General features: G+C 42.3%; 3 protein-coding genes across 21 annotated transcripts; 2 read left to right on the top strand and 1 right to left on the bottom strand.

The window, feature by feature from the left end:
* The first annotated feature begins 16,839 nt into the window (after positions 1–16,839).
* LOC129191224 (alpha-2-macroglobulin) lies at positions 16,840–82,406 on the top strand. 5 transcript variants are annotated; one of them, XM_054794389.1, is made up of 36 exons: positions 16,840–17,007; positions 17,444–17,627; positions 19,255–19,411; positions 24,676–24,728; positions 27,180–27,200; positions 29,997–30,165; positions 30,233–30,317; positions 35,677–35,797; positions 35,944–36,058; positions 36,169–36,278; positions 40,477–40,632; positions 43,913–44,146; positions 44,346–44,409; positions 51,096–51,241; positions 51,322–51,471; positions 57,591–57,791; positions 60,090–60,174; positions 60,315–60,462; positions 60,587–60,812; positions 61,152–61,278; positions 62,938–63,059; positions 65,401–65,452; positions 70,567–70,650; positions 70,716–70,892; positions 70,987–71,068; positions 72,009–72,165; positions 75,940–76,014; positions 76,452–76,614; positions 76,699–76,898; positions 76,963–77,178; positions 79,913–80,031; positions 80,242–80,332; positions 80,398–80,466; positions 80,725–80,830; positions 80,944–80,985; positions 81,977–82,406. In XM_054794389.1, exons 1-36 carry the CDS (start codon positions 16,931–16,933, stop codon positions 81,997–81,999), a joined length of 4,407 nt encoding a protein of 1,468 aa, XP_054650364.1. In that variant the 5' UTR covers positions 16,840–16,930; the 3' UTR covers positions 82,000–82,406. The 5 variants fall into 5 exon arrangements, with proteins under 5 accessions (XP_054650364.1, XP_054650365.1, XP_054650366.1 ...); XM_054794390.1 differs by having other exon boundaries at positions 76,702–76,898; XM_054794391.1 differs by having other exon boundaries at positions 60,336–60,462.
* phldb1b (pleckstrin homology-like domain, family B, member 1b) lies at positions 82,221–198,274 on the bottom strand. 14 transcript variants are annotated; one of them, XM_054794375.1, is made up of 24 exons: positions 198,129–198,274; positions 180,352–180,453; positions 177,131–177,254; positions 174,804–174,974; positions 154,738–154,863; positions 145,456–146,909; positions 128,978–129,295; positions 127,171–127,308; positions 124,947–125,084; positions 123,974–124,102; positions 120,042–120,197; positions 117,865–117,975; positions 117,669–117,758; positions 114,952–115,071; positions 111,633–111,773; positions 108,508–108,618; positions 107,294–107,396; positions 97,963–98,007; positions 96,448–96,781; positions 91,882–91,972; positions 91,424–91,570; positions 89,398–89,617; positions 88,283–88,368; positions 82,221–86,398 (listed from the first exon to the last, which is right to left on the bottom strand). In XM_054794375.1, exons 1-24 carry the CDS (start codon positions 198,153–198,155, stop codon positions 86,258–86,260), a joined length of 4,623 nt encoding a protein of 1,540 aa, XP_054650350.1. In that variant the 5' UTR covers positions 198,156–198,274; the 3' UTR covers positions 82,221–86,257. The 14 variants fall into 14 exon arrangements, with proteins under 14 accessions (XP_054650350.1, XP_054650354.1, XP_054650353.1 ...); XM_054794379.1 differs by lacking the exon at positions 198,129–198,274 and adding an exon at positions 189,352–189,379; XM_054794378.1 differs by lacking the exon at positions 198,129–198,274 and adding an exon at positions 181,751–181,997 and having other exon boundaries at positions 129,035–129,295.
* Positions 198,275–212,836: 14,562 nt separating this feature from the next.
* Positions 212,837–229,800, top strand: LOC129191290 (proline-rich proteoglycan 2-like). 2 transcript variants are annotated; one of them, XR_008573173.1, is made up of 3 exons: positions 212,837–212,936; positions 213,067–213,199; positions 225,918–229,800. XR_008573173.1 is itself a non-coding variant. In XM_054794505.1 (2 exons), the coding sequence occupies exons 1-2, from the start codon at positions 212,864–212,866 to the stop codon at positions 226,316–226,318; spliced, it is 474 nt and encodes a 157-aa protein (XP_054650480.1). In that variant the 5' UTR covers positions 212,862–212,863; the 3' UTR covers positions 226,319–229,800. The 2 variants fall into 2 exon arrangements, 1 of the variants encoding a protein (XP_054650480.1); XM_054794505.1 differs by lacking the exon at positions 213,067–213,199 and having other exon boundaries at positions 212,862–212,936.
* Positions 229,801–288,358: the final 58,558 nt, after the last annotated feature.

The following is a 288,358-nucleotide window of genomic DNA, read 5'->3' on the forward strand; positions in this document are numbered from 1 at the left end:
GAATTGATGACGCCTGCTAGGATGAGAGGCGAAACTTCTTCTAAAACAAGTTGCAATCCATTCAATGCCCTGAGAATTTGATATTAAATTATGATGATAAACTTCCATGTAATGGACTGTATTACTCATTAGTTCATGTGTTCATATTAGTTGTTTCAATACACGTGTACAAACAGGCAGTGGTTTTTATAAACCAACAACACAAAAACACAAACTAGCTTAACACAGCTAATATTCCCGACCGTTTATTTGTTAATTCGTCAAGTTTGTACATTTTAAAAATAAATGTAATTGAACAATGTCAAGATGTAAGGCATTCATGTTTTGAGGAATCATTGATTGAAGATTGCTAAATGCTTTTGCTGTAAGAATGGTAGTAGATGAAAATGGTTCACATACGGTATTGTCGTCTTGATTGATTTCAGTATCAGACAGGATGAAAGTCTCGAGATGACAAAAGATCAAATCAGTCCACTCGTGATAATCTATCTGTTTTATAATCATGAGGAAATGGAAAAGCATTGTCGCACATTGTCATTCATGTTGAGATCAAAGGCTCACACTGGGTACAATTTCTCAAAGTCTTACCGACCTCATCCTGTACCTTACAGAAAACAAAACACTTTGCAGTAGAATCCAAAACCTAGCAGAAATCACAACTGTTACAGTTTGGGTTTTTTTCTCCAAGGAAGGGAATCATTCATCCTGTCAGAAACGCTTGACCTCATGCTGTATCTCTAAACCCAAGGTCACAACTGGACGTGCGTTTTTTTGGCAGCGCCCCAAATCGCTGCAGTTTTTTTTTGTAACTCGTGTACGTACTTGTAGTGACCATGAAGGAGTAAGCTTACCGCGCACCCAACGTGCATCCTGTAAATCGAACATGCTTACGATACACGACATCTGAGGCTGCTCGGACGTCCGTCAAACTTGCAATAAAAGTACTGACATCTCGTTCCATGCAGGCTGAAAAACTATGCACAATTTGTACGTGGTTGTTCTCTCTGCCACGTTTTCTTTCCTCCCCTTCCCCTGTCGTAGAAAAAGTAAAATTTTCTCTCAATGAGCACAGTATGCCCGTACCGGAAAGACGATCGGTTATGCAGATGCGCGAGACCTACGTCACTTCCTCCAGCTCGGTGCGATTGATGCTAGTGATGTGTGATAACACTGATTTCATTTCTGATCTGATAATGGGTCAAATTCAGGCTGGTATTGGCGATACCGATCCGACTCAGATACTTTGTGCAAACTAATGTGTCTAGTAATATCATAGTAATTTATTGATTTATTTTAAACCCTGAAGTATATTGAGGTAAACAGGCTTATTTACAATATAATCCCACTTTTTTTTTTTTTTTCCAAAAACATGCATGTTAGGTTAATTGGAGACTCTAAATTGTCCATAGGTATGAATGTGAGTGTGAATGATTGTTTGTCTATATGCGATTGGCTGGCGACCAGTCTAGCCTCCCGCTCAAAGTCAGCTGGGATGGCTCCAGCATACCCCTGTGAACCTAATGAGGATTAAGTAGCATAGAAAATGGGTGAGTGGATGTATCCGATGCAACTCACGCATGGACTTACCATTAAGAAAACACAGGCAGACAATTTTGGAGCCCCCAAACATTTTATAAAAACCGGCTATTGATTTCCTTTCTTCGATATAAAGTCCATATTACTGTTTTAGTCTGAATTCACGTACTTAATGTCATGTTCTGTGTTGTGTCTGCACTCTGCTGCCGCCTCTGCTTTGTCCCTGCAGTGCCATGACCGCTCTGATGAGCAATTAGGAACACCTGCGATCAATCTGCTGCTTCCCATATATACCTCTGCTCTGTCACTACCCGGTTGCCAGTTATTCCCTTGCCATCCCTGCTTCCTGCTCCTCATCCCTTGGCTCCCAACTGGTCTACTTAGCTCACGTATTACTGCCATTGTGATTGTTACCGCTGTTACCTGTTCTGCACTTTTTTCCTGCAGCTCCTTTAGTTTGTGAGTACCTTTTTTCCTGCCTAGCAGTGTTTTCCGTTCCTTGTTGTTTTTTGGCTCTAGCCCTGAGTACCTTAGTTAGTTTTTGTATTCTTTTTCCTTGTACCTGTTGCAATTATTACCTTGTGTAATAAATTGTATCTTCACTAGCGAGGTGTCAGTCTGCATCACGGGTTCCAATCTTTTTTGGCGTAAGCCACCTCGTGACAGAATAACTGGCCAATTATGGAACCCGCAGAAATTGAACACCTGCGCTCCGCCCTGTCTCATCAAGGACAGCTGGTGGGAAATCATGAGAAGTCCTTACGCGAGATGATGGACGCCATTACGGCTCTCGCTACTAGTTTCGGGTCTATTGACCAGCGTTTGGAACAAGCACTCGCTGTGGGACCACTTAACCTCTCTCCACCTGATGTTCCGGTCGTTCCACCGGTAAGCAACGTTGCTACCGACGCTATTTTTCCCACGACACGTGAACCTAGCATACCCCACCCTCCTCGTTTTTCGGGTGAGTCAATGTCCTGCAACCAGTTTCTGCACCAATGCTCGCTGGTTTTTGACCAACAGCCGTCTACATATGCTACTGACTCCGCCAGGGTGGCATTTATTATGAGCCTTTTGACAGACGAAGCTGCCGCCTGGGCTGTGGCCATCAGCAGCGCTAAACCCGCCGCGCGGTTGTCTTACCCCTATTTTTTGTCTGAAATGCGGAAGGTTTTTGATCACCCCGTGAGAGGGAGTGAAGCAGGGGATCGCTTGCTCGACATGAGGCAAAGGGGCCGTTCCGCAGCCGCCTTTTCGGTAAGCTTCCGGGTTTTGGCCGCCGAGAGCGGGTATGACGACGCCGCTTTGCGCGGGATTTTTCGCAAGGCCTTGCAACCGCGGCTCAAGGATGAGCTAGCGGTACGTGAGACTCCTAAAACTTTGGACGAACTCATCGATCTCACCATTCGCCTGGATAATCGTCTGAGGGAGCGCGACCGGGAAGTGCTCGAGGGAGATAAGCCAGCCAGGGAGACACGCACCTCACGCAGCTGGGTCTACACGCCACTACCTGACCCCGGCAGTCGCAGGTTGGATACTTCAACGGGTCATTCCGGCGCCGACAACGGAGAAGTGCCCATGCAGCTGGGAGGACGACGCCTCACGTCCGCTGAGAGGGCTCGCCGTCGCCGTTTCCACCTCTGCCTCTACTGCGGGGAACCGAATCACCACATTGCCAGATGCCCGGTGCGCCCAAGTCGCCGCCCCACACCCTGCTCTGACGGCGAGGAGCAACCTGTGACTACCGCGACTCCTTGTGGGGCTAACGAAGGCAAGTCTTCTCCGGAGCGTGAGTATGAGAGGACTCACGCGGACTGTCAGTACGACAAACAAAGACTACAGATTGAGGGTATAATCTCTGTTAGGGGGGTTAGACACAAGGTGATGGCGTTGGTGGACTCGGGGGCTGATGATAGCTTCATCGACACTAACTTAGCCGAGGAAATGAACATTAAATCCATTGAGCTACCTGACCCTAAGGAAGTACACTCACTTGAGGGACTTCAGCTCGCCACCGTCACTCACCAGACCGAGTCCATTTCGTTACAATTATCGGGCAACCACGTAGAGGAAATCAGATTCTTTATCATTGCCTCACAAGCCGCTCCCGTTGTGCTTGGTCTCACGTGGCTCAAACTCCATAACCCCTCAATTGACTGGAACAATAACCGCATGTCTAATTGGAGCAATTTTTGCCATAGCAACTGCCTACGCGCCGTCATGATCAAGACTCCCGTCATGGCTAAAAACTTGGAGGTTATTGATCTAGCTAAAGTACCTACCTGTTATCATGATCTCAAACCAGTCTTTAGCAAAGACCTAGCCCAGGCTCTACCTCCACACCGTCCTTACGATTGTGCCATTAATCTCCTGCCTAACGCCACTCTACCTAGCTCCCGATTATACAACATTTCCGGTCCCGAGTTCGCTGCTCTCAAAGAATACATTTCTTCTTCGCTCGCCGCAGGTCTCATCCGCCCGTCCACGTCACCACTGGGGGCGGGATTCTTTTTTGTTGAAAAGAAAGATAAATCTCTCCGTCCCTGTATTGACTATCGGGGACTCAATGACATCACAGTGCGTAACAGTTACCCGCTCCCATTGATGGATTCGGTCTTCTCCACACTGCACAATGCCAAATTTTTCACCAAACTCGATCTCAGATGTGCTTACCATTTGGTACGGATTCGGGAGGGAGATGAGTGGAAGACAGCTTTCAATACGCCCCTGGGGCACTTCGAATACCTAGTGATGCCCTTCGGATTAACCAATGCTCCAGCTGTTTTCCAAAACCTCATTAATGATGTTCTTAGCGACCTTATTAATAAGAATTGCTTTGTGTACCTAGACGATATTCTAATTTTTTCCCATGATTTGCAGGAACACGAACGACATGTCCGTCAAGTCCTACTGCGTTTATTGGAGAATAGACTTTATGTCAAAGTTGAGAAGTGTGAATTCCACGCCAGTTCTGTGTCCTTTTTGGGTTACATTGTGGAGAGCGGCAAGCTTCGTGCCGATCCCGCCAAGATTCAGGCGGTGGTCGATTGGCCGCCTCCGACAGCAAGGAAGCCTTTACAGAGGTTCTTGGGGTTCGCCAATTTCTATAGGAGGTTCATCCGGAATTTCAGTTCTATTGCCGAACCTCTGACAAGGCTAACATCTGTTAATAAACCATTTGTATGGTCCACTGAGGCCGATAAAGCTTTTAGTAAACTCAAGCAGCTATTTACCTCAGCCCCCATACTGTCTCATCCTGACCCCTCTGCTCAATTTTTCGTTGAGGTTGACGCCTCGGATACAGGAGTGGGAGCGGTCCTGTCCCAGAGGTCCCCGGCCGACCAGAGGCTCCACCCGTGTGCATTCTTCTCGCGTCGCCTTACCAAAGCAGAGGGAAACTACGACGTGGGGAATAGAGAGCTGCTGGCCATCGTTCTTGCGCTGAGGGAGTGGAGGCATTGGCTGGAGGGCGCAGCCAAACCATTCACCGTTTTCACGGACCACAAGAATCTAGCTTATATCAGATCAGCACACAGACTGAATTCACGCCAAGCACGCTGGTCGCTTTTCCTAACTAGATTTGATTTCACTATCACCTACAGGCCGGGGTCCCGCAACGTCAAACCTGATGCTCTCTCCAGGATCTACGGCCCGGCGGAGGCAGACAAGACTCCGGACACCATCGTGCCTGTGGCTCGGGTGTTGGGGGCTCTCCAGTGGGAGGTGGAGAGGAAGGTTTCGGAGGCCAACTCCGAGGCGACCATCCCTGACGTTTGCCCGGGGGATAAGTTGTTCGTGCCCGAAGGTCTCAGGTCAGAGGTGTTACAATGGGGACATAATTCCAAGTTGGCCTGCCACCCAGGAGTTGGACGCACTAAATTTATCCTGGCACAAAGATTTTGGTGGCCTTCCATGTTTTCAGACGTCAAAGCTTTCGTCGCCGCCTGCTCAGTCTGCGCCAGAAGCAAGCCTTCCCACCAGTCGCCGGCGGGCCTGCTCCAACCTCTTCCAGTTCCGCCCCGCCCCTGTCCCACATTGCACTGGACTTCATCACAGGCCTGCCGGCATCCCGAGGTCACACGGTCATACTTAACATTGTGGACAGATTCTCTAAAATGGCACACTTTATTGCTCTTCCCAGGTTGCCTTCCTCGATGGAAACAGCCCGCTTGCTGGTTAAACATGTGTTTCGTCTACACGGCATTCCATTGGACCTTGTGTCGGACCGTGGCCCTCAGTTCGCATCCAAAGCGTGGAAGGCATTCTGCAAGACGTTGGGAGCATCGGTGAGCTTATCGTCAGGATATCATCCCCAGACCAACGGCCAGACTGAGCGGGCCAACCAGGACTTGGAGGCCGCTCTCAGGTGCGTCTGCCACCGCAATCCATCTTCGTGGTCCGTCCACCTCCCCTGGGTCGAGTACGCCCACAACTCACTCGTCTGCACAGCCACAGGCATGTCTCCTTTTAAGGCCGCCCTTGGATACCAACCACCGTTGTTCCCAGCTCAAGAGAGGGAAGTTGCTGTCCCTTCTGTCCATCAGTACATCCGCCGGGCCCGCCGGATTTGGCGTGAGACCAGAGCAGCCCTAACCCGCACTTCAACTCGCAACCGCAGGTTGGCTGATCGTCACAGGACCCCGGCCCCGAACTATCAACCCGGCCAAGAAGTATGGCTGTCTTCCAAGGACTTACCTTTAGCCAACACCAATAGGAAACTGGCACCGAGATTCGTGGGACCTTACACAATTGAATCCATCATCAGTCCAGCCGCCATCAGACTCAAGTTACCTTCATCACTCAAGATTCATCCCGTCTTCCATGTGTCCCGTCTTAAACCAGTATCCTCCAGTCCACTGTGTCCTCCTGCTGAGCCTCCGCCTCCTCCGCGGATGATCGATGGCCTCCCAGCGTATACGGTAAGGGCCATTTTAGACTCGAGGAAGAGGGGTAGGGGGGTGCAATACCTGGTCGACTGGGAGGGGTACGGACCAGAGGAGCGCTCCTGGGTCTCCCGCTCCTGTATCCTGGACCCAACACTCATCAGCGACTTCCACTCTCTCCATCCCGATAAACCAGGTATGCCGCCAAGGGGCGACTTGTGAGGGGGGGGGGGGTACTGTCATGTTCTGTGTTGTGTCTGCACTCTGCTGCCGCCTCTGCTTTGTCCCTGCAGTGCCATGACCGCTCTGATGAGCAATTAGGAACACCTGCGATCAATCTGCTGCTTCCCATATATACCTCTGCTCTGTCACTACCCGGTTGCCAGTTATTCCCTTGCCATCCCTGCTTCCTGCTCCTCATCTCTTGGCTCCCAACTGGTCTACTTAGCTCACGTATTACTGCCATTGTGATTGTTACCGCTGTTACCTGTTCTGCACTTTTTTCCTGCAGCTCCTTTAGTTTGTGAGTACCTTTTTTCCTGCCTAGCAGTGTTTTCCGTTCCTTGTTGTTTTTTGGCTCTAGCCCTGAGTACCTTAGTTAGTTTTTGTATTCTTTTTCCTTGTACCTGTTGCAATTATTACCTTGTGTAATAAATTGTATCTTCACTAGCGAGGTGTCAGTCTGCATCACGGGTTCCAATCTTTTTTGGCGTAAGCCACCTCGTGACACTTAAAGCGACATCGAAATCCGCTTCCCCCTCCCTTGTCATGCGATGGACTGTTCTATGTTACTGCGTATGTGCAGACTGATTCCGGAACAGGGGAGCAAAACAAACGGAGAAGAGGAGAATAAAAACTAGCGAAGGTATCAACCTTTTTCACAGTTTGGTTTGTTTGGTTTGGTTTAGTTTATTTGAACATGAAGGTTACAATGGAATACATCTCGTGAATCATTCTTTGACAGTTCCACATGTCCAAAAGGAGTAGGAAGAAGCAAAGCTTATTTAATCCTACCCCCCATCCATTCTACATCTAGTACAGTACATGTAGTTCACTTCCTGGATTCCATGTCATGTTTTCAGTGATAGTCAGGATAACACATAATAGATAACAGTCACAACAAATGTAGACACACGAGCACAGCAAGTGTCAGAGCGCTCAGAGTTACGTAATTTAGCCATTCTTATGCTTGAAAATGTTTAATTTAGGCCAAGAATAAGTACAATTTGCTTAAATATGTTTTTTTTTTTACTAATAAGCCGTATTCAACCATCCATCCATCCATTTTCTATACTGCTTCTCCTCATTAGGGTCGCGGGGGTATGCTGGAGCCTCAGCTGACTTCGGGCGAGAGGCGGGGTACACCCTGGACTGGTCGCCAGCCAATCGCAGCCGTATTCAACCATGAAAGCGATAATTTATGAATTTATTAATTTTTAAAAAACTGCGATAGAGTAAGGGAGTGATACTTGAACCACGAAGTATCGAGGGATGACTTCTGCTGTAGTTCTACAGATGAAGCTGAGAGTGATGCTTCCCATCACAAAAATGTGAGTATTAAAGTGGTAAACTATGTTAAATGTTGCTTTATGTTCTTATCAATTACTAGTTAGTTAGCTAGTTAATAACAATCCCCCAGGAGGATTTTAAGGACTTCATCTAGCTCAGGAGACTTTTCTCATAGTCACACTTGTTAGAAGATGATAACAATATTTAATATTTTGGGGGGGGTGTATAAACATGGTTATTTAACTAGCAAGTTAAGATGGCAGATAAGCTGTAACAGATTTGATAAAAGTGGCCTGTTATCTGCTGCCCACACTGAACACCTTGTCAGTGCAGTACAAGGATGTGGAGGGACCCAATCACTGGGTTAGCCTTGGGCCCCCAAATGACGAAATACGCCCCTGATGCTACAGCAGTCTGAACGTTCAGGTCGCGTATATCCGACATATACGTCATCAAAAGGCAACAAATGTCACAATTTGTAAGAAAACTGTCAGTGGTGAAAAGAAGACGTTTTGCAAATGATCACTCACGTCAATGCCCCACCCCTCCCAGCTCTGCCTCCTCGGAAAAAACGAGGCAGCAGGTTGCCCACAAAGTGTCATAGCTACAATTCTTGTCCTCTTTCTTCTTAAGCTCCTACGCCAAATTATTTGCTTAAGAAAATGTTGACCCCAATTGCACAAAATCCTGATCATGCCAGCAAATGTGCCAGACTAGAGACCACAAATTGGGGCCGTGTTTATGTCGTGCTCATGGCACGTGTGCTGCGTAATCGCAGTATGTGCTTTCTTACGTTCACGTGTCATTTGGAAGTCTGCATTTATGTTGAGTTTGTCCTAGAGGTGTTGCCGTAGTCAGGAAGTAGTAGCCTGCTATTTAGATGTTCCATGTGTTCATTTCTCTAGCTGAACCCGAGGAAATGTTTACGTTTACTGGAAGTGTGCTGTGCTTTGTTTTGTTTGATACTAGTGATGTCCGATACCACTGATTTTGTTTCTTTCAAATTCCGAGTGGTATCGGCCATACCGATCCAATTTTTTTTTAGTGCATTTCGTATCGCAGCATAAAGAATACAAGACATTCATTTATGAATAAGAATATATAAACAATTTAAATAAATACATAAATGTAAATAAAATGTATTAAAGAAATGTCAATAAAATTAAAAATTTAACAATGAATTTAAACCCTGAAGTACAGTATAGCCAAGCTAACATACAACTAGAGAAAAAACAGAAGAGGACAGAATCATATAAAATATGTGAAAATGGTATTTTAAACAATAAAAAAAAGACAAGTATGTATCAAAAGAATCGATATGAGAATCGATTTTAGAGCCTGAAAAGCTGGTATCGGAAGTATTGATATTTCATTATTCATCCGCACATCACTATTTTATCATCTGCGAAAGTGGGATGAAGGCCTATGTCATTTTTGGAAGATCGCTAATGCTAATTGCTAGCATGTGTATGGGTTTTCTAATGCAAGTTAGCATTGAGCTAGCTCATTCACTTGAATGCAGAAATCGAGACAAATGTGAATGAAATGCTGTCATAATGAGCAGAAGGAAAATTTGTGTGGAGAAGTATTTTGTTGGCTGCTCAATCTTAGTGGAATCTCATCTCAAACACTAGCCTGCCCCTTCTCAAACTAAACATGTGGAGATGGTGACCTGAAACACTGGAAAAAATTGTCAAAAAAACCTTCAAAACTCTCCTCTTACGGAGAGTGAATGGAAGATTCCATTCATTAGGGTTAGTGTGACTAAAAGATCCGTACCGGAAACGCAATCGGTTCTGCACATGCGCGAGACCTACGTCACTTCCTCCTTTTGCAAATTATTACCAGAGCACTTCTGTGATGTGACGTGCTGTGGTAGTTATTATTATTTCTTTTAAATATTTGAAGATGAATACTCGATAACCATACTTCATATATGTAATAGATTGGGGGTTATTTTATTAGTGACTCTTATTAAAAGAGTTCACCAGCATGATGTTTTTATTGTCTTTATTCACCAAGTCCGATCTATGTAAAAACTTGAAATGAACATAGTGCATGCGCAGATGCGCCACAAACGTCACGTATAATATACACTACATGAAAAAATACAAATACAAAAAAACCATACAAAATACAAAATGTGATATTTGAATGTAAACAATCATAAACGGAGTGCAATGATGCATTCATCCAGAGAATTCAGCTAGTTGTTTTTTTGCCTAGCGCGTGACTGCCGAAAAATGGGCCGACCGGATGCAGACATGCGTCGAACCGATCGCACTTCTGGTACAGATCGTGTAGTGACAGTTAGCTTAGTTTAGCAGAGCATGCGGCTGTGCGTGTGCTACTCAGGTTGTATGAGTGTGTTTACATCGTGTTGTGTTTTACCGCTTGTTAATGCAAACAAGCGTTTTACCATGCCTGCTGAATTGTGCAAGTGAAATAAGGATGAGAGGTACATTTATTTTTACTCCCAGCTTGTCTTAACCATAAACAGGCATTTTCAACACACACAACACACTTCCGGCCTACATTTAATTTACTATTGCAAAGGTACATACTAGGGTTGCACGATAATTATCGGACTGATAATTATCAGGCCCATATGAGGGAATTATGACGTCATACCGATAAATCCGATAACATTAATAATAGCTCTGATAAATGATCGTTTTAAAAAGGCGAGATTACCCTGCGTGGGTCAGCATATCAAGCTTTAACTGCGTAACCTTCCCTGAGCTGACTTCAAGCATTCATTTTCCGAGGAAGACATTTCACGTGCTACTTGTAATGCTGTGCGTTGAGGGGAAAACAAAAAACATCGCGCACACAAAAAACACAAAAATCAGCCGCCTGAAACGGCAACGCCGCTGCTTTTGCCAGATACCTCCGTGGCATCGTACCAGCTGCTCGGAGCATGTGTCCAAATATAATGCACTTTTCTGGGCCACAGCAGGTGGCTTCCTCCGCTCTATACTCTGGTTCTCCTGATAGTAGTAATGTGGTAGTAGTAATGTCATGATATTTGATTAGGACAAATCAACAGGTACAGTTGGTCAATCTCTAGTACATACTCTATACTGGTAAAATAAGTGTAAAAAAAATTTTAAAAATCAAAATTAAAAAAAAAAATTGGGAAAGAAAATTAAATGGATTTCATAGGGCCCTGGATATACAAAATGATGGATGGATGGCATTTCTTTTTTGTTCAGTGTCAATATTTTTATTATTTTGTATCTTGTGTAAATCACATTTTGATATACTTTATTTATGTATGTTTAGTTTTACAGTGCTTCAAGGACAGGCTGTAAAACACTACTTCAAAGAAGCTTTTATTTTGAAACTGTTATCTGTCTGCTGATTTAGCAGCATTAGTGGGAGCATTGCCTTCGGAAAATGGCTTTTTGTTTGCTTGTTGCCTTGCCTGTGTTTGCACCTCGCTCCCGCCTCTGCATCTTGGGCTCACATAGCTTACCAGAACATAACGTTAGCTACTCCAATTCATGGTGGATGACAAAAAAACGCAACACACACAGTCGCATGCTGTTGGTCAATATTAGCCCAGGAAGGGTGCAATGACACATCATGTGTACCGCGTCCAGAGGACACCCCAGGACAGAACTGCCCATCTAACCCGTGTGTAGCTGTGGAAGTCCACCACCAGCTCCTCAGTGTAGACCAGGAGGTGGTTCCGCTTGCACTTGTCCTCAAAGTCCAGAGTCAGTCCTCAGAACTCACTGTAAAAATCATCCTGGATGAGGTCACAGTCGTGCTTTTGTTGTCATTTCCTGTTTACGCCATAGCTGTCAATATTTGGAAAAAAGGGAACAGCAGAATGCCTTGTGGTTAGCATGTTCGCCGTATTGGCTATCCGAAAGTAATTCGTTCTTATTGATAAATTTGTCCAACCTGTTGTTGAATAGCTTCTTGATTATTTTAGAAAATTGTGGTAAGGAAACTGGTCTCTAATTTGTAAATTGTAAATAGTAGTAGTATGGTCAGATTTTGAGAAAATGTCCCAGCACTGATGACTAGATAAGTAAGCAGCCTACACACCTTTTATCCCGGTTCCCCGTGTGTACAGTCCTGGGATTGGAACATACAATATAATGCACCCCTCTGGTTGCGTTTTCAGGTTGGGACAAAATGCGCATGACAGCTGGTGAATGTGTTTTCATGAGGACATACATTTTTTTAAACTTCGCTCGTATGAATTTTGTTTTTACATGACAGTGGGGGAAATATGCATTTTTTGTGTCCGTTCATTCCTGTTTGAAATGTCTACTTTCCGATAGTCTGAGGATATGTGACTGTGGTTGTTTTGGTGTAGTGATTGTTGATGGACAACCACTTTGTCAATCTCGCAAAGCTACAGTATTTTTAATCAACACGAAACATAACAATCCATGAGATGTGTAACCCGGAAGAGTGTGCAGCTGTGGAATGGGCAGATTACGCATTTCCCAGCATGCTTTGCTGTAGTTAAAATGATTACGTTTTATGCCTCTTTAAAGGTGTTATTTTGTACAGACAGGGTGTTATTGTTAAAGTCCTGCCGTTTTTCGCCGTGTCGAGTTAAATTATTTTTACTTTTGGTATGAATCTGGCACCCTTATTAAGAATGGTTGTGAATTTTGTGTCACGATTGGGGCGAGCCAATATAAGACTGTGGATCTCAGTGCAGAGCGACACAGTCAAAAAAAGAGTAACAAAAATGTTTAATAATAACACAAGGTGTCCACGAGGGAAAAAGTACAACACAACTATGAAAAATCCACAAAAGGCAGCAAAACAAAAAACGCTGACAGCAAAAGACCGACAGGAAAATAACTAGCACAAATGCAACGAAAAACTCTGCGGGCAAACCCAAGCAGGAGGCGTATAGCACAAGCGTAGCTAAATACAGTTCAAGGCCAAAACTCACTCTAAGGATTACAGGTACCAGAAAGCAGGGAAAAGGTACAGGAGCCGGACTAAGCGGTAAACAAAAAAAAGCGGTAAACTAAAAAAAAGACTGGATCGAGCAACCTATTGTTTTCACGCGCCAAAATTTGAAGCCAGATTTTTTTCGATCGCCGCCATCTTGGTGAGACCACCTTACGCGCCACAGCTTTGTGATTGTGCTGGTATACGAACGCAGAATTAGTGAAAAATCATCAAAAACATCAGGAGTGCCAGTGAAGGAAGCGAGGATGAGGAAACACAACTTAAAAAGCACTTCCCAAGAACCTTCCACTCGTAAGTACTTTTACTTGGCACCTTTTTTTGACCTGATATATGTGCCACTACTTGAACGGCTTTGCTTTGAAAAGTTCTCGAAATGTAACCAAAAGTTAAAGTATGAACTTTGATGGGTGGTTTTGCAAGAATTTTCTAGTTACACCTTCCTGTAACAACTAGGCCTTTTTTTGGTGCCTAGCCTAGCAATCAATGATAAAATTATTTCTATGCAGTTTTTTACAGTAGGCTTTGAATATTTGCACTTATCTAATGTCTTTTTGTACCAAAAAACAGCTTTTTTAAAAGCTACCACAACTACCAAGTTACATTAATTCTGATACCACACATGATTCACGCAAAGGTAGAAGACATGTGACAAAATTTCTGCTTTCTTCCTGCCTTAACCTTATCCTGAGATAAAAAAAAATAATGGTTTACCGTAGGAAAATAATTAGACAAAGATAGACTTTAAATTCCGTACGTAAACAATGTTTGCAGGCTGCCACACAGCCAATTTTTCGTCCGTCTCGAAGCTAAAATACATCTTACTAGCTTGATAAATGACACAAAAGCATATAAATCTGAGTAGTTATAACCTTTAGCAGTTGATTTTGGTGGCTATACGATCAATCGAAGTTTTACCAGTGCGTTGCCATACTGTTGTCTCACAGCAAAGTGGTCTCACCAAGATGGCCGCCGCAAATTTCCATTGGCTTCAAAAATAAAACAATAGAAGCTCGATCCAGTCTTTTTTTTAGATCTGTGGTTATAATCTGGCAATGCGGTATCACTGCTGCCGTGCTTAAGAAGGTCCAGAGGTAATTGCTTGCAGGTGTGCTCAGGAGTCTCCGCCTCCGCAGGACGGAGTGCACTGCAAGCAAAAGGCAGACAGGCGGCAGCAGAGCGACAGACACAGAGCATAACATCTTGTGCGAGATCCAATACTGTTTCCACTTTTCAAATTTTAATACCAGAGGTGTGTACCGGAGGAATTGCTTAATTACACAGATCATTGTAAGCACTTTGTTTAATAACGTCTGTGAGGCGGGCCAACTCAATGCTTTTTTCCAAAAAGGTGTCCGGATGAAATTTCAGCGTGGGCCAGATTTGGCCCCCGGGCCTGAGTTTGACACGAATGCGCTACACTCCTTCATCTTTTCTGTATACTTTAATACCGAGAGAGCTGCTTACCTTACCTCACCTCACCTACTTGTTTGCTCCTACCTTTCATGGTATGTACGGATATCTCTTTCTCCCTGCTTTTGCCTCTTTGCTTCATCCCAGCAGTGCTGTTCTACCCTGCTGTGTATTTTGTGTTCCCCACTAACTAGAAGTGGTAAGTTTAAGTTGTTATCTCTTCCCGTGTGTTTATTTGTACTTTGTGTTTTTGGACATTGCAGCTCTGTGTGAGCAATCGATACAATGCTTGACTTTTCTCCTCGATCTCTCTGGGATTCAGTCCCACAGAAAACGAGACAACCGATGAGTCAGCAGTAATACTTTTGAAACGGATGTATTTCTATAGATTTCATCGTATGATCTTTTATGTTTTATAATCTTTATTTTACCATACATAATAAGACTTGAAATGTGTGCGATACTGCTTTAAGCTTTACTTGAACTCATCCAGTCCCAAATTGAGGCATGAAACATTTTGGGGTGGTTGACATTTGACAGTCAACCATGTGACTATTCCAGGACATGGCTTCCCCAAATTGGCAGTGTGTCATTTCCAAAAGCTCTGTTTTTGTATTGCAAAGTACATTTGTGGTATTTGTTTTGTTTGAGTATACTGTAGTATTTCCAGCTTGTTCATGTGCTTTAAGGTAGTTTTTGTAAGCGTGATTATGCTGATTATTGATATTATTGATTATTGATACTTTTTCAAGCTCATTAAATTATTTTGTGATTTCTGCCTGGAATTTGTTGATCATGATTATAATTAGAATAAAACACAGGACAAAGATTTTAAGCAAGCAGAGAAACATTTGTACCATCCATCAATCTATTTTCTTCAGCTTATCGGATCACGGGGGCAGCAGCCTAAGCAGGGAAGCCCAGACTTCCCTCTCTCCTACTTTGTCCAGCTCTTCCCGGTGGATCCAAAGGTGTTCCCAGGCCAGGTGAGAGACATAGTATCTCCAACGTGTCTTTCCCCGAGGCCTCCTACCAGTCGTACGTGCCCCGAACACCTCCCCAGGGAGGCATCCTGACCAGATGCCTGAGCCACCTCATCTGGCTCCTCTCAATGTGGAGGAGCAGTGGTTCTACTCTGAGTTTCTCTCGGATGACAGTGCTTCTCACCTTATCTCTAAGGGATGGCCATCTTGTGCTTTCTGTCACCACCCAAAGCTCATGACCAGGTGAGGGTAGGAACGTAAATCGACCGGGAAATTGAAAACTTTGCCTTTTGGCTCAGCTCATTCTTCACTACAATGGATCATTGCAGACACCCCACCAATCCGCAATGTCGATCTCCCGTTCCATCCTCCCCTCACTCATGAAGAAGACCCCCAAGGTACTTAACTCCTCCACTTGGGGCAGGGTCTCATTTTCCTTTTCTGGGCAACAACCATGGACTTGGACTTGGAGGTGCCTGCAAACCGGATAGTGGTTGTTTCCTTTCGTCACCTTTATCACTGTGTGGTGTGTGTGTGTGTGTGTGGTTTATTTGTTCATAGAGCACACAAAGAATGATGAACAACCCATATCTCTCTCATTTCTTCCTATTTTGTGCCTCTGATGAGGCGTTCAAACGCACTGCACGTTTCTGAGTCTGAATACAGTGGTGTATTCAGTGGTGTAAATTGTGTATTCAATGGTGCATAAGCCGCAAATTTTTTCTCATGACTTGAACCCTGCGACTTGTACAGTGATGCGGCTAATTCATCAAGATGTTTTCTGGCAAAATTGAGACAAGCCTTAATGTTCTCTTTGCTCAACAGTGGTTTTCGTCTTGGAACTCATGCATGCAGGCCGTTTTTGCCCAGTGTCTTTCTTATGATGGAGGCATGAACACTGACCTTAACTGAGGCAAGTGAGGCCTGCAGTTCTTTGAATGTTGTTGTGAGGTGTTTTGTGACCTCTTGGATGAGTCGTCGCTGCGCTCTTGGAGTCATTTTGGTTGGCCGGGCACTCCTGGGAAGGTTCATCACTGTTCCATGTTTTCACCAATAGTGGAGAATGGCTCTCACTGTGGTTCACTGGAGTCCCAAAGCTTTAGAAATGGCTTTATAACATTTTCCACACTGATAGAGATAAATTAATCTCAGTTAGGTTATATTTTAACGGGGGACAATCACTTTTTCACATGTAGGTTACAATTTTTTTCCCCTTAATAATAAAATGTTTCTTTAAAAAACTTTTGTGTCCAAGTGTGTTGTCATTAACTAATATTTACGTTTGTTTGGTGATCTGAAAAGTTTAAGTGTGACAAACATGCAAAAAAAAAAAGAAATCGTGACGGGGCAAACAGTTTTTCACATCCCTGTACAATTATTTGAGTAAAATTAAAGGAAGAGTGTAAAATCAGTAGACTTAAAAACTGCAATTGGAAAAACAACCCAACAAAACACACAACCGTTTGTGGGGGGCGGGAACTTACAAGACATCTGATTGTCAAGCCGATAGTAATACTGGTCTCGGTATCGAAAGTATAGATATTTGGATCGACCCCTTCATTCGGACCACAAAGTTCCGCCTCCGAAAACTTAAAAAAAAAAATCCAATTGATGACCGTCGAGTCTGATCCAGCTGACTTACTTCCGTGAGCAGTAAACATGACACTTGTGCTCACATTGCTCGTACTTTCATGTGCTTTACTGCAAAGTACCTCATCCACGCTTCACAATGACACGTAAGTACAACCAATTATAAATGTATTATTCATTTCATTCATATCATCGACACGGATTTGGTATAAGGTTCGTTTGGGTATATTACAAGGTTGCCATGTTTTCAAATAATTCCCATAAGGTTCTGTGGATTTTAACGATGTTGTTTGAATGTGCCAGGCAGCGCTGATAAATATCACGTATCAATGCTACATATTTGTAGCATTAGCATAATAAATAGCTTCATATTTGCCACTGATAAATTAAATAACTTTCTTTGCTTCCCGTCCCGTTATGTGGCCTTTGTTTGTCCAACAGTTGTGAGTACGTAATTTATAAATAAAGTAACATTACATGTGTTATTGAGGTATGAGAGTTGATGATGAATGGATTTCAACTTAGTTCACACTAATATTTATTAGTTATGTAAGGTGTCTGAGTGTCTTTTTGTCAATGCAGGGTCTTTGCGGTGACTGTGAGCTCTCAGTTGAGAGGAGGGACACAGGAGACACTGTGTGTCCTTGTCCACGCCCCCACAGAAGACGTGTCCATCACTGTTGACCTGCTCATAGACTCTGCCAACAACATGCTCATCATGGAGGACAATGTCAAAAGCCACTTTTACCAGTGTTTGCACTTCCAGGTGTGTGTGATCCATCTATACCTGTAAACGTACCAGTATACTGAAAACAATTGGGTTTGACATCAAAAGACGTTTTGACATCAGCTTTTATTTCCAGGTATTTACATCTGGACTTAGACAATAGCAACTTTCTGTTTGAACCCACCCGCTTTTCATGAGCAAAAGTATTGGAACATGTGACTGACAGGTGTGCCCTATTACGTCTCAATCACTAAATAGTAGAGATGCACAATAACGTTTTCAAACTGATACCAATAAACTTTGTGCTTCTCAAGACCATTACAATACCGATATCCGATAACTTTTTTTAGATCTACTTTTTAAAATTTTTGAATTAACTGTAGTTTGTTCATACTTGGAGGCAAGAAGGACTGGAACAAATCAGGAATTGACCAACTGTACCTGTTGATTTGTCCTAATCAAATGTCACGACATTACTACTACCACATCACTACTATCAGGAGAATCAGAGTATAGAGCGGAGGTAGCCACCTGCTGTGGCCCAACACGGTGCACTATATTCGGACATATGCTCTAAGCCACATGTGTCAAACTCTTGCCATGGAGGGCCGAGATGCTGCAGGTTTTCTCTCCAACCACTTTCTACAGCAGGTGATTTAAGTGAAAAGCTCCTTCCCTCAAATTGTTGGTGTTGATCATTAAAATCACCTGCTTTAGTGACCGGCTGGAAAGAAAACCTGCAGTGTCTCGGCTCTCCGTGGCACGGGTTTGACACCCCAGCTGTAACCGGAGTGTAGAGTGGCAGGAGCCACTTGCCTTGGCCCAGCAAGGTGCACTGTATTTGGGCACATGCTCAGAGCAGCCGGTATGATGCTATGGAGGTCTTTGGCAAACCTTTTGCACTTTTCAAACGCAGCGGCGCTGGCATTTCAGGTGACTGATATGTTTTTTTAGCAAGAAGAATAGGAAGGCCAGGCTGGAATTTGCCAAAAACTTCTCATGAGCCTAAAAAAATTCTGAGACAAATGTTTGATGGACTGGTGAATTTTTGACGCACATGTGTGTACTTTTTGGCAAATACCAGCCTGGCCTTTCTTTCTAAGAAGCCATTGAAAGTTTCTATATATCTATATCTAGCTATGTATCTTTGTGTATGTAAGCAAGTGTTGGCACTGTGGATGAGGCATTGGGACAGCAAGGTTGTTTTGCAAATGTTGTGTGACAGCACAATGAGCTGTTCCAGTTACGTAACCCCAAGGTCGTGCTCCTGATTGATGTGAAATGACCCTCTGAGAGACCCCAATCTCTGATGAAAGCTTGGAGTTTGACTGCAGACTCGCTCTGGCATTTCTCCACCTTCAGCTCAACAAAGACGTTCTGTTGAGAGGCCTGCGATGTACCTACATTCCTCTGGAAAACATTCCTGTCCCTGCACACGTACCCCCAACACAAACACACAAACAACCACAAAACATCCCAGAGAAATGTTGGCCTCCCTGTTACGTAATATCATGTTAGCGTTGTGAAAACGCATGCTTACTATCACGGTGTCGTAGTGGAGCCTGCCAAGCACTCCGCTGCTGAAAATACGCACTTAGATAAGTGAACATCATCCTGAAATAGAAAATATGACACAATATGTGTGCTTGTGTGTGTTTGTTGGCAGGTCCCGGCAGTGCGCGGTAACACTGTAGGAACCATAAATGTCACTCTTAAAGGGGACAGCGCCTCCATGAACAAGAAGACCAAAGTCCTGATTGTCCCTCCTGCTTTCATCCATATCATCCAGACTGATAAACCTGTCTACAAACCTGGACAAACTGGTAAATATCCAATTTTTATTTATTTTTTTTTTTACCAGAAAACGTCTGCTAGAGTAGCTCTGCATTGTTTTACATTTCAAATATTCTTGTCATGCCGAACCTCCAAAGTCAAGCGGAGTCCACTCTCTCATGATTGGAATCAATCAATCATAAAACCTTCATATATCATATCTGTTATACCGTAGAAACTCTAACATAATAAAAGTAAACATAAAAAATGTAGCTGGACCCCAAAGGCACAGACAGCTGGCGTAAAACAATAACGTTTTTTTTTTTTTTACATTTCTGCTCACGTGGAGCAAGAATGTTCACAGCACAAAAGTACCAAACAAAACCAGAGGAGAAAAAAAACGTATGAAAGGCAAACAGAAGATGAAACAGAAAACCGCTAATCCAAAAGGGCAGCTGAGACGGAACGATGAGGCAGACAAGAAAATAATGATAAGAAAAACATATTACAGTAGAGCCCCGTTTTTGTGGGAGGTACGTACCAGCACCACGTGCCAATGGTGGAAAAAAACCTGAGTAATTGATATGCCCATAAAAATGTCTATTTTTGACATACCGTTTCACTTCTGTGTCTCATAACTAGATGGCAAAAATAAAGACAAAAAACATTATCAGTGAAGCTTAAAGTACTCATGACACCAAAATAAGCTTGAAAAAAACAATAACAAAAAGGAAATACTCACTTAATAAAACATTTTTGTCATACTGCTATTATAGATAAACAACTATGAAATAGGAAATGAAGCGGTGATTGTGTCATTGTGAGGAGAAGGAACGTTCATGTGGGGAAATATTTCCCCTCCCAAACTAAACATGTCAAAACGGTGGCGAAAAACTCCTCTCTTACGGAGCGTGGATGGAAGCTACCGGGGTTAGCTTAGTTTAGCAGTGCATGCTAATTCGGCTGTGTGTGTGTGTGTGTGTGTGTGACTCAGGCTGGATGAGTGTTTACCGTTTTGTGTTTTCCCGCTTTAATGTAAGCTAGCGTTTTACAGTGCCTGCTGACGACGTGCAGGTTTTACTGGCAGCGATAGCCACTGACTCCAGACGGAGTCCCCGAGGGGACATGGGGGAAAAAAAAACAATTTGATGGGTAAAAAAACAGGCACATTTTTGTGAGTGCTTCCAAAACTTTTGTGAGAACACACTAACTTTTGCAAGATCTCGCAAAAGTTTTGCGTTAATCGCAAAGCTATATGAAGCTACAGGACGCACTTTCGGTAATGGCTTGCTTCCCCTTCGCGAAAATTGGTTGGAAATGCCATCCATCCATGCATCCATTTTTATGCCGCTTATCCTAATTAGGGTTGCGAGGTGGTTGGAAATGCATCATTTTAATTTCCATCTGCACAATTAGAGAGAGGTAGAGGTATAAAGTGATATTGTAACTATTGGAACAACTTTTCATTGATCCGTAATAGTTGTTCGGCATGTCTTTTGAAAATAAAATGCTAACATCCAGCTCTAGCTAGTGTTGCTGGAAACACATTTCTTTGAGTACTGGTACTCGAAAGGAAATACATTGATTAGCCATACATTGGATTCTTTCATTGTGTGCACTGCTTGTCCTATAAGTAAACAGTCATATCAGAAACTCAACCAATGTGCTGCTGTTAATTGAAAGTTTCATTGCAAACGTCCACTACGAGCTGATGTTGACACAGCAGCATTTTAATTAATTTGGACTTTGTACTCCCCAAATGTTATCCCCTTAATGCCTGAATTCATATAGATATACAGTATACATAGGAAAAAATGTGGTTTTGCCTTTTAAGTAGATGGTAAATTAAGCTGAGATTTGCATTTTATTCATCTCCAAGAAAGAGAGTAATATACAGTAACAGTAAGAAACATATGCTTTAACTGACACCAGAACAGAAAACAAACATCTGTTACAGTACATTTTAACAAGTAATTTTAAACAGAACAGGTAACATCTTTACCCTTTCTCTTTCCTTGGGGCATCACATCAGCCACCTGCTGTACACAACATGCGCTGGACCAGTACATTTTAGAGCATAACGCTCATGTACTCAACTGTTTGTTTCAGGGTGTGGTTTGGACTTTGTTGTGTGCAGTGCAGAATGCTTTGCTTCACAATAACATCCAAATGTTATGTGTTACAAAAACTGCCTGAAATAATCAATAGGCAGTCTGATTGTGTCACTATCTGGGAGAGCAGCGTGCCACACTGGCTCATTTTTTTGAAGAGTTTTGACTTTGCTTCACTGTCTTCCACACCACTTTGTGTCTTTCTTCATGTAGTAGCAGCTGACTGCACTGGCGCTTGCACAGGCCCTGCATAAAAAAAAAGTAGCAGAAATAGTATTTATATCTCAGCATCGCCATCTCTCGGCTGATTTTTGCTTTGAACTGCGAGCTAAAATTTGGGTACGAGCTGCTAGTTAACGGTATAGGCATAGCTGAGGACAGCTATTTGGGGACTTATGTCAATTTGACCATGGCTGAAGAGCTAGCAGCGCTAGAATTAGCAGCGCGCTCGGTAGTCATTAACACATCAGTAAAACGTACATTATAGCGATTGAATTTATCTTATTGATTATGTACGTATTGTGTAAAACTAAGACAGGAAAAACATCAAATGAAAACCACCAAATGAATACAGACCCACCAAGCCTGATAAGAAGTAGCACTGCCTTAGCCGCCGTGAGCACTAGTCTGGCTACTTTGGAGAATATCAGAAGGAGAAATGTAGATTGACTTACTGCTACCTTGGCATTCTTTCCACAGTCCAACGTCTTGTGGGGTTTTGACTCTTTATTTCCATCTGCAGGGCAGTATGGACACATTTGTCCCACAAAGTTTGCAGATGCATCTGACGAGATGAATGGTGTCTTTAAGAAATTTGAACAAGCTTACACCGTCTCCTCAAGCATTCTAGCAAAAGCCTTCAAGAACAACAAGCAGACATAATAAAAATAAATATACCATAACAAACAGCAGAAATTGGAGCAGAAGTTTCAGGTGAGACTGTCTGACATCACTTGTGCTGCCTCCTCTAAACACAGAAGAAGCGACTGAAATTATAAAAAATAATAAATATTTAAACACACATCTAACAGGAAATATGGCTTTCAGTGTTTTTCACAACAGAGATGTGTTTTGGTGTCATGAGCACTTTAAAGACATACTTTATACTTGTAAAAATTGTGGTCTTTTGGTCTCTTTGACTGATGTATGCTGTACATTTTACCTGTATTGTCACATATTTAGAATCCCTAGTGGGTTAACAGTACATGCCTTTCCTAGCAAAGGGCATTCATTCGATTACCGGCCAGGGTTGCGTATGGAAGGACATCTGGCGAAAAAACTAGTTTCAAATCCATTACTGCGATTGACTCGGCCCCTAGCAAGGAAAAGCCAAAAGGGGAAATAATAAATTATTACTGACTTACAGTAAATGAGATGTGTGTTCTGTGGGGAAAAAATATTTTCAGAGGAAAAAAAACAAAACAATTGTGGACAAGAATCCACAAATTGGCAGAGCCATGATCGTTAAATTGTGAATGTGCGGGAATCCAGATGCGGATGCGGAGTGTCACCCTGAATTCCTGAAGGGTCTGGAAGTTGTGGGATTGTTTTGGATGACACATCTCTTCAACATTGCGTGGAAACAGTACCCCTGGTTTGGCAGACCCCTATTCAAGAAGGGTGTTCCATCTACAAGGGGATCAAACTCTTCAGCCTTCCTGGCAATGTCTATTCCAGAGTGCTAAAGAGAAGAGTACTGCCGTACCTCGAACCTCAGCTACAGGATTTAATGTAGATTTCATTCTGGTTGCTGAACACTGGACCAGTGTGCCCAGCCATTCCACATGTGCTTTGTGGCATTTGACTGTGTCCCTTGCGGTCTCCTGTGGGGGGGCTTTGTGGGGTTTGTCGCAGGGTACTACGTGCCATTTGGTCCTGGTACAACCAGAGAAAGACCAGGTTTTGCATTGCATGATCATGATGAACGTGAACATATGCCAAGGCTTCTCTTTGTCATCAGTTTTGTTTATCATTCTTATGAACATAATTTTAGGCATTGAACTGTGTCCGGCTTGGGGGCTTTAGGATCTCATCTCTGCTATTTGCAGATGATGTGGTCCTGATGTCCTCATCAAGCTGTGACCTACAGGATTTACTAGGGCGGTTTGCAGCGGAGTGTGAAGCTTCTGGAATAAGACTCAGCACCTCCAAATCTGAGACCATGGTTCTCAGTTAGAAAAGGGTGGAATGCGCCCTTTGGGTTGGTAGAGAGGTCTTGCCCCAGATGGAGGTGTTCATGTATTTTGGGATCTTGTTCACGACGGAGGGAAAGCAGGACAGGTGAATTGGTGCAGCGTCTGCAGTAATGCGGTTGCTGTATCGGACTGTCATAGTGAAGAGGGAGCTGAGCCAGAAGGCCTACCCTCACCTGGTCATGAGCTTTCGGCAATGACCATAGGAGCTTGCAGATGAATTAATTTCTCGTCTTAAGAAGAGAGGTGAGGAGCTTATCCAGAGTTATCCAGGAAGAGCTCAGAGTAGAGTCACTGCTCCTTTACATACACAGCTAACTGAGCTGGCTGGAGCAACTAGTCCGGCTGCCTCCTGGACCTGGTGAGGTGTTCTGGTGTATGTCCAGCTGGGTTGAGACCCTGGGGCAGATCAAGGACACTCTGGAGGGATTACCTCTCACAACTGGCTGGGAACGCTTTGGTGTCCCCCTGTGGAACTGGAAGAGGTGGCTGGAGACTAGGAAGTCTCGGCTTTCCTAATGAAACTGCTGCCAGAGAAGCGGAAGAAAATGGATGGTTGAGATGTGCAGCGTTAGTCGTTGCAGCTTGTAGCCCCTGTCCCTCATCTCTACAGGACAATGGTGGCACAGTGCTATAATCTTATCTACTTGTCTTTGTCCATTTAAGTATGACACAGGGAAGTGTTCCCAAACGGAAGACTTTAACCATGGAAGAGGCTTTTCAAGCTCTGGCTTCTCCTTGGCACTATTGCTAGCCATGGCTCCCGCTAGCCATCAGCTGGACTGCACTGGATTTGTTTACTGAGTAGACATGTGACGCCATGAACACTTCCTGTGCCTTATTTTTAATGTGTACCGTGTTTGAAGTTGGTACGCCTCTATACCTAACCAAATGTTCCGTACTGAAAGTTCAGATCACAAATACATGTACCATTACACCGCTAATGTCCAGTTATTTTGTTCAAATGGAAGGCATGAAGCTTTATTTTGAATGTTTTTCATTTCTTTAAAGTCCTCTTCCGAATTGTTTCCATGGATGCCAGTTTCATCCCTGTGGACCGTCTGGTAAGTTTTTAATTTTTTAATTTTTTATTGTTGTGTGTTGTGATTTCCAAGCAGGAGGTGCATGTGCATGTCTTGTTGAGGAGAGTGGGAGGGGAGAGGAAGGCTGTTTGTTGGTTTTTCAAGTGAACGTGGGTGTGTTGAGTTCACACTGCTTTTGACCCAAGCATCTGAATCAACAGACTCCAGGCCTTTTCTATTAGTAGCCATGTGTGAATACCTGACAAAATCACTCATTTTGTGTATGTAGTAAAATACACAACTGTTGTATTTTCAATATAAATTAATAGGCATGGGCTGGTTACCGGTTTCAAGGTACTGTACCAAACCTGCAGGTGTTCCCAAACTTTTGGAGGGGAGTGTATACCACGGTATGAAAAAGTCACTGTTTCAAAACCATTAACATTTTGCGTCAAACCGTTTCTGTGATATCAGAGAAAGTGGAGGTCCACTGCATGGAAACACTTTGTCACGTCCTGTGTTATTCCTAGCAGTCGAAACTGGGCTTTGATGTGTTGACACAACAGGCATGTGCTGTGTTGCCGTTTTTAGCTGCCTTGTTAGCATTGAGAGGTGCCGGTATGGCGGTGGACATATTACTCACGTGGAGGGTCTCAAATGTGGAGATGCGATTGAGAAGGAAACAGTAGTGAAGAATAAGTGGTATAAAGCGTTTATTCTTGGGATGTCCGATTTTTGCCGATAACCGATATGCCGATATTGTCCAACTCTCAATTTCCGATTCCGATATCAACCGATAACGATATGTGTAACATCACATATCTTTTTCTTGAGGAAAATTGTTCTAAAGTAACAATCTTAAATGAGAACAGTTGTTTTGTTTTCTCTGAGTAGACAATTTACATATTTTATATAAGAATACATCTATTTTTTGTGCCTTGATTTGTTATTTATATCAGTGCGTGTGTGAATGTATAAACAAGAGGCATTAACTTAAATTTCTTTGTAGAAAGGCGCTTTATGAAGTAAGTACAACTACTTGTATTCACTTACAGCGCAGCCTTGCCACATTCAATATGGCGGCGACGTTGACATAAGGCTCGTTGTGGCGTCTGTGTATATGGTTTTGACAACAGCACTTCCTGTTTCCCAGCGAAAGAAAATATTTATTGTGTTGTGACTTGAGATGAAGAATTATCCACTGTAGACTGCAGTGAGAACTGCATTTTGTGTATTTACAAAGAATTTTTTGTTATTTATTTGAAATACGCTCCTGATCAAAATCTTAAGACCAGTTAAAAAATTGCTAGAATTTGCATTTTGCATCTTAATGAGGGTTTAAGTAGAGCTACAATATGCAAAAGCAAGAAGAGGGAGTGAGACAAAAAGCACTTTGAAAAAGTAATTTATTGAAAAAAACAATTAAATAGGCTGTTTAGAAAATCAGCTGATCAAAAGTTTAAGACCATCACTCAAAAAATAACAAAAAACTCTCCAAACCAGAACAAAAAATGTTCTCAGTAGGACTCAGTAATGAGTAGCTCCACCGTTCTTGTTAATCACTTCAAAAATTGGTTTGGGCATGCTTGATGCGAGTGTTTCCAGGAGGCTAGTGGGAACATTGCTCCAAGTGGTGAAGATGGCTTCACGAAGGGCATCAACTGTCTGGCACTGAAGGCCATTTTTATAAACTTCCCTTGCCATCCATTCCCAAATGTTCTCTATGGGATTTAAATCAAGTCAATCAAGTGTCCTTCGGTCAAGGATTTTTTTGTTCCATAATGCTCAGGATCTTTAAAAAAATGTAGAATGACTGTCTTACTGCACCCAACCTCAGCAGCAATGGCACGCTGTGAGGGGCCTTGCTTATGCAGCTCGACAATCCGACCACGTTCAAAAAGAGAAAGCTTCTTAGCTTTAGCCCTCAGGAGGGCATGACAGTGTGAATCCCTGACAGAAAATGAAAATTTTGAGGAGATTTTGGCTTTTTTAGCCTGAGTTCTTAAACATTCGATCAGGTGATAAACAACTTATTTCAGTTTTTTTTTGTTTTTGTTTAAATTACAAGTTTCAAATGTTTTTTTGTCTCACAGGTTATCATACTGTAAGAATCTCATATCGGCCCATGCCTAGAACAGAATAGACAAGGTTTATTCTTTTCATTATATTGTGTTTGTGAGCGGGGGTGAACAGATCTAATAAAAGGTAGCGTCAAATCCTTCTATGGTGATCCAAATTTGTAATCGTGGCATGCCACCACAGATAAATGAATGTATGGGGAAACCCTGCAAACAACAACAAATTAATCCTCCGATTAGCGTGCTTTGACATCACAGCGCCAAGGGCCGTATGTGTACCATCATTTGGAATTTCTATAATATTTCTATATTTTTATATATATATATATATATATATATATATATATATATATATATTTGCGGTGATGTGTTTATCGGTGACTAATTACTGTTGTGTTTTTCTCTTCTTTTTCAGTACACACTGGTGGAGCTGCTGGTAAGAGTCACATTTACAGTCTTTATTTAGAGCCCCAGTGAAAGATCATATACATCATATAGTGTTGTTAACTAGATTATCTAAAGGAGGCTGTGGTTCAGTCAGTATGGATCTGTAATGATTGATTAACAAGATTTATAATGTTTTACTCATCGTACAGTATGCTACCCAAAGTCATGGCACAACAATCAGTACTTGTTGGTCCTCCACTGATGATAGTTAATTGCAACTAGACTGCTTGGAGTAGGGGTTTTCCAAAGTGCGGCCCGGGCAATCTGCTATTTTATTATTGGTGCACAGCATTTTGTAAAAATAAACATAGCTACGGCCCATGTAAGGACATTAGCAAGAAGTTTTATGGTCGTACAGTAAAAAAATCTGAGCAGTTAGCATAGCATATCATGTATTAGACCACCATTGGTATTAGTTTATTTTTTTAGCAATGTTGAAATGTTCTGCTACTATTAAAGAGACTATAATGTTAGGGAAATAGATTTTCAGATGTTTGCTATCTGTTAGCTTGAGTGAAATTTTCAGCTCATTTGGAGCTGTTGATACAGTAATCCCTCGCCACTTCGGGCTTGAAATTTCACAGCTTCACTGTAATTAATAAATCATACTGTTTTGTGGTTGAATATGGACTATTATTAGTTCAAAACTATGCATATTTAAGTACATTTTACATATGTTTTGCCTAAATGAAACATTTTAAATCATAAAATAACAAAATGAAATAAAACACAAACTTTAGGCATTCAGAAGACTCATTCAAAGATGATGTAAGGATATGTATTATTGTACGCTGGTCACTAGTGTCAGTAATGTTACTGTAATGTTGGTAGAGACACGCAAGCATCCAAGTTGATGGGTGTAACAACAGGCTTTTATTGCAGCTTTGAATGATTTCACAACAGGCACAGTAATCCCTAACTACTGTTGCGGCTGTAACCCATGCCAAGCTAAAACTCAACTTTTAACTTCCTGTTTCCCCCCTGCACTCGTGCCGGCTAAATAAGGTGAGCTGAGCTCAGCTCTTTTAACGGAACACATTTACAGCAACACACACAAACAAGAGTCTTATTTCTGTCTTAAATGACTTATTTTCTCTTATTATATCTACTATACTGGGTAATAGGAGTGTAAAGGTGACACCAGGGGGTGTTATTTCAGGTAGAGGGCAGAAGGTGGTAAACAGGCTTTCCATGCTTTAACTACCAAAATATTTAATTTATAAATGAGGAATCCTACTTCGCGGAAATTTATCACTTATCACGGTCGGGTCTGGAGTCAATTAACCACCATAAACAAAGGATTACTGTATATACAAGTATATAAAACCCTTTTCTGTCATTTATCTTGAAAAAGGTCTCTTTAGTGGCTATTTACAGGTTTGTCAAACTGTACTTTTTTTTTTTTCTTTTCCCTCATCATCCACAATCTTTATGTGAAACATGACCACACGCTTTTCCCTTTTCTGTGTATTGTCAAGGGAGAAAAACAGCTAGCATGTGGGAACTAATGCATGTAACGGGACACACCTATTTCGACTATAAAGCCCATCCATCCATTCACCAATTAAAATCGTCTAAAAAAAGGGAAAAAAAACAACAACAAAAAATGGCAACAATGTTCTATTTACATAACTGACCTGTATATTAACCAAGCCACAGCGACATTGTTATTGTAGCAGCTAACATGAAGAACTATTTTTGCGACGTAGTGACTCGGTGCCTAATGTCACTACCGAGAGGTAACGGGGCCCACTCCAAAACAGTGAGTTAGGAGGCCAATCTGTATTGACTGAGAAACAAGAAGAAGCATATGAACAACTAGGAATAGACAACCAATTTATGTCTGAAGTATTAGCCCACGTTCCATGTTTTACTTATACACGGCTACATGGACATTCATTTTTTTATCATTATTATTATTATATAAAGATGATAACAAATATAGCTCATAAGAGTTTAATTTAAGAGCTGATCTCTAGCAACTTCCATGGTTTTCTTGATTATAACCAAAATCAGTTAAGTTCTTACATAAATAGCTATAGCAATGTACTGCTATTTTTGTTGTCATTGTTATATTTGTCCAAGCAAAGGTACCTTTTAGTTGTATCAGGCATTAAAATGAACAAGAAACTGAAGAAACAAGGGTGGTCTAATAATTTTTTTCCATTACTGTATGTGCTCCATATATCACAGTCAATATCATGGTGACTTATTCCATGGACAGCTGTCAGTCTGGTCCAGCTGGTCTGGGGCGTCTTTTCCAGTTAATTTTGGTTAGGTGGAAAAAAGTTTGTTTGCAATCTCTTAGAGCAATGTCCTCCTCGTCATACACACAAAGCCTTTCCATCCATGGTACTGTACCACTATATGTCACACAGTGCAGAAATAACACTCCATTCCACTCCAAGCACTCGTGCCCCCCAACACCCCACCCCACTGCAACCAACCCCCCGTCTGCTCTGATGTTTCACTCTCTCTTCTTGTCTGCTCAGCTTCTAAAACCTGTAGCTCATCACTCATCCAGGCTCAATAAGATAAGGTTCTGGATCCTCCAAAAGTAGTAGTCGGCGGCGCGCCTTCATGTGCTATCTGTTTTTCTCTCTTTAGAATGCAGAACGCACAGAAAAGGGAAAGATGTGTGTTCATGTTTCACATAAGGATTGTGATGATGGGCAAAATTTCCTTTTCAGATTGGTTTTAGTGTGTTGAATCAACAAAGAATATCAAAGTGTCTTGGAGGGTCAGCAGTTAGGCTTCAGTAAGCACACGTGTGTCTTTCATGTAGGATCCCAATAACAATCGAATTTCCCAGTGGTTGGATAAGTTTGTTGCTGCGGGCATCCTTGATCTTTCCCATCCCATGATTCCAGAGGCGACCCAAGGACGCTACGTCATTGTGGCCACCACCGACAAAGGAGAGAAAATCTCACACAGCTTTGACATCAAGGAATATGGTCTGCCACCAAACTCATTCACCTAAACATCTCATTTGTTTCACAAAACTCTCACTTTTTCTTTAAGTTTTGCCCAAATATGAGGTCAGGGTTCACCTTCCAAGTGTGATTACCATCCTGGACCAGGAAGCCACTATGAAGATTTGTGGCAAGTGAGTGTGCCATCCATACACTCTCTCTCACACACACACACACACACACACACACACACACACACACACACACACACACACACACACACACACACACAGAGCTTCGCCAACTGGATTGCAATCGCTCCTCCTCAGTTCCATTCAGTGGCGGTTCTTGCTGAGCGAGACACCTCACCACTGGTTACATTTGACAAACTTTCATCATAGAACCACTCCACAATAATCCACAAATTCAAAATAAAGACATAACATTTAATGAATTCAATCGCTCCACCACATGTGAATACGCAGTGTATTAATAACACCACCAGACTGAGTCACCACCGGGATGCTTTGTTTGTGCACGCACTAGTTTATGTAAAATTCTCATTTGACTTTGCCAAATGAATGAGCCTTACGGGAGTATTACATATACAGTAGGTAGTAATGTGTACACCAGGGGTCACCAACGTTTTTTCTTGCGAGAGCTACTTTTAGAAAATGAAAAGGGCCATTTTTGTAGAAATGATTTTCATACCTTATTTCAACCCAAACAAATCAAATATGCTTGTTTTACCAAAACATTCACAAAATGCTGGTGTCCACAACTCACATTTTATGTTTCAGAATACATTTCTTTCTAGTGTTCTCACATTATTAACTGAAAACCTGAATGAAAAGCAGACCTGCGGGCGCCTTATGCGGTCGTGGGGGGCACCAGGTTGGTGACCCCTGGTGTACACTAAGTATTGTGAGATTTGGTGTTGAGTGTGTGATCCAAGGTGGCCGAATAAACAAGCAATGCTGGGGGTATTATCCACAACTTTATGAAAACTACAAGATTCAACGTACCAAAGTAAAATACAACAGTTTGTTACACGCACCTTAACCGAGACAGTACGAGAACCCAGAACCCAAAATTTTGTCCAAAACTTAAACATACTAAAACAGAGGGTACACTGCACTTCATTATTGTTTACTGTATTTTCTGGAGTATAAGTCAGACTATTTTCATGGTTTGGCTGGTCCTGCGTCTTACAGTCAGGTGCAACTTATTTATTATGTAATGTGTAAAACTAAGACAGACAGGAAAAACATCAAAGATTTTGATCAGGAGTGTACATATACACTCCTGATCAAAATCTTAAGACCAGTTCAAAATTGCTAGAATTTGCATTTTGCACATTTGGATCTTAATGAGGTTTTAAGTAGATCTACAATATGCAAAAGCAACAAGGGGGAGTGAGACAAAAAACATTTGGAACTTGTAATTTAAACAAAAAAATTCCCAGAAATAGGTTGTATATCACCTGATTAAAAGTTTAAGACCACAGGCTATAAAAGCCAAAGTCTGCTCAAAATGTTCATTTTCTGTCAGGCAATCACACTGTCATGCCCTCCTGATGGCTGAAGCCAAGAAGCTTTCTCTTTTTGAACGTGGTTGGATTGTCGAGCTGCATAAGCAAGGCCTCTCGCAGCGTGCCATTGCTGCTGAGGTTGGGAGCAGTAAGACAGTCATTCTACATTTTTTGAAAGATCCTGAGCATTATAGAACAAAAAAGTCCTTGACCCAAGTGGTAGACCCCAAAAAAATCACACCTGCACTGAGCCGGAGGATCCGATTGGCTGTCCATCAAGACACAGGGCGGTCTTCGACCCAAATTAAGGCCCTTACTGGTGCCGACTGCAGCGCCACCAGACGGCATCTGCGGGAAAAGGGTTTAAAACACAAATTCAAAGACTCGTCTCCTTCAACACCACAAAACTGCCCGTTTAGACTTTGCCAGGGAGAATCAAACATGGGACATTGAAAGATGGAAAAAAGTTTTATTCTCTGATGAGAAAAGATGTAATCTTGGCGGTCCAGATGGCTTCCAACGTTACTGGCATGACAAGGAGATCCCACCTGAGATGTTTTCTACCTGGCACAGTGGAGGGGGGTCCATCATGATCTGAGATGCTTTTTCATTCAGTGGAACACTGGAGCTTCAGGTGGTACAGGGTCATCAAACGGATGCAGATTTTGCAGGGGGCATCCCTCATGACTGAGGGCCCTCGTCTGTGTGGTAACAGCTGGGTTTTTCAACAGGACAACGCTGCAGTTCACAATGCTTGTTTGACCAAGGACTTCTTCAGGGAGAATAACATCACTCTTTTGGACCATCCTGCATGTTCCCCTCATTTAAATCCCATAGAGAACATTTGGGGATGGATGGCAAGGGAAGTTTATTAAAATGGCCATCAGTTCCAGACAGTTGATGCCCTTCGTGAAGCCATCTTCACCCCTTGGGTCAAGGTTCCCACTAGCCTCCTGGAAACATTCATATCAAGCATGCCCAAACCCATTTTTGAAGTGATTAAAAAGAACGATGGAGCTACTTATTACTGAGTCCTACTGAGAAATTTTTTTTTTCTGGTTTGGAGAGTTTTTGTTATTTTTTTTGAGCAATGGTCTTAAAGTTTTGATCAGCTGATAAACAGCCTATTTCAGTTTAATTTTTGTTTTCAATAAATTACTCTTTCAAAGTGCTTTTTGTCTCACTCCCCCTTCTTGGTTTTGCATATTGTAGCTCTACTTAAAACCTCATTAAGATCCAAATGTGCAAAATGCAAATTCTAGCAATTTTTCAACTGGTCTTAAGGACCACTATTCTCCAACATTTAGAATTCATAAGGATGAAGTTGAAAGTCAGGATCTTAATTTTCTATCAAACAATGAGGAAGATTATAATAAGTATTGCCGAATTAAGAGATTCAATCAAGAAATCTCACGATACGGCAACTGGTCCAGATGATATTCATTATCAGTTTTTAAAACATTTGCCTGATGTGTCTCTTTCAGTTGTACTGGATATTTTTAATAGAATTTGGAGAACGGGTGTTTTTCCTGTTTCTTGGTGTGAGGCTACCATTGAGAAGGCATATGATACCACCTGGAAGTATGGTATTCTGAGAGATCTTCATAATGTTGGGTTAAGAGGCAGACTGACGATTTTCATTAAGAACTTTCTTTGTAATCAAGTGTTTTGAGTTCGCCTTGAATTGAGCCTGTCAGAATTATACAATCAATAAATGGGAGTTCCTCAGGGTAGCAGCAGACTTTCTGTTACTTTGTTTTTGTTAAAGATCAACAACATTGTGGATGTTGTCACTCCTCGGTTCGACAGATCATTGTTTGTGGATGACTTTTGTATTTCTTGCTCTTCGGAGAATATACCGACCATAGAAACAACTTTACAGAACTGCCTAAATAGAATCGAAAAGTGGGCTGATGAAAATGGTTTTCGCTTCTCAAGAATAAAGACGGTATGCATTCACTTCTGCAATAAAAGGGCTTTACACCCTGACCCTGAAGTTAAAATAAATGGTTCTGTCATCCCGGTTACCCAACTAACAAAATATCTTGGCCAGGTATTTGATAACAAGCTAACCTTTAAGGCTCATATTGATCATGTGAGGCAAAAATGCCATAAAGCCTTAAACCTTTTAAAGGTAGTATCTAAAATGGATTGGGGTGCGGATCGTATCGTCCTGCTATGTCTCTATAGGTCTTTAGTCAGATCAAAACTTGATTATGGCTGTGCAGTTTATAGCTCTGCTCGAAAGTCCTATTTTGAGAAGTTAAAATCAATACAAAATCAAGGACGTAGAATTTGCCTTGGAGCTTTTCGTACTTCTCCTATGGAAAACTTGTATGTGGAGGCAAATGAGCCTCCTCTGCATTTAAGATATGAAAAACTATCTCTTAACTATGCATTCAAATTAAAGAATAACCCATTAAATCCAACGTATCCATCTTCCATCAAACCGTTTGGCTTTCGTGTTCGAGAAGCTCTAATGCAAGTTCTTGGTACCACTGATATTTCTCCTTTCTTAGTACCCAATATTTCTCCTTGGGTGATCAGTGAACCTTTAATTGACTTGACATAAACAACATTTAAAAAGGGTGTTACAAGTGATCTGGTCTGCCTGGATAGATTCGGAGAAATAAGACACAAATACAAGAACTACCATGCTATCTATACAGATGGATCAAAAGATCACAAAGTAGGATCAGCCTGTATTAGTGGCACAATAAAAGAACAGGTTAGATTGCCAGACAGTTCTTCCATATACACTGCCGAGTTGTTGGCTTTGAAAATGGCCTTGGGTATAATACGAAACACTGATGGAAAACATTTTGTTATTTTCACAGACTCTCCGTCTAGTCTAGTGTCTTTACAATGTAGGGATCTTAAACATCCCTATATTGTACAGTTACTAGAATCATTATACAAAGTCGGTGTATTGTCTAAACTGGTAGTTTTTGTTTGGATACCGAGCCATATCGGTATCAAAGGGAATGAAAAAGCTGATATTTTAGCAAAAGAGGCCCATAATATGGCTGTAACAAAAATGAAGATACCTTATACAGATCTAAAATCAAAGATTAATGACTACATAAAAATAAAGTGGCAAATGTCAGGGGATTTAAATCTCGGTAATAAACGCTACCAACATCAGCCTATAATCGAACCCCATACTACAATCCCGTTAGCTAAGCGACGGGAAGACATTGTGCTAACTCGTATTCGAATTGGTCATTCTCGCTTATTACACTCCTATTTACTTGCAGCAGAAAATCCTCCCCGTTGTATATCATGTAATTGTACACTTTCAATTAAACATATTCTTCTTGAATGCATTGAGTTTGCTCACATCCGTGTCAATTTTTATAATGTTCCTGATCTGAAAACCTTATTCAGCGAAGTTTCGTGATCATGCATCATAGAGTTTCTCAAAGAAATAAATCTTTTTATTAGGTTTTAGATAATGGAAACAGGCCATTTTATTCATTATCTAGTCTTTCGGAGGAGACTTTAAGCCGTCGGTCCCGTGTAAAGAAGAGCCACACCATTTGCACGTTAAAAAACCTGCTTCTCTGTTCGAAAAGAGTAGGGAATTTTTCCCCGAAAAGTAGTCCACATTTTCTATTTTACAAGCTTTACTGCCTAATTAAATTGTTAGATTACAATCTGAGAAACAAGTCTTGTCATTAATAACTTTACTCATTAAGGTCCAGACACTTACATTACACTTTGTGTTGATAGTGTCGTTAAACTTTAATCAATCAATCAATCAATCAACTGGTCTTAAGATTTTGATCAGGAGTGTGTGTGTGTGTGTGTGTGTGTGTGTGTGTGTGTGTGTGTTTATGCATATATATGGATGTATATATAATTTTTTTTATTCGTCCATTATGCATTTTTCACCGATGCCACCTATACTCCCGTTACCCGTTGTTGACTTCAGATCATGTTTTCAGAAATAAGTCCTCATCCTGCAAGCAAGACATCATGAAATAGAGTAATTAAAATGCTTTTTTTCGTTGTTGTTGCAGATACACTTACGGAAAACCAGTTGTTGGGTCAGTCAAGGCGGAGTTTTGTAGAACTGCTGTTCACTTTTACTGGCATTCAACTTCCCAAACGAAAAACCTCTGCAAGACATATACACTTGCAGTGAGTATTTGACAGAAAATGACTTATTTCAATCCACCAGCAGTTTTTGAGTCTGTTTAAATCAAATCAAGTTTCATGGGGGTTACTGTATATTGGATGGAGTTTTACCTTGAACTTGAAGCTTGAGTATTTTGGTCATCCTCCAGACAGATGCCAGTGGCTGTGCTTCACAAACGGTAAACCTGAACGACTTTGCCCTCAACAAGAACAAGTATGAAGACACGTTTGTGGTTGATGCTGAGATGGAAGAGCATGGCACGGGTAGGCTGGGGGAAGCTTTTACTCTCGCTACCGTTTACTGTATGACTTGATGACTGATGGATGTACACTCTATTAAGTTGATTATAAATTTAATCTTATTTTCTGTTTAGGGGTGATTCTGAAAGGCAGCGGGCAAACGAGCTTCAGCAGTAGTATGAGAACAGTCACCTTTGAAGATGTATCTGAAGCGTACAAGCCAGGCATCCCATTTGAGGGAAAGGTAAGTTGATATAGAAAATAGCACATTTCCATTTTGCACAAGGCTGATCAACCTGTTTGCAGAAAGGCAAAATGTGACATTTTGTTGTCACCTGCTTATGAAAAGCAATTTGTATACGTCTTGTTGAAGTTGTTCACGTAGAATAAATATGTGTGATTGGATGCGCTGTTGAAGTATTTAAGGTAGGGATGCTCCGATCAGGGTTTTATGCTGCCGATTCCGATATTGGAATATAGTGAAATTTGCCGATATTGACACCCATCACATGGATTAACTATACATTTTTCAATTTATATATGATGAGTGTTATTGGCCAGGGGTTTCATATAAGGTGGAGAAGTTAGGACAGTTCCAAGGTCCCCTGACTGCCAGGGGGCCCAAAAAATAGGTAAAAATTAGGGGTGCGATAATTATTGGGCCGATATCAGGGAATTATGACATTGTTCCGATACTATAAAAAATAGCTCAGATAACCAATCATTTAAAATAACGCTCCAATAAGGCAAGATTACCAGTACTGTGCGGATGTGATTTTTATTTTTTTTTTTCCATGGTGCCCAGAATTGCTGGCTACACCCCTACTATTGGCTATATGATATGACAAAAGGAACCATAAAATCATCTTAACTTAAACAAAAACATATTTTGCTTATATGAAACTTGCAGAGGATGAAACGCCTCCTTTAAGGAGACTGGGAGGATGTGAGAGTACATTGATTGAGCTTTAGTAGGGCTTCCAGTTTGCACGTTTGCAGTTTGCACCTGTTGTCTTTCACAGCTGAGAAAAGCTGGTCATCTCGAATGATGAATTCAATTATTTTAATTATTATTATACTCCGTGAAGTGTTTGTTCTTCAAATGCCGTATTAAATGAAAGCTTTTGAACGTGCTACTCATGCGAGATTTCGTGGCATGTGTTGGCAGGGAAGTTTCACACGACAGACATGATTGTTTTGTTTAGGCATGCCTGCGCTTTGTGGAAAGTGGGAGGGGGACGCTACCCAAAACGTTAGTTAGGACAAGACACTACACTGCACACAGGGATTGCTGCATGCTGCGATAGTACGAGCCACAGGTGATCGGCTTTTGTGATTTTCATTGAAAGGCATATATCGGCACATGCAGATCATGTGCTTTTTCACAGAAATCGACCGATACTTATCGGTGGCCGATGGATCGGAGCATCCCTAGTTTAAGGATATGTATCATTATGTTTGTTTACGCCACACCTCACAAATGTAAACCTTTATCACCACCGTTTCACGCCATGCCGGACCTAAACAAATTCCACAGTCTTTTGCCATGTGAGCGGTGAGCATGCTCAGTAACCACTTCATATTTTACCATTTACGTCTTTATAAGAGCCCACATTGGGCTTGATACAGACGTATGCAGGGGTCCCAACCACCTTTTTAATAAGGACAAAATCACTTTGATTTGGAATTGGTAATCCAGGTTACATGTATGAAAAGTTGTGACAATGTTTCCTATATTCTGTCAGTAGAGGAATATTGTATATAGCATGTTGGCCACACAGTTAGGAGATGGGGAAGATCTGGGTTTGAATCTTGGTTGGGTATCTCTGTGTGGAGTTGCATGTTCTCCCCGTTTCTCCGAGTACTCCGGTTTCCTCCCACATTCCAAAAACATGCATTTTAGGTTTGGTTGGCGACTCTAAATGTGAGAGTGAATGGTTGTTTGTCTATGTGTGCCCTGCGATTGACTGGCGACCAGTCCAGGGTGTACCCCGCCTCTTGCCCGAAGTCAGCTGGGATAGGCTCCAGTATACCCACAACTCTAGTGAGGATAAGCGGCATAGAGGATGGATGGATACTACCACCATGAAGTTGAAATCAAACATTTAAGGTGTGTAGACGTTTATCCTAACTGGACTCCCTTGACGCCTTGGCTGCGCCTAGAAATTCTGTCCTTAAAAATTATGAACAAAATCCGTGACAAAGGGCAGCCTTGGCGGAGGCCAACGTTCACCGGAAAAAGGCTTGACTTAGTGCTGGCAATGCGAACCAGGCTCTTGCTCCGGTTGTACAAAGACCGAATGGCACGTTGTGGCACGCCACCAATCCCGTACTACCGGAGCACCCCCAACAGGACAATGCGAGGGACACGGTCGAATGCCTTTTCCAAGTCCACAAAACACATGTAGACCGGTTGGACAAACTGCCAAGTACCCTTGCAAGTGTATAGGGGTGGTCCACTGTTCCGCTACCAGAATGAAAATCACATTGCACCTCCTAGCCGAGGTTCATACCCTTCTGTCCAGCACCATGAAATAGACTTTCCCAGGGAGACTCAGGAGTGTGAACACACCCTCCGGTCAACCTTCTTGAAAAGGGGGACCACCACCCCGGTCTGCCAATCCAGAGGTACTGTTCCTGACTTCCAGGCAATGTTGAAGAGACGTGTCAGCCAAGACAGTCCCTCAACATCCATAGCTTTGAGGAATTCAGGGCGAAACTCATTCACTCCTGGAGCTTTTCCACTGGGGAGCGTTTTGACTACCCCAGATACCTCAGCCACGGTGATGGAACCTTGCGCGTTTGTGTCCTCAGACTCTGCTCCGTCTATGGAAGGTATGTCAGTGGGATTGAGAGGGCCTCAAAGTATTCCTTCCACCGTCCGACTATATCCACAGTCGAGGTCAGCAGGCCCCCATCCCCACTGTGAATGGTGTGGACCGGGCACATCCTTCTGTTCGAACATGGTGTTTGTGATGGACAAACTGAGGTTCGCACAGAAGTCCAACGACATCACACTGCACGGGTTCAGATCGCGGAGGCCGTCCCTCCCAATCACGCCCCTCCAGGTCACACTGTCATTGCTCACATAGACGTTGAAGTCTCCCAGTAAAACGACGGCATCACCAATTGGGGTGCTCTCCAGCACCCCTCAATGGATTCCAAGAAGGCTGGGTATTCTGAACTGCCATTCGGCGCGTATGCACAAATGACAGTCAGGACCCTTTCCCCAACCCAGAGGCGTAGGGATATGACCCTCTCGTTAACCGGGGATGACTCCAACACAGGGGCACCGAGCCGGGGGGCTATTAATAAGTCCACACCAGCTCGCCGCCTCTCCCTTGCAGCAACTCCAGAGTAGAACAAGGTCCAGCCCCTCTCGAGGAGTTTGGTTCCAGAACCCAAACTGCGGGTTGAGGTGAGTCCGACTATATCTAGTCGGAATGTCGAAACCTCTCCCACAAGTTCGGGCTCCTTCCCCACCAGAGAAGTGACATTCCATGTCCCAAGAGCCAGATTTGGCCACCGAAGACCAGGTCGCCCAGGCACCCGACCCTCGACCGCCACCCAAAGCACAATGCACCGGACCCTTATGCTTGCCCCAGGAGGTGGTGGGTCTACAAGGGGGAAGTAGCATCTTAAACACCGGAAATTACGGTATAAATGTTTTTCATACAAGAATGAAACATGAATTTTACAATCATACCACTTTGGCCAAATACTGTAGCATACCTAAAAATGTACTGCACAAAATGGTGGTACAGCAATTCTAGAATGCTTCCTGTCGGATTTTAACCTTGTAATGGTCGGACAGCTTTGTCAGTTACCTTTGGAGCTCTTTATTCCCTGGTAGGGCCTCCAATGCTGGGCCTCAGGTCAAAGGGAGGGGCCAGATACAGCAGTCCACTGACACTCCATGTTAGGGGTCAAACACAGGGCTAAAAGAATAGAAGGTCACAGGTTATAGAATGAATAACACTGCTGGGCATGCTGGGCTAATGTTGGATTCTAGGTTGAATGCTTTCGGTGAAAGCTGGAAGGAAAACAGTGATAGGAATGTGGAAGTTCCCGAGGCAAAGTGTGTCCCTTTTCATCTCAATATGGGATGCCTAGTTTTATTTCTAAATATGAGACGATTCCGTTCAAGGGAGGGAAGAGCAGAATCAATACAGGCACAAGTAAGGATGTTCCTAAATGATAAATGTTCTGTGAAACTTCTTAAATGAAAGTCTAACTTCAATCACATCTGGATTGTTTTGTTACTTAAAATGTATTGTGGTGGTCTAAAAAGGCAAAATCCTAAACGGATAATAAATAAAATACTTGATTAATCCCTCGAGGATATGAGTCCAAGTACTTGTGGATGTAATTGTACATGTTGTAGTTGTGTACACCATTCGAAGTACATTTCAACATTTGGTCCTCATGCATCTTATTTACAGGTGAAAATGACCGGTCCTGACAAAAAACCTGTGGCCAATGAACCTGTGTACATTTACGGCCCGAACTCTTTCAACTTAACGCTCACCACAAACGTGAAAGGCGTGGCCTCATTTTCCCTCAACACCTCCCTGTGGAAGGACAAGGTCAATCTTAAGGTTTGTACAACCACTGCTAACAGCAGCAGAAATGATGGCGTAGATATCCAAAATATGGATCTTTGTCCTTCTTTACGATTAAATTCATGTAATGTTATCATGTTGTAGTATGTGTGTACAAGGTTATGAAAATAAAAACTTTGAAGCTTATTGTAGATGTGCAGATTTAAATATCTTTACTACTGAATAAGATTAAATGAAGATGTTTGTTCGGTGAATTTTAGTGGTAAAGGAATGATACTAGTAGTGTTGGAAGGGTTAGGTGTTAGCTTTCAAATGCTGCTAAATTTGTTACATGAGTGTTTTGTTTGATGAAATGATTCATGATGTGTTGCTCTCTGACTGCATTCTGGTTTTACACGTTTAAGTGCTTGTCCTTTCAATTGACTTCTGTTTTTATGAAATTGTTTTGGTTGAGTTTGTAGGTGGCATTCTTGCGGTTCCAGGGATCAAAATCTTAAGACCATTTGAAAAATTGCAAGAATGTACATTTTGCACTGTTTGATCTTAAGAAGGCTCCAAGTAGAGCTTCAAAATGCAGAATGAAGAAATGGGAGTGAGACAAAAAACATTTTGAGTCAGCAATTTATTGCAAACAAGTGTTAAAGTGAACTAGACTGTTTATGAGCTGATCAAAAGTTTAAGACCACAGCCTCTAAAAAACAACATGTTGGCAAAAATATGGATTGAATGTGATTTACTGCCAGGTATTCACACTGTCATCTCTTGATGGCAAAGGCAAAAAAGCTTTCTCTGAACGCGGCAGGATTGTTGAGCTGCATAAGCAAGGCCTCGCAGCGCAAAAAGTCAAGGGGTACACCAAAACATGTCCAGAGAGCGCTCTCAACCTGTGGGTACCCATGGTGGGCTTTTAACAAATGTCAAAAAAGAGAGTAGGGAAAGAAACCCAAAAGCCCACAGAAGCAAAAACAAGAGGAGTGGTAGTCCCTTATGTAGCTGGGGTCTCCGAAAACTCCTGAGGATCTTATGGCAACACAAAATTCCTATCTATGTTAAACCAGTAAATACCCTGAGACAAAAATTACTGCATCCTAAAGACAAGGCTCCAAACCAAAAACAGAGCAATGTGGTCTATTCCATCCACTGTAAAGATGAGGAATGCAAAGATCACTACATTGGCGAAACTAAGCAAATGCTCCAAAAAAGGCTTTATCAACATCGCAGGGACAATTCTAGTGGGCCTCAATCAGCAGTACATCTACACCTTAAAGCAACCAATCACTCTTTTGAGGACAGCGAGGTAAAGATTTTGGCCAAAGAAAACAGATGGTTTGAAAGAGGAGTAAAGGAAGCTATTTTTGTCAAACAACAGAACCCATCATTGAATCGGAATGGTGGTTTGAGGTTTAATTTGGACCCTGTGTTCAGCAGGTTACTGAGACCAAAACCCACAGCTCTTAGTCATGCAAATGAGGTGGAGCCAGTGCCGAGCCAGAACAATAGATGCTAAAGAGCCAGTATCAGAGTCGTTCATACCCAACTACAGGGAGCTACACTTCCCTTTGATCGGAGGTGCTAATGGCAGCAGAGGATTAGACCACTACTCCGCCCAGCCTTAGTCTAAGGAACCAATAGGAGGAGGGTGTTGGCACACCAATTCCGCCCACTCTTACTGTATTTAAGGCCTAAGCTACCAGCACTTGTTAGTTCGCTGACGAAGCTCTTCGGATGAGGAGCGAACCGTCCGACACCTTCTTCACAGAAGTACAGATGACGTCTCAAGAAGCCTTTCCCTCGATGCTAACTTAAAGGAACATAAGGGAATGGGCACTACTAAAACAGTCAATTTTTTAAAGTGTTTTTAAAATATACTGTCTTTTCAGTTTACAGTGTGATTTAAACAAGAATAGCAACCCAAAAAAATGTTGTTCAGCTCCCAAGTAAGTGGAACTATTTGATCTGTCTTGAAAACAGGCTGGCAAGCAACTCATGTGGTCCTTGGGGAGCACCTGGTACCTGCTGGCACTGTGTTGATGACCCGATTTAGACCACACATACACGCATAATAAAGATGTGATATGATGTTCGGCATGTCCGTGAATCTCTCGGTCTGTCTAGTGACGAGGAAGTGTCGTTGCAATGACGAATGGACTAGAGATGGATATTTAGTTTGTTTAGAGTTGGAAATACATATATGATGTTTGAATTTCACCCCTGGTGATGTGTTCAGGTCAGAATAAAGTTATAAAGGAGCGACAGACTCTGTGGAGAGCTACACTGTGCACTGTGTCGTCATAACAGAGAACAGTGGCTTGCCATGATGTGTATGCGTTAAATATGCTTAAAAAATTTATGTTGACAGCCCTACTAAAAACTAAGTCTTACAGATCACTTACACACATACACAGTACACATACAGTATAGCTGAATAATACATACTAAATGCAGCAACTTCTGATCAATCCGTGTCAATTTCAGAATTAAAATAATGTACAGATTTAAGCCCCATCCATTTCCTGATCATCCGCGCTCACTTCCGGTTTATGCTCCGCCCATTCCGAGTACAGATACAGATACAGATAATTTAGATGGGTGAACAGATACAGATAGTGGCGTACTCGCTCATCTGACAACGGACTTCTTCCAGAGGAATAAGCTCCCTCTTTTGGACCATCCTGTGAGTTCCCCTCATCTAAATCCAATGGAGAACATTTGCTGATCAGTTCCAGACAGTGGATGCCCTCCGTGATGCTATCTTCACCACCTGGAGCAACATTCCCACTAGCCTCCTGGAAACACTGGCATCAAGCCCAAACCCAAACCCATTTTTCAGCTGATTAACAAGAATGGCACAGCTACTCATTACTGACTCCTTTTTTCAACATTTTATTTCTATTTTAGAGGGGTTTTGGGGTCTTAAACGTTTGATCAGCTGAAGAACAGCCTATTTCACTTTAATGCTTGTTTGCAATAAATTGCTTACTCAATGTTTTTTTTGTCTCGCGCACATTTCTTCTTTTTTGCATTTTCAAGCTCTACTTAGAACCTCCTTAAGATCTAACAATGCAAAATGTACATTCTTGCAATTTTCCAACTGGTCTTTAAGTGTAGCACGTGTATATTGATACAAACATCAGGTAGTAGTTACCACAGCAACTATGCTGCTCCCTGTAATGGGGTCAATTGGTTTCAGGTTAAAATACCTAAATGTATAAAATGTATTATGATTATATCAAATATCAAGGGTTTCCTTTGATGAATTGGTATATTTTTCCATCTAGTATATGCTTTTCTATACATGTTTGTGTTGTGTTAACAGGCCAAGTCCAGACTTGTGGCAGATGAGCCGTACGTTGCCGATGTGCGTAACGCGGAGTACAGGACGGCTTATTTGGACGTTTCGTCCTTCTACTCCAAGAGCAATAGTTTTTTGAAGCTCATGCAGGTGGACGGGAAGTTGTCCTGTGACAAAGATGCAACTGTACGAGCCCAGTACATCATTCAGGGACAGGAGCTTAGCAAGGGACAGGAGCTTCTGCACTTCTTTTATCTGGTGAGTTCACTTGCCATGACATACTGTTGAGTAATGTCATTTTTTTCTATTTCAATGTAATGCCTCAGCCCTCCACTGCAGGACTGTGAGACATGTTTCATTGTGTGTGCGTGTGTGTGTGTGTGTGTGTGTGTGTGTGTGTGTGTGTGAGTGAGTATAAATGTGGGAAAACACTCACACTTGTCTTTTCTTACTTTAGGTAATGTCCAAAGGAGGAATTGTCCAACATGGGCGTCTCACAGTGGCTGTTCAAGTGGATGCTGGTAATCTCATTTCATTACAGATACTTTATATTCCATCTATTATGTCTGCATTCTTCACAATTACCAGTTGAACTGAATGATATTTGCCCTTCGACCTGAAAAGGGGAGTGACGTTAATGGCTGTCGCTCGTGCACAGGCCCGTAATATGCGCACGCTAGGGGTGTGGTACGGCATCCTCACGCTTCAGTATCTACCTCGGTATTAAGGTCACGCTTCAGTAATTACCTTGGCATTCAGGTCACGCTTCGGTACATACAGTATCTGTCCAATACGTACAGTATCTGTGACTGGTGTGTCTGGGCCTTTAAGGGGCGGGGCTTGGGAAGTGACGGTGTGACGTCTCGAGCAAGAGAGCTCTCTTGCTCGATGGTAGGTGGTAGCTCGGTGGTAAGGGGAGTTGTAAAGTGTGTGGATGTTGCCGTGGGTTGTGGCCTACAGCAGCCCTTGTGTGAATGTGCATTGTTGCAGTCTTCTCCGCTATTAAATAAAGCGATTGAAGTGCATCGACGACGTGAGTGTCTCTTTCCCCACAACCAGGGCCATTACATTGGTGTCACAAGCTTCGGTTTCAACCCGCTGCACGACGGCTGTTGTGGGGAAGCATGCCTGAGACAATGTTTCTTCTGTTCTTATTCATTTTCTTGTGTTTTTTTCTTTCCTTCTTTTTTGGGAGAATGAACAGAAAAATAATTTCTTTGCATAGCAGATCCACCAGTTTTACTGAGCATATGACAATAAAACTCTTGAATCTTGAAAAAGTTTGCGGAGCATGGACGCCACGACACTGGCGTTTGGCACCAAAATGAGAGCGCGGCGGCCATGATGGAGCTGTTTCACGAAGCGGAAAGGAACAGAAATGGCGGCGCCCATCAGTACATGTGGGATCTGATGAAAGCACTGAAATTCTCCGGTAAAGGGAGCTGGGGAGCCTATAAGGCACAGTTTGACCTTGTGGCTGGGATGTTTGATGTTAAAGACACCACACGCTGTGAATTCAAGCACCGTGATCATCAGCCAGGTGAGCAGCTTCACTCCCTCGCCCATGACATGGAGACCCTGGGTTGGCGCGCATATGCAGGGATGCTGGGCTCAATCCAGAACAAGTTGATTCGTGACCAGTTCGTCCGAGTACTGAGACCAGATGAGCTGCGCCTGCATGTCCAGCTCATCCACCCCACGAGCCTGGATGAGGCCCCTCACACTTGCCACGGAGAGGGAGATTGCAGCCAAGGCGGCGCTGCAGACACCGTCCCACCCGGTTTTCCCTGCAATGTTGGCAGAAGGGGCGTAGCAAAGGCCGGCGTGGGTGGAGGAACTGGTCTGTGCAGTAATGACCCGTTCAGCCCAGCGTGACGAAGGGCGTGACCGACGCACGCGCCCCATGACCTGCTGGGGGTGTGGTCAACCAGGTCACCTGCTGCGCCACTGCCCCAAGTTGAAAGACGAGTGGGGAAACGGGAGGGGGCCCGTGTAGCCCGGATGGCACGGGCCCTTTCAGTTGTCAACCCGGAACTTGAGCCTGCAGACGAGGGGGCTGTGTGTGGGGACCAGCACACCGACGGTGCAGCTGTTGTGACTGTGGGCTGGACGGAGGTGGGAGACCCCTGTCATGTCTGTGTGCAGATTGGAGATGTTGCCTGCACGGCCCTGGTGGACACTGGTTCTTCAGCCGCGATTGTGAGGGCTGATGTCGTTCCAGTGGGAACCCTCATCGAGCCAACTTTAACTAGGCTGAGAACAATTACCAATGCCCATATGAAAGGCAAGGGGACATTCAAGTTTGTCCTCAGGGGTCTCTCAGCGTCCTTTGTGGCCTCGGTGGCAGATGTGAGCGACCCATGCATACTAGGCCGGGACTTCCTGAAGGCTACAAGGTGTGTGGTGGACCTGAGAGCTGCAGTGATCATCCTGCCAGGGGGTCAGTGTGTGAAATGTATTACCCCCACTCAACAGACTGCCGCAGCGTCCATTGACCCCGCTTCTGCACACATCGCGGTGCACAGTCCGACCCCATCTGACCCACACGAGTGGGCGGTGTCACCGTCACCAGAGCAGCCGCCATTGACAAGGGCAGAGTCCGCTCGCCTGAAAAGGTCCCGTCCCCAGAGGGGGGCGACACCAGAGCAGCCGTCGTTGACATGGGCAGAGTATGCTCGCCTGAAGAGGACCTGTCCCCAGCAGGGGGCAACACCATGGCAGCCGGCGAGCAGATGGGTAGAGTTTGCTTGCCCTGAGGAGTCTGGTCCAAAGTGGGGGGGCAATGTAATCCGGCCTACCCGCTGTGGAGGACTGGATGGAGCCGATCCGATCCATCTGGAAAAAGGACCGCGCTGGCCTAGATGCTGGTCAGCAAGAGCAGTTGTGGCGAGTGCTATGGGACTTCAGAGACATTTTGGGCCTCAGTGAAAATGAGGTGGACCTCACGCACCTTGTTGAACACCATATCGACTCTGGGGACGCAAGTCCAGTGAAGGTGCGGGCCCGTTTCCTTCCTATGGTCCAGCAGGAGGCAGCTGATAAAGAGGTCCAGGCCATGCTTGAGGCGGGGATCATAGAGCCCTCTGACAGTCCGTGTGCGTTAGCGTTGTTATGGTCCCCAGGAAGACGAGCTCTCGGCCACGGTTCTGTGTGGACTACAGACCGCTGATTAAGGTCACGAGGAAGGACTGTTACTCGCTTCCTCGGGTTGATGAGACGCTGGAGCTGGTGTCGGGGTCCGCGTGGTTCTCATAGCTGGACCTGCGCAGTGGGTACTGGCAGGTCCCATCACCCCTGAGTTAAGACCAAAGACCGCGTTCTGCACCACCAGGGGGCACTGGCAATTGAAGGTCATGAGTTTCGGACTTTGCAATGCACCAGAGACATTTGAGCGGCTGATGGACACTGTGCTTGCAAATATTCCCAGGCAGCAGTGTTTAGTGCACCTAGACGATGTTCTTGTCCATGGGAGGTCCTTCCAGGTCATACTAGATTCCCTGAGGCTGGTTTAGGGAGGATTGCGGCGGCTGGATTGAAGCTGCACCCTGAGAAGTGCCATTTTATGCGGCGAGAGGTGGCATTCCTGGGCCACAAAGTGGATGCGAGTGGTATCAGTACACTGGAGGAAAACGTCAGCGTCATCAAGGACTGCCCGGCCCCCAGAGACCAAAAGCAACTCTAGAGTTTCTTGGGCATAGTCTCATACTACTGGAGGTTCGTGAAGGGATTTTCCTGCATTGGTGCGCCCTTGTTCTGCCAGAACGACCAGGCCTTTGCATGGACGCCAGACTTGTCATAAGGCGTTTCCAACCTCAAGAGGGCCCTCACAAACGCTCCTGTCCTCACCGCTCCAGACCCAGCTTTGCCCTTTGTGCTGGACACGGACGCTCGCAATGTCTGCATGGGAGCGGTGTTCTCAGAAGGTGAACGGGTGGTTGCCTTCTTCAGCCGAACCTTCAATAAAAGTGAGCGGCGCTACTGCGTGACCAGACCTGAACTGTTGTCTGTTGTGCTGGCTGCACGCCACTTTAAGTACTACCTGTGTGGTGTGCCCTTCACCATCAGAACTGATCATGCAGAACTCCAGTGGTTGATGACCTTCCGAGAACCGGAAGGCCATGTGGCGCCATGGTTGGAGGAACTGCAATCCTTCCACTTCAGTGTGATCCATAGAACCGGTGCTCAGCATGCCAACGCTGATGGCTTTTCCCGCGCCCCTATGCTCTTGGACAGCTGTAGCTACTGCGACCGGTGAGACGCCAGAGAGAAGGAGCTGTGAGGTGATGAGACAACTGGTGGACTGTCATGCTGCACGCTGGATGCAGTGGGTGCTGCAGAGTGGCCGGTCAAGCAGGAAGAGGACACCGATCTCAAACCAGTGCGACAGTGGGTCCAGATGGTAGGAGGCCACTTTGGGAAAGTGCGATGAGACTCTCGGTGGGCACCAAGGGCCTGTGGTGCAAGTTTGCAGTGCTGCGCATCAAAGATGGTGTGCTGCAGCATGCTTGGAAGATAGCTCTTAGGGAGGCGGTGCTGAGAGCATGTCACGGGGGCACCGGGTCAGGCCATTTCAGGAGCACAAAGACCCTCAGACGGCTGCGCCAGGGATTCTACTGGGGTCAACGGCAGGATGTGGAGGACTTCTTCCGGCGGGTAGTGGGTAGCTGTGGACATTATGGGGCCTTTTCCTGAAACGCACAAGGGAACAAGCACTGCAAGACCAAGAAGCAAAGACGGTGGCAGATGCACTTCTGGAGGGCATGTTCACAGTGACCAGGGCAGGTGTTTAGAGTCCAGAGTGTTTGCTGCCTGTGTGAGCGTCTGGACATGCAAAAGACACGCACCACGCCCCTGCACCCGCAAAGTGATGGCCTAGTGGAGCGGTTTAATCACACCATGCAGCAGCAGCTGGCCATCCTCACCTCTAACCATCAGCGTGACTGGGACCGGCACATTCCTCTGGTACTGATGGTCTACCGTTCAGCAGTCCAGAGTTCCACAAGCTGCCCTCCTGCCCTGTAGATGTTGGGCAGAGTTTGGTGTTTGGGAGGCAGCGCAAGGACCGGCCAGGACTGCACTATGCCTGGAATTTGCAGGACCGGCTGGAAACGGCGCATGTGTTTGCTCGAGATCAGCTGGAGAAGGCTGGTATGAGACAGAAGAGGGTGAGCTGGTTTGGGTTTACACGCCCAAACGGAAAAAAGACATTGCCCCAAATTAGACAGTCATCAAGATGGACTGTGCAGGGTGCTAGAGCGGGTGGGTGAAGTAGTTTATAGAGTTGCAGTTCCCCCTAGGGGCAGAAGAGTTGCCCTTCACCGGGGCTGCTTGCTACCTTACAGGGGTTTACAGGGCCCTCGGGGCGAGGGGCTTATTAGACAGTGTAATATCTGTGACTTGTGTGTCTGGGCCTTTAAGGGGCGGAGCTCGGGAAGTGACGGTGCAACGTCACGAGCAAGAGAGCTAGGCGGTAGTTCTGTTTTAAGAGGAGTTGAAAAGTGCGTGGATGTTGGCGTTGGTTGTGGCCTACAGCAGCCCTTGTATGAATGTGCATTGTTGCAGTGTCCTCCACTATTAAATAAAGCCATAGAAGTGCATCGGCGACGTGAGTCTCTCTTTCCCCACAACCAGGGGCATTATAATACTTTGGTATTAAAGTGACGCTTCAGTACATACTTGGACATGAAGCTCACGCTTCGGTACATACCTCAGTATTAAGCTTTGGTATGTACTTTGGTATTAATGTCACGCTTTGGTACGTACTTCGGTACAGGAAGGAAAGAAAATACAAATACGAATATAGCATACAGAAAATTTTGAAGGATGTGGGGCTGAGGGGGCGTTGTGATGTCTACATTAAAGATGGTAAAAGCAATCCAGTGTAGCTCAGTACAGTATATTGTACTATAAACTATGTAAGCTATGTGTTACATGTAACAAAGCAAAGTCTAACATCTAATAATATTTATCATTAATAAGGCCAATAAAGAACATGCGTGGTTGCACTTTGGACACCCCTGGTTTACAGTGTTTCTTTTTAGGAAAATGCCAGTGCAACAGTAAGAGTTTGAAAATATTGATGACTATTTATTTATTTTTTTTAGTAAAGTTCCTTATTATGTTAAGTGCAGCACGCAGCTCAGTTCTCATCTCTACTGAACAGTGGCAGCACGCTGCTTTCATCCTGTGCACTCATCTTTGTTCCTTTATGCATTTCACGGGAGGTCAAATGTTAAAAAACAGGTGCACCGCACCTTGAGGTCGGGGGGCAGGAGGCGGGGCGCCCGGCGGCACTGCTGAGGAGATCCCCTAGAATTACCCGGTGTGGGTCCTGGGTCACCTGCATCACTAGAATCTAGTGATGTGGTAATAGTAATACTAATTACTACTAGAATCTAGTGATGTGGTAGTAGTGGTGAAGAGAAAAAATACATTTCTTTTTTTCATTACCTTTAGTTTAGTTAATCAGGCATTAAAATGAACAAGAAACTGAAGAAACAAGGGTGGTCTAATAATTTTTGCCTTGACTGTATTTTTGTAACAGAGTTGAGCCATTTTCATGATTTATGAGTGAACCTAATCGAATCCAATGGTAATGAATCAATTTAGAACCTTATGGATGGAAATGGAATTGCTTTAGAAATGATAGCCAGCTCTCATTGATACATAATTGTGGTGATGTTGGCATACTGTAGCATTAGAACGGTCTTTGCTACTCGTGTATTCATTGAGCAACATTAAGTTACTTACAAGATGTTACTTGTAGTTGACCTCGTGGGGTCTTCCAGCATGACAGTGACCCAAAACGTATGGGCAAATCAACAAAGGAGTGGCTCAAGGAGAAGCAGAAGTATCAATGGTTCCGGCTTGTCGTCCCGCCCCCATCTCTGCTGAACAATGGTGGCATACTGCTTTCAACTTATCCACTTATCTTTGTCCCTTTACGTATTTCACTGGGAAGGCCAATTGTTTCCAAACAGCAGAGGCTATTCAAGGTCTGTCTTCTCCTTGGCACTGTCGCTAGCCAAAAGCTGGACTGCACAGTATTCGATTACCGAACAGACATGTGACAATCAGTACACATTTGTACCAAACCAAATGTTCATGAATACAGTACATGTACGTTACAGTCCTAATTCCATTCTTTGAAAAACATATTTCTGCTTAACGTTTCTTTGTTTCATTTAACATGTCGCTCCTGCCGCAGTCAACAAAGGGGAGTTATCCATTCCTCTAAATCAAGTGAGCAACCTGGCCCCTTTTGCTCAGGTTGTAGTTTACACCTTGTTGCCCGGTGGAGAAGCTGTGGCAGACAGCCTGGACTTCCCCGTCCAGCTCTGTCTCAAGAACAAGGTTATACGCACCATCAATGAATGCATGACTTCTAAATGCTACATCATAGATTAGTAATCTTGCTACTGTCTGCTCTCCAGGTTTCTCTCAGGTTCTCCTCCCTCCAGGAGCTTCCTGCAGAGAAAATCACCTTAAAACTCCAGGCTCAGCCCGGCTCTTTGTGCTCCGTCAGAGCCATTGACCAGAGCGTCCTGCTGCTGCAGGCAGAGAAAGAACTTACTGTCAGCTATGTAAGATCCTGATCCATCATCACCTTTGCACCACCACATGAAGACACCATCACCTCCACCTTTGCACCACCACATGAAGACACCATCACCTCCACCTTTACACCACCACATGAAAGCTTTATCACCTCCACCTTTACACCACCACATGAAAGCATCATCACCTCCACCTTTACACCACCACATGCCTAGACTTCACTTTTGATTTTGCTTTTGATTTCGTGAAAAGTAATTATTTGATCTTCTTCTGTGTGGCACATTAGCCTAGTGTCTCCTGGCATGTGTAGATGTAGATTTTTCAGTTGTTAAATGGGTGCTTCGAGCTGGAAATGACACAAGCAAGCAGCAAAGACTGTAATTAATAATACCAAATAACAATATTCTTACCCTTAAATCAGGCATATGCTATAACGTTAGGTTTTAGATTGTACCCTGGGCGCAGACACTGAGGCCGAGTTGGCAAATATAAAAGTATTTAATGGCTTGCTCACTCATTAATGAATAAATAGTCCATAAGCGGACAAAAAACCCAATCTTCTCAGAAGGAAAGGAACTAAAGACGATGGTCCAGAGGAAGAAACAAAAATGCAGCACATAATACTAAATACAGTCAAACTTGTCTATAGCGGCCACTAGAGGGAGTCTGCAAAAGTGGCCGCTATAGACAGGTGGCCTCTATAGACAGGTTGGCGTCCAGGTTGAATTTTGACCAGCAGAGGAAAAAAAAGGGGGAAAAAAATTAATAATAATGTTAACCAGTAGAGGGCACTGCGGACTGTGGATAAAAGTTGTACAGCACTACTAGGCTTGTTATTATCATGGTTCATGGTTTTGAACATGCATGAGTCAAACAGTAGCACATCACATAGTACAATTCACAATTTTGCATGTCCAAAAAGGAGTAGGAAGAAGCAAAGCTTATTTAATCCTACCCCTCATCAGTTGCAATACATTTATTCACCTCTTGTTCTTCCAAGTGTACTTTGTAGGTCTACATGACAATGTAGTGCAATCATAGCCAAGGTTATTACTTACTAAAAGGAAGCTAGAAGCTTAATAATAACTGATAGAATATATCCACGACCCACAGAACAAAGCTGTGCTAGTAATGTCTTACGCTTGTTTTTTATATTTTACTTTTTATACGGCAGAGTTGTCATTACAGCTTTAGTTCATCAGGAAGTGACGGGAAGTGACGGTGGGCGTCCCAAGCAGGAGAGCTAGGCTCAGTGCTAGCTGTGAGTTTGGAGAGAGTTGGGAAGTGTGTTTATGTTGGCGTGGATGTAAAGTCCTGCAGTGTTCTCCGCTGTTAATAAAGCCATTAAAGTGCATCGGCGACGTGAGTCTCTTCTTCCCCACAACAAGCGACATTACAGTATTGACCAGTGCACACCAGGAAATAAACGGTGTCATTTCTTACAGGCATTGGCTGGACAGCTATGTAGTGGGGCTTGTTTAACCTTTGCCTTGTGGGCAAGCAGGAAGGAGAGACGATGCTGAGAGATGTGTGTGTGTTCTGAGCTGCTGTCTGGTGGCTGCGTTCAATAAATAAAGTTGGCAGAAGCAACAGGAGAAGTTTCCTTTTTTGCTTCGGAGCTGAATAACACTGACAAGTTAACAGACTAGTAGCGAACGGAAAAGAAGACGGCTTTTTTTGTGTCGAATACAGAAGATGAGGACTTTGATGGATTTGTGGATGAGGATTGATAAAAAAATAACGTGAGTACATTCTAAAATACTTGAATTAAGTACAACTGAACTCAGTTTTGCTCCCGCTGCCGCATGCATGCTAGCGTATGTTTTTTTTTTTTATTGTAGCGTCGCTGGGAGCACGTCCTGTTCCCAGCCTACTTTGCGGTAATGTTTTGGTGCAAATGCTCTTAAAGTTACATGTTTGACCAGGAAATGGCAAGCTCAAAAGAAGACGGCATTTTTATGTGGAACAACTGACAGTTTGTTTGGATCTTGTGAATGATTGTGACTGAGCTAGGACTCAGTAATTCAAGTCTACAAAAGATGGCTTCACTGATTGAAAAACAAAATTTTTTAGTGCATGAAGCTTCTACTTGAGTCGGTAATTTGGCCGCTATATGCGGTCAGATATTGACCAAGGGAGACAAAATGGGTGGCCGCTGGCTGCGTTGGACAGGTGACTGCTATACACAGCGTCTATAACATGTAAATTTGCTGCGGGGGATTTTTCAGTGGCTGCTATAGGCAGGTGGCCGTTCTATACAGGTGGCCGCTAAGACAGGTTTGACTGTGTGTGTGTGTGTGTGTGTGTGTGTGTGTGTGTGTGTGTGTGTGTGTGTGTGTGTATATATATATATATATATATATATATATATATATATATATATATATATATATATATATATATATGTATATGTGTATATATATATATATATATGTATATGTGTATATATATATATATGTATATATGTGTATATGTGTGTATATATATATATATATATATATATATATATATATATACTGTGTATATATACCTGTATTTTCACGACCATAAAGCGCACCGTATTAAAAGGCGCAGTTTCAGCTACAGGTGCTATTTTTGTATTTAACACATACACAAGGCGCACCGTGCTATTGGGTGCAGGTATGCATGGTAACACATACCGACTAGCCTACTTGAAATCAGGATGGTCATCACTCAACACAACAGTCTAAGTCATGGTGCACAACTAAAAACATCACACAGCAACGCAAACACAGACAAGACATTACCTCTATTTTTGCAGAACAATAACTAACAACTATGTAGCTCAAACATGTAACTTTAAGAGCATTTGTACCAAAACACAACCGCAAAGCACGCTGGGGAACAGGAAGTGCTCCCCAGCGACGCAGCAAAACACTACCGCAAAGCACGCCGGGGAACGACGCGACAATACGCTAGAATGCTTGCTATTGTATGTTTTTAAAAAGCCAGCGAGAGCAAAACTGAGTTGGGTTGTACTTTATTGAAGTATTTAACAATGTACTCACGTTATTTTTGATAAATCCTAATCCACAAATCTTTTATATCCCAAATGAAGAGCGGGGCAAGTTCTCCATCAAACACGCCAGGTTCCCTGTCGTCTTTGTCAGTCAGTCTCGTTGCCGTGCGGCGCCTCAGAAATGATGCTGGCTTTTGTGAAAGCTTGAACAGTGCATCAGACACGTTAGCCCAAGCATCCACAATCCATTAGTGAAGCTGTGTTCGCTAGCTGTCATCCATCGCTCCCATGCCGCTCGCGACGTAACTTTAAACGCCGTGTTTACATCCATTCACAAATTGTGGCGAAACTAGCACGGCGCTGCATTCCAGTGTTACTGAAGCGTGTTCGCTAGCTGTCATCCATTGCTCCCACGCCGCTCGCAATGTAACTTTAAACGCCGTGTTTACATCCATTCAGAAATTGTGGCGAAACTAGCACGGCGCTGCATTCCTGTGTTCGCTAGCTGTCATCTATCGCTCCCACGGCGCTCGCAACGTAACTTTAAACGCCGTGTTTACACCGATGTCCAGCGGTTGGAGTTCCCTCGTCAAGCCTCCCGGAATGATGTTAAGCTCCAGGTTCATTTGTGGTGATACGTGTGAAAAACATCCGGTTTCTTTCCGTACACGTCACTCAGCCATTTTCTCCTTCCAGCCGCTTTGGTCCGGCTGGAAACTTTTCTTTAGGCAGCGTCAGCGTCTACCACAGGTAGCAGTTTCTGTCCATTACCATGGCAACCAAGCACAACAGTAAAAGCCGACTTCTTGTGTCGCGTTGTGTGTATCGCTACGGTGCTGGTCTTCTCTACAGTGTGGTTCACCAGGATGTGGAAAGTGAGCGGCACGTCGTCCATGTTGGTGATGTAGTTGGATGGATAGATGGCGCCATTTCATAATAAAAATAAACTTATATAACTACTGGGGCGTGCCTTTAGCGTCCTCAGTCACGTCCACCTTTCCTTTCCTCTATACAAGCAGCGTGTCGGCAGGCTCCCAGTCAGTCGAGCGGAGCGCTCATAAAAGTCACGCAGCAACACTTACAGATTTTGGAACTCGGTACACACATACGGCGCTCCGCATTATAAGGCGCCCCGCCCATTTTGGACAAAATTTAAGACTTTTAAGTGCGCCTTGTGGTTGTGAAAATACGGTATATATACTGCTCAAAAAAATTAGAGGAACACTTCAAAAACACATCAGATCAATGAGCTCCTGGACAGTCTGAGGAGCAACCTGGCGCCGCCGGATGGACCTAAACATAATGTCCCAGAGGTGTTCTATTGGGTTTAGGTCAGGTGAACGTGGGGACCAGTCAATGGTATCAATTCCTTCATCCTCCAGGAACTACCTGCATACACTAGCCACATGAGGTCGGGCATTGTCGTGGACCAGGAGGAACCCAGGTCCCACTGCACCAGCGTAGGTTCTGACAATGGGTCCAAGGATTTCATCCCGATACCTAATAGCAGTCAGGGTGCCGTTATCTAACCTGTAGAGGTCTGTGCGTCCTTCCAGGGATATGCCTCCCCAGACCATCACTGACCCACCACCAAACCGGTCATGCTCAATGATGTTGCAGGCAGCATAACGTTCTCCACGGCATCTCCAGACCCTTTCACGTCTGTCGCATGTGCTCAGGTTGAATTTGCTCTCATCAGGGAAGAGCACAGGGCACCAGTGGTGTAGTTGCCAATTCTGGTGGTCTATGGCAAATGCCAATCGAGCTCTACGGTGCTGGGCAGTGAGCACAGGGCCCACTACAGGACGTCGGGCCCTCAGGCCACCCTTATGGAGCCTGTTTCTGATTGTTTGGTCAGAAACATTCACACCAGTGGCCTGCTGGAGGTCATTTTGTAGGGCTCTGGCAGTGCTCATCCTGTTCCTCCTTGCCTCAAAGGAGCAGATACCGATCCTGCTGAGGGTTGAAGGGCCTTCTATGGCCCTGTCCAGCTCTCCTGGAGTAACTACCTGTCTCCTGGAATCTCCTCCATGCGTCCAGGTACCGCAGTGATGCCCTGGTCCAGATCTGGGAGGGGATCCCCCAGGACACCATCCGTAGTCTCATTAGGAGCATGCCCCGACGTTGTCAGGCATGCGTACAAGCACGTGGGGGCCACACAAACTACTGAGAATCATTTTGAGTTGCTACAATGACATTTGAGCAAAATGGACCAGTGTGCTGCATCATTTTTTCACTTTCATTTTTGGCATGTCTTTGATTTCCCCCCTCTATAGGGTGATCGTTTTCATTTCTATCAAATTATGTGGCATCATTTTGTTACTAATACATCACCCACTTATTATCAGTCAAGATATTCAAGATCATTTTTCCCCCAGTTTAGATCTGATGTGTTTTCGAAGTGTTCCTCTAATTCTTTTGAGCAGTGTATATATATACTGTATATGTATGTATATATTTGGGCCAGCTACAAGAATGAGCCCTGATATTTCAAATGCACTCAGAATGCAGTCAGAGTTGTTATAATGCACTTTACATATCCAAGTATAAACCAAGAATTGTCATCCCGACAACGGCATTCTGGCTCATTCTGCCTGTTGTGTAGCTAGGGTATCATGTAAGTGCTCCCTTAAATGAATTAACTAAAATAACATTTTTGGTCTGTAAATACGAGACATGTTGGATGTTGAGGGACTGTCTTGGTTGACACGTCTCCTCATCACTACGTGGACGGTCATGGTGAAAAGAGAGCTGAGTTGGAAGGCAAAGCTTTTTGAGAAAATAAAAACATTCCTAAAACCTACTAAGCTAACTACAGTTATGTTAAAGGCAAAATGTATACATTTTTAGTTCCTACAGTGAGAAGACACAGCCTGGGTTGAGCAGAAAACACAAAGTAGAGCCAAGAAAATCTTTTTCAGGGATCAAGTCGGCTTTAAGCCTTCTACAGTATGTTCTCTAATGGCAGGCTCACAGCGCCATACTTGAAATCCCTTCATGAAACCCTTTTGTTCTAGATAACACTAGACATTACCAGGATCATCTAGTATCTGTGCTATCAATATCAATGTCTTTTTTCACTTTCTGGTGTCACTTCCAGTGAGTGATAGCATTATACAAACAAGAAGAACATCATTTGGAGCTTAAATGTATGTTTTTGTGCAGGTTTACAGTCAGCTGCCTCTGCAGAAGCTGTCGGGATACTCTCATGAGGTTGAAGACAATGAGCCATATCCGTGCCTCCCTGAGCCCATGCCAGAGTCTGAACCTGACATTTTGGATGATGCTGCACCAGGTGGGCGAGACAAGCGCTCCGTTTACTTTGGACCAACCAATAAGAAGAATGACGTCTTCAGCATCTTTAAAGTAAGGCCATGGCTACAGTCAATTAACACTGATCGGCATATGTTACGTATGATCGCTTTTCCACACAATGCAGAGCTCAGATGAGGAATTGTAAACGTGATCATGTTGAGACAGAAATGACATGCTGTCATGTCAATAAGTTCAATAAAAATAAAACTATTTAGTTTCATAAAATAACAATCCTAAAATTAAATGACTTCTGTTGTAATATACACATTATATCTGTACACATTGTTTCACAAAAGTTAGTACACCTGACATATTTCTGCTAATATTTTATATCATCTTTTCATAGGACAACACCTAAAGAAAGGACACTTTGTCCCCTCAAAATAACTCAACAAACAACAAGGATCATATCCAGATGTTGTGTTTGTAAAATACATGAGGTTGAAGGGGTGGGAGCTTCACATCGTATACACTCCCAATCAAAATGTTAAGACCAGTTGAAAAATTGCAAGAATTTACATTTTGCACGGTTGGATCTTAATGAGCTTCTAAATAACGCTTCAAAATGAGTAAGCATTTTTTGCAAACAAGAATTAAAGAGAAATAGGCTGTTCATCAGCTGATAAAAAGTTTAAGACATAGCTCAAACCTCCCCTAAAATATAAATCATTCTTGTTAATCAGCTGTAAAAAGGGTTTGGGCATGCAGTGTTTCCAGGAGGCTAGTGGGAATGTTGCTCCAGGTGGTGAGGATGGTTTCACAGAGGGCATCCACTGTCTGGAACTGATGTCCATTTTTGTAAACTTCCCTTGCCATCCATCCCCAAATGTTCTCAGTTGGATTTAGATCAGGGGAACATGCAGGATGGTCCAAAAGAGTGAGCTTATTCCTCTGGAAGAAGTCATTTGTAAAGTTCAGGTTACATTTTTTCTCATCAGAGAATAAAACTTTTTTCCACTTTTCAATGTCCCATGTTTGGTGCTCTCCTGCAAATTCCAAATGGCCAATTTTGTGGCCTTGAATGAGACAATGTTTTTTGTTCTAAACAGCCTTCTCTGGCAGATGGCGTCTGATGGTTATTGGACTGCACTCGGCACCAGTGACAACCTTCATTTGGGCCGAGAGTGGTCCCTTGTCTTGACGAACAGCCAATAGGATCCTCCGGCTCAGGGCCGGTTGTCATGCTCAACAGGACAGGAGTGAGCACTTCCTGTCCTGTGCTCTTAATTTGGTGCGCTGCACTTCCTGCTAGAGGGACGCTGCATCCGCTTCACCGCAGTGGTTTGTTGTGCAGCTGGCTGCAATCGTAATTAATTGGGTTTAAAATCCCAGTGCCATCTCAAATACGGCGCTGGTTCATTGTCTCTTTGCTTGTTGCCTTTGTGTACCTCATCTGTGCTGTCACTTAGACGGTTCCCTTTCCTGTTACTACAGCCCAAGTCTTCCATGTATGATTTTTTTCACAGAGCCTTTTTCACCCCTGTCGCTTTTTGTTGTTTTCACCGCTTTATTAAAGTATTTTTATTTTCCACCACCCACACCTGTTTCTGAATACTGGGGGTCAAGCACTCGACAGCTGCGCAGAACGTGGCGCCACGTTTTTTTGGGTCTACCACTTAACGTTTTTGTTCCATAACCCTCGGGATGTTTAGAAGTTTCAAATGACTGTCTTACTCCGTCCAACCTCAGCTCAACAATCCCACCTTATTCAAAGAGAGAAAGCTTTTTTGCCTTTTCCATCAAGAGATCACGGCAGTGTGAATACCTAAATCACATTCAATACAAATTTTTGCCAACATTTTGCCTTTTAAAGGCTGTGCTCTTAAAGGTTAGAACAGCCTATTTTACTTGAATGCTTGTTTGCAATAAATTTTTGTCTTACTCCCATTTCTTCTTTTTGCATTTTGAAGCTCTACTTAAAAACTCCTTGAGATCCGACAGTGCAAAATGTAAATTCTTGACATTTCAACTGGTCTTAACATTTTCAGCAGTCTACACAATTTTTACTATTTTTGAAATTAAATTTTTTATTCATTAATTTTCCTATAGCGGTTGTCCTTGTTACAGTAGGGCACAAATGCAAACTCCACACAGAGATACACAAATATTTGAACACTTGATCTCTCCTTACTGTGAGAAAGACATGCCAACCACTAATCTATGCAGCTTCTCATCCAAAAATTGTTATTTAATGAATTATTATTTATTTCCTAATGAAATATTAATCAAATTGTACTCTTTTTATGTGCCCTAATGTAATGGGAGGGAGAAATACTGGAGCTGCTGCGAGACAATTTTTGGTGTTCATGATTTGTGACTTGCTGATCAATTTCTTTTTCTCTCTCGCAGGAAATTGGAGTCAAGCTGGTGACAAATTCAGATGTGAAAAAACCTTATGACTGTCTTCAAAGCCGATTTGCATATTATTATGATGGTATGTTGATTAGGTTTACCGCTCATATTGTCATATTATCGTCTTTGTAGCAAATTGAAGGTACAAAAACTTTATTTGCTCGTCGGCACAGAGTTAAAAAAAGGAAGCTGACAAAGTGTGTGCCCGGATTCCCTTTAAAGGTCTTCTTTCTGGCCTCTCAGAAGATTTCTTAGATGCCCCTGTTTCCATGGCGTTTAACGTGATGCCTGGGTCGAGAAAGGAGGTGAAGAAGGAGACCATTAGGGTATTCTTCCCAGAGACCTGGATCTGGGACATCGTTGCTGTTGGGTAAATATGTGAAAAATATGTTTGTTTTTTTATGCATCTTACACACTGGCACAGATTTCTTTATTGACGTTTGCATCCATGGTTTTTGAGCTTCAAGCAGTCTGTCCATTTGCCTCCTGTCCAGAGACACGGGTGCCGTCAGTGTAGAGAAGACGGTACCAGACACCATCACCAAGTGGGCTGCTGGAGCTTTCTGTGTGTCTTCTGTGGGCTTCGGCGTGTCAGCCAACACTGCACTGACGGCCTTCCAGCCCTTCTTTGTCAGTCTCACGCTGCCCTACTCTGTCATCCGAGGAGAAGTATTTACTCTCAAAGCAACGGTCTTCAATTATCTCTCCAAATGCATCATGGTAACTACAAATGCTAATGTAACCACACTATATTACATCTCGAACATGGATTCACATTGGTTGTTCAAGGAGATGGTGACTGTGGAACACAATAACAGGAGGTGACCTCCCTGTGGGGTGGTATTGTTCAGAGTAACTAAAACAATATCTATGGTGTGAAAAAGTGTTTGGCCCCCTTCCTGATATATTTTTTTGCACGTTTGTCACACTTAAATGTTTCAGATCATCAAACAAATTTAAATATTAGTCAATGACAAACACAACTGAACACAAAACAAAGTTTTTAAATGAAGGTTTAATGGTATCAAAAAAGTCATCATGTATTGTGTGTGTTTTCAGGTGGAAGTTACACTGGATGATTCAGAGCAGTACACCTTCAGGAAATGTGATGGCTGCCAATACAGTGTGTGTTTATGCAGTGATGAGAGTAGAACTTTCTCCTGGATTGTCACTCCAAGCGCTCTTGGTAATCATGTTTGTTATAAAATCTCAATGTTGACATTATTGATGATGTTAAGTTATTATAGATGACCTTTCAGGTTGTACTTTTGATAGAGCATGCGTCACGCAAGGGTGATTTTCATCTTGACAAATTCACATTTAGGCAGTGTTGCATAAAGCAAATACTTCATATGTTGTATTCAGTCATGGCATGCCAATGTTTTTGAGAGGTTTTTTTGTATCTACTTTTAAAATTTAGATTTAAGTGTAGTTTGTGCACACCTGGAGGTAAAAAGGACTGGAACAAATTAGGATTTGACCAACGGTACCTGGTATGTCCTAATCAAATATTATGACATTACTACTACCACATCACTACTATCAGAATCAGAACCAGAGCATAGAGCGGAGGGACCCACCTGGTGTGGCCCAGCAAAGTGCGCTGCATTCGGACACACACTTTGAGTAACTGGTGTGACGCGACGGAGGTCTCTAGCAAACTTTTTGCACTGTTCAAATGCCGCGGCTCTGCCGTTTCACGTGGCTTATAAGGTTTTTTGTGTGCTTTATGGGGTATTTTCTTCTCATTGTGGAGCATTTGGCACAACTAGCACGCAAAATGTCTTCCTCGGAAAGTGAATGTTTGTTTACAAGTGTGCTCAGGGTAAGTTACGACCCTCACAATATGGGTAATCTCCCCCTCATTGCACCATTTTTTTTTTATTATCCGTTAGCAGAGCCATATTTAATGTTATCTAATTTATTTGTATGCCGTCATAATTTCCTTATATCTGGCTGATAATTATAATGAACCCTAGTTTTTTTTGGTACAATGTTGTTGCATCTTCAGGAGGTTTCAAAAATTGCTTTAATTCCTGTAAATTAAAATAAAAAATCAATTTATTTTAGGAATTTTGAATGAGTTAAAATAACTTCACCATAATAGCTACAACATAATAATGGGAGAGCTTTCCGTGAACGTGATTAAACGTGATTTATTAGTACCAATCACAAACTTACAGGCCAGTCTGCAAATTACAGTTGATGAATATGTGAAATTAAGAAAGACGTTTCATATTGTGCAGTAGTTGTGATATTGTAGTGTAATACTGCAAAGAAAACTTATTTTGCCAGCATAGGATATCAATTCAGAATTGCCCAAAATATTCCATTGTAAGCAGTTAACTGATGTTAGATGCTGTCAAGTTGACATAAATATAAAGCTTATAAAGTAGAGTGGATAATGGATTTGTATGTGGAGCAGTAGCTGGCCTGGAAAAAGAGTCTTTGTATCAGCTGGATGAGGACGAGGCTGTGATGAATGCTCAGACTCCCTTGGAGGCGTGCTGACAATCACTTGTACTAACATGTCAGGTAGCATCACTGATGAAACACTTGGAAACCTCTCCCTCAGGGGCTGATCTGTACGTTGCCTCTGTGAGAACAATTTTGGATGTGAAGGAGCGTAGGGGGTGGGAGATGGAGGTATGAGGAGAGCGTGTCTTATAAGGCAACAAATGGGGATTAATGACGGCCAATAGGACGGGAATCTGGCCAACACGGAGGAGGGGGGTGGATAAAGCCTAAGACTAAATTGGCTTGGAAAGCAACGAAAGCTGAATTTGATGAAATGCTAATCAATATTCCCCTTGCTGTCAGAGTAAGAGTGTTTGTTTGCACACAGGTAAGGTCAATCTGAAGGTCAGCGCTGAGGCTGTGAAGACAGACGAGATGTGTGGAAATGAGGTGGCGGCTGTGCCTGACGTGGGCCGCGTTGACACCGTGGTCCGCACCCTGCTGGTGGAGGTCAGTACCTGTCACTGGCAATGTACACGTGATTATCACGTATATTAGTAACTACTCAGTGCTGTACACTGCTGCAGTTAAAAGCACGTTATTCTTTATCAACATATTTTACAAACAAGAATCGTCTGTGTTTGCCTCCTTCCTGATTTTTTTTTTTTGCATGTTTGTCACACTGAAATGTTTCAGATCACAAACAAATTTAAATATTAGTCAATGACAACACAACTGAACACAAAATACAGTTTTTAAATGAAACTTTTTATTATTAAGGGAGAAAAAAACCCAAACCTACATGGCCGTGTGTGAAAAAGTCATTGCCCTCTAAACGTAATAACCAACCCTTAGCAGCAACAACTGCAATCAAGTGTTTGCGATAACTTGCAATGAGTCTCTTACAGTGCAGTAGAGGAATTTTGGCCCACTCATCTTTGCAGAATTGTTGTAATCCAGCCACATTGGAGGGTTTTGTAGCATGAAGCGTCTTTTTAAGGTCATGCCACACCATCTCAATAGGATTCAGATCAGGCCACTCCAAAGTCTTCATTTTGTTTTTCTTCAGCCATTCAGAGGTGGACTTGCTGGTGTGTTTTCGATCATTGTCCTGCTGCAGAACCCAAGTTGGTTTCAGCTCACCAACAGTTGGCTGGACATTCTCCTTCAGGATTTTAGACAGCAGAATTCATGGTTCCATTTATCAGAGCAAGTCTTCCAGGTCCTGAAGCAGCAAAACAGTCCCACACCATCACACTACCACCACCATATTTTACTGTTGGTATGATGTTCTTTTTCTGAAATGCAGCGTTACTTTTACGCCAGATGTAATGGTACACACACCTTCCAAAAAGTTCTACTTTTGTCTTGTGGGAGTATTTTCCCCAAACGTCTTGGGGATCATCAAGATGTTTTCTGGCAAAATTGAGACTAATGTTCTTTTTGGTCTTATGGTGGAGTCATGAACACTGACCTTAAGTGAGGCCTGCAGTTCTTTGGTTGTTGTTGTGGGGTCTTTTGTGACCACTTGGATGAGTCATCGTTGTACTCTTGGGGTAATTTTGGTTGGACAGCCACTCCTGGGGAGGTTCACCGCTGTTCCATGTTTTCGCCATTTGTGGATAGTGGCTCTCACTGTGGTTAGCTGGAGGCCCAACGCTTTAGAAATGGCTTTATAACCTTTTCACAGACTGATAGAGCTCAATTAATCTCAGTGAAGTTATGTTTTAACGGGGGGGGGGGGGGGGCAATCACTTTTGACACAGGGCCACGTAGGTTTGATTTTTTTTTCTTAATAATAAAAAGTTTCAGTTGTGTTGTCCATCCATCCATCTTCTATGCTGCTTCTCCTCATCAGGGTCGCGGGGGTATGCTGGAGCCTGTCCCACTAGGAGTGTGTGTGTGTGTGTGTGTGTATGTGTGTATATATACTGTGTGTATATAAATATATATAATTACAGTCTGGAAAAAATGATTAGACCACCCTTATTTCTTCAGTTTCTTGTTCATTTTAATGCCTGATAGAACTAAAGGTACCTTTGTTTGGACAAATATAACAATGACAACAAAAATAGCTAATAAGAGTAAAAAATTTTGGCAGTACAATGCTATAGCTATTCATGTAAGAACTTAAGTGATTTTGGTTATTATCAAGAAAACCATGGAAGGTGCTAGACATCAGCTCTTAAATTAAACTTTTAGCATAGGCTTTTAGACATCAATCAAAAATGCTGAGGTCACTGTGGGCCTGCTAGCTGGCTCTGTGAGGCAAATCTGAAATCTGATTGGCTATCAAGAAAATAGCCCCATTGCTAATAGTGTGTATGTGATATGGGCCAGCACTGCTGACTGTGAAGGCCTTTGGCAGATTACATTGACATGACAACACATAGAAGCTGAAATTTGATTGGGCAAAAAGATCTAACAAACACATACACAACTGGAAGCAGTGCAGCCAAGAAACACGCAGCGAAATGAAAATTAAAATAGAGTGTTGGGAATAAAATAAAATATAAATGTAGGTCAGTGCTTCTGGTAGTGTTTAGGCCAGACACCACTGTGTCAATAAAATGTGTCGTTCAATGAATGTGATCGCTCCTCCACATGTTATGCAGATGATAAATTGTTAAAAGTGAGCGTGTAGAGACAGAAATGACATGCCGTCATGTTAATAAGATAATACTATGGCTTTATTACAAGAACAATGTATAGACATTATTCAATTGGTTTTGTGGTCTGTTGCTGTATATAGAACATACAATTGAAATTACATTAATTTTGGGTGCATATTGTGTCAGCTTGCTTTGTTTTCATTGCTATGTAACATTTTCTTTGTGGGTTTTTCATTCAGGCTGAAGGAACGCCTCAGTCCGTTGCTCACAACACACTCCTCTGTCCTGCAGGTGAGCTTTGGCAGCATCTTCTTATCTTTTCTATATGTCTGTTATAATAGGTACAGGGACCAAAGGTGCTGTTTCTATGACCATTGGATACTTTTGAAGACAAAGCTGAATGTGTAACCCAATCCCAAAAAGGAGCATAGGACTTCATGCATATTCTTATTCTTCATATTCATCAACTCTGTTGTAAAAGTCTTGAATTTGATTTGTGAAACATTTGGTGAGATGGGTCTTGCTTATGCCTCCCTGAAGGTTGAAATGTTTTTTTGACAGGGAGAGCTACTGTATATACAGTAATTCTACATTATATTATACTACAGTAATTCCTCATTTATAGCGGTTAATTGGTTCCTGTCGTGACCGATGTGAATTTCCGACAAGTAGGATTTCTTATTTATGAGTGTAATATTTTGGTAGTTAGAGCATAGAAACCCTGCTTATGACTTGCTAAATACAGGTTTTAACATTATTAGAGCCCTCCAGACATGAAATAACACCCCTATAGTCACCTTTACATTCCTATTACCCAGTAGAGATAATAAGAGAAAATAGTCAGTTTGTTGCTATAAATGTCTTCCCCATCGTCCAGGGTGTAGCACACCTCTCACCCCAAGTCAGCTGGGATAGGTTCCAGTTTACCTGTGACCATAATGATCACAAGCGGTGTAGAACATTGATGAATAGATGAATGTCCAAATAAAAAAGTTCAAAACTAGCATGGAAGCTACATGGAAGTAGTGGCACAGAGTACAGAGCTCAGGTCAACATGCCTCATTGCTCCGCCCCCGGTCACTACAGAATAAGGCAGTGTGTGTGAGCAGAAATGACATGAAGACTAAAGGAAAAGAATACATAGATGTCATTTCCAAAGGACGCCGCATCATTTGGAATTGTACTGAAAACTACTTGATACAAAGCACAAAGACGTGTCATTGGTCAATGATACCACATTGATATCAGATTTATGTCAGATTGAAGGTTCTTGTATGGCACAGTGCCATGATGTGTAGTATGTGATCGATAACAGATTGATATCAGATTGCAGGTTCTTGTATAGCACAGTGCCATGATTTGTAGTATGATTGATACGAGAACCTTCAATCTGATATCAATCTGTTATCAATCGCATACTGCACATCATGGCACTGTGCTTTGATACAAGAACCTTCAATAACATACACTCTACACTGTGCTTTGATATCAGATTGAAATGAGATTGAAGGTTCTTGCATCAACGCACAGTTGGTTGGTTGGTTGGTTGAATTTATTTCGAACATGCATATGTCCGAAAAGGAGTAGGAAGAAGCAGAGCTTATTTAATCCTATCCCCTTTTTGTAGCACATGAATTGCTAATACATACGTGTGTGTACATACACATACAAACATGCACATACATATATATACACTTACATCTGCACTTACACAAGTACGCACATATATACATATACAGTATACACATATACAGTATACAGGTACACAAATGCTAAAAAAAAAAAAAGCATTTCCTTTCCTTTTCCCTTTGTTTATCCTGTCCTTCCTCTCCTGTTGATATCCACATCTTCTTTGGTTTTGCACTGCTAGTGACACTGAGTTTGTATACAAGAGTCCCTTTTATTAACTATGTCAAGGTTATTGCAATTATGCTTATTGTCATAGTCATATGATCTTTAATATGTTCCCAGATCGCTGATATCTTGGACAACAAGCACTCTTGCGACTCCTGGACCTCCTTTTAGTTTGATGTAGATTTTCCCGTTAGTGCTCCAAGTGTTTTGAATCTTTCCTTGCTTCCTCAGGTCTCGTGCTTTTTTGGCGATGTCAGAATTGCGTTTTGTCAGATGCTCATTCATGTAGACGTTGGTGCCTCTTAGCTTCTTTCCCCGTTTCAGCAGTGCAGTTTTGGATTCCCTGTTGGTGAACTTAATGATGACAGGTGTGTTGTTGTTTCTGCCATAGAGTGGGACGCAAGTGTCAATACTGTTGACACCGACATCCACCTCCTTCGAGTGTAGGAAGTTAGCAATCTGTTGCTTTATTGAAGGAGCGTCTCTTGACTTGGGTGTGATTTGGAGCCCTGTGAGGACCACATCATTCATTCGTGCCATCTGATCCATCTCGTCAATGAAGTTTTTAACTTGCTCCTTAATATTCTCCTTTGCTTCTTTCTCTTCCTCAAGGGTGGTGCGAAAGTCAGCACTGTCCTTCAATAGTGCCTTGATATCATCCTGTAGAATGTTGATATCATTGCATAGTGCTCTATTTTCTTCCCTGGGGTCTTTAGCATCCTTAAGATCAGTACGTGAGGCGGCTTCCATATGGTTTATAGCCTCCTTGAGAGCAGTGCGCAAGGCAGCGTTATCTTCCAATAATGCCCTGATATCATCCTGCAGAACCCTAACATCCTTGCAAAATGCTGTATTTTCTTTACGGTTTATCGCTTCCTGAAGGCAGCATTGTCATTCAGCAGTACCTTAATGTCGTCCTGCCGAGCCTTGATATCTTCCAAAGGGTATTTAACCTCCTTAAGAGCAGCGCTCAGGTCTGCAGTTTCATCTTGCAACTTCTTGACTTCTTTTCTTAGTTTTTTGATATACTTGTTTTGTGCTCTATTTTCTTCAGACTGTATCTCTACAGTTGAATGCAGCTTCTCAATTGCTCGCATTATTTGTCGTAGAGTGATCTCTCTACTCTCGAAGCTTCTATCAAAGGTTTCTTTGCAGCTCTTGAAAGCATTTTGCAACTCTTGGTATCTTGGACTAGCTAGATATTCTGCCAATGTTTTTATTTCCATGTTCACTTTGAATTCAGAGCCAGAATCGTTTTCCTCTGCAAGTTCAGAGCCAGAATCATTTTCCTTTGTGTTTGACATTGTTGCTAAGCAACCTCTTTGAACTTCAGCAGTTAGCTAGTTAGCTAGACTTGCTAGCAGTATCGATACTTGGATAGTCGAGAGGTACAGATACAAGTTAAAGTTGGGGGATTCAGCGAGCAGCACTGATCTTGTGTTCATGAAGTGTCGTCAGGAAAGCACCAAAATAGTTAAAATTTCCAGTTTCATCAACAGAGCTCCTGCCATACACGTCCTTCCCCGTCAAGAAAAAAAAAAAAAAAGGGCCATGATCTGTAGGTCAACGTAAACTTTATTATCCCCAAGGGGCAAATTGTTCTACAGCCAGCAGTATCGCACATAGACGCCAAACCAACAAGAAATACAAAATAAAAAAACAAAACAAGAAATACAACACCAACATTACAAACAGTTATTCAGCACAACAGTGGCTGCCGGAACCAAATAATTCCTTATCCTATTGGTCCTACGTTTACAGTTGGAACACCGTATCTGCGACCCGATGGAAGCAGCCTGAACTCATCATGCAGGGTATGACTGGGATCAACAAGGATTGATTGAGCTTTTTTCAGAATCCACCTCTGATACAACACAGTTAAGTCATTAAGTGTGGTCCCAGCAGTTCTGCGGCACACTTTCGTGATGCCCCGCAACCTGTTCCTGTTTTTTTGAGGGTGAGCAGCCCATACCAGCTGATAAAAGAAAATGTCAGTACTGATTCAATAAAACAAAAATAAAACATTTTCATAAAATTGTTATCCACTTTAAAACTGAGAAGCCTACGGTAAAAATACATCCTCTGATTAGCTTTTTTTTTACATACGGCATCCACCTGAGACTCGAATGTTAGCGTGTGGGCCAGCATCATTCCCAGATATTTGTACTGCTGAACCACCGCAATGACTAGCTTATCAATAACAACAGGTGAGACGACTGTAGGATTCTTCCAAAAATCGACAATAATCTCCTTGGTTTTTGACATGTTCACCTTTTAGAAGAACGTGCTACACCAGTCCATAAATTCAGACAATACAGGGCCATGATCAGAATCATCATCCCTAAGGAGAGACACAATCACAGAGTCATCTGCAAATTTGAGAATATGCCGGCCTGGGTATGGAGTTTAGCACTCATTGGTATACAAGACAAATAAAAGAGAGGAGAGGACACACCCCTGTGGCGACTCAGTGGAAGATAGAAGAACATCAGATAAAACACTGTTTACTCTCACACGCTGCGACCTCAGATAAAAAGTCCATCAACCATGATATGAGGCCAGGGTTCAGTCTTTCTACCAAAATATGCACTTGGATGCAATTAAATGCTGTCACTAAAAAAACTAGGCGTACAAAAGTCATTGCATCTTCCAGATATGTCAGGATCAGACGAAGCAGAGTACCTAACGCATCATCAACCCCCCTCCCAGACCTATAAGCAAACTGGAATGGATCCTTATTTGCCTGAACAAAATTCAAAAGCTCCCCTTCCATAATTTTTTCAAATGTTTTAATCAGCATAGAAGTGAGAGCTACAGGTCTGTAGTCATTAAGAGCCTTAGGACAGTTCGTTTTTGGCACAGGAACAACAATAGAGTCCTTCCACACACAAGGGACCCGTTAAAGTTGGAGAGACAACTTGAAAATAAAAGAAAAAATGTCTGCCAAATGGTCTGCACAATTTTTGAGGACACGACCCCCAATACCATCAGGGCCAGGGCTTTTCCTCACTCTTACACCTCTAAAACGTTTTAGGACCTGATCCCAGCCCACCTGCACGGTGGTCTGTTCTGAGGTATTTTTAAAAACTGACAACTCCTTACTAAAATCGTGGATATCAAAATGGTTGTAAAAAATGTTCAGCTCATTTGCCAGCTCAAAATCCGACTTGTCCTTGTAAGAGAACTTTGCAGCCTTCAAGTCTTTACTCACTTGTCTCTGAAGCACCCTATGTCAAGTCATGTCACCCTGGTTAAAACAAATCAAGTTTCTCAGAGATTTAGATATCCAAGGTTTATTATTTGGATATACTGAAATTAATTCCCGGGGAATGACCAAGCTTTCACAAAAGCAACATATGCTCAACAGTCTCAGTCAGTTCATCCAAATTCACACAGGCTTCTTTAAAAACATCCCAGTCCATACAGTTATAACAGTCCTGGAGACATTGAAGGTTCTTGTATCAAAGCACAGTGTCATGATGTGTGATTGATATCAGATTGACGGTTGTTATACTGTCACCTGGTCATTTTGGGGGTTTCTTTGTTGCCAGAGGGACCAGTGGAGAAGAATATCTCTCTTCTGATGCCTGAGATGTTTGTGGCGGGATCTGCCCGGGCCACGGTCTCTGTGTTGGGTAAATAAGAACTGTTGATGATGATGATCATCATCACACAAGTTGACAGTTGGCTACGTGTGAAGGTGACCTGATGGGCCGAGCCATTAAGAATCTGGACCAGCTCCTGGCGATGCCGTACGGCTGTGGGGAGCAGAACATGCTGCTCTTTGCTCCCAACATCTTCATCCTCAACTACCTGAAGAGCACAGGACAACTGACTGCTGAGATCCAGGACAAAGCAACACGCTTCCTGGAAAGCGGCGAGTCTCATTGACTAGCATAAATACACATACAGTATCACCCTTATTTCAAGAATAAATGTTGTTGATATGATTTGTTATTGTACGTGTTCAGGGTACCAGAGGGAGCTCACCTACAAGCATGACGATGGTTCCTACAGCGCCTTTGGGAAGAGCGACAAGTCTGGCAACACCTGGTCAGTAAAAACTAGATGTTGCTTACTCATTTCACTATTTCAATATTTACCATATTTTTCTGACTAGAAGTGTCATTTAGTGCTATTTATGATGGAACTATCATAAGAAGTAAACATTTTTACGTATATAGGTACAATAAAATGAAACACTGAAGAATAAGTAGAATTATTACATGTCTCTATGAAATGTACGTACTTCTAGATCTGCTTGTCAAGTGCAATGAAAACGCATTTATTAGAAGATATTCCTGACATGGATTCATTATTGATTTACCATCACTTGTCCCAAAAGTGTATATATATATGGTGTATTTGAACTGTCAACAAAAATAGCAGGATTGATGATGCAACACATTTGAAGTACTTAGACTTTATTTGGCTTCATTTGACGCAAGAGTAAAAAGGCAGCCGCTCACACAGTGTCTTTGTCTCCAGCAGAGGACATCCTAATGATGGACTTTCTGCAAACTCTGCCAGCAAACCTTCACATTTGCTTTCATGGCCATAAAGCACAGTGCCTTTTGGGTGGGATGAGGATGTGTGGGGGTGGCTGTTTGTGGAAAGTAGGACTCTCAAGTGTCCAGTCACATGACTATTGCTACAGAGTGTTTCTACACCATGTTGCTACATGATTTATCGTGTGAATCATTGATTTTATTGATGAATGTGACTGGCCTAATGTTGGTAAAAAACAAACAAACAAACAAAAAAACCTTACTCCCTCAGCCTTAAGAGACATACTGAAAACCGGGTCGAGAGTCCAGGCTTTTGGCCCAGTGGTCAGCTCTCTCTACTCCCATTCCGAAGGTCCTGTGTTCGAGCAGTGCAGTGCTCTGTCACATTTGGAGCACAGCCATTGTTCTGCTGGAGCGCACTTCGTTTTGGACTTACTCTCACAGGCACACATAATTGTTTTATAAAAGTGTGTGCGTGTGTGTAGGTTGACCTCCTTTGTGATGAAGTCGTTTGCTGGAGCGAGGCCGTACATCTTTGTGGATCCAAAGCACATTGATGATGCCAGGAGGTGGCTGTCGTCAAACCAGGCCCCCAATGGCTGCATCAGGTCTGTGGGAAAGCTCTTCCACAATGAAATGAAGGTAATGACATACTTCTACACTTTGCATTCACTTGTGGGTGTGTGTGTATATACTGTATGTGTATGTGTTTTTGTCCAGACGTGTTTTCTTATATGAGGCAAAGTGTTATACAAACTACAGTCCAAAAAAGCAATAATTGTTAAAGTATCCTTTTTGTAATACTTTGAAAAGAATCCACAAAGTCAGAGTAATAGAGAATGTAGAGTATGCTCCTCCGTGAATGACCATCTTATCATGGTGGAGGGGTTTGATTGCTCGAGTGATCCTAGGAGCTGTGTTGTCCGGGGTGTGCCCCTGGTAGGGTCTCCCAAGGCAAACAGGTCCTAGGTGACAGGCCAGACAAAGATTGATTCAGAAGATCGTGTGGACAAACTCAAGAGGAGGGACTGCATCTTGCCCGGACGTGGGATATGGGGGCCTCACTCTGGAGCCAGGCCTGGGCAGGGGCTCGCAGGCAAGCGCCTAGTGGTCGGGCCTTCACCCGTGGGGCCCGGCCGAGCCCAGCCTGAAGAAGCCACACAGGATGTCCTCCCCCAGTAGACCCACCACCTGCGGGCCAAGCATAAGGGTTCGGTGCAATGTGTTTCGGGTGGCGGTCAAGAATGGGTGGGTGACCTGGTCTTTGGCGGCCAAATCTGGGTCTTGGGACTTGGAATGTCATTTCTGTGGTGGGGAAAGAGCCTGAACTTGTGCGAAAGGTGGAGACATTCCAACCAGACATAATCGGACTCCCCTCAACCGACATATTGGATTGTGGAACTAAACTCCTCAAGAGGGGCTGGACCTTGTTCTACTCTGCAGCTGCAGGGGAGAGGCGGCGAACTGGTGTGGGCTCATTAATAGGTCGGTGCCTTTGTGTTGGAGTCATCCCCGGTGAACAAGAGGGTCACTTCCCCTACGCCTTTGGGTTGGAGAAAGGGTCCTGACTGTTGTTTGTGTGTACGCGCCAAACACCAGTTCAGAGTATCCAGCCTTCTTGGAGTCTATCAGAGGTCACTCCGTAGTTCTACTGGGAGACTTCAACGCCCATGTGGGCAATGACAGTGTGGCCTGGATGGGCGTGATTGGGAGGAATGGCCTCCCCAATCTGAACCTGTGCGCTGTGATGTTATTGGACTTCTGTGCGAACCACAGTTTGTCCATAACAAACAACGTGTTTGAATATAAGGATGTCCACAAGTGCACTAGGCACCAGGAAACTGTAGGCTGCAGGTCTATGATTGACTTTGTAGTCGTATCATCAGACCTACAATCGCATGTCCTGAACACACCGGTGAAGAAAGGGGCTGAGCTGTCAACTGATCACCACCTGGTGATGATTTGGATTAGATGGCAGGGGATGATGCTGGACAGACCTGGGAGACCCAAACGTGTAGTGAGGGTGTGCTGGGAAAGTCTGGCAGCGTCTCCTGCTCATTGAATCTTCAACTCTCACCTCTGGCAGAGCTTCGCCTGCATCCCGAGGGAGAATGAGGATATCGAGTCTGAATGAGCCGTATCAAGTACCTTCATTGCTGAGTCAGCCGATCGGAGCTGCGGTTGCAAGGAGGTCGGTGCCAGTCGAGGTGGCAATCCCCGAATCCGATGGTGGACAGCAGAGGTCAGGGCTGCCATCAAGCTGAAGGAGTCCTATTGAGCATGGATGGCTTGTGGGACTCCTGAAGCAGCTGACAGGCAAAACTGATTGAGGCAAAAACTTGGGTGTGGGAAGAGTTCGGTGAGGCCAGGGAGCACGATTTTCGGTCTCCATGAACCTCAACGAGGTTCTGGCAAACCTTCTGACGCCTCAGAAAGGGGAAGCAGTGCCCGGTCCTCACTATTTACAGTTGGGATGGAAGCCTGGACCTAGACCGAGGACATGCTGGAGGGATTATGTCTCACAGCTGGCCGGGGAACACCTTGGTGTCCTCCCGGTGGAACTGGAAGATGTGGCTGGAGACCTGGATGTGTCTGTACTTACCTACTGAGAACGCTGGCCCTGCGACCCGGACCTGGATAAGTGGAAGAAAATGGATGGATGAATGGAATATGCATGTGTAGTATGTATTACCATATTTTCACGACCATACCAGGTATGCACGCTAAAACATACTGTGTCGCTCAGAAGTCAGTGAGGAAGTTACAATGCTTTTTTTTTTTAGATAAATTAAGAGCAGAACTTTCATTCAGTTTATCAAACTAACTTAAAATCAGGATGGTCATCACTCAACACAACAGTCTCAGTCATGGTGCACAACTAAAAACATCACACAGCAACACAGAAACAGACAAGACATTACCTCTATTTTTGCAGAACAATAACTAACAACTATGTAGCTCAAACATGGAACTTTAAGAGCATGCTTTGCGGTCGTGTCAAATGCACCAAAACACTACCGCAAAGCACGCTGGGGAACAGGAAGTGCTCCCAGCGACGCTACAATACGCTAGCATGCATGCTATTGTATGTTTTTAAAAAGCCAGCGAGAGCAAAACTGAGTTTGGTTGTACTTTATTGAAGTAACAATGTACTCACGTTATTTTTGGTCAAACCTCATCCACAAATCCAAAGTCCTCATCTTTTGTATCCCAAATGAACAGCGGGGCAAGTTCTCTCATTTTCAGAGTCAGTCTCGTTGCCGTGTGGCGCCTCAGAAATGATGCTGGCTTTGGTGAAAGCTCCAACAACAGTGCATCAGACACGTTAGCCCAAGCATCCACAATCCATTAGTGAAGCTGTGTTCGCTAGCTGTCATTCATCGCTCCCATGCCGCTAGCAACTTCACTTTAAACGTCGTGTTTACACCGATGTCCAGCGGTTGGGGTTCCTTCGTCAAGCCTCCCGGAATGATGTTAAGCTCCAAGTTCATTTGTTGCACTTTTGGTCCGGCTGGAAACTTTTCTTTAGGCAGCATCAGGGTCTACCACAGGTAGCAGTTTCTGTCCATGGCAACCAAGCACAACAGTAAAAGCCGACTTCTCGTGTCCCGTTGTGTGTATCGCCACCGTGCTGGTCTTCTGTGTGGTTCACCAATAAGTCGAAAGTGAGCGGCACGTCGTCCATGTTGGTGATGTAGTTGGCTAGTAGTTGTCGCCAATGTTTTTACTGCAGTAGGAGTGGAAGATGGCCATCTTTTCTTGTAATCCGCTGGATGTTGCTGCGCCACGGTAGTCCTTGCCTGGATGGATAGATGGCGCCATTTCATAAAATATACTTATATAACTACTGGGGCGTGCCTTTAGCGTCCTCAGTCACATCCACGACCCTTTCCTCTATACAAGCAGCATGTCGGCAGGCTCCCAGTCAGTCAAGCGGAGCGCTCATAAAAGTCACACAGCAACACTTACAGATTTTGGAACTCGGTACACACATACGGCGTATTATAAGGCGCCCCGCCCATTTTGGACAAAATTTAAGACTTTTAAGTGCGCCTTATGGTCGTGAAAATGTACTGTATATATACAGTTGTCCTTTGCAATATCGCAGTTCACTTTTCGCCAGAAATTAATTCATACATTTTGGCAATTTTGTGGTAGACTTCGGTCTATTATTAGTCAAAACATATTGAAATAGAAATGATATGTAGTATTCTGGTCACTAGGCAGCAGTAATTGATGATTTTCTTAACTTTGGGAGAAATAAATTAGAGGCTAACTGGTTAGCTTCCTAGCTCGTTAGCTTGCTAGTCCCGAGTCCCTGCATCCCATAAAAGTTGCAATGTGCAATAGGAGTGTAAATGTGAATAAGTGTGAATATGAGTAGAGTATGTGAAGGTGTGTTGTGACGTCCATCAGGGGGGAGTGAGTGACGACGTGTCCCTGACAGCTTACATCACCGCCGCCCTGCTAGAACTCAACCACAACGCAACAGTGAGTCTCTTTTTTCATTTCACATCCTATTCTACGTCACCACTTCCTGTTTCGATGCATGTTGAATACTATAACAATAAAGGTGTGTGTATGGATGGCTGTGTGCTGATGATCTCAGTGATACAAATCACATCCCGCCTCCACGTTTCAAACTGGCCAACAGGTTTAGCAGAAATTCACCAGGCAGATGTGACAGGAGCTGTCATGACAGGAAGGTCTATCGTAGGGGAACATTTCAGTGTAACACCAAACAATGGACTAACACAAAGTTATGAAGAGAAAACGGCAACACTAAGACTAAAAAAATCAAATAAAATTGGTTTTGTTGAGCTTTTAGCTGACATTGGTTGTGTTACATACTGTATAGTTATGACGACTAGCCATTATTATGATTATTCATACAGCAATAATTCATAAATGTGTGTGTGATGTGACAGAGGCCTGTGGTCCAGGGGTGTCTGAGGTGTCTAAAGGCAGCATCCAGCCAGCTGGACAACCTGTACACCACAGCCCTCATGTCCTACACCTTCACCCTGGCTGAAGACCAGGAGATGAGGAGCAAGCTTCTCAGCTACCTGCACCAGCGCTCCAACACAGACAGTACACACACACACACACACAAACACACACACACACACACAAGATGAGTCCCAATCCACACATGGTGAAACCTTTATTTTCTAGCAGGGGGAACTCGTCACTGGGAGCGTGTCGGGGCCTCAAAGAAAGGACTCGATTCCCTGGAGGTGGAGATTACCTCCTATGTAGTGCTGGCGCTGCTGTCTGGGCCCGTCCTGCCAGAATTTGGTTTGGACTACGCGTCCGGCATCGTGCGCTGGCTCACGCAGCAGCAGAATCCTTACGGAGGATTCTCCTCCACACAGGTAGACACAAACATTGCCTGCAGGTGAGCCGACTCTGAGCTTCATGCCATCTTTTGCTCCTCAGGACACGGTGGTGGCCCTGCAGGCGCTGGCTAAGTATGGTGCTGCCACCTACAGCGTGGAGGGCAGAACTACAGTGACGGTGACATCATTAGGAGGTCTAAACAAGCAGTTCTATGTGGACCAAAGCAATCGGCTGCTGTACCAGGAGGAGAAGCTGAGTGATGTCCCTGGAGAATACACGGTGAAAGCGGAAGGACAGAGCTGTGTTCTGGCGCAGGTACGATGTCTGTTTGGCTTTACACGTGTAGAACCACAGTGGAACACGTATGTCAGCAACCCATCGGAGTTGGTCTTGGTCTGAGTAGGTTTTCACATTTTTCTTTGTTTTTAAAACTGTGGCTGGGCGGCATTATTTGCATCATGAAGTGGGGGAGGCGTTACCTCAAGTACCACACTTTCCGAACTATCTCACACACTTTTTTTCATAGTTTGGCGTATGTATATATATATATATATATATATATATATATATATATATATATATATATATATATATATATATGTGTGTATATATATATATACACAGTCAAACCTGTCTATAGCGGCCACTAGAGGGAGTCTGCAAAAGTGGCCGCGATAGACAGGTGGCCTCTATTGACAGGTTGGCGTCCAGTTTGAATGTTGACCAGTAGAGGGAAAAAAAAGAAAAAAAAGGGAAAACAATAATAATAATAATGTTGACCAGTAGAGGGCACTGCGGACTGCGGATAAAAGTTGTACAGCACTACTAGGCTTGTTATTATCATGGTTCATGGTTTTAATCCTGAACATGCATATGAGTCAAACAGTAGCACATCACATAGTACAATTCACAATTTTGCATGTTCAAAAAGGAGTAGAAAGAAGCAAAGCTTATTTAATCCTACCCCTCATCAGTTGCAATACATTTATTCACCTCTTGTTCTTCCAAGTGTACTTTGTAGGTCTACATGACAATGTAGTGCAATCATAGCCAAGGTTTTTACTTACTAAAAGGAAGCTAGAGGCTTAATAATAACTGATAGAATATATCCACGACCCACAGAACAAAGCTGTGCTAGTAATGTCTTACGCTTGTTTTTTATATTTTACTTTTTATACGGCAGTGTCATTACAGCTTTAGTTCATCAGGAAGTGACGGGAAGTGACGGTGGGCGTCCCAAGCAGGAGAGCTAGGCTCAGTGCTAGCTGTGAGTTTGGAGAGAGTTGGGAAGTGTGTTTATGTTGGCGTGGATGTAAAGTCCTGCAGTGTTCTCCGCTGTTAATAAAGCCATTAAAGTGCATCGGCGACGTGAGTCTCTTCTTCCCCACAACAAGCGACATTACAGTATTGACCAGTGCACACCAGGAAATAAACGGTGTCATTTCTTACAGGCATTGGCTGGACAGCTATGTAGTGGGGCTTGTTTAACCTTTGCCTTGTGGGCAAGCAGGAAGGAGAGACGATGCTGAGAGATGTGTGTGTGTTCTGAGCTGCTGTCTGGTGGCTGCGTTCAATAAATAAAGTTGGCAGAAGCAACAGGAGAAGTTTCCTTCTTTGCTTCGGAGCTGAATAACACTGACAAGTTAACAGACTAGTAGCGAACGGAAAAGAAGACGGCTTTTTTTGTGTCGAATACAGAAGATGAGGACTTTGATGGATTTGTGGATGAGGATTGATCAAAAATAACGTGAGTACATTCTAAAATACTTGAATTAAGTTCAACCGAACTCAGTTTTGCTCCCGCTACCGCATGCATGCTAGCGTATGTTTTTTTTTTTTATTGTAGCGTCGCTGGGAGCACGTCCTGTTCCCAGCCTACTTTGCGGTAATGTTTTGGTGCAAATGCTCTTAAAGTTACATGTTTGACCAGGAAATAGCAAGCTCAAAAGAAGACGGCTTTTTTATGTGGAACAACTGACAGTTTGTGCGGATCTTGTGAATGATTGTGACTGAGCTAGGACTCACTAATTAAAGTCCACACACGACTGCTTCATTGATTGAAAAACGAAACTTTTTCGTGCATGAAGCTTCTACTTGAATTGGTAATTTGGCCGCTATATGCAGTCAGATATTGACCAAGGGATACAAAATGGGTGGCCGCTGGCCATGTTGGACAGGTGACTGCTATACAAAGGGTCTATAACATGTAAATTTGCTGCGGGGGATTTTTCAGTGGCTGCTATAGGCAGGTGGCCGTTCTATAAAAATGGCCGCTAAGACAGGTTTGACTGCACATATATATATATATATATATATATATATATATATATATATATATATATATATATATATATATATATATATATATATATATATATATATATATATATATATATATATATATATATATATATATATATATATATACACAAGTGAGCTCGAGAAGTTACGACAGGCCATTAACGTCACAGCCGGAGGAAAATAGGAGCACTTGATTTGTTCACCCACACCGTAGGGGGTAATCTTACCTCATTGGAGCTTTTTCTAAAAAAAAAATAAAAATTATTAAAAATATTTAAAAAAATATTTAAAAACATATGTTTTTAAAATGTGAATTAAGTATGAATACTTGTTAGTAAACATTGCCCCCTCCCTCTGGCTTGCTCTTCTTCTCTTGTGAATTTAATGTTGTTAGGAGTGGTGCCATGACACTCCTAAAATTATCATTATTAAAACTAATTTTATAATCCAGTGACACTTATGTTGTTTCTTTACTCACTGATGCCAATGAATCCTTTTTTCTTGTCAATGTGACAGCCACAGTATACTTAATGTTAAATGGTAAATACCAGGAAAAAAAGTTGATCTGTTCCAAAGGAGTGTGTTTCCACCACATAAACAATAGAAATAAAACCATAGAAGTCTTACCACAGCAAGCCCATGTTTCTTCCTGTGACAACATTTCCATGTTTTGTTATGGTTATGCCTGGCATACAGTGACATATCGGCACGCTAGTTGGTTAATGAGTGTATTTTTGTCCAATGACAGATGTCCATGCATTACAACGTTCCGCCTCCACCTGACTTTTCTGCCTTCAACGTGTCGACCAGCACCATGTCCAAATGCAACACCAGCAAACCACACATCATCCTCTTCGTGCACGCCAGGTGTGTATTGTGTACATTAAAGATGGTGAAAGTAATCCAATACATGCTAAACTATCTGAATAAAACATCTTTGTCTTATAGGTGACAAAGCTGGTGTCACAACTCATTTTTACGATATGCACCCTCATACTGTACATAGTGGGTAGTAGTAGTACGTGTGCTATAGGTACTACTAGTACGTAGAAGTATGAGTATGTGTGTGTTTTGCAGGTACCAGGGCAGGAGGGAGGAGACCAACATGGTCATCATTAACATCAAACTGCTGTCAGGGTACATTTTGGATGAAAGCTCCTTGCATCTGGTGAGTTCTTTCCTTCGTCTTCTTTCCTCTTCTTGGATTCACTCATCAACTTTCATGTTCTTCAGCTGAAGAAGGAGCGCTCGGTCAAGCGTGTGGATGTGGACCAAGCATACGTCAACATCTACTTGGACGGGGTAGGAGCTTGCTGCCTTGTCTTTTTCCAAAATTGCTTTGCTTGACCTTTTTGCCGTTACGTTGACGTCTATCATGTGTATATGCATACAAACGTTGTGTGTGTATATAGTGTGTATATACTGTCCTTGAGGTGGACACACTAGGCGTGTACCTGCTAGTCATTTACATACAGGAGTAGACGTGTACACATGAGGAGATGATGCATGATGATAGCAACACAGTGTATTAGGTTGACGTTAGTGTGTGTGTGCGTGCAGCTGAAGAAAGGTGAGCGGGTGATTTACAGCGTGACCTTGGAGGAGGACGTGCCAGTCAGGAACCTGAAAGCAGCTGTGGTCAAAGTGTATGATTACTACCAGACAAGTAAGACTTTTATCTCATAGCTGACTTCTATCATGAACATATGAAAAATAATAATAATACATGATGATATGACAGTATGTGTGGCGTAAGGTATGCTTTGCTTGTGTTTGCAGGTGATGAGGCAGTGACGGAGTACACATCCTTGTGTGCGCAAAGTAAGTCTTTCTATTCTTCACCATCCAGGAGGAAAAGATGCCTTTGCAGCCCTCACAAATTCTGAATACAGCCCACCTTGCTGGGCCACAGCAGGTGGCTCCCTCCGCTCTATACTGCGGTTCTCCTGACCTCTGTGGCGTCACACTTGCTAGCATGTGTCCGAATAGAGTGCACCTTGCTGGGCCACAGCAGGTGGCTCTCTCCGCTCTATACTGCGGTTCTCCTGATAGTAGTGATATGGTAGTAGTAATGTCATTATAATTATATTTGATTAGGACAAATCAACAGGTACAGTTGATCAAATCCTAATTTGTTCCAGTCTGTTTTACCTTCAGATGTGCACAAATCAAAATTTAAAAAAGTAGATCTAAAAAGATTATCAGTTATCGGTTCCATATCGGTCTTGAGAAGCAGAAAGTTATTTGTGTTGGTTTGAAGATATTGTGTCTCTCTAATTGAGAGTAAACACATTGTACTATCTACCTTGCTTGAGGTTTATGTTCTCCTCTGACTGTGTAAAAGATATACACATTAGTACACAGAAAGTTCCAAGAAGTATCCTGCACTTACACCAATTTGGCTTCTTTTTACACTTGTACTCAAAAATGACTATTATAAAGCTTCATATTGACAGTGCAGTTCTTTTTTTACTGTCACTTCCACCTTATTTTCCACAAGTTTGGTTGACATACTGTATGTAACACTCGCACATGCGCTGCCTTTGAGTTAAAGTGGGGTTAGTGGTTGTTTGTTGGCGATGTTGTTGTGAACAGTTCGGGACACAAATTGATGAGAGAGCATACCGGACACTTTTTGTGACAAAAGACTTTCTAATATGCTTCTGTGTGTAAATGTGCAACCCTGCGTGGATTGAAAAGTGTGCTATTTAGGCAGCGGTGTTGTTTCACGAGGACACCAGCTTGGAGATTGTAGCTGCTGCGCCGCCCAATGAAAGTCCAATCATGAAATTGTGTGTTCTTCTTTTTACAGGTGACGATGTCAACGAGCTTTAAATGAAGTCAAACTACTTTAATCTTCAAAGCTGCCAGATGATGTCTAACAAATTCGGAGGTTGTCTTTTTTTCTTCTTTTTCAAGATTTTTACCAGTAATTTTTTGTGCAAATGATTTCTCTTCCATCCTGTTTTTGTTTTGCTTTTGATTTCACTTCTTAGTTTGTTGTTTTTTTTGCAGCCTCTCAAACGCTTTTAACACTTTTAAGAAAGCAGACCATGCTCTGTAACACTTTTTATTGACAAATAAATGTTGTCAACTCAACGTGAAGGATGATACGTACAATAAGAGTAAAAACAATCTGTAGAAAAGGTGTGTGTACCATTTTAAAACCAAAGTCAGTTCAATCCATCACAAGCATTCAATTGAAACAGTCATGAAATAAAAAGAGAAAAATAAGAAAACATGTATTGTGTCCCATTTCAATGATATACTTTCTTTTCAATATAGAGCCAGGCTATATAGGTACATTTAGCAGCCTTGCTGTTGTCCAGTTTGCTTTGCACACAGGAATTGTGTGTGTGGCAAATGCAGGGAAGATATACGGTAATATATTAACATCTTTTTCCAAGAGGCACAAAAAGCACAAACCATCAGAACGCACAAAGCAGCTCCTCCAGCACCCACTTATAGATCCACAACAACATAGACATGGTTACTGAGGAGCACACACTACGTTTCCCATAATGCAAAACGCATTTCCATTGTCAAAATGTCCTCCTGCACGGTGAGTGACAAAACACAACATGTTCTTACGCAGTCATTCTAGTAGGCACAGATCTATGATGGGTGCACAGATACTGCAGTATTCCTACTCTTTGGCGTTACTACACCAGCTCAGCATTCCATTCATATTTTTTATTTGCCTTTACCTGACCTCTGCTAAACGTCTTTTGAAGTACGGAGCGATATTAGTTTTGTACTTAAAGATAAAGCTAGTTAACCACTGTTGGCTAGCATTCTGACCTTTGCAACGCACCGTTTCATGTCTTCATTCAACACACCATGCACACTCACCTTGAAGCACCATTTCATTCAACATACCACGCACACTCACACCTTTAAACGCTCCGTTTCACGTCTTCATTCAACACACCACGCACACTCACCTTTACGACACTTTCACGTCTTCATTCAACACACCATGCACACTCACCTTCACGACACTTTCATGTCTTCAACACACCACGCACACTCACCTTTACGACACTTTCACGTCTTCATTCAACACACCATGCACACTCACCTTCACGACACTTTCATGTCTTCAACACACCTCGCACACACGATGCATTATTTGAACCACATGTAGCCTACATAAAGTGCGCAGTTGAATTATTTTAATTGAACGGAACTGAGTTGAAGGCAGGAACATGATATACCGGCACGTTCCTCCACCCACGAGTTAAATGACGTACCACACAGGCAAAGAGAAGAAAGTACGTGCAGTGTTTACCAGTCTGGTGGGATTGAACGTGAATGCAGTCAATTATTTTCTATAAAAATAAAGGAAAAGCGATGTTCCATAAGCGTTACGTAAACGTACCTCCTTCACCTGCAAATGAATTGTGTGGAACATGTGTTCTACATGTAGCACACATGTAATAATACTACAAAGCAATAACGGCAGAAGGGCTACTTTCAGCAGCACATACCGGTGAACTTCTAGTGAAGGCCACAAAAAGTACCTGTGAGGATGACCTCAGTCTACATCTTTTCAAAGAAGTCTTGAATCGAACTAAAAGACAAGTCGATTTAGTGTGTTTGCTGTGCCTTGGTGTGTTTATTGCATTGTACCATTGTGTAATACTACGGTACTGTAACACTTCTGGAAGGATTACAGTCCACTGAAGACTGAAGAGCTATTCTTTTATTACCTCTGCCAAGGAACCACACTAAGTTTACTAGTAGGATTACACACAAACGACTTGACATTTGGAGAGGATTGTTGGTTCGGGGCACATGGGCACCTGCCCCAATGGCCGGCCGTCATTATGCAACTTTCCTGACTTAGTGGTTTATTTGGAGGTGTTGGGTTTCATTTGTACTGTGCAGGCTGGCGGTTCTGAACGATGGGCCACGGGACACATGACACATGCGTGCACAGTTGTGGGCGATCAGGAAGTGTTCCATGCCGAGTGTGGTTCCAAGGACTGGACTGGACTAGTGTCATGTGGATTGTCAAGTGTAGGGTCACACTCTCACCCTCGTTGGTCAATGCCCTGCTTCAAAATGACTTCTACCCACTTTACAGGGTGTCCCAAAGGCAAACATGCACACATCATACAATTATTTGAAAACATATAAAATCCTTTAGTATATGGACCCATTTGCGTTCCCACATGATTTATTATGTATTGTGTAGAAAACAAAGACAAGCACAACGTCTAATTAAAAGTTGCACATATATGCAATGAGTCGGTGGGCACGTGGGAACGCAAGACCTGACCCCGTATCCCAACTTCAAAGGAAATTGCGACGTCTGGAGCAGAATTGTCACATTGTTATTAGCAAGTCATTAGGACATGAGGACCAGGTGGGCAGTAGTTTAGACTAGGGGTGCACGATAAATGAGGGAATTACGATGTCGTATCGATAAATCCAATAGCTCCGATAACCATTAATAAAAAAAAAAAACGCTCCAATGAGGTGAGATTACCCGTACTGGTGGGTGAGCAAATCAAGCGCTCCTTTTTTCTCCTGCCTGTGATGTTAACGGCCTGTCGTTACTTCCCCTGAGCTCACCTGTAAACAAAAATTCACTGTTTCGGAGACATTTTGCGTACTAGTTGTACGAAATGCGCCACGATGAGGGGAACAAAACCCATAAAGCGCACAGAAAGATCTTATCAGCCACCTGTAACGCCAGTGCCACGGCATTTGCAAAGTGCAAAAGGTTTGCCAGACACCTCCGTGGCGTCACACCTGCTGCTCGGAGCGTGTGCCCGAATACAGTGCATGTTGCTGGGCCACGCCAGGTGGTTCCTCCCGCTCTACTCTGGTTCTCCTGATAGTAGTGATACCATGATATTTGATTAGGATAAATCATCAGGTACGGTTGGTCAAATCCTAATTTGTTCCAATCCTTTTCACCTCCAGGTACGCACAAGCTACCTTAAATCATTCAAAGTAGATTAAAAAAAAAAGGAATCGGTTATCGGTATTGGTTAAAAAAAAAAAAGATATCATGCATCTCTAGTTTAGACACTATAATTTTCCACCAGGAGGGGGCGACACTACTGATTAACCTGGCCATGCAGTCATGTGCTGTCCTGTGCCCCAACCCACCATGAAAGATTTTGGGCCAATGGGCCCATATGGAAGGTCATTAAGATCAAGCACACCCATGACTGTAACAGTCTGACCTTGTGGAGTTGAGTTAGTTGATTGGAGAGTCTCAAAGGCTCCGCCCACATCCTGTGGCATAGGCTAAAGTGGTTCACAATGTATCATCGCCCATCTTCTAGGGTCTGTGATTTTCTTTTAGGCTCGTTTAGTCAAAGCCCCTAGGAGGAGTTGGTCAAAGTACAACCGTAATTGCTGCCGGAAAACAAAATGGTTGACTTCCTGTTTGTTTTGGAACACGGGTTCTTGAGACTTTTTCGAGCGCCCTGCAATCATTCATGTCTCCAACAAATTCTGTGATAATCCCTGAAACTGGTGGCAGGGGCAAATCATTTTTTCAAAATGTATACGGACTGGTGGTGGGGGGGATTTTATCTTTCATCAAATATATTCATGTTAAAATATTATATTTATATTGTTTGTGTAATTTGTTAGAATTTTTAAAATGCTATCATTTATGATGTGATTAATATTGTGTTGATGAATGACAATGAAACTTGTTTTGTACTGCGTGTGTGTGTGTGTGTGTGTGTGTGACATTAGGGACACCCTGTAATTATCAGTGACAGAAGTAGTGTAGGAAGTAGTACTGCATACTGCATTTGTTGTGGATAGAAAAGTATAAATACCTTTTCTCATTGATGATTGATCAAACACATACTTGTCATTTGGCATTTTTACAGTAAGAAAAGAAGTCACACATCATGTTGGATAAACGATAAACACAAGACGTCCATTTGGCAATAAAAAGACTTTGGTTACATACGGAGGCGTGTGTGTCCCTTTATGAATGAGTGGTGGTGAAGTGTATGTATACGTCATATACGTCATGTATTTAATAAAAAAGGCGTGAGAGTGTGTGTGTGTGTGTGTGTGTGTGTGTGTGTGTGTGTGTGTAGTCCGTGCTGTATGATCAGTTGATGAACTGCGTGTACCCCTCGGCTCCCGTCACAATGACGTCCATCCAGATCCTCATAGCCTCGGCTGAGGGGGCCACCATGTAGTAGAGGCGATCGTGGGTCTTCACACAAAAGGTCAAGGTCGGGTTAGGACTCTGAAGGACACAGAGCACAACCATCAAACATTTCCTACACAATCAGGCATCCTCGGACGACCACTTCCCTGGAAACTCAGCAACATTACAGGACCAGTGGGGCAAAAACATTTCTGTCCCAGAAACACTGGGTTACAGTAAAGGAACGTGGGTTGAGGGAAAGGAGCAAGGGTTAGGGTACAGGATCAAGGGTTAGGGTACAGGATCAAGGGTTAGGATACAGGATCAAGGGTTAGGGTACAGGATCAAGGGTTAGGGTACAGGATCAAGGGTTAGGGTACAGGATCAAGGGTTAGGGTACAGGATCAAGGGTTAGGGTACAGGATCAAGGGTTAGGATACAGGATCAAGGGTTAGGATACAGGATCAAGGGTTAGGGTACAGGAGCAAGGGTTAGGGTACAGGATCAAGGGTTAGGGTACAGGATCAAGGGTTAGGATACAGGATCAAGGGTTAGGATACAGGATCAAGGGTTAGGGTACAGGATCAAGGGTTAGGATACAGGAGCAAGGGTTAGGGTACAGGATCAAGGGTTAGGGTACAGGAGCAAGGGTTAGGATACAGGAGCAAGGGTTAGGATACAGGAGCAAGGGTTAGGGTACAGGATCAAGGGTTAGGGTACAGGATCAAGGGTTAGGATACAGGAGCAAGGGTTAGGGTACAGGAGCAAGGGTTAGGGTACAGGATCAAGGGTTAGGATACAGGATCAAGGGTTAGGGTACAGGAGCAAGGGTTAGGGTACAGGATCAAGGGTTAGGGTACAGGAGCAAGGGTTAGGGTACAGGATCAAGGGTTAGGGTACAGGATCAAGGGTTAGGGTACAGGATCAAGGGTTAGGATACAGGAGCAAGGGTTAGGGTACAGGAGCAAGGGTTAGGGTACAGGAGCAAGGGTTAGGGTACAGGAGCAAGGGTTAGGGTACAGGAGCAAGGGTTAGGGTACAAGAACAAGCAGGATCAGCACTGCAAACAAAACACACACCATGGGGAAATTAAGTATTGGATCCCCTGCTGTTAAAGCCATTGTCTCTTAGAAAGATATGAAGAATACAGGATGTGTTTTTTTAATGGCAGCGTTACGTAACAGATAGACAGAATGTAGTCAGTAAGAAAGTAGTAGACGGCAGAAGGTCTGTCATTAACCATCAGGTTAGGAAACACTGACATAATGACCATTTCTATCTTCTATTTCATGCTGTTTTTATGGATGTTTTGAAATACACAACCATGTATACCACGAGTTCTTTTATTGATTTGTTTTTACCTCTATCAAATCCAAATTCATTTGTAATTTTTTTAAGCCACAATTAAATACAAATGAATTCATAGACTTTATTTAATGTTCTTTTCTATGTTTGCGTGTTTTTACCTCAGTGGTATGGAAATTCATTTATAACTTTATTTGTTGTTATTTTCTATGGACTTTTTTTTCTACCTCATTGAACGACACATCTATTTACACTATAACTGTTTAGGATTTAGTTTTACCTCAATTATACAAACTGATGTTCTTTTAATCTCAATTAAAGATAAATTAATTTACAAGTGTATTCATTGTTATTTTTGATGGATTAAAAAATATATATTCTATCTGTCTTTGTTGAAATAAATGTAGCATAAAAGTGATGGCTTGTTCATATCTTTGTAAGGAATGAAATAGTTATTTTGGCCACAGGTGAGAAGTTGAGCTTTTGGTGAGATAGTAAGTGAGGAAGAGGAGGAGGGAGCATGGCGGATACATACGCTGGTCAGATTCAAGTTGAAAAAGGCCTTCTAGGAGGTAAGAGCAGGCGGCCAAAGAAAAAAAAAAGAATGAAGAAATAACGTGGTGTTGAAGTGAGCGACAGAAGATAAATAAGGATGAAAGAGAAGAGACAGCAGCGTACCTTGGTGGCGCTGCGCAGGTGATCATAGTAAACCTCCTCAATGGCCTGGAAGTAGATCACACCCTTCAGCTTGTTCTCATGTTTGTCTGAGGGAAGAAAGGAGACAAAAATGCACACATGATGATGACCTTCCAATGAGCCTCATTTGTTCTCATCTTAAATAATGACTGCAGACGCGTCCCCGTCTTTAAGAGACGTTCAACTTTGATCACGTTAAGCGTTTTCGTGATGGATAAAAAATGACAAGCACAGCACTTTCCCCAGCAAAGCTGCTCTTATTGTACGTTCAGTTGCCTTCTTACGCTACTCTGCTACATCATTGCACTTTGTTTCATCAGCCACTGCAGAACTGCAGCAAGGAACCGGTGGGGAACTCGACACCCCTTCTCTACCTCCAGGCGCAAACACTCCAGCAGCCAACTTAAGAGCGGTAGATAGACATGCAGTGCTTCATTTCCAGGAATAATAGTTTGCCTTTATAACGCCGCTATTATCTGCTAATGACCTGTTTAGCATGGAAATAGCCCCGTGTTTGCATCTCATTGCACTCACACCAAACTAACACCTTTTCATGATGAGCAGCAATTCATTCTCCTTGCTTATTGTTCAAGGTCAACAAGCAAGTCGTGCACATCAATCAGCCCCCTTGGAGAGTGCCGCCACGGAGTGTGTTTTAGCGACAGCACAAGTCTTCCCCGTGCGCCTCCTGGCTTTTAACTAGCTACGATTTAAGGAGCTTCAAGCGGAACCTTCAGGGGACTTCAAAGGGCTGAAAGTGAGCAAGTGTTCCAACAATTACCAGCATGTGCACCCGCCACCTGCTGCACCTTACATTTTGGAATATTTAGCACACGTTACACACAATATGTTCTCTTCTTGCTGTATGATGTCATCCGGGAAAGAAAATGCTGCTTATTTTTGTCTTCTTTATTCATCCGACTTTATTTCATTATTGTTTGTGCAGGTAATGTGCATTAGAGAACAAGCACACTTATGTTTCACTAATAAAATGTGAATGTGTTAAGATTACGATCAAATACTACTACTACTACTACTACTGAAATGCATCAACCAGTGTACATGAAATGTACATTAGAGATAATAAGTGTCCTTACCAATATAGTAGGAGAAAGTCCTTTTGAGGCGGTCAAAGACAAACCACCGTTTCTTCCATGACTTGATCTTGCCTCCCATCTTGACCAGAAAGCCCTTACACATCTTCTCAGTCAGGATGATGTGGTAGCAGGTTTCGACGCTGTGGCCTGATGCCTCAATGTGAGCGTGAAGGTCAAACTCCTCCTTCCTGATGGGCAGGTAGCGTGTCATTGGACGGGCCTGGACACAAGGACACACACAACGAGGACAAAGCAAAGTGGGCTGTCATCACAGATTTAATACTCATTTCATGTTCATTGTGATGCGTAACAGACTTCATAACAACAACTATAGAAGATATTAGTTTTGTATTTGTAAAATACTACAATAGTACTGTATTATTCAGAGTATAAGCGACACATTTTTCATACCTTGGCTAGTCTTGCCACTTATAGTCAGGCGTGAACTATATGGTTCATTGTTTTGGTAACATCTAGTGGCCACAATAATTCATTGAGTTAAGCTTAAGCTTCTCTTTCTTTAAAGAGACTTTGGATGCGGGAGACTTTGGACCTTGTTAGGTGAAGCTTCTAATCCGATGAATTCAATTATTTTTCGGGATATTTGATGAGCCTTTGACTGTCACACACATACAGGCGTGTGTCCACATGGCGGCGTTAGCTGCCGACTGATGATCACACCGTGAGCCTTGAAAACTCACCATACTCTAGTCAAGTGTTTCTTCTTCAAAATTAAAGCTTCTTAATGTGCTACGGATAGTCCAGCTTCGTATTGTCCCATGTTCACAAAACAGTCCCGTGTTGACAGTGCCGTTGACAGATGAGCATATGTTTCTCTTGCTGGCCGGGAATCAGCAACTCCAACCACTTCTGGCTGATGCGTGCCTCTTTAGGCACACCAAACAAACATTTCCTTGGAGCCATACATGCTAACACGGTGTACAGAGAAGAGCAAAGCAGAGCGAGGGGAGGGCAGGCCTACAGCGTTTAGGATATAAGGAAGTCAGGGTTGCGTTGACATCAGTGGAACTCAGCGTTTAAAAAAAAAAAACTCTTAAAAAAAAAAACACGTGCAGAGCCATCCAAATCTGCTTTCAGGTCTCACTTCCAAATGCGCAAACCTCATTATCTGACGTGTTGGCATCGTTTAACATGAGAATAGAACATTCTAACAACATTTATAGGTCAGAAAAGAGGAAAAGCACTATAGGTCCCCTTTAGAAGCTAACCAATAAATAAAATAATTCTTACCATTAATATGACTTTTGGTGCTGCATGGTTTTGCACTGTACTACGTATCTTTCTTTGTTTTTACCATCTTCTCGTCAAAAGGGTTGGCTCTGCAGAATTAGCTAACTGACTATTTGACTGAAAGAGGGAAGTTTACTTCTTGACCTCAGTAATAATCAAGTTTTGGTGTCTGAGGGAAGTACTGCTGGCATTGGCTCTGGCCACCCGCATTGTGAAAGAAAATGGATGGATGGATTAAAATGCAGAAGGAAGTTTTATATTTTGAATGTAATTTTTAACATTGAGATTTCTGTAATGTTTTATTTTAAAATGTCAGCAAAGAAACAAAAATGATCATGTTAAGAAAGGTCTGAGAGCCAGATGCAGTCATCAAAAGAGCCACATCTGGTTCCGGAGCCATAGGTTCCCTACCCCTGCATTAGACACTGCACATAGGGATCACAACAGGCTACAATAGTACTAGTCAGAGGTGATTGCCGTAAGCCGATCACGTGCTTTTCCACGGAAATAGGCCGATGTTCATCGGTGGCCTTCAATCGAAGCATCCCTAATTGTGACAAATACATCACATCAGGCTTGGACTGCAATGTGAAGGCTTAAAAGCCTGATAGTGATATTTTCCTAGCTTCTTTTCTATGAATTGATTGAAGAAATATAGTAAAAAGAAGAGCTGAAATGTAATATTTGGGTAAAGACAAATCAAATAAATACATTTAAGAGAATGGCCTGCTTCATTTGACAGCACACATTCTCAACGTCATCTCCTCTTACTGACCTGGGAGAAGTTCTTGGCTCTCATCTTCACCTCTTTCTCCACCAGCTGCTGCCGATGGAGAGTTTCATCTTGCAGTCTTTTCTCAGCTTCCTCCCTCCTCTTCCTCTCTTCCTCCAGCATCTGATGGCGTGCAAGACTCTCCTGCTCCTGAAGGAGATGCGTTGTGTTCAATGTTTCTACGTGCTGATCGTCATGAAATATGTTTACATACATCCATTCAAGCTTAGTGGTGTCTAGGGTTTATGACATCGACTCATTAACAGGCCAATACAAATGAATAAAAGCCTTTATCACTCCGCAAGGATCGCATGTGTGTGTGTGTGTGTGTGTGTGTGTGTGTGTGTGTGTGTGTGTGTGTGTGTGTGTGTGTATTGGATGCTTGTATATTTCTTTATTGACAGCAGCACTGTCAAATCATTCAAACACACTGATAAATGTCCCACTGCATGGACACTTACCCGAAACTCAATAAGTCTGGCTTTCTCCATCTGTGCTTCCTTCAGCATTTTCTCCATCTCTTCAATCTTCAGCAAGTCTGCTCCTCCAACGCTAGTGTGCACACAAAATCACCACAGGCTCAATACCTAATCCGCTTTCTTTCACACATTGTATGTACTTTATTTATCCCACAGCGGGGAAATTTACTTCATTTACGACTGAACTCTATTCTGTGTCCTTCTAAGGGGGGGAAAAAAAAGTTTTTCACATAAAAGCTGCATCACAATCAGGCCTGATGCTAACATTTACTTATTTCACTGCCAATATATTCGGCACAGCACCCATTCCCAAAAGGTCAACATTTTATTTTATTTTATTTTCTATCTGGCACCAGATGACAACAGAAGTGATTTAAAGATACTTTCACATACAGTACCCTCCACAAGTATTGGAACATATTCCTTTATTTTCAATGTGGACTGAAAACATTTGGGTTTGACCTCAAATGATGAATATGAGAGCAGAGCTTCAGCTTTTATTTCCAGGTATTTACATCTGGATCAGATACACAGATATGTGATTTGGTGCCCAGGTGTGTCCTCTTACATTACAGAGCACTGCATGTCTACACTTACTTTCTGATTGGGTAGGATAGGTTTTGCCCGTGTAGACTGCATTTAGAGGTGAAAACAACATAAAAACCAGAGCTGTTCATTGGTGAAAATCTGAGAAAGATGGAAAATCAATGAGAACCATCCAGATGTGAATACCTGGAAATAAAAGTTGAAATGTTGCTCTCTGGTCTCTGGGTAATAATTCATATATTAGGATATTATTATATATTATATGCTGAGTGAAAGAAGTTGTCCTCCCATTCCATGTGGAAGTGGTAAGTTTTTGGCTTCTGACTTCGTCGTTCTTCCCCACTCGGTCTCAAACTTAAGTTTAGAATAAATAAATTGGAGGCTAACTAGTTAGCTCAGTAGGCTTATGTGCCGGCCGGCGCTTTTGCCCCTGCAGTGATCCTGTAGTCTGCACGTAAGAGTTGAGTTAAGAGTTGCACAACGTGGTGTTAGCAAAGATAGCAGTAGTGCAGCAGTGTCTATTATTTTACAAATGTACGTACATGTAAGCCAGATGCATGTCAGACTGGCTGCCCTGGATATCAATCAAGTGAAAAACGTCTTAGTGAGGATAGATGATAGGTTGACATCCATCTTTTTTATTTTATTTTTTAAATGTCATGTGATTGACTAGGGCTGTGCGATATATCGATATTATTAATATATATTTATATTTCTTTTAAGCACCATATCAAAAACAAGCATACCGTTCATATCGATATAGACTGGATTTGCGCTGTAACTCTTGGCTTGCTGCACTGTGAACTCCTGCCCCGCCTCCCTCCGTTCATGCAGGAGGCAAGAGGAGGTGCGGAGCAAAAGCCTATGTCAGTCTTCAATAAAAAAAAAAGGAGGTGACAACGAGCTTGGCACAAACTTCAGTTTCAAGGTGCAGGCTGAAACGCCACAAAGCTCTTGCTCCAACACAGCTTATTACAAGCTTCTTTTCCTGTTGCGTTCCTCATTAAAGTACAGCAAAATTGCAAAGTGGTGTGCTATAACTAAAGCGGTGTCCTATCACATTGCTAAAGTTGTGGTCCCTGTTGCAACAGTGGAGAAAAACAGATTTAAAAACCTGATGAAAACAATGGACTCACAATGTCCAGCGAGCTTTACAGTCGCAATTATTTAGCACAAGCTCTACCACAAATGTAAAGGAAGACAAACAAAGCCTGGTGCAGTTAATAGGTTGATGTGCCTGGCACAAAATCTTTAAAGGAATAAGGACATGTTTATGTCTTTTAAAAATGTTTACCTAAAAAAACAATACTCTTGAAAGTATTTTTGAGTTGCTGCTGACATTTAAAAATTTCCCTTAAACAAGGCACTTTATTTCAAATTTTGTTATTTTGTGCTTTTAGTATTAGCTGAGGATTTGAGCACAAAATTTAAAAAAATGAAGAGGATTGAAGGTCATAATTTACATTTCTATATTTATTTCAAAAAGAGAATTGCCTATTTTATTTTAGTGGCTACTTTTCCATATTATTTTTTTTGCATTTTAATAAAATTTTGCACGTACATTTATAAAACGTATCGGGAAATAGATATATTATATCGATATTTCAACCAAAATATATCGGGATATCAGTTTTTGTCCATATGGCCCAGCCCTATGATTGACCCACATTACGTTTAACATACAACAACAACAAGAAACCTTCCCAATGTTAATGTGTGAGTTATTATGTCTTGATGTCTATTATACTGGGTAATAGGAGTGTAAAGGTGACTATAGCGGTGCTATTTCATTATTTCATGTCTAGAGGACTCCAATAATGCTAAAAAGCGTATTTAGAAGCTCATAAACAGGTTTTTTATGTTCTAATTATCAAAATATTCTATTTATTACTATTGAAACCTACTTTGATGGTGTCCCTGAAACATATCCCCCGCCAAAAGTGGGGATCTACTTAGGTGAGGAGCAATACCATTACAGCCATTCTAAGAATTGGCTATGCTGTGCGCGCTTTTGTGTCGGTGTTGGTCATAACCAACTCCCCTCATACAAATGGCACCACAAAGGGACCCGAGTATGTACTGAAGTACACACTGTAGCTTCCTAGTTTTCTTCTACCTTAACTGGTCGTCTCCAATGTGCACTTTTCATGAGTGCACAAATGCAGCTACAAAGTTATGTCAAATATTAGACTCATGCAAGTCTCTTGTGAGCTGTGATGTTACAATGGCTGCTGCTGAGAGCCTCTTCCAGCCAACACAAGCTGCTTCCAACAACAGATGGTCCCCAAATGACAATGTGCATATAAAGTTTTAAATGGTGGGGAGCAGAATGGGAAATGGTGCCTTTGGGTGCATTTGTCTGACGGAATGCTTCATAACACGGCTAAATGGGATTATCCAGCATCGTAGGTGCCACTCTCATTATTATGAGTAAATATGTTGCTATAGTACTGCTCACTTGGGCACTCATCAACACATATTAGTAGATATTGCTATTTTAGCTCTACCAGTGGAGGAGAAAGATGCTGTTTAAATGAAGCAACAATAGCAGTAAAAGCATCCAATTGACCCTCCGCTTACAAATGGTGCTTTTTTTTTTATTTTTTATTTTTTTTGTTTTTACACTTGCTTTTGTATTTAGTAAAAAATGTTACCTTCAAAACTTTTTGTCCACTACAACCTCACCTGTGACTGTAGAGTCATTTTTTCATTTTGACATTGTGTAACAAGGGATGCGCCGACTGATCGCCCACCGATCAGTACCGGACGGTTTCCGTAAAAAAACGTGATCGGCCTATGTTGATGAATGCATTTCAAAGCTAGTCACAAAATCCATCCATCCATCCATTTTCTATGCTTCTCCTCATTAGAGTCGCGGGGGCTAGTCACAAAATCTGCTTGGTAATAAAGTAGTGTACAATTTAAATGTGGCTTAGTAGTTAGCATGTTGGCCACACAGTCAGGAAAGTGGGAAGATCTGGGTTCAAACCTCCAAACCTCTCTGTGTGAAGCTTGCATGTTCTCTCCGTGTGTGGGTTTTCTCCGGGTACTCCGGTTTCCTCCCACATTCCAAAAACATGCATGCTCAGGTTAATTGGAGACTCTAAATTGCCCACAGGTATGAATGTGAGTGTGAATGGTTGTTTGTCTATATGTGTCCTGCCATTGGCTGCCGACCAGTCCAGGGTGTACCCCGCCTCTCTCCCAAAGTCAGCTGGGATAGGCTCCAGCATACCCCCCCGATCCCATGGAAGACAAGCAGCATAGAAAATGGATGGATGGATGGACAATTGAAATGTTGCCAGTCATAAATAAAACACAAATAGTCGACAGCTCTAATAGTGATGAAAGTTGGACACGAAATTTATTCTCTTTTAACTTAAGCAGAAATTAAATTCAGTCAAATAGTACAAAAATATATATTTTTCATAATTTTTGCCAGGGGCGCTTGGAATTGTCTAACGGCCTGGCCAATCCCACTCATCATAAATAAATCCAGGTGATCGGTACCGGTATCGGATGATCTCACTCATGGATGATTGGTAACGGACTCTGCAAAATAAAACCCTGATCGGAGCATCCCTAGTATTAACACAATGGGCTAAAATCATCCAAAAAACTCAAATCCCAGTACAGCTGTATGTCGGTGCGGTCCGTGTCGCCATTGCAGCAAGAATATTTTTTTTTGGGACGAGCACGTCAAGCTCTGTTGGAGGGTTTGGAAGGAGAGGAGCCTGGCTTACAGGGGCAAACAGAAATCAAACCAGCAATTTTCCAACTGCTTGAGACACTAGCTTTGTTGCCAATGAAAAACTTGCATCAGTGCACTTCAATTAGCACACTGTGCAATTCATTCCTGCCAGGGTAGTGCTGTATTTTGCTGCACTTCTCAGTGTAAACGCCCTTGTGCACTTTAAAGACAGAAGCACGACAATTGAGAGAGCACTGAGCCACACCACAACTGAAGATCAAACCGCTGGCACTGCTTGGTATAATGGGTACCTGGACATGTTATCAGGTGAGCAGGCTGAGTTGTTCCCAGTGGACACGCTGGTATCCATACTGTCAGAGCTCTCCAGACTCAGTGTGTCGTAGGGCTGCTCTCCAGCTGATGGTGGATGGTGGTGCAGGATGGAGTGCTGGACCAGAGGAGGGAGGCCTTCAGAGTGGTGAGTGAGTGCAGGGCTGTAGGACATTCCTGGTGAGTATGAGGGCGTGGAAGTCATGATGTGAGGCAGTGAACCGTGGAGTGCTTCCCACTGGCACTGTGCCTCCGCTGCTGCTCTCTGCTTCAGCTCAGCCAGACGACGACGTTGCTCTTCAATCACCTGTTGACCTGCAAAAAGTGTATGTTTTTTTATCATAATTGGATTTGTCCTACAGGCAAGAAAAATAATATGAAGGCAGACACACACTAAAGCCAGTAAAGGCAGCTCAGCGCTCCCAACATATAAATATATTTATACCAAGATGTCCCGCATCAACAATACACCACAAACAGTATTCAAACCCATGCAGCACATATATCACACTCTATGACTGTGTCTCAAATGGAATACTTGCATCAGTACACTTCAATAACTATACTTGCTCGATGTAGAGCTATCCCAAATCCATTAAAATCAATCACAATATTTATGATCTTTTTTCTTCTTCTCGTTTTTAATGGTGAATTGCAACCACTCAACGAAGCATGGTTGCTAACATTTGGATCACCTAAAATATTTGCCAGAAATTTTCCCCAGTTGATGATTTTGCGGTAATTAAACTGAAATTCAGGGGAAAAAATCCATCTCAAATGGACTGTTCAGGTTGTTGCCTCTCATGCAAGCAGGCTACATCAGTTCATGCTCAAAGACGAGATAGGGACAGTAGTCCTAGCTAGCCTCCAAGCAGGCTTCATCAGTTCACATTCAAAAACTACAGCTGTCCTATCTAGTCTTTGAGCCTGAATATCTACAGTAGTCTTTGCGCATGAACGGATGAAGCCTGCTTGGATGAAATGGCAAAATGTCTTCCAAGACAACCTGAGCAGTCCCATTTCGATGGATTCAATGCCTTGAGAATACAATGACCTGGGTGAATGACAATATCCACAGGCATAAAAATCTATTTCTTATGACTATCTTTTCATAACTTTTTTCGGGCGTGTCCACCCTACAAATAGTGTGCTGCATTTTGCGTTACTTCTCAGAGTAAAGGCACTTACACTGTGCACTCAAAAGACTAAGCGGAAGTTTGCAAGTGCATCCATTGAGACACAGCCTGTGTTTGTAAAAATAAAATACCATCACCACGTTTCAGCAACACCTTTCCAATGCATGCTGCTTGTGGCATCAGGCAACTGTAAAAAGGCCCATAGCTTGCCAACATTGTAAGCATGCATGGTTTAGATGTGCATAGACAAAAAGAAAAGATAGGAGATGAGATGAAAAAGCTTTGGAGTTAATGACACACTGGGCATGGGAATGACTGAAGGTTGTTGTTGTTAAGAGATCACACTGTTTGAAAGGCTACCTGCTGATCTTCGCTCTATGAGGGATTGGTTGGAGTTCTGAGGGTCTACAGTCCGCAAAGACAGAAAGATGTGAACAAGCTGCAAATGCTCAACCAATGTCACACTATAGCCTGCATAGTGAGTGGAGCCATTCCCATACCAGCTCCAAATGCACCCAACTGCCTGACTGACATCACCTTACACATCAGTGAGTAACCAACACCAAACACACTGTGCATTAAACGTCACTACATGGAAGCACACCCCTGCAACAGGCTCAGTCCATGTACCCACAAAATGTGACCATATTAAGATAGTACATCCCCAAGACCACCCACGAATGGTAAAAAACTGCAAGTTATTAATCCGCAACACTCGCTTCTCCCCCATTTAACTCTCCTGCTAGCTTGACACTGACGTTCTCTTCTGATCTCAAATCAACATTTGCAATTACAGTGACTGTTGTAATTATTAGATTCCCCTTCTCTCTTCAATATGCCTCACACACTCATGAAACTCATTTAAAGCATAAAATGTATAGCTACTCACCATTCATTCAGTCAGTTATTCAAGATGGCGCCCTCCGTGGCAGACGTCTCTGGTTCACTCTCCCGTTTTTTTCTATTTATTGCTATTTTATTGTTCATATCGAACATTCAACGCACTCACGCTGTACATTACAGCAAAGTGACACTTAAACATCGGTAGAGTTCACCATGAACTTTCATTCAGCCTCTTCAACTTTGGCTTTCTTCTACGTCGGGAAGACGCAGCAGCCTGCGCTGAATACCCGCCGAGCAAAGCAGCCGAGGTGGAAACGAGGCAAGAGGGGCGGCCTGCATGCTAGGCTAAAAGCTAGAGCGACTAGGCCACCGCTACCAAGCCTGCTGCTAGCCAACGTTTGCTCTCTTGAAAACAAGATGGACGAGCTGAGAGCAAGGACTACAGCTCAACGTGAGATCAGAGAGTGCTGTGTGCTCACCTTCACAGAAACCTGGCTGACGGAGGATATACTGGACACGGCGATCCACTTGGAAACATTTGCTGCTTACCGGGGAGATCGAACATCGGCGTCTGGTAAACACAGAGGTGGCGGCGTCTGTGTTTACGTAAACAAACGGTGGTGCACAGATGTACAGACAATCGAAAAGCACTGCTCACCGGACATTGAGCTGCTGATGGTGTAATGCAGACCTTTTTATTTGCCTCGTGAGTTCAGCGCTGTGTATTTAGCAGCTGTCTACATTCCACCACGAGCTAACACTAGCGCAGTGGGCCTTCTGCATGACATTTATGTATTTATCATATCTGGCGATTTCAACCACTGCAACCTCAGGACTGTTCTCCCCAAATATTACCAGCATGTAAGCTTTCCCACGAGGGAAACTAACATTCTGTACCAAGTCTACAGCAACATGAAAGGTGCTTTGAAGGCTGTTCCAAGACCCCATTTTGGAAAAGCCGACCACATCTCCATATTCCTTTATCGAACATACAGACAACTCCTCAAGCAAGCTCCCCCTGTAAGTACAGCTGTTAAAGTGTGGAATGAAGAAACTGATCAAGTACTTCAGGACTGCTTTGGCTGTACAAACTGGGATGTGTTTAGAACTGCAGCGGGGAGGGAAGATTGTACTGTTGATTTGGATGGATATGCTTCTGCTGTTACTGGCTACATTAGCACATGCATAGGGACTGTTAACACCACCAAGTATTACAGAAAAAACCCTAATCAAAAACCTTGGATGAACTGTGACGTAAGGGCTAAGCTTCGTGCTCGTTCGTCTGCATTTGTCATGGTTGACACCGTTGAGGATTACAAAAAGGCCAGATATGACCTGAGGAGGTCCATACGAGAGGCTAAAAGGCAGTACAGACAGAAGCTGGAGGGCTACTATTCTACCTCAGACCCTCAGCGCATGTGGGTGAGGCTTCAGCACATCACAGAGTATCGACAGCGGAGTAGCGTAGTCACATCCAGCCAAACCACACTTCCAGACGAGCTGAACAAGTTCTACGCACGCTTTGACACCCAAACTCCTGATGAGCAGAGAGGGTGGCTGGGCTTGGCATACAGGACTCACCTTTCATGGTGACATCAGCTGATGTGTGCAGGGTTCTGAACAAAACAAACCCACGAAAAGCAGCAGGCCCAGACAACATCGCAGGCCGTGCACTTCGGGTTTGCTCATCAGAGCTAGCTGATGTGCTTGCTGACATATTTAACCTGTCGCTTGCACAAGCATCTGTACCGACCTGCTTTAAGTCCACCACCATAGTGCCCGTACCCAAGAAGAGCAACGTGACCTGCTAAATGACTATCGCCCTATAGCACTCACTCCTATTGTAATGAAGTGCTTTGAAAGGATAGTCATGACCCACATCAAAAGAGCATCCCGGCCACTGTGGACCCTCTAGAGTTTGCATACCGCCAGAACCGGTCCACGGATGATGCAGTCAACACTGCCATCCACACAGCCCTTTCACACCGACAGGGCCAGGACATATATGTCAGAATGCTATTTATAGACTATAGCACTGCATTTAATACAGTCCACCCCCACAAACTCACAGATAAGCTCCTCACACTTGGCCTGTCACCCTCCCTCTGTAACTGGGTGTTTAACTGTCTCACAGGCAGGCCCTAGTCAGTCAGAGTCCACAATCGCACATCCAGCTCAAGTATTGTGAGCACTGGGACCCCGCAGGGATGTGTGCTGAGTCTACTCCTCTACACGCTCTTCACCTATGATTGCGTGGCCTCCCAGAACAACACCAGCATCATTAAATTTGCGGATGACACTACAGTCATCGGCCTGATCACTGGTGGTGTTGAAACGTCATACAGAAGAGAGGTGGCGGACCTCATAGCTTGGTGTCGTGATAACAATCTCCTTCTCAATACAGATAAGACTAAAGAGATGATCATTGACCCAAGAACAAGGGAAAAGGAGCCGCATAGACCCCTGTTTATTGATGAAACTGAGGTGGAGAGGGTGAAAACCTTCAAGTTCCTTGGCACATACATCAGTGAGGACCTCACCTGGTCTCACAACACCCAACAAATTACCAAAAAGTCCCAAAGGAGACTGTACTTCCTGAGAAGACTGAGGAAATTTGGCATGTCCACCAAAATCCTGAGTTGCTTCAATAGATGCACTGTCGAAAGTGTTCTTACCGCCTCCATCACTGTTTGGTACGGTAACTGTACAACACGTGATAGGAAGGCACTCCAGCGGGTGATCAAGACCTCACAGCACATTGTTGGGGCAGCCCTCCCCTCACTGCAAGACATTTATAAATCTCGCCTCCTACGAAGAACAAACAACTTCATCAAGGACAACACACATCCACAACACTCATTATTCACACTCCTACCGTCAGGCAGACGCTTGAACTCCAGGACCACAAGACTTTGAAGTCCAGGACCACAAGACTGACGAACAACTTTTACCCACAGGCCATCAGACTTCTCAACGATGCACTCACACACGCCGCACGCAACACAAGCACACACTCATAACTCTATTTATTTATTCATTCATTCATTCATTCATTCACTGGTATTCATGTCTCTTCTGTTGTTGCTTAATTTATTGGTATTAATGTTTCTTATGTTCTTATTCATTTTCTTGTTTTCTTTCTTTTTTGGGAGAATGAAGAGAACAAGAATTTCATTGCATAGTATAACTACCTGTTTTACTGTGCATATGACAATAAAACTCTTGAATCTTCATGAATGACAATGGAAGATGATGCATGAACACAAGGAATCTGAGAAGCTATAGAAAAGTTGCACTTTTGCATGTCACAGCAACTATGGTGCGTTCAAGAATGGCCAAACCAAGTCCAAAATGTCAACACTTAAAAATATCAATGAATGAATGAACCAAAGACATTGACCTTTTGTTATTGCATATTTTAAAATGACTACAGACTTAGGGTGTGGAAAAAACAGCCTATTTTTGGAGGTGAAAAAAATCCAATGTGCGGCTCTGATATGAAGTGCAACTGCATCGAGTAAAATGATTTGCAGTGGAAGTCGTTATTGATGTAGTTTGCAAAATACGCACACAATTTCTGCTACACAGATAATATTGATCAAGTACAAGAACTTTGGAAAGCCATTAACAATCGTTACCATTGGTGTCCGCTGACCTCACGGGTCTTAATTATTGTGGGAAGCACCTTTTGTTTTGCAAAGCAAGAAGCTAAGTTATAGTTATGAGGCCAAATGACGCCATTTGAATAAAAACTTATTAAGTTCATTATGTATTCATATCTAAAAATCATGTGGTGACCAATCATCACCATTGTTATCACGTACATGAATGTTTTGTGAGTGCAGGGTTTTATTTGCCACCATTTTTCATGACCTTACATTGTACAGGCATTAGCAGTGCACAATAAATATTGGACCGATGCCAATAATCGAGTTGGAGAAAGGGTCCTGACTGTTGTTTGTGTGTACGCAGTTCAGAGTACCCAGCCTTCTTGGAGTCCATCAGAGGGGTGCTGGAGAGCACTCCAGCTTGTGACTCCGTAGTTCTACTAGAAGACTGAACGCCCATGTGGGCAATAACAGTGTGAGGGGCGTGATTGGGAGGAACGGCTCCCTGATCTAAACTCGTGCGGTGTCATGTTATTGGACTTCCATGGGAACCACAGTTTGTCCGTAACAAACACCGAACAGAAGAATATCCACAAGTGCGCTTGGCACCAGGACACCCTAGGCCGCAGGTCTATGATCGACTTTGTAGTCGTATCATCAGACCTGCATCCACATGTTTTGGACATGTGGGTGAAGAAGGGGCTGAGCTGTCAACTGATCACCACCTGGTGATGAGTTGCATTAGATGGTGGGGGTCTGCCGTTCGTCCAGTCTTCAACTCTCACCTCTGGCAGAGCTTCGCCTGTTTCCCAGGAGAGGACGAGGTGAATGGTCCACATTCCGAGCCTCCATTGCTGAGGAAGCCGATCGGAGCTGTGGCCGCAAGGTGGTCGGTGCCAGTCGTGGTGGCAAGCCCCGAACCCGATGGTGGACACCAGAGGTCAAGGCAGCCGTCAAGCTGAAGGAGTCCCATCGAGCATGGATGGCTTGTGGGACTCCTGAAGCAACTGGCAAAGCGGCAGCCAAAAACTCGGGTGTTGGAGGAGTTCGGTGAGGCCATGGAGTCAACTTTCGGTCGGCCTCGAAGAGGCTCTGGCAAACCGTCCGATGCCTGAGAAAGGACAAGCAGTGCCTGGTTCACACCGTTTACAGTGGGGAGGGAAGCCTGCTGACCTCGACTGAGGACATAGTCGGACAGTGGAAGGAATACTTTGAGGCCCTTCTCAATCTCACTGACATACCTTCCATTGAGGAAGCAGAGTCTGAGGGCACAAACGCAGGCAGTTCTATCACCGTGGCGGAGGTATCTGGCGCAGTCAAAACGCTCCCCAGCGGCAAAGCTCTGGGAGTGGACGAGTTTCACCTTGAATTCCTCAAGGCTCTGGATGTTGAGGAACTGTCTTGGCTGACATGTCTCTTTAACACTGCGTGGCAGTCGGGAACATTACCTCTGGATTGGCAGACCAGGGTGGTGGTCCCCCTTTTCAAGAAGGGTGACCGAAGGTGTGATCACACTCCTCAGCCTCCCTGGGAAAGTCTATTCCAGGGTACTGGAGAGAATGGTACGACAGTTAGTCCAACCTCGGCTACAGGAGGTGCAATGTGGTTTCCGCCCCGGTCGTGGACCACTGGACCAGCTCTACACCCTTGCGAGGATACTGGAGGGTACATGGGAGTTTGCTCAACCGGTCTACATGTGCTTTGTGAACTTGGAAAAGGCATACGACCGTGTCTTGGTGGGTGTGCTCTGGGAGTACGGGATTGGTGGTGAGCTACTACGTGCCATTCGGTCCTTGTACAACCGGAGAAGGAGCATGGTTCACATTGCCAGCAGTAAGTCAAGCCTGTTTCCGGTGAACGTTTACTCCGCCACGGCTGCCCTTTGTCATGGATTCTGTTCATAATTTTGATGGACAGAATTTCTGGCCACATCCAAGGCGTCGAGGGAGTCCAGTTTGGGGGCCTTAGGATCTTGTGTCTTCTATTTGCAGACAATGTGGTCTGATGGCCTCATCGGGCTGTGACCTTCAGCGTTTACTGGGGCGGTTTGCAGCTTAGTGTGAAGCTTCTGGGATAAGACTCAGCACCTCCAAACCATGGTTCTCAGTCGGAAAATAGTTGATTGCACCCTGGAGGGGTTATGTCTCACAGCTGCCCTGGTGTCCTCTCGGTGGAACTGGAAGAGGTGGCCGGGCACTGGGAAGTCTGGACTTCCCTACCCTAGTCTGGACTGCTGCCACTGTGACCCAGACCCGGATAAGCGGAAGAAAATAGATTGATGGAAAAAATATATTGTGCATCTCTAACAGCCATCTTTTCACATGTTTTTATGATGTGGCAGTGATTGAATACTTAAAAAAAAATAAGCAGATTTTGATGCACTTCAACTTTAAATTTGGACTCCCTTGTCAGGTTTTTAGTCAGCAGGTTGAGAGAAGGTGTAATATACATGTTACAAATTGATTTATTTTAGTTGCTGTTTAGAGGAGTGACGTGGAAACCATGAAGACTTATTTTATTTTTTTTGAGGAGTGACGTGGAAACCATGAAGACTTATTTTAGGCACACAAAAATTATACATGAAAAAAATTCTACGCATGAGCCCTTCCAATCTGGTATAGCATTCAATTGTCAGATCGGTAGCATTCATTTGTCAGAATTTTCAGTACAGTCGTACCTCGCAATACTGCGCTTCGATTAGCACTCCCTTGCTATATTGCATTTTTTCAGAAATTAATTAATGAATAAATGATGGATGTTTTGCGGTAGACTATTATTAGTCAAAACATATTGAAATACCAGTGATATGTAGCATTCTGGTCACTAGGCGGCAGTAATGACGCAAACCATTGAGACATTAGCTTACACTGCATGAAGTCATGAAGTGAGCCATGGCATGTCCCACATGAGAGCAGGAATAAAAAAGTTCTCCCATTACATGTAGAAGTGCTTTGTGTTTGGCTTCTTTAGCTTAGGAGAAATGAATTCAAGGCTAACTGATAAGCTCACTAGCTCGCTTGCTAGCTTGCTAACTAGGGTCTCTCTCAAGTCCCTGCAGCATAAGAGTTGCTCAATGTGGTGTAAACCACATACCAGTGTATGTTATTTCATGTCTACTAATGTTAAAAAACGTATTGACAAAATCATAAACAGGCTTTTTATGCTGTATCTAAAAAAATATTCTATTTATTAACAGTAAATCCTAAATCCTATATCGCAAATATAAATTCATTTATCGCGGTTAATTGGTTCCAGACCCGACCGCGATAAATTCATTTCCGTGATATAGGATTGCACTGTATTTCTTTTTTCTCACCCTGAAGAAATACTTCAACCTGCCAATAATATATACATATTATGTTGTCCAGTAATATACACGCTGAGATGAACATTGACAAACAGAGCAGTACATCCATGTAATGCTCACTGTCTTCCCTCCAATGAGCTCACCACTCATGGTAGGGGCCAAAGGGGTCGGGTGCAAAGTGAGCTGGGTGACAGCCCAAGGAGGGAACCTTGGCGGTCCAATCCTCGGCTACAGAAGCTAGCTCTTGGGACGTGGAATGTCACCTCTCTGGTAGAGAAGGAGCCTGAGCTGGTGTGCGAGGTTGAGAAGTTCCGGCTAGATATAGTCGGACTCACCTCAACGCACAGCAAAGTCTCTGGAACGAGTATTCTCGAGAGGGGCTGGACTTTATTGCACTCTGGCTTTGCCAGCAGTGAGTAGCGATGGGCAGGGGTGGCAATTCTTGTTGCGCCCCGGTTTGTGGTGCGTAGAAGTTCGGGTGGGGGGAAGGTTCCTGACTGTTTGCGCTCATGCGCCAAACAGCAGTTAAAAATACCCACCGTTTTTGGAGTACCTAGTGAGAGTACTGGAGAGTGCTCCCTCAGGGGATTCCCTTGTTCTGCTGGGGGACTTCCAACGCTCACATTGGCAGCGACAGTGAGACCTGGAGAGGCGTGATTGGGAGGAACGGCCCCCCTCATTTGAACCCGAGCTGTGCTTTGTTATTGGACTTCTGTACACGTCACCGATTTTCAATAACAAACACCATGTTCAGGCATAAAGGTGTCCACGTGTGCACTTGGCACCAGGACACCCTTGGCCGCACTTTGATGACTGACTTTGTGGTCACATCATCGGACATATGTTTTGGACACTGGGGTGAAGAGAGGGGCGGAGCTGTCAACCGATCACCACCTGGTAGTGGGTTGGCTCCGATTGTGGGGGAGGATACCGGTCAGACCTGGCAGGCCCCAACTGTCTGCTGGGAATGACTGGCAGAGTCCCCTGTCAGAAGGAGATTCAATTCCCACCTCCGGGAGATTTTTGACCATGTTCCGAGGGAGACAGCGGACATTGAGTCTGAATGGGCCATGTTCCGTGCCTCCATTGTCGAGGCAGCTGATCGCAGTTGTGGCCGTAAGGTGGTTGGTGCTTGTCGAGGCGGTAATCCCAGAACCCGTTGGTGCACAGCAGTGGTGAGGGATGCCGTCAAGCTGAAGTCTAATCGGGCCTTTTTGCCTCATGGCACTCCGGAAGCATGTTACAGGTATCGGCAGGCCAAGCGGTCTTGAGAATTTCTAGGCACAGCCAGGGCGTTGAGGGGTTCCGGTTTGGTGGCTGCAGGATCGAGTCTCTGCTTTTTCCATGTGCACCGACTCCACATCGGTCCATTGTGGTGAAGAGAGAGCTGAGCCAAAAGGCAAAGCTCTAAATTTACAGGTCGATCTACATTCCTTCCCTCATCTATGGTCATGAGCTTTGAGTAGTGAACAAAAGGACAAGATCGCGGGTACAAGCGGCCGAAACGAGTTTTCTACATAGGGTGGCTGGGCTCTCCCTTAGCAATAAGGTGAGAAGCACTGTCATCCGGGAGAGACTCGGAGTAGAACATCGACTCCTCCGCATTGAGAAGAGCCAGATTAGGTGGCTTGGGCATCTGGTCGGGATGCCTCCCGGATGCCTCCCTGGGGAGTTGTTCAGGGCAAGTCCAACCGGTAGAAGGCCTCGGGGAAGACCCAGGACACGTTGGAGAGACTAAGTCTCCCAACTGGCCTGGGAACGCCTCGGGATCTGCCGGGAGGAGCTGGACGAAGTGGCCAGTGAAGTGGAGAGTGAAGTCTTAGACTTAGACCGCTGCCCTCGTGACCCAAACTCGGATGAGTGGAAGAAGATGGATGGATGGATAGCTCACTTTCTTGTTCACATATCAGAAAAGAAACACAAACTTGCTAACCTTTCTGCTGCAGTGCCAGCTGTCTCTTGCTCTCTATACTCTGCAAGGTAGCTGCCAGGTTCCTGGGCAAACTGCTTGAGCTGTGGGTGGGCAGAAGCGGGCTCTGAAAAACAAGGGAGCCGGGTCAGAGAATGAGCTGGCATGAACAAGAAGTGAAGCCATGATTGTTCTCAAACGATAAGACAGCAACATCATTTTTACAGTTTGCGTTTAGATTTACTATAACAACAGAGAGAAACACAATATCAGGGGCTGGATGGGCTGGTGGGCACTGCAGAATGTCAAACTATTATTAAGTGTCTTACTACTGCTTTTCTTGCTGACTGTGCTCCCAACTCCCTTGGCATAATCAACCCTCTGTTAAAATCAACCATAAAAATGTTGTACTGTTCATATCTTTATAAGAAGGTAAGCATACTACAACAAATCAAATACTTATTTGGAATAATTAAACTATATATTTTTTTCAAACCAATATCGATAACTTTCTGCTTCTCAAGACCGATACGACCCCGATGTGATAGAGACAACGATAACTTTTTATATCTACTTGACTAGATATAATTGTAGTTTGTGCACAGCTGTAAGTAAGAAAGACAACAAATTCGGATTTGACCAACTGTACCTGTCCTAATCAAATATCATGACATTACTACTACCACATCACTACTATCAGGAGAACCACAGTATAGAGCGGAGGGAGCCACCTGCTGTGGCCCAGCAAAGTGTATTCAGACACACACTCCGAGCAGCCGGTGTGACGCCATCGAGGTCTCTGGCAAACCCTTTGCATTTTTTCTAATTCCACAGCGCTGGCATTTCACGTAGCTGATAAGGTTTATTGTGTGCTCTAAGTTTTTTTTTTTTTTTCCCCCCTCATGCAGAGCATTTGGTATAGTGTCCTTCTTCAAATGAATGTTTGTTTACAAATGAGCTCAGGGAAAGTTACGACAGTCTGTTAACATCACAGGGAGAAGAAAAAATGAGCGCTTGATTTGCTCACCTGCACAGTATGGGTAATTTCGCCTCAATGGAGCATTTGTTAAAAGTAGCTGTTATCAAAGCAATATTTAATGTTATCGGATTTATCGTTATGACGTCATAATTCCCTAATATAAGTCCTACACACTTAGAAAAAAATACAAATTTTCTCCGTGTGAGCCAATTAGAAAATGCTCCACACAACCCTGCATAGAAACAAACAACCAGTCTACCTTGGAGCCTGCACTGCGTCCCAGTGTTGCAGCTCCCTGCTGGAGAGGAGATCCAGCCTTTGCTAGATGAGGAGATTGTCCTGGATCACTATCAACCTTGGAGCGGAACACCTGCACAGGGAGCACACAAGGTGGATAAGGTGCTGCAGTTTGGCAAAGAGTATGTAGTGTGATGGTCAATATGGAATGAAATTCCATTCATGTTACATGGCACTGAATAAAATGGCAATGCTTGGAATTGAGATCCAGAATAAAAAAAAAAAAAATCATCACGCCGCCCACAATGCTGACTGCAGGGTGGGGAACATTAGGAGGAAGGGTCGGCTGCAGTGTTGCCAGATGAGAAATGACAAATACCACAAGCTTAGAATTATCATATTTTGGGGAAAATTATGGTACAAACCCTGTGACGTTGACGTTGCTCAGGACCACCTGCTACAGTAAAACATGGTCACAGACCAGACTAAGTATACAATAGCTGTTATTGCAGTGCTTACTTTGAATAAACTAACAGTACTGTTGGGGAAAAAAAAAGCTGGCACTGGCAGAACGGCATCTCTACTCGGCGGTAAAGCAGCGCGTGAGACAATGCACTAAATCAGGCACAGTGCAGGATATATCGTGTTTTATGTTTGCTCGGCTGATATTGGCATAAAAATATCAGTTTTTCTGCCGATAATGGTATCAGCGTGCGAGTGATGACATTGTTCTCCACATACTAACAAGCTTGTTACCTCAATATGTCCATGGTCTGGGACTATTTCAAAGTTTGGCCTTTGGAATGTAAATCTCTGTAATATCTGTCACACTTCAGGAAGAAACCCTGACTAACACGCAGCTAGTGTACCTGCAGCAAAATAATAAGTGACAGGAGACATGTTGAATGAGGCTAGTTTATATGTTCATTGATTGCATTAGTCCAGCGTTTCATACTTTGCACTTTACTTTGTGCTTATATGGATGTTTGTGCTACATAGTAACTGCCACATCCAAATTGTCGATGTGATGCGATGCATATGTGACAAGTGATATTTTTATTAATATATCATTATAATATTATTGTTATATTAATATTATCATTAATATTAATGTTAATTAAGGCTGTCAAAAATAGCACGTTAACTACTGTAATTTATGTTATTACTTACGTTAAAATTGTCAGCATCATTAACGCATGCGCATCATGTCAAGCCACATCTCTCTGTTATGACAGCAGATGGAGCTACAATGGCATCCCCACAGCCAGACTGCTGCTCTTCAATAACTTTTTTCTAACCTGAAGACATCAACAGCAGCGCTCCAACTCACAAACACATCTCTATAATCAGATATTTAGCAATAAATTTATTGTGGGCAGTCTAAGGCACACCTGTGCACTAATCATGGTGTCTAATCAGCATCTTGATATGGCATACCTGTGTGGATGGATTATCTCAGCAAAGGAGAAATGCTCACTATCACAGATTTAGACAATATTTGAGAGAAATGGTGATATTGTGTATGTGGAAAAAGTTTTCGATCTTTGAGTTCATCTCATAAAAATGGGAGCAAAAACAAAAGTGTTGGGTTTATATTTTTGTTGAGTGTATACACTCCTGATCAAAATCTTACGACCAGTTGAAAAATTGCTAAAATTTGCATTTTGCACATCTGGATCTTAATGAGGTCTTAAGTAGAGCTACAATATGCAAAAACAAGAAGGGGGAGTGAGACAAAAATATTTTGAAAAAGTAATTTAAAAAACTGCCTGTTTAGACTTTGCCAGGGAGCATCAAACATGGGACAATGAAAGGTGGAAAAACGTTTTATTCTCTGATGAGAAAAAATGTAACCTTGGCGGTCCAGATGGCTTCTAACGTTGCTGGCATGACAAGGATATCCCACCTGAGATGTTTTCTACCCGGCACAGTGGAGGGGAATCCATCATGATCTGGGGTGCTTTTTCATTCAGTGGAAAACCAGAGCTTCAGGTGGTGCGGGGTCGTCAAACGGCGACTGCTTACGTGCAGATGTTGCAGCGGGCATCCGTCATGACTGAGGGCCCTCGTCTGTGTAGTAACAGCTGTGTTTTTTAACAGGACAACTGTGCAGTTCACAATGCTCGCTTGGCGAAGGACTTCTTCAGGGAGAATAACATCACTCTTTTGGACCGTGCTGCATGTTCCCCTCATTTAAATTCCCTTAGAGAATATTTGGGGATTGGCGGCAAGGGAAGTTTATAAAAAAGGCCATCAGTTCCAGAAAGTTGATGCCCTTGGTGAAGCCATCTTCACCACTTGGAGCAATGTTCCCACTAGCCTCCTGGAAACACTCGCATCAAGCATGCCCAAAGCAATTTTTGAAGTGATTAACAAGAACAGTGGATCTACTCATTACTGAGTCCTACTGAGAATTTTTTTGTTCTGGTTTGGAGAGTTTTTTTGTTATTTTTTTGAGCAATGGTCTTAAACTTTTGATCTGCTGATAAACAGCCTATTTCAGTTTCATTGTTGTTTTCAATAAATAATTTTTTCTAAATGCTTTTTGTCTCACTCCCCTTCTTGTTTTTGCATATTGTAGCTCTACTTAAAACCTCATTAAGATCCAAATGTGCAAAATGAAAATTCTACCAATTTTTCAACTGGTCTTAAGATTTTGATCAGGAGTGTATTATAATAGTATAATATATTATAATATATTATGATTAGCTTGCATGGGTCCATGAGATTTATTTTGTGCAAAATGTTCACCCCTTCATGCTAAAGATGGCAGACGCAAAGGATGGAAGTTAGTGCTAGTGTTTAGCAAGGATCTTTGGCTTACGCTTCAACAAATGCTACTTTGATTCTGCAATCCTATGTACAGTCTATTGTGAACCGGAGCAATGATAACCAGGAGCAAGGTGCCAAAAGGAGCCGAGCATTACCATCAAAAGCTTTTCACCATCACACTTAGAGCGTCATTGAATGTTTTTACGCTTGCTTTACTTTCAAGTGTGGAAGGAATGAAGCGTTGTTGTTTAGCTCTTGACATGTTTTCATGATTGCATAGAAAATAAATATCAGCAGAAAACAGTAGATTCAGGCTTGCAGAGGAAGCACAGTGTGCAGAAACAGCAGGACGAATTGAATAAGAAGCTCTTCTACCTGCAGCGAGGGCCTGCAGCCTGACAGTGGCTTGGCTGGCAGGGAGGAAGACCAGAGCTGGCTGGAGCCTGCCAACACCTCCTGGTACCATTGTTCTAAATCTAGCTTGGGAAGTGAAGGCCTGCTGCCCTCAGACTGGCACTGTAGGGCCCAGCAAACAGCAGCAGCAGAGAGAAAAGAGCATGCGGCATGGAAAAGATGAATGGGAGAAAACAATGCAGAGATTAGAGAGGATTTAAAAACAGTTTTATATTACACAACTATAAAATTCTTCTAAAATATCTCCAACACATTGTTCCTATCAAGTGCTGTATGCTTTATAGCCTCCAGCTGCTATATCCCTGTTTTACATTCCTGTATCCTCATTCTTCTGGTCTACTGCAATGGCCCACTTTCTCATAGTAGCATTAACATTTGGATCCACTTTCACTTTCATGTATCTCTCCTGCACTTTCAATTAGGCAGTGATGCAGAATTACTAATGACTGCAGACACACCAGCTTGGAGGAATTCTTGATTTTACACTCAGAATCTTTGGAAGTATCCTTTGTCTCTGAAGCCCCACAAAAACATTCAAATCTATTTCCAATAGAAGTACTACTGTTGAGTTTGCAACGGCATGCTGGGAAACATGAAACCCCAAGCAGCCTTGCTGAGATGTGTCTTCAACACACACAACGTGAATCACAGAGTCAACACAAAAGTGATGATTCTGTATTGACCAATCAACAATCATCAGCAGTGTGTGCTCCACTTCCAACCTTACACACAGTACTCGGCATGCAAAACTACACAGTACAAGGCCTGCAACAATACACAGTACAGTACTAGGCGTGCAACACTACACAATACTAGGCCTGCAACAATACACAGCACAGTCTTGGGTGTGCAACACTACACAGTACTAGGCCTGCAACAATGCACAGTACAGTCCTAGGCATGCAACACTACACAGTACTAGGCCTGCAACAACTGTCATCTAAATGAATCTACTGCAGCCCTTTCATTCACCTAACTCAAAATTGTCATTGTTTGACAGCACAGCCACAAAAAGAAATAAAATATAGTTATCATACATTGTCATTTTACCTCCTTACAAAGACAACACACATTTGCAGATTTATTTTAATAGAGAGATGCCAAATGCAAAAAATCCAGAAAAACATTAAATAGCAGGTTTTAAATTAATTTATATTTAAATGAAATAAGTATTTGCTCCCCTACCCGCCAGCTAGCATTGTGACCCTCACATAGTGGTTATGTGTCCATGAAACACATAAATGAGATCTGTCCCTTTAAGAAAATACTCCTACTCTCAACTCATTATCAACATAAGACACACAAACACTATTCCATTCACACCTGTCCATCACCATGGGCAAAAGCTGATCGTAAGATTGCAGTCCTGCACAAGACTGGAATGGACTACAAGAGCGTCAACAAGATTGCAGACCTGCACAAGACTGGAATGGACTACAAGAGCATCAAAAAGACTGCAGACCTGCACAAGACTGGAATGGACTAGAAGAGCATCAACAAGACTGTAGGCCTGCGCAAGACTGGAATGGACTAATGAGCGTCAACAAGATTGTAGACCTGCGCAAGACTGGAATGGACTACAAGAACATCAACAAGACTGTAGACCTGTGCAAGACTGGAATGGATTACAAGAGCCTCCACAAGGTTTTAGACCTGGGTAAGACTGGAATGGACTACAACAGCATCAACAAGACTGCAGATCTGCACAAGACTGGAATAGGCAACAAAAGCATCAAGATTGTCCACCTGCAGAAGACGGGAATAGACTAGTAATGCATCAACAAGATTGTAGACCTGCACAAGACTGGAATAGACTAGTAATGCATCAACAAGATTGTAGACCTGCACAAGACTGTGACGTCTATGGAAAAGCATGAAGAAAAAGTTTGTTGGGAAAGAGCTCTATGCAAGATTTCACCTGGTGATGGTGAGAAAGGTGAGGGAGCAGCCCACAATGACAACTGATGATGTCAAGGAAGTTGGGAGCACAGTCAGCAAGAAAAGCATGAGTAAGGCACTTTACTGTCATCGATTGAGATCCTGCAGTGCCTGCAAGAAGACACATATACATACCAGTCTGAACCTTTGACATGAAAACACCATGTCATGTACCAAAATGGAGCTCCATGCATGTATCAAGTGGACTCGGCAGCAAAATGGTGAATATGAGTCCAACAACAGCATTCATACTGACATGGAGGTGTAAACATTCTGCTTTGGGGATGTTCCTCTCATCAAAATCCCCCCTGAGATGTGTGCAACCCTGGTGAGCAATCAAGAAACATCTGACCATTGTGCTTGCCAACAAGGCTTTCTCCAACCAACTACTAAACCACCTTTTGTATTACCATCAAATACTTACTACATCAATCTGATACTAATGCATTTCTAAACTTTTTTTTTTCCATGTTAGGATAAAAATTATGTAGTGTTCATATCTTTTTATGAGTAAATGCAGCATGCCATCAAACGCTTATTTTCCCACTGTATATAACACAGGTGTCAAACTCAAGGCCCGGGGGCCAGATTTGGCCCGCAATATCATTTTATGTGGCCCACAAAAGCCTGAAAATCATAAAAGAAATAAAAGACACTTTAAAGTTATGTAATTTATTTTAATTTAAATTTGATTTTATCATTCTTAAAAAATATATATTTTATTTGTTTTATTTATTTAATTTTTTTTATATGTAAAAGACAATTATCTTTCTAGCTAAATTTTTTGTTTCCTTTTTGCTGTAAAACCCCATTTACAATGAATTATGCAAGAGTTAAGGTTAACAATGTAAGTAAATAATAAGATATGCAATAATATTACAAGATGGTTATACGTTAATAAAGATTTACAGTTACAGACTGCCCTCTGAGGGCAACCAAAAGTGTGATGTGGCCCACTGTGAAAATGAGCCCCTGGTATATAAAGTATCTCTTAAAAATAGACTAGAAAAGTGGTGAAAGTGATTTGTTAGCATACTAAATGCACCAAAGGTGCTGTGAAAAAAATACACTTATGACTTTGGCACAGAACAAAAGAAGAGCTCCTGAACTATGCTAACTTGCATGACCCTCTTTGGTAGAAAAGTCTGGCAATACCATATGTTGTCATATTTACATTTTTCTTTAGTGCATCATCCTTAAGTTAAATTTGTATCAAAGGAGAAAGTGGTGGAAGGTGGCTTTCTAAATACTGACAATCTGGTTTGTGATCACAATGTAGTAGCTATAAGGTCTGTACATGGACGTTGGAGAAAGTGACAGGGTAAAGGACGACAACACACACCTCCAAAGACAAAGGATTTACAGCTCCAGACTGCAGGGGATGGCAAAGCGGGGAGGTGGTGCATGACTCCACCTCTGGCATCCCATACATATGACTCAACTGGCTCACTGTCACATACTCCTTTACCACACACAGACACACATACACACACAGGGGAAAAGGAGGAGACACGTCAGATATGAAAGAAAAATAAAAACAAGGTTTTGTTTCAGAAAGCAGGGTGTAGTCTGTCTCTTGCCCAAAGTTAGTTGGGATAGGCTACAGCATACACGCTACCCGAGTGAGGATAAGCAGCATAGAAAATGGATGGATTTTTCAGAAAGCCAATATCTTCTGCAGGCTTCCGGAATTGTGCTGCTAGTTGGATCCATACTTGCATGCATGCAATATACAGAAATACCCTCTTGTTCATCCTTTTATTCCTCACTTTCTCTTGGATCTTTTTGTCTGATGTGAAAACATGAACAAATCTCTTCTTGCTGTATTGGTGAGGTGTCAAACCTCATTTAGGCCGAATAACGTCACTCACACACCCCTAAGAGGCTTTTGTCTGCAGTGACTATTATGTCTGAGCTGGTAACAAGTTCTTTAACCTTACCTGATGTAGTGCACATCATGTAACTTCTTCAAACTACCAACAATATGTCGTGTGGTCATGGAATCCTAATGGTTGGTTGCGACCCTCCATAAACAAGAAGAGGAAGAAAAACTATAAAGAAAAACTAAAAGATCAAATAAAAACAAAGAAACGTACAACAGTAAAATATTTAAAACAAGAAGCAAAAACAAGAAAAGCAATAAATCCAAGAAGTAGGTAAAAAATAAATAAGTAAATTAAATTTTAAAAACTAAAATAAATAAAACCATTAAAACTAAAAAAGAATGAAAGACACAGAGGACCACACGACTCACGCAGAGTTAAAAGCCAGAGAATAAAAGTGGGTTTTAAGACGAGACCTAAAGCTTTCAATTGTGGGAGCCGTTTTTACATGAGGGGGGAGAGTGTTCCACAGCTTTGGGCCAGCTACGGAAAAGGCCCGGTCTCCCCTGGTCTTAGGCACCACCAGTTGGAGCTGGCCTTCGGACCTCAATGTCCGCGCTGGAATGTAAATTTGGATGAGGTCCGAGGTGTACTGAGGGGCCAGCCCATTCAAAGCCTTAAAAACAAACAATAAAATCTTAAAATCAATTCTAAAACGCACAGACAACCAGTCAGCGGATTATGTCAGCGGATATGACATGTATGCCTCTGGCGCTACGTATGTTACCGTATGTACAGTAAGGTTTACGTAGGGTCACTTGTGAAATTACTGGATAATTAACTATTATTTCTGCTGGATTTAATCTCTGGGGTTCTTGTTTGAGTCATCATAGTGAGTCGATCCCTGCGTGGATTCTCCTGGATCCAGGTACGTCTCCGCTTTGATGTGTTACATTTCCTTTTTGTTTTCATTCATCGCAACAGGCTTTGCAATCTTGGCGGTATATTTATGGTGTTTATTGAATTTAACATGCCGAGAAGCCATCATTCTTGCCGTGTTTTGGTTTTTTCCTGGACTTTTTTTTTTTTGCCCTTATGATGGACTATCTTAGTAATAGCGTTTTCCGAATGACATATTTAAAACACAGGAACAGCCTGGAGATCGGGAAGACCTGGGTTCGATTCTCCCTTGGGCATTTCTGTGTGGAGTTTGCATGTTCTCCGTGGGTTTTCTCCGGGTACTCCGGCTTCCTCCCACATTCCCAAAAACATGCAGGTGGTTAATTGGCGACTCTAAATTGCCCATAGGTGTGAATGTGAGTGTGAATGGTTGTTTGTCTATATGTGCCCTGTGATTGGCTGGCGACCAGTCCAGGGTGTACCCCGCCTGTCGCCCGAAGTCAGCTGGGATAGGCCCCAGCATGCCCCCGCGACCCTAATGAGGATTAAGCGGTATAGAAAATGGATGGATGGATGGATAGTAGTAGTTCACTGAAGAGACCCAGACCCAGAGGCTAACGTGAGGAGCTAGCCGACTTCAGTAAAGTCAGAGTGGCCAGGAACACAAGAGCTGTGGAAAGCTCAAAGGATATACAGTACATCATTTTAATATCGGTTTTCATTATCGGGAAAAAAATCTGATATTGATGTCTACCGATATCACATTTTTATGCGATATCGGGCCAATATTATCGGTGGGGCGATATTATCGGACATCCCTAAAATAAATTCAAAAATGTATAATTAACCCATGTGATTAACCCAACCCCATTATCGTCCGATTTCACTAATGGATGATCGGTGTCGGAATCGGCAGCATAAAACCCTGATCGAAGCATCCCTGCGTTCAAGGCGGAATAGTTGCGTCCCATCACGTGCATTAATTAGCCGTCTCTTTTTATTTGTTTTTATATCTTTAGAAAACACAGAAAAGAGAAAGACGTGTGTTCATGTCTCACATAAGGATTGTGCATGATGGGCAAAAATCCCAAAAAGTGCATGTTCCTTTAATTTAAAATGGGGTGGTGGTTGATATTTTGGCGACACCTATTAGCCACTACAATTCAATGAGTTGACCTTGTTGTGACACAGTTAAGCACACAAACTGAATGACACTGAGCATACCGGAGGCTTTTTGTTACACAACACTTTCTCGCACAAAGCATGAAGTCATGAATGTTTGTCAGATACTTTAATTGCACACCAACAACACAGCAACAACACAGTCATACGCTACCTCTCGCATCGCCGTCGACGACTTGGGAAAGCTCTTTCCTCCAGTGATGCTGTGGTACCTCTTCTCCAGAGCAGTCAGTCTCTCTTTTTCCTGGACCACGCAGACAAGAACATGTCCACAGGACCAATGAACAGTGCATCACAACAAATGAACTGTAACGTATATTCATCATGTGTTAGCATTCAAGACTTTTTACATTTTGGAGCATTTGCAGCATGACGGTCCTGTCTTTGGCCAGACGTTCACATTCCTGAGATGCCTGCAAGCCCAGCTGGTTGGCCTGCTTCTCCAAAGCAGACACTTTTTCCTGAATAAGAACAAAGAAATGGTCATTGAACACTATAACAAAGCCACATCCAAAGCAGACACTTTTTCCTGAATAAGAACAAAGAAATGGTCATTGAACACTATAACAAAGCCACATCGTTTGTGTGTGTAGTCTACAGCAGTGCTTTGGAGAGAACCACCATCACCCCTTCATGCCAAGCAGCAACCCAACATGCCTTGAGGGTATAGATTTGCATGTACAGTGTTATTTTGATACCCGGATATTCTATGTGGTGCAGTTGCGTTGTGTGTTCCATTTGTGGTACCTTGTTGTATTGGTTTTGCTCGCATATCAGCCACATATCAGTCTGTGGTGATCACCTCCTGTCTGTGTGTTCATGGCTTATTGCTTTAGCATGGCTCATTTCCTGTGCTACTCAAGATAGCTACAATATACAGTCGTCACGCGCAATACCGCGGTTCGATTATCGCTCCCTCGTTATATCATGTTTTTTTCCAGAAATTAATTAATTAATAAATTATAGCTGTTTTGTGGTAGACTATGGTCTATTATTAGTCAAAACATTGACATACAAGTGATATATATATAGTTTTCTGGTCACTACGTGGCAGTAATGACACAAAACATTGATGAGACATTGCCTTACATTACACTAACACTGTATAATGTCATGAAGTCAGCCATGGCATGTCCCAAGGCTAGAGTGAAACATTCCGTGTGGAAGTGGTCAGTGATAAAGGAGGGACAACTGTACTAACAAACGCTCTTCTATGACAGTTGCTTTCAAATAGCACTACAGAGCATTGCCGCCATCTTAAGGGGTAGTATTATATGACACTGAAGTGCAATCTTGCAAGCTTATCATTATAATACTTATGGCTTGTCTTCAAAACACAAGTTGTGTGTTGAAGTTGTTCAACAGAAACACGTAATGTGTACAGCTTTAGATAGTGATGCTATCACAGGGGTCTCCAACAGGTTGCTCCTATGCCAGCAGTAGATCACCAGCAAAGTAGTTCACCAAAGAATATTTGCTTCAACTCTTAATATTTTTATAAGTGTTTTATTCCAACATAACACCTTATTTAATGACAAATGACCACACCGAGTGGTGATGTGCTTTGTAAATAAAGTGTAATTTAACTGTTGTCAGTCACATAAAACAAATAGCTCACTTCTCCTTTGTTTTTGTCAGAGTAGTTTAATGGTGCTGCAACTTGGATACACCTGGCTATCATAACCCTGGACTCTGAACTTTATTGTTTACACAGGATAGATTTATATAACAAAAATATTTAAATTGTTATTTTTTTTAGTTGTGATATTTTGAACAAAACATATTTTTGAACAATTAATTTCTCATGTATTGGCATTACTCTAAAACAGTCATCATATTAAATTTAGGTTTGTGTCAAATAATACATTTAGTACTTTTCTACTGGTCACATAGTACTATTAGATAAATAGGTCAGGTAACAAAAGGAGGCTCGACATTTTTTACTCTCACTTTTAGTGTTCTCAGCAACTTTGCCATAAATTAACAGTTTTGCAATGTTCTCCGTTCATGTTCTGCTGGTTGTTGAAAAACGTGAAATAAATAAGTTAAGAAATAAATAAGTCATAAGAAAATTGTAGACACAGTAGCGGCACAACAAAGCGGTGGTAGTCCGCCCTCCCGTGCAGCCCACCACCACACCTTCAAAAATCCTAGTGGAAACCCTGAAACAACTGGGTATGTGTCATTGTTTTTTCATGAGGTTTTCAGAAATAAAAATAATTTGTGAACATGTACTCCTATGTAAAGAGACTTAAAACCTTTATGTTCAAGTTCAATGGTGTGATATTTATATACTGGTTGAAAATAGCAATGTGAGGAATTCATAAAGTAATTTATAAAAAGTTCATATCATAAAAAAAAAAAAACATGGAGACATTCAGACATTTCATCCAAGAACTTTGGTTTGTGCCTACATTTAAACCATGCAAACTTTTATGACCCTACCTCTGAAAAGAATCAGAATCGAGAATCGTTAGCAATGGCTCAAATTCAAACAATGCCCAACCCCTATATATGTGGTGGTTACCTTCCTTTTGGCCACACTGTTGTGGTACTCTGCTCTCTCCTGGAGCAGCTGCTTGCTCATGGTCTCCCTCTCCTCCTCCAGGCTGCTTTCTCTTTCCAGCTGTTGAAACTCCAGGTCCTCAAACTTCTTGGTTCCTGCTTCCAGAGCTTCTCCCTTCTAACAGACACGTGACATCACCTCCATTCAGCGGAACACTTACTTTTAGCATCATTTATAGCTCTTTAAATCCACAAATTTTTTAGGTTAGAAATGATATATGCATATTGTAATAATATTTTTGCAGTACATATGAAACCCTTGATATCAATGGCATGCAGCGTGAGGATATCATTCCTGCAAAATAGAGACGGGGTTAAGCAATATAGTGCAGATAGGCTCTGGACAGTTGTTTGTTTGTTTTTTTAAACACCTAGAAATGAAAAAATATATCTGTAGATGCAAAAAAAAAAAATGCCATCTGTGGACCTGCTGCAAAATGACATTGCGCTTAAAAGATGCCATGTAGTGTGCAAGCAGAGTATCGCTGACAAAATGATGATTGGTTATCATTGTGGCCAGCAGAAACACTTGATGTGATAAGGTATGTTAATTGTATTAGTGAGTGGTTATACATACTGCATGTCAGCCATGACAAACTGCAGATCAGAATCACACATGCACGTCGTATGCTGGAGCACCACATCATTTTACCAGCGTGCCTCATTCGAAGCTGACCAAGTTACCAGGAGGTGTGTTACCAGAAAAACAAATCAAGCGTTTTATTTTTTAACAATTATTGATTTTTTTGGTATTTGCCTTTTACTCCTTATACAGAACCCTTGGCCAATAGTACTCATCATAAATAAAGAGAAAAATTTACAATTCCATGTGATCGGTATCGGCATTGGCTCGGGGGTGTCACGAGACACTCAGGTCACAAGACGAGACAAAATACAAGATTGGGTCTACGAGGACGAGACCAGAATTTAACATAGTATTATGTTAAATTAACATAATTTAACATAATAGTACAATGAAAAAACTCCTCCATGAATCACCACCTTATCGTGGTGGAGGGGTTTGAGTGCCCGAGTGATCCTAGGAGCCATGTTGTCCGGGACTATATGCTCCTGGTAGGGTCTACCAAGGCAAACAGGTCCTAGGTGACAGGCCAGACCAAGAGTGATTCAGAAGACCCTATGAATAAAAAAAAAAAAAAAAAAAAAAAAAAAGAGTAGGGGCCACACCTCACCCGGACGTTGGATACCGGGGCCTCACCCTGGAGCAAGGCCCGGGGGAGGGGCTCTCAGGTGAGCACCTGGTGGTCGTGCCTTCACCCGTGCCGTGGGGCCCAGCCTGAAGAAGCCACACGGGATCTCCCCGCCGTAGACCCACCGCCTGCGGGGGCAAGCAAAAGGGTCCCATGCTGTGTGTTTTAGTTGGCGGTCAAGGGCGGGCGCCTGGGCGACATGGTCTTTGGTGGACAAATCTGGTTCTTGGGACATGGAATGTCACTTCTCTGGTGGGGAAGGAGCCTGAACTTGTGCGAGAGGTTGAGACATTCCGACTAGACATAGTCAGACTCACCTCCACCCACAGTTTGGCTTCTGGAACCAAACTCGTCGAGAGGGGCTGGGCCTTGTTCTACTCTGGAGTTGCTGCAGGGGAGAGGCGGCAAGCTGGTGTGGGCTTATTAATAGCCCCCCGGCTCGGTGCCTCTGTGTTGGAGTCATCCCCGGTGAACGAGAGGGTCATTTCCCTACGCCTTCGGGTTGGGAAAAGGGTCCTGACTTCCACGCCCATGTGGGCAATGACAGTGTGACCTGGGAGGAACGGCCTCCCCGATCTGAACCCGTGCAGTGTCATGTTATTGGACTTCTGTGGGAACCACAGTTTGTCCATAACAAACAACATGTTCGAACAGAAGGATGTCCACAAGTGCACTTGGCAACAGGACACCCTAGGCCGCAGGTCTATGATCAACTTTCTAGTTGTATCATCAGACCTGCGTCTGAATGTTCTGGACATGCGGGTGAAGAGAGAGGTTGAGCTGTCAACTGATCACCACCTGGTGATGAGTTGGATTAGATGGCGGGGGAGGATGCCGGACAGACCTGGGAGACCCAAATGTGTAGTGAGGGTCTGCTGGGAACGTCTGGCAGACTCATCCGTCCGTCGATTCTTCAAGTCTCACCTCTGGCAGAGCTTGAGATTGAGAAGGGTCGAAAGGCATTCGACCGTGTCCCTCGCTGGGTCCTATGGGGAGTGCTCCCAAAGTACGGGATTGGTGGCGCGCTACTACGTGCCATTCGGTCCTTGTACGACCAGTGCAGGAGCCTGGTTCACATTGCCAGTAGTAAGTCGAGCCTGTTTCCAAGGCTGCCCTTTGTCACCGATACTGTTCATAATTTTCATGGACAGAATTTCTAGGCGCAGCCAAGTCGTCGAGGGAGTCCAGTTCGGGGGCCTTAAGATCTTGTCTGTGCTATTTGCATACGATGAGGTACTAATGGCCTCATCGGGCTGTGACCGTCAGCGTTTACTGCGGCGAGTATGAAGCTTCTGCGGTGAGACTCAAATCCAAGGCCATGGTTCTCAGTTGGGAAAGGGTGGATTGCTCCCTCCGGGTTGGGAATGAGGTCCTGCCCCAGGTGGAGGAGTTCAAGTATCTCGGGGCCTTGTTCAGGAAGTGTGGGAAGGTTGGAGCATGAAGTCGATAGGCGGATTGGCGCAGCGTCTGCAGTTATGGCGTCGCTGTACCGGACTGTCGTGGTAAAGAGAGAATTTCTCAATTTACCGATCAATCTATGTTCCCACCCTCACCTTTAGTCATGAGCTTTGGGTCGTGACCGAAAGAACAAGATCGCGGACACAAGCGGCTGAAATTTGTTTCCTCCGTAGGGTGGCTGAACTCACCCGAAGCAATAGGGTGAGGAGCACAGTCATCCAGGAGGGGCTCAGAGTAGAGCCGCTGCTCCTTCACATTGAGTTGAAGTTGCCAGTTGAGGTGGCTCGGGCATCTAGTCCGGATGCCTCCCAGACACCTCCCTGGTGAGGTGTTCCAGGAGAAGGCCCTGGGGCAGACCGAGGACATGCTGGTGGGATTATGTCTCACAGCTGGCCTGGGAATGCCTTGGTGTCCTCTCGGTGGAGCTGGAGGTGGCCGAGGACCAGGAAATCTGGGCTTCCCTCCCGAAACTGCTGCCCCCGTGACCCCGACCCGGATAAGTGGAAGAAAATGGATGGATGGACAATGAAAAAATATAAAAAATAAATGACAACATATTACGATCTACTAATTTAATTTATACTGTGTTATACTCTTCTGCACTCTGTGTGTATGCTATTGGCCTCGCCTCCATCCACCGAAATGAACAATCTGCATATCTAACAAAAGGGCTTACTCCGTTCATGCCATTCTATGGAACACACGCGCCAAGGTGCTGAAACCAATGCACAGAGTGAGCTTTCTTCTTACTGGTTTGAAGGCAAGACAAGAGGAAAACAGACACACAGGCACATGGCAATATATTGCGGCCGGCAAAATGATTTCATTTATTGTGTCATTAATTTATTTATTATCATCCCAGGCCTAGTGCCCACGAACGAGAATTTTTTTTTCATTTGAATCTCGCAAGACCTTGTGACACCCCTTGTATTGGCCGATCGGCAGCATAAAACCCTGATCAGAGCATCCCTAGTACATACACATTCTATTCAATAGAGGGGAGGTTTGCTTACACAGAAGAGTGTTATTTAGTTGGCGGCAACGTAAAACTACACATACTACACAGCAAAGAAAGCGAGGCAGCCGATTCTTTACGTCAGGTGTTGTAGCATGGGGGATGCTCTGGAGGGAATGAGGCTACTTTGACTGATTTTACTGTAGCTTTTCGAGACGTTTGCAACCGTGGAGGAACTGCTGACTGATTTGTCCCGGTGAGACGACCCACCCTTTTCAACTGTTGTTGCAATTGTTCGCGTAGGGACTCGGGACAGTTATGCAGCTGCTTCTTCAGCTCAGCGTGGCCCTCCTGGAGTCTCTGCACGACCCGACGCTCTGCCTCAACATTAGCCCTCTCCTACAAAACACACACACACAGACACACAAAGTGCAACACACACACACACACACACACAGAAAAATAGAGAGAACGAGAGGGATACGGGGAGAACGAGAGAGAGAGAAACAAAGAAATGGAGAGAAAGAGATAGAGGAACAGAAAAAGATAGAGAAGGGAGAGAAATAGTGAACAAGATAGAGATAGAGAGAGAGAAGGTGTTACAATGTAATTCCATGCAAATAAAAATCTTATTAAGGATGTTAGCAATAAAAAGCAGGCAGGTTGTGATGGATGCGTATAAATCCACATTGTCAATTCATTTCCTTACAATTATTTCCATAAAAATCATTAAAAAAAAAAAAAATACAAACCATCAAGTTGTTTGAAAAATGAAAATTTGTCTCAAATCCTTCCCGCTTTTTCCATGACACACCCTTCATTCTCAGTCCTATCTATTGCACAATATGTTGCTTTCATATTTGAATATGAAACAATACATTTGAAATCATGGTCAAATTTCTCCACACTGGCTACAAATATTACCTTTTCCTCTTCCTAGTGAAAAGTGAGACATACTAGTGTTACAGTAAAAAAAAAAAACAATCATCATGAACATGTAATTTATTGAGGAGGGAAGAGTCCAACACCATGACAGTCACAATTAAAAACCCATCATCTGATGGCATTACTAATACTCTGGATGTTCCTGGATGGCTCATGCAGGCTGTATGGAAAAAGCAACATGGATGAATATACTTTACGTGAGTGTTTAAGAAGCATGTTATTAACACGGACACCAGCAGGGCGTGGGAAAGACAGAAAGTCATGTACAGTACAGTCAATGATGATCTGCTAGGTCTACCTTGTCTTTCTCTTGCTGAGTGGCCTTCTCCAGCTCGTCCAATCTGCTCTGAAGCTGGCTGATGATGTCGGTCTCCACGTCAATCTGCTCCACTTCTGCCCGTCTCTCTCCTTGCAGCAACGCACGCTCCATCTCAGCCTGTGCCAATGCAAAAGTCATATTTAAAAAAATATCAAACAAAAATATCAATATTCTACAACTAACCAACACGTACCTTGCCGTGTAATATCGAAAATGAAAAATTTTGACAACCATGTGTTATTGTTAGCAGTCAATGGCTATGTTTACATGCAGTCAAATAACCCTATCATAACAGGAATGTTCGCAATACCACGGTTGTGCACGCCATGTAAACACAAATAACCGGAAAAAAACGGAATATGTTTATATTATATTCTTCACGTTCTCGCTTTCCATTAATGAAGAAAGTGAGACAGAATAGTGTCAAGTGCTGGTGGTGGGTCAGTACCAGCACCAAAACGCAAACAAAGGCGTTCATTATCCACCGTGCCGATGTTGTTTTTGGAAACAGGAAGAAGAAACAGGAATGACGTCCATTGCGTCATGACGTTATGCGTGTGTCGAGACGTTGTCCGTGCGGGTTTTTTTTCCCTTTTTTTTTTTCCACATCGTGAATGTTTCAGAAACCGGAATATTGAACTTAACTCGAATATTGACTGCATGTAAACGTAGTCAATGTGTTTGTTATGTGATGTATCTCTCTACAGCTCTGATATAAACGCTGCTGACCTAAAATTGTGGCCATGGCACACAATGCACTGCGTGATCACATGCAAGTATAATGAGATTTCATCTTGAGCGCGTGATCCACGATGGCAGCGTAAACAAACCGGTCGGTATTGTGAACGCTAAACTAGCGGGCGGAAACAAGCCAAGGCCAAATATTAGCAAAAACTTTGTTGTTAACAGAAAAACGCACTAACCAAGGTGGATGTTAACTGAGGTACCACTGTACATGTAACCTGCCTGTTTCAGCCAGCCCCATGCTGGGCTTGAATACAGGACCTTGGGAATGGGAGTAGAGACCGCTGACCGTTGGGCTAAAAGCCGGCGTTCAGCACAGCTCTTAAGTCCGAGGGAGTGAAGTTTACCAATGTACACAATGTACATAGTACCAATGTACAATGCCACACTGGCTGGCATCCGTTATATACATACATTTCAATTTGCACTGCAACATTTATCAGCCATTGTATACACAGTAAACCCTCACCACTTCCGCATCAAATTTCAATGCTTCACTCTCATAGTTTTTCAAAAATATATTACTAAGCCATGCTGTGTTGTGGTTAAATACAACAGATTATTAGTCAAAACATGTGCATATCGAAGCTAATTTTACCTATTTTTTGTCTAAATTTTGCATTTTCAAGCATAAAATTGTCTAAATAAAGTAAAATACAAATACAGTATAAGGCATTCAAAAGTCACATTCAAAGACGTTATGATGATATGCAGTATTGTACACTGGCCACTAGGTGTCAGTAATGTTATTGTAATGTTGGGTGAGACACACAAGCACGCACAATAATCCCTAACATCCTGGTAACACGAGTGTAAAGGTGACTGTAGGGGTGTTATTTCATACCTACAGGGCTCTAATAATATTAAAAAGCGTACTTAGAAGGGGGTAAACATGTTTTCTATGCTCTGTCACTACAACAAAAATTTCGGTAAAAAAAACGGAATCCTACTTTGTGGAAATTCACTTATCACAGTTGGGTCTGGAACCAATTACCTGCCATAAACTACAGGGACTACAGTATATGTACGATCCACAGAAAATGAGTCAACACACATAGCTAGTAATGTTAAAGTAGTCAGTGTACAGCTGGTTGACATCAATGTTAGATGTGAATGCCTTATGTTTGTAATGTACTTTACACATTTTTATGGTTGAAAATGCTTCATTGACACAAAACATACATAAAATGTGCTTAAATATGAAATATTTCTTCACTAAGAGGCCATATTCAACCACAAAACAGCCATGATTTATGAATATGTTTTTGAAAAATACTGAGTAAAGCTGTGAAATTTGAAGTGCAAAGTGGTGAGGAATGCACTGTACACTGACTTGTGTAGTTATATTCAAGTTGACTTTGTATGGTATCGTTTCTTGGAAAGATGTGGCAAACGCCAAGTGTGAGGGAGCGTCGTGACTGTATTTCCACCATGAACACTGACTGATTCCACACTCTACCTCCTGCTTAGACTCCTCAAGTTGTTGCTCCAGCTCGGTCAGGCGACTTTTGAGGTCATCAAGCCGTGACAGCACACGCACCCGCTCTTCCTCCAGGTAAAGCAGCTCAAGCCCATCTGAAGTGGCCGCATCTTCATCCTGCAAGGAGGTGAGGGGAATGTGTGGGTACACTTACATGGTTGCATCTCATTGCAGTATTAGTAGGAATAATCTATTCAAACTTTTTCTTTTTAAAGTCATTTGACATTGATGTTATACATACATACACATAAGGGGTATAACACTATGTGTGTTTTTAAGTATTGGGCATTCAGCGACACACAACCCCAAAATCTAAGTCTAGAGGAGCAATGGCACAACAGTCCACTACGCTACACGCATGCATGTGTGCGTGTGGTTGACAGTCAAACCCCTCCCCTAGAGGAAAGCACGTACTGTGATGTATGAGCGGTGTACTGTGAAGTAATATATTGTCTATACTCGTGATTAGGGCTGCCACAAGAGCTCGCGACATTAAAAACGTGACCATATTTCTCGTCCAGGAAAAAACAGGACAGTATTTCCATGTGCATGTGTGTCTGTTTTCCTCGTCTCCCGCCTCCACACCGGCACGAAGAGGATTCACTCTGTGCATTGGTTTCAGCACCTTGGAGCGTTTGTTCCATAGAACAACGGCATAAGTGGACTGAGCTTACTTCATAAAGTCTCTCTGTCTCCGAGGGTGGAGGCGGGGCTGCTGGCATACGCACAGAGAGCAGGAGAGTGTAGCATCATGAGGAGCAATGCAAGGTAACGTCGTAGATATTAAATTAGTACATTTCCATATATTCTCATATTTTTTGGTATTTTTTCCATTCTACTTTTCTTAAAAGTAATGTTAAAATTTTGTCTCGTTCTCGTAGACCCGATCTCGTTCATTGTCTTGTGAACTGAATTTCTTGTGACACCCCTACTAGGGATGTAAATGTCTTTGTGGTAGGTGATTCGGTATGCATCTACATAGACAGGTTACGATACGACTCAAACACGATATATTTTAAAAACAGAACTATTTGATACAGTTTACAAACGATATGATTTGAGTCAACGGTTGATGTAGAAATTAATCTTACATTATAAAATAAAGAAGCCAATTGTATAAAAGTGGCATTCTTACAGTATTTTCAAATGTGTAAAAGAGCACATAATTTCCCCAAGCATGCTGTAGGCCAGGGGTCTCGCTAACCACCGGGATGCGGGAAACTTCCAGGTACAATGATAAAATAAATAAAAAATAAACAATTTTAAAAAATTGTACAATGAATCTATAAATAAGTACATCAAATTGTATGAAAAGGGATATCAATTTTGGAAATATCGGACATTATTTTCTTCAAAAAATAATATATAGTTAGAAATCCCCCACTTTTTGCATATGTATGTATTTATGTTGTTTGTTGCGAGCGGCGACCTGCCCCACTTTGTTCCACGGCCCTTGAACGTACCATCTAACTTTCTCCCACGCTCCACAGATAGACTACAATATACAGTACTGTATTTTTGCCCTTTTTCTTTCATCTCATATTTGGTAGCAAATGCTGATACTGTGTGGGAATGCATACGGTAAGATCTGATGACCTTATTTATCGTTCACAACCCTGGTATATACTGTATACTGGAGTGCAGTGATCATAGACTCTATGAGGAATAGAATGCACAATAAAAAAGTGATTTTCTGCATTTGGGTAGGGATTGAATGAAAGATGCATGCTGGAATGTGCCGCAGCATGCCGGACATCGGCGGTGTGGAAGAAGTATTTTCTCTGACCTGCGTGTCTCCATGCTGCAGTGCTGATGCTGTGCTTGGAGCTGCTGATGCCCTCACCTCCTGATGAGTGCTCTCTGTACTACTACACTCCTCCTTCAGGTTCTCCTCATCGCTCTCTCTCCGTTTCTGTGCCAGACGGCGACAGGATGGTGATGGCATTCCTCCTAGGACACGCTCAGCGGAAGCACTCTTCATCGCGACGTCTGAAAACCCCCCAGGGAAAGCTGCCCTCTCAGGGCCCAGTGGCTCCAGGTTGACGTTCTCTCCTTTGTTGTATTCGGCACAGAGATTCAGGATGGTCTCCAGCCGCTGTCTCTCCTGTGCCCAAAGAACATCAGATGAAGCTTTGATACCACATTTACACAATTATGCTTACACAATTTATAAAGCAAGTAACACAAAAGGAATTTCATAGGTTCAAATTCAGCAAATAAACTCATGTCCCACAACTATGGTAACTAAGTCTATGTCCACACAAATACAAATTGTCTATGCATTTTGGCCTTCCATCCACAAGCATACGTAGGTTTGAGCTTTTGGCTTGTTGCCGACAGATAACATAACAATTATGTGCCGTTATTTCCACATTAGATAAGTATAATTGAATGAGTGCAATGGCAAACGTTACACTGCTGCTTTTAAGCATACTGAAATGACTTGTGTGTAAACAAACGCTTACATTGCTGAACAAAGGCGCCATTATGGGCTTTGGAAGACGCTGCTGTTTTGCTCTTTGAAACGAAAAACAGATACGATGCTCCCACCGACGACGGCAATTTAGACAAGTTCCAATTGGACCTCTAGCTGGTGGGACAACTTTGACAAGCATGTCGTTATTTTAGAAGAATGGCATGAGAACATTCTGGGGTGTCACGAGACAAAACAATAGAAGACATTGGGCCTGCGAGGGCGATATACCTGTCTTTTTAATGTTATATATGCCAGTATTGTTCTGCAACTAGTGTTGTGGAGGCAGTTAAACAAGGACACACACTATTATTACAGCAATGATGGGTGTCACAGCCGATGGAGTTCTGTTTTGACGGAAAAAAATGAACTAGACAGCATGGTATTGATAATCAATGTCCGCTACATTTTAAGGGGCAAATATGCGTTTTTGAAAATGTCTGTGTTCGTGTGGACATGGCCAAAGCTTTTTACAAAACGAGTGCTGCCAAGCATGCTGGGATGCTTGCTTCCATAGCACTTGTTTAAAAGAGCTGCTTCCTTTTAAGCAAGCTAAAGTGCCTGTCAGCGTCTCCCCAGGGTGCATGGTGCACTTCCACTACACTTTGAAACCAAGCAGGGGGCCACAAAATATGGGCAAGTTTGAGTGCACTTCGGTCAAGGAAGGGGAAACACTGAACTGCCTTAAATGTAAAAGCAGTATCAGTGGTTTGACCATGAGCTCCACCCACTTTACTGAAGACTAGTCCCAGTTTAGGATGGGCATTTGACTACATTTACTTCACCGATAGGGAAATTAACAATCAGTGTTTTTGATAAGGGTTGATGATGGGTGTGCATCCTGGGTTTTCGTGTCTGTTGGGCTGTTGCAGCATTGCTTGTGACTGTAGACAGCGATGCGGGAAAAACAATCTTTGTCGCAAAGGTGGCATTGAAGCCTGCAGTATATTGTTACTTGAGTTTAACTGAGTGGGTGGCAGAAAAAGAGCCCTCTGGGCTAAAGAGTGCTGTGTTTGCTGGAGAGGAGTCAGACATACTAACATTTGCCTCCCACACAACATCTGCTGGCACACAGATTACACTCCTCAACGCTCTCATGCCTTGCTTTGTTGTTTTTTCCAACATGCTCCATGAAAAGCCTGCTAGACAGTGTTCATGCAGACAGATTCTTATCACATTAAAACACATAATTCAACCTGATGCATCAAATTGAACACTTACACGCTGGTAGACTGACTTGAATACCATATATGCATAAGGTTCATAAAGAATACCATGTGGCCACATGACGCAGCTTTATTTTGACTGTGTGGATTATTTTGGAGTTTTTCTATTAACAGTAAAATATACAGTATTTTCTGGAGTAGAAGTCACACTTTTTGTGGGGTGGTGGTTGGTTTTTGGCGACACCCAGTGGCTGCAATAATTCAATGAGTTGAGCTTGTGATGCAGTTCAGTTCTTTCAGTGCAGTTCTTTTGTTATGCAATACTTTCTGATACGCTTCTGTCTGTAAGTTATGTGCAAATATAATGATATGGTAGCTGTGTGGCTTGAGACACCAATATTGTTTCATTAGACACTAATTATGTGTAACTTGGAGATTGTAGCTGCTGGATCAGCCACTGACTAACTAAATACACACTTACGATTTTCACTCTACTTTTATTCATTTGTGAATACAAAAATGAAGTTTTGTTATTACAATATGGCTGTAGGCCTGTTACAATAACATTTTTTTTCTGGATGACAACCGTCCTACAAATTATTGCCGATAAACAATATTGTTGTCAACATTATTGTCAACATTTTTTCATAAATGTAATAATATACGGCACAAAAATGTGAGTACAGCGTCTCAAAAGAAATAAACTTTAATTTCTGAAAAATTGGAATGTCAAGGGCTTTTAAATAAAATTAAACAAACAAAATAATAAACAAAAAAGACAAAAACATCCCACTGAAAATAAATGTCTCTTTTAGCAAACATTGCACTTAAATAAAAATCAGAATATTTTTGATTTTGAATCAGTGTCACTTTTGTTATTGTCTGAATATAGTATTGGAAAACAAAACCCAAAATTAGATTGTGTGTGTCAAAGCAGACGCCAGCTCATTTGCATATACAATTTTGTGTGGAATACACTGTTAACTAGGAGTGTAACGGTACACTAAAATATAATTTCGGTTCGGGTCAGTTTCTTGAAGTGCTGGTTCAGTTAATTTTCGGTCCAAAAAAAAAATGCAAACAGAACTTTTTTTTAAATAAATAAAAGGGAACCATTTGGGTGATACTTCAAAAAAATTTGACTTGAGTTTTTCCTCCATCTATCCATTTTCTATGCCGCTTGTCCTCATTTGGGTTGCGGGCTATGCTGGAGCCTATCCCAGCTGACGACTGGTTGCCAGCCAATCGCAGGGCACACATAGGCAAACAACCATTCACACTCACATTCATACCTATGGACAATTTAGAGTCTCCAATTAACCTAACATGCATGTTTTTGGAATGTGAGAAAACCAGAGTACCCGGAGAAAACCCACGCACGGGGAGAACATGCAAACTCCACACAGAGAAGCCCAACGGAGATTCAAACCCAGGTCTTCCCGAATCTCCTGACTGTGTGGTCAACATGCTAACCACAAGGCCACCGTGCGGCCCACTCTTAGTTTTTTTTTTTAAATAGAAACATAATAATAAAATAAACAGTTGTATTTAAACAATTGTTTAAACATTGTGGAGAAATGTAATGGACAGTTACAGTTATAGTTCTCTGTTGAACATGAAGTCCAACCATCCGTCGGAAGTGAAATAGCGGACACATGTGATAGCTCATTGACGACATAACTTTTAGCTTTTTCATAAAGTGCAAGTATAACTTTCTGGCTAAAGTGAGGATGTGATATTATTTCGTAGCGAGGTTCAAGAACTTTAATCATATACAGTCATGGAAAAAATGATTAGACCACCCTTGTTTCTTCAGTTTATTGATCCATTGTAATGCCTAGTATAACTAAATGGTACATTTGTTTGGACAAATATAATGATGATAACAAATATAACTCAGAAGAGTTGAATTTAAGAACTGATATCTAGCATCTTCCATGGTTTTCTAGATAATAACCAATCCAAAGTTCTTCCATGAATAGCTATAGCATTGTACTGCCAAAAAAATGTAACTCTTATGAGCTACTTTTGTTATTGTTATATTTGTCCAAACAACTGTACCTTTTGGCATCAGGCATTAAAATAAACAAGAAACTAAACAAGGATGGTCTAATCATTTTTCCATGACTGTACTTCAAGCCAGCACTCTCAATAACTGAATATGGACGTAATCTCATGGCTATAAAATCTCCAATACAATGTGTTACTGCTTTGGCCCGGTCAGAGTTGCTTGCTAGAGGTTGTTTATATGCTGAAGTTATCGGTGTTTGCACTAAGCTGGTTTTCTTTATTGGAGATGTAACATTCACTGCTGGATGATGCTGCTGTAAGTGAGCTAACATGTTAGAAATGTTTCCTGCCGCATACCCGATATCCGTGGAACAATGTCGACACACAACTTTGGATTTACCCACTTGCCTTTGTCCATCCATAATTTTAACAGGGAAGCCAAAGTGTTCCCAACCAGGAGACCATAGTGAGTTGGAGGGACTTCCAGCTCAGGCTTCTCCCTTGCATTTGCCATGATGCCATTTGTCACGCCTGCAAGCTACTAGCGTTCCTCCCCCTCAGTCAGTAGTGTCCGACACTCTGAGGAATCCGTGCGGAAACTCGCCAAGGACTTTAGCTCCGTGTGAAGCGCTTAGATCATTCTAGTAATAAATTTAATGAAAAATGGAATATAATATACATATAAATCTATAATTTGGTCAAAGTACATATTTTGGATGCAGCAAAATGCGTTTGGTGCACAATGAGGTGTTATGCTTCCGGAATCAAGGCAGCTGAAACGTAAATTTCACCATTTTGTATTATTTCTTTCATTGTATTTGTCACAAACTTCTTCATGTCACAAAATAACGATACGCCAACGGGCAGAAAAATGATTGTTTTATACATAACAGGCACCAATAAAGTATTCCACACCGTTTCCTCTGTTTATTAAATTTGTTTGCAGTATATTTTCACATGGCTGTGGCTTCAAATCACTGTAGTCTGGGTGTCATGACCCTCAAAAGTCACTGCACCGTCACTAGTATGCCTGTGAATACTCTCATTCGCTCGTAGACCGTGCATTTACTTGCTTGTTACTCCTAACGACACTCACTTGTGCCTCGTTATCAGCAACAAATACGCATGCACATGATAAACACATTTATTGTAGCCAGCAAAATTATCGAGTTTGTCTTTATTTATCGTGCAGTTAATCGATTTACCCATTATCGTGACAGGCCTATACGGCTGTTTGATAGGTTTCTACACACTAGGATGCGTCCCGTCGTCATGTCACGTATTAAAAGTGTCTTCTTCAACAGCATTCCGACATTTATTAAACAGCTACGATGTTATTGTATTCATGGAATAAACAAAGCGACTCATTTCAGCTCTTGTAGTTTTAGTTTGTGTCCTTGGTGTAAACATTGCCCCCTCCCTCTAGGGCTTGATCTTCTTCTCTTGTGAATTTAATGTTGATAGGAGCGGCGCCATGACATGAAAAAAAAATTAAAAATTCATAAAGGTCAGTTCTGATTTTTTTTTTTGCTCATATGTGACCTGTATCTGATTTTTTTCACGTCATTGTGAACAGATTCCAATTTTTTTCCCCCCCAAAAGGTGACTCATGCCTCGTTCAGATATAAGTCCGATATTTATGCGATGCTACTGCAGTATGAACGGTCAGGTCGCATATATCCGACCTATGAGTCACGGAAAGGCGTGGTTTATCGTGCAAGACTTTGATAAAGGAACTCATCGATGTAGGCAAAAGTTCTTCTTCTCAATTATTTTAAAAAGGTGAAGCAGCTCTCGTCAATGTCTCACCACTCCTGCCTCAGATATCCACCCACACCCTCCTTGGAACAGACATGGCAGCAAGTTGTCTACCAACTGCCATAGCCAAAATTATTTCCTCTTAATCTCCTACACAGAATCATTTGGTTGAAAAAATAATGACTTGCCTTTGAAATTGCCATAAACGCGTTAAGGAGAGCACGCTAGTAACGTATGGATCAATACTGAAATATCCATACTCCCCATACTAGCTCTTCATGCTCTAAAGTAAAAGAGTCAATTCTGATCAAAATATCGATACTTTTGATACTTCAGATATATGATTTTGTCCTTTTTTTGTTTTACTTCAGGTTTTAAAATAAATCAATAAATTACTATGATGTCTTGATTCTTTATGCTATAATTTGAAATCTGTATGCTACCTTTTAAAATTTACCAGACACATTTGGTGTATTTGCACATAGGGACCGGTATCACCGATACCAGCATGAATTTTACCCAGTATCGGATGGGAAATGAAATCAGAGGTATCCCACATCACTAGAGCATACACACTGCAGCAATCTTTACTTCCGTAAACACATGGAAATGCGAGTGATGTTGCGCTTTTGCGCATGCATGTCACTTTCCAGACGCTTTACGTTCATATTAGTAATGTTGGTCATGTGAGCGACCACATAAAAAATTGGGCCTCATACCCTGCAGTGTGAATGAAGTGTAAGTGCACGCGCACTAATTGAGACACAGCCATTATATTCACACTGACAATTAAAACTAGAATCCCATTTTAGTCTTTACGTTCTTATTTCCGTTTTCTCCTTGTCACCCCTGAGAGGGAGAGTTTTTCTTGTACCTTTCATGGTTTGACCCTCAGTAATTTGTATGTTTACAGCTGTATGCTCCTGTGACACCGTGCAGCCATGGAGCAGACGGTATGTTCAACAAAAGGCGTATTTTTCATATATCTGCAGGCACGCTAACAAGTCTGCTAAACAAAACCCACTCGCAATCAGGCAGTCATCCTTTTGGGGCGGGCGGGGGTTCATCATTTCAGTTCCCGCTGGAGGAACAGCCAGATGATTCTGCCAAGAAATGTTTTTATTGAATCTAGCGCTGCTCTTATTCCCCTCTCTGGTGGCACACACATGCATCAAAGTCAGACAAGCCTCTGGATAATATGCTGCTGGTCCTTCTTGAAGATGTCACAGAGGATAAAAGCATGTGGGGGTACTTGGCATTAACACAGCTGAAAGCTGTACTGTTACGATGTCATACACATTACAATGCAATGCAGGAACCATCAAATCTCTGCTTTTCCATGCACACTATTTCCATGTATTATCAGAATACAGGAAATATTGTCTAAACATGTAAATATCTTTTTCATACATACAATTCTCAACAAGGTGATTTGTATTAAAAATGTGATTGGGATCCGTGGCATATTGTATGTCTGTATTAAGTCCAGTATGAGCTCAAATAAAGATGTAACTGGTGGATTATGAAGTGGTTATTGCACATGCTCACATGGTAAAAGGCGGTAAAAAATTTGTGGGGTGAGGAAACAAAATGTAATGATCGATATCAGCATTGAATTTGTTTCATGTTTTATTATTTGTTAGTACTATTGTACTTCATCAAGAGGGTATATTTGTGTGTTTATCAGTGGAGTAACATTGACGTAAACATCATAGTTAAATTTTGCCAGTGAAAAGCAGAGTGTGCTATATTGTGCTCTTTTATGATCCAGAAGGAGCAGCTGGTGTACCGTAAGCCGACTGTGTAGCTTCAAGCTGCATTAACTATGAATGCCTGCATGATGGGCATACCCCATTACTGCATTGTACTGTAGTAGTATTGGTATTTGTCCTGTGTTTTCTATTCACACACGCATCTTCTCTGGCTTCAAAAACATCACTCACAGTTTAGATAGGGACCACAGCAGTGGTTTTAAATATTTTATATTTATGAACATTTCATGTTTACAGCAAATTGTTGAACTTGTAAGCTGATGTAACCGCATGCACACATCTTACTATCCACAACAATAAGCAGTGAAAAATACAATTACTTCCTTTAAATGCACACAATATGACCTTTAAAGACAAGATAATCAAGAAATTAAGAATATTCCCAACATTGTTACTAATAAAACGGCATTAAAAAAACATCTGCCAAAAAGACAAAAATAATTGCATTTATGTAAACTGCTGTTGCGTCATATGCTGATGAAAAGCATTATTTGTATTTGTATTATCAACAACCGTACGTCTTGTTGAGGTTTTTCCAATTAGTGGTATAAAAGTATGAGCGTTGATGGATACACGCCATAATACTGAAGTATTTAAGGTTAGGTTGTAAATCTCCTTGTGTTCGACGATTCAATACAGTGAAGGGTTGGGCGATAATTTTTATATACCGGTGTAAATTCTTCCAATTATAAGAAAAGGACTTATACCGGTATAAATGATCATTCTAAACGGAAAAAAGCAGAGTTGATGATGTGTTTTTCCTGCAACTGCGCGCTGTACTGACACATTGGCACTTCATGTGTTCAACGGCATGTAGGGCCCTATGATTTCCGTGTTAACGGAATCGTGGACAGAATCACGGACATGGCCAATAAAAACGGAATTTACTGTTAAACGTGGAATGTCACATAAATTGACAGAATGTGAATGAAATGCTGTCATCGTGAGGAGAAGGAACATTCGTGTGAAGTATTTAATGGGTGGACTGCTCAATGGTGGCGGAATCTCATTATAAACACTAAACCTCTATTGCTAAATTAAACATGCTGAAATGGCGATAAACACCGGCGAAAGTTGGTGGAACCTCCTCTTACCGAATCTGAATGGAAGCTGCATGCTAGTGCGGTTGTGTGTGTGCGACTGGGGCTGGATGAAAGGAGTGTTGTACAATGCCCGATGACAACGTGCGGGTTCTGACTGAAAAAAGACGAGAAGCACGTTTATTCTTGCACCCAGCTCATCTTAGAGACATTTTCAACATAGAACACACTTCCGGCCTTCAAAATAAGAGCACCGTTTGCCCCATGTCGTCTGTGGAAACAAAAATAAGAGTGTCATAAAATATATCTTACATATGCAGTTGGAATTGCATCTTGACTACATCTTCCTTAATCACAAGCATTGAAATTACAGTTTGTGTGCAGAGGCTGACATCCCATTACAAAAGTTAGCCAGGCTACGTACATTTCTCAATTACTGGGCAAAATTGTTCATTGATGTATTGCATCAATAAATATAAGCATTTTTTTATTTAATTAACAGACATTTTATTCACCAGCCCATAAAGCACATACAATATGCCGGTAAAAATAAGTGTAAAATGTAAAAAAAAAAAAATAATAATAATAATTTCAAAAATAAAACTGATTTTATAGGACCCTAAGCATGATCCAGCGGTGGTGCAGAAAGGAGACAACAGAGACAACAAAAGACAAAAAATGAGCATGGCTGAAGGCGGAGGAGAAGCGAAGTCTATAGACGAAGAAATTGTTGCTAAACCGGGAGGTACCGCCGTAAAATGAAAGTGGTTTGGTTTCAAAAGAGCAGATGTGGAGCAACAGACCATAATAAAGCAACGGAGTCAGCAAGCAATTAGCGAGCAACTTTGACAAAAATACAAAATGCTTAGTTTGGTAGACACTAAATGCACTTGCTGTATACCGCTTCTCCTCTTTTAGGGTCGCGGGGGCATGCTGGAGCCTATCCCAGCTGACTTTGGGCGACAGGCAGGGTACACCCTGGACTGGTTGCCAGCCAACAATATACTGTATATAACATATTTAAGCAAAGTTGATGTATCATGTCAGGGACCCTTTAAATCAGGGTTGTGGACGATAATCTGATGCGAGCGGATATCTGGTTTGACAAGCGAGAGATGCGGCTGCATCGGTTGCAGTCTCCTGGATGGATAAGAATCACCAATAAATACTTAGATGAATGGATTGTAGAGACATGCACCACGTATCACAAGACTAGCAACCGGCTGACAGTCCGTCGCTTAAACAACGCGAGAGCCTGTGCAACAAACATACACATGCAAAACTGTAGGATTTCTAACTGTATATTATTTTTAAATAAAATAATGGTCCATATTTGCAAAATTGATACCCATTTACATAAAATTTGATGTAATTATTTACAAATTCTTCTCCTTTGTTTAAGTGTTTTTTTTATCATTGCGCCTCAAAGTTTGCCCGATGGTTGGGGACCCCTGCCTTACAGCATGTTTGGTGATATGATGTACTCTTTTACACATTTGAAAATACTATAAAAATTATATTTTTATACAATTGGCTTCTTTATTTTATAATGGAAGATTAATGTCTATGTCAACAAATGTAACCGTAGATTAAATATCGTATTGAATAGTATCGTATCGAATTGTATCGTTTGTACACTGCATCGAATCGCTCTGTTTTTAAAATATATCGTTTTTCCAATTGTACTGTAACACGTGTATCGTGTTGAATCGTCTAACACAAAGAGATTTGCAACCCTACCTTGAATACTTCAACATTATGGAACATATCCAAGATGTACAATTGTTGATAATACATATATAAATGTTTTTCATCATCATATGACGCAACAGAATGTAACATACTGTACATGCAAGTATTTTGCCTTTTTGGCAGATTTTTTGATGTCATGTTATTAGTAACAATATCTTAATTGCATGATTATCTTGCCTTAAAGGTAATACTGTGTACATTTAAAGGAAGTGATTGTAATTTTCACTGCTGGGGAAATATGAAGCCTTCCTCCTTGATGATTGGTGTGGATAGTACTTGTAGTATGTGTGCATGCAGTTACATCAGCTTGCAAGTCCAACAATTTGCTGTAAACATGAAATGTTCATAAATATGAAATATTTACAGCCACTGCTGTAGTCCCTATCTAAACTGTGAGTGATGTTTTTGAAGCAAGAGGTGAAACAGTTGCTTTGCTGTTACACATAACTACTACAGTATAATGCAGTTATGTATGGGGTAATGTATGCAGTAATGTATGGGGTATCCTCACCATGCAGTCATTCATATTTAATGCAGCTTGAAGCTACACAGTCGGCGTACGGTACCTGCTACAAAACACCAGCTGCTCCTTCTGGATGAAAAGAGCACAAAATAGCACACTCGGCTTTTCATTGGCAACATCTAACTATCAATCATGTTTACATCAATGCCACTCTACTGATAAACACACAAATATGATGAAGTACAATACTACTAACAAATAATAATATATGAAAGAATTCAATGCTATCCTCCAAAGAGAATTTCAACATGGAATATTCTTTGCAATGAGATCATTCCTCAGCAAAAACACTTCATCCAACATTCCTCAGCAAAAACACTTCATGCTGTACATCCAACATCCGGTTAGATGTACAGCATTCATGTTTTCACTGGACATGCACTGCAGATCTCCTCTTACACTATTTCTTTCTTTAGCACCCACATTCAACTGAAAGCTCTCACCCACCGACCCATCCATCCATTATTCCATCCATCCATCAATTCATCACTCCAGCCATATTCACCCACATAATTTAGATCAAATACATAGGGTAGACTCAAAAGATTGCAGAAGGCAAACCCACAGTGCACTCGCTCACACCCACAATTACATTTGTGTGTGTACTGTATTTTCTGGACGTAAGTGGCATTAGTGAAAAAATGCTATCATCACAGCCTGCTCTTTTTTCTTTTTTTTTTGTTTTTTTAAAAAGGACTGGCACCTAAACACCTTATATTCACAAGAGAAGAAGAGCAACCCAGAGGGAGGGGGCAATGGTTACACCAACAAGGACACAAACGTAAGCTACACAAGCTAAAATAAGTCACACTTTTTGAAGTATATGGATATGTATACTATAAAACCTTAGCTGTTTAATAAATGTTAGAATGCTGTGGAAGAAGATGCTTTTACTCTGTGATATGATGCCTGGATGCACCCTAGTGTGTAGAAACATATCAAAGAAACATATTTTAACAGCAAAACTTCATATTTGCATTCACAAATGAATGAAAATAGAGTGAAAATCATACGTGTGTATTTAGTCAGTCTGTGGCTGATGCAGCAGCTACAGTTTCTATGCTGGACATAATTAATGTCCTAATGAAACAACACTGCTGTCTAAAAAAACACATTTCTCAATCCACACAGCTTGTACATTACTTACAGACAGAAGCTTATTAGAAAGTATTGTGTAACAAAAAGCATCCAGTGTGTTTTCCATCCATCCATCCATTTTCTATGCCACTTCCCCTCATTAGTGTCACAGGGGCATGCTGGAGCCTACCCAGCTGACTTCGGGCGACAGGCGAGGTCACCCTGGACTGGTCGCCAGCTTTTGTTACATTCAATTTGTGTGCCTAACTGCATCACAACAAGCTCAACTCGATGAATGATTGCCGCCGCTGGGCCAAAAAATGAAAAAAAGTGCAGCTGATACTCTGGAAAATACAGTGTCATTTAGGTCATGCGATGGTTCCTCTTACAAGTAATTAATGTAACCTTGCACAAAATAATCAGAAAGGTTAGAAATAATCCACAAAGAGAATAGAAGTGGTGGTACAAGAAATAAAAGGAATGATCAGTGTGGAGGTAGGCTGGCGGGGGCCAGGAGAGGGAGAGCGAGGGAGAGGAGGGAGGAAGGAGAGAGAATCCCACCAAAGTCCATCACGGTACAAACAGTCTAGTGTGAGTTCACCCTACAAACTCCTGATTTGTGGATGTTGGATCAACAGACTGTTGGGCAGGTGACAAAGGAACTTTGATCTGCTAATTCTTGTTAGCACAGCATCCAGCAACACCCACAGCCTACTTTCCATCAAATCACTGTGCAACAACTACAAGAGCTTTCAGCTCATCAGCAAGGAATCAATAACCTTTATGAGTGCTGCCACGTTTCTGAGAAGATCTGGCTTTTGTTCTGCAAGGATAGCAGATAAATCATGCTCCGCTCCCTGCTCTAGCCTCCGCTCAATGCACTGCTATCAACATGCCACCAGATGGCTCTCCTAAAAGTCACTAAATGATTTCTATTTGCATATTCGGCCATGATGCTGGAATTGAAAAGGAAGCTGTAAGAAGGAAGATAACGCTGTGGGAGAGACAAAAAGTAACAAACAAGACTGAGCCCTCTGTGAGTGCTTTGAGAAGCCCTTTGTCCATTCCTTTCTCTCCCTATTAGCAAATGGTCACATAAGAAGTGAACGCAGTATTATAAGATAGGAATGATTGTTACATGTTAAATACATGGTGTGAATGAATTGACCCTAACAGACATGGAGAAGGGGTTAGGATTAAAATTATGTACATTTAAACATGTGATGTTCTTTCATTTAACTTTTTAAGTATGTCAGAACCAAATAAACCATCTCCACATATTTCTACAATCCCCAACTTTAAAACACTATTCATATAAGAATACACAAGTAGCTGTGAATCAGGGGTGCCCATTATGGCGATGGCGAACTACCGGTCGATTGCAAAGGTAGTGTGGGTCGATCGCATAAACGTCCCTTTGTATATGTCATATGACATCAGTCAGCTGACATTAAGCTCTAAACGCTACGTAGCTACTTTGACTGACATATTACCGGTACCATATTGAATTGAATTGTGATTTATTGAATGATATCAACTACCTTCTTCTTCTCCTTGATTACCTGTAAATTTTGAAACTGTGAATGTGAAATATATATATGTTATATTTTATAATAAGAGATGGATCATGTCGACTTGTAACTGGCATGCTGAAAAACAGTGTGAACTCCTGATATATATGTACAATGTATATAAATACTCATTGTAAATATACTGCTCCAAAACAAAGGGAACACTAAAATCACATGTCCTAGATCTGAATTAATGGAACATTCTTATTTGGTCTTTATAGATTTGAATGGGCTAACAACAAAATCACAAAAATGATCAATGGAAATCAACTGTATTAACCCATGGACGTCTGAATTTGAAGTCACAGTGGAAAACACACCACATGTTGTCTATTCCATTTGCTCAACAGCATGTGAAATTGATTATTAATCTGTGGAGTTTGCAGTTTGCAGCAGTTTTGACTTAGTGTGAATTGAGTGTTACCTTTATTTTTTTGAGCAGTGTATATTACACATTTATGTATTTATAAATACATTTTCTATGTTTATAGTAGATCTTTGGGACTTGGGCATTTTAAACGTAGCTGAGGGGCTGAAAAGGTGTGCGCAAACCTGCTGTAAATAGCGTGGCTTATTTAGTTTACAGTAGTTAGAAATTGGTGCGTGCATGCACAGGCAGACAGCCCCCTCTAGTGGGCAAGTCTTTTGCAGTCATTGCAAGTGGAGCATCAACAACACATGTGAAACCTAGACATGTGAAATATTTATAAAGGTGAAATATCAAGCCATTTTTGCTACACACAAAAAGTGTGTGTGTGTGTGTGTGTAATTGTACATCCTTTACATGTAAACTCTTGAATGTCCAACGGTTCAGAACATTTTGCGTAACTCGCTGTTGTGGCTTGCTAATGTTCGCAGGAGTTCCCCAGCAGTCTGAGCTGTGTAACCTCACTGATTTCACAATAACGCCTGTTTTTCTTAAATTCTCTTCATCTAACTTGTTTTTTGGTAATTAGTTGTGTATCGAGTAGCAAGCTATGTGTGAAATGACTTCAGTGCATACGCTCTGGGCTAGAAAATTTCTCTCGACAATGAGTCAACAGTGACAAATTACGGGCCTTGCAGCGCCTCTCGCTGCAAGCGTCTGCGTTAGAACAACATAACATACAGCTTCTTCAGCGCACATGTTGTGTTATTTCACTAGATCTACAGTATCTACTCGCTGGTTGTCCATCTCCACTTGGCATGAACTCTTTCATCATCATATGGACTGTACATTCTGCTTTGAGGGTCTGCTCCTGGACCAGTGCAACGTTGCTAACCTTACAGTGATAAAATAAGAGTGATGATGAGTGTAGAGCAGGGCTGTCCAAACTTTTTCTACAGATGTGTGCATACTTAAAAATTGAAGGATGGGAGGCATAATCCAAGATTAAGGGCTGTAATGGTAATATATACAAGGCATTATACAATATATAGGTACTCACCACTAATGAAGGATAATGCAAGATGGTTGATGGACAGACACAGTAGCCTTTAGCCTGGTGGTCAAGTTAAAGATTACAACTGCACTTTTGTCTGCTTTCTGCTAATAGAGACAAAACACAAGTAATAAAAATGCCTATTTTTACCACTCTAACAAAGCCTGGATTACGCTAAATGCATACTGGAGAAGCCCAATCCAGGTTTTGGCCCGAAATATGCCTCACACACAAACATGTTTAAAGGTATAAGATGTAAAGGTACTCACCACTAATGAATAATACTGTACGATGATCAATACAAAATATGGAATCAGGTTTAAACTAAGCACAAGTAATACATTTGCATAACAAAACCATTTCTAAAAAAAAAGTCAGACCTCCCAGTCGCTCAGAATTATTTCCTCTTCGTTCCTATCACTACGCGCTCTCGCCTGTCCATTGTTGTGTGTGTGTTACATGCGTGGATGGAGACTGCTGCGACGGGAGACTCTCACATCGCAGCAATCTTCATCTGTAAACACTGTGGAACTAGCCGGCACTACGTTCCTCCGCACGGAAATCCGAGAAGAAGTCCGCTCATGGAACAAAGTGGGGGGTAAGTCACTGTGGATACACTACACTGCTGATGGGGATGTCATACAACTTCATGTAAAAAAAATCCAAACTATCCCTTTAAATGAGATTAACTGAGATCTATCACTCTGGAAAAGGTTCTAAAGGCATTTCCAAAGCTTTGGGAACCACAGTGAGAGACATTATGTACAAATGGTGAAAATATGGAACAGTGGTGAACTTTCCCAGGAGTGGTCGGCCAACCAACATTACCCCAAGAGCGCAGTGATGACTCATCAAAATGAGGTGAGATTACCCATACTGTGCAGGTGAACAAACCAAGCGCTCCTTTTTTTTCTCCCGCCTGTGATGTTAACATCCTGGCGTACCTTCCCTCGAGCTCACTTGTAAACAAACATTCACTTTCAGAGGAAGACATTTTGCATGCTGGTTGTACCAAATGCTCCGTGATGAGGGGGAAAAGCCCATCGAGCATACAAAAAAACCTTATCAGCCACCTGAAATGCCAGCGCCGAGGTGTTTGAAAAGTGCAAAAAAAGGTTTGCCAGAGACCTCTGTGGCGTCGCACCGACTCTAGGAGCATGTGTCCAAATATAGTGCACTTTGCTGGGCCACAGCAGGTGTCTCCCTTCGCTCTATGCTCTGGTTCTCCTGATAGTAATGATATGGTAGTAGTAATGTCATGATATTTGATTAGGACAAATCAACAGGTACAGTTGGTCAAATCCTAATTTGTTTCAGTCCTTACCTACAGGTGTGCAAAAACTACACTTAAATCTAAATTTGAGAAACACAAAGTTATCAAGATCGGTTTTGAAAAAAAAAATAATAATTATATACTCTAAATATTGCTGGAGTAATATAGCATAGTCTACAGACTAGAGAAGCTGGGAAGCCTGCAGAAAGGAAAGACCAGAGACCACATTTAAATGCGACTTTCTCCCGCATTGGTTTCGCCTGTCGCAAGCCATGCTACAATAGACATGACAACCAGGATGTATCAACACGGTTCCTAAATAACATCTAAGCTAAATACTCAATCATGTCAAGAATGTGAAAAAACATCATGCCCTAAAGTTGCACATTGCTAAAGTATGCACTTAATAAATACAGTATGTGACTCACCAGTCTCTCCATTTCCTGCTCTCGAAGTCGCTCCTCCCTCTGTCGTCGATGGTATTCCAGCAGCTCGTCCTCATTGTCGCTGATCTCTGTGATGCTGTTCTTCCTCTCCCTCATTACCGGTCGTCCTGTTGAGATCTTCCTGTTGCATCGGGGACTGGCCATGGGAGATGAGCCTGGAAGAGAACCCAGACTGTAGGCAGGCGAGAGGGAGTTGCCAAAGGTGGCCTTTTGGAATCCCGCACCAGCTTCCACCATCAGAGAAGTGGGTGAGGGACTACGAGCTCGCATTCCCTTGCTGCCAGTCAAGTCTTCGGGCGTAGTTCCAGTCTTGCGATGAAGCCTCAGACTCTCGGGAACCGGCTTACGTAAGCATGAAGGGCTATCCGGGGCCTTCAAGGCAGCTCCCGTTCCTGGGAGTGACACTGGGAGTACTGGGATGCCTCTCCGAGCAATGGAGGGACTTAGAGGTGGAAGTTCTCTCATATTACCCCCTCCGCCATTCAGTTCTAGGTTTCTCCTGGTCATGCAGGGGCTTGCAGGTTGCTGGCATGGGGATCCTTGGATGATATGGACAATTGGATCAAGAGGAGGCTGAAAGGTCTTAGTAGGGTGGGAAAGTTGCCTGGATGGGCTTGAGGAGACGGAGCGATCAGCTAATGGTGTCTGCTCTCTAAAAGGGCTCGCAGGCCTTTCATGGAGCACAGTGGTCATCTTGGTCCTCACACCAGCAGACAAGGATGAAGGACATGTCAGGATCTTGGAAGTGAGGCTATTTGGCACTAGATTTCTGCTACTGAGAGATTCATTTGAAGACAAAAGAGGAGTCTGTCTGGAACCTTCACACACATCTTGGCATAATCCTCTGCGACTAGGCATAGGGCTAGGGGGACCATCTCCTAAGATGTTCCTTTGCAACCTGGGGCTTTCTGGTACCTTTTGACCCACAGTGGCACTGCTGGAGTTGGATGGGGTGGTCCGTGGCTGTGGTACAGGTGGCGGCTGGCTGGTGAAGTTATAGCTAGAGGAGCGTGCAGGCACTGGTGGCAGAGAAGAAATGGGGTCCTGGGGTGCTCCACCAGGGGATGGGCTAGTAAAGCTCCCACTGCTTGCAGCTGAAGGGGAGGAGAGAGGAGAGAAGGGTGGCGATGTATTGTCATAGCTGGATCCCACCGACATGGCCCCTGGACTCGTAGGGGGAGACAGCAAATACCTCCCCCCACCATTGACCATTGGCAACAAGGGTGAATGAGTCACAGGCTGTCCCCCAGGGGGCTTTTTGTCCTCAGAGGGGCAAGGTTGAGGGTCATCCATAGCTAAGGAGTCCATGATGTCCTGGAGGTCCTTCTCGATAGAGCTGACAATCGCACTGTGCTCTGATTCAAGCGTCTCACCTAGGTCTTGGGAAGACTGTGCTGGGAGGGTTGGATGATTCCCATTGACCAAGCTCTCAGTGTCTAAAAAAATCAAGAAAAAAAAAGCACAGTTGTGATAATACATAAGAACCAGGGGTGTCACCAGACTGGACGATACACGAGATTGAGTGACAAGATGAGATTTTAACATCACTTTTAAAAGGATCACTGACATGATTTTCAGCTTTGCTTAAATATGTTCTATATTGTTTGCAATCATGTTCTGTGGTGTTCATTTTTTTGAAAGCAAATGCTAAATTAGTAAAAAATTAATTTTTGCATGAGCCGCTCTTAGACAAGGGGCGTTTCTCAAGTGACGTCGGCAAAGGCACAGCCAGAATAAACAAACATGAGAGAATGGACAAGATAGAAGATGTTTACAGTGATCATAGCAAAGATTTGAGCAATGTGTCATTAGTTTTTGAGGAAGAAGAAACATCTGGAGATGAAATAGAGAAGTTGCAGAACATGGTATTAAGCCGAATTTATTGGAACCACCGACGATGAGACCATATGTCTGATGCTGAGGTGTCCGATGACAAAGACGTGGAGATGAGATTGGTCGGCTTCAAACACAAAATGATAAGTGCGGAGTTGGAATTGCTTATCCTTCAATTATTGCTTCAAATCGACTTCTTAATAAGCGTAAAGGCCTCTTTGGAGCCTTTCTTATGGCTAACCCCCCACAACATATCGCTGTGAAAGTAAGTTTTATAACACGAATGTTCTCCTGACATCCACAGCCGCACCCTGGTCTGCTCGCAGCATGTGTCCGCTTACAACATTGCACTTTCCTCGGCGGCCACAGAACGGGTGGCTATCGTAATTTGTTCATTGTAGTCTAAACCTTTCTCTCTGGGAAAAGAAAACAAACTTACAGTATCACTCGGACACTGAACAGCCAGCGGCAACACAATGTTTTGGCATGACTACTATTTTGATGAAAAATATACCAAACAAAGTCTGCTAAGATGACAGCCGTCCCTACGCCAACGTCACTTCCGGAAACTCTACCTTTCCGAGACGGCTATCGGGAAAAATTTTCCGCCGTGTTTCCCGCCATCTAATTTAAAGTTAGCTTTCCAAAAAACGAACAATGTAACACAGAATAACAAACAATAGAGAACATACTGTATTTAAGCAAAGTTGAAAAATTATGTCAGTGATAGTTTCGGAAAAGTACAATTAAAAAATATACAACACTATATTGCAATCTACTAATTAAATTTCTACTACAGTATGTTACACCTCTTCTGCACTCTGTGTGCACGCTAGCAGCCCTGCCTCCACCCACAGAGACAAAGAGACTGTAGATTTTCAAAAGGGCTCATGACGTTCATGCAGTTCTTCTATGGAACAAACGTGCCAAGGTGCTGAGACCAATGCACAGAGTGAATCCTTTTCCTGCCTGTTTGAAGGCGAGAGATGAGGAAAACAGACAAGCATACATATGGCAATATATTGAGGCCAACAAAATTATCCAGTTCATTTGAATTTATTGTCTGATGAATTAATTAATTTATTATCATCCTAGGCCTAGTGCCCACAAGACATTTTTGTTCTTAACAACAAATATTGTCATGTTTTAATATCGTGAAATCTTGTGACACGAGATACTGTGACACCCTGACTAATAACACACGCTAATAACATTTTTTGAACTGTATTCATAAAATCACAAATATTGAAATTCATTCATATGGTACATTTTCAAACAGATACCGCCATGCACAAAGCAAATAATAACCTGCCACCCAATATTTTTTTTTTTTTAAAAGAGAGATGAAATACAACCAAAAAGACAAAAGAGAGAAATTATTTTTAAAGAGTTTAAAAAATGTAAAAATAAAAATCAATAAAATTAATTAATAGAAAATAAATAATTAAAAATTGAGATTCAAGATAAATGAATAAGTAAATAAATATAGGAGTAAAAAAAAAAAACTATTTCATGTTTTACTTTATGTACAATGTTCCAGGGGTCAATAACAAAAATGAAACCGAGCTGCCAGCCACAAATGGCCCCCGGGCCACCCTGTGGACACCCCTAGTTTTAGATGCAGTTTCTCAGTAAACTAACTTACAACAAAAATCCCAAGTAGAATAGTGTCAAACACAAAAGAAATAAAACATTTCTTAACTCCACTGTTTCTAGCACTTCTCAAAAGAAAACATGTCAAATATAGAAGCACAAATAATAAATTAGCTTGCAACTTCCGGTGAGATTCCCTCATTCATTCACAATAAAGCACATCACAATTAACATCAACCGCTTTTAATCACGACTGGGTCCAGACACAAGGATAATTAAAATACAAATCAAAGCAAATTAGATAAAGAGACAGAAAGATAGTGGAGAAAGCAAAGTAAAGAAAGAGCTGTGAGCTAAGGGGCAGCCAGAGAAGTACCGTAATGGATAGGGAGCTTAAACTGCTACATGCCAAACTTCATCAGGAAATCAGGCAATTATTCCACACATTGGCTTAGTTACCAATAAAGCTGCGCGTTTCTCACAATATGACTGCTTAGTTAAGGTAAATATGACAACAGCTACACGTCGGCATCAAATGTAGAACATTAAATGGGGTACATCAGGAGGGAGAAGCATTATTTTAGTAAGGTAGTGTCTGTGACAGAAGGCTACTCACGTCAAACACGGTTAGCTTTAGCATCGTTCATCTTTGACAAATATCTTCTAGACAGAACGGCTCTGACTGACACTCATTGAGTCCGGTAACGGCTGACTCCACACACCCAGCACGGCGGCGTGGTTCGTCGGTACCGACATTTAAATGGGTCTTGGCTTTTGCTCGGTACCGGCGGTGGTTATGTTACCACTGTCGTCAAGGTGTTTTAGGGCTCTTTTCCGGTTCAAGCCTTCAATATAAACTCCTGCCCTGTTTCAAAATGGTAAATACTTTGCGGTGTCATAGAGCGCCCAGAATGACTGACTCTAAATCCACCACTAATCAAACCCTTCTGTTATTATCCACAGTGATGCTGCAGAAGTGAAATATTAATGCGCATTTGCCTTTAGTTTGAAGGTACATCGGCCACATTTCCGGTCATTCGGACAACGCGCTTCCTGTCTGCAGCCAGGCTTGTCATCTTCGTGTACAACAGTTATTAATACAATCTTACTAAGTCTGTCACCATTTAAATAATTTAAAGAAAAAGGTATTACGGTGGAAATTATTATTATATTAAAATATTACTTTGCATTCTTAAATGTAACTTATGAACATATTAAAGGTGTTCTGGGGGTGTGGTGCATAGAAAAGGATAGGAAGTACTGTTACACACTCAATTGAATGTACAGTTCAGTGCATTTGTGTTACTATCACTCCAAATATGCTAACCCAACATGTCACCATGAGTACAACAGCTCCATTCCACGTGTGCTTTGACTAGTTTATTTATTATACTTACTGTATTTATTAGAGATGCGGCATATCTTTTTTTGGCTTATCCCAAACCGATACCGATAACTTTCTGCTTTTCAATACCGATATGATACCAATAACCGATAACTTTTTTTATACGGACTTTTTAAAAAATGTAGTCTGTGCATGAATGTGAGAGTGAATGGTTGTTTGTCTACATGTGCCCTGCGATTGACTGGCGTCCAGTCCAGGGTGTACCCTGCCTCTCGCTCAAAGTCTGTTGGGATAGGCTCCAGGATACTCGCGACCCAAGTGAGGATAAGCGGCATAGGAAATGGATGGATGGATGTGGTTTGTGCACACCTGGAGACAAGAAGGACTGGATCAAATTAGGATTTGACCAACTGTACCTGCTGATTTGTCCTAATCAAATATCATGACATTACTACTACCACATCACTACCACCTGCTGTGGCCCAGCAAAGTGCACTATATTCGGACAAATGTGCCAATCGGCCAGTGTGACACTACGAAGGTCAGGAGTACCAGAATACAGAGCGGGAGGAGCCATCTGGCGTGGTCCAGCACGGTGCACTGTATTCGGGCACAGAGCAGCTGATGTGACGCCACGGAGGTTTCTGGCAAACCTTTTGCACTTTTCAAACATTGCGGCACAACAAGCTTCAAGCATGGTAGCGAAGTGGTGTTTCAGGTGGTTGATAAGGTTTTTTGTGTGATCGATGCGGTCTCCCCCCCCCTCATTGCAGAGCATTTGGTACAAATAGCATGTGAAATGTCATCCTCTTGTTTGCAGGTGAGCTCAGGAGAAGTCACGATAAGCCATTATGTCACAGGAAAGAAAAAAAAGGAGCGCTTGATTTGGTCACCCGCACAATAGGGGTAATCTTGCATAATTTTTTTTATATTATCGGTTATCGGAGTTATCACTTTTCAATGTTGTTAATGTTAATTGGATATATCGCTATGATGTCATAATTCCCTCATATCAACCTGATAATTATTTATACTCACATGATCTTTATACATACAGTGTATACTTGCGTACACTTTCTCAGATGCTCCACTGTACGCACGTTCAGAGATTCTCTCTGGAGCTTTGTAGAAGACGCCCAGGATGAAAGAGGCAAGAGAGCAGCACCAAGTACACAAGTACAAGAACTTCACTCCAACCGTGATGATGGCATACTGTTACACGCCTACTGTGTACTCATTTTCTAAGTCTGACATTTTTATGTAATGAAGTTGAAATGGCTTGCCCAACATAATAGTTGTGCATGCGCAGACAACGTCTTTTATAAACAGATGACAGATATGCAGGATGATTCTGGGAGTGGTCCTCTCAGTCTTAATCGCCATGCAAGCTAGGAATGTATCATTAAGGAAAACAACGGAAGGCTCTCATTATTGGATCAGGAAGTGTGTGTGTGGATGCTACACTTACTCCAAAGTGGCAGCCGCCGGAAATAACAAGCTACTCAGACCCTGCCAGTAGGGACAGCTAAGAAAAGATCTGCTTCCAGCTGAAAAGTCTGCCTAGAGACGCTGAGGAATGAGATGCACATAAAACATGCATACTTTTTGGCAGCGGCTCTTGGCTGAGCGCCTTTCAAGCAATGACGACTGCATTTAAAAGGACGACATTAACAAGCTGGAGCAGCACGAGAAGCACTTTCAACAGGGTGACCACATTGGTAGCTTTCTGCACTCTATAAGCATGATAAGACTAGAAAGACGAGTGACTGCAAGCAATTCAGGTCTAGCACACTTACGGCTGACACCGGCAACCAGGTGCAAACAAGCACAGCCATGAATGCACACCAAGAAAGTAACATATTCAACAATAATGAATACGATATGTTTAACTGGCAGTGATAGCCACTGACAGCTACACACACACTACACAAAGCTGAAGACGATAAACATTGTTGTTTAGCAAGCAATTTAGCATGAAAAGCTGTATTATTATTATTCTAAGATTCATAGTGACGCTGCAATGAAAGACGACCATTTGGATTTATTGTTACACGCTACAACAAATAGCACACGAGCCGCCGAGCTAGTACGTCAGAACAAGCCAGATAGGAAGTAGCAGCACTGCATGAGCACTAGGCTGCCTACTATGGAGAATATTACCAGAAGAAATGTAGATTGACTTACTGCCACCTTGGCACGCTTTTCCACGGTCCAATGTGTTGTGGGGTTTTTGACATTTCCATCTGCGGAGCGGTATGGAAACATTTGTCCCACAAAATTTGCAGACGCATCTGACAAGGCGAATGGTGTCTTTTAGAAATGTGAACAAGCTTACACCGTCTCCTCGAGTGTTCCAACAAAATTCTTCAACACGAGCGGGCATAATATAAATAAATATATAACAAACAATGTCTGCGTGGAGTTTGTACGTTCTCCCCATGCATGCATGGGTTTTCTCCGGGTACTCTGGTTTAATCCCACATTCCAAAAACATACATGTTAGGCTAATTGGCGACTCTAAATTATCCATAGGTGTGAATGTGAGTATGAATGGTTGTTTGTCTATATGTGCCCTGTGTTTGGCCGGCGACTAGTCCAGGGTGCACCCCGCCTCTCGCCCTAAGCCAGCTGGGATAGGCTCCAGCATATCCTCGTGACCCTAGTGAGGATAAGCATCATAGAAAATGGATGGATGGATAAAACAAACAACTGAAATTGACCAAGAAGTGCGTTGTAGTGGAGCAGAAGTTCCGGTTGGGACTGTTCGGCTCTGGCGTCACTTGCTCGGCCTCTTGCAGACCCGGAAGAAGTGACGGAAATTATAAAAAAAGAATCAATATTTAATCATTCATTTCAATGTTAATTTCATGGCGGAAATAACAAGGCTCAGATGTGCTTTGGTGTCACCTTGCACAAACAATGTATTGTCAACTTGGGCAGCAGATGTCTTTACAAGCCCAACGTCTATTGAAGAAATGACGAATTGGCTTACTGGTTTACTGCTAGACAAACTTGTTAACTAGCATGCTCTGGCCCATGCTGTACAACACACTAACTAACTAACTAACTAACACACGCTGTACAACTGGTCAAACTCAGGCTCGGGGGCCAAATGCGGCCCACGCTGCAATTTCAACTTGTCCGCCGAACTGTTCGGAAATTAGCATTGAGTTGACCCGCCTCATGGACCTTATGAAACAATGCTTACAGCGATCTGCGTAAGTAAGTGATTCCTCCGGTATAAACTACTCCTCTGGCATTTTTATTTTAAAAGTGGAAACAATATTGAATATAGCACGAAATTCACAACCATTCTTAATAAGTGTGCCAGATTCAGACCAAAAGAAAAATAATTGAACTGTACATGACTAAAAGCGGCGGCACTTAAACTATTACACCTTTTCTGTAACACATCTCACGGATGATGTTTTTGTGTTGATATAAAATACTGTAGCTTTTGCCGGACATTGAGAGAATGACAAAGAGGCGCTCAATCAACAATCACTTTATTGAAACCAACAACTACACCAAAGCAACCATAGCTGTATATCCGCATACTATCGGAAATTAGAAGTCTCAAGCAGGAATGAATGGACACAAAAAAATGCACATTTCCCCCACTCCCATGTAAAAAAAATGTCCATGTGGGTGGGGTCTAATGTCTAATTCGACCCAAAACCTAAAGTAAGCTTAGAGTTTTGGCCCCCTGTGCAATTGAGTTTGACACCCCTGCGCTAACCTATTCACAGACCCCACAGGTGTTCCCCACAGGACTACAATTGTTGCTTGTTCCTGTTGATGGCCATCTGTCTATTTGCACTATGTTGCACTATGTTGTGGGCTATCACTTGCAAATTGAAGGGTGCAGGTCTGGGCCGTCTTACAGGTGTGTATTAAGTGTGTTAACAAGCAGAGTTACGCTGCCATCTACTGGGTTTGGTTTGGTTTGGTTTAGTTTATTTGAACATGAAGGTTACAATGGAATACATCTCGTGAATCATTCTTTGACAGTTCCACATGTCCAAAAGGAGTACCGTGGAGTTGGAATGAAAAGCTCCACAGACAGTCCCACCCTGATCAGGCCATCCAGGAATTTGCCACGTTGCGCAAATTCATGCAAATGCAGCCAATCTCTGCAATTCTTTTGTGCCATTGCAATTTTATCCAAACACCACAACTTGTATGCAAATTTGACTTTGACTGTTTAACTGTTTGCTGTGGACAACAACATTGTGGTGCAAAACAATCAACGGCATCGCTTGACGGCACTATTCACCCGCAAAACATGCCAGCAGGGTGCCCACAGACACCGCAAGCGAGCATGACTGAAGCCGTCACGTCCCCATGTGTTTCAAGTACCGGAAGAAACCAAGTGACTAACTTGAACATATACTGTGAACTTAGAAAAAGTTGACAAACTGAGTTTGTACATGACTGCTCACCAGTCCATAAGAGGACACCCTCAGTAAGCATGCAGTCAGAAGGTATCATACCTGCACACTGTCGGTAGTCCCCTGGGGAGATGCTTCCTCCTGGAGGCATCATGCTCTTCATCCTTAAGGCTTCTTCAGGGTGATTGAAGCGGAAAAACGCAGACTGACCAAAACACAGCATACAGCCTGGATAAGAGCACATCCAGCATTAGGCTTCAATCTGGTAGTCATGGAACATGTACAACATCATAGTACATACTAGGGGTGGGGGAATCGATTCTTAGATGCATCACAATGCAGACTTTGACAATTATTAACCTAATCATAAATTTCAATAATCGATGCTGACGGAACAAAAACACAGAAAGCAGAAGTGTTGTCCGGACAGTTTATGGTGGTGCACCTAAGTGTAAGACGCTACCAATATGGCTGAGCGTAAACTCCGACCCGCACCCGCTGGATTTAAAGCGAGCGTGTGGAAGTACTTTGGCTTTCACGTAGTTGAAGGTAAAATGAGCTGGACAAGAGCCAGACAATATGCCAGCTTTGTCATACAAGCTGAAAATATTTCTGGAACACGACAAATATGAGAAACCACATAGCACGTTTCCACCCGAATCAGGAAGAATAACAGCTAGCTGAAGTTGCTGCCAACCCGAGAACCATCGAGAAGGTGATTTTCCACCCAACTCGGAAAAGGCGAAGTCAGTCGCAACTTTTACTGCGAACGATTTGTGGCCGTATTTGATTGTTGAGAATCAGGACTTTCATGCTTTGTTGTGCACTTTGGAACACTTTGTGCACTTTGGAGATACAATGTCCCATCGCAACGTTATTTCACTGACACTGCAATTGTAACTAAAGGCAACCTAGTTTTTTTGGTTATTCATATATACTGACACCTGCAAGCATTATTCTTGTGTCACTGGTACTGAAATCTATATTTTGTATGAAAGTTGTTTATGACTTTTCTATACTGCAAAAGTATTACAGTCAAACATGTCTATAGCGGCCACTAAAGGGAAACGGCAAAAGTGGCCGCTATAGGCAGGTGGCCGTTATAGACAGGTTGGCGGCCATTTTGAATTTGTGCACGCACATATTAACATGTCTGTGATTAGAAACTTGTTGTGTTTGCAGATACATATAATTATACTGTTACATGTTGACCAGTAGAGGGCGCTGTGGGACTGCGGATAAAAGTTGTAAAGCACTACTAGGTTAATAAACCGCTGTTAATAAAGCAATTAAAGTGCATCGGCGACGTGAGTCTCTCCTTCCCCACAACAAGCAGCATTACAGTATTGACCAGTGCACATTGTCTCACACCAGGAAATAAAGGGTGTCACTGTCTGCAACAAGCTCCAAAGAAGACGGCTTTTTTATGTCGAACAACGGACAGTTTGTGTGGATCTTGTAAATGATTGTGACTGAGCTAGGACTCAGTAATTAAAGTCTACACACTACGGCTTCATTGCTTAAAAAAACTAAACTTTTTCGTGCATGAAGCTTCTGCTTGAGTCGGCATTTTGGCCACTATCTGCGGTCACATATTGACCAAAGGATACAAGATGGGTGGCCACTGGCCGCGTTCGACAGGTGACCGCTATACACAGGGTCTATAACATGTACATTTTTTGGGGGGATTTTTCAGTGGCCGCTATAGGCAGGTGGCCGTTCTATACAGGTTTGACTGTATTTTGTCAGAGATTCTATGCTCAGGATTTTAGTTTGAATTCAGAAGTCTATTATTTATTTATTTACTTTTATTTTGGTTACTCAGAATATGCTGAAGTTTGATAATTTTATATATGCTGCTACTGGTGCACTTTACCTTTCCTGCTGGTTCATTGCAATGGGAAATATTTTGGTAGATGTCACCTTCCAGTTGTTAAAAAAATAATGGAAGTAAATTAATCTGTTTCATGTTTATTTTAATTGTGCATCATTACAAATATGCTTTGTTTTAGTAGTAGACGGTGAGTAAAACGAAATTATATACAATATAAATCAAAAATATGCATAAAAAACTGACAAACTATTGATCACAAAAAAAGATGCATCGATAATTTTTTTATCATCGCATCGTAGGCCTCTGAATCGTGATCGCATCAAATCGTAAGGTGGCCATAGATTACCACCCCTAGTACATACAGCCTTAAATCCTTATAAGGCAACACAACACTTTGCTACAATTCTATGCAGCATATATTCTGATATACAGGGTCAGGCAAAATGATCTGACACATTTGTAGGTTAAATAAAAGGCAAATAAAGTAAAGACACAAAAAAGTGTTTTTATTTTCGAAAAGTACATATAATGCCATTTTTTTCATATAATGCCATTTTGCTTTGTTTCTTTAAAATGCCATTGTTTTTCATTTCTTTTTCAGTTGCTGCCATGAATTGGACTGGTGAGCATCGCGCTTTCATTGTGGAAACGTTTATCAAAACAAACAAATCTGTAACTGCAACACAACCAGCGTTCCGTTTGCACTTCAATCTTGGTAGACATGATCCCGTACCAGCTCGAAACACAATCTTATTATGGGTTACCAACTTCAGAGCTACTGGATCTGCATTGAGTGTGTGGACAATAATGGATCCCATTTGACTGATTTAATGTTTAAAACATAATGAAACAGAATGGCACTATATATACTTTTCGAAAATAAAAATACTTTCTTGTTTCTTTACTTTATTTGCCTTTTATTTAACCTACAAATGTGTCAGATCATTTTGCCTGACCCTGTGTAAGTTGCAGTATAAGCCAAACTATGAAACAATACAATAAGTAGAAGTAAGTAGAAGTCATTTTTGTATTTTATGCCAACTGAAAGGATTACAGAAATAGTATTTAGAGCACACTCTCTCCATGAATAACAGCAATTGAAGTATTTGTGTGTACTTGTAGTGCAACATAAGTCAGCGCATACACGCTGATCTCTGTGGAAATGACGCCCAAAACCAATTCAACTCAATCATGGAGCCCCACCTCCATCAAAGATAAACATGTTTATGGCTGTGTCACAACAGCGTCATTACCCGCAGTCATTAGTGGGTAAAAAAGGCTGCTGAACATAGCAGAGATATGATCCGATAAAAAAGCTCAGATAACCCATCATTTAAAGAAATGTTCCAATGCCGCTTGATTATCCTTATTGTGCTGTAGGTGGGGGTGAGCAAATCAAGTGCTCCTTTTCTCTTAAATGTGACGTGTTTAAACCCTAGTTGCCCCGGGGGTACTCGACCACACTTCTTCTGGTCATCAGACAGAAGTGCTGTAAACAGGTATTGTAAACAAACATGGTGTCAACCGTGCGGGGGTTAGAGTTAGACACCTCGCTCCGTAGCCGCACCAAAAACTCCGCAAACACTTTACAGCAAGAGAAAAGAACATCAACCCTCAACACCAGCCAATCGAAACGCCGCTAAAGAAGCTGCCCTACAGCCAGCTGCAAAGAAAGTCCTGAGGCCCGCTCCCATTGCCACGGCGTGCTCCACCATCACCATGTCGTTCACCTTTATTTTTTTGGTAATAGTCGTGATATCTTTGGTTAGGACAAACCTACAGATACAGTTTGTCAAATCCATCTTTGAGTCCTTCTTACCTCTAGGTGTGCACAAACTACACTTACATCTGAATTTAAAACAATAATAGAAATAGGTAAACAGTTATCGGTAGGAGTGTCACAAGATCATGTGAGATTAAAACGTGAAAAGAATTCTCGTTCAGAAAAAAATTGTCTCATGGGGCACTAGGCCTTGGAGAAAATAAATTCATTAATCACACAACAAATGAAAATTAACTGGATCATTTTGCCGGCCTCATTATATTGCCATGTGCATGCGTGCCTGTTTTGCTCGTCTCTCGCCGCCAAACAAGCAGAAAGAGAAGAGGTTTCACTCATTGGTTTAAGCACCTTGGCGCATTTCTTCCATAGAACAACCCCATGAACGGAGTGAGCTCTTTTGTCATACAATCTCTTTGTCTCGATGGGTGGAGGCGGGCACACACAGAGTGCAGAAGAGTGTAGCCTCGTGAGGAGCAAAGCAAGGTCACGTACTCACGTACAAGTAATAACGTAGTGAAGTCTTGTGACAGCCCTAGTTATTGGTTATCATTATTGGTATCAGTCTTGAGAAGCAAGAAATGTATCAATATGCAGACTTGATCCTTTGTTGATGTACATTTCTCCTGCAGATGCATGTGCATGTGTTTTTGTGCACTGCAATGATTTTGTGTCATATTCATCACAATATTCATCCCAACTCATTGACTGGGGTGTCAGGCTCCTTCCAGAAGGCCGTGGTTTGCAACACTCACAGGATTTTCTGGAATGCTGAGCTCAGCAAAAACAAACTGTGCTAGAAAATAAATTCTGCTTAAGCAACACTTTCCATGTTCATAATTGCAATGCAAGTAAAGTAAAGTAATATTGCATGACTTATCATGTTGGATGAGTTGTGTGTGAATGGAACGTCTGACCAATGTGGTGAAGAGCAACTGGAGAAATGACTCACATAATCCATCCTGCCTTCAAGTGGATCAACATCTTTCAGCACCACGGCAACGTACGCTAGCGTCCTGGCAGAGGTGGCAAGCTAGCGTAGCTAGAAGGTATGTCCAACCAATGTGCAGGCTTACTAATCCTCCTTTGCCTTCAGGCGGCAAACAAACTACATTTCTTACATGTATCACTATGACTGGAGGACTGGGGGACCAGGAAAGGTGAAATTGCTAAGCTACGTGACGTGACGCACCAAGCAAGAGAGAGCAGCAGGAGACAGAGAAGCCATGCTAACTGCAAACAAACAAGAAAAGAATAAGTGCTTACTACACTTTAACAGTCACACTGACAGTAACCAGCTATTACCAGGAAATTAACAAGTATTCAATTAGTGCTGGGAAGTTTGGCTCATTTGAAAGAACCGACTCTTTTGGCCCGGTCCCTAAAGACAGCCAGATCTTTGGCTCCCAAACGGCTCCTCAGGTTGATGCACGTACATGTGTGTGTGTGTATGTGTGCCCCTCCTCAACACAAAGCTGTAAACCTAAGGGGAAGGGTGCTCTTGCATGACAGTTCTTTGTTGTCTTTGCATGTCTTAGTTTCAGTGTTCAGCTTCCTTGCTGCCTGAAGATGTATGTGGCATTGAGAGAAGCAGCTGGGCTAAGTTCGAGCAATGCCAACGTGTCCTTTCTCTCAACACATCTACTGTATGTTCCAACCACCAGACCTATCTTTCCAGCGTGTCAGCTTAGCCTCAAGCAGATTTGCTTGGAAGCTTGAATGTGAGGAAGCAGAGATGCTTGGAGGTGGAAAATTTGACAATTTTTTCTAGTAGACTGAGCTGAGCTCAATTCAATGCGCGCGTGTGTGTGTGTGTGTGTGTGTATGTATGTATATATATATATATATATGTATATGTATATATATACATACTGTACATGTATATTGAAAACAACAATGAAACTGAAATAGGCTGTTTATCAGCTGATCAAAAGTTTAAGACCATCACTCAAAAAACAACAAAAAACTCTCCAAACCAGAACAAAAAATGTTCTCAGTAGGACTCGGTAATGAGTAGCTACACTGTTCTTGTTAATCACTTCATAAATGGGTTTGGGCATGCTTGATGCGAGTGTTTCCAGGAGGCTAGTGGGAACATTGCTCCAAGTGGTGAAAATGGCTTCATGAAGGGCATCAACTGTCTGGAACTGATGGCCTTTTTTATAAACTTCCCTTGCCATCCAACCCCAAATGTTCTCTATGGGATTTAAATGAGGGGAACATGCAGGATGGTCCAAAAGAGTGATCGCAGCTCGTCATTCTTCCCACCACGGCAGGAAAATATGCTTACAAAAGGCATGCTGAACACTGTAAAAAATCAAATAAAATGTGCACGCTGCATTGGTTTCTATGTCACACTATGAATTGCATGTACACAGTAATTCTGGGCCAAAATTAACATATTCCACACCATCAGATTTTTAAGAAATTGCATCTTCAGATAGATATTAAAGTTAATTTATATCCTACACGCCTTTTATCTTGTCCTGAAGCTCCAATGCATGAGTTTTAAAAGACCTAAAGTTGGACTTAACATTCGAAGCCGTGCGTATGACTAGAGGTGGTCCAACACTAATACTAGTGTAAATCTGATGCGAAATTGAAGAGAAAAACTAATGTACCTAACAAACATGTTTACGATTGAAAATACACTCGAGATCATATGAGTAAGCAACATTTTCACGGATGTCCCCATGAACTCTCCTAATCGAGCGTCGCTTACTTCTGGGAATTCTAACATTCCTACTGAGGATAGGCGGCATATCTAAAAAAATGGATGGATGGAAGGAGCATGCTAGTTTCCTACTAGTCCCCCATGTTCGTTTACACGCTTGAGAGGCGGTTTGATGAGGTCATCTTTTGCGCACGGGCAAATACGGGAGCCAATTTTTGCGAAGCTGCTGGAAATGTGAATTTCTCTTGGAGAGTAGTAAGGTATCTATCTATATATGTATCTATGTATGTATGTATGTCGTGGAATCAACACCGCCACCAAGAGTGGCTGCCTTTCAAGCAGCTCTGTTTGTTTATTCAAGAACATTTTTACGTGCCACGTCCGACATCAGTGTGATTCCCTGTCTAACCATTGATATCGAGGCGGCCACGCCGCAGCTAAGATGAAAGTCAAGCGGCTAGCAAGGGACTGGAGATTCAAGCCTTTGGTACCTTATATTATCATGGGAAACTTGAATTCAGTACCGAGCAAGATCGAGCTGGCAGGAACGTCAAGACCTTCAACTTTGTGTTACCATGAATGGCTTAGCGCTAGCGTCCCTGAGGCTAACGTGAGGTGCTAGTCGACTTCAGTACAGTCAGAGCGGCCCGGAACACAAGAGCCTGTGGAAAGCGCAGAGGTGGGCTTGCACTATATGTGAACAAACTGTGGTGTCATCCTGGCCTTGTGAATATTAAAATGTTCATCTATACATTGCATTTTTTAAATATCGGGTTTCATTATCGGGAAAAAATCTGATACCAATTACTACCGATATCACATTTTTACGTGAGATTGAGCCAATATTATCGGTGGGCCTATATTATTGGGCATCCCTAATATATATACATATTTTAAGGGCTTCCCATCATGCATGTTCATGTTCAAAATAGTTGTTTTTTATTTTAAACTCGTATTGGTACCTGTATATTTATTATCTACCTTTTGAGTGTTAAGTTGCTGTATGGTGGTTTTAGCTTTCTGTCTAAGCTGACACCGTGAGTCAGACTGTTATATTGAGGAATGACCTGCGATTTCTGATGGATTGACATTTTTCATAGCTCATGATTGAAATAAAGAGCTACCTGGTCGTCACAGACTCGTGCGTGCCACAATATGCTATTTTATGACGTGGACATGTGCGGCTTATAGTCCGGTGCGGTGTACAAATCTGTTTTGCTCTCTAAATTTAGTGGGTGCAGCTTAACACCGGTGCATCTTACACACCGGAAATGACGGTATGTTAAAGTAAACATCACATGGACCACAAGCAGAATTCTCTAGTTTGTTTATTATGTTTAAACTATGTTAAACTAAACATCGCATGGACCACAAGCAGAATTCTCTAGTGCTGTTGTTCTCAGCTGGTTAGGCCAGCGACCCTATTGGCTGACATTTTTCAACTCAAAGTCTGAAATATCTTACTTATATTGAATAAAAAGTTACATTTTCAATGTGAGGTAGTGCAAAATAAGGCTGTGTGCCAGCACAAAACAAATTTAATGGACATTTCAGGAACAATACATTTGTATCCACAAATTCAAAATGATTTGAACAAAATGTGTTTCTACAAAAGGTTTTCTATTCTGCGCCTGCTAACCTTGAACAAAAAGACATAAACCATGTCAATTATAACTTACATAACATGTAAACTAATTTCTCTCTCTCATTCAACATAATGTATTGAAACAAATGCATTAGCTCGATGCTAATTTAAAGTGAAAATCCCATATACACGCTAGCAATTACCAATTAGCATTAGCGATTTTACGTGGTGATTTCCAACACCTGAAATGCCAATGAAATAGCCAAGATGATGCATTCCACTGAAAGAGCTAATGAGCATACCATGCTAACAGGCGAGTACTTTGTAAGGCTCAACAAGAGAAACGACAGGCACATTCAGCATATTAATGGCAGCTGACTACTAACAAATGTTGTACTAAAAAGTAAAAGCGCAAGACTATGTTTGTTTTGTTTTTTTACCCAGGCAAAAACCTGCGACCCACTGAAAACAGGTCTGCGCAAAGTGCACTGTATTCGAACACATGCTCCAAGCAGCCGGTGTGCCACTATGGAGGTCAGGAGAACCAGAGTATAGAGTGAGAGGAGCAACATGGCATGGCCCAGCAAGGTGCACTGTATTCGGGCACAGGCTTCGAGCAGCCGGTGTGACGCCACGGAGTTCTCTGGCAAACCTTTTGCACTTTTTAAACGCCGCAGCGCTGGTGTTTCAGGTGGCTGATAAGGTTTTTTGTGTGCTCTGTGTTTTTTTTTTCCCCCTCATCACAAAATGTACACAAAATGTCTTCCTCTGAAAGTGAATGTTCGTTTACAAGTAAGCTCAGGGGAAGTTATGACAGGCCATTACCGTCACAGACAGGAGAAAATAAAGGAGCGCTGGATTTGCTCACCCGTACAGTACGGGTTATCTCGCCTCATTCGAGTATTTTATTTAAATTAGCGGTTAGCAGAGCTATTTTTAATGTTATCGGATTACCGGTATGATGTCATAAAATCGGACGTGTTCCCCTAATTTATATGCATTTTGATTTGTTCTCTGCATGTAAAACTTTAACTGTAAAAGTATTCATGTGTTTTGTGGACATTTTTTTCGAGAGTCACTAATGATGTAAAAGACGGTCAATGGAGCTGACTTCTGCTTTCTGTTTCCATGTATTAACAAGCTAAGAGGACACTAACACGGATATTTTGTGATCAAAATACATTAAGAACACAGTTGGACGTATATGTGTATTAATAACACAACAAGATATGCGCCATGTACTCTAACCGGGAAATGTACACAAAACTGAGCCAAAATTTTCGCGTGCATTTTCTTTGTTAACTCAAAAATACGCCTTCCAAGGTTCCGCTATTGGAAGGATTAATGGTGCCAGTGGAAAAAGAGAATAAAGTGATGGTTGTGAGACTTTTACATGTGAGTTTAAATGGATTTACAACAGACACTAAGATCAAGCATAAGTGCATGGGGAAACCACGAGAATGAACAAAAGCATCAACATGTGTTTAGCTTTTTCCACATGTACTCCCAATCTGCTTGCTTCTTCAACATATGCAATATGTCACTTGAAAAGTATGAAAAGCAACCTGAAATGGAGTATCATGTCTGTAGTGTGTATGTTCCTGCATGATGTTTTTTACTACCTGTCCATGTGCTACAGTATGTGTCCCATTCAATCCAGAAAGGAGGAGATGAATGTTACTTTGTCGTACGCTGGAGGTGCTGTCCAAGCGTAATCTAATAGTGAAGATATCCCTGAAGCACAACAACTCTGAAGGAGTTCATTCAAAGACACGTTTGTTCCTCGGCTGGGGTCTGGAGCCTGCTTGGGTCACATTGCCAACCAGGAATAGAACTGTAACATTAGACACAGACACTGAGGTCTGCTCATGTCAGAAGGTGGCCAGAACTGGGCCTATAAACAGAACTTACATACGTGCATGAGTAATGTTCAAGCACGTGGAAATGTATTATTGAAGTACAGAAGGAAACAACGTCCTATGACATACAAGCTTATGAAGAGTTTGAGAAGAGCGAGTCTCCAAACGTTTCCAGTAAGTGCAGAAAAAGTGGCTTTGAAAAAGAAGGCAATGCTCACTAAATAAGTTGGCAACATTGATCCCTCCTACAACATCTTCTTATTCTTTAGAAAGCAGGTGGTATATGATGTGTTAAGAAGCACAGCGACAGTGCCAACTACTGTACAGAGTTGGAACTACAAGCTACATTCACAGACAGTCCTGTTATAATGTGTTTATCTATTAGCAAGGGAAAAATCTCATCAACAAAAAAAGTAGTGGCAAATGTATTCATGGCTGTCCAAGTTTATTTGTGGCGCATCAACACACAAAAAATAAATAAATAAAAATGTTTAAATCGGATTATTACTCATTACTTACTCAATACTATCAGATTTGGTAGCCTGGTTAACTTTCTAGTAGCCGTGTTTACTTCCTGGTTGCCTAGCTTACTTCCTGGTAGCCTGGATAACTTCATGTTTGCCTAGCTAACTTCCTGATAGCCTGGCTGAGTAAGTTCCTGGTTGCCTAGTTCATTCCTGATAGCCTGGTTTACTTCCTAATATCCTGGCTAAGTTCCTGGTTGCCTAGTTAATTCATGATAGCCTGGCTTACTTCCTAATAGCCTAGTTTACTTTCTGATAGCCTGCCTAAGTTACTGGTTTCCTAGTTAATTCATGATAGCCTGGGTTACTTCCTGATATGCTGGTTTACTTTCTGATAGCCTGGCTAACTTCCTGGTTGCCTAGCTAACTTCCTGCTAGCCTGGTTAACTTTCTAGAAGCCATGCTAACTTCCTGGTTACCTGGTTTACTTTCTGCTAGCCTGGCTTACTTCCTGGTTGCCTAGCTAATTTCCTGCTAACCTGCCTAACTTCCTGGAAGCCTGGCTAAGTTCCTGGTTGCCTCGCTAACGTCCTGGTAGCCTGGCTAATACCCTGGTTGCCTAAATAACTTCCTGGTAGCCCGCTAACGTCCTTCCTGGTTGTCTACCTAATTTCCTGCTAGCCTGGCTTACTTCCTGGTTGCCTGCCTAACTTCCTGGTGGCCAAACAAATCAGTTGTTAGCAAACATCTGATTTGTTCAGTGAACATGCAACATGTGTCTCATGCATGTGTTTTGATGTTTTGTGTGTGTTGTGGGCTGTTGCATCATATTTCGGTTGTTTTTTATTGTTAGTACATAATTTGTGTGATTGCAGCAATTTTAATTAGCAGCATTTACTTCTGGAATGTGTTATATGACAGTATTATGGTTTTATGTTTGGACGTTGCTGCGCGTTTGCCTCTGTCGGCCACCGTACTTTATACTAAGATTTATAACGCCTCTTAAAAGATTACTTTATATTTATAAAACCACTTAAAATACTTTTTCATACTTGTAAGTTAGAAGACAGATGGCATAGTACTTGAACGAGTGCGGGAAAGATAGGTGATAGTTTAAGAATGATTTGAAAGAAGGACTTACTTTAGCGGGATGAATAAAAGATGTCTACTGGCAAGCAATCATCGTCAGTGGTGACGGTTTTAAGAGTTGATAATCCCAAATAATTGAGATGAATGTAAAATAGTGTAGGTATTATCCAAAGGCAGTAGTTTAAAAAATGCAACGTTACACTCCTTTCATCCTTTCTCGTCTTTATCTTCTCACTCCACAGTCTTTGCTCCAAAATCCTTCTCACACCAGCGACACCGCTAAACGTAGAAGAAGGTTTAAAAAGCGCTGAAAAAGAGGCGTCCTGTGACGAGTAAGCAAGTCAGAATCATGTTAAATGTCAACCTAAGAAGAAAAAGAAGAAAAAGAGGAGGAGTCGACGCAGGGACGTAACGAGCAGTCAAAGAGACGCGGGGCTACTAGTGGCCGCTAGGGGTGGCTCCATGCTAACCTTACAATCCATTCAACTCAAGGAAGCATCATGCTCTGCTACTTATTTTATCATGCACACCTCTACATATATACACTGAACAATATATGCATATAAAAGTCAATATAAATACTAGATAAGGTATTTACATATTTTCATTTACATATATATGTGTGTATGTGTGTGTGTATGTATATATATATATATATATATATATATACAGTAAATATATATATATATATATATATATATATATATATATATATATAAAGCCTTCTGAAAAAACCTCCAAAAACCACCAAGACCACTCAATTTATATGATGTGACCTGCATATTAACCAAGCTACAGCGACATTGTTGTTATTATTTTTATTAACATTCTTACGCCCAAGAACTACTTGAATGGCGTACTGACACCTCGCCACACCGCACAGGCTTGCTACTAGCCAGCTAGCGACTAGCTTCACCGCACACTCGCTCACAATTGGAACTGCCGCCACTGCCGCTGTGGTTTGTTTTGGAGTTTGTAAAAGTTAATGCTAGGTGTAGCGTTCCTTTCTATGTTGCTATGTGAAATCAATGCCCTCAGGATGGAAGTTCCGCTAATGGTTAAAATGACCAAAATACTGTAAGTATTACATGTTATCATGAATGTACCCCACTACATGCTCACAGTATGTATATACAAAAGATTTTTGGGGGTGTTTTAAAGGAGAACTGCACTTTTATTTGATTATTGCCCATGATCCATAATCCTTATGTGAAACATGAACACATATTTGTTTCCCTTTTCTGTGCGTTCTAAAGAGAGAAAACAAGTTAGCGTGAGGGAGCTAACAATGCACGTCATGGGACCCACCTATTGCAACTATAAAGCCCTCTAACCTCTTAACAGCGTTTTATGGTTTTACATACATGTTGTGATCAAGCATTAACAAACACATTCATGACAAGATGTAATACTTAAAGTATTTTGCCACATTTTGTTAATTTTAAACATTACTGGAACTTCTTTCCAAGGCGCATTGATTTCACATAGCCCACGGATAGGAACTACACTACTTCCGTCAACAACAGCAGCATAGAAAGAGTGTGTCTGTTTGCAACTACTGATCATAACTGCCGCCGACAACAACTGCTTTTAGACAAATGAGGATCCAGAACCTTATCTTTTTGAGCCTGAACATACGGAGGATGAGCAACAGGTTATCAGCTAAGACACCCCCACCCCAAGCAGAGTATAACGTTGCTGGGTGCTGGCAGATCCAGCTACTGTATAGCGAAGCACTAAGGCATTCTAATAGCGTTATCATGTAGCACTAGTGCTAAATGTTTCATGGACAAAGTAATAGTATAATGAAAACAGTCACTTACAATGTCCGCTTTCATTGGCATGTCGACTGATGGAATGGCTGTATCTTTCAGCATAAGACTTGTGCTCCCTGTTGAGCTGCTAAATTTAGCATCGTCCTCAGGTAAAAGAAATTGCTTATTATGAGACAAGCAAAGCAGTGTGTTACTACGCCAGAAAAATACAGTTCTTTATGTTGGCTGCTACAATAACAATATCGCTGTAGTTTGGTTAATATACCGGTCAGTTACCGTTTTTTTTAGGGCTTTATAGTCGAAATTGGTGCATTAGGAGTCCCGTTACGTGCATTGTGAGCTCCCACATGCTACCTCATTTTCTCTCTTTAGAACACACAAAAAAGGGGAAAAACGTGTGGTCATGTTTCACATCAGGATTGTGGATGATGGGCATTTTTTTTTTTTTTTAAGTACAGTTTGCCTTTAATAGTGGGCTTTCTAGGCGGAATTGGTGTGTCCCATTAAGTGCATTAATTTGCTGTCTCTTTTTAGCTGTTTGTATATCTTTAGAACGCACAGAAAATAGAATAGTTCATGTTTCACATAAGGATTGTGGATGATGAGCAAATAAAAAAAAAAACACACACACACTTTTCCCTTCAATGTATCAAACTGTCAGCCAGCAGCATACATACAACATACAAGTCAATATATATATACTTTAAGTATATCTTTGTGCAAAGATGTTTTGTCACCCAAACGTACTTTTTCTTTGGGAAAATACTGAGTAACCATCAAAGTCATCTATTTGACTAAAATACTCCCTTCAGGAGTACTTCTTCCCACACAACTAAATTACTGGTACTTACTTACTATGTGATGACAGAAGGGGAAGGACGATGACAAATGATGAGTTGTCACGTTTGACTTCGTCTGCGCTGACGTATTTAAGAGCGAGATGAAAGTATGACACACTTGACTTCCCCTGAAACTCTTACAGCTCCTAATTTGTCTTTAGAGACCTCCACCAAGGCTTCCTAGCTGTCCAATCCCAAGATGGAACGGCTGGAGTTGGAATGAGTGCATTTACTGTAGAGAATGCGAGCAATCATTTCTGTTCCAATATTAGCAACAATATGAGCTTTCACTATAAACATCAACACTAACTCTAACAATAAATGATTCTTATTTTCTTTATTCATTTATTATGATGAATCATTATTGCTTCATCATTATCCTGCATTTATTTATACTTTTTATTTATTCATTCATTTATCTTCAATCTATTTAGCTCTGTCATGTTTCAGTGTTTGTCGCTCTGCTGCCCCCTGTATGCCGTCTCTTGCAGTACATGCTGTCCCTGATCACTCTGATGAGACACACCTGAGAGCAATCACCTGGCACCTTCATCAGCTGCTGCCAAGCTACAGAGCAGCGCCGGTAATTCCTTCGCTATCCCGTGAACCTACAGCCATCCCCGTCTTCCCCGTGGCTTCTAACTGGCCTACCTTTTGCCTCTTATACCTGAGAACCCTTTTCTGCTAACGCTAAGTATTTTCTGCTACCCTTTTGTATTGCAGCTCTTTCCGTTCCTACTTGTATTTTTTCCTGCATAGTCAAGCGGTGTTTTGTGTTTTTTACCCTGGCTCGTGCCCTGAGATTTTCTGTTGTACCTTTTTGATTCTTTGTTTGTATTTTTGTATTTATTACCTGTGGTAATAAATTACTTTTTGTGTTCACGCGCTGTGTGCCTCACTCTGCATATTGGAATCCCGAACTCGGTTTATGCCATCTCGTGACAATTTCAACTTATTTGATCAGTTTTATATTCTCTTATCATTTAATCTATTTAGTCACTTATTCATTTTTATTTATATATTTTATCTTTAGTTTTCATTTCACTTTTTTATTTTTCTTGTTTGTCCCTCATCACTGCACAAGCAATATTCTATATTTGTTTACTCCTAATATTTATTCTTTTATCTTTCATTTATTGTCTTTTCTCTTTATCTTTGACATTCTATATTCATATTTTATTTACTTTATTACTATTCTGTATTTGTCCTTTTTTTTAATTTAATTTTTTCAGCTTTCTTCCTCTCTTCTTTCTTTTCCTTCATTTTACAGCACAAACCATACATACAATTATAGCTGTCTCAGGCAATGCCTGTTACGACGGAGTATTAAAATAATCTGAGATTTCGACAATGAAGTGATATTACGAGAATAATGTCGTCAATGTACGACTTTATTCTCGTAAATTTACGAGAAAAAACGTGTAACTTTATGTTACAAGCATTGCCTGAGACAGCTATGAAAAGGAGGGACTTATGTGACCTTCGGCCTTGAGCATGTGGAGGGGGCGGGGTAAGAAAGGCACAAGTGAGAAGGGCTAGACATGCTAATCTGTTTGGCTGCCATGTTATAAATAAAAGCTTGACTGAAGCAAGAGCAAGTTTCCTTCCTTCCTGAAGAGCTGTGCTCTATTTTCCCTCTGACACGATGACACTTAATATTACAACTTTATTCTTGTAAATTGACAACATTTCTAAATTGACACTGTGGGTTCCCTTAGCAGCTCCTTCAGCAGCAGACTGTTACACCCACGGTGTAAGGAGAGGTTCCGCAGGTCCTTCATACCGACCGCTGTCAGGCTCTACAACACCTGCACCACCTGAACCATGTTGTAGTCAATATGTATTCTTTACTTGCGTATCTTGCTTGCTGCTGTAACAAGTGAATTTCCCTGCTGTGGGATAAATAAAGTACAATACAATACACAATACAATACAATACAATACAATACGTCATGAAAGAAATGATGAAATGATGTTCTCTTAACAACAGGGGGTGGCAATGTTTACTATTAAAAGCGCCATTTTGCTTCCTCTTCCACTAGAAAAGTACGCTGGAGCCACAAAACACAACACAGCTTATAAACTCTTAAAAGTTGTAATCTTTTTTTATTTTTTATTTTTTTTTACTCTACCTGTTCCAACAACAGAATTCAACAAACAAGTGCAGTTTGAATTTCCAGCCCTACTTTGAAATAAATTAAACACTGAACTATGCAGGGCTTTTTCAATCAATCAATTATTTATCCAGCGCCAAATCACAACAGCAGTTATCTCATGGCACTTTACACATGGAGGTCACATCCATAAATGAAAAACAGAGAACCAACTGAAACCCACATGAGAAGCACTTGGCGACGGAGGCAAGGAAAAACTCCATCTGGGGAAGAAACCTTGAACAGAACCCAGGCTCTGTGGGGAGGCCGTCTGTCTCGACCGGTTGGGTTAAGATATAAAAATAGAGTAGAGGGATAGATGGTAGATCAGGCCAGAAATCTTAGTCTTAGTCCAAGGAACATAGAGGACATATCAGCATATCAGGGATCAATTCTACTACAACGCTTTAGCAAAGACGTTTTGAGTTGACTTTTAAATACGGAGAGGGTGTCTGCCCCCCCAAATTGAGTGGGGGCAGTGGTTCCACAACAAAGGAGCCTGATAATTAAATCCTCTGCCTCCCATTCTACTTCTAAGAATTCTAGGAGCAGCAAGTAAATGTGGTCTCCTGGGTTGATAGGGCTCTAGGAGCTCTTAAAGATATACTGATGCCTTTTTGAGTCCTTCCTATATTTGTATTAAATTAAAATGAAACGTAGCCCATTTAATATAAAAAAACATATATTTGCAGCTTAGCAGTTTTTTATAAAGTACTGGTGTGAGCTCATCCTCTTCGGGTTTCTTTGTAAGCCAGCAATCAACAAAGCACTTGTACAATGAAAAACGACATCAGCTCCGGGTCTGAAATAAATAGTTTTTTCTGAAAAATAATGTTTTTTTTAAATGCTAGTATTCGCACCTGTCAGTGTGACCTGTGTTTTCATTTAAAAACCAAACAAACAAAAACAAATTTCATTTGCTTTAAAACAAAGCAAAAAAAATGTATTTTCTTATTTTACACCTATTAATGAAGTCAAATATGAAGAAGATGGACAAGAAGCATATAGAGTTCATTTTTGCAATTATGTTTGATATGCTGACTTCACTCAAAGAAGCTTAAACAGGGTGTAATTATTATGTCAGCTAAAGCTGTTTTGTATTTTCTTCATTCTCCCGCTGCTCCTCTGAAGTAATTATGAAATAACTTAATATTTTGCTTAGTTTAAAACAAAAAGAAAAACACTGTTATCTGTTTTTATAGTGTTGGTTTCAAATGAAAAACAACTGAAGGAATGATACATATTAGTAGTAGTCGTATGTACTATGTACTTACCTGTTAGGGCTGCAAGTAATAGGGGTGTAACGATTTATCTACATTCAACTACATCAATCAGAGTTCGGCAAGTTGCCATTTTGGACGATATATATTGATCTAACATTGTTTAAAAGGTAATCAATCGATTGCATTGATACTAGGAAATAAAGCATTGGATGTAGCACGGCAGGCTTTATATGGATGTGTGGGTTTTTTTCGCACTTTTAATGATAAAGACGTTAAACGTTACTCAATTCAGTCTGCCTGTCTGTGACGTCATCGCCATGCGCCAGCAGACAACAAAACGTAGCATGTCGGATGGCAGAGGACAATCCGACGAGCGACAAATAATTAAGCCACCATTGCGGTCCTGTGTGTGGAAACACTTTGGCTTTTGCAAAGAGGGAGATGTTCTAAATAAGTCGCCCCTTTTTTGTAGGATGTAAAGATCGAGTAAAATACCACGGCAACACGACAAATCTTTCCAACCACCTAAGGCGATTTCACACAATGCTGGCACCTCCTGCAGTAGCAAGTAGCAGATAAACCTACTGTTAATTCAACCTGAAGAGATATTGGTTGCACTTTATTCAAATAAAATGTGAATGCATTTGCCATTTATTGTTGTTTACTTGTTTGTTTATATCCATAATGAATTTATACCTGATTCCCGAAAAAAAACAACAGGACTCTAGGAAAGTTCACCTGCTCTGCCCAGGTATTTATTTCACAATCTGGTTGAATTTTTGGCTAAAAAGTTACCTAATCGATTTAAAGTTAATGAATCATTTCAGATCGTATCGTTCTAAATGAATCAATATCATCTTTGAATTGTATCGGCAATCACGAATCGTGATACGAATCGAATCGTTATTAAAAGTCACACCCCCAGCAACTAAGGATTATCTTGTTAGCTGATGAATCTGAAGCTTGTTATTTGGATGAACTGAATTAAAAAATGGCCTAGGCTGAGGTTCAAGTCTAGATGGACCAAATCAATATGAAGCAAACACAAACAGTTAATGCTTTGATCTGCAACATACCAGAAAAGAGGCAAACGTGGATCAGTGATTTCCAAAGTCGAAGCTGATGCGTGTGAATATCTTGTTTTGGCTAAAACACAAAGATAATAGCTCTGCTTTCAGGGATGACTAAGGATGTGAAAAAATAATCATTTGCGACTGTGGTTGTAGGTGGTGTTTTGTCTGGTGTCCCCCGCCCTGTTCAGTGTTGGCTGTTGCTTCTAAAGAAATAAAGATGATCATCCTTTAAGCCAGGGGTCACCAACGTGGTGCCCGCGGGCACCAGGTAGCCCCCCACGACCACATGAGGTGCCCGCAAGCCTGCTTTTCATTCAGGTTTTTCAGTTAATAATGAAAGAACAGTAGAAAGAAATTCTGAAATACAAAATGTGAGTTGTGGACACCAACCAACATTTTGTTAATGTTCTCGTAAAACAAGCATATTCTCTTTGTTTGGGTTTGTTGAAAATAAATGTTACAAAAATGAGTAGCTCTTGGCCATTTTCATTTTGTAAAAGTAACTCTCGTTGGTGACCGCTGTTTTAAGCAATGTCAGGAAAATATAGTTTGTTATTGCACTTTGTGTCCATTATTCCATTTGAAATGACTAATATGAGTAATAATGATGCACTAACATACATGTACTGTATATGTATGTGTATATGTATATGTAATTCTGTTAAATTACACATGAATGTCACACTGACTTGCTATAATTATCTGCTGGAGGCTAGAGACTGCTTGTCTCCAAAACAAATTTCTCTAATGATGTTTCTGTGTCAACGGGCCCCGGAACACGTCCTTGCACCTGATAAAGTCCTGATACGGTGGGAATAAATATGCTTGTGTTCTGTCCCTTTTCTTGGGGGAGACACTCACACCAGAGTGCAATAGTGTTTGGGTGGACTGTCTCCTTCTGTGTAGAATACATAACACACTTTCTTTTACCATCCATCCATCCATCCATCCATCCATCCATCATCTTGTATGTAAAGTGTCTCCTTGTCGGCAAGTTTGAACTGAATTGTAACTCTCATTATCCTCTAAGTGCTTGTCCTGTCTCTCAACGCAGACGTTGACGAGACAATATGCGAGATTGGATCTACAAGATAAGATTTTAACATTACTTTCAAGAAAAGTACAATAAAAAAAAATCTAACAATATGTTGCAGTCTACTAATTTAATTTCTACGACGTTACCTTGCATTGCTCCTCACGAGGCTACACTCCTGCACTCTGTGTTTATGCAGGCGGCTCTGCCTACACCCACCGAGACAAAGAGACTGTATGACTGACAAAAGGGCTCACTCCGTTCATGCTGTTGTTCTATGGAACAAACGCGCCGACGTACTGAAACCAATGCACAGAGTGAAGCCTCTTCCTGTCTGTTTGGAGGCATGCACATGGCAAACTATTGAGGCCGGCAAAATTATCTACAGTAGTTCATTTTCATTTATTGTATGAATTTATTTATTATCTTCTATCTACCTAGTGCCCACGAGAGGTTTTTTTTCTGAGCAAGAAATCTTGCCACGTTTTAATCTCGCAAGATCTTGTGACACCCCTACTACTAAGGGGTAAAGCTCTGTGTCAAGTGTTTCTTCTTTCCAGGGTGTGTGAGCCACACTTACATTCTACTTCCACGTCAGGTAGGCGACCACAAAGTATGCTGTGGCCTGCAGGACACCAATTTGAGACCTGAAGTCCACCAAGCCTCAGCCATATCCATTATTTTCATATTCATATTCATATTCATATAGCACCACAACACGACAACAGCAATGCTTTCATGGAGATTTAGGACCAAGCTGTCATTTACCACACTCAAAGAGTCCTACCTTGGGACAAGCGAATGGGTTGCGTCACCTGGACTCCATCAACAACACAAAGGTTCCCACAGGGGTGGAGAGTGATGACCCCTGACCTATTCTCCAGGTAACAGTGCTGTTCTTCCACCCCGGGGCCTTGGATGCTGATGTCCATGGCACCACGACCGACTGTTGTCCGGCCTGTGGTGAAGAAAGCATGAAACACACCATATATAAATAATAGTGCTATCAAATGATTAACAATTTTCATCAAATTAATCAGGCTTAAAATTAATTAGTGATGATTAATCACAATTTGCCACATGTGTGGAATATGGCCAATTTTGCTTTTTTTATGAACAGAAAGATGAATGACAGAACACAATTATATATATTTGTATGTATTAAATAAATTATATAAGTTATTAAATTAGGGCCGCACGGTGGTCTAGTGGTTAGCATGTCAACACAGTAAGACTCTGGAGATTGGGAAGACCTGGGTTCGATTCTCCCTTGGCCATTTCTGTGTGGAGTTTGCATGTTCTCCCCGTGTGTGGGTTTTCTCCGGGTACTCCGGTTTCCTCCCACATTCCAAAAACATGCATGTTAGGTTAATTGGAGACTCTAAATTGTCCATAGGTATGAATGTGAGTGTGAATGGTTGTTTGTCTCTATGTGCCCTGCGATTGGCTGGCGACCAGTCCAGGGTGTACCCCGCCTGTCGCCCAAAGTCAGCTGGGATAGGCTCCAGCATGCCCCGCGACCCTAATGAGGAGAAGCGGTATAGAAAATGGATGGATGGATGGAAGTTATTAAATTTAAATCAAGCTAAAAGATAGCACACGTCTGAAAATGTATTTGCCTAACGCTAGTCTCTTTAATAGTAGCACAACATTTGAATCACACTTTAAACATACCCTGTATTATTACACGCCATGAAGGGCACAAAGACACCACGTAACTTAAGTTGAATTCACATGTCTTGAATGGAGATGTATTTTCTGGGATTTCCGGGCACCGCATTAAGTGTATAAAGTGAGAGATAAGAATATCCACTGACTGTTTTTCATTGTGTTTCTGTTTACTTACTGTAGACCAGTGGTTCCCAAACTTCTTATAGTCGGGTACCACTTGAGACATTTGACCAGAAGCCATGTACCCCCTCCTCCTACACACTTAAAAACATACACCTTTTGATCGTAATTAACTTGAAATATTGAACATAATTTATTGGTTAATTCATTTTATCGTGATTCCGGGTAAAAAATGTATATTTTGTCTCGTCACATTTTGATTAAGTTTGTATTTAGCACTGACAAATAGATAAGTAATCATCCTACATATCTTTTATTCTAGTCTGCTGTTTGAATGGGTTGAATTTGAGCATCACTTTTATTTTCCACTCATGATGGCTATGGTTTAAGTCTGCATATTCATTTCATACCTAATTGAAGGGGAAAGTTTAACAATCACGATAAAGCAGTATCCCAAGTACAAAAATACATACAACCAACGATAAAGCCTGATTTTGGGGGGAATTCCCACTATCAGTGACAGGTTTTCACCTTTGCGCTGTGTAGTGATTGGATCACCAATATAAATGAAATCTTCAACATTAAACACTATCAACGCACAAAATAATCATCAAACTTACTTATTTGTTCATATGATGCACACAGCGCAATGATCAACTTCATACTCCTTTCTGCTTTCTGCTCCGCTCTCCTTGCGCAGTGAGGCATTCAGACGTACTCGTAATTGTGCGTGTTAGGCTCTAAGTGTTTTCAATTTTTAGTCACGTACCCCCTATTACAATTGGTATACCCCACTTTGAGAACCTGGGATGTAGGCCACACATACACACATAATCAAGACGTTCTTGTGATGTTTGATGTGTCAGTGAATGCATTTTGCGGTCTTCTAGTGACAATGAGGGAGTGTGGTTCCCAGCCAGAGCTGACTAGAGATGTGTTTGTGAGTTGGAGATGCATATATCGTGTTGGAATTGCACTTCTGTTGATGTATTCAGGTTTAAATAAAGTTATTTAGGAGTGGCAGACTGTGTGATTCTGTGGAGACACTATTGTGGCTCCCTTTGCTCTCAGAACAGAGAGATGAGGCTGGACATGATGTGCATGCTTGATGGTGCATATACGAGGAAAACAGATGCGCATGCACATGGGTTTTAATCTCGCAAGATTTTGTGACACGAGAGCTTGTGAAACCCCTAATCAATCATGTACTATAAATACTGTATGGGACAAAGGATCAGGATATGTGTGCATCTCTGGTGAAGCTGCTGTAGAAGTGCATGTGTACTTATGTGACATGATGAAGGTATTTAAAAGTCATCTCACCCTCAGGCAGAGGCAGCAGAGTGATGGCAATGCTGAGGCGTCCACTACCCAGGCTGACCAGATGTGGGCGCTCAGCCTGGAACTTCAGTCCCTTTCCAGTCTCAATCAGACCCAGTGGAGTACTCTGCACAGGAAAAGCAAGCATTACAAAGATGCATTGTACTGAACCGTAACATAAGATAATCATACATTACCTCTAAAAATGTATGATAATATAACATATGCAATTTAGCTTGATGCAATATAACTTGAAATAAACTCAAACTTCATCCCAACAAACTCTTTACTGGGTCACCTCCTGTTTTCTGCTCTTTGCACACAACCTGATCTAGTGGCTGGGGGCGGAGCAACGAGGCACCAATTACAGTAATCCCTCACCACTTCACCCTTCCAATTTCTCGGCATCACTCTGTCACAGTATTAATAAGTCTGTTTCATGGTTGAATACAGCTTACTATTAGTCAAAACATATGCATATTGAAGCAAATTTTCATGCATAAAAATGGCTAAATAAAGTAAAATGCAAATAGAAGGCATTGAGAAGACGCATTCAAAGATGTTGTGATGATATGTAGTATTGTACACTGGTCACTAGGTGTCAGTAATGTTCCTGTAATGTTGGGTCAGACACAAAAGACACAGTGTAAGTGACTATAGGGGTGTTATTTCATGTCTCGAGGGCTCTAATAATGTAAAAAAGCATATTTAGAAGGGGTAAACAGGTTGTCTAACAAACTATTCCATTTAAAAATCAGGAATCCTACTTTGGGGAAATTCACTTATCACTGTCGGATCTGGAACCAATGAAACACCTAAACGAGGGATTACTGTATATGGGAATTGAATATAATACATGGAAATATGATAGAATTTATTTAAAAAGCTAGCATTTGATGTTTTTGTCCCAGCTTTCATGCTAACAAGCTGATGTGTGTGAGCATTGACTGTGCTTTCTAATAGGATCATCTGAGTGGGTGGAGTGGGTTCAAGCCTAAGAGGATTGGCAAGACTGTGTCGCTGGTAGGTATTGTGGGAAAAGGAGGTTAGGGGTTACTGGAAGTGATGGGAACATTGGGGAGCAGGAGTCCTTAGGTCCTGCCCACACAGGGTCTTATCAGGAAACATTGACACCCTCACAGAAACACTAGAAACCCCCCAAAGGATGTAGTACATACACCAGTCTGTATGTGGTGTTGTTTAATCCTATCACAGAAGAAGACATGAAGCATACACTGTGCTAAAACTCCAAGCAGACCAAGAAGACGAGCAGTCTGTGACTAGAACAAGTGAATGATATGAAGGAGTCACTTTCTAAGCATAAAAATGTTGACTGTCAATGGTGGAGGGGCTTCTCGGCCTCCAGTAATGATTGTGTCAAATCAAGCAGATAGAAAAGATGAATGTTCTTTGACTTGATGATGCTACTACTGTACAGTCCTGTTCCAGCTTCAACAGCAACGCTACATTGTACATCAAACATCAACAAAACGTGTTGATGTATGCCTGGTTTGCAGGCCATAGAGTCAATCATACATAGACATCCACACATCGGTTAAAATGCACAACGTTGTTAGCAGGAGTAAACATGGTCCCAATTCACGGTCAAGAAAGGCCTGGGTCACATTTGAAAAAAATCTGAATTGTACTGTTCACACTGACATAAAGAAATCAGATACAGTACAGGTCATATATGAGGAAAAATGGGAATAGGCCTGCAGTGTGAATATAGTCTTCCCACCCATGTTCGCAATATTTACCCATACCCATATTTCATATTCCCTCCCATATTACTTATTCCCACCCATATTCCCAATCCCCACCCATATTCCCTCCCATATTCCCAATTTCCACTCATATTCCCTCCCATATTCCCACCCATATTCTCCATTCCCACCCATATTCCTTCCCATATTTCCAATTCCCTCCAATATCCCCACCCATGTTCCCAATTCCCACTCATATTCCCTCCCTTATTCCCAATTCTTACTCATATTCCCTCCTATATTCCCTCCATGTTCACAATTCCCACCCATATTCCCTATTCCCTACCATAATCCTAAATCCCGCCCATACTACCACGCATATTCCCTTCCATATTCCCAATTCTCACTCATATTGCCTCCTATGTTCCCTCCCATATTCCCAATTCCCACCCATAGTTTGACCCATATTCTCAATTTCCACCCATGCCCCATCCCATATTCCCAATTCTCACCCATATTCCCTCCTATATTCCCTCCCATATTACCAATTCCCATCCAACCTGTATTGCTTTCAGATACATGTATTACCATATCTAACTTTTTGTGCAGAGATATTGGGAATTAACTATAAAAGTACACTTCACTCGCTAAATGTACTGCATAAAAGATCAGTTATGATAATCCATAATGCCGCTTATAGAGAACATACAAACCATTTATTCCTAAAATCACAATTATTCAAATGTGTTGATGTAATACATTTTTAAACAGCTAAAATTATGCATACAGTAAAGTAAAGAATAACCTGCTACCCAAAAACACGAAACAATTCATCTCAACAAGAGAGGAGAAGTACGTTTTAAGTAACTTAAAACACTTATGTGAACGAATAATGCTAAAACCCCCCAGCCTTTCAGTATGTAGAATCAAATTATGGAACAGATTGAGCAAAGAACTCAAACAATGCACTAAAATGAGCGATTTCAAGAAACCGTGCAAGCAGTTGAAGTACAAGGAAGAAGAGTCCTGAAACGCTGTGGGAACACAATGCCATGTCTCACCATTAGTACACTTATTACTAACTCTTCATTTGTTCATTATCCAACTGTGTTTCTGTCAACTATCAACCCTTTCATCGGTTATGATTGTCACTATTATTTTATATTTATTATTATTTATTCTGACTGTTGTATGATGTATTTACGAAGACAAGAACCTTGACTATTTGACCACATTGTATATTATCTAATCATTTTCAAAGAGTACATTTGGAACACAGGAAGTGAACAAATGCATTGCAATCACAATTACAAATTAATGTATTGTATTACAAAGCAACGTATTGAAATTGATGTGGAACGGATTGGGGGTAAGATTAAATAATGTATGCATGTTCAAATAAAATTAAATCATTACCATTACCATATCCCAATTCCAATTCCCAATTCCCACCCATATTCCCTCCCATATTCCAACCCATATGCCCACCCATAATCCCTCCCAAAAGCACACCCTCACCTTCAACACCTGCTGGGTTTGGGCTCCATGGTCTGGCATGTTGCTGTTCAGATGGTCTATGCTCACTGAGATGTCTGCATCTCCCTGGCTCACATGAACATCCTGTGTGAGGAAATGAAATACTGATCACTGTCCAGAATGGAACAAGGAAGAAAAGTCAGCAGGAATTCCACATTAAATTCCCTTTAATGTGATGGATATGTTCTACTACCTCACTGTCAACTGACATTCATCATTCATGACATATAGGCTGTTTATCCATGTTCCAAAAATTCCTGCTTTTCCCGTAATTTTCCAAAGACAAATTCCCATACTACTTTCACATTTGTCGGTCCATTCCAGGCATTCAAAACACCAAAACATTCACACTTTGACATTCCAAAAATGATTGGTTTTCTGTGTAATCCCATGTTTTCCATGCCAAACATCCTCATTGAAATGAATGTCATCTTTCCACATTCAACACATTCCAGCAGCAAAACATTCACAATAACAATTTTACACATATTTACTAAACTTCACACTTTTCCCATAATTCCACATTTCCATACAGCATTTTAGTTCGTCTTCATCTCCTCAGCATTCACCTGCAATTTCTACACATACAGCCTTCTCTAGATGGAAATATACACTACTTCTTCTATTTGATGCCATTTTCAACTATTGTATATACTGTATAAATAAAATAACACTATAGATAATACTGTATGATAGTGTTGAAGTATTGAGGAGCGATTACTCCTTTTTGCTGCACCTGTTAAAATACACACACACACACACACACACACACACACACACCCACACACGCACACACACACACACACACACACACACACACATATAGAGCAGATGGTAAGAGGTATTTAGCCGTGTGTCCTTCTGGCCACAAAGGAGGTAAGGCGTCAACTTAAAGGCATATTTAAATCTCCTGGTGCTCGTTGACACGTTGAATGGAAGCCAGCCACCTTGGCCTGCTCTAACACAGGCACATGGTACACCACATTCCCATTATCTGCTCAATACTGTATAGCATACACATGGTGTGGTTGCAGGATGCATATATATATATATATATATATATATATATATATATATATATATATATATATATATATATATATATATATATATATATATATATAATGAATGCAAAACAGAGAGGTGAAGAATATAGACAAGGTTAGGGAGCACATGCCTGATGCATTGACAGGCAATGATCTGCAGCAGGACAGCAAAGTATGCTTGTAATGTTCTCTTCCCTGGAGATAACACGAACATTTCCTCTCCAGATGGACCAAAGATTCCGTTAAACAGCAAAGCACAACACGCCATCCAAATATTTCAGAACACCTTAACTTTGATATGCTCGAATGTACAATAAATATGATCATGACTGTACCTTCTTCCACTTGTCCAGCAAAGCCTCCATGATTGACCTGACTGCGTCCTATCACCCACCCACCTCAGTTCAATAGAACTCCATGTAATATACGTATTCAAGATATAAACAGCACTCCTCCTTGCTGTGTCTTTGTGTGGAAATGTCTCCTTTGTTTCCTTTGTCTCCAACAGCGTGAACACATACACACACTAACTCTCAGCAGGACGACCTGTTGCAGCTTGCTCCTCTTCTCACACTTACATTCCACACCAAAGAGGAAAAGACTGACGTGTGTGTGTGTGTGTGTGTGTGTATGAGAGAGAGAAAGAGAGAGAGAGAGAGAGAAATGAGAACAGGGAAGAAAGAAAGGGTAATAACTGATGTAAAGTAAAACTTAATAGAAATACTGTACATGTGAAATGTGCAATTATATTTGTATTAGATGTGCAACGATACCGAACATTCACAGTATTCGATACTTTAGTGTCACGGTTTGATATTTTTCGAACCAAAAGAAAATAAATGATCATGTCTTTTTTAACTTGAAAATGTATTGAAATGACCAACATTTGTTTTAACTAAAGAGTAGTTTTAAATGAAATGTACGTGGTGCAGCTCCACCTGCCTCATTTCCACAATTTAATTCAACATGGCAATAATGACACATAATTCATCAATGCTGTTGATAGTATTTCAATCAAACTACAGAGCTTTCATTATTTCCACACTTCATGTACACATTCATTGGCTATGAAATAGGGGTGCACGATAATTATCGAGCCTATATGATGGAATTATGACGTGATACTGATAAACCCAATAACATTAAAAATAGCTCAGATAACCAATAAAGTAAAAAAAAAAAAAAAACGCTCCCATGAGACGAGATTACCCGTACTGTGTGAGTGAGCAAATCAAGCACTCCTTCTTTCTCCTGCCTGTGACGTTAATGGCCTGTCGGAACTTCCCCTGTGGTCACTTGTAAACAAACATTCACTTTCCAAGGAAGACATTTTGCGTGCTCGTACCAAATGCTCCGCGATGAGGGGAAAAAAAATCCTTATCGAGGACAGAAAAAAACTTACCAGCCACCTGAAACGCCAGTACAGCAGCGTTTGAAAAGTGCAAAAGGTTTGCCAGAGACCTCCATGGCATCACACCAGCTGCTCGAAGCGTGTGCCCGAATATAGTGCACCTTGCTGGGCCACACCAGGTGGCTCCTCCCACTCTAAACTCTGGTTCTCCTGATAGTAGTGATGTGGTAGTAGTAATATCATGATATTTGATTTGGACAAATCAACAGATACAGTTGATTAAATCCTAATTTGTTCCAGTCCTTCTAACCTCCAAGTGTGCACAAACTACAGTTAAATCCAAATGTAAAAAAATTTGATAGAAAAAAGTCAGTTATCAGTTATCTGTATCATATCAATCTTAAGCAGAAAGTTATCGGTATCAATATTGGTTTGAAAAATTATATGTTGTGCGCCTCTACTATGAAACATTACAATTACAAAATAAACCAAAAGAATTATCCAAATGACAATACAGCCAAAGTCAAGGCAACACATAAAAAACTTAAGCCATAAGAACATTTTTTCAATTCATCATAAAACAATAGCAACAATAACAAGTCAGTGTAGAATTTTCAGAATGGAGTTCAGGGCGTGCACGGCGTTGTCAAACAATTAACTTTTTTGAAGGTTTTGCATGGAAGTAGCTGCTACAAATGTACTAAGGGGAAAAAAAAGCTGGCTTTTACTCTCTATGGAAGGACGGCAGTGGCAAGCACCTTCCAGCTCACACACGCACCACCCCTTCAGGATGAGGAGAGTACTGCAGTGCCTGACATTTCTAATTATTTTATTGTGTGACTAGTTGGGGTGTAATGAGTGAAATGAAAACGTGACAAGATTTCTTGTTTGGAGAAAAGCTGTCTCACAAGAACAGGGCAGCCAGAAGCCAATCAGACTGAACTATGGCATGGCTAGTATGAATGACAATACGGTAATATGGAAGTGGCGGTGTGCAAGGCATTATTGGAAGCGCACATTAAGTGCTTTATGCACACTTTAAACCCTGCAATCCAACCTACCTTGGTGTTCCCAACCTCATTGAGTGACGTGTGGATGTTTTTTCATCTGATATATAATATCCGAATATAATATAATACATGAAATATCATATAATCAACATCTACATTAATAATGGCAGCACCGTCTGCTCGGAGCAGGTGCCTGACTACAGTGCATCATGGCGGCCACAGCAGGTGGCTCCCGCTCTATAATCTGGTTCTCCTGACCTCCAGAGTGGCACCTGGGCTGCCCGAAGCGTGTGTGACATTAACACGTAATGTGTAACACACCTCATACGTACAGGAGACCATGTTGACAGTAATTTAGCAGCACGCTCGCCACATTAAGCAAGTAGGAGAGCGCATTAAAAGTGAAAGGCAGGGCGTGTTTCTTGCATCACGCATTTATTCCAAAAGTACCAAAAGTGTGGGTGTCCAAAGTTGTTGTTCAGAGGCCATCTTTGGAACGTGGCTCATAGCAGAAATAAAATAAGATAATAATAATAACAGACAGTCTGAAATGCCTTTGAGAAAATATATGTGACAAGTGCCAATTCCACCACTTTACAGAGTGAAAGTAACAGTGGCTTATTTGGTCTAAAAAAATGTTAACAATGATATCGTTTAGCGCCAATTTGTGGGACAATAAGCGTTTCGAAATCCCCCTGCATGGTTTTGTGACTCGGCAAAATAAAAACGTTTGTTTGTCCAGTCATATTTTTCATTGTACGTTTCTTAAAATTAATGTTAAAATTTTGTCTTGTCCTCGCAGACCCAATCTCGTGTATCGCCTCATTTTATTACATTTATTATCCAGTTCAATGTATTTTATGTTATCATTGTTCATTTGTGAATTTTTCGTCATCACGTGCCTCCCCTGCCTGCACGTCACGGTGGAGGAGGAAAGGACTAACAATGGATGCTATGGTGCTTGTTATGTTCCTGTTCAAGTGCTGAGTGAAATCATAACATATAATAGTGGGGCGGAGCTTACATGACTGGACCAGGTTATGGTAGTTATGGCATTGCAGCAATGTGATTGGATGCTTTGCTTTTTGAAGAGTTGAATCGTCCAGCAGAGACAAAGAGAAGATGTTTCTCTTTGAGTGGCGGTAAAGAAACTTGGCAGGTAAACACACCTGGCCCTCGCTGTGCGCCACATGGAAAAGCTGTTATGGCATCACAGCAGTGAAAGATGACTTTTATTCTTGAAGGTAGATAAGTTAAAGCTCCATCAGTCAACACTGCAGAAGGAAAAAGTTCTTGCAGCATAAAAAAAATCATTCCTGACAAACTGGAGGCCTTATTTAAAATCACATGACTCTGCAGTCTGCCGTCTCAAGCAGCAGTGTTTGTTTGTGCTGACACCAGAATGATACTTTGTCTTTTTAGAAAGCAGCCACAGAAATGTGGTAAATATGCACACACACACAAAAACATAGTGTTGCCATCCCACGCTTTCTCCAGCAACAAAACCACACTGGAAAATCTATGAATGTTCTTCATTTTGGAAACAAGCTAAAAGCAACTCATGTAGCTTTGCATAAATATACAGTATATATATATATATACATACTGTATATATTACAACTGTCAATTGATTAAAATGTTTCATTGTGATTAATCACATTTGTCCCTAGTTAACTCATTATTAATCGCAATTAATCACAGACAGAAAAAAGTATCGCTAATAATTAGGCAAGTAAATTTCTTTGTGGTAAACGATTAGATACGCATTAAAAAACGATATATTTTTAAAAACAGAACGATTTGATACGGCTCAATGGTTACAGTTGTTGATGTAGACATGAATCTTACATTATAAAATAAAGAAGCCAAATGTATAAAAGTGTCATTCTTGCAGTATTTTCAATGATCATTCATTCATTTGTAAAAGAGCACATGATGTCCCCAAGCATGCTGTAAGGCAGGAGTCCCCAACCACGGGGCGGTGGGAAAAATTCAGGCGCAATGATAAGAAACCGCATGATGGCCGAGTGGTTAGCATTTTGGCCACACAGTCAGGAGATCGGAAAGACCTTGGTTCGAATCTCCACTTGGGCATTTCTGTGTGGAGTTGCGTGGTTTTCCTCCGGGTACTCCGGTTTCCTCCCACATCCAAAAACATGCATGTTAGGTTAATTGGAGACTCTAAATTGTCCATAGATATAAATGTGAGTATAAAAGGTTGTTTGTCCCTGCGATTGGCTGGCGACCATTCCATAAGTCAGCTGGGATAGGCTCCAGCATACCCCCGTGACCCTCAGCGGCAAAGAAAATGGATGGATGGATGATAACAAACTTATGAATAACTAAGTTTTTGCATGTTTAATGCCAGCGGCGACTTTTCCCACTTTGTTTGACAGTCCTGGAATGCGCCATCTAACTTTCTCCCATGCTGCACAGAGACTACCATACTGTATTTCCCCCCTTTTTCTTTCACCTCATACTTGGTAGCAAATGCTGACACTATGTTGGAATGCTTACAGGTAAGATATGATGACCTTATTGAGTGCTAATGTGCATATTTGTTGGTGCACCTCTCTGAAAAACAAACTCCAGGCTCGTACTGGTGGATGGTGGCTCTGTGTTCATTCATTGTTGCTGTCATAGTTTTATACAATACATAATAAATAAGATCAATTAAACCGCTATAATGTACATATGTTTTACTGATACGTTGAAAGTCTTTCCCGGCGACGAGCTAGCGCGCTGCTAATGCTATTACCTTGGCTATGCCTGCTGGTACTTAGCAGCTCGTAACCCAAATTTTAGCTTACACTTCAAAGCAAAAAATCAGAGATGGCTCACATCTAAAAAACACTTGTTAGCTGGGACACTTGTATGCCAAGGTAGTACTCTATAAATGACAATAAATACTGTAGTGCTGCAGTAACTTCTGGCAGTTGTCATACTCCGTGACAACTCAACTCACAGCGCCAGTAGATACAAATAACTTTGGTCTTGTTGCGAGAGCCGTCTGCCAGGGCTTTGAAGCTACACTTACCATCCAAAATACTCTTTTCTTTCTCCATTTCTGCTCAACATTTTCTCCCGCGTGTGGCTTCACATCCACCACTGTGTTTCCTCAAACCGACCGAGGGTCAAACAGGACGTGCGCACATTAATCGAGCATCAAAAAAAAAAGAGTGCTGCTAAAGGAAATTTCCGTTAATGCATACGCGACAAGATTTCTCGTTCAGAAAAAACTGTCTCGCCTTAAGAAACAAATAAATGAATCACACATTAACATGAAGTGGATAATTCTCCATATATTGCCATCTGCATAGGTGCTTGTTTTCCTCGTCTCTTGCCTCCAAACAGGCAGGAAGAGAGTTCACTCTGTGAATTGGTTCAGCACCTAGACGCTTCAGAGAACAATGGAAAATAGAGTGAGACCTCTTGTCGGTCATAAAATTATATTGTCTCTGCGGGGGGAGGCGGGGCAGGAGCAATGCAAGGTAACGTAATAGAAGTTAGGAGGGAAAAAGATGCTTGCAAATCCGTCCTCAAACATATCCAGCTGTTTAAAATGCTGCTCTGTAACACAGTTGAAAAGCCAGCATTTCAAGAAATGCTGCAAACGCTTGACAGACACGCCTGTGAGAAAATACACAAGAAAGATGACAAAGAAAGATAAAGAAAATATTGCATTATTATGATATATTAGGCGACCTGTCCAGGGTGTACCCCGCCTCTCTCTTAGGGGTGTCAAGAGACACTCAGTTCACGAGACGAGACAATGCACGAGATTTTAACATTATTAAAAAAAAAAAGTACAATGAAAAAATACAAAAAAAGACGATATATTGCAATGTCCTAATTTAATTTCTACTACGTTACCTTATATTGCTTCTCATGAGGCTACACTCTTCTGCACTCTGTGTGGATGCTACTGGCCCTGCCTTCACTCACCGAGACAAAAAGACTGTATGACTGACAAAGGGCTCACTCCATTCATGCCATTGTTCTATGGAACAAACGCGCCAAGGTGCTGAAACCAATGTACAGAGTGAATCCTCTTCCTGCCTGTTTGGAGGCAAGAGACGAGGAAAACAGATACGAAGGCACATAGCAATGTATGGAGGCCGGCAAAATTATCCAGTTAATTTTCATTTAGGGCCACACGGTGGCTGAGTGGTTAGCATGTTGGCCACACGGTCCGGCGATTGGGAAGACCTGGATTTGAATCTCCGCTTGGGCATCTCTGTGTGGAGTTTGCATGTTCTCCCCGTGCGTGCGTGGGTTTTCTCTGGATACTCCGCTTTCCTCCCACATTCCAAAAACATGCATGTTAGGTTAATTGGAGACTCTAAATTGTCCATAGGTATGAATGTGAGTGTGAATGATTGTTTGTCTATATGTGCCCTGCAATTGGCCGGCGACCATTCCAGGGTGTACCCCGCCTCTCGCCCGAAGTCAGCTGGGATAGGCTCCAGCATACCCCCGTGACCCTAATGAGGATAATCAGCATAGAAAATGGATGGATGGATATTTATTTAAGTTTTTATTCACCTTCTAAGAGATGCTTCTGAGTCAAGGAACTCCTGCTCTTCTGGAGATGTTTTCATATTTGTTTGGTTAAACAAACGTGCTTTAGGCAGTTAAACGATGTTAAGTGTTTGTATTATTCAGCATTTTTACGCCGATTTTTACACTTTTACTGCAAATGAATATCAGCTCCAAATATCGGTTAACTCGTCATAATCGGTATCGGTCCTGAAAAAAACATATCCGTCAATTCAATAATAACTTATATGATTTCTTATGGAAAAAATGGATTTGGTTAGGTTAGGTTTTGGTTACAGTTGGACCTTCTGGAACAGATTCATGTTGCTAACCAAGGTTCTACCGTATTGTATAAGATTGCATATGCGGCAGGCCAAGCGTCTCAGATATGTTATTTCTAAGAATGTCTGGCATCAAATCTACGGATTGCTATAAAAAATGAGATATATGATCATTTTTCACTAGTATTGACTACTAATGAGAAACAGGTACCGCAGCACACACTTCCCAGCTACTGCAAAGCAGCTGCACATAGTGCCAAACAGGAAACAAAAAAACAAAATAAGAGCACAAAACAGAAAAGGAGGTGAAAACTAAGGAAAAGTTTAAGTAAAGTCCAAGCTGTTACGCAGAACATGACATAAAGCAAAGAGAGAATAACGGAGTGCACGAAGTTTAATATTTCTAATATGGTGGAAATATCTAATATCACACCTCAGCAAGATTCAAATGCAGCCTTTTGGCACTTTTTCTATCACTTGGAATGCATATTGCAATTGCTTAATCCCTTGTTTATGGCGGTTAATTGGTTCCAGGCCCGACAGTGATAAGTGTATTTCTGCAAAGTTGGATTCCTTATTTATAAATGGAATAGTTATAGAGTTAGAGCATAGAAAACCTGTTTACCAGCTTCTAAATACACTTTTCAACATAATTACAGCCTTCTAAACATTAAATAAGACCCTGTCACCTTTACACTCCTATTCCCCAATATAGTAGACAAAATAATAGAAAATAAGACATAATATGGACTCACATGTTGTAGCACTGGAAGCGTTCCTTGTTGTTTCTTTTTTTACTTCCGGTACGTCCTGCGGTGGCCATTGTCTCATCAATGTAAGTGTATCAGTGACACCTACTGACCAGTGGAGAATACTACATACAGTATCATAATGTCTTTCAGTGCATTTTGTGAATGTCTTATGTTTATTCGTATGTTACTTAATGTAGCCCAGGTTTATGCTTGAAAATGTAGTTTGGGACAAAAATATGACAGTGTATAATCTTGTTTATATGGACATACTACTACATGCACATACTACTACAGTATATGGACAGACCACTATATGGACATACTACTCCAGTACATGGACGGACTACTACATGGACATACTACTACAATATATGGACATACTGCTACATGAATATATTACTACAGTACATGGACATATTACTACATGCATATGCTACTACACTACAGATGGATATTGTCGTGCATGGACAAACTACTACAATAGATGGATATAGTACTGCATGGACATACTACTACAATTGATGGATATAGTAGTAGATGGGCATACTACTACAGTACATGGACGTAGCAGTACATAGACATACTACCATAATAGTAGGATGTAGTAGTACACAGACATACTACTAAGGTACATGGGCATACTACTACAGTAGATGGATATTGTAGTACATGGATATACTACTACCATATATGGAAACATTCGGACATGGCTATACTACTACAGTAGATGGATGTAGCGGTACATGGACATACCACTACTGTACAGTAGATGGATATAGTAGTACACGGACGTACTACTAAAGTACATGGACGTACTACTACAGTAGAGGTATAAACTACTGCAGTAGATGGCTATAGTTGTAAGTGGACATAGTACTACAATAGATGGATATAGTAGTAGGTGGACATACTACTATAGTAGATGGCTATAGTAGTACATGGACATACTACTACAGTAGATGGATATAGTAGTACATGGACATAGTACTACAGTAGATGGATATAGTGGCAGATGGACATAGTACAACAGGAGATGGACATAGTGGTGTGTGTGCTGTGACGTTGAGTGTAAAGAATATGGGAGGACATTGAGCAGCCAGTGGAAACATCCATTTATTTTCTATGCCGCTTATCCTAATTAAGGTCGCGGGTATCCCAGCTGACTTCGGGCGAGAGGTGGGGTTCAACCTGGACGGGCCAGCCAGCTCGCCATATAGACAAACAATCACTCACATTCGTACCTATGGACAATTTCGAGTCGCCATTAACCTAACATGCATGCTTTTGGAAACCGGACTACCCGGAGAACATGCAAACTACACACAGAGATGCCCAACGGAGATTCGAACCCAGATCTTACCGATCTCTTACCGATCCAACATGCTCACCGCTAGGCCACCGTGTGGCCCCTGTGGAAACAATTAGTCAATAATACGTCTTTAGGGAGGCGTGAGTGGAAAAGTATGAGAGATGGACACGCCCTGACCCAATCCTGACCCAATCAGAAATTTCACTTTGCTCTCAAAGTACGCTTGTTTGACCGCACGCAGTAAGTCATCATTTAGCTTTCAATCCAAGTCCTCATGTTCTCTGTACACTGCATCAACCTCACAGCTAGCCTTTACCACCCACCAATCACCTTCTACTATGACGTGTATATTAGGGGTGGGAATCTGTGGCCACCTCAAGATTCGAACTATTCGAATTCAAACTAAGATCCTGAGCATAGGATCTCAGGAGAAGACTTTGGCTTCTCTAAACAATATGCTTTCAAAAGATTGATACATTTGCATCACAAAAATGCCTTCTCAAAAAAGTCAGACGTCACAAAACGCTTGGCGTTATATCTGTTTCCCGCCGTATCCCTGCGCGAAGGCATTTTTGTGAAGCAAATGTTTTAATCTTTTGAACGCATATTGTTTTTAGAAGCCAAACTTTTTACTTAATTGTCCCCAGCAACTAAGCGGAACTACGTTCTTCATCACAGAAATCTGACCAGAACTGGACTTAGGAGACCAAGTGGGGGGTAAGTCGATGTTATTGGACTAAATGCTGATGGGGATGTCATACATTTTCATGTCAAAAAATCGGAACTATCCCATATTGTCTGGCTCTTGTCCAGTTCATTTTTACCTTCAACTATGTGAAAGCCAAAGTGCTTCCAGACGGTCGCTCATCTAAGCAGTTCTATCATCAAATACACTGAAGTACAAATTATTTTTGTTGTGTGACATTAAGGAAGTGTTCTAAGAACCAAAGGGGAACGCAGACCCAGCTCAGGTTGACAGCGAGTGGGTCTGTTTTAGGAAGAGAATGAACTCATGTAACAAAACATTTCTTATCAGCAGCGAGAGAGCTGCTACAGTCTGGGAAGGCTACTTTCTCTGCCAGGAACATAAAGTTTCGCTTTAGTGGCTCAAACAACAAGAAGAATCATGAAGGTCAGCCAAGTGGATGAGTCAGGCCTGAAGGTCTTTCAAAGACATCGCTAGTTTCTGCACTCATTGGCCACATGGTGGCAGTGTTTACTTACCCTTCCCCCTTGCCCTCAGCAACCAAATGTTCTGGAATTCTTGGATTGGCACCGTCATTGACTGGTAAGAGTGGTTTGGATGGATGGATGGTTTAATAATAATAATAATAATAATAATTCCATAGTTCCATAATAAAACATTCCTAATGCTTGCTTTGTGCTCACAAATGTTGAATATATGTTAGTTGGAGACAAGCTGCAAACCTGCTTCTGGACAAACTCAGCATCAACTGGTGTGTTTATACTCCATCAATCAACTAATGTTTTAATGCAGGCCATGTTTAAGTGTGTCTATACAATACACGGTGGGCCAATCAAAAAACTAATTGTGTGCCACAAATGGCCCCCAGGCTGCACTTTGGACACCACTGCCATGAAGACACGATGAAAGATTTGAGAGGTGGATGAGTTGCTATATTGTGCTGTGAAATAATAGTAATACTGTAAATATGCATCAGTAGCTATAGAAATATGATGTGTCAACTCTTAACACAACAAACACTCACGTGGCAGACTTTTCTACATAACATCCACCAAGGATGTCTTCCCTTTGTTCTCTCCTGTCCTCATACTCACTTCTTCTTCACATACACACACACACGCACGCACACGCACACACGTAGTCTGATGCTGTCAAAACACACAGTGTGTTAACGCCATGTGGATAACACACTGCTGTGTCTAGCTGCTGCTGCTCTCTTGGCTTACACACACACACACACACACATGCACACACATACACACAAAATACACACATTGCCTCACCTCCCAGCTTTCCAGCCCAGTCGGGCCGGCCCCAAAGTGAACACAAGGCCTTGATTCTTCTGGATAAAGAAGTCTTGTGTTCATAAAATGTCAAGTATGAGCTAAGTGCCAAAGTTGTCAGAATAGGACACCACCCAGTAATAGTATACATACATAGTAGTACAGCTAGTAGTATAGGATAGTGTAGGAGTGTAAGAGCAATCACTGACTGACAGTAGCTGTTATTTTTGTTTCTAGTCAGCTCAGCGTGACTAAAGCTGCTTCAACAATGTGCCATCTGCTGACCTAACTACTCTTTGACTGCTCACTACGTGTACGCAATTTTGTGAACACAAAGTTACAGTAAGCTATGAATCATTCACGTAGATACATGCTTAACATCCCTCACTGGCCGATTGGCTGGTATTCCACTTTAAAGGAAATCTGCACTTTTATTGGAATTTTGCCCATCATCCACAGTTCTTTTGTGAGACATGGACACACATCTTTCTCTTTTCTGTGTGTTCTAAAGAAAGAAAAACAATTAGCATGAGGGAGCTAACAATGCACATAATAGGACATACAGTAGCTATTTCGAGTATAAAGGCCCCTAAAAAAAGGCCAACAGGGTATTATGGTTTTATACACAAGCTGTGAGCATGCAGTAACAGGTACATTCATGATAACAAGTAATACTTACAGTGTGTTGCCATATTTTGATGATTTTAAACATTACCGGAACTTGTTTCCTGGGTGCATTGATTTCACAGAGCCTATAGATAGGAACTAACGCTACTTCCGTCAACAACAACAGCATAGAAAGCGGGTGTCTGTTTGCAACTAATCATGGCAGACTTTGTGAGAGCCACCGCCGCCGTCTACCTTTGAACAAAGGAAGATCCAGAACCTTATCTTTTTGAGCCCGAATATATGGAGGGTGGGCGATGAGCTGCAGGTTTTAGAAGCTGAGCGGACAAGAAGAGAGAGTGAAGTGTTGGAAGTGACGGGGTGCCGAGTGAGTCAGGACCAGCATGACTTGGTGGTGTAAATCTGGAGCTGGACAAGCCATGCCAATAGAAATTGAGTGTTTCTGCTGCACTGAGTGGCTTACAGTGTTACCATGGATGGAAAGACTTGTGTGTGTATGGTGAAGAGGACATTTTCTCCAAGAGATTGCATCACAACGAAGGAAGAATTGTTAGCGCTAACAAATCCTGCAGTGGTGGAAACATTTCTCCACCTAACCATAATTAACTGGAAAAGACGCCCCAGGCCTGCTGGACCCGACGGACATCTGTCCATGGAGTAAGTCACCATGATACTGATTGTGATACATGGAGCACATAGTGATTGATACACAGTCTATTTAGCCATGTATAAACAAAACATGGAATGTGGGCTAATACTTTACACATCCTCTGGTTGTATATTCCTAGTTGTTCATATGCTTGTTCTTGTTTCCCAGTCAGTACAGATTGGGGTCCTATCACATTGTTTGGGAGTGGGCTGTAAATAGAACATTGTTGGCATTTTTGGAGGGGTTTTATAGTTGAAATAGGTGTGTCCCGTTACATGTATGCTTTATTTTTCTCTCTTTAGAACGCACAAAAAAGGGAACGACGTGTGTACATTTTCCACATAAGGATTGTGGATGATGGGCAAAATTCCCCAAAAAGTGCAGTTTTCCTTTAACTCATTTTTTTGACTAAAACACCTAAAAAAATGTCAGAATAAAATGAATATAAATACTGTATAATATAATATAAAAATTTGGACTGGAAAACACAGTGGAGTCATAGCTTGAGTGCTTACTTAATCCCATTTCAAATTTGACGCTGATACTACAAAAACGGAGTATTTGACACAGGCTTTCTAAAGGTAGGATCATACGTTCCAAAAGGTGTTCCGTTTAGTCACACTTGGTCCAAAACTCTCTGTTTTGGCTTTCAACACAGTGATTGGATTATCATTGAAAACTTTAAAGATGCATTGTTGACGCACCGTCCATGTTTTCCGTTGCTCCGTTACACAGGAGTTCCTTGCTTTTATGACAAAAGTCCACCCATCAAGCAGCCTATCAGTGTTTTTACAATTTCATTGGCTATTCAATGTGTCGGTCATCATTAAGATTGGATGTAACCGGTCCGAGTTACGTACGTTAGAAGAGGCGATGGTACTTTTTTACGCACAGAAGGTGATTGGTTATTGTACCACATCAGACGCAGTTGGGTTGAGTCAGGTGTCAGTCAAATGCATCCATGCCAACTGAATTTATGATCAATAAAATGTGTAAATTATGCACAGGTGATGAAAACTTGCGTTGAGGAGCTGAGCACAGTACATGGCAGGGGTCTTTGTCTCGGTCTCTGTCTAAGGTCACAAACCCCTCCTGCCTTAAGTCCTCCACCATGGTGCATCTACCTGAAAAAGTCACTTGAGGGATTCATTCATCCCTCCCACCGTGGATGCACACCACCACAGAAAAGTGTAAACAACCATACAACCACCCTGGGAACCATAGTTGAGAGGATGTCACACCTCCATTTCTTCTTTTGACCTGGGTTGTGAACACAGCAGAGCTGGTGAAGAAGAGATTTTACTTCCTGAGAGTCCTCAGGAGAAAAATAACATCGCTCATGGCGTTCCAGCCAACACATTCTTTTCCAGCACAGCAAAACACTCCAACGGATCATAAAGACTTACCAGGAGCTGCCTCAGGAAAGCCAAAAACATCTTCAAAGACTCCTTGCACCTTGCTCACAACCTCTTCCAAGGCAGCAGATCCAGAAGTAAGCACCTTTTACTCCACTACCAGGACATTCAATGCTAGTTAACCCTAACAATAGACTGGATTTGTAGAAGACACCTTCAAGACACCCAAAAGCTCTTCACACTGAAAACACCATTCGTTCACAGCATATATAGAGTATAGTATACATACACAGTATACTGTATACACTCCAAAACTTGTGACATCTGTGGCATTGTGCTGTGGCACTCTTAGGGTGAACCCTATCCCTGGGAAAGACTCCATCTCACCTGCGTGATAGAAAAGGTATAAATAGATGAAAATTGCTACTTAAACATTTTGATGGCATTGAGGCTTAAGAGACGGGAAGTGTAGAAGGTGGACGTCGGCAGTCAGGGCGGCGTGAGGTGACCTCCATAAATAGACACTTTGATGCAAAGTCTACATGGCACTCTTGGAAGAACATTCCACACCGCTGTCTAGAATGTGGACACGACCAACCTCATGATGCTTTTCTACTCACAACCTGACTGAAGTATCATGTAGTGGTATCATGTAGTAGTACCATGTTGTGATATCATGTAGTAGTACCATGTAGTATCATCTAGTGGTATCATGTAGTACTATCATGTAATGGTATTATGTAGTAGTACCATGTAGTGATATCATTTAGTGGTATCATGTAATGGTATCATGTAGTAGTATTATTTAGTAGTATTATATAGTATCATGTAGTGTATCATGTAGTACTATCATGTAGTATCATGTAGTAGTCTCATGTAGTGGTATCATGGGGTAGTATCATGTAGTGGGGTCATGTAGTAGTATTATGTAGTGGTACTGTATCTTTAGTGGTATCATGTAGTGGTATCGTGTAGTAATGTCATGTAATGGTATCAGGTAGTATTATCATGTAGTGGTATCATGTAGTACTATCATGTAGTGTCATGTAGTAGTCTCATGTAGTGGTATCATGGGGTAGTATCATGGAGTAGTATCATGTTGTAATATCATGTAGTAGGATCATGTAGTAGTATCATGTAGTAGTATCAAATTGTAGTATCATGGCCTTTGACAGTAGTCAACTGTCACACAAAAATACATTGACTCCAAATGAAGAATTACTGTACATTTTTAAATATTGAAAGCAGCAAAAGCACAAGAAAAAAAGTAACAGAAAACCGTAAGATTCCACCCGCATGTAGAGAACTGTTCAGTTCTTTGCTCCATTATTCATGTCTTTAACACGTATTCATTCAATTAAAAAGTACAAATATGCATACACCATCTCCAAACGTACTCTTCTTGATTTTCACACACAACATGCAAAGTGTTTTGTGGAAAAACGTCACAAGCTTGAAACTGTACGGAAAGAAGCCGATGAAAGAATTCACTAAATAGATAATAAATAATAATATATAATAATATAAATAATATATAATGAATGTGATTATGTCATGGAAGTCAGCAGATACTATGCATTTCTCTGCTTTTTTACTTCACCAGCTTGCTCAGGGAAAATTTGGAATTTAGGAAATAGTGGGAATTTTTTGAATGTGAAATAATAAATCATGGACGTCCTGGATGAGCTGAACATTTTGATGTAGTCAAATGGTATTTAAGTTAAATGCAGTACGCAAAGTATGCTATTTAATATCAGGATAATGTCAAAATAGTTAACATGCTAATAGTTAACCTACTAGCTCCTAGTAGGATAGCACTAAGCGCCAAAAATGCTACAGCAGTTGACATCTTAGCATATATAGGTTATACTACCTCATGTTAGCAGTTAGCATGCTGCAACCAAGCACAAATTGTGCTACATGTGAGAATGTGAGGTTAGAAACGTCAAAAGTTGTAAGAATTGCCAAAGATGGGAAAAGAAAGAGGAAGAGAAGGTGGTGATAATAGCGCCATCTTCTACAGATACAGTACAACACTGCCAAAAGATAAGTTAACATACGTGTTTATTTTCCTCATATTTCCTCAAATGATGTCGCCATGGCAACCGAATGATCTCACAACAGGCACAATAATCCCTCATAAACATCCACCATTAAAATACATACTAAAAACACGGGCTACTGCTGCGCCCGTAACCCCACGACAAGCTAAAACTCAACTCTGAAAACCCCAACGTCACTACCTGTCCGTCCCGCCACTCAATTCCCCTTGGAAAGACATAGCAACACACACGGGCATGAGTCTTATTTTCTCTTATTATATTTACTATATTGGGTAACGGGAGTATAAAGGTGACTATAGGGGTGTTATTTCATTTCTAGAGAGCTCTCATAATGTTAAGCGCATTTAGAAGGCGGTAAACAGGTTTTCTATGAATAACTACCAAAATGTTCTCTTTATAAGGAAGGAATCCTACGTCAGACAAATAAAACAAAAATATGGGCCAGCACTGCCAACAGGGGCCCCTAATTATTTCTTTTTCAGGGAGGTTGAGAGAGAATTGAGGAATAATTATGGGAATGATGAATATGATGATCATAATCATTGTGATCATAATTATTCCATTTGTTTTTGTAGACACTCAACTACTTCTGTCATTTGTCAAGCCATTCAAAGCACTGTGATATGAAAACATCCCAAAAAGTCGTACTTTTCTCGTAATTCCACATTTTCCAGACTGTGGATTTGTATTTGGAATGAAAACTTTGTGGTTTCATGTGCTTATCATAAAGATATTGTATCATATATACATTATACTTGATTCCAAACAATGTGAAGAGAAGGTCCTACCTGGAAGTGCACCTTCTTCAGCATCATCACTTCATCCAAGCCAACAAAAGCACAAGTTTGCGTCAAGAAGTCCAAATGGTGTCGGCTTGGAATTGCAGTCCAGACATGTGCTCTGACTCAGCAACCTTCCTCCTCCTCCTCCTGTGAGAACTTTCCAAGCTCATCATCCTGCTCACTCACTTGGAAAACAGGCACGCCTTCTTTTTATGAGGGACCCTCCCTTACAACAACACCCTGCAGTCCGACTCCTCCCCCACCACACACACACACACACACACACACACACACACACACGGCATTCCCTGCACTTCCCCATGTGTTAGTCTGCAGCGTCTTAACGGACGTTGGTGGTGTCGTGCGTCCAATCCCTGACGTAAAGTAGAAGGGTGTGATGGTACTTTCCCCTCACACTGCAATACTGCAACCACTACGTCTTTAAAAAAAAAAGCAAATTTCTGTTCCAAATGGTGTTTTTTTGTCCTCACTTAAGACTTTTTAAAAAATTTGTTTATACATTTCAACAGTCAGTCTGCATTTTTGCTTGACAACATTTCAAATGGCGGGGTTTTAGTCTGCTAAAAGCAAACAAGTTAAATGACGCCCCTACTGGTGGGAAATCATTTTGCATTTTCCATGACTAAGATTCCACTTCAGGTGCTCGATTGGGCATCTCCCAACCCGATGGTTTCATCAATCACTCTCCATTTTTACATTCCAACATTTAAAATTCAGAACATGTAGGCCATCTATCAGGACTTTCATAAAAAAATTCCCTCATTTTGTATAATACAATGTTTTCTGTGACATTTTTCCCATTGAAAATAAATGGACAATTTCAATATCGCCCCCTATTGGTGGAAATTCATTTTACGTTTAACATTACATGTAATATTCTGCCTTTTCAGTACTCTTCATGTCGTAGAGTGGTCGTCTCCCAACCCCATGGTTGCTGGTTCGATCCTCGGTGAATAGATTTCAACACATTTCTAGGATTCTACATTTCTGTTCAGCTTCAGCATTGACACACAATTTCTCATCTAGTAAATTTATTTTGCATTTTACATACCTAAAGTTAGTTTAGCAGATATTAGTTATTTCATATTTTCGTAACTTTGCTGATGGTCTTATAGTCCATTCCAGTCTTGCGCGGGTCTACAACCTTGCTAATGGCCTTCTAGTCCGCTCCAACTTTGTGCGGGTCTACAACCTTGCTGACGGTCTTCTCGTGTATTCCAGTCTTGCGCGGGTCTACAACCTTGCAAATGGTCCTCTAGTCCGCTCCAACCTTGTGCGGGTCTACAACCTTGCTGATGGTCTTCCAGTGCATTCCAGTCTTGTGCGGGTCTACAACCTTGCTGACAGTCTTCTAGTGTACTCCAGTCTTGCGCGGGTCTACAACCTTGCTAATGGCCTTATAGTCCGCTCCAACCTTGTGTGGGTCTACAACCTTGCTGATAGTCTTCGAGTGTATTCCAGTCTTGCATGGGTCTACAACCTTGCTGACAGTCTTCTAGTGTATTCCAGTCTTGCGCGGGTCTACAACCTTGCTGACAGTCTTCTAGCCCGCTCCAACCTTGTGTGGGTCTACAACCTTGCTGACAGTCTTCTAGTGTATTCCAGTCTTGCGCGGGTCTACAACCTTGCTAATGGTCTTCTAGTCCACTCCAACCTTGTGCGGGTCTACAACTTTGCTGATGGTCTTCTAGTGTATTCCAGTCTTGTGCGGGTCTACAACCTTGCTGATAGTCGTCTAGTGTATTCCAGTCTTGCGCGGGTCTACAACCTTGCTAATGGCCTTCTAGTCTGCTCCAACCTTGTGTGGGTCTACAACCTTGCTGACGGTCTTCTAGTGTATTCCAGTCTTGTGCGGGTCTACAACCTTGCTGACGGTCTTCTAGTGTATTCCAGTCTTGCGCGGGTCTACAACCTTGCTAATGGTCTTCTAGTCCGCTCCAACCTTGTGCAGGTCTACATCTTTGCTGACAGTCTTCTAGTGTATTCCAGTCTTGTGCGGGTCTACAACCTTGCTGACGGTCTTCTAGTGTATTCCAGTCTTGCGCGGGTCTACAACCTTGCTAATGGCCCTCTAGTCCGCTCCAACCTTTTGCGGTCTACAACTTTGCTGATGGTCTTCCTGTCACTTCCAGTCTTGTGCAGGTCTTGAGGTCAGCTCTTTGATCTTAGAGATGGAAAGGCTGTGTTCTCATGATAAGTTGAGGTGAGGAGTACTTCCTTCATTTGAGTGTTTGATGGACACATGACTGCTCTGTGGGGGTTTGAATGCTTGCTGGTTTGTCGCGGATGAAATATTTCTACAAATGAGCTTTATTTCATGTTATTGTTTTACATTCTGTTCCTCTGTTCAAAGAAATCTACGATGTGTTGTTCACATGTTTCAGCAGGGGATGAAATACTTCTTTCCTGAAGTGTGTTGTGATCATGTGACTTTTTTTCCCAGGGCACAGCAGCACCTGTTATGTGTTTGTTGCCTTAACGCTTTAGCATGTGCCGCCGTACATCATCTGGCTTTTTTGCAGAGAGTGAAAGTTCTTCTGGTGTTTACTTTTTTCATTGTCTGTCTTACACTTTTTTGTTTTCTCAGCAGAAAAAAATGTCAAGTTGACAGAACATGACCGCAAACGTTTGCATCTTTTATGATGAAGACAACAAAACAAAATCAAATCCCCTAAAGCACGGGTCTAAAACTTGCGGCCCGCGGGCCATTTGCGGCCCACCAAGTTGTATATTGTTTTACTGTTTTCTCTAAAGTGCTGCGTTCAGTACTACGAGCAGAGTTCTCCAACTGACTTCATATCACCAGCAAAATTAGAAGCAAGCAGACGACAACAAAAAAACCCCACCTGTCTTGTCAAATGCGCCGCGTACGGAACAAAACAAGTTTACCAAGTAACTTGAGGTACAAGCTGAGCTGAGGAAAACCTTAATACATAAGAAGTTACCTAATGAGGATTTTATCACAATTACGGATAATGACAAGCTGCACTCATTTTAATGCACATACTCAGCAAAAATGCCGTAACAGATATTTGTCTAAAATGAGTATCTGGCTCATCCCTTCAAATGACCTTGCTATACAAGCTGGACACTGACTACTATACTGTACAGTGGATATTGGCCATTCCGAATTTGTGTCCCCACAAAGTTAAGGATTTTTTTTATAAAATAAATTTGACAAAAATGGCAGTTTTTTCACAGAAAACATCTCATTCACCCACCTTTCAAGAACTTGTAATTTTTTTCTGAACTATAATTCTTAGGAGAAATGAACATGAGAAGAACATGTATTTATTTAAAATTTGATGGGGAATACCGCTTCATCACTCAAGTGTGTCAATCACTAATCAACATCAATAGGATTCTTGTTGTAACAGGGAAGGACTAATAATGCCAGAATGAATTTGCTGACTCCAGCTGTCTAGAATGTGTTGGGTTCATCAAAACAATTGGATACAAAAGTTTGTTTTATGTCAAACCACAATAAAAAATCAGTTGGGTTCTTAATCTAACAAACAAAAATCTCAAAATGAATGTGATTCTTGCTCTGACGAGTTTGCAAAATTGACTATGTATTTTATTTTGAGGGGTTTTTATCTCTTCCAGATAAACACTTTTCTCGTTCTGTTCAGCTCCCTCTTGTGGTGGTCATGTGACCTGTCTGGCTTGAAAGACGTTTTAAAGACGCGTCACGTTGAGTAGTGAATGTTTTGTATAAAAATCTTTCCTTAACATCACTCGCAGGACTTGAAGCTCTAATGTAAATATGATATCATTGGATATTATATCAATGGATATTTTGCAGTGGTTGTGGCTGTAAATCAGCTGTCATGTATTGATGACAGACTGGAGTCATCTGCAAAGGAATATTTTTTACTATATTGTTACAAAAAAACAATCCGATAAATGTTTTTGAGCTTTGCTTGCGTCTCGTCTTCCCTCGCAGTCGCTGCTTTGTGTGTGTGTGCGTGTGTGTGTGTAGGTGTGTGTGTGTGTGTCCGAAAAGGGAAGGCCTACAAGTTATTTTTTAGTTGCTGGTTTGCACCTGGACACATCGTTTGTCATCTAGACCCATTGTGGATCTCCCCTCTTAGACTTTTTTGACTTCTGCTTGGTCTGCTGGGATCCCTTGAGGGTCAGCCACCCCTGCTAGGTGTCTCCTGGACACCTCATTTGTCACCTAGACCTCTTGTGGATATCCACATTGACCCCTTATTATGGATGTCCTGGTCCCCTGGTACACTTGATGATCTTCTGATCCCCTCGGTGGGCGGTACCTTGGTGGTACCATTGGTGGGTACCCTTGTCCCCATGGTGTGTCTCCTGGTACCCTTGATGGTCTTCTAGTCACCTTGATGGCCGTCTGATACCCTCGATGGGTGGCCTGGTCCCTTTGGTGGTCTCCTGGTAACCTTGGTGGGCATGTCCGTATTAAGTATTAATCCTCTGTAGGAGTGAAAGTGCTGTACAAAACCTGGAAAAAGGATTTCTCACTTGTCTCACTAGTTGATGTTGGGAATCACTTCAACTAGTAGTAGTAGTAGTACTAGCTTGGAGTAGTAGTTGCAAGTTGGGCCTTCAGCTTCCCTTTTGAAACATTTCCTCACATTTTGGGCACCACAAACATTTACAGTCACTGACATGAATCCACTCCATTCATGATGATAATCTCTAATCATTGTTTACAGTTGGTGGTGTTTAACAAGCACACTCCATTCTGACAGCTGCTTGTCATCATGGTTTCATGATTATTTCATTTTTCATTTGCTTATGCTTTTATTTTGTATGGAAGCTGTTTTAAAAAAAATCACTTTCAAGTACATCACATTAAAAAAAAAAAGTGTCAAATATAGTTATAAAACACAAATTATGAAAGATGAGTATTTGCGATCAATCCTGTGATGGTATCACCACAGAGACTATGAAAAGACACACAAGCAAAGAAACAATGTTCTGTAAATGTACTTGAAGTCACGCTAACCATGTTTGATGGCAAATACTCCTATGAAGATTGGAAGAAAAACACTCTGGTTCCAGGCTTCAGACTTCAGACTGCTGAGCAGGTTGGAAGAAGAACGCTTTGGGTCCAGACTTGACACAGATCAACATTCTTTTGACAACATGCTGCTGCTTTGTTTCATGCTTCTGCTCCTGGGAATGTTCTGGAGCGTCGGTAAGAGAATTCCCTCCATGTCCCACTTTTTCACTTCTTTTCAACACTACTTGGAAAAAAGGCCATATCAATCAAATCTTAAAACAGAAATAAAAGAAGACATTTTCTCTGAGCTTTGGTGCGTATAGCTATTTTGTCAAATGAGTTGTTGAATTTGAACTTTTTGTGTGATATTTATTTTTATGTTGTGCTATGCACAAAGCCTGTTTTTATAAGATTGGCTTACCATTCTACCATTCAAAAATTTATAACATAAATTTGACTATAAATTCACTTAATGACTATAATTCACTTAAGTGCTTGACTGTAAATTTAATTCATAAAATGTATTTTAAATGTAAGTTATCCATTTTTATTTTTTTTTAAATGAAATTTTATATAAAAATAATTAAAAGTATTAAGTATCAAAGCATTTCTGCAGAGATTTTTTCCACAACATCACAGTGACTGTTGTATGAGTGACGCTGGGTGATGAAAATCAGTGTCTTTTTGGTCAAGCAAAGACTTGGTTTCCAGCTTCTGGTCCTGGGATTCTTCTGCTTGGCCATAGGTATGAAAATGAAATTCACTACTTTTTCACTGCTTTTTGTCAGCACGTGTTTGTTAAAGAAGGCATTTTGACCTTTTGATACTCAAGGAATAATACATAACTAAGTCTTTTCCTCTTCAATTATTTTCATTCAACCATTATCCATTTTTATTTTTGCAGTCATGTTTTTTTTTCATTCAAAAAACTAGTACAAATAAAATACACATATTGTTTTAATAATTATATACTGTATATGTATAGCTCTAACTTATATTTTATAATAAATAGCTGAGCACTTTTGGCCTTTTGAAACAGCGCCCTCTGGTGGACAGATGTGGTACTAAATTTATTCATACATTTCTGGTTTTGTAATACTACATAAAATCCATCCATCCATCCATCCATCCATTTTCTATACCGCTTCTTCCTCGTTAGGGTCGCGGGGGCATGCTGGAGCCTATCCCAGCTGACTTCGGTCGACAGGCGGTGTCATCATAGCGCACACACTTCACTGCAGAAATAGACAAATACCACAGCCGCTCATTAAAAACAACACAAAAAAACAGTATAGATGTTTTATTGTGAAAAATGAGTTTGCTAGATGATGCAGGTGTAGGTGTTGTTTATACAATGTATGTTGTATTTTGGCAATGAAAGTAATTACTGTCATTTGATGTCTTTTTAATTGGACTGAAGTGCCCTGCGTGTGCTGTGGGCAAGGTGAAACAGAGGTACGGTAGACGACAACAACCCTTGATGCTTCATCGGTGTTGGGAAGGCTAAAGGTAAGCGACGTGAAAGCCCTTGTTCCATTTCCTGCCCATGACATGGTTGGTGAAAAAGATGCTTTGTGTGAAAAAAAAGCATTTGGTGTCACTGGTGAGCTGCTGGAATGCGACACGTGCATTCCATGCAAGCTTTATTCTTGGAAGAATACCATGTAGAATAAGAGAAAGATGTACTCAAGAACTGAACTGTACTTGCGGATAGTCCTAGTACAATCCACATTCAATCCAGATTAGTTGCAGTTGGCATTTTTAAACATTGTGGGTGCTTACATTGCGGCAAAATCATATGAATTGAACCAAAATATTTGATGTTATATGGCGTTAAGAGCTTGAATGTTAATTCAGGTTTGATTTGGATTTGGTATAAAAATTTCACAGCCAAAGAATGATTTGCCTCATGGAAGTATACCTTTGGCAGTGTGTAAATGTGTGCAGAGTGGCAAACTGTTTTTTTTTTTTTTATTTTTTTTTTTTTTTTTTTTTTTTTTTTTTCTTTTACCTTGATGCTTGTTATAAAGCAAATTTGGAGCGCCCGGACCGGAGCAGGAGGGGACAGAGAAGAAGAGAAAAGGAAACGGGGGGGGGGGGGGGGGGGGGGGCGGCGAGAGGGGACAAAAACAAAAAAAAGAGAGACAAGAGACAAGGACAACAGCAGCAACAACAACAATTGTGACAGAACAACAGAAACATACCGAACGACATCAGCAAATAAATGTCCGTGACAACTATAAAGACGAACAAGGATAAAGGACAAATCAATATCAACAACCACAATGACAAAGCTGTCAATGACAATCAGACATAATAGCAGTCATGAAATGATGACCTATGACAGTGATCACAATGACAATACTGCATTGAAACAGTCGCACACAATAGCAGTCATGAAATGATGAATTATGATAGTGATCACCATGATAATACCGCATTGAAACAGTCACACATAACTGTAGTAATGAAATGATTATCCATGATAGTGAATAGAATCAAAGTTACTGTAATGCACATCATTGTAAAAAAAAAAAAAAAATACATATACACACATATATACATACATACACATACATAAATACATATATACATATATATATATATATATATATATATACACATATATACCGCACATACACACATATATATATATAGTCATACTGCTGAAATCACCGTCGCTGTAATAAAACCAACAACATAATAACACCCTGGATAACTCAGTGAGTAATGTGGGGAAGTACGTATGTACTGTGAGTGTGCATATGTACAGGTATCTCTGTATGTAAGGAAGACTTCATATATATATAAAGGTGCAGGAATGTGTGGGCGTGTGATTGTCACTGAGAGTGCATGAAAGGAAAAGGGCCGCCTTCCACCTCCCAGAGAGCCCCGCCCCAAATAGCAAGGCCGGGCCCCGGCCGCCAGAAGGCCACCAGGCCCATAGGGGCAGGCAGCACAAAGAACAGTGCCCCAAGAGCCAGCCCAGAGAGCCCCCCCCCCCCCGGGAAGACCAGTAAGGGGCCGAAGAGAGGTAATCCCAGCCAAGGACAGGGCGCCAGCGGGCCGGAGGACTGCCAACCCCCGAGACCAGCGAGAGATCACACCCCACAAAGGCAGACGGGTACCGGGGGCCACAAACCGGCAGGCCCAGAGACGCCTCCACAGCTGGAAAGAAGCCCGCCCGCGCCGGAAGCGCCAATTCCCCCCCACCGCCACCCCCACCCCCAGGGAGCGGAGCCCGGCCCGCCCCGGGCCAACCCCCGCCCGACCCCCGACACAGGGCCGCCCCGCCAAGGGATGCAGGAGGCACACCCTCCACCCACCCGGCGGAGGCACGGGCGGCAGAGATGTATCGCCCAGCACCTGACCCCACGGAGCAAACCCCTGTATGCCCCCCCCCAAATAAATAACTAAAATAAATAAATAAAAAAAAATACACACACGCACGCACATACACACTCCTACGCACCCACACACACGCACATAAACACTCCTACGCACAAACACACCCCTATGCGCACGCTCATACACACTCTTACTTACTCAAGCGCGCACACACACACACACACACACACACACACACACACACACACACACACACACAGTGGTCGACTGCCCGACACCCGGAAGCCCCACCCTATCCCCCGTTGGTAACCCAAGGAGCAGCGGAGCCGGGGACCCCGGGGTCCCAGACATACGATTCAGAACCCAGGGGCGGAGAGCGCAGACTGCCGGGGAGCAGGAAGACACCCGGCCACACCCCCCCAGCGGTAGGACGCCGCCAGCGAGGCAGACAGGGGAGTCAGCGAGGAGGAGAGCGGGAAACCGAGCAGGCAGGCGGGAAAACGGGCGAGCAGCCAGGCGAACCACCACACAGCGCCAACCGAGACCCGCGGGCCAGCAAACCCCGAAGAGAGAGCGGGAGCACCACACCCCAAGCCGCAGGGAGGCCAAGCACCAGCGCCGAGAAGGCGAGACCAGCAGCCGACCAGCCGACGGCCCCCACATACCACCAGAAGCCAGACCAGCCACATGCCACCAGAGCCGACAGCGCACCACCCGCGCACCGGAGCCCCACCCCCGACAAGCCCACAGACAGACCGGGGGAGGCGAGGACACAGACAGCGGCCCGGCAGCGCACAAAGCGCAACGGCGACAGACGCCCAAGCGCCCGGCAGAGCACGACCCCCCCCAGCGAGCCCGGCCCCAGGGCACCCGCCCCCCCACCCCCACCCCGCCACCCAGGCCCACAGTACCCGCAAGCATGACCAAGCCCCAACCCACCAGCTGGCCCGGCGCCCCAGCAGCCGCCACAGCGCAGCAACCACCGGCCGCCGCGACAGCACACGGGCCACCCGAAGCACCAGCACCGCCCCCCGGAGACCGCCGAACCCGCCCCAAGAGCGCAGAGGCGCCCGCGGCACGTGTCAGTCCAGGGGGGGCACCGCAAGCCGCCCCCCCCGGCGCAAGCCCCGGCATCAACAGGCCCCAGAGGGCCACCCCAGGGAAGGGCAGGCGAACCAGACAAGGGCACCCCACAGGCCAGGCCGCCCCGGGCGAGCCACCGCGACGGCCAGGCCCCCGGCCACACCGCCGACCCTGGCGGGCAGACGCCGAGGTGCACGAGGCACCCCAATCCAGCCCGCCCCACCCGTGTATGTGATAAGGTGTGATAGTGTCTATGATGCAATTAAAAAAAATAAATAAATAAATAAAATAAAATAAAAGAGGATGGTGTATCTGTGTGCATGTATATGGAGTGTATGTGGATGATAGCTAATGATGCAATTAAAATCGGGGGACAGCTGCCGCTCGGAGGGCCCCTCACCTGGCCAGCCCCCCCAAACCCTAAGTGTCTACTCTGCGATTAAAATTGGGGGGCAACAGGTCAGTGGCACAGCAGGAGCAAAGGAGCCCCGCAAGGCAGCTCCCCTCCCCAATCACGCCCGACCGTAGGCCACCCCCCAATGTCCTATATATATGGTGGCAAACTGTTATTGTGGCACACTCGAAAATATGGTGTCCACATAGACTTCATTTTGTGTTTATTGAGGTAAAATATGCTATATAAATGCGCAGAATTTTATGTTTCTGAAATATGGTGGTTGTATATATTGTTGACAGTTTGTGTTGTACAGCGTGAGGCGGAACCTTTGTCTCTCTTCAGTTGCGGCAGGACCCTTATACAGAGACACTTCCTGTATTGCGTCAGACGCAATCTGCACACTGAACTCTATACTACTGGAAGGGGCGTCACGGCTGACCGCATGAAGCCATTGGTCGGCCATCTTGCTTCACCCAAAAAAGCACACACGCATACACATACTGTACATGTATCTTCATTCACTACATTTATTATGGTTCGGTATAAAAATTAACACAAATTAACAAAAATTCCATTGAAACAGAGTACATTTACTAGACCCAAATCTCAAAATTTCCCTCCAGTTTAAGGTTTTCCCTACCTCTATGGTGTGAAATTACAATGCATAACAACTCAATTTCAGTGTTCACAAGGTATTTGTTATGCAAAGTATCTACGTAGTATCAAAGTTTAATGCAACACATACCTTTAGAAGATGATCAGGAAAGTCAAATATTGTTGGAACTGCATTTTGTCGCAATCTAACAGTCTGGCCGGTCCTGTCGAAGTTCTCCTCGGTGAAATGACTACAACAGAGTTGCGATCTGGCTGCAGGAATCCACCTGTCTCTCTGCATATTTACTACCCATTGCTTTAGAAGTTGAGCATTGCAGTGTGGAAATCTAAAGGAGAATAAGGGGTCATTTACAACTACTTAGATGAAAAGATGCTTACAGATTGAAGGTATATATTTTTTAACTATTTTTTTTTATTATTTCTAAGCATTTACCTACCTGTGAAATGTAATTCCCTTCTCGCGATTTTCAAGATTATCACAATTTGTGCAATTAATAGCAGCACAAGATGGCATCATGAGCTCCTCTTAGTTCTTAGGCTTTCTTGTTTTGGGTGAAACAAAATGGCGACTTCTATACTTCCGGTGGCGTCAGGCCTCCAACGCGCAGCAAGCGATCGAGGCCATTCCTGTTATAGAGTTCAGTGAATCTTCAAAGGAATGCTACACGTTGTCCTCATTTTGCTGTTCTGCCTGCATTTCCATTCAGGTCAGTAAATTGTCCAAAAACAACAGAATAAGTCCATATAAGTGCTTGTGTACATGTTAGGATGTATATTGTGAAACTATCCGCTGATTTTATTTGGTAAAATAAGTGAAAGAGAGAAAGTTTGTCGTAATACATCAAAGGCATAGCCGCTGCTCCATGTACTTAATTGGTTAGATCGCCATCCAGTGGAACTGCGGGGTATTGCAAATGTCATCAAAAATGGGTTAATAGCGAAAGTATTTAAGAACATTTGTGTATGTATATAAATATGTTACAAGAAAAGTTACCATGATACATAATCATATATTTTTGTGAGGAATATTCCAGTAACCTGTGGTATTACAGATGTTTATGTACAAGTGTGAACATTTAAGAGGACATATGTCATCAAGTAAGCATGTGATAGTGTCACGGTGCTTCAGGCACGAGTAGACGCTGTCGAATGCTTGACCCGAAATATGCAGAGACGAAGCCACGGAGTGCAAAAATTAAGGGTACTTTAATTATATAAACGGGAGAAACAAAAAGCGACGGAGGAAAGGCTCTGTGACAAAAGGTGCCAGTAGTCTAGGTAAGTAAATTGTTTAAGTTCCAGCACTGACTTGGAGACGAGAAGCATGGATAACAAAGACAATAATAATGAACCAGCGCCACACATTCGACCGCGTTGGCCTTTTATCCGCCACAAATGTTAATTGGCCGCAGGTGCGCGGCCACCAGGCGAGAAGCGGCCGCCTCTTCCTCCCCGGAGAAGGCACAGCCCGCCAAAATAAGAGCGCAGGACAGGGGACGCTCGCTCCTGTCACAAATAGAATGCATTAAAAGGGTTATTAGAACAAATAAATACAATTAATGGTAATTTGTGCCAAAATATAGTTGTTTTAGTCACAAGGAAGTGAGATTATATGGAAATGTGAAATGTACAAGTTATGTTAAAGTGATAAGTGATTAAGGACAGAAATGTAAATGACTGGAATGACTTGAAAGATATGTAGATATGTATGTGCATGACTTTTGTGTTTGTTAAATAAAGAGACGCAATCTGCAAGGGAATGCTACACGTCGTCCTCATTTTGCTGTTCTGCCTGCATTTCAATTCAGGTAATTTATCTGCCTTACGGTGCCCACGCCTGGGACCCGTAACATTAAGTCAAACTGAGCTTCAGCTGAAATGAATCATGCTTGTAGTGCTGTCAAATGACACGTCATTCAAAACGCATGAATTTGCACAGGCTTACAATCTTTAATGCTAAACCGTGATCTGGATTGGACCCAGATGGGGTGTTTTGCTACTTCGATTTAACATCAGAAAAGTCTCTATAACAAGACTATAAACCATGGGTGTCTGATTATCATGGATTGGATTCTAATTTTGAAAATTAAACAAATGGTGATGAAATGTTGGTATCGTTTCCATGAGCGAGCTGATGGTGGGCTCCCACTTGAGGTCCTGGGTTATGGTGGAGGAGTCCACAATAGAGATGGGGGAGTCTCGAGGGAGGGGGGATGGAGTGGCTGTGACTTTGCTGGTGAATTAACATGCAAATAGTGTTTATGACAATAGGTTTTCCTAAAAGAATTTCAGACACAGCCACCCTTATTTCTAAAAAAAACCCCCATCCAAATAATATAATTATCACGTTTGCTTGTCGCTCTGCTGCCACCTATCTGCCATATGTTCACAGTGCACCTCAGCAGGCAGGGTGGGCAGGCTGAGCACACCTGTGATCAATCTCCATCAGCAATCACTGAGGACTCTTAAACCAGGCAGTGGCGATTTACTAGTTGCCAGATTGTACTCTGACTCCCTGACCACCTGCCTCCTACCGCTTTGTCCGGCTACCTGCTCCTTACCCTGCTCTCTGGCTTCCTGCTTACCTGTACCTGCCTGCTTAGTATTTTTGATCTGCTCCTGTACGGTTTGCCTTCAGTGTTTTTTGTTGTACTCTAGTTTTTCCCTAACAGTCTTTTGCTGTTAGTGTTTTTTTGTTACTTCTACCAGTATTGGATTTTCCTTGTTTGTAGTTTGTGTATTTGGACTCTTTTTGTATATTAAATTTTCCTTTTTGTATTTTTTGCCTCACTTGTCTGCATTTGGGATCCTAAACATTCGCCGTGTCCCACGGCCTCGGATGACAATAATCTCAGTAGGGAATCCCAGACTTCCCAGTCCTTGGCCACCTCCTCCAGCTCCACGGGGAGGACACCAAGGCGTTCCCACGGCAGCTGTGAGACATAATCCCGTCAGCCCACACAAGCCTGCCGCCTCTCCCCTGCAGCAACTCCAGAGTAGAACAAGGTCCTCTCGAGAAGTTTGGTTCCAGAACCCAAACTTTGGGCTGAGGTGAGTCCGACTATGTCTAGTCAGAATGTCTCAATCTCTCGCACAATGTTCGGGCTCCTTCCCCACCAGAGAAGTGACTTTCCATGTCCCAAGAACCAGATTTGGCCACCGGCGCCCACCTTTGACCGCCACCTACATAGCACTGGAGCCTTATGCTTGCCCCCACAGGTGGTGGGTCTATGGGGGTAGGCGATCCCGTGTGGCTTCTTTGGGCTGGGCCCGACCGGGCCCCAATCATCCAGGTTATACTTGATGAAAAATACACACTTGTTTTTGAGGTTGACAAAGACTGTGCTTGGTTAGGCTCTGCATTGATGCAGAGGTGGACCTTTCAGAAACTGCAGGCCACATTTGAGCATAAAATGTTCCTTGTAGTATTTGCAGCAGAGACTGGTCAAAGCACATAGCATCACTTGGGATGTGGCTGCCTTTTCCTCAGACAGGTGTTGCTTGGGATATCAGCAACGTAACACAGAGGCAACACAACAGAACTTAACAATTTTGCATTGTTTTCTGCATGTAAAACTATAATTATTCTCTACAAAATGTCTTTGTTGTTCCTATTTTGCGGTGTCTGGAACTGATTAATTGGATTTACGTTAATTCCTAGGGGAAAAATTGCCTACGTTTTCATACGTTTGGTTTATGTAAGACCGTAATTAATAAAAAAAGAAATTAATAAGGAATATCGCTCATGATTATGCAAAAGACAATGCAGCCAAAATCAAAGCAAACAGCAATGGGCGCATTTTCCATTTCATCATGAAAACACCGATTTCTATACTATATGTGCCCTGCGACTGACTGGCGACCCGTCCAGGATGTAGCCCGCCTCTCGCCCGAAGTCAGCTGGGATAGGCTCCAGCAGACTCGCGACCCTAGTGAGGATAAGCGGCATAAAGATGGATGGATGATTTCTATAGTGAAGTTCATAACGTGAAGCAAAGCCATCAAACAAGACACTTTTTTTTTTTTTTTTTTTTTTTTTTTTTTACATAACTAGCCACTACAAGTGCACAGATAACTTTCGTCATAGTATCTCACCACTGAGTTAGTTTATCCGTAATCAAAATTATAAAGATGAAAGTTGCATCTCCGTGTGTAGCTTGAAACGCCGCTGGGGAGCAAGAGCGAATCAGGAGGGGAGCTTTTGTCAGCTGACTGATGTCATATGACAACTACAAAGTGACGTTTACGTGATCGACCCAAACTACCTTGCCAATCTACCGGTAGCTTGTGATCCACGTCATGGGTACCACTGCTATACCTACATTTGATTTTGTATTCACCTGTCGACCTTTACAGGAGGTGTACTACAAAGGTAGACTCATTTTATCTCCTCTTTTTATGTCCTCTTAGTTTTTTTTCCTCATCAAATTTTCAATACTTAACATATAACACAACATTTAGCGTTTGAATACAAAAAAAAAAACATTTCTCTCTCTGGGCAGTTTTCTCCATGAGCATGGTGACAAACGAGGTTGCTGTTCGTGTCTGTCATGCCACCCGTCTGTCCTATTTTCATCAGACACTTCTTCCATACCGCAAAGTCAGCGTTGTCTCGTCCACGCTATAAAAGTCAAAGTGAGTACATACTTTTGATTTTAACTATGCTAGCTGATCTTTCCATTTAACTTCACCCGCCGATGCGCGATGTATTTGTTTTTGCCCAATTTTCTTCCGTTCTGGCACGGAGCTCCTCCTAGATGACATGTAAAATGGTGACTCTGCTCACTGAGAAGGGTCGGTGCTAGAAGTTTATAGTGGCTATATTTTAATAATCATAATAATAAAATGATGCAAAGCGAGAGCATATCTATAATCCATAGTAGGGTTTAACATCGCCATAGTTTGAGATAAAGATGTTTTGTCACACCCATAATTGGGAGTGAAGCCGGCTCCCAGCCTGCATTGTGGTACTTGGTTTGTGAAAAGTTGCTGAAGTTATGTGTTTAGAGATAACATAGTTGTTTATTATTCCCCAAAGTAGTAGTTGCCCTATGTGTGTTTACTTACCTGTTATGTGTTGTGCTGTCATTTTGTGTTAGCACCACAATTGTAGGTCGTGTTCTGTCTCGTGACCCGCCTGTTTCCATGTGATAACACCATTGTTAGCGTAATGATAGTCAGCAGACAAGCTTCACGTTTTATGCAACTTTTTATAACAATGTGGCAGAGCCGTAAAACATGCAGTGTGCTCACTCTAACAGTCACTTCCTGGAACTCCCCCTTAAAGGCGGGACCTGTCAATCAACTGGAGTATGACGTATCACAGTACAAACTTTCATAAAGCACTACTCATATAATAATAGCCTATTATATGACATCTCCCCTTTTAAGAACGCAGTGGTATCTCTAAGTTAAATATAACATTTAGGTGTGTTTTTTTTTTTCCCCAAAATAAGATGCAATGAAAATAAAACTTAAATCAAGTTAGACATAAATGTTTCTTTCAGTGCAACAAGCAATTTCCTTATCTGAAATATTATCACAAATGTCACTTAACACAGAACTTATCAAGTATCAATGCTTCCCGTTCCCTCCCCAAAAATACAATACAGCCTACAAGTCCAGCTTAACTACTGGCCTGCTGACCTGGCCCGACCTGGTCAGCGTCTGATTCGGCGGCCATGTAGGGGAAGAGACCATACCTGGGTCTGGAGGGACAGTCTCTGGTTCAGCAACAGACTCAGACTGGAAACTCACCCCAGTACCTCCGGTGGATGTGGGTGAGGTGGCCTGGGCAGGCTGGGGAGTTGGTGCTACACGGAGGTGGCGGCGGTTCCTCCGAAGCACAGTCCCCTTCTGGGTGTTGATGAGGTAAGAGTGCGGGGTGTCACAGGCTCCCGAGACCACTGCTGGCATAGTCCAGCCCTTCTCGTGATTGAGCTTGGTGGAGACCCTGTCTCCTGGGTGAAGGGCTGGGAGGGGTCTGGCACCGTGACGGCGGTTGTAGTAGAGGGCCTGCAGCTCCTTCTCTGTAGTGTCTCTTTCTCGGACGGTGTCCAGATCTGCCCATTTGGGCTGAAGGTTGGCCTCCAGTGTCGGAAGAGTTGTTTTGATTTTCCGGCCCATGAGAAGCTCTGCAGGGCTCATGCCCGTGGTGGTGGAGGGAGTTGAGCGAAAGCTCATGAGGGCGAGCAGAGGGTCTTTTTGTTTTAATATCCTCTTGGCGGACTGAACCCCTCTCTCTGCATGTCCATTCCCTTGGGCATGGTGCGGGCTTGAGGTCATGTGCTGGAAATCAAAGTCTTTTGAGAATTCCTTAAATTCCTCACTTGAGAATTGAGGTCCGTTGTCTGATAGTACCTCGTCTGGACAGCCAAACCTTGCAAACACGGTCTTCAACTTTAAGACAAACCTGTGAAGCAGTGGTTGTTGGCATGTGGAGTATCTCCAAGAAGCGGGAAAAGTAGTCAGACACTATGAGGTAGGTGTGTTTATGTTCACAGAGGTCGACTGCGAGTCTCTGCCAGGGTCGTTCAGGTAGAAGTGTTGGAATAAGAGGTTCCTTTCGCTGAGTGTGCTTCATCTCATGGCACTCCTGACAGGACTCGACCTTCTGTTTAATTTCCGATGAGACGCCGGGCCACCATACGGACATATTGGCCCGCTCTCTGCACTTTGACAGACCTTGATGTCCGTCGTGTATCCGATTCAGGATGTCTGCCCTTAGAATGTGTGGTATGACCATGGGGGTTCCTCTGGTGACAAACCCGTTGTGTTCTGACAGTTCGTTTCTGATGGGGAAGTACTCTCTGACTGCTGCTGGGACATTGCTTATATAGTCCGGCCACGCTGACCTGATGTACCATCAGCTGCTGTGGCTGCTCGTATAGCCTCCAGTCTACGTGGAGTGGCTGGCGTGCACTCGACGATGGCAGCTACATAACACTCCACCTCTGAGTGAGTGTCAGTCTCCTTTTCCAGGCACGGTAGTGGACTCCGTGAGAGGGTGTCGGCCACTGTCAGAGTTCTTCCCGGGGCGTATTCAGCTGTTGGCTTGAACCTCATCAGTCTCATAAGGAGCCTCTGACATCGTATTGTAACATTGTTGAGGTCCTTCTTGTTCATGAGCGGCACGAGTGGTTTGTGGTCGGTGACCAACTTGAAGTCATCAAGGCCACACAGATACTTCCCAAATCGCTCACAGGCCTAGACGCTTGCCAGACATTCTTTTTCTATCTGGGGGTATCTAGTCTCAACCTCAGACAGTCGTCGTGAACACTACGCCACCGGCTGCCAACATCCGTCATGCAGCTGCAGCAGCACTCCGCCAATGCCATAGCTGTCGGCATCAGCAGAGACGGCAGTGAATCGGTTCACATTGTAAAACTTCAGGACTGGAGAGGTTGACAGGATATCTTTCATGCGCTGGAATGCTTCCTGCTGAGCGTGGTCCCACGTCCAGGCTGTCTTGGATTTCAACAGTTCATATAGTGGCTGGGCCACTGTCGACAGGTTGGGAATGTATTTTCCAAGGTAGTTGAACATCCCTAAGACACGCTTTAACTCCTGCACGTTCTGTGGCTGTGGAAGCTCACGGATTGCCGTGACTTTATCCGGGATCAGGCTTGACACCAAACCGAGGAAGCGGATCTGGTTCTGTCGTAACACACACTTCTCTCTGTTCAACTTCAAGCCGGCTGACTCTATCCTCTCCAACACCTTATCGAGGCGCTGGTCGTGCTGCTCTGGGGTGTCCCCATGGACCAGTATATTATCCATGTAGATGGCCACGCCTTCGAGGCCATTCAGGGTCTCAGCCATTTTCCTTTGGAAAATCTCTGGGGTGCTAGTGATCCCGAAAGGGAGGCGTTTGAAGGCGTACCTCCCAAATGGTGTTATAAATGTGGTTAGCTTGCTGCTTTCTGGACTTAGAGGGATCTGCCAAAAGTCTGAGGCCGCATCTAACGATGTGAATACGGTGGCGCCGCTCAGCTCTGCAGTGATTTCCTCTGCTGTAGGAAGGACGTACCTCTCTCTCCTCACAGCTTCATTTAGCCTCTTTTAAGTCCACACTTATGCGCACTTTTCCATTTTTCCTCGGAACGGGCACCATTGGCGCACACCAGTCCGTAGGCTCTGTCACTGGTTCTATTATGCCGTTCTCCTCCATGCGCTGGATTTCCTCCTTCACTTTTTTCATGAGGGGCAGGGGTACCCTCCGTGCCGTACGCACTGCGCACGGTTGAGCATTCTCTTTCAATAGGATCTTAACTGGTTCTGTTTTCAGAGTTCCATGCTCCCCGAACACGTTGCGAACTTCTTCAATGCGCTTCACCAAGCCCATTGTTGTAGCTGTGTCTCTGCTCAGCAGATTGTTCGCATTCTGGTCACGGATGAAGTACACTGGGAAGGAGTAGAGGTTATCTTTGTACTTTGTGGTGGCTCGGAACTTCCCGAGACAGTCCAACTGACCACCAGGGCTGCACAGTGTGACATTAGGATGCTCTAATTTCTTCTTGGGGGTCAAACTAGTAAACGTCTCTTCACACATTATGTTTGTATCAGCACCCGTGTTGATTTTGAATCTGACAGGTGTTTCCCCTATCACTAACTATACAGTCCACTGTTCATCATTTTTGCTGGATTTTGTGACTGCCCCCAGGAAATATGGTACCTCTGAAACATTTACTGTCACTTCTCTGACTGATTTAGTGTGACATCTAGACTCCCAGTGACCCACTTTATGACATTTGTTGCATGTTGATTCCAAGGCTGGGCATTTTTCCTGTTCCTTGTGTTTAGGTTTGCCACACCTTCCACATTTTGGTTCTCCTTGCTCTCCACTTGCTCTCATTCTTGGCTTCCACTTGGGTTTTCCTCTGCCTGCTGTTTTTTTCCTGTGCTATCTCCTGCACTGCAGCGTATGTCTCCCCCTGCTGGTGGACTTGGAGTGCAACCTCCTCGGACTGACGTACGGTCTGAACAGTTTAGGCTAAAGTAAGATCAGCCATCAGCTGCAACTTGCGTGATAAATCCTTATCTGAAATGCCCACAACTAGGCGGTCACGGATGTGTTCTGACAGTTCGTATAGGGCTCTGATGAACATTTCCGCCTTTTCACCGGGCCGCTGCGCTCTTTGGTGAAATCAGGCGCGCTCGTGTATCACATTGCTCTTAGGATAGAAGTACTCGTCGTATTTTCCTAACACAACATCAAACGTCTTCTTATCGTCCTCGGATATCGTGAAAGATCTAAAAATGTTCTCCGGCCCCATGGCGTAAATAAGTGAACTGACCTGGACCTCGCCATCCTCTTTGAGTTTGGTCGCGACACGGAAGCGCTGTAAGCGCTGCCTCCAATCTGCCCATTCATTCGGTCGGTCAAAGGGAAAACTCTCCGGCGGATGAAACTTGGCCATTTTTCAGAAGGAATGCGTCCGTCCGGAACTTCTGACACCATGATAATGATGGTCAGCAGACAAGCTTCACGTTTTATGCAACTTTTTATAACAATGTGGCAGAGCCGTAAAACATGCAGTGTGCTCACTCTAACAGTCACTTCCTGGAACTCCCCCTTATAGGCGGGGCCTGTCAATCAACTGGAGTATGACGTATCACAGTACAAACTTTCATAAAGCACTACTCATATAGTAATAGCCTATTATATGACAGTTAGTGCCTGGATGTCGCGCCTGCAATTACACAACTGTTTGATGTCAAGTCGCGGCCCGCAAGATACAATTCAGCGGGCCACAAACAGATTATCCTTGAACTTAAGTAAAACTAAAATAATGCTATTTGGAAATAGCAGAAGGGATATGTACGATCAAATACAAATTAATGGAGTGGATATTGAAAAAGTGGAAGAATATAAATTCCTCGGGGTTATAATAGATGAAAAAATGAGTTGGAAATCTCATATTAAATATATACAACAAAAGGTGGCGAGAAATATTTCTATATTGAATAAAGCAAAACATGTTCTTGATCAAAAATCACTCCACACTCTGTACTGTTCCTTAGTATTAGCATATTTAATGTATTGTGTGGAGATATGGGGTAATAATTACAAAAGTAATCTTCACTCACTCACTGTACTGCAAAAAAGATCTGTAAGGATCATTCATAATGCCAAGTATAGAGAACATACAAACCCTTTATTTTGACAATCACAAATATTAAAATTTGCAGATTTAGTACACTTTCAAACCACTAGAATAATGTATAAAGTTAATAACAACTCATAAAAAAAACAAAAAAAACCTCAAAGTATTTCTCAATCAGAGAAATATGATCTTAGAGGAAAATTAAACTTAAAACATTTATACACGAGAACTACGCTGAAAACCCACAGCATTTCTGTATGTGGAATTCAATTATGGAACGGATTGAGTAAGGAACTAAAACAATGTACAGAGATGAGCAAATTCAAAAAACAATACAAGCAGTTGATGTTTGCTAAATACAAGGCAGAAGAGTCTTGATAATCACAATGATGTTCTTTGTTCTTTATTCATATTTATTTTAAACATTTATTTATTTATTATTATTATTAATGTGTATATATATAAATTAGTATTTTTTGGGGGGGGTCTTGCTGTTATCTATTATGTATTATTCTGACTATCACAGAAAACATGACATGGAATGCAGGAAGTGAACAACATGTACTGTACTAGATGTGGATGAGGATTAAATAAGATCTGCTTCTTCCTACTCCTTTAGGACATGTGGAACTGTGAAAGAATGATTCATGAGATGTATTCCATTGTAACCTTCATGTTCAAATAAACTAAACCAAACTGAACCAAACAAACATCGTACACGGAACGGCAACGGGAAATGGTGTGAAAGTCATGCATGTTACGCTTGTCATACTGTTTACATTAAACTCATCAGCGCTATTGATACTGACTCAGTAGTTTGCTCCTTAGCGCAATTACAACATTGGTTTGGTTTGGTTTGGTTTAGTTTATTTGAACATGAAGGTTACGATGGAATACATCTCGTGAATCATTCTTTGACAGTTCCACATGTCCAAAAGGAGTAGGAAGAAGCAAAGCTTATTTAATCCTACCCCCCATCCATTCTACATCTAGTACAGTACATGTAGTTCACTTCCTGGATTCCATGTCATGTTTTCAGTGATAGTCAGGATAACACATAATAGATAACGGTGAGATAACCCTCCCCCCAAAAAAAGAGAGAACATTCATAATAATGATAATAATGATGACAATACTAAATAAATAAATAAATAAAATAAATAAGAACAACATTGGTTGTGTTGCTGCAGTGTTGTGTAATATACTTGTCATCATCACTCATTGCAAGGACCCGCGTGCAGAGGAGAGCCCCACTTATTCCATAGCGCCGCAGGCTGACGGTGCTCACCGTGGCGCTTGCGTCGCTGGTCAGCGATGACGACGATCCCAACAGGTTCATGTGTGCTTTGGCCATGCCCCCCACTGGGGGCAAGGCATGTCAGTTACAGTTGAGGCGACACCTGAGATGAATATAACCAAACTTTGCGGGGTGAGCACTGTGGTGACACAGTCGGGCTGGTGTGCAGGGAGGAGACGGTGTCTTTAGAAATGGTGCTAACTGCAGCTGGTAAGCCAAAAGAAGGGTGCCAGAAAGTGGAATGGTACACTTCATGTTTTTGGTACCCTTCATGACAAGTGAACTGTAGAAAAACATCTTTATACATTTTTTTTATTACCACTCTTACCACTACACAACATCAGACATGGAAACATTGTGTGCCTTACTTACTAGACCAAAGTGTACCACTTTCTAGATACGGGGCTTTTGATACTGTTCCAACTTCAGCTGATTGCCAAATTGTACAAAATAAGTACATTCTTTTGCTCCCCTTACCACATTTGATAATGTAAACAAGGAATGTCTAAATTGCGGCCAGAGGCTCTTTTGTTTATTTTCCCATAACACATTCTAAAAATATTATTTAACAATTAAAAAAAAGGAAAAGTCTGCACTAATTTTACAAGAATGAATTAAAATTATCAAGAAAAAAAGGTCGTAATCTAAAGAGAATGTCATGTGTTGTGGTGTTGCTTTGCTGCCACCTGTCTGCCATCTGTTGCAGTGCACTGCTGGTCCAGCAGGGGCGGAGCTGTCTGTGCACACCTGTCGCCAATTATCTCCACTGGCTTTTTAAGCATGACTGAGCCTTGCCTTCGACGCCAGATTGTACCTTCACATTCACCTGCTCTCCGCTCAGTCTGGCTCCATGGTGTTACTTGTGCTCATTATTTTCTGGCTTTTAGCTTTCGCCTGAATTCCTAGTTCTCCTTGCCAAGCATTAGTAAGTGCTATTGTTTATCCCGCTTTTTCACCTATGCTGCGGCGGATGAGCTTCTTGTGGGCGCCACCCTGCACGTCCAGCATGTTAGAGTTGGTGCTGCCCTGGCTCACAGATCTGGGATGGGGCGGGGAATGAGGACAAATGAGGTGCAGAGACAGGTAGTGTCGGATAGATGATGAGGGAGGAGATAGATGGATGGCGGAGCATGCAGAGGAACAAGGAAGACAAACGAGTAAGAAATCAATAAACGTCACGCTCCTTTGGGCAGCCAATTAAAATGCATTAGGGGCGTGTCCTTTTTTACAACAATAAAGCGCTGTCAATGCAAACTCAGCAGTATTATATTTCACGTCCATACAGCTAGACGTTAGCAATGCTAAAACATACAAAACACAACTAAAACAGCTTAGTGGGACAAAAGATGCACAAAGTTGAATCTGGGGAATATTATGGGATGCGGATATAAAGCAGCTCAAGTCCACATCGCATCTATAAACACTTTGCACACTTTATCATTTACCACTTCAGCTATTTTCCTCTCATACATTTTTTGGACTTGTGTTATTAATAACACAGTACGGTAATCCCTTGTTTATGGCCGTTTAATTGGTTGCAGACACGTCAATAGGACAATATCCGCCAAGTTGGATTCAATTCACAAGACGAGACAATCCACAAGATTGGGTCTACGAGAACGAGACGAGTGTTTTCAAGAAAAGTACAGTAGTGCCTTTGTTAATGTCATTAATTCGTTCCTGAAGGTCCGACTCAAACCAAAACGGACTCTAACCAAAGCACATTTTCTCATAGCAAATAATGTAAATCAAATGAATCCGTTCCAGACACACAAAAATGTTAACGCAAAACACATTTTATTGATAATAATTGTAGTTTTACTTGCAGAAAATGATGCAAAAATAATTACAAATAAATGAATATGAATGTTATGTTATGTGAAACATGAACACATATTTATTTCCCATTTCTATGCATTCTAAACAGAGAAAATGAGTTAGCGTGAGGGCGCTAACAATGCACATAACGGGACATATCTATTTCGACAATAAAGCCCTCTAAAACAACTCTAACAAGGTTTTATATGCATGCTTTGATCATGCTTTAACAGGTACATTCATGATAACATGTTAATACTTCCATTATTTTGTTGTATTTTGATAATTTTAAACATTACCGGAACTTCTTTGCTAGGCGCATTGATTTCACACAGCCCTCCGACAGGAACTACACTACTTCCATCAACAACAGCAGCATAGAAAGAGTGTGCATGATTGCAACTCCTAATCATGGCAGACTTCATGAGAGCCGCCGCCGCCGCCACATGACAACTATTTTTGGACAAATGACGATCCAGAAACTTATCTTTTGAGCCTTAATATATACAAAGGATGAGCTACAGGTTATCAGCTAAGACACCCCTCCCCCCAGGCAGAGAATAATTTTGCTGGGTGCGAGGTAGATCCAGCTATGATAGATACTTTATCTCCAAGAGAAATAGTGAAACACTAAGTCATTCTCACAGCGTTAGCAAGGAGCACGAGTGCTAAAATGTTTCATGCATAACAGTATCATGAAAACAGTCACTTACAATGTCCGCTGATGCCGACTGATGGGTTTGTGGTCATGTTTCACACGAGGATTGATCCCAAAAAAGTGGACTTTTTCATTTGGATCTGCTGATACATATATTTCATGTCCTGTCATTTATCTTTCTGCTCATAAAATACAGTAAACGTGGCATATTTCACACATAGTTGCAAGTGATTAATTAATTACAAAACTATGATTAATTAGATTCACGTTTTTAATCATTTGATCGCTTTGACCGTTTTTTTTTTTTTGGTCTGGATGTTTAGGCACAAGACAGCAAAGCAATTGTCTTACATTTATGTAACTGCTTCCATGCAAATCCATTTTGTTTTGTCCACAGCAAAAAGATGAACTTGTTCCAACATTACTTTTGTGCTCGTGTGAAACTGATGAATGACTGAAGTGATGACTTGTTATTCGGGCAAAAAGATGTTTAAAACAGAACTGGGGAAGTACATGACAGTTTCTCTAAATTTAGGACAAATATTTTCCTTATTATTGTCATATTTGAATCACACGGGAAGCGGCTAGCCTTTCTTCTTTGAACCAGAGTGACCGTAAAGATATTGTAGGTGTATCCCCTTGGACTGTAAGCATACATTTTGTCCACATGGGGGCAGTAGTGTCACACAGTAGCTCAAATCCCAGCCTCGTCTCAGTGATGAGGTTGTTGAAGACCTTAACCTAACACACCTATGGATTCTTCTTCATTATGAGCACTGATTATCAACACGGTTGGCAAGAATGCCAGGGTCATCTGTGGGGGCTCTTGTAATTACTCATTCCTCCGTGCAGACTTTTGTGTTAACCGTGTTGCTGGGAAGACTCGCGCCTTGACAATCGATTCCCATCTTCCCATGAAAACAGATATCCAATCACACCTTGCTCGTTCCCTGCATTGGGCAGATTGCTATAACTAGATATCATGTGACATCCATGGTGCTACCTTTCACATTAATAACAAACGCACTCCAGGTTTAGTGTATCAACTTGACAGCTACAAAAACGTCAGTGGAACATTTTTAGAGTCGCGTATCAACACAACATCTTCTCCTACATACCGTATATATCAGTCCTTTAAATGCTTGATTGTTATTTTTTAATAAAAGCATTTTAAGTCTTTTTTTTTTTCTTTTTTGTACCGAAAATGAACTGAACGGAGCACTTCAAGAAACTGAAGCGAACCGAAATTACATTTTAGTGTACCGTCACACCCCTACTGCAGACCCACACACAGACACACACACACACACACACACACACACAGAAAAAAAAAAAATTACTTGAATGAAATCCCCCCCCCCCTTTTTTTTTTAAATGTAAATACTGTCTTTTGTTATGTATGCAGATAATAATAATAGCAAACTGGGACATTATTATTTATTATTATCACACACCCACTTACTTGAATCCTTTTTGCACATCTTACTTAGAAATTATTTCTTTCTTAAGTGTCTGTGTATACTGTATGTACAGGGAGAGATAATTTACCTGAAGTGTTTGTGTAAGCATACTTGGCCAATAAAGCTGATTCTGATTACAATATGCTCAATATAGAACAGATTGTATAAAAAATTATTTAAAAAACACAAAAACAAAGACCCATCTCAATAGAACAAAAAGGTGCAATCTGGATGTGTTATTTATCATGTTTACAATGAAAGAACACAACAACAAGAAAACAGTACATAAGCAAATCTAAATGTGCAAAACTAAAAGAATAATCAGGTATCGAGGCATCTAGGTAACAGTTTTGCTCATCTTTAGTGACGATCGGCATTTGAAGGAAGTCCTGGTGTTTCTTGATGACTTGATCATTTTTTCAAACACACTGGAAGAACATGAGCAACAACTATTAAGAGTGCTAAACTGACTTAAAGAATATGGACTTAAACTTTCTCCAGAAAAACGTACGTTATCTGGGCCACATGGTTTGGGAGAAAGGAGTTGAAACATACCCCGATAATATTGCTGCACTAAAATCCTGGCCACTTCCACGAATGCTCAAGGAACTAAAATCTTTCCTTGGATTTGCCAGATACTATCACAGATTTATTTTTAAAAAGGGATATTCTGCGATCGCCAAGCCACTTAATGACTTGACTCAGTGGTACAGTCGTACCTCTAAAACCTCCCGGAACCCCATCTCAAACACTTCACCCATCCAAGATGGTCGCATGCATTCAGGTAGCCTTTGAAACCCATATTGAAAAACTGACAACTGCCTCAGTTATTGATTTTGCCAACCCAAAAGCCCAGTGGGCGCTAGTACCACTGGCCGAGGAGCTGCCCTATACCAAGGGCACGAAGGCAAGTTAAGGGTGATTGCCTACATTATCCGTGGCCTATCAGCAAGCGAAGCACTGTACCCGGCTCACAAGCTAGAATTCCTTGCTTGAATTCCCTGCATGGTGCAAACCTTGTTGTAGTGACTTATAACAACCCACTCACGTGCATCTTAACATCTGCAAAGCTGGACGTGGCCAGTCACCATTGGCTCGCTGCCCTTTCCACCTTCACTTTTAATCTGCAGTGCAGCAGTACAGTACACAACACATTGATGCTGATGCACTCTCGCTGTCCTCATTGCCCTCCTACTGACCTTTTAGTAAAGGACTGGAATCTCCTCCACAAATTTACTCAAGAGCATATCGGTAAATCAGGAGAAGTGGAGGAAGTGGATCCAGCAGTCATCTCGGTTATTTGGTATCTGGTAGGGCTGGTACTGAGGTACACGTTATGACAGAGGCAAAAAGGACCAGAAAGTAGCTAAACACAAAGTCACTGTGTTGAGAGGAGCAGGTAACAGGTAACAGGCAGCAGGTAGCAGGTAACAGATAACAGGTAACAGGTGACAGGTGACAGGTGAAGCACAGGTAACAATCTGGCGACAAGTGTGGGTGAGACTGCAGCTTAAGAAGACTGGCAGGTAATTGCCCACAGGTGTGATAATTGGCTCCTCCTGGTAGGCTCGGAGGTGTGCTGCAACAAAGAGTGCAGCAGAGCAGCACACAGAACATGACAAATAGTTTCCAATTCATCCCAATTATAACTAACTGGTTACACAACACGCACGCTAGCACACATTTTGACCAATCATGTACAACTTTAACAAAAACAAAAAAAGACGAGAAAAAAAACACATCTTGTTCAAACAAACGGCTCCCATCGTACACTTTTTGCACACAACCCTTGTCTTGAACGGGTTTACGAAGCTAAATTTAAACCGTCTTCTTCTTCAAGTCTCTTTTTTTTTTGTCCAGTCCAGCCATTAGGGCAGACAGTATTGTTGATCTAAATGCCCTTATGTGCTCAACAGATTTACTCTGCCAGGGAAAAGTGTGAGATGCTCTTCCCCTGGTATACAGAATTTATTTGACCTTATTTGATGTTTTGTTGTCATCTCCCACCATCCAGTAAGCCCTGCCCCACACAGCCAGGCCGAGCCCCCACCACCAGAGAGCCACCAGTCGCACGGAGGCGGGCAGGACCAAGACCGGCCCTCCAAGACCAGCAAGGGGCTGCAGAGAGGCAACCCTGACCAGAAACAGGGCGCTGGCAGGCCGGAGGGCAGCCAACCCTTGAGACCGGCGAGAGAACACACCCCAGACAGGCACCGGGGGCCACATACCAGCAGGCACAGAGATGCCCCTGCAACCGGAAAGGAGTTCTCCCATGGCCGGGAGCATCAACCCCCCACGCCACCCACCATCCCCAGGGAACGGAGTCCGCCCCGGGCGAACCCATGCCCCGACCCCTTACACAGGACCGCCTCGCCCGGGGACGAAGGGGGGGGCATGACCTCTGAGCCCAGGTAAAAAAAAGACGAGATAAACTCAGCAGGCTCTGAGTCCAAGACGATGGGGGGAGTGGATTGGAACCATCACCGACTTACAGTAGTTTGGTTTCGGACCAGTTGACATGCAGTCCCACTTCATTGTCTCCACAGTGAACACACGAATGGCTCCCTCCAGCTCAGCGTATGAGCAGCAGAACAGGGCGGTGTCATCGGTGTAGTCCAGGTCGATTAGGTTGTAGTCATCGATCTTGACTTCAGGGAAACGGGTGCACACTATCGTCCTGCGGTAACACAACACTGGTAAACACCAGCTGTGAGGAGGGTTGTAATGGGGGGTGGGGCCAGTCTGAACCAAAAAGTCCAGGGCCAAATTTTTGTCTTAGTCCACCCTTGCCAGCGGTGATGGGGAACCGGTCGGTCTTGATGTTGCGTGCTGTGGGCGGCACAAGATAATCCTCCGACTTGGCCGACCTGCCTGCCTGGTCAAGTCCCCCTTTGTTCACGACACCCACTCATGATATAGATTCATATTTAAATACACAAAACAAAAACCCAGAAAAACACACTCCATGAACTTGAAAAATGTCAACTTTGTCATGACTTGACATGCTCGTTGACATGATGCTGAGTGGAAGTCAGCTCTGAAGTGTGCACTGCTCCTTCTTGATCTATGGTCCATTGATGTTCTGTCATTCTTCGTTGTGAGGAACAGGTCGTCAATGAGTTGTGGTGTTCTGTTTGCTTTGGGCAGACTCCACTGCACTACTGAGAGTCTTTAAGCACATCTATTATGCAGCTATTGAATGAATGGAGCCACGCTGATTGATTTGGATGTTAGTGGAGCAGGCTTGTATAGGGATACAATCAACAGCACTACTGTGTGAATACTGAAACACATTCACACACGTTATCCTTCACAAATAGTTTTATTATCCTTATTCTTGCCTTATCCTCACCCCATTTTTTGACAACGCTCATTACTTCCACATTTTTCAAATGAGCTTCTCTGGCTCTGCTGTCACCTGCCTGGCGCCTCACCGCCAGTTCTGCCCCACTACCTGGACATCGCTCGCCTTCCTTGGCGGAGGTACATCTTGTAGGAATATCCACCACGACAACTCCAAAGCAATGAAACCCTTCTGGTCTACTTATCACCACCCTTGATCACAATGCTTAAGCCAGCCTAGTCAGGTCAGCCAATTCTCCTGTCAAACACCACAACAACCTGCGTCAGCTTCAGTTTGCTCAACATCAGCTCACTCACGAGCGAGGGGCACCTCATCCACGACCTCCTCAATGACCGTAAGCTTGACTTCCTGTGGTTGATTGAAACATGACAACAGCCCTGCTCATGCACGCCCCCACCATTTTATTGTGGGATTAGCAAGAATAAAGATGTAACACTTACGTTGAAGACATTACACATGCTGTAGAAAGGCATGGCGTATTATTGCTGACCTGCTGACAAAAACAAACAGGCAGGCACCAGGATCCAATTCAGTGCACTCACTGTGTGCACTCAAACCAAGAAGAGCAGTCTCATTTGATCAGGAAATATGCTCATTCCGCCATTTTTACTTCAAAAAACAATAATACAGTTCAATTGACAAATATTAATATTTATTTTATGTTATTGCTATTCTTTTTTTTCTCTCATCAGCATCAGTGGATGTTTGGCTTAGTTGGCATGGATAACAAAAAGTGAGGTAGAGATAAGCGGCACAGAAGGAAGGATATGGATATGGATATATTTCATATGGATATATTTTGTATATTTTGGCTCAGGTGGTGGAGTGGTTGTCTCCCAACCTGAAGATTGCGGGTTTGAACCTCCATTCCCCCAATGAGCTTTGGATCAAGATACTGAACCCCCAGTTGCTCCTGATGCTGCGTCATCAGTAGGTAAATGTGCTAGCAATGTCAAAGCATGATACCAGGGGTCGCCAACCAATGGGCCGCAGAAAACTTTCAGGTGCAATGATAAGCAAAAATACGCTTAAAAAAAGTTTGTAAATAAGTACATTTAATTTTATGTAAACGCATATCAGTTTTGTTTTTTTTATGATATTTTTTGCCCCTGGTCCTGTCCAGCCACTAGGGCAGATAATACTGTCGATCTAAGTGCCCTTACATGCTCAACAGATTTGCTCTAGCGCATGCCCGACGTGATCATTTTGATGGCATACGCTGAACTGTGGACGTATTTTTCAATTTTGGACGTATACATGACGTATTAGTAACTTATATAGAATGTTTCTAGAACTTATAGACAACTTATACCAACGAATGCGTAGCGTGTTGCCGGCGTTCACAACTTATGCCCAACGCCAGTCTAACTTATGCAAACCGCATGGCAGCGTATGGCCGACGATGACGTGCCGTAGCCTATAAAAAGGCTGCCACTTGATGACTCACCTCACTAGACATCGCAGTGTCAACATCAGCATCATGCCGAAGACAATTTCCAAGACCGCTGCCGTCAGGGCAGTGACAGAGGGATCCATCACCACCCACAGCCTCCCCCTCCTACTCTCACTCTGATGGAGATGACGCAGGTTGTAATGCCCCTTCCCCTCCTGTTGGTTCCATTCCCCAAAGTTGTTTGAGTACACTAAGTCCCCAACCAATGAACATAATTGGTTCCAGACGACCGTTCTTAAGTCAAATTGTTCTTAAGTCGAAAAAAATGAATATTGCCAATGATATAGGTAGTACATGTACATGTACACATATACAGTATATGTGTATGTATGTACATATGAGTTTGGATGCAGTAGTAATATTAAACGAGGATAATTAATGAAAAAAACAATCATAATAAAAGTGATATAATAATACGTAATGATAAATGTTATTTACCTTTGAAGAGGAGTGGTCGAGCATACGTCGTTGTGGTGGTGGAGGAGGAGATATTGAAAAAAAGGACAAATCGTCGTCATTAGACTCTTCTAAAAGAGGTAGTGTTCTGTGGGTGGTGTAGAAATAAGCAGGCCTATTAACTCTTCATAAACTTTAATCACACGCTCTGTCCGGGTTGTATCATAAAACTCTTCCTTCCTCTCTCCTCTTTCTATATCTGTTGGTCCCATTAGCAGTGTCACAGTGCCCTCTGCTGGTCAAGCATGTACCAGTATAAATATGGGTTTGCCGGTCAAGCATGTAGCAGTATAAATATGGATTTATAAGGCAAAACACATGAAAATATAGACCAGTCGGCTTGTGTTCGTATCTCCGAATGTTCGCACGTCGGATGTTCGTTAGTAGGGGACTTAGTGTAGTATTAAAGTGTTGCACTGTGCAATAACACTTGAAGGAATACGTTTATTATCGTTCATCGCTGGGGTGTGGTGTCATTATGACGGATGATCATGTATTTCACGGCTGTCTTTTATACTCATTTGTAAATAGTTGTATTTTTCCCAACAAACCTTAACTTGGACAGTAACATGTTGTATCTCTCCATTCTTTTTGAATGTAAATTCTCTTATGCACTTTATGTTGACGTGATCAATAATGCTTGATTAAAACGTGCATTGTTTCTCTCAGACAAAGAGAAAAAAAAATCTTAGTTCCATTCCAAGTGTCACAGTGCCCTCTACTGGTCAAGCATGTACAGTATACATAAGGACTTCCTACAAGGCCCACCATAATGTACTGCATAATGTAATCTATGCAAAAACAACAGCCTCCATCTCCTCTCAGCCAACGCTTCCCAAGAAGAGAGCCAAGAAGATACAGTTTTGTCTCAAGGTATGTTGACGTATTACGACTTGTGTGTAACTTACAAATAACGTGTATGAATGGGCGTCAACGATCGCATAACTTATTGCCCGCGTATGCGGGACGTATGAATCATACGTTGACATACGTCGAAAAGTTTTGTGCATGCACAAAATTTTTGGACGACTTGGACATACTACGACGTATGCCGGCGTGCTGTTAACATATACAAAACTTACCAATAACTTATTCGACGTACGCCAGCGTATTGGCCAAATTTTTCATACGTTGGTGTAAGCTGGCTAAATCGTCAAGGTGTGACAGGGCCTTAAGATACCCTTCCCCTGTTATATGATTTAATTTGACTTTATTTGATGTTTTGTTGCTGCAAATTTGCAAATTTGGAGTGGCTGGACTGGCGCAGGAGGCGATAGAAAAGACGAGAAAAGAAAACAGAGGGGGGAGTGCGGGGACAAGTGGGGGACAGTACAGAGAGAGACAAGAACAATTGCAACGACAATAACAAAACAACAGAAACAAACAGGACTACATCAGCAAATGTCTGTGACGGCCATAAAGACCATAATGGAGCGGACTACATAATATCAACAACCACAGTGATAATACTGAATTGAAGCAGTCATACTTGATAGTAATAGTAGTCATGAAAATATTAACCATGATAGTAAACAGAATGACAATAACTGAAATGCATAAAATTTTATTAACTAGCCCTTAGATGCATAACTGGGTCAAAAATGACCCGGTGAGGTTGTTTTCTTGAAATATCTTTGGACTGAAAATTTGTTATCATTTCATATTCCAGGTATTCCTCAAAAAACATGTTTTTTATATAATGTCATTCACAATTTTAACTTACCTTTTATACATTTTAAGAAATTTCAGTTTTTGTATTACTACCCCAAGCTTCCATAAGTGGGTCAAAAATGACCCGCGTGTATTTTCTATGGAATCCAATGGGAACCACTGATTCTAATCAACTTTGGCTGTCAGCAATAAATTAACTGTGGACCACGCAGACTATATCAGAAGTGTCACCCCTCAGGAAGATTATTTTACACAGTAAGAGCTGATACTGGTAGGTGCAAGTTTCTACAGTACATGCCAAGCAAGCCTGCCAAGTACGGCCTAAAGATCTTCTGGGTTTGTGATGCACGCATCCCCTATGCAATAGATGGTATAGTTTACACGGGGAGACAACCAGGGGAAGAAGTTCAGAAGAATCTGGGAGAAAACATTGTCCAGCAGTTGTGTAGTAGATTTAGAAACACAGGTCGCAACATCACCATGGATAACTTTTTCACCAGTGTGCCACTCGCGCAGCAACTCCTGGAGAAGTATCTCACTATTGTGGGGACTCTACGTCAGAACAAGCCAGACATCCCTCCTCTGATGAAGCCTTCCAAGTCCAGGGAGGTTTACAGCACAGAGTTTGGATTCAACGACAGCCTTATCATGGTCAGCTATGTCAGAAAGAAAGGAAAAGCTGTTGTGCTCCTGAGCACGATGCACCACGACAAAGCAGTGGATGAACATAGCAGAAAGAAAAAAACAGAAGTGATCACATTTTACAACGAGACAAAAGGAGGTGTAGACACCATTGATCAGATGGTTGGCAACTACAAGTGCAAGCGCCAAACAGAGGTGGCCCATGGTGCTGTGGTACAACATAATTGACATCGGCACCCTGAATGCCTACACCTTTTTCATGGCTCCGCACCCAGATTTCAAGAGCGGCATCACCAATGCACGACGGCTGTTCCTCAAAGAGCTGTCAAAGGAGCTTGTCACACCACACATGAGGAGTCGACTGGAAAGCTGCCCCCAACTGCAAACCCCGATTATTGAAGCAATGGAAAGGTGCGGGGTGACAAAAGTCACAACCCAGACACAGGAAAGAAATACACAGGGCCAACCAAAGAGAAAAAGGTGTCAGATCTGCCCAAGTAACAAAGATCGCAAAGTCAACAATAGGTGTGGGAAATGCAATGTACCTGTGTGCAATGATCACTGCCAGAAACAGGTAGTTTGTCAGAATTGCATACAGTGGTGAGACAAGAAGGCAAAACAGGGAAAAGAGAGAGGAACTGTCAATCAATGGCTGGACAGTTCTACACATACATACACACAGACAGACAGACACACACACACACACACACACACCTACACACACACACACACACACACACAATGGATGCTCACATTTTTCTATTGCTGTTCTGGGTAATTTTCTTTTTCAAAAATGTTAAAAAGTGAAAAATAAAGATATTTCAAACATTAAATCATTCTTGTATGGTCCTAAATATAATACTACATTAGATCACTATGCTGTAGGATGTGCTAACATTTTCGTCCGGTCTCGTCGCGTCAACCAAAACTCACACACGACTCGTCACAAAGTCACTAGTCATCAAAGAGCCGTATTTATCTCGTCACTGTCTCATTTTTGCCATGAAAAAAACGCTTGTCAAATATTTCGTCATCGTCATCACTGACGAAAACAACATTGGCGATACAGAATAAGACTAAATTTCGCAGACCTTTTTATGCCTGGCAGTGTATTTTGTCATGAAAAAGTTATTTCACTTTCTGTGTTTAGGTGGCAACATTTTGGAATTAGTAGAGAAAAGAACTCGGGTGTGGGAGGAGTTCGGTGAGGCCATGGAACACGACTTTCGGTCGGCCTCGAAGAGGTTCTGGCAAACCGTCCGGCGCCTCAGAAAGGGGAAGCAGTGCCCGGTCCACACTGTTTACAGTGGGGACGGGAGCCTGCTGACCTCGACTGAGGATATAGTTGGGCGGTGGAAGGAATACTTTGAGGCCCTTCTCAATCCCACTGACATACCTTCCCTAGAGGAAGCAGAGACTGAGGATACGAACGCGGACAGTTCCATCACCGTGGATGAGGTATCTGGGGTAGTCAAAATGCTCCCCAGTGGCAAAGCTCCGGGGGTGGACGAGTTTCGCCCTGAATTCCTCAAGGCTTTGGATGTTGCGGGACTGTCTTGGCTGACACGTCTCTTCAACATTGCGTGGAAGTCGGGAACAGTACCTCTGGATTGGCAGACTGGGGTGGTGGTCCCCCTTTTCAAGAAGGGTGACCGGAGGGTGTGTTCCAACTATAGGGGGATCACACTCCTCAGCCTCCCTGGGAAAGTCTATTCCAGGGTGCTGGAGAGAAGGGTACGACCGTTAATCGAACCTCAGCTACAGGAGGTGCAATGTGGTTTTCGTCCTGGTCGCGGAACACTGGACCAGCTCTACACCCTTGCAAGGGTCCTGGAGGGTACTTGGGAGTTTGCCCAACCGGTCTACATGTGCTTTGTGGACCTGGAAAAGGCATTCGACCGTGTCCCTCGCGGTGTCCTGTGGGGGGTGCTCCGGGAGTATGGGATTGGTGGCGCGCTACTACGTGCCATTCAGTCCTTGTACAACCGGAGCAGGAGCCTGGTTCGCATTGCCAGTAGTAAGTCAAGCCTGTTTCCGGTGAACGTTGGCCTCCGCCAAGGCTGCCCTTTGTCACCGATTCTGTTCATAATTTTCATGGACAGAATTTCTAGGCGCAGCCAAGGTGTCGAGGGAGTCCAGTTCAGGGGCACTAGGATCTCATCTCTGCTATTTGCAGACGATGTGGTCCTGATGGCCTCATCGAGCTGTGACCTGCAGCGTTTACTGGGACGGTTTGCATCTGAGTGTGAAGCTTCTGGGATGAGACTCAGCACCTCCAAATCCGAGGCCATGGTTCTCAGTCGGAAAAGGGTGGATTGCTCCCTCCGGGTTGGGAATGAGGTCCTGCCCCAGGTGGAGGAGTTCAAGTATCTCGGGGTCTTGTTCACGAGTGAGGGAAGGTTGGAGCGTGAGGTCGATAGGCGGATCGGCGCAGCGTCTGCAGTAATGCGGTCGCTGTACCGGACCGTCGTGGTGAAGAGAGAGCTGAGCCAGAAGGCAAAGCTCTCAATTTACCGATCGATCTATGTTCCCACCATCACCTATGGCCATGAGCTTTGGGTCATGACCGAAAGAACGAGATCGCGGATACAAGCGGCTGAAATGAGTTTTCTTCGTAGGGTAGCGGGACTCACCCTAAGAGACAGGGTGAGGAGCTCGGTTATCCGAGAGGAGCTCAGAGTAGAGCCGCTGCTCCTTCACATCGAGAGGAGCCAGCTGAGGTGGCTCGGGCATCTAGTCCGGATGCCTCCCGGACGCCTCCCTGGTGAGGTGTTTCGGGCATGCCCAGCCGGGAGAAGGCCCCGGGGAAGACCTAAGACACGCTGGAGGGATTATGTCTCACAGCTGGCCTGGGAACGCCTCGGTGTCCTCCCGGTGGAGCTGGAGGAGGTGGTTGGGGACCGGGAAGTCTGGGCTTCCCTACTGAGACTGCTGCCCCCGCGACCCGGACCCGGATAAGCGGAGGAAAATGGAATGGAATAGAGAAAAGAATGGTCACGGTTTGATTTATTTCAGACATGCTTAACAAGAACATCACATGATTTGCACATTTAATCGTATCCGAAAAGCAGTAGGAAGAAGCAGACTTTATTTAATTCTACCTCTTCTTCAAATCTAAGCAAATAACTGCTAATTTGTTCTCCCCGTGTGTTTAAACATGTTGGCTCTTACCGTAATTTGAGTTTGATCAACATTGTTAGCACGAAATCTCTTTCATTGCCAAAACAAAACTCACCAAGCATCTGTCAATTTCAGATTCAGCGTCTTAAAATTATTTTACAGTGTGATTGATTGAGCAAAACGACACAATTTCAGGTGGCCGTCCCGAATAGGGAGACATCTCAACTCTCATGGTTCCTTCCAAAGAACCTATGGCTCGGGAGCCACATGCAGTCATCAAAAGAGCCACATCTGGCTCCCGAGCTCTCAGACATTTCTTAACACAATAAAAATGTTTTTATTTTTATTTTTTTTGCTGACATTTTAAAGTAGAACATTACAGAAATCACAGTGTTGAAAATAACGTTGAAAATATAAAACTTTGTTATGCATTTTAATACATCCAACCATTTTCTATAACAATGCGGGTGGCCAGACCCAAAGCCAGCTGTCTTACGATATTTTCCGGACCAGACACCAAAACGTGATTATTATTGGATAATGTGGTAGCCTACTGGGGTCATTAAGAGGTCAAGAAGTAAACTTCCCTGCTTTAATCAAATAGTCAGCTAGTTCATTCTGCTTAGCAACCCCTTTTGACGAAGAAGATGGCAAAAAGAAAGATGAGGAGAACGGTGCAAACCATGCAGCAGCAGAAGTCACATTAATGGTAAGAATTTGAGCAATGTTAATAAAAAATTATAAATTCAGAGACTTATTATAGTCTGAAATTTATGATCTTGCTTAAAAACACATACATTTAGTTGTATTCAATGTTAAAAAAAATATGATATGGCTTTTACAGAAAAACATCTTAAAATATGTGCTTTCATGGCTCTCTTAGCCAAAAAGGTCCTTATACTGTCATTTGGCCTTCGTCACCATCGCAACACATACTATATCCTGGCTCCATCAATGCTTTTCTGCTCCTAAATACCACCTAGCCACTCTGGCGCGACGTTGACTGTATGTGTGATTGTGTGTGACACTTAAAAGATGACCATTTGCATCCTATGCTACAATATACAGTAATAGTGATACAACAATTAGCATACAGAAATGTAGTAGTAAAGAATCATTATATTTATTTGATCAAGTGTATGCGTGTGCTAGCAAGTGTGTGTATATTTAGCGTGCTATTATATAACTAATTTATCCTTTCAGTATACAGGTTGAAATTCTGGGCAGTCTGTCTTCACTTCATGGAGAAACGCAAAGATGCAGTGGTCCCTGTTCTCTACTTTGCAGGGGTGAACGACCTTCCTTCAGCTGACCTAGTTGAGCAAGCTAGGTTCATTTACTGGGCCTCCACCGGGGATGCAGCACCCTTTGGAACCTCCAGTGGGTGCGTGCAAACTTGGCTTCAGAAGAATTATTCCCAGGTTTGTAGGTCATGTTCATCATCATATTTTCAAATGATTGTGGAGCACTTGAAAGATTCATGTGACATCACTTAGCATGTAGCTGACCTTCAGTCACATGTACCACCTTCCTTTAATGCGTTTTGTGACATTCAAAGCTCTCCGTTACTATCCTACTTTTTTACAGACTTTACTTCTGACAGACTCCTTCACCTCAAATGTGTGAAGGAGACCTTCCTTCCACGTTCATCCTTCCCGCTGCTGTCAGATTGTATAACCAATGAGCTGTAACTTTACTGTTTATGTAACACTTGGGTCTGCATTAGATGCAGAGACAGAGGCAACGTTAAGATGTTAATGGCTTGCACAGGAAGAGCACTACTGTCCATTTTCTATACCGCTTCTCCTCTTTTAAGGTCATGGGGGCATGCTGGAGCCTACCCCAGCTGACTTCGGGCGACAGGCGGGGTACACCCTGGACTGGTCGCCAGCCAATCGCAGGGCACATATAGACAAACAACCATTCACACTCACATTCATGAAAAGGATGTAATACACAAAGCACACCTTTGTGTGGTGCTGTGAACAGACACATAGGCGGATCCAAGTGGCACACCACTACAGAAGAAGGAAGTCGTATGTACGTTGTCCTCTGCTTTCCAAGGCTCATCTAGACTTTTTGAATTACTTCTGTGATTCATTTTGGAGAATAAGACAAGGAAATATCAGGAGAATGTCGATATTATGTTGGCTTGTTATCAAAGCGCAGTTCTGGTCACGTGATGGTGATGGGGTGGGGGCGGGTTGGTGACGTCATCGTTGACAAGCCGCTGTTATCAGATTTTCCCTCTCTGGAAGCTGTTTTTTCTGTTTTTATGACCCTGATAGGGTCACCCATGACAAACAGGTCCGAGGTGAGCCCGTCTGGAGCCAGGCCTGGAGGGGGGGACACGATGACGAGCATCTGGTGGCCGGGCCTACACCCATGGTGCCCGGCCGGGCACAGCCCGAAGAGACGACATGGGTCTCCCCCACCAAAGTGTCAAGTGCAGAGTGAGCTGGGTGGCAGCCGAAGGCGGTCTGATCCTCAGCTACAGAAACTAGCTCTTGGGACGTGGAATGTCACCTCTTTGGTAGGGAAGGAGCCTGAGCTGGTGTGCGAGGTTGAGAAGTTTGGTTTGGTTTGGTTTAGTTTATTTAAACATGAAGATTACAATGGAATACATCTCATGAATCATCCTTTCACAGTTCCTCATGTCCAAAAGGAGTAGGAAGAAGCAAAGCTTATTTAATCCTACCCCCCATCCATGTACTAGGTCCGCTTGGTTAAAAAAAAAAGCTGCTATCAAGGTGTGCAATTGTAACGGAGTGTAGATGTGCTGTGATAAATGACGGCAGAAGTGTTGCAACAGCGCCTGTTGCTGGTGAATAGTGGCATGTGCACATTGCTGCAGGAAGCGCTCAGAACTGTTAGGAATGAGACATGGTGAGTCACGTTTTTGCACTGTCCGGGATATTTGGTGATGTAATGTTTACTGTGTGTTTATATTTTGTCATATACAATGTCATGTGCATTTGATAGTGTTCACTAATTGGAAAGAGCCAGTCTGCACTTTTGAGTGAAGTTTTATAGACTTGAATGCAGTTAGTTTGTTGAACTAACTTGAAATCATTTATGTGCAATGTAGATTATCCCGTGACCAAAGTCGACGCTCACCTGTCATTCCTCTGTAAAACTGTTGTTACAGGTAATATTCTATGTCATTGTGACTATGTTGTTTTCAATATGCTGTTTCTACTTGTTGCTACTGCTAATTGCTGGGCCTCATTTAGTATTGCACCACTGATCTGTATTGTATATCTGGATAGCTCATACGTCGCACGCCGCCATGCAAGCCGTTGAAGCCAAAGAGACGCCATCTTACCACTCACATCTCGACTACATTGGCACAGCGTACATAGTGTACAAGGCAGATGAAGAGGCTCGCAGAGCATCTACAGTATATTTTAAATTAAAAAGCGGGGAGATTCTCCCATTCCTTCATGTAACGCAACCTTCGTCCCTTAAAAACGATTTGATAGGTTATTCTCTATCTTTTGGCTATATTAAATGTACTTTTCCCCCTTCCAATTCTCATTGCCTTTGGGACAAAATTCTACTCTGCACCCTGGCTCAGCACTCCCCTACAGCAATGCATAGTTTTACTCCTCTAGAAAGAGATTTTAATTGTAACTGCATATCCCATCCCTTATTTCCACTAAAATCCATGGTCATGATCCTTTACTTTTTTTTTTCTTACTGTCATACAATTCACTATGCTCTCGTACAAAATATGAATCATAAAAGAGAGTGACTTTGGACAAGTTTTAAAATCATTTAACATTTTGCTGATTTTTTTCCTGATTTTTTTTGTTTGTGTTATGAAATAGAAATAACCTCTTTTCTGATATAGAAATATACAATATACATATTTATAACAAAAACCACAGTAATAATATGTGATAACCATAATGTGTAATAACCATAAACACATACACACACACACACACACAGAAAAAAACAACAACACTGAAACAAAACCATATGCTTTGGGTAAGACAATACGTTGTTTGCAATCTCAAACATACCGGTATGCATGTTCAGTAATATTATTTTCCAGAACATACCATATGAATGAATCCTTTTACGTCAGTCATTCAGCAGCAAAAAAAAAAAAATTGTTGTTTATCCAAATGAAGGGTCCTGCCGGGTCAACTGTATGCATTGTATGGCTTGCTAACTGCACTGTATACAATGCCTGGTAAGCATCATGGAAGCGTCTGAACACTTGCATGAGGGCCAGTATGACGCAACAGCGGCTGACCTCACTGTCATACATACAGCAATCTAATTTATCTCATTTATTATGTATTGTGTAAAACTAAGACATGAATAAAATCAAATTAAAAGCACAAAATAAATGCTGACCCACCATCTACCTGTTCAAGTTCTAGCCAAGTTTTTCCAGATCTAGAGAGGGGCTGGACTTTATTCCACTCTGGCTTTGCCAGCAGTGAGAGGTGATGGACAGGGGTGGCAATTCTTGTTCTTCCCCGGCTTGTGGCCTGTATGTCGGAGTTTAACCCGGTAAACGAGAGGGTAGGTTCCTTCCGCCTTCGGGTGGTGGGACGGGTTCTGACTGTTGTTTGCGCTTATGTATTTGTACTTTATTTATCCCACAGCAGGGAAATTCACTTGTTACAGCAGCAAGCAAGATATGCAAGTAAAGAGTACAGTGTAAAGAATGCATATTGACTACAACATGATTCAGGTGGTGCAGGTGTTGTAGAGCCTGATAGCGGTCGGTATGAAGGACCTGCGGAACCTCTCCCTCTTACACCGTGGGTGTAACAGTCTGCTGCTGAAGGAGCTGCTAAGGGAACCCACAGTGTCATGTAGGGGGTGAGAGGTGTTGTCCATGATGGACGTCAGCTTAGCCAACATCCTTCTCTCCCCCACTTCCTCCACGGAGTCCAGAGGATTGTCCAGGACAGAGCTCGCTCTCCTGATCAGCCTATTAATCCTGCTCCTGTCCCTGTCCGTGCTGCCCCTTTGGTCTCTGCACACACCAAAGGACCTCAGTCTCCTCAGCAGGTGGAGGCGACTCTGGCCCTTCTTGTAGAGGGCGTGGGTGTTGACGGGCCAGTCCAGTAAGCAAACTGCAGGGGGTCCAGCTGAGTGCCCACCAGGGGTCGCAGGTGCTGCAGGATAATCCTCTCCATGGTCTCTTTATCAGGTGAGAGGTCAAGGCAACAGGCCTGAAGTGGTTAGGCTCCTTGGGACGCGGTGTCTTTGGTATCGGGACCACACAGGAGGTCTTCCACAGGGCCGGGACTTTCTCCAGGCTCAGGCTGAGATTGAACAAGTGCCTGAGAACTCCACAGAGCTGGTCAGCACAGTCCTTGAGGATTCTAGGGCTGATGCCGTCCGGTCCCGGGGCCTTCCTTGCCTTGATCTTCTTCAGCTGACTTCTCACCTGATCATCAGTTATGGAGAGGGGGGTAGAGGATGGCTGGGATGGGGATGTGGGGGTGAAGAGTGGTGAGTGGGTAGGGGAGGGAGAGGGGGCAGACTCAAATCTGTTGAAAAACAGATTGGTTCATCTGCCCAGATCTTGTCCCCACTGGCTTGGTCTCTCCCCACTCCTGTACCATGGCCTGTGATGGTCTGCAGGCCTCTCCAGACTTCCCTGGCATTATTCTCCTCCAGCCGCTTCTCCAGTTTCCTCCTGTAGCAGTCCTTCCCCTTCCTGATCTTGTGCCGGAGTTCCCTCTGGACTCTGCACAGCTCCTCCTTGTCCCCCGAGTTGAAGACCCTCTTCTTCTTGTTCAGCAGGGCCTTATCTCAGAGGTCACCCAGGGTTTGTTGTTGGGAAAACACCGCACCAACTTGGAGGGCACAGTGTTCTCCACACAGAAGTTAATATAGTCTGTGATGCAGTGCGTCATGCTGTCAACATCACTGCCATGGGGACTGCAGAGCGCTTCCCAGTCTGTTGTCTGGAAGCAGTCTCTGAGCCTAGCACTGCTCTCCTCAGACCACTGCTTCACAGGCCTCTTCACAGGGGGTTGTCTATTCACTACTGGAGTGTAGTCTGTGACGAGATGGACGAGGTTGTGATCAGAACGATCCAGCGGGGGGAGGGGGGATGAGGTGTATGCATCCTTGATGTTTGCATACAGGAGGTCCCAAAGTTTTATTGTCTCTAGTGTGGCATCTGACATACTGGGTGAAGGTGGGAAGAGCAGAGGACAGGGAAGCATGATTGAAGTCACCGGAGATGAGGAGGAGGGATTGGGGGTGCTGGTTCTGAAGTTGAGAGACGATGGTGTGGATCTGCTCTATAGCTGCAGCAGCGACCGCTGAGGGGGGGGATGTACACAGTCATAGCAATAACGTGAAAACTCCCTTGGAAGGTAGTATGGCCGCATGCTAACCGCTAACAGTTCCACGTCTCTGGTGCACAGTTGCTCCTTCACACAGATGTGTCCTGGGTGTCACCATCTATCATTCACAAACACAGCGATTCCCCCTCCCTTCTTCTTACCGCTCTCCGTTACATTCCTGTCCGCTCGTACCAGCTGGAATCCGTCCAGTGTGACGTGTGAATCCGGAGAAAGTTCACTCAGCCACGTCTCCGTGAAGCACATGAGGCTGCATTCCCGGTACTCCCTCTGCAGTCGGGTCAGCGCCGTTAGCTCCTCCATCTTGTTGGGGAGAGATCTTACGTTCCCCATGATGACAGACGGTAGACATGGCTTGTACCGTCTTTTCCGCTTCTTGCACTTCACTCCCGACCTGCATCCTCTTCTGCCCCTCTGCAGCTCCTTGGGGATCTCCGGCCTCTCCGCGCAGAGAGGAGGTATGTGGCACAGGGCTAATAGCTGATCCCGGGTGTAAACAATGGAGCCTTGGTTGAATGGGGAGCCGTGGCTGAAGAGGTTTCCCACAGTTGAACTGAAAAGTTCAAAGAGCATCAAGGCGCAGACTAGAAAAGTAACAATATCAACCTTCATAACTGCACACTCGACCAAATGCGACCAAAAGAAAAAGTAAGAAGAAGACTAAAATACTATAAAAACACTAAAAGGTGGAAGAAAAGTACAGAGCTGCTGTAACTGGCAGCCACTCACACGGCGCCATTTTGAAAAAAAAAAAAATGCGCCAAACAGCAGTTCAGAATATGCACCCTTTTCGGAGTCCCTAGAGGGAGTACTGGAGAGTGCTGTGATGCGGAGAGTGGACTCTACATCGGTCCGTTGTGGTGAAGAGAGAGCTGAGCTGAAAGGCAAAGCTCTCAGTTTGCAGGTCGATCTACGTTCCTACCTTCACCTATGGTCATGAGCTTTGGGTAGTCACCGAAAGGTCAAGATCACGGGTACAAGTGGCCAAAATAAGTTTTCTCCATAGGGTGGCTTTCCCTTAGAGATGAGGTGAGAAGCACTGTCATCCGGGAGAGACTCGGAGTAGAAACGCTACTCCTCCGCATTGAGAGGAGCCAGATGAAGTGGCTTGGGCATCTGGTCCGGATGCCTCCCTCGGGACGCCTCGGGATCAGCCGGAGGAGCTGGACGAGGTGGCCGAGGAGAGGGAAGTCTGGGCCTCCCTGCTTGGGCTGCTGCCCCCGCGACCCGATCTCAGATGAGTGGTAGAACATGGATAGATGGAAGCTGTTTTTCAAAAAATACTGTTTCAGTGCACCCAGAATGACGTTTCCGTGTAGATGAGAGGCAGAAACCATAAAATACTTGGCCGTTTTGACCTGAAAATATTTCCCTGTGGATAGCCCCTAAAGGTACAGAAAAATAAGCTTGACATAAATGGACAGCAGCTGCAGAGCAATATGGCAGACAGGAAGACAAGGAAAAAGAGGCTTAGCTATGCACACGCAACTAAAATAGCTGTGATTGGATATATTTCTAACTAGTCCCTTTGGATATATTTCTAACTAGTCCCTAGAGTCAGTCAGACAGTTAAGTTGGTAACATTATGGGCAAATGTGTCTTTTAACGACAAGTGGTTGGAGGAGGATAATTATTAGTTTTGGTTGAAGAAAACTGGCAGCATGAAAGTAAAGGTGCACTTTTTTTCATCCTCAATCATTATGTGAGACATGAACACACATGTCTTTCTCTTTTCTGTGCGTTCTAAAACTATAAAAACAGATAAAAAGAGGCAGCTAATTAATGCATGTAATGGGACACATCTATTCTGCCTAGAAAGTCCGCTATTAAAACACCTCCAAAAACCTCCTACACAGTTTTATGGTTTTATATCCATGCTGTGAGCATGTAGTAACAGGTACATTCATGATAACGTGTAATACTACTACACTATTTTACAGTCATTTACACTGGACAGCAGTAAGGGGAGCAGGGGATAATTGACAAGGTTACCGCTATAGGGACAGATAGTGCTCCAAATGTGATGGCAGCAGCCAGGAGTCTACCATACGAGCACTTTTCGTGTGTCGCACACGTGTATTGCTCAGCAAATTGTATTGTGCAATTGTATTGTATTGTAAAGACATTGTATTGTCTTTATGTGTGTACAGTAACGGTTAAAGTAAAGATTTTGGCTTTATAGCCTGTGGTCTTAAACTTTTGATCAGGTGATAAACAACCTACAGTATTTCATTTTTTTTGTTTTTGTTTAAATTAAAGTTCCAAATGTTTTTTTGTCTCACTCCCCCTTCTTGCTTTTGCATATTGTAGCTCTACTTAAAACCTCATTAAGATCCAAATGTGCAAAATGCTAATTCTTGCAATTTTTCACCTGGTCTTAAGATTTAGATCAGGAGTTTATATACTGTATACTGTATATATGTGTGTATATATATATATATATATATGTGTGTATATATATATATATATGTGTATATGTGTATATATACTGTATATATGTGTGTGTATATATATATATATATATATATATATATATATATATATATATATATATATATATATATATGTATATAATTTTTATATTTATTATGTATTCATATTATTTTATATATTAATTATTTAAATTTATGCTACTAAAATGATGTTATTTTCCCTCATAATATTATCGTCACAAGACGATGAGCTGTCTTGATGAGTGCTTGACCCCCAGGATGCGGAGACAGAATGCGGTGGTGGAAAATAAAAATACTTTAATAAGCAGGTGCAGAAAAAACAACAAAAAGCAACAGAGGAAAAACGCTCTGTGAAAACACACATGGAGGACTTGGACTGTAGTCCAGGTAAGGGGGCCGCCGGAGCAAAGAACCAATGAACCTGCCACCATACCTGGCGCTGGGCTTTTAAACCCCACTAATTGCAGTTGTGGCCAGCTGTGCAACATACCACTGGGGTGAAGCGGCTGCAGCTTCCCCCCAGCAGGAAGTGCAGTACACCAAAATAACTGCGCAGGACAGGAAGTGCGCACTCCTGTCCTGACAATGACAATGATGTCCATGACGATGTTAATGCTGTAAAATTACGACTTTGTCTTCTTAGATTACAACATTTTTCCCCTAATAATTGACTTTATTCTTGTACAATTATTGCCGATTTTTACATTATTTATTTATTTTTTTAGTTTTTCTTGTTAAATTGTATTTTCAGAATGTGCTGCGAGCCAATAAAAAAACAGCCGGAGGCTTTCTCTTTGCACACCCCTGGTGTACACTTTTCCCGTTGATGTACACTTTAGCACCAGTTAGTTTATTTACATATGTAGGGTATTATAAATTAAAGTTTACACAAAATGTCTTGGTATAAATCTAATATAATAGTTCATGTGTGAACTGTGAATTAGTTTTTATTCTAGTAGTTTGAAGTAATTCATTTCTTTCAGTGGTTTTATTATTTTACATATTTTTTTTCTTAGTGTTTAAAAAACAATTTTACACGATCGTGTCCTGTTTTTTTATATGATCATATATGAAGAGCTTCGCATATGCCCTCACGCACACACACACACACACACACACACACACACACAGCTCTGGTTGATGAAACTGGTAGATGTGCTTGTATTCAAATATAGCCAGTGGCATATCGTTTCCTTATTATGGAACACACAAGACAAAACACTACAACACAGTCCCTTCTGTCTTTTGATAAGAGTTGAAGCCTTGTAAACAAGCATACATTTTAATTGGTGTTGTTTAATTGGTATTGTCGGCATGTTCAATCGTTATTAATTGCGAGATGGGAGGGGTTTGGATTTCGTGCCTGAAGCAGTGGCGTGTTGTGCTGTCCCTGGAATAAGGCAATGCTGTGAAAAATCCAAAATTTGTGGGAGCCGTGTGAATTCCGACTATATAACCACCCTGACTAAAACCACTTTTCTTCAACTGGATAAGGATGTGCTACTTGGAATGCTCTCCATCACCTCTTCTAATTATAGGGGTGGATTCGGAATGTGATGTTTTGGGATGGAAGAGAGGAGTACCGATTTGGTACACAGTAGCTGTGTCCCAATTCAAGGTCTGCATTATTCAAAGACCCCAGCCTGTGCGGTTTGACAAAGGCTGGGTCCTTTTGAGTCCTCCGGCCGCGGCGATGTCAATTGGGACGGTACAATACATTGATGAGACAGTAGCCACTGCACGAAATCCGCTGTCCAGAAAAAAACAACAAGGAACTTGTGAGTCAAGGAACAAGGAACAGGTGTCAAACACAAGGCCCGGGGGCCAGATGTGGCCCGCCACATCATTTTATGCGGCCCGCGAAACCCTTGGAATAATGCATGCCAATAATGCACTTCACCCCTGCCCTTCTAAATGTATTTGATCACTTTGACAGAAAAATTGCACGGCATGCGGTTCTTCTAAACGTCAGTATTCTCTTATCATGCAGCAAGATGTTCCAAGCATTTTTCAAAAACAAATACTTGAATGTCCGCTTGTCACCATGACATTCTCACTTCACTTCTCATTTCGAAGCAAGTTATCCATCAATTTGTTAGTAAAAATATAATAATCTAATGCATGGGCAACATTGTAATAATATTATGAGGTTATATTCATATTTAGATTCATAAAAACTGACAGTTACAAGTGGCCCTCTGAGGGCAGTCGTAACTGCGATGTGGCCCTCAATGAAAATGAGTTTGACACCCCTGGTCCATGTTATTTTATTTATGTCTTATTTTCTTTTATTATGTCCACTATATTGGGTAATAGGAGTGTAAAGGTGACTATAGGGGTGTTATTTCATGTCTTGTGAGCTCTAATAATGTTTAAAAGCATATTTTGAAGATCATAAACAGGTTTTCTATGCCATGACTACGAAAATATTCTGTTTATTCATATTGAATCCTACTTTGTGGAACTTTAACTGCATGTTTTAGGGGGACAGACAAAGAGGACAGCAAGAACACAGTGTTAGAAGATAGCAGAGGTCACATTTATATTTGCTGGGATTGGACATTCTATTTACGGGGAAACTGGGGAGGGACAGGAAGAGAAAGGAGAGCGGGATACAGCAACCATGATAACATCAACTTCATTGCCGTTTGTGTACAGTAGGATTGGTTTGGGCCGGATAAACATCGGACACGCATACGTAAAAGCACGATGTCGCATGCACTGCCATGTGTGTACGGAAGTAAATATTGCTGACCTCCTTGAGTGTTTCTTGCATTTTCAAGAATTTGGTGCAACGGGAGTTAACATTTCCTTAACTAAATGATTCTGCGTGGGAGGTGAAGAAGAAACATTGTGTGAGTGGATGTCGGAGCCATGAGTAGCGGGACATTACTTCGACTGCTTCACTGACACTTTTTTCAAATTATTTTCAGAAGACAAGAAGAAGCTTTGCCTCCATCAGTGAGCACCTTTTATCCCAGTCTCGCACAGCAAACCACTCCTTTACATCGGATACATATAGGATTTATAGCTACAGTACATACGAACGAGGCCCGAGTCGCATTTTGAAAAATCGGAATTGAACTGTTCACACTGACATGAACCAAATCAGATACGGGTCACATATGAGCAAAATAGGAGTTGACCTGCGGTGTGAATGTAGCCTTAACACCAGAAGTCCCACAGCCCGGCCATTTGGCTTTTCTAACTCTCATGCCCAGAGGACAGCCAAGTGGCTTGATTAGTTTAGAGTTTTGATTCAGAGAATCGGTCATCGTCTATGAACCGCTAATCTGGCAGGTATTGGCTGCGTTTACAAAACAAATGTGGGGAATTATAGTATATTAAGGTATTCATTTTAAAACACACAGTCTTTTGGCTGTCCTCTGGACATGGGAGCAGGAGTAAGAAAACCCTGGGACTTCTTAAGACAACCTGAACAGTCCAGTTGCGATCGAGCCAATACAATGACATGGATGAAAGGGAAGCATGTAAAGACTCAACAGTGCTGGTTGAAGCGAGGATCACTGTGGGACGCCATGGCTAACTTCCATTGCAGTTTGTAGGCGATATGACAAATAGAATTTAAACCAATTAAAGGTCGTTTCTATCATGCTAATGCATTCTCTGTAACAGAATGCGATGGTCAAAAGGACTAGTACAGAAACAAGTCTTTGTCTAAAGCAATGAGTAGCATGTTTCCTCACTGTCTCAGTCCAATGATGTGTTCTAAATTCTGACTGAAAGTCGTCAAATAGATCATTTTTCCCCAAAGAAAATGATATAAATATCATTTTGTTTGGCCCATAGATTGTCTGGAGGCTTCATTGGAAAGTCGGGCAGCTGGCCGCATTCCTTACTGTTCATCTGAGCGCACGCGTTCATTCGGAGATGGAGAGCAGCTCTGCCTATTAAAATGTAAATTCCCTCTCGGTGCAGCGGCAGTCGGCAGTAGGAGAGACGCGCCCAGGCTGGGATACAGCAGGGAAGTTACAAGGAGCTGGTGGGGGTGAGAGGTGATCACACTCTAGGCAGGATCTGTCTTTTGCTATGTAATGGCTTCCAGATTGGCAGCATGTGGCTGGATAATAAGCTCTCCTGGCAGGGACCTTCAGCAGGTTTCACAGCCCTCACTGGAAACTTAAGGTGACTTGGCCATCATTCCTTTGCTTTTCATGCAAAATCACTGTACTAACTGAATTGGACCAATTCTACACTTACATAATGAATGTATGATATTATCAAGGGCTGTGCCAAAAAGCAAAGATAATCGTGTTTGGTGTTGACTTGTGCTGATACAGTATATTATTACATATTCTAAATAAAGTGCCATGTTTTATGCCATTCTTCTTAATATTTATAGAATTGTCAAATAAAATAAAATATTGAGGTAGTATCATGTAGTACGTAGGTGGAGTGTGATGTGCTTTCTCAAAAATGCGGATACACTTGACACACTTTTACACAAAATATTCCATATATGAGCCAGGATTAAAACCTGTCTTGAAAATGCAATACAATGATTAATAATAATAATAATATATATATATATATACTAACCGGCCACAATACTAACTTCAGATTCTGGATTTTGGAGCCAAACAACCCAAATCAATAGAATACATATAGAAATACATGCCATTGAATATACAGGGAAGGTCTTAGTAGGCGCCACTAGATGGCGCTGTGAGGATGCTGCAGACACGGTGGCCTTGCTACCCCGTCCCCTACACTGTTGCTTACAATAATTCCACCTTGCTCTCATGCTTGCATTTCATTTCCCTGCTAATGTAATTGGAAATTTGTAGACAACGATGTGATGATGACATTTTTATTCTGTTTTGTAGATCAAGGAATTAATATAATATTGATTATGTTTTTTGTTTATATTGTTGCCATTTTTAAAGCAGTTCTGGTCTGCTTGACCCATCACACTAAATACCCTTGATTGACACTGTGGAAATTGAAGTAAAGACACAAGCTTTATGCATGTCACATATTAGAAATGAATATGAGAAATAAATTCATATTTGTTTGGATTCACTAGTATTTACCCAGATATGTGTTTGTTCTTTCACCGGAATTATATTTGTAATGCTTCAATATAATAATTATTGTTATAAATATAGTGAAAATAGTAAAGCAACACCGTTATTCCTTGATTAAGATGTTAAATGATTGTGATCTACTTGCATTCCTGAATAAAATAAAAATAGTTTCTCAATGTCAAAGGAAGCAGGACACAAAACGAACTTGTTGAAAATTGTGAATCGTTTTATTTGAGCTGTGAAATTGTGTATTTCTCTTGGAGATTAATAAAGTATCTATCTATCCAAAAAACATACGCACATCCGGTTTTGCTTGCTTTTCTGGGCAGTATGAGCATATCATGCAGAACGTGTGTATATAAAAACTGAGTGTACATGAAATGGTGGCCAACTTAAAACAAAAAAATAAGGTTTTGATGACATACTGGATAAATTCTACCAAAAAAAATATGCATAGAAAAAACAAAAGCCAATGAAGGACAGACGGGTATGTAGTATGCAGTGAAGGCAGGTGCAGAGCTAACCAGGAACTCCAATAATTCGACCTGCTTGTTATGCAATCATTTTCTCATCCCACATCTTCAATGTTTGGCTTGGTTAAGCCTGAAAACAAAAAAAGAGATCCTGGATAAGTGAAGCTTGATTCGTAGTGCAGACCCCTGCTGTCTTCCTGGCGTGGACGCAGGGCTAAAGGATGGCGACGATTGCCAACTGCGTCCACCTGCCTCACTGCTCCGCTGCCAGTCAACAGACCGAGCTGCCTGAAAACAAAACGCAGGGAACAGCAAACGACAGACAGAATGCAGAATCTAACCAAAATAAAAGTCCTTTGAGATGTGGCTCATGACACTTCAAATCATTTGGAACAGTGAGTGCTTTCCAGCTCATTTTTAGGAGATCTCTATGCTCTATCTCTTTATCGGCTGCAGGCCCCTACACAGAACCTCATCAGTTTACCAGCAACTTCCATTCCTCCGATCTGTTTGAAGTCGATTTTTAGCGGATGCTGGAATTTCTATCGAACTCACAAACACACGATAACATGAAGCATGGTCTGATTTCTGTAGCTTCAATCTGAATATTGTCATCATTTCCATTAGTATCCTTTTATTCTTGCTATTACAGTCGCCCCTCGTTTGTACTGTAGCAGTTAACTTGTTCCAGACCCGACCGCGTTAAATGAATTTGTTAATAAATTGAATATTTTTGTAGTTAGCGCACAGAAAACCTGTTTAGGACTTTCTAAATATGTTTTTTTAACATTAGAGCCCTGTAGCAATGAAATAACATCCCTCTAGTCAGTCACCTTTACGCTCCAATTATTCTTTGTTTACACCACATATGCTGCCAGCTAGCAAGCAGTTAGCCTTGAATGAGCCAAAAACTTCCACGCGGAATAGGAGGAGAACTTTCTATGACTACATGCAGTGTCTCATCAATGGCTTGTGTCATTACTGCCCCCTAGTGACCAGAATACTACATATCACTTGTATTTCAATTTGTTTTGATTAATAATGGACCATAGTCTACCACGGAACAGCCATAATTAATTAATGAATACAAAAACCCATTTAATAATAATAATATTAATATTAATAATAAATAATGATTATAATAATATTATAATACTTATTATTAGTATAATAATCATATTTTTGTAAGCTACAGAGCACCATCTCTCCAAAAACAAACAGTGGTGGTGTCTTCATCATCAAAGGATGGGGCTTGTCCAAGCTGTGTGTGTGCGTGCGTGTGCGTGTGTGTGGGTGTGTGTGTGTGTGTGTGTGTGTGTGTGTGTGAGAGAGAGGGCGAGAATGAGAAAGCAATTAGGATGTTGATGATGATAGTCTGTGTTGACTGAAGTGCATATTTGTGTTCATCCACCCTGAATAGTCTCATGATAGCTTGGCGGCGGGTGTGGACTGGAGGTCAAAGTGCACACCACCAGCTGGGTGGAAGTGTTTGCTGTTTGCATTTCACCTTTAGGCTTTTGTCAGTGTGCGCAGAGGCGCTGCTTGCCACCAGGCAAGGTGAGCATCTGCTTGAGACCCCAGCCCAGTTGAGGGCCCCCAAGGTCTAGTAAACTTTGAACTTCTACAGCCGTGGGGCTATGCAAAGGCTGTGAATTGTAGGCCCCGACAGACTGTAGAATCTCCTCTGAGTGTGCATAACGCTGGGTCTTCTTGAAGACTGTTAGGAATGGAACATTTTCCAATCTGTTTTGAATAAGTCCTGCAACATATTTGATTATTGATAAGACATAATCCCAAGGCCTTTCACTTGGAACACTAGTTTCATCATAAGTCACCTTTCTGTCTCGCCAAGACTGGCTAAAACCAGTTCAGACCTATACACAACAGTTAAAAAGACGTTTCCTGGTCATACGAGGACAGGGGACCGCTCAGACCTCGCTAAACTTTGACTGGGCATTTTTGGCAAATAAAGTGTTTGTGCCTTGGGGTTCCGTATTGGGGTCCAAACGTCACGGTTGGTTACACGTATCACTGAACGTGTAATTTGTCAAGCCGTGTTTTGTACACATGACAACACTGAAAGCAGTCATTGCGGACAAAAGAAAGAGGAGGACGTGGCATCTGCTGTAGAATAATCTACATAAGAAAACACTATTGCAGCTCCTCCCTTCACTGATACCCCCAACCCACCACCCCCTCACTTTCCACCACTCATCCACCCTCTGTGTTGGCTGACAGGGGACTCCACCTGAATGACATTTACAAATGATCCAGCCCACAGTGCTCCGTCCCCTGACCCGTGAGCCTGCGCTGTGCACCCAGAGAGACTTGCCAGCATTTTGTCATGTAATTACTGAAAATCCCCAGAAAGTAGCCCCCTGCCTCTGTCCACCACCCGAGCCTATATCTGCACATCTTTCTCACAAACAGATGCACACACACACACACACACACACACACACACACACACACACGCATGGACACATGCACTCCTTTACTAACATGTATGCAAACAGCATGTGTGTGTCAGAACAATACTATTGTTGATTACTTCAGTTTTAACTTATGATACTGATTACAGGCACTCAAGGGAATATTCAACTTCCACTCGCTGTTCATTGGAGACAATAAGTATTTGATCCCCTGCTGATTTTTTTTACTCCTTGACAAAGATATGAAGAGTCCAGATTTGTATTAGAATGAGGTAAATAAGTATTTGATGGCAATGCAAAGTCTTGTAGAGGTCATACGTTTCTTACGTAGTTGCTCACCAGGGTTGCACACATCTCAAAAGGTCGAGCTTTCGGTTGAGAGACCCCGAGAAGGCTGGGTACTCTGAGCTGTCGTTCGGGACGTACACACAAATGAGAGTCAGGACACTTTCCCCAACCCGAAGGTGTAGGGAAGTGACCCTCTCGTTCACTGGGGATGACCCTGACACAGAGGCATCGAGCCGGGTGGCTTTAACTCATTCATTCATCCCAGCCATTTTTCAAAAGACAAGCCCTTCGGTACCGGCCATTTGATATGATTTTGACTGATCTTTCAAGGCACACACAATATTGTGTTCTATGGCTTTATAAACATGGAACCTACCAAAAGAAAGAAAGAAAAAGTTTGTTTCTTCCTTTTTCCGTTCTTCAGTAGTCAGCAGTACAACATAGGTACGTTTCAGGAAAATATCGGTTCCCAACTAGAAAAGGGAAGAAAACCAGCTTTTTGTGAAAAGATATATTTCCAAGCATAACTTTCAATGTGACACAAATATTTGTTGCTTTTGTGACAGCTCAAATATCTAGACAGCTATACCACAACATAAAGAAAATAAAACAAAATAACAGTTTATTTACACACGTGTGCGTGCGTTAAAATTTCCCTATAATGCGTAACCTTCTGCACACTACACTCCGCCACGCTCTCTTCCTTCCTGTCATGTTTTTTTTCCATCCACATGATCTCTCCAGAGCTCTTATCAAATGCACTTCTACTACCTTGTGGCTGTTTTTATGGTTTAAAATTGCTCCGAAATGAAATCTATCAGTGGGGAGTTGCGTCATCACCTCTTTTTGCCTCTCCTGGAAAAAAAATGTAAAAAATGTATAAATACGTTGTTGGCATCGGGCGTTCGGATTTATAAAAACGTATAACTACGTCTTTGGTATTGAACAAACGAACGTGTTAATAAGCCCACACCAGCTCACCGCCCCTCCATTGTGGCAACTCCACAGTAGAACAAGGTCCAGCCTCTCAAGGAGTTTGGTTCCAGAACCGGAACTGTGGGTCGAGTTGAGTCCAACTGTGTCTAGCTGGAAAATCCCAACATCTTGCATCTTTTCAGCTTGCGAGCTACTTTTAAAATGACCCAAAGAGTCCCAAAGATATACCTCCTACTATAAATATAGTCTTCATAAATATGAGTATACATTGTACATGTATATCGGGGTGCACGCACTTTTTCAGCATGCAAGCTATAAGACAACATGATGCATCGCTTACTATAAAACATATATATAAAACACGTTATATATAATAATATAGAAAATTTTAAATATAAAAATAATATAGAAAATAATAATATATAAATAAAATCTGAACGGTAAGCTTTTAAACAAATATACGAAATACTAATAATTATAACTATTTCACATTCACAGTTCAAAGGTTTACGGGTAATCAAAGTATATGATATCATTCACAAATAATTCATAATTCAATTCAATATGGCAATAAAGATAATTACACATAAGTACTCAATGGTTGTTTACGTAAGCCGAGTACTGGCTGTGTACAAGTGCACAGATAACTTTTGTCATAGTATCCTACCACTGAGTTAGCTTATCTGTGTGTAGTTTGAGACGTGACATTCGCCTTTGCCGCGGGCGAGGAAAAGCGAATCAGGAAGAGATCTTAATGACAGCTGCCTGATGTCATATGACGTCTATGAAGTGATGTTTATGCAATCAACACAAACTACCTTCACCATCAACATAATAGGCACCCCTGCAGTACATAATACACACGACACATAAGATCGCTACAATGTTGGACCCCACCTCCACCCTCCCCGGGGATTTTTGGGAACACAAGCCAGTCTGTGGGTCAAAAAAAGTTGGGGACCATTGTTCTACAAGATTCCTGTCATGAATTGGATGCGATAGTTCCATGACTTGTTTTGTCTGAGGTGGAAAGAAAGCTACATTGTGAAATGCTCCTAGCTGACCTTTTAAACCCACTCAAAATACCACAGAATGGAAGTTGGACTACCTCAACTTCTCAGGTTTTGGACAAGCACGAAGGCGCTCACAGCGGGCGATGCTCACGTCACTTGTGTGTATGCTCAGACACTTGAAAAATTAACGGGAACATTGCTTTGGACCTCCCCGCTGTAAGTATTTGGACTGATCCATCGACCCCTATTATACACACTTGATGAAACTATCCACTGCTGGGTATATACCTGCATATGTGATGTATGCTGGATCCATCCTTTCATTGCACACAAGGAGGAAAATCAAAAGGAATAATCCAATTGATGTGGCTCGTTTCATGCAGTCTGACGGAACAGCTCTCGTTTCGCTGTTGTTACCCAGTCAAGCGTGTCTGCATCAAAGGTCATCCGTCTGCCACCGACAACATGCAAAAAATGTAAATCAAGTTCTCTCGAGCTGTGTCTGATTTTTCTTCATGTTGAGCACCGATGCCAGCCTTAATCCAAGCGCACTTCCACCTCCACAGTTGGGCTTGTGTGCCTCTTCCGTGTGTCTTCCAGTCACAGATAAAATTAAATTCCTGAGTTGTGTAGTCCTAGTAGTAGTGGGCTAGTAGTACTAGTCACCAGAATTTGGCCTACATATTTCATTGTAAGTTGGAAAATAATTCCCTGCATACACTTTTAAAGGTCATCCCAAATTCTTAAACACAAATAAAGTGAGAAAATAGCACACGTTTTGCATAAAATACATATACATTACATAGATGCAAGTTCATTAATTTTCAAAACAATAAACTTTAAAGATGCTCTATAGCCTATGCTATGTAGCCCCATGAGCTGTGATGTCATACCAGTAAGACATCCCGCAAGGACGCCTGTCACCAGATTGTTTTCTGTGTAATCGCCTGTAAACATCACAAGAATTTTAAGCAATTTTTTTGCAAATTTGTGGAGAGAATGTCAAGTTTTTGTGTCACAGAAGGGTGCAGTAATGGCACAGCTCACAGTGTTGTATGTTTTTAATCAGCCGAAAGACCAAAAAGTTGCGAAGAGATGGACAAATTTCATCAGGAACAATGTGGTCGTTGTTATACTTGGTACATTTCAACGCCAATTGCTTTGAGCAGGTTTGCGATGTTGCTAGAGAGCTAGGATACGAGGAAAGACTTAAGCCTTCAGCTGTGCCCAGCATAATAGATCCCTTTATGGCTTGTACGTCTGACAAGGAAAATTGACCAGTTCACACGTCTCAGCTTGGGAGACCGAGTTCGACAGCCGGCCGAAACATTTGACGTCATCGCCTAAGGCTAAACGAAGTCGAGGCGCTGCTGAAAAGGGAAACGGATCCAGAGTAAGTAAAGCAGTGTCATTTTGTGTTTTGAATTGTAATATTTTGGCAGAATTAAATAATCTGTTTGGTTTTCTCTTATGAATGGCTTTCATTTATGAAAAATTAGGACTGTGGAGTATTTCATAATATTTTCAGAACTGTTTGGCAAGACAACCAAGCCAATGAAACAACAGTAGTCGCTAAATCGCCCTTGATTTTCCGTAGGTATTGTTTGTTGTTTCAGAGCTGTTATCTACTGCATGTTGTGTAATGTCATCCACCATTTTGAAATCAAATTGCTCCTCTCACAGTTCTACATCAAGTTGATAAAACTTGCTAATATACATGTGAGGAAAAACATCTGTTTGGGGTAACCTTTAGTTTTGGAATGTAACCAATATTTTCAGGAAATGTATGCCCTATAAAGTTGGAAAACTTGGGAATTTGAACCTCCATTGTGAATGACGGCCTCAATTTTACGAGATTTCAACTCTGCAAATGTCAGAGTATTAATTGAATGTAAATGTTTAGCTTTTTCTTTGGCTTTTTGCGGCTTTATGGCAACACTCATTCATAAAGCTGCCCACATGGCAGCCTTTCAGGGATTATGTCAAATGCAGCAGAATGCCCTCATGCTGCTCAATGTAGTAATCCAATGAAAACCAGGACATTTTCATATATATATATATATATAGTTCTTACATGAATAGCTATAGCATTATACTGCCAAAAAATGTAACTCTTATGACCTATTTTTGTTGTCACTGCTACATTTGTCCAAACAAAGGTACAAAGAGCTGTATCAGGCATTCAAATGAACAAAAAAACTGAAGAAATAAGGGTGGTCTAATAATTTTTTTACATGACTGTACTTAAAGCCAGCGCTCTCACAACTAAATATGGATGTAATCTCATGGCTATAAAATCTCCAATACAATGTGTTACTGCTTTGGCCCGGTCAGAGTTGCTTGCTAGAGGTTGTTTATATGCTGAAGTTATTGGTGTTTGCACTAAGCTGGTTTTCTTTCTTGTAGATGTAACATTCACTGCTGGATGATGCTGTTTTAAGTACGCTAACATGTTAGACGTGCTTCCTGCAGCATACCCGATATCTGTCAGTCAGTAGTGTCTGACGGTAAGATGCGTCCACTCGCCCAGGACTTTATTTCCACGTGAAGCGCTTAGATCACTATAGTAATAAATTAAATGAGAAAAATAGTGGACTGAGCCGAACACGCAGAACCGAAACGGTTCAATACATCCATGTGAACTGTTACACTGGATTTACATACGTATATATATTTATCCATCCATCCATCCAACTTCTATGCCGCTTATCCTCACAATGCTGGAGCCTATCCCAGCTGACTTTGCGTGAGGGCACATATAGACAAACCATTCTCACACACTCACATTCATACCTATGGACAATTTAGAGTCGCCAATTAACCTGATATGCATGTTTTTGGAATATGATCGTCCATCTTGGCAATCAACTTTATTCATTCATTCATAAAAATATCTTACATTTGACTTGCTGCTCTCCAGCTGTCAAAAAAAAAAAAAGTGGAAGCACAGCAGTGACAAGCGCCTTCCAGCTCACGCATGTCAATATGTAGATTCAAATTATGGAACGGAGTAAACAAAGAACTTAACGTACTAATATCCATCCATTTTCTATGCCGAGGTCGCGGGCGTATGCTGGAGCCTATCCCAGCTGTCTTTGGGCGAGAACCGGGATACAACCTGGACTGGTCACCAGCCAATCACAGAGCACATATAGACAAACAACCATTCACACTCACATTCATACCTATGGACAATTTAGAGTCGCCAATTAACCTAACATGCATGTTTTTGGATGGGGGAGGAAACCGGAGTACCCGGAGAAAACCCACACGCACATAACGTACTAATATGAGCCAGTTTAAAAAAACAGTACAACACACATTGTGTATGTTATGGAAAAAGAAGGCTGAGAATCATTTATCCTGAATTTCATTCATCTATCATTACCATGACCATTTCCATTACTATTAACACAATCAGCCAAATGATGATCCTTCCCAGTGCAGCTAATGACAGCTGTGGAAGATTCTGTGTTTTACTCCAAATTTAAGGGTGCGTTCACACTTGAAGTCCGGTACTCTGGTTCGGAGCAAAAATTTTAAAAAGATACTTGCTGGTGTTAGATTTTATTATTGCACCTGTAAAGTGCATTTTCAGTCAAATTGCTCCTCATAGCAGGCCTTCTTGACACAGACACACTTACATAGCACAATCAGAGTTGCACAACAGTTACATTTGCCTGATGGAAAAATACCGGAAGAGGTAGACACACAATACATGCCTTGTTCTCACTCATACAAGCTTAACTCTTGCTTCTACACAAGCTTAACTTTCACTTTCTACAGGAGTGTGGCAACTGCTATATAGGCTTGGTGCACTTTCATTCTAGGCTGGGCTCATTGATGATAAGAGTCCAGCGCTGTAGCCAAATATATTGAGCTTATGCAATTTGAAAGCCTTTTAAATTGTGTGATCATTGACTACTTCTCCGTTAGCAATGCGGTCCAAAAAAAAACAGGAAGAAAGACGAAAGAGAATAAATAACCTTTCCAGTGGTCACTTTAGTGAGGTTCAATTAGTGTTCACACTGGTATTTTTGTTAATGGGCCAAATAATCCCTAGTTAAACGTATGCATAAGGTCACGCTTGGATTGGACAGGGTAGGTCAAGTGAACAGTGCCCCACAAAACAACGATATCATCTGGGTCACATACAAATGTAGGACTTTCTGTTTTCTTTAAAGTTGTGACCAGCTGAGATGGACCTAAATGATATAAAGACTTGAAAAAGGTTCCTGGAAATGTGCTGGTGTTTGTCCACCTGACGACTTCACTGAACTGTACTAATCAACACGACTCCTTTGTGCCAGGTATGTTTAACTACAGTATTTACACTTCTATGCTTACTTTTAACTCTTGTTTTTTTTTTTTTATAATTTTCACTCCACTTTCTCTTTGGTTCTGCTAACCATTGCCTGGTTTTGCTTTTGGTGACATCACATCCATATTTGCTGTGTTGGTGCTTCACTCAGTACTAGAGTCCATTTCCATCCGCCTGGGTCTCTTGGTCCACCTGTTTGGTCAGATCCTCGGTTTGGCGGTCTGCGTTCACACTTGACCAAACAAGCCGTACGAGCAGAGCAAACGGACTAGACTTTGTTTTAACGGGACCACAGATAACAAGTGTGAATGCACCCAAAGGTTTTGAAAATGGCAAGTGTTGGTTTTCACAAACTTTGCTGCTTCAGTGTTTTTAAATCATTTTGTATTGTTGTTACAATGTTGTTTCCCAAGCCACTTAGTTATTACTTTTGTCTTTGGAAAAGGCATAGTTCGTCACCAAACTTTTCTTGGATGGTTGGGAGAAGTTGTTCCGGTACCTTTCTTTAGTCATGGCTGTGTTCTTAGGCAAAATAGTGCGTGAGCCCACTCCCTTTGCTGAGAAGCAACCCCACACATGATGATTTCAGGATGCTTTACTGTTGGCATAACACAGGACTGATGGTAGCACTCACCTTTTCTTCTTTCGACAAGATTTTATCTGGATGATCCAAACAATCAGAAAGGGGATTCATAAGAGAAAATGGTTTTACCCCAGTCTTCAGGAGTCAGATACCTGTATCTTTTGAAGAATACCAGTCTGTCCCTGATGGTTTTCCTGGAGAAAAGTGGCTTCTATGCATCCTTGACACCAGGCTATCTTCCAAAAGTCTTCGAGGCTATCCACGCGGAAACGTTTTCAGGTCAAAAGGGCAAAGTATTTGATCTTTTCAGCCTCTCATCCACACGGAGACAGCGTTCTGTGTGCCCTGAAACTGTATTTTTTGCAAACTGCTTCCAGAGTGGGAAAATCTGAAAACGCCGGCTCTTTGTTTCCGTATAGACAAGCAATCAGCTCCTTTTTTAAAAAGATTACGTCACATGACCAGAAGTGAGTAAGTAATTACACTTTGTCATAAGTCGATACGAGACTTGGAAAGCGGAAGACGACAGACTTATGCGCATGAGTCCTTTCTTCTTCTGTAGTATGGTGTGTCACGTGATTCCGTCTGCGTATCTGTTCACAGTGCCACACGTAGGTGTGCCTTGTGTGTTACATTGTTTTCATTCGGTGAACCGTTCCCGTCTGGATGCAACTATTTACTAATCCGGGACAGTGTGGACGCAAATTTTTTTCAACCCGCCAAAAAAACAAATCTCAAGAGTGTTCCTGTGTGGACAAAGCCTTCACCTCACTGTGCGAGAAGATGCATTGATGCCTGCCTGCTGCCATTACTGAGCAAGCGCTGCTCTAGTGGTGCTCTGATCCTGTAGCTAAATCAACTTTCAGAGACAGTCCAGACACTTGCTGGACTTTCTTGGGCAGCCTGAAGCCTTCTTGACAACAACCGAACCTCTCTCCTTGAAGTTTTTAATTATTTCATAAGTGGTTGGTTTATAGTAGGGGCCATCTTACTAGCAGCAATATCCTTGCCTGTGAAGTTGTTTTTTGTGTTAAGCAATGATGACTGCACGTCTCCTTGCAGGTAACCATGATTAACAGAGGAAATACAAAGATTAAAGTCCATTAAAGTCTCTTATTCTCACTCAATAATGATGACAGAGTCATTGCCAGTCTTTGTCCTTGTCAACACTTTCACCTATGTTAACCAGAGACTCACTAACATGATGTCAGCTGCTCCTTTTGTGCAGGGCTGAAATGCAGTGGAAATGCTTTTTTTGGGGATAAGTTAATTTTTACAACAAAGAGGGACTTTGCAAATAATTGCTGAGGCAGCAGATGTTGCCAAAATTAATATTTGTGTCATTCTAAAGTCGTTTGGCCATGATTGTACTCGTGGCCTCCAGAAAAGTTGGTCGTGTTCATGTCCTTCACAACTCGTATTTCTTGGCTTTCTGTTGTCTTTCTCAAGTGCAAGAGATATCAGCTTGAGTTTCCAATGATCGAAGCTTGTCTTTCATAGAAACAATAGCTCTCATGTTGTGTCTGAACTTACTTTTCTTCTGGATCTCCATTTCATTTCACAATTCTTTTTGAATACATTTTTGAAGTATCTTCTCTCTCAAATATCCTTTGAAAGATGAAGTACTTGAAAGCACCACATCCAACAAGCTCCATTATTTGCTTCTTATCAAGCGTTTCATTAATTGTTCCATCAAGCAAGCAGAAACTGCTAGAAGACGGGAAACCATCATATTTATAACGTGGACAGAATGGACAGTGTGCGAGCTCAGTAAAAATAATTACTTTTCATCCGCCCTAGTGGTGTAGCGGTACACTCTGCTGCCTTTGATGCAGATGGCAGGGGTTAGATTCCTGGCAGGGCCACTAAACGCAGACATGAAGTATCTCCAGTAGGGGTGTCACCAAAATGTGACGAAATTTCTCATTCAGAAAAAACAGCTGTCTCGCAATAATACAAGTAAATACATTAATTCATCACAAATGAAAATGGACTGGATAATTTTGCCAGCCCACATACTGTATATTGCCATGTGCAGGAGGTTGGGAATGCTACATGCCCCCCCACAAATATTTTAATAACTGAACGTTACTAACTACTGTTTTCTATGTACAGTATTGTACTTCATTTTGACAGTGTAATGACATGTTTACTCCAGCAGAGAGTGCGTCATGGTGCTGATTCAGTAGGGAGACTGGAGCCGTTAGCTTTAGTCTGCACTGATGCAAAAGCAAGAAGGGGGAGTAAGACAAAAAGCATTTTGAAAAAGTAATTAATTGAAAACAACAATTAAACTGAAATAGGCTGTTTATTGGCTGATCAAAAGTTTAAGACCATCGCTCAAAAAATAACAAAAAACTCCAAACCAGAACAAAAAATGTTCTCAGTAGGACTCAGTAATGAGTAGCTCCACCGTTCTTGTTAATCACTTCATAAATGGGTGTGGGTGAGTGTTTCCTTGAGGCTAGTGGGAACATTGCTCCAAGTGGTGAAGATGGCTTCACGAAGGCCATCAACTGTCTGGAACTGATGGCCTTTTTTATAAACTTCCCTTGCCATCCATCCCTAAATGTTCTCTATGGGATTAAAATGAGGGGAACATGCAGGATGGTCCAAAAGAGTGATGTTATTCTCCCTGAAGAAGTCCTTGGTCAAGCGAGCATTGTGAACTGCAGCGTTGTCCTGTTGAAAAACCCAGCTGTTACCACACAGACGAGGGCCCTCAGTTATGAGGGATGCCCACTGCAACATCTGCATGTAAGCATCCGCCATTTGACGACCCCGCACCACCTGAATGAAAAAGCACCCCAGATCATGATGGATCCCCCTCCACTGTACCGGGTAGAAAACATCTCAGGTGGGATCTCCTTGTCATGCCAGTAACGTTAGAAGCCATCTGGACCTTCAAGGTTACATTTTTTCTCATCAGAGAATAAAACTTTGTTCCACCTTTCATGGATGGTTATTGCGCTGAAGTCGGCAACAGTAAGATTCAAGATTCAAGAGTTTTATTGTCATATGCATAGTAAAACAGGCAGTTATACTATGCAATGAAATTCTTATTCTGTTCATTCTCCCAAGAAAAGAAAACACAAGAAAAAGAATAAGAACATAAGAAACATAAATACCAATAAATTAAGCAACAACAACAGAAGAGACATTAATACAGATAAATAATACAAATAAATGAATAAATAAATAAGTAAGTAAGGGCCTTAATTTGGGTCGAAGACTGCCCTGTGACTTGATGGACAGCAAATTGGATCCTCCGGCTCAGCGCAGATGTGATTTTGGGTCTACCACTTGACTTTTTTGTTCCATAATGCTCAGGATCTTTCAAACAATGTAGAATGACTGATTTACTGCACCCAACCTCAGCAGCAATGGCACGCTGCGAGAGGCCTTGCTTATGCAGCTCGACAATCCGACCACGTTCAAAAGGAGAAAGCTTCTTAGCTTTAGCCATCAGGAGGGCATGACAGTGTGAATGCCTGACAGAAAATGAACATTTTGAGCATATTTTGGCTTTTATAGCCTGTGGTCTTAAACTTTTGATCAGCTGATAAACAGCCTATTTCAGTTTGTTGTTTTCAATAAATTACTTTTTCAAAGTGCTTTTTGTCTCATTTTTTTGCATATTGTAGCTCTACTTAAAACCTCATTAAGGTCCAAATGTGCAAAATGGAAATTCTAGCAATTTTTCAACTGATGTTAAGATTTTGATCAAGAGTGTATTACCATAACATTAGGTGTTTATTTGGTCTACAAAAATGTTGACAATAATATCCATATAAGATCAATTTGTGGGACTATACACATTTCAAAATTGACATGCCTTGTTTTGTGATTCACTTAAATATAAAAGTTTGCCATACTTTTTCATTGTACTTTTCTTAAAATTAATGTTAAAATCTCGTCTCATTCTCTTGCAGGAACCCAAGATGCAGAGAGATGGTGAGAACAAAGAATATTCATTACAACAAAGTGTGTCCTTAATCAGGAAAAGTACAACCAAGGATAATTCACACACTACCAAAAAATACAACAAAAAAATCACTACTCAAAAACAATCACTACTTGGCAAAACTATTGCAGAAAGACAATGAACAAAAAACACAGCCACTAGAGAACCAGGCTGGCAAAACTAGTGTTAGCTGAAAAAAAAACACTGCAGGAAAAAACTAGCAGGACTTTACTCACAGCAAGAATCACTAAAAGCCAGAAAGAGGATGCAAGGAAATAGCTAACAGGGGGCCAGGCAGAGCGGAGGTCGTGAGAAGCAGGAAGGTACAATCTGGCAGTGAGTCTCTCTGTCTGCCGCGCTTAAGAAGGCCAGAGGCAGAATTGGAAGCAGGTGTGTGCAGGTAGCTCCGCCTTCTGCAGTGCAGCAGTGCACTGCAGGGATAAGGCAGACAGGCGGCAGCAGAGCGACAATACAGAACGTAACACCAAAGTCCGCATAAGTGGGAGGAGACTGCATCAAGAAGGGCATCCATCGTAAAAAATCATGCGATTGATTCACTGTGGTGACCTCTGACAGGGAAAAGACAACTGGAATATTTCATTCACCGTTATTCACCATTTTTTGGAGCAGTGTAAAAGCGTTAACTTAAAAAAAAGTGTAGGCCTACGTTTGGCCCACCTTCTATAAAACATAAAAATAAAGAATTTATCATTCATTCATTTATTTATCCTTTCCAAGGTCATCTGTAGGCTGGAGCCTGGTGAGCTGAATGACTTCAGGCCGGTCGCCCTGACGTCGCATGTGATGAAGACCATGGAACGGCTGCTGCTCTATCACCTGAGGCCACTGACCCACCGCACACATGACCTCTTTGGAAAGTGGGAGTTCAGGACGCCATCATTTTCTTGCTCCACTGATCTCTCGCTCACCTGGACAGAGGCAGTGGTGCTGTGAGGATTACATTTTTGGACTTCTTTAGCGCCTTTAACACCATTTAGCCTCAGCTCCTCAGGGACTAACTGACAAAGATGGGAGTAGGATCACACCTTGTGGCATGGATCACAGACCACCTGACTGGCAGACCTCAGTACGTGCGACTGGGGAACTGCAGGTCCGACCAGCAGCACAGGAGCACCGCAGGGAACTGTGCTCTCCTGTTCTGTTTACCCTGTACACATCCGACTTTCAAGTCTGAGCTCTGCCATGTACAGAAGGCCATCGTGGGATGTATCAGTAATGGACAGGAGAATGTGTACAGAAAATTGATCCAGGACTTGGTCAACTGGTGCGATGCAAACCACCTGCACCTCAACACTACCAAGACCAAGGAAATGGTGATGGACTTTAGGAGAAACAGCCAGTACCAGAGACACAGCCAGTACCTGTTCTTATTAACAGTGACCGTGTGGAGGTGGTTCACACCTACAAATACCTGAGAGTGCAGTAGTTTGCTGGGGGAGCAGCCTCAAGAAGGATGCCACACGCCTGGACAAACTGGGGAAGAAGGCAGGCTCTGTCATTGGCACTGAGCTGGACAGCCTGACATGTGGCAGAGGAAAGGACACTGAGGAGGCTCCTTTCCATCATGGACAACCAGCATCATCCAGTGCACAGCATCATCTCTTGACAGAAGAGTAGTTTCAGTGGCAGATTACTATCACTGTCCTGCTCACTGTCCCGAAAGACTGAGCAGATCATTCCTCCCCCACGCCATGTGGCTTTTCAACACAACAGAGGGGGAGCGATAGAAACACACACAGGACTGGACTTATTACCTTATTATGTATTATTTTGCACTTGAATTTGAAGTAATCTGTTCCGTATTTATTTATTTATTCTTATTCTATTTTTTATTTTTCTTATCTATCTATGTATGTATGTACAGTATGTGGACACCATCTTCATCAAGCACAGTGTCTTCTTCTCCGCCCATTAGGTGGAGCTGTGTGATAGCACATGATGAGCTTCCTTACGTCATCTAAAAAAATCACCCGTGTCCATAGAAGTATGACCCGTGGGACTGCTGATGCAGAACGGGGGTCTTCCAGTAAAGGACAATCAACACTTTCACTAAAATGGCATCCTATTGCTGCCCAGACTCTCTCTGGCATCGGAACAATTAACCTGGTAATTTTACAATGAACACACACATCACTCCCCATCACACCCCCTCCCTCAGCTCATCGCCAGGGGCCATGGGAGAGTCATTGGATTAGTGGATGCTTGAAGAGATAGTTTAACGTAATGAACCATCAAGTTGACGGCTCCTAAAAATGATTTGCGGTATTTCACTGCGCATGGGAAACAGGGAGAGCTCATCTTTGGCTCACTAATGTAAAATTCTTTATTTAAAAAAAACAAAAAAAACCTCTGCAATCTGCAGTTCACTGTATGTGTGTGCTGTCAGCTTTTGTATTCCCCAATGAATCCATTAGAACCCAGACCTATCTGACCTATCTGTGCTTAAAGGAAAGTGGAACATGCAGAAGACATTTCTAATGTTTTTTTTCAAAAATATTCCTTATTAACATCAAAGATGTGTGATGTTGCATACATTATATGTACCTTATTTGAAAATAGTCATTTATAAGAAGTCTTTAAATTGAACTAGAGAACATCTGGCCCTCGTTTATCACGGTTAATTGTTGCTGTGGTAAGTGGATTTCCACAAAGTAGCATTCCTTCTTTACAAATGGAATATTTTGGTAGTTAGAGCATAGAACACCTGTTTACAACCTTCTAAATATGTTTTTTTAAGATTATTAGAGCCCTCTAGACATGAAATAACACCCCTATAGTTACCTTTACACTCCTATTACCAAATATAGTAGACATAATAAGAGAAAATAAGACATATTAGTAGGCGTGTAAGGATTCATCCACTACATCAATTTATATTTCTATGATCCATCTACATCAATCTGTGTTGCCATTCCGACATATATAGATCTATCATCGTTTTAAAGGTAATCAATTGATTGCATCGATACTAGGAAAATAAGGCATTGAATTTACGCACGGCAGGCATTCTATGGATGTGTGTTTTTTTCACACTTTTAATGATAAAGACCTTAAATGTTACTTGATTAAGTCTTTCTGTCTTGGACGTCATCGCCACACGGCAACACGGCAAAAGGCGCCATGGGATTTTACATAACGTTGACCGTCCAGGTATGTCCTGTAGCCATCTTTAAAAATGAATGTTTTTCATATATTTTCATATGTATTTTCATTCGTATACAAGTTTGTTGGGTACAATACTTCTTCCTCTTCCATTTCATGTCAGATTTCTACTGAGTGTTGGACCACACCGACTCATACAAACTTTGTTCGGTCCGACTTTAAACCTTTCAAACTCATGGATCGGAGCTTCAGGACAAGATTAAAGTTATGTAAGATATAAGTTTACTTTAATATCTATCTGCAGATGATTTTTTTGTTCAAATCTGATGGTGCAAAATATGTTGGTTTGGTTTGGTTTGGTTTAGTTTATTTGAACATGAAGGTTACAATGGAATACATCTCGTGAATCATTTTTTGACAGTTCCACATGTCCAAAAGGAGTAGGAAGAAGCAAAGCTTATTTAATCCTACCCCCCATCCATTCTACATCTAGTACAGTACATGTAGTTCACTTCCTGGATTCCATGTCATGTTTTCAGTGATAGTCAGGATAACACATAATAGATAACGGTGAGATAACCGTCCCCCCAAAAAAAGAGAGAACATTCATAATAATGATAATATGATGACAATACTAAATAAATAAATAAATAAATAAGAACAAAGCTTTTTTTTTTTTTTAAACACAACAAAGAAAATTATAAAAAAAATAAATAAATAAATAGAAATAAATAAATAACAAATAAAATTTAATTAAATAAATAAAAAATAAAATAAAATAAAATAAAATAGAAAATAAAAAAATAAATAAATAAAATAAAATAACAAACCTGACAGAACAATCAGGACTCTTCTGCCTTGTATTTGGCAAACATCAACTGCTTGTATTGTTTTTTGAATTTGCTCATCTCTGTACATTGTTTGAGTTCTTTACTCAATCCGTTCCATAATTTAATTCCACACACGGAAATGCTATGGGTTTTCAGCGTAGTTCTCGTGTATAAATGTTTTAGGTTTAATTTTCCTCTAAGATCATATTTCTCCTCTCTGATTGAGAAATACTTGATTAGATTTTTGGGTAACGAGTTATTATTAACTTTATACATTATTCTAGCGGTTTGAAAGTGTACTAAATCTGCGAATTTTAATATCTGTGATTTTAAAAATAAAGGGTTTGTATGTTCTCTATACTTGGCATTATGAATTATCCTCACAGATCTTTTTTGCAGTACAGTGAGTGAGTGAAGATTACTTTTGTAGTTATTTCCCCATATCTCCACACAATACGTTAGATATGGTAATACTAAGGAACAGTACAGAGTGTGGAGTGATTTTTGATCAAGAAGATATTTTGCTTTATTCAATATAGAGATATTTCTCGCCACCTTTTGTTGTATATTTTTAATATGAGATTTCCAACTCATTTTTTCATCTATTATAACCCCAAGGAATTTATATTCTTCCACTTTTTCAATATCCGTTCCATTAATTTGTATTTGGTCGTACGTGTCCTTTCTACTATTACCAAATAGCATTATTTTAGTTTTACTTAAATTCAGAGATAATCTATTCTTGTCAAACCATGACTTTAATATGACCATTTCATCCTTGACCTTTTTAATGAGTTCTTGTGTGCTTTCACCAGAACAGAAAGCAGTGGTATCATCGGCGAATAAGACCAATTTTAAGTTGTTAGTTACTTTGCAAATGTCGTTAATGTACAAGTTAAACAGTTTTGGTCCCAGTATGGACCCCTGTGGTACTCCACACGTATTGTGTAGACTCCCAGATGTATATTCTCCTAGCTTTACAAATTGTTTCCTCTTTGCCTGGTTTTTCTTTTGCTTCTTGGGCTTTTCTTGCCAGGGACAGTTCTTATCGTAGAGCTCCATATAAGTACCAAGGAAGCTGTCATATGCCTCGTCCACATCTGTTGCACTGTAGACACTCTCCCAACTTTGTTCTTCTGTTAATTTTGCCCCGGAATTACTGTGTACATGCAATTGGTATTGTGAAGTGGAAACAAATACAGCGTGCTGCTGCACTGCGAGTACTAGGCCTGCATGAAAATTAGGACACTTTTTCTTCCCTGGACTTTTTGATGATCCAAAAAATTTAAATGGCTACTCTGTTGACTTTTAAAACAAATGTAATGTCAGTGCAAAGATCCGTGGGTTGATCACAGCTTTTGTCTTGGCTAAATCTTAAAGCAATGGGAACCAAAGGCACTATTTCCCAGTATGAAATTTGCTCTAACGTCTTCGATACTTGGGGAACAGACGTGAATGAAGTATCAAATTAAAGTTCAAGTCATGTTTTATCAGACAGAATTAATCGCAGACTAGATTTTACATAGTTAAACATTTTGTAACATTCCTATGCAAGGCATTTATGTTGAAAAACAACAGCACAAGTATCAGGTAAAGTGTTCATTCAACCTGAAGAAATATTGGGTGGACTTTATTTTGACATGAATTTTCTATTATTTTATGTTGAAAAACAAACATAGAAGTAGTAGGTGAACCTACTGTTGAAATGTTGCTTGCATTTACTGTATTTTATCATTTACTTTTAAAATGTATTGAATATTGAAAATGAGAGAAAAAAAAACTGTTAATTCAACCCAAAGCGTAGGTTGCACTTGATTCAAATAAAATGCGAATGCTTCGCCATTAATTGTTGTTTACTTGTTTGTTTCTATCCATAACCAAGTTCTACCTGATTCTCTTACAAAAAACAATGGGAATCTAGGAAACTTCGCCTGCACTGTCCAGTTCCCTGGTATTTATTTCACAGTCACAGTGTTTGGATTTTTGGCTAAAAAGTTACTGAATCGATTTAAAGTTACTGAATCATTTCAGATTGTATCATTCTAAAGGAACCAATATCGTCCTTGAATCGTATCGGCAACCACAAATTGTGATACGAATCCAATCGTTGTTAAAACGAATTGTTACAGCCCTTCATGTTCGACATAAATAAGACTCGTAAGCGTGTGTTGCTGTAAACGTGTTCCTATTCTCGGGGAGCTGGTGGGGGAGTGGACAGGAAGTGAAGTTCAGAGTCAGTTTTAGCTTATGGCAGCAACAGTATCCTGTGTTAGGGATACTTTATTGTGCCTGTTGTGAGATCATTCAAGGCTGCGATAAAAGCCTGTTGTTCCGCCCATCAAGTCTGCTCTTTGTATGTCTCACTCAACATTACAGTAACATTACTGACACCGAGTGACCAGTGGAGTAAAAAGACGGAAATCCTGACGTCATGTGTTTGTCACAATAGCAAAAATGGCAATAAGGCATTTAATGAATGTCACTATTTCATTGAGTTTCAATGAATACAGTAATCCCTCGGCACTTAAATACGCCCAAATGTTCTTAAAGGAAAAGTGTTTTTTTGTTTATTTATTTTGCCCATCATCCACAATCCTTACATGAACACACGTCTTTCTCTTTTCTGTGTTCCAAAGATATAAAAACAGCAAAAAATAGGCAGCTAATTAATTCCCATAATGGCACACACCTATTCCACCTAGAAAGCCCGCTACTAAAACACCTCCAAAAAAGTTTTATGGTTTGATATCCATGCTGTGGGCATGTAGTAACAGGTACATTCATGATAACATGTAATATCTGTCGTATTTTGGTCATTTTAAGCATTAGCGAAACTTCCTTGCTGGGTGCATTGATTTCACATACCAACATGGAAAGGAACGCTACACCTAGCGTTGACTTTTCCAAACTCAAAAACAAAAACACAGCAGCAATGGTGGCAGCTCCAATATGTAGCAACCTTTCGGGAGTGGCCTGAGGCACTGTGAGCGAGTGTGTGGTGAAGCCAGCCGCTTGCCGGCTAGTAGTAAGCCAGTGTGGTGTGGCGAGGTGTCACTACGCCAGAAGCGTAGCTCTTGGGCATAAAAAAGTTAATAACAACAATAATAACAATGTCGCTGTAGCTTGGTTAATATGCGGGTCACATCATGTAAATGGAGCGTTGTTGGCGCTTTTTTTTCAGAAGGCTTTACAGGCGGAATAGGTGCGTCCAATTTTGTGCATTCCTAGCTACCTCATTTCAGCTGTTTTTATATCTTTAGAACACACAGAATAGAGAAAGACGTGTGTTCATGTCTCACATAAGGATTGTGGATGATGAGCAAAGTTCACTTTTCCTTTACATTTGGAAAAATATGCATATTAAAGCAGATTTGACTTATTAAAGCATTTTCAAGCATAAAAACGTCTAAATGATGTAAAATACAGATAGACGGCATTCACAGAACGCATTCAAAGACGTGATGATATGTAGTATTTACACTGGTCACTAGGGGTCAGTAATGTTACATTGATGAGACAATAGCCAGTGCAGGAAGTACTGTTTAGAAACCAGAAGTTAAAAAAAACAAGGAACACTCCCAATGCTAATATGTGTGAGTCTGTATTATGTCTTATTTGTATTATGTATGTCTTATTTCTGGCTTAAATGCCTTATTTTCTTTTATTATGACTACTTTATTGGGGAATAGGAGTGTAAAGGTGATTATAGGGGTGTTATTTCATGTCTAGAGGGTTCCAACCATGTTCAAAAGTGTACTTAAAAAGTCATAAACAGGTTTTGCCCTAACTACCGAAATTTTCCAATTATAAATAAGCAATCCTACTTTGTCGAAATTCACTTTCACAATCGGGTCTGGAACCAATTAATCACCATTGACGAGGGGGGTACTGTATTTTCTTATATAATAGCCTCATGTTAGCTGTGGACAGCAGTATTAATGATGTCTGTTTTATTGTGCTCTATACCGGATGCATGCCTTGTCTCTCAGTCTTTATTTACCAGCGTGAATGTAAAAAAAAAAAAAGAAAGAAACGAAACCCTCAGCACTATCTGCAGTTCTCACTAAATCTCCCAATACATCGCCAAGCAAAGGACCAAATTGAATTTTCTGCTGAGCGTCCCAGGACGAGTATGAACATCACTGGAGGATATTTCCATTTCTACACCTCCTCAGGTCCCAGAGATGACCTGCTCAGATATTTCTCCACACCAAAGCATTAGGGTGCAGAAATGCATGCATCAGTACAAGTCACTCTGTGTTTGATGATGTCACACCTCATTTTCCTCATTGCCCTTTATTTCCTTTTTGGTGGCAGAATAAAATAATACATATTTACATCCCTCCCACCCCCCCACCTTTTTTTTTCTCTAAACAAGATCCCAGCTTTTCTCTTATCAGTGCGTGGCGTTCAGCCATGGGCCCTTTTAATTTTCTGCTTTTGTGTTTTTAGCTGAGATTGACAAGCTGCTCTCTCCCCGGAGCATTGTTCTATTAATCAGTTTAATATGCTCGCACAAATTGTGAGTGCGGGAACAGGCAGCCGGGTAATGGAATCTGTAGGTAAAGCCTTGGCAGGCTCTGATGACTGGTAAGGGGGCAAAAGAGGTGCAATTGTTGAATCCACGCTGATACCCTGTTCAGTCTTCATTTTCTAAGCAGTTTTTCATTTTGTCTTAGTCACAGCTTTTTATTTTTTTTTTAAACTAAAATCTATTTTAGTTATAGTCCTACTTTAGTCATCTAAATTGATTAAATTTCATTCAATACATCAATTTAGTCAACTAGAATATAAAGAAGTAGTGTACAAAGTCTGGGCGGTGGGCCATTTGCGGCTCACGGTTGTTTTCTATGGGCCCATGGCATATTCTAAAAATACAAATAAACAAGAAAACTAATAAAAACAGCAACAAAGGAAAATAACAGTAGTGATTCAATGACAATAAAGTCAAAATATATGCAAATAACTGGAATGGCTTGAACAAGCCGTCTGTATATGACTTTTGTATTTGTTAGATAAAAGAATCAATCTGCGAATGCTATGCTTTGTCCTCATTTTGCTGTCCTGCCTGCATTTCCATACAGGTCATTTCTATACCTTACGGTGCCCACGCCTGGAACCCGTAACAGGAACGGCCCTTTTAGAGGCCAAAAGTTCCCCCTGATTGTTTTATTCAAACAGCTTTGAAATAAGTGTAGGAGTCTCAAGGACAGTTTACAATTGAATTCAAACAGGAGTAGTATACAAGCGATTGCAATGCCAGCGCTGGAGAGAGCGATTAGCTGCCATTGAAGGTTTAGCAAAGTCCAATCAATCTTCAAAGAAGAACCCTTTTTCGCTTTCTTTTATGCCTTCTGAGGTGGTACAATGGGTGTAAGCTTCCCTTTTTTCACTGTTAGGCACCAGCCAATCTAAATTGGACAGCTAATTGCTCCTCAGACAGAGATTAAAATTGTGGCATATCTAGAAAACTGTGAGTGAGACCAGAAGATAGCCTCGTGATCGTTTGTCAGGATTCTATCGACATGTTGTTCAAAGCAGGGGGAAAATATTCCATTCCTAACACATTTGTCTTATCATATATCAAATTTGAAATAACCACCGCTCTGCGGACTGAGCAGAAGAGGCACGGAACCTGGCGGTGATCACCAGCTGAGTGCGTGCAAGGGCTGGTAAATGTATAATTGCATCTCCCACCTCCCCGACTCCTTCCCTCATCCACCTTTCCTCTCCTACTGAGACAATGAGTTGTGGTTTAATTAACTCTGCCTTAATAGCTGCACAACAAGACATGGGGTAGGGGTAAGTGGGTGGGGAGTTTTGAAGCTTGTGGTGCTCTGTAATGGCATTGTTCTTGGGGAAACATGAACCATACAGCTTCCTCTTCAACATCCATCTTTACTCTGACGTCTTGGCCACAGGCTGAATGTGGTATGCACTATGCAGGGATGATGGCAGTCCAGCTTAGCGAATGAATAGTTTGAGCGACATGCTAATGACATCAGAGCGAGATAAGTATGCACAGGAATTCATCCTCAAAGTCTTTACAGTCTAGCCGACAAGGTCTAACCTCGTTTTATCCTCCATGTCGCACAGAGCGTGTAATGTGCTGATACTCTGACTTAAGTTAAGCTTCTGATCATGCAGTTATCCCGGACTGGCCTGGGGATGGAAAACAAAAAAAGGTGTCACCGTGGATTTTAGAGTGCAATGACGCTAAGGATGGATTTGTCACTTTCTCCACCCCGACAGGGAAGTACTTCAAGACACAATTGGGATTTTCCCTTCACATTTCAGTCATTCTTTTGCAAATATCTGCTCACATTTTGTGCTATAGTTGTGATCGTTTAGACGATTGATTTTTTGAGTCAGGTGGAAATTTCACGTGTGCTTAGCATCACAGGAGAAGCTCAGAGTAGAGCCACTGCTCCTTCATATCAAGAGGAGCCAGTTGAGGTGGCTCGGGCATCTAGTCTGGATGCCTCCTGGACGCCTCCCTGGTGAGGTGTTCCGGGCATGACCAGCCGGGAGGAGGCCCCGGTGCAGACCTAGGACACGCTGGCCCTAAGGTGGCCCGGGAACGCCTTGGTGTCCTCCGGCCAGAGACTTCCCTACTGAGACTGCCCAGGATAAATCAACACCAAAAAGAGAAAATGAAAACTGAACTGATTTCCTCAAAAGAAAGGTCTCGATAAAACATGACGGCCAATGTAAATAAGCTGCAAAGGAGCACCAAGAGTACAAGTTTACAGTAATTACAATACATGCTCAGGAGAAGACTACATTCAGAAAAAAAAATAAAAATTGCGTTTGGAAAATGACCTGTCGAGCTTTTCCACTGATGAATCAGAAGCATGTTTTTCAAAGTAGGGAGTAAAGTGGGACTCTGAGAAGTCAGACTCACCGGTCACCTTGTATTCACAAGGCAGCATGACAGCAAAGGAAATACACTTTTTCAGGTTCTGTCTCTGTATTCTACCACACATTACATGATTTTCCCCTGATTTTAGTTCAGCTGCCTCCAACACATGGTATTAAACTGTACAGGTGATTCTTGGTTAATGCCGTTCCGAGTTTCTGCGTTTCATGTTTAAGTACGCACTCACACTCAAGAACTAGTTAGAGCGAAAGTGTACACGATGTACACACTACACTCAACCCTGTACTGTCGCCACCATCATTTAGGATAAAGATGGTATTGTAACATGAGGGCCACAGTTCATTATATTTTTTGACTTTCATACAGGCCAGTTAAAAATGGATGGTGGGCCGCATTTGGCCCACAGGCTGTATGTAGTTTGCAGACCCAAACTCAAAGTACAAAATGTTTAGACCAGGCCTGGTCTAAACATTCCAAACACTTGTTTGTTGTGTGTCTATTGGGGCGTAAGGAATCAGATTTTTTGGTATGGATCTTTCTGTTTGGTATAGAGCAGGGGCCTCAAACTCAATTTCACTGGGGGCCAGCGGAGGTAGAGTCTGGGTGAGGCTGGGCCGCATCAAGTATTGGGAGTAGGGCTGGGACTCTCAGGGTACCTCACATACAATTCACAATACATCCATGTGACAACACCACTGTTATGTCAGTGTTGGTGTTTACTTGCCCCTGTAAGTATGCAAGTAACACTGAGCTTGCCCGGATGTTGCGGGCTGCAGTTATACTACTCTTTGATGTCCAGTCGTGGGCCACAAGATACGATTTGGTGGGCCGCGGACCATGAGTTTGAGACCCCTGGTATAGCGGCATATTGAGTTCCCACATGATGCACTTCCGAGTGAGGTTTTGTTTATAAAGGAGCTAGAACCTGTGTGACGAAAAAAAGGGCAGAAATACATCTGGGTGTTTTTTTTCATCTTCTTTTGTGCATTTTTGCTGTGTTTTTGTTTGATTGCAAACAAGTCAAGGAGGTCACTACACAGCTGATTCAAGGAGGGAGGAAATCATCTACACAAAGGAGTCAACCTCTCAAGCCTGGCTGTGTCATTAGGGAGATGCCGGTTCTTGTTTTTCCTACTTACGTACTCTCCAGATACTTGTCCAATGCTTGATCATCTTTTACATCCATGTATCCCTATACGTTGTATTTTTCCATGCCTTAGATCAGGGGTGCTCACACTTTTTTAGCCTGCAAGTTACTTTTAAAACGACCAAGTCCCAAAGATCTACCTACTACTATAAATATAGAAAGTATACTGTATATATTTACTATATTTATTTTTTAAAAATGTGAGTGCGTATTTATGTACGTTATACATGTACGTATATCAGGAGTGCACGCACTTTCTCAGCATGCAAGTACAAGTCAAAATGATCTACCTCTTTCTCTAAAACATATAACATAGACAAAATGTAACCAGTAAACTCTGAAATTCTATTGTAAATATGAATGATTAGTATTTCACATTCACATTTTCAAAGTTTACAGGTATTCAAAGTAGCTGCTATCATAATTCACTTCAATATGGAAATAAATATAATTACACATAACTCCTAAATAGTTGCATACATAACCTGAGTACTGGTAATATGTCAGTCACATTAGCTATGTAACGTTCCTTAGGGCACACAGTTCATTCATTACATCCAGTTAGCATTAGCTATCAAACATTACATACATACAAGAATTTAAAATGATGATGCAAAAGACAATGCAGCCCAAGTCAAGGCAACATATTGAAAAGGTTTCACCAATGGGCACATTTTTAATTTCATCATGAAATAATAGTTTAAGAAGCGAACGTGTAGAAAACACTGATTTCTGTAGTAGAGTTCATGACGCCAAGCAAAGCCAGGAAACAATACACTTTTTTTTTCTACGTAACTAGCCGCTACAAGTGAACAGATAACTTTAGTTATAGATATAGACATCTTACCGCAGAGTTAGTTCATCCATAATCACAATAATAAAGATATGAAAGTTGCATCTAAGTGTGTAGCTTCAAACACTGCGGGGGAGCAAACGCGAATCAGGAGGGGAGCTTAATGTCAGCTGACTGATGTCATATGACAACTACAAAGTGACGTTTACACGATCGACCCAAACTACCTTGGCGATCTACCGGTAGCTCGCGATCGACGTAATCGCCACCCCTGCCTTAGATCCTCCTGTCAGTTTATTTTTTATTTCACCTCGTTTAGTCCTGGTCTTTCTCCTTCCTACTTCGTCTACCTGCCAGCCCGTCACTCCTTCCTTCTTTGTAGTTATTCCTGGTTGGACAACCCGGTGTCTTTTTTTTATTATCTTAATTGTTTTTTGAGATCTTTGTTTCAATTAAGAAAGGACTCTTTGTGATGGCTGCCTCAGTCTCTGCTTCGGGATCCAATTTTAGTCCCAAAACTCACAATTTTTATCAAATAAAAGTTCCTTATTGGTTGAGGTGTAGCATCAGAGTGACTGTATGCAGCAGGTATGCCTCTTCCTGCTTTCAGGCTTGTATCCCTGCTCCCTCTTTCGACTAAACAATGCTGGCACACTGCTTTTGTCTTATCCACGTGGCTTGTCCTTTTACGTATTTCAATGGGAAAGAGAATAATGTCTAATCATGATTTTAGTAAGAGTCATCCCTCGCTACATCTCAGTTCGAACATCTTGTTGTCACTCTATTGTTGTTTTTTAACATTAATTAATTAATGCTGTTTCGTGGTTGAATATGGCCCATTATTAGGGCCGTCTTGGCCTAAATTAAGCATTTCATCCACAAAAATGGCAAAAATGAACAAAAATACAAATTAAAAGGCATTCAGAAGACGTGACATGAAGTGTAATACAGCATCTATGACTTGTGTGCACTGTCTAGAGGGCTCGAATGAAAATATTACATTTATTAATACTATTTTGTGGAAATTAACTTATTACAGGCAGGTCTAGAACCAATTAACTGCTATAAATGACAGACAACTGTAAAGTCTTTGTGTTCTCTCTATCACCAACATTATGTCACGGTCGAGATGTGGGGGCAAGGCGTGGTGGACCCAACGGCATGGAAGCAATTAGGGCGACAGTGGAATGCAGCTCAAAACGTGTCGCAACAGTTACTGGCGATCCAGGATGCAAAAATACAAAGTTCCGGTTTGTGAAGTCCAAAACACACCAAAACATGGAGGAGCTAGAAAATAATAATTACAGTCGTCCCTCATTTATCGTTAATTGGTTCCAGACCTGACCAGACCAGACCAGAATATTCAATATTAATAATTGAATATTCTTCATAGTTAGAGCATAGAAAACCCCTTTATGACCTTCGAAATACTGTTTTTACCATTATTAGAGCTCTGCAGACATGAAATAACACCCCTATAGTTATCTTTCCACTCCTATTACCCAAAATAGTAGACATAATAATAAAAAATAAGCCAAAAATAAGCCAACTTAGCATGGATGGCATACTTCCTGAGGTGGCTCTTGTCTCATCATTGTAAAGTTACTGACACCTAGTGACCAATGTAGAATACTGCCGCTGTTTGTGGTTAAGGAGAGACTTACAGTTGTGCTATTGTTCATTTAGCCATTTTTATGCTTGAAAATGCTTAATGTAGGCCAAGAATACGTACAGTTTGCTTAAACATGCTTTGGTTTGTACTAATAGGCTGTATTCAACCATGAAACAGCGATCATTTTTGTATTTACACGGACTGACAATAAACGACAAGCGATGCCCAAACAAAGACAGACAGACGAATTACACAACAAGACACACCTGGGGTAGACACGCGAGGGAGGAAACGCAAGAGTAAAGAGCAAGACACAGGAGCCGATCACGACACAAAAACATAGCGCACACCCATAACATAACTAACGTGACAAGTTGATTTATCTTAACTGACCTTTTTGCAGCAGTTGTGATGATTACTGTATAAATAATAATAGCACAGCATTTTTAAGGACTTCCACAATCATTGTTTGGAGCTCCACTCATCAAGTGACATCTGACCCTCTGAGACGATTCTAAGTAAAATTATGAAGTCATACCGATGCTGCTCTTTCAGACCGGCTTGGTGTCGCTCTTGTATTTTCTGCCTGTGCATTTGTGTGCCGTAAATGTCACACTTCATTGTACATTTTGTGCAGCATATTCCCTTGTATAAAGCCAAAAGTGCTGAGGCTGCACATCCCAGCCTTTTATTTAGACATGAAAGGCGGGTTGCAGCAAATACACTGAGCCATGAAGGTAAATTCCCATAATTCACAGCTGAAAGGATAGCTAGCGGTGCGCTTCATCTTGGTCTCTAACAAATGTCATTGGTTTTAAAAAGGCACCCTTGTACATTTTCTCTGTGTGTGGTTGCTGGGACAGCTCCTGTAAAACCAATATACACTATATACCAAATATATAGTGTCTTTTGTGAGCGTGTTCACGTTAAATCTCCAGCTGTCCTCTGCATCAGCACATATTCCAACTGCTCAGCTTCAGTCTATGAGCTTTAAAAGGGCAGCAGTTGGAGTGATACGTGCAATTCACAGATATGAATGGTTCAGCCTTTTCACTTATGCAGCCAAAGCCCTCCTTTCTCAATACATACTGTTTCCTATCCAGCAGGTCACAGCCATTCACATTCTTATATTGTCCACAATTGGAAAATATAATGGAGGGTAATAACGGCACAGAGGTTTCCTGGCAAAAAGGTTACGGAGCACAGGACACAAAACTATTTACAGGGTTCTCTATTCTGGAGTGAAAATGTAGTTTGTTGACCTCTATTTTCATAAAATATCAAAAACAACTTTTCCGAGTAGCCTATCAGTTTACAAAGGCAGCGTTCCCCTTTAACAAAAATACTGTATGTAACAGTATGGTAAAGGAAAATAGAATAAAATAACCGCAGAGGCTCTTTACTCTTTCCAATAAAGAAGCATGCCCTCTTGCTATATCACTTTTTTTCAGAAATATATATATATAAATGATGGCTGTTTCATGGTAGGTAGTCTATTATTAGTCAAAGCATATTGAAATACAATTGATATGTAGCATCCTGGGCCGCATGGTGGTCTAGTGGTTAGCATGTTGGCCCCACATTCACAGTCTGGGTTTGATTCTCCCTTGGGCATTTCTGTGTGGAGTTTGCATGTTTTCTCCGGGTACTCCGGTTTCCTCCCACATTCCAAAAACATGCATGTTAGGTTAATTGGTGACTCTAAATTGTCCATAGGTATGAATGTGAGTGTGATTAGTTGTTTGTCTATATGTGCCCTGCCATTGGCTGGCGACCAGGCCAGGGTGTACCCCGCCTGTCGCCCAAAGTCAGCTGGGATAGGCGCCAGCATGCCCCCGCAACCCTAATGAGGAGAAGCGGCAGGAGAAATTGGATGTAGCATCCTGGTCACTAGGCGGCAATAATGACACAAACATTGAGACATTAACCTACATTACATTACCTTAACACTGCATGAAGTCAGCCAAAGCATGTCCAACACAAGAAGAAGAGTGAAAAAAGTTCTCCTCCCATTCCGTGTGGAAGTGGTAAGTTTTTGTCTTCTTAAGTTTAGAAGAAATAAATTTGAGACTAACTTTTTAGCTTGCTAGCCATCTCCAGTCCCTGCAACATAAGAGTTGCAATGTGGCATAAACAAAGAATAATAGGAGTGTAAAGGTAACTATAGCAGTGTTATTTCATGACTACAGGGCTCTAAACATGTTAAAAACCGTATGTAGTCATAAACAGCTTTTCTATGCTCTAAGAATGACAATATTTCATTTATTTACATTGAACCCTAAATTCATTTAACGTGGTCGAGTTTGGAACCAATTAACTGCTATAAACGAGGGACGACTGTACACACACTTCTGCAACAAAGAGTTCTACAGACACATGACATAGATATACAACTGTTTTTCAGTTGTAGTCGTCCCTCGCTACATCGGCGTTCGAACATCGCTCTCTCGCTCTATCACGTAAAAATAATAATAATATTAAGTGATTGCTGTTTCATGGTTGAATATGTATTTGGTGGTTATATATGACTTAATATGACTGTATTTAAAAAAAATATTATTCTTACTCATCCTTTCCTTCCCTCCCTTCTGGAGTTTATTAAATATTGACCCCAACGCACACACAGAATTGAAAACACAGCATACATTTTACATGACAGCCCTTTGGTTCATTACAAGCTGTGAATTATTAGCTAATTTGTGGCTGTGGAATTTCCAACCGCTATGACTGAGCTAAGGTGTCAAGAGTTCTCTAAATGGGGTACGCACAACTTGATGTTTGATGAGCACCCTATCGATGAGAATACTGCGTGTGTGTTTCTGTTCTTTAGTTTTCTGCTGTGGAAGGGCTTGATTCACTTTTAGTTTTATGACATTGTCGGGCTGCTTAATTGTGCAACAACCACAATCACAATTATTTGAATCGATATTGAGATCTCGATTATTTAACTTACTATTCGACTGCTCTGACTTTGGAAGGACTTGGTACGTGAATTAAAATGAAAAACAATTAGCACATATCTAATGACGAGTGCCTTGACACGTCACGGTGCAAGGAGGATGGAGCAGAAGGCAGAAAGGAGACATTGAAGAGAGCATTGGAGACGTTGTTGATAGCTCTGTGGCATCACATGAACCACTAAGTAAGTTTGTTGATTATTTTGTGCATTAAGAGTATTCAGTCTTGAACATTTCATTTCTATTGGTGTTCCGATCCCCGCATGGCGCAGTGGTGAAAACCTGTCACCGTAAGCGGGGATTCCCCCCAAAATGAGGCTTTATCGTTGGAATTTTGTACTTCGGATACTGCTTTATCATGATATTAAATCAATATGCAGATTAAACCATAGCCATCGTAAGTGGACCAAAAAAGTGAAGCTGAAATTCAACCCATTCAGACAGAAGGATGCTAACATCAGACTGGAATAAAAGATATGTAAGATGATCGCTTATCTTGTGAACCTGTGAACCCAACAGTGCTCATGTCAAACTTGATCAAAACGTGACCTTGCAAAATACACATTTTTGACCTGGAATGAGTACACAATGAATTAACCAGTGACTGTAATTATGCTTAATATTTTAAGTTAATTAAGATAAAAAGGCTTATGTGTTTTTAAGTGTGCAAAGTACTCTTAAACTATTTTTTAAATGTCTACAGAATGTTTCCTAAACTGGCCACTAGGCATCAGAGCTCTCACAGAGCGACTACAGGAGCCTCCACCAGTGGTGATTGTCTTGTTCCAAGATGCAAGATTTAATTTCGTCAATTTTCTCTCTCTGTAAAGGGGGCACAGCTTTGGAACGCTCTACCAACTTAGAATTAGAGACTAACAGTAATGGTTTTAACAGAAGACTTAAACAATGGCTAAAATCAAAACAACAGTGTTCACATGAATAGTTTTTAACTGGTTGATTGCTTGACCCTGTTGCCTTTGCTTTTTAAATATTTTTACAATTTCAAAAGTGCTGCGAATTTGCACATGTGCTAAAACACTCAAACAATGCATCTGGTCTGTTCAATGTAACTGTGATTGTCACGTTCCACGTGCCCTTGCTTGGTGCCCCTGTCGCCCTTGTGCTTGTCTTCTATCCAGATCCCATGTTCCTGGCTGGAGGCGGAGCTGCTGAACACACCTGAGCTTGATTGCCTGCGCCCACTACTTAAGCTGACTACTGACAGCTGGGGAACGCCAGATTATTCCTCTCGACTCCATGCTTCACCTGTGTTGCCACCCCTAGACCAGTTTGTTTCAGTGTTACCCGAGCGTTCAGCAGCACCTGCCTTCAACCGGCACTTTGTAGTATGTTTTCTCCATGGTGTACCCTTTTGTTGGCACCATTGCCGTGAGTTTAGTATATATAAACTTTACAGTCCTACCTACCTCCTGCCTCTGCGTTCGGGATCCAGAACCACGCCACATCTGCCCATGACAGTGATGTCCACATCAAATAAACAAACAAAAAAAAAAATTGTGATATAGTCTCCATGAGCAAACCACACTCTATCTGGCTTGTTCAGGGCGAGTGATGGTGGTTGACGAGAGAGGGGTTGGTCAATGTGTTACAATAGTCAGCCCTAGCTAGCCGAGACGCCACAGCTCGAAGATTTTTTTGGAGGTGCAAGTCCATGGAGTTATATTTGTGCCTTAATTTTGAGGAAGCAAAGGCATATTTTGCGCCATATTAACGTGCAATAACTACTGGTGTGTTCTCAGGCACATCACTGCGCTCCGTCACTCACTCTCTTAGCCTCTGCATGCTAAGGCAACCCGGCGAGACAACCTGGTGTGCGTGTGCTGGTACCTTTGGCTAAGTTTTGGGGACTGGGCTTCTGGCTGGGGCTTACAGGAGAGCGGAGACGCGTATGGGCGTGTTCAGTGGACAAAATGTGTGCCTGTTGGTCACTCTCTGGGAGGGGAGGGCCCTGATCTGATCATACTTTTTTTTTTCTAACATTCTCGCAATCGACCAGCTAAGTCCCAAAGATCAATTGGTGGCTTGCAATCGACAGGTTGGCGACCCCTGCTCCCCCTAGCTATACAAATGTTGAAATGCTTCCATTGTTCCACATACTTTAGTTTTTGCATAATTTACATTATTAATTTGAAAAACCCTCTAATTAATTTGTAATTGTCTGTAATATTTTCAAAATACTTCAATTTAAATTTAACTAATTTCCCGTTACATTTTTGGCAGAAGATGAAATAGAGGCTCCATGTTTAAACCTCGGGGCTTGAACAGACAGCATATTTGGAAGTAAAGCTTCTGTTGTACTTGCTTATTGTTAGTTATACTTGGCGTAATTTGCATTGGCCTTTAATTTGGATTCTGGAATTGTCATGTCCATTTTTCGAAAAGATGATCGTATTACGAAGTTGCATCCCTTCTGATCCTCATGTAAAATGTCTGTTCCGTTGCGGCTGACCAAAGAAATGTTTGAGTGCAACTTCCGAATCGTCACTTTCCACCATTACCAGCGGTGAAGATGAGTATGTATGAGTATGCATCATCAGAGACCAGTTCAGATTAATCATCAGAACAAAGTAGTCAGAAAACCCCAAAGACTTCATCAGAATAAAAAAAAACCTCAGGTGGGTTATCAGGAGCTAAGAAAAAGAAGCGAGGTCACATTGACCAAGACTCAAAACAAGGACCCAAGACAAGGGGAGCTTATTTTCTAGTTAGGAAGAACATTCTATTGAGTCAAGACACCAAAAAAAGAGATACAAAAACAGAGGCACAATTTCTTGAGTAGAAGGTGAAGCAGGTGCCTCTGCATCAAACCAAAGAAAAGTATCAAGATTTACACAATATGTAAAAATACTACTACTACGACTACTACGACTACTGCTATGTTTGTCTCAGTTAAGGAAAGTGATTCTCTGGTTGTAGGTGATTTTCCAAAAATAGATGTGTGCAAGAAATACCACCAAAGGGAAAAACTTTTGTATTTGCCGTGCGTGCAGTACCTGGAATGTAAACATGGGCATATTAGCGAAGTTGTTAGTGCAGTGATGTATGCAAGAACTGCTGGAAGAACATCACGTACACAACACTGACACACTCACCAAAGGAGAAGGCACACTGGTACATTGTAAACAACAAAGCCATGACAAGAACAGTCCAAAGGACTATCATTATTGTTTTGTATGCTTTGGGTTCTTTGCAGAACATTACCTGGAAAAAACAACTGTGCTTCCACTCAACCTGTACCTAAAAATATGAACATGAAGGCATGGGAATAATATATAGAAGACATATCATCATGAAGGTTGAAGAGAAGATGATCCGCCAACATCCGCCAACATGAAACTCCCTCTCAACAAGACAATGTTGGTCAAATGATGGGAGGACTGGGGACACTCTATTTACAGGCATAGCCTGAGACGTCTATGAAGGGGGCCTTCTTCCTTGGACATGTACACGGGGTGGGGCCAAGAAGGGAGAAGTGTGAGCGCCACATGGGGGAGAATAGAATGTGTGTAGCTGGTGGTGAGAGGGATGGTGCACTGGAGAAAAGTGCTATCGATGCGAATGCATTCGTGCCTGAACTGCTGTGTTGCTGCAAGGTTGCAAAAATAAAGCCTGCATGACGCAAGTAAGAAAGTCACCACAACGAGCCAATTGTGAAAGTCCTTCGCCTTTACCACAGTACGGAGCTGAAGAGACTGCCCAACTCTTGATCCTAGGAAGGGCGGTCACCCCTCTGAAAACGATGGAGGAATATATTAATCCACAATACTTTCACCATGTTATTCCAGCTGTCAAAAAAATAGCTGGCTTTGATGAAGACAGGACCAACTTTGAAAACCACAAAACATCAAGACAGTTGCAGATATCATGGAGACTGAAGTTCTTTCATCCCACAACAATGAAACGAAGCAGGTTGTCCAAGAGTTTAGACGCATGTACAGTCTCACCTGGGAGAACAAACCTGAGCTCTTTCAAAAATGCATATGTACATGACTGATAAAGACAAACATACAGGCAGTTGTTGGATGAGAGATTGGAGCGACCGAGCTCAAGTATTACTGGCACAGATTATTCTTTTCAATCAAAGATGAGCAGGCGAGATCTCACAAATGCAATGGGAAACGTCACGTTCATGAAGGTATTGGTGAAGTGCTGACAGCATTGGAGGAAAGGCTAAGTCAGCAGTACAATATGTGGAAATTCGAGACATGCACAGCAGGAAGGTGCCTATCCTTCTTACTTCACTCATGGTACAATCTCAGGAACAAGGCTTCGGGGGTCTGACTGCATCCATGAGTTAATGAGAACTAAGAAAATATGTGGCTACTCTGTGAAGAGTACTGAATGTAAATGACAAACAAAATCTTTTGGCAGACTTTCGGGGACATGATATATGCACAGGAAGTTCTATTGCCTTCCCAAAGAGACTTTGCAGTTGGCTAACATCAGGAAGGAAAAATTCAAGGCAATTGGAGCACCAATAGCAACATCTACATCAAGTTAAATAGAGGACCGGAAGAAGCCACAGTACTTAATGGTTGGCTGTCCCGAGGTGAATAAATGTACTGCAACAGATGTAAAATAGATGGGGGGTAGGATTAAATAAACTTAGCTTCTTCCTACTCCTTTTTGGACTAACCACCGGTGTTTCTCTGATTACCCGGTAACAAGTCCAGGGTGAATTTCCCCTTTTGTACAAAGTCATCTGGGATAGGCTCCAGCTATCCTTAAGTGGTAGAAAGCCAAATCAATCAAACTCTTTTTAGAGGCAAAGTTTCCCGAGGAGACTGAGGAGTTTTGGCATGAACATACAAGTGTAGCATCGAGAGACTTCTGACAGGCTGTATCACAGTGTGATATGGCAGCCTCCTCTCCATTCAGGACATTTTGTCATGATCTGTGTTGCCACGTTTTCCTCTTCTTTTGCTTGCTATCCTCTTAATGAACAAACTGTAATTACAGTAAAATCTCCAAAGAGGTCTGTGCCGGAAAGTAATGACACAAGACATTGAGCTATTACCTTACATTACATTACCTCACTGTATGAAGTCATGAAGTCAGCCATTGCATGTCCCACAGGACAGAGTGAAAAAAAGTTCTCCTCCCATCCCGTGTAGAAGTGGTAAGTTTTTTGCTTCTTAAGTTTGGAAGAAATAAATTTGAGGCTAACTGTTTAGCTCGCTAGCTTGATAGCTAGTGGCCGTCTGGAGTCCCTGCAGCATGCGAGTTCCAATGTGGTGTAAACAAAGAATAATAGGAGTGTAAATGTGTATATATACTGTATATGGTTGTTATTTCATGTCTATTCCATGTATTGACATTACATTATATATTATAGAAATTAATTTAACACGTTTGGGTCTGGAACCAATTAACTTAAAACAAGGGACGACTGCACTTCTGCACATTTCTTTTTTCAAAACTATTGTACACTACAATTTTAAATCAAGTGTACTATTTGTATAAACAAGACCATTGTGTCTGTGCAATACAGCTTTTTTCACATAAATAACAACTAAAGGTGACCCGGAAGATACACGGGCGAATGCAGAAACAACAAAAGGAGCTACCAAAAGAGTAGAGCTAGCAACACAATACACTGCTGAATACTCAAGCAGGAAAACTAGCGAGATGCTTACGCTGCTGGAGTAGCCGAGCAGGAAATAAAGAGTAGCAATGGCTAGAATAGCTAGTAGTAACAACAGGGAATGGTAGCAATGAGAGCCTAAGTCGAGGAGAGAGTGTCAACAATCTGGCAACACTGGCTGGAGTGCTTGCTTCTTAAGTATAGTCCAGGTAATCATCTCCAGGTGTTGCCAATCAGCTCCTCGCGATGGTGTGACAGGTGTACTGCAACAAGGAGCACAGGAGAGGGCAGTATCGCAGCACACAGCACACCACAGTATCCCCCCCCTCTTATAAAACGTCCCCTGGCGGCATACCTGGCTTGGTGGGATGAGACGAGTGGAAATCACAGAGAAGTTGCGGGTCGAGGACACAGGAGCGGACGACCCAAGAACGTTCCTCAGGCCCATAACCCTCCCAGTCCACCAGGTACTGCACCCCCCTCCCCCTTTTTCTCGCATCTAATATGGCTCTCACGGTGTAGGCTGGCTGGCCATTGATAATGCAAGGGGGGTGGAGCCTCAGCCAGAGGTCACAGAGGACTGGAGTTGACAGGCTTGAGGCAGGACACGTGGAAGACAGGGTGTATCTTAAGTGAGGGAGGTAGCTTGAGCCTGACTACGGACTTGTTGATGATGTACTGTATTCGACCTCGTAGGGACCCACGAACCTCGGCGCCAGTTTCCTGCTTGTCCCAGCCAGTGGCAAGTCCCGGGACGATAGCCATACTTCCTGTCCTGGTTGAAACGTGGGTGCCGGGATGCGATGACGGTCAGCCAGTTGATTGTTGCGGTCTGCCATTCGGCAAAGACCAGCGCGGGTGTCCCGCCAGACGCGATGGGCTCGTCTGAGGTGAGAGTTGACTGTAGGAATGGCAATATCTGTCTCCTGTGAGGGGAACAGGGGGGGCTGGTATCCATAGGCAGTCTTAAATGGAGACATACCTGTGGCCGTGCTGATGAGGGAATTATGGGCGTACTCAACCCATGGGAGGTGTGCTGCCCAAGAGGAGGAGTGTCGGTGGCATACGCAGTGGAGGGCTGCTTCTAAGCCTTGGTTGGCCCGCTCTGTCTGGCCGTTGCTTTGGGGGTGATATCCAGATGAGAGGCTGACTTTGGCGCCCAGAGCCCGGCAGAAGGCCTTCCACACCCGGGAAGTGAATTGGGGACCCCAGTCCGACACAATATCCATAGGGATGCCATGGATGCGGAACACGTGTCTGACAAGCAGGCGTGCGGTGTCTAGGGCTGAAGGTAACTTCTGTAGTGCTATGAAATGAGTCATTTTCGAAAAACGGTCCACAATGTTCAAAATTACTGTGTTACCTCAGGATGAAGGTAGTCCGGTGGCGAAATCCAGGGCGATGTGGGACCAGGGTCTAGGTGGTACCGGAGTGGCTGGAGCAAGCCTGCAGGCGGACGGTGGGATGCTTTGCTCCTGGCGCAGACAGAGTAGGCCGCCACAAATTCCTTGGCGTTTGTGGCCATGGACGGCCACCAGAACCGTTAGAGGCCAGGAACAAGGTGCGTCGAACGCCCGAGTGGCAAGAAACCTTGTCCGTGTGAGCCCACTGCAAGACCTCTGACCTGCCTACCCTTGGGTCACCCCTCCGGCGTGTCGATCTCCTTTAAGGCTTCGGTGACGTGCTTCTCCACCTCCCATAGGACCGCCCCCAGCACCCTGGCCACAGGTACAATGGGTTCCGGACTCTTGTTCTCCTCCATAGGGCTGTGAATCCAGGATAGGGTTTAGTGGGTTTAGTGCTTCGTGAACCAGGTCTGTAAGTAAAAGAAAATTCAAAGCGGGTGAGAAATAGAGTGCAGCGTGCCTGGCGAGAGTTCAGTCTCTGTGCAGAGCGTATATATGAGAGATTCTTATGGTCCGTAATGACTAGGAAAATGCCAATGCCTCCACTCCCGCAAGCAGAGCACGATGGCCAGCAGCTCCCGATTCCCTACGTCGTAATTCCTCTCTGGTGGTGTGAGGCGACGCGAGAAGAATGCGCATGGGTGCAGCCTCTGGTCAACTGGGGACCTCTGGGAGAGGACAGCGCCCACTCCTGTGTCCAACGCGTCAACCTCCACTAGGAACTATAACAAAGGGTTAGGGTGCATAAGTACTGGCGCTGAGGTAAAAAGTGTCTTAAGTTTAACAAAAGCCCTCTCCGCCTGCGGTGTCCAAAAAAAAGGTAATTTAGCAGATGTTAGCCTCGTCAGAGATTCCGCTTTGATGCTGAAATCACGATTGAACCTGCGGTAGAAGTTGGCGAAGCCCAGGAACCTCTGCAAGTGCTTCCTTGATTTAGGAGAAGGCCAATCGACCACCGCCTGTACTTTGGCGGGACGGCACGCAGCTTGTCCTTCTCCACTATGTAACCCAGAAAGGTAACGGAGGCGGAGTGAAACTCGCATTTCTCAGGTTTTACGAATAATTTTTTTTCCAAGAGCCGCTGGAGGACTTGTCTCACATGCTGCACGTGCTCCTGTGGAGAATTCGAAAAAATTAGTATATCATCAAGATATACGAAGCAGCACAGTCCAATCATGTCGTGCAGCACATCATTAATAAGTGATTGAAACACAGCGGGAGCGTTAGTCAGCAGGAAGCAGGTTTTATTCCAAACTCAAAAAAGGTAAAAAGTACAACACAAGTGTAGAAATACAACAGAAGAGGATAACAACTAAAGGTGACCCGAAAGATACACGGGAGAAGGCAGAAATAACAAAAGGAGCTACCAAAAGAGTAGAGCTAGCAACACAAAACACTGCTGAATAGTCAAGCAGGAAAACTAGCGAGATGCTTACGCTACTGGAGTAGCAACGGCTAGTAGTAGTAACAACAGGGAATGGTAGCAATGAGAGGAGAGAGTGTCAACGATCTAGCAACACTGGCTGGAGGGCTTGCTTTTT

This window comes from Dunckerocampus dactyliophorus, chromosome 12 (assembly GCF_027744805.1).
Source record: "Dunckerocampus dactyliophorus isolate RoL2022-P2 chromosome 12, RoL_Ddac_1.1, whole genome shotgun sequence".
NCBI classification, from domain to species: Eukaryota; Metazoa; Chordata; class Actinopteri; order Syngnathiformes; family Syngnathidae; genus Dunckerocampus; species Dunckerocampus dactyliophorus.

Excerpts from the sequence above, each read along its gene's own strand:
- LOC129191224 (XM_054794389.1), top strand. The coding sequence starts at position 16,931 with ATGACACTTGTGCTCACATTGCTCGTACTTTCATGTGCTTTACTGCAA. Across the intron at positions 70,651-70,715 it reads GGCCACGGTCTCTGTGTTGG|GTGACCTGATGGGCCGAGCC; the intron begins GTAAATAAGAAC and ends CTACGTGTGAAG. Across the intron at positions 80,333-80,397 it reads ATGAAAGCTCCTTGCATCTG|CTGAAGAAGGAGCGCTCGGT; the intron begins GTGAGTTCTTTC and ends CATGTTCTTCAG.
- phldb1b (XM_054794374.1), bottom strand. The coding sequence starts at position 181,780 with ATGGAGGCTTTGCTGGACAAGTGGAAGAAG. Across the intron at positions 91,571-91,881 it reads CCAGACTTATTGAGTTTCGG|GAGCAGGAGAGTCTTGCACG; the intron begins GTAAGTGTCCAT and ends CATCTCCTTCAG. Across the intron at positions 89,618-91,423 it reads GAGCCAAGAACTTCTCCCAG|GCCCGTCCAATGACACGCTA; the intron begins GTCAGTAAGAGG and ends CCTTGTGTCCAG.
- LOC129191290 (XM_054794505.1), top strand. The coding sequence starts at position 212,864 with ATGGGTACCACTGCTATACCTACATTTGATTTTGTATTCACCTGTCGA. Across the intron at positions 212,937-225,917 it reads ACAGGAGGTGTACTACAAAG|TAAGCCCTGCCCCACACAGC; the intron begins GTAGACTCATTT and ends CCCACCATCCAG.